The following is a 288,358-nucleotide window of genomic DNA, read 5'->3' as shown; positions in this document are numbered from 1 at the left end:
TTCTTATGATGCCTGATGAGGTTGGAGAATACATGGCAAGGGTTCTGAGACCATTCCTCCATACAGAATCTCCCCAGATCCTTAAAATTTTGAGGTCCACACTGGTGGACTCTCCTCTTCATTTCAGCCCACAGGTTTTCTATGGGTTTCAAGTCAGGGCCCTGGGATGGCCATGGCAGGGCCTTTGACCTTTGTGGTCAGTAAACCATTTTTGTGTTGATTTTGATGTATGTTTTGGATCATTGTCCTGCTGAAAGATCCAACCACAGCCTATTTTAAACTTTATGGCAGAGGCAGTCAGGTTTTCATGTAATATTTTTTGCTATTTGATGAGTCCATGATGCCATGTATCCTAATAAAGTGTCCAGGTCCTCTGGCAGAAAAACAGCCCCAAAACATTAAAGAGCCACCACCATATTTAACCGTGGGCATGAGGTACTTTTCCATATGGCTACCTCTCTGTGTACACCAAAACCACCTCTAGTGCTTATTGCCAAAAAGCTCTATTTTGGTTTCTATTTTGGACCATAGAACCCGATCTCATTTGAAGTTCCAGTAGTGTCTGGCAGACTGAAGACGCTTGAGTTTGTTTTTGGATGAGAGTAGAGGCTTTTTTCTTGAAACCCTTCCAAAAAACTTGTGGTGATATTTGTGAATTCAGATTGTAGTTTTGGAGACTTTCTGTACCCAAAATACAACTAACTTCTACAATTCTCCAGCTGTGATCCTTGTAGATTTTTTGGCCACTCGAACCATCCTCTTCAGACTGTGTTGAGACGATATAGACACACATAGAATTCCAGGTATATTCATAACATTTCCAGTTAACTGGAACGTCTTAATTATTGCCCTGATGATGGAAATGGGCATTTTCAATGCTTTTGCTACTTTCTTATAGCCACTTCCCAAATTGTGAAGCTCACCAACCTTTTGCCACACATCACAGCTACATTCCTTGATCGTACCCATTGTTATGAATGATTAAGGGAATTTGGCCTATGTGTTACCTCATATTTATACCCCTGTGAAACAGGAAGTCATAGTTGAACAATGTCCTGTTCCTAGTCACTCAGGTGTACTAAATTATTATTATTTTTTTAAATATCAATGGGAATATACATCAAATATATTTTTCTCATAAGGATTCATAGGAGTGCCACTAATTATTTCACACCTATATTTAACAAAGATATATATTTTTTGCTAAACATGTGTTTGCAATTGGTTGATATCCATGAGAGCAGATTATTTTTGTGATTTTTTTTTTAACAAAAGATCAAAAGGTTAATTAATAAAGACAATTTTTCACAGCCATCTTTGCTCAGATTTACTAAGGGTGCCAATATTAGTGGAGTACACTGTACTTCAATACAAAGTACATTCACTTCTTATGCATTACAGTCAGCATTAAATTCTTTCTCAGCATGAAATTAAATTCTTATATCTCTTTATTTTAAGAGTAATGCAATGATGGTTTCTCTTTTCAGTGTGTCACATTGTCCTCATATCACAAATGAAATGCAATACCATCTGTGTATTTCATTTCACAGTTTTATACACTGTGACTGCTTTTTTTTTCCTGGCATGGGATCTTCTGCATAATGTGTCAGCCAGTATATCCACGTGTGCACAAACGTACATATGTGAGTTGACGCAACACGAACTGTGACATGCTGTGGCTGCATTATACACTCACAATGCACCTAAGTTTAGAATTCAATTTACAAAGGCTGTATCTCATCACACTAACTGCACTTGAGACTGTTTACTAAACGCACTCTGTGTGAGGCATAAATTGCATTCTGAAATTGTGGACATGGTCACCCAAAGAGACGCCAAAAAGATGAAGACTACATGAAATGAATTTTCAGCAACAAATAGATAAATGTGTTACTAAAAATAAATTATTTTTAGAATTTAGATGAAGACTATTGTCTCAGCACAAGCAAACTGTGTGAGGTGACATTACATTCTTGGTGGGTTGTAACCTTATGAAAAGGCTGCTGTGTATAGAATGAGCTGCAAAATAAAGTGTGTAATTAAACTCTATTCCATTTTTCCTATTGTGGTTGACCATGAATATATCCAACAGTTAGAAAATTGGGAATGTCAAAAATGTACTGTGGTAGATATGAGGGGGGAAAATAATGTAACTGTGCGATGACAAAGGTTGACAGACTTGTGTGAGAAAAGTAGTCCAATGTAGAAATAGTATTAAACATGGCTTTCCTGAAAATCTGTTTTACCCAGGACCTAAAATGGGCTCAAATCAACATGTTATAAATAATAAATCATCATAAGTAATGAATATCTTTCTTGATTGGATAGATAAAAAAAAAAAACATTTTAAACTAGTGTAGATTGGACAACTGGAGACTAACAAGCCTCTCATGTTTATACTAACAGATAATTTAAAGGTGTCTAAGATTAAATTATTATTTCTATCAATGCAGGTCATGTTATCTCTGTAGCTAGATAACATAATGACTGTTACAGTATAGACCTTACCTGCAACATTATGTTCTGTATTAAGGCTTGTTGCCTTCCAACACACAGGCCACATTTAGAAAATTGTTAGACAAGAGACAAATATCTTTTTAAAATTGTACTAAAATTGTACTGTAAATGTTATTTTCTCTCAGTTTACTTTTCTCAGTTTCAAAACATCTATGCCCGGGCCGCTGCTCTGTGGGCCTACAGACACCATTAACAACATCAAGAACAACAACAAAAAAACACTATATAAAAATTTGTAGTACCACTCTTATTCAATTCTTCCTTAGTCATGAGTGATGTGTCTTGAGACCATAATGGACTTGAGTAATGTCACATTATGCACACAAGTCAAACAATATCTGACCTCTAATTAGGATCTCCTTTTCCTGTCCTGACGCTGCACTCAAAGACAGAGACTGCCTGGCCTCCAACAGCATACCTTTGAATATGTAATATGAGAAATATGAGATTTTAGAGCCTTTAGCAACAGAGTAGTTATCACATTTTTTTGCATATGTTGCAACCCGCAGGTGACTTAATGAAAATTTGCCCAGATTACGCCACCCTGGAAATTCCGCCCAGGGAAATTAGCGTCACGAAACAGACACGCAAGTTCGTTTCACTCAATAAGGGCTCAGAGACATAGGTAACAGTATAAAACAAAATTCTTTATTATCACACACACACACACACACACACACACACGCACGCACGCATGCACACACATTAAAATGTAATCATTAAAATTCTCATCAGGCCTTGGCCAAAGCACAGCCAAACATATAAGGCTGGATCAGAGAAATCATAAATTTGCAAACTGGGGCTTACCAGCAGGGGCGGGCTATCAGACGTTTCATCTCCCTGTAACAGAGAAATTACTTCACCAGTGCACTCAGACAGACACACACACACACACACACACAAACACACACAAACACACACACACACACACACACACACACACACACACACACCCCAAGTTCCAATTATGGACACAGCAGACTGTGAGTGAAACACCTCCACCGCTAGGACGGAATAAAGCCGGCCTCCCTGCCTTTGGCACCCAGACCCTGTAACACAAGAAATATATACATCAATCTTTAGAAAAACAACATCACTCCATGGGTGTGCCCCACTACCATGCAACATGGAAACAATAGAAAAGAAAATAAATACAATGTAAATACAAAAATTACTGACAAAGAGTCATCACTAGATTAAAGGAAACAAATCCAACAAGACATAACCCCAAAATTAAACAAAACCCTTGACCAGATACAAACAATGAAAAAAAAAAGAACAAACTGTCCGCACGCTTAACATAAATTGCAGTAAATAAATCAAGCGACAAAACCAAATACAAAATTTAAACGAAACAAAAGAAAAACAGCCATATAATAAGAATGAATGCTAGATCCAGTCACACACATCAAATCACTCCGGCCATAGGGCAGTGAGTTCCCAACACTCCTCCGAATGCTAGTTCACACCATCCCTCGACCGCAACAACATAAAAGAAAACAAACAAAACACAAAACAGTAGGGCAGAACATGAAACACGCCCGGACCAGTAGTTTGCACTGACACTCCTGATGTACCAGGAAGTTCACTGATGAGGACACGATGCAGACCTACTCAGAGCCATGCACACAACAGCGGTAGCCACAAAAGCAATGTGAGACCCACAAGTGAAATCCAGAGGCTTCGTAAGACCATACGACTGGGAATGGCAGTCAAGCAATCGACGCTTACTTTCTCAGTGTCCACATCTGATGCCAATATTGCATTTGCAGCATAATCATGACATTGACAATGACACACGTCAGAGAAGGCAGACCCTTCCACCATTATATGATAATGGTGGCAGCTAATTGGCTTACGACCCCAATACAATTATTAGGGAAGATACATCTTTCTACACATATTCTGTAATTCCATCTGATTTGTTTCACTTTTTAGTGCTGCTAGATTGTTGCAGCAAGTTTATTGTAATTGTATCTCATTTCTTGTTCTAGTTTTACTTCAGTTTGGTTATTATTATTAGTATTAATATCGCTATTAGTCAAGATTGCATTGGTAACATAGTTTACATATAGCTTGCCAGTCTCCATGAGAAAGAAGTTTTTGTCTCTTGCTCACATGATAACACGCCCTACTTTTTTTTAACATTATGATCAGTGTGTATACACAGGTGCATTATGGATAACCTTACAGTGATCATGATACTGATAATGATAAGTATGTAATGCTCATATTATGAAACATAAATGCCTGTAAACGGAAGGGTAAGACATCCCTTACTGCCAAGTTATTGCAGCCAAGCAGAATCATTTACATAGAAATAGTGAACATTCGGAGCCAACTCATTTGCTACCACTCTGGGTGGTTTGAATTAAAGATAATCCTCTTCAATTCAGACCACGACTTTTGAATAAGCAATTGCAAAATGTTGATTTTGTGTCCCTGCATCTATAGCGTAGTCATTATTTAGGTCTGTCTTTGGCTGATTCTTAACCTCCTGGAAGAGGCAACCAGATGTCTAGACCATTAGCGACAAAATAGTTCAAAGAACATCAATGATCTATAACTATATTTCACAGTGGACCTCGGGTGTTTTTCTTTCTTGTCCCTTTTTTTTTTTTTTCCAGATGTATTGACCATACAATGGTCAAAAAGCTTGATTCTGAGCACAGCACATTTCAATAGCAGTTCCAGTGACATTTATTGCAAAAAAAATTGAATGTGAAAAATGTGAAAAAAGGATATTACATACAGTATGTTCTACCTATTATATTTTGTCAGCGGTACCTAAAAGGTTTCTGAAGATTAAGAGCAATTAATAATAATAATAATAATAATAATAATAATAATAATAATAATAATAATAATAATAAATAATTCAAAGATGACAATTTATTTATAATTAAAGTCTCTTTATTTCAATTTTCTTCAGTGGTCAATAAAATAGTTATTTAAAAAAGCTCTTATGAAACAATAAAAATAAGCCCACAATGAACTAATATGAATTAATATCCCAATTCTTGATATTATTCTTGTTGTTTAATAGTCTTAATAGTCGTTCCATGGTGGGGGGTTTTGTTTGTTGTTTGTTTGCAGTAATGCAAAAAAAATCCCTTTAATTAGTTAATTAATAAATAACACATACAATTTTTTAAAAGAGCAACTTCTATAGCATACATTTGCCACACTAATTGAGTGCTTTCTGTGTGCTATCATGTTGTTAATAGTTAATATAAAAAGATCTGGGTGCTGCTGTTATTATAATTAAATGCATCAATCAACTTAAGGAAAAAAAAAAAGGTGGCTGGAATCTGAAGAACAATACAATCTTTCGTCTGCTCAAACATATTTTGGAAAAAAATGAATTAATTTCTTAAGGTTTGGTAGATCATTGTGTTTGTATCAAAATGAGTTTATTACTTAAGGAGAAGATTAAATTGAAATGCATTAAAATGGCACATACTGTCCTAAAGTGTTCACTGCAAATATTTCCAAAATAAACAAACCAAAAAAAAAAAAAGGCAAGGAATGTTTTATATCATTAATGTGTGTTTGTACTGATTTCATGCATTTAAACCAGGAGGTAGCAGCAAATTATTTGCATAAGGTGATGAAAAAGCTGAAAGACAAACATTCATAAGGAGACTGTTCCTTTCTTAGCTTTGTAGAGCTCAGTCAGTTGAACACTGTAGTGGTTCAGAGCCAAAGTCTTTTTCTGGCAACCTTACATTTACAGCATTTAGCAAAGTTTTTTTTTTCCAGAATTTCAGAGAGTACCATAATGCTAAATCCAGGAAGTAAATGTAAGAATTAAAACAGCAAAGAAAAATAAATAAGAAAAAAAAAGAACAACAATGAAGGGAGTACGTGCTCTTACTAGCAACTCATCAAATTAATCAAAAATACACATTCTTTGGTGAGAATTGGAAACAAAACTAAGCTAAATGGTGTGATCATATTTTTCCTTAACAGTGGTAGAATTTAAGAGTAGTAGTAGTTGTAGTATAATAAAAGAAAATATTGACAACTTTCCACTATCTATTTGACTGGTGTTTTTTTTTCATCTTAATGAGAATCATTTTCTCTACACAAAGCTGAATCCATTATCCTCTTCTTTACTTCAGTTTTAATCTCTTCTCCAACTATTTCAAGGTTGTTTGCATTTGATCATTTGGAGAATTCTGATTTTTATCATGATACCAGACCTGGACAATCATTCCTTGACTTATTACCCTTAATTGTGACATCTGCCAATCCAGTTCTTCTAAGTCTTTTTTTTTTTAAATAAGAATTTATCATCTTAAATTTCATTTCCCCCCCCCCCCCCTATACCCCAGCTCTTCCTTCTGCTAGACCAGGGTGCTTACTGATCAGTGCAGAGACTACTGCTATGAAATGTTCAACTTGGCTGCATACCAGTAGTATAGTAGTAATCTCTGCACTGATTAGTAAGCTATCTGGCAGAAGGAAGGATCTGTACATGGTCTCTGCAAGTCTTTTAAAATCAAGTGTTTCATGTCCTGTGAAGTCTGCATCAGAGTTTCATTCTTTATGTAGGTCTCTATGTCAGTCGTTAATTTATGTTTGCAGAGGATTCTCGGATTTTAAACTGAAAAGGCCAAGGGTTCTGCTTCATATCTGGAGAACTATCTTAATTCTTCTAATGGCATCATCATGGCAGCACCACAATGCATTAAATCACACAGATACCCGTCTCATGGTTGTGGTCCCGTCTCATACTTGAGCACAAATAAGCTGATTTAAGTATTTCAGAAACTGCAGATCTCTTCAGATTTTTTTACCCACAACAGTCTCTAGAGTTCATGAAGAATGGTGTGGAAAAACAATCCAGTAAACAACAGTTCTGCAGGCCTGACATGCCTTGATGAGAGAGTTCAGAGGAGAATGACTAGACTGATTTGAGCTGACAGAAAAGATACAGTAACTCAAATAACCACTCTTTGCTGTGCAGAAAAGCATTTAAGAATGCACTACATATTCAGCCTTGAGGAGAATGAGCTCCAATTGCAGAAAACTACATAAGGGTCCATGCCGGTCAGCCAAGAACAGGTATTTGAAGCTACAGTGGGCACAGGTTTACTGAAACTGGACAGTTAAAAACTGGAAAAATTTTGCCTGGTCTGATGAATCTACAAGCAGAAGGTAAGGTCAAAAATCAAAAATTGGCATTAACAGCATGAATCCATGGACCCAACCTGCCTTGTGGTGGTGTAATGGTGTGGGGAATGTTGTCTCGGAACACACTGGGCCCCTTAATACCAATCAAGCATAGTTTACATGCTGCAGAGTACCTGAATATTGTTGCCAACCATATCCAACCATTAATGGCTACACTTTATCCATCTTATAAAGGTTACTTCCAGCATGGTAATGAACCTTGTCTCAAGGTTAAGGCTGTTTTGAGTATCATGTGGGATCCTACCCAGTATTAGTAATTAGTTTATTAGTATTCATAATAAGCTGGCCAAGCCTTTCACCTGACATGCTGAGAAACAAAATTCAGTACTCTAACAGCAACCAACCCCAGGGTGCTTCAGGGAGCCTTAATCCACTGTATCAGTATTATCCTTAATTCCATCAAATTTGACATAATCCTGACAGGATTATACCACATACATACTGCACAAATGTTCACTGTGAGATGGGATAGCTTGACAATCTTTACTTTTTGTGCTCACATATAAAAAGAGTCCAAAAATATACATTCATCACCCGTTGTTCAGTGGATAATTTTAGCGGAACATTTTTTTCACTGAGTTTCATTCATTCATGTCTTTTTGAGATTTTCCTGTCAAATATAATTTTCCCACAACTTTATTAGAGATCCAAAGAAAAAAATTATCAGCTGGGGATTTGGTGAAGGTTTTGACAGAATTTGCAGTGTGGAAAGCATTCCAAGGTAACTGTCTATGCTCTGACTCCAAAAAGAACATACACAAGTGCATCTCAGAGAGATAATTAATACAAGCATGTCTTATAAAACCCTTACCACCTCTCATGCCTTATCTTTCTTAGCTACATGGTGGCCAGTCATTAACAGAAGCAATCTAATGTGACATCAATTTTTGACATTTGTCCAATGGCCACAAATATTTTTGTATTGGTTTATCTACCTTGTCAGGGGGAAGACCCTTGATAGATTGATTGAATGTCTCAGAAGATGTTCTTTCTATCAGATTTTGAATAGAGAGCCAAAAACTATCTACAATATCTGGAAGATATCTACATCATAAAAACATTTTAAGGGGTAAGTAAAGGCACATGCTTTATTATGACAATATCTGTACAAGGAGTCCTGCTTACCTTCACAGACCTGTCTTTCATAGACATATTTGATTCTCAGCATGTAATAAATAGTAATAGCTACCTCATTCTCTTCCTGGCATTTGGCCTTACAAAATCTGCATATCTACAGTAAAGCTCCGCTGAAATCCCACCAAAGCATGTGCAGCCAGGTTTTCAGCAGGAACAAATACAAAGCTGTTTCACTGTTTATTCAATACACAATATACAGTCTCCTGAATTGACACAGTGTCTGGAATGAGGGAATGCCAAACTTATCCTTGTTGCTTAACTGTGTTGCCTTTGCATAAAAGAGCTAAATGTAAGGCTTTAAGGATTAACAATACATGCAAGATAGATTAAGAAAAAAAATTATTCTTTAATGTCTTCAATGGGGTTGCAATGTAGAAATCATCAATATCTGTCTTACCATTCCTTTAAATGCTGTATTTACATGGTTGGGAGATACTACGGGAAAAAACTTTTTTTTTCTACACACTTTCATGGGGGACACAGTGGCTTAGTGTATAGCACATTTGCCATGCACCTCTGTGGTTGGGGGTTTGAATTCTACCTCTGTGAATTTGCATGTTCTCCCTGTGCTTCAGGGATTTCCTCCAGGTACTCTGGCTTAGTCCCCCAGTCCAAATACATGCACTGTAGGCTAACTGGCATTTCCAAATTGTGTGAATATGTGTGCAATTGTCCCCCCTGTCCAGGGTGTGCCCTGAGTTCCTGGGATAGGCTCCAGATCCCCCACAACTCTGTGTAGGATAAGTGGTACAGAAAATGGATGGGACATGAGATATGTTTTATTGTTTTATTAATGTCAGAAAGGGACTTTCATGAATTAGCCTTGCCCTTCAGTCATATTAACTCATATACACAATTGCTATCCATGGCATTAAATTTCAGGCTTGGCATGTGGGTGATAAAGAGGGTGTTAAATCAATTTATTTGACTTGACACCACCCTGTTTTCTGATTTTTCTGCAGCATGACAAATGCATTCTTTATGTTGCATTTAAAATTACAGTGTCCTTCACCCGGTTACCAATGCATTGATGGTCAAGAGAATACTACAATGATATCTGCCATATTTTCACAGATTTTGTGTTTTATGTCATCATTACAAAAATAGGGCCCTATACAAACTACTGTACATAATACTGTAACACAAAATACTGAATGTTTGCATGTTAAATAACATAACATGTACAAGCAATCTGTTTTGCCTTTTAGTTATCTTCATTGGGATCTGTTACTTTTCACAGATTTTTATGAACCACTGGAAAATTTTGAGAAGCTAGTGCCATTCAGTATAAAGCCTGTGAGACATACATTAGATTTCCACATTAACAGCCTAACAGCAGCAGAACCTTTGGGACCAGCTGGCCTGCAGGTAGACCTGACACTGTGAGTGTGTGTTAAGTAATTGGAATTGTCTTTATTGATAAAACACCAAAGCACTGCCCTTTGGTTACAGCCAGTGACCATGAACACATAACCAAAAATGAAACTTGTAGTAATATGGAAGATTGACTAAATTTGAGCAAATTTCATTCTGATATTAGGTGAGTTCTTAGTGATTTTATCTTGTTTATCAAGTTGATCTTATTCTGAGATTTTGTCTGCTGCTTGCCTGTAAGTAATGTATGTGTCTACAAAGATATTTACAACTGAACCTTGTGGGTTTCAAATATATTTTGGTTTTTATTTTAGTTAACTAGCTACCAAGATGGCCTAATTAACAAACAGCGACGAGCTATTCGAATCTTTTTATGCACTTCAGCCAAACACATTGAAAGTTTAGAAAGCCTTCTTTCTGAGAACTTGTTTTGTTTTATCTATACAATCGTGTAGATTGGGGTCATTAAAGCAGACTGAGATGCTATTATAAATACCTTTTTGTGAGGGAACTGTACAGATGGAACTATGGTTCCCCTTGGCTCCCGAGTCACAGTTGGTCAATGCCAGGTTGCTGCTTCTAAATTGCATAAAGTTTTATCCATCTCAACTTTTTTTTTCCATGCTGTGAGTTTCTCCCTGTTCACCATCCCACAATTCTTTGCACATTTTTAGGTAACTCTCAATTAAAACGAATCATACTCAGATGGCAAACTCACACTCACGTTCCAGAAGCCATCCATTGGAATTTTATTTCTATATGTTGTAGCGCTCATTGCTGTGGCACACACCTCTTATTTTCCTGTGGAAAAAAATACATGAGTCAGTGTTATATTATATTAGGAGTGCAATGTGACACCACAAGTTGCTGAAGCATTACAAACCAGTCCCAGTGTCCAGATTTCATTTCCTCATGTCACTTGTTGGGTCAAAGACATTTGCATTAAAAATGAGACCAGGTGAATCTGGGTTCATTGCGGGAGAAGCAATTAAAATCATTGCACTTTAAAATGCACTCACATCCCATATGTCTCACATTTGTGTATTGGAGACAAGGAGTTGGAAAGGTCAGAGAGTTCTACCACTTTAACATCAAGACTGTTTGGCTCCTTTGGACAGAGTGCACATTTTCCCCAGTACTCAATAATAATCTGTTATATGCATATATAAAGGTTTGGGCAATTTTTAACCTGTTTCTTGGTTTATTTTGTTCAGTGTTTCTCTTTGTTTCTCTTTCCAACTGACATAAAAAGGGACAATAATGAAGGCATAAATAAATGCTAAATCTAATGTGAATTGTTGAATGAAATGTTTGCTTTTCTTGAGATACTGACTTGATAATGTTAGCCTCACAATTCAAGAGTCATTACAGCTCAAAATAAATGATATTATATGAGGAGAGGTTTTCTGAGAAATTATGTTCCAATATGCTGTTTTAATTAGCCCCACTGACCTCATCATCTTTGGGTTTTTAATCATAATAGTTCATGTAAGTCTCCTTTGGTTTATGTGAACAGCAAAGAAAGAAAAACTCTGGTAAATCATAGTGCTATATAATGGTGAAATTAATGATAATATAGATGCACACTGATTTATAAAGAAATGCTTTTATAACATTACACAATGTTTTCTTTCAGCCAAGGCACTTGCTAACTGCTGTGCATATACATATAATCAGTCAAATGTGTTCATTCTGCTAGTTTAAAGGAGCCCTTGAATCATGTATTATTTCCCAAAAAGAAATCAAAGGAAGTTTTGATAGCATTTTAATGCCAAAGCTGACAAACAAAGAATACTGACAACCTCACCTGCTAAATCACAATTTAAACCCTTGACTCTCTGTGATAAAGCACCTTCTTCGACAATTTCTTTGAAAATTCTGGTAGAAAACTTGACAAAGTTCCTACTTATTTCCTCTAGCATAAAATATATAATAATAATAATAAAAAAATGAAACAATATGCCTAAAGTTAACAATTTATTGTTCCAGAAACATGACAGCCTGACAACAAGGCGGATTTAAATATTCTTTTTGTACTATGCAACTTTTAGTGTTTCAGTCTGAAAAGGGCAATTAAAAGCAAAATAACATTTCTAAAGGCTTTTTAAAATTATTATTTATTTATTTTTTACTGTGAACCAGTTGGAAAAGCTGTTAAAAATGAAAACTGTTGCAGCCCCTCCACCTCAAGTTTCGATGTATTGTGTGTTCTGAGGTGCTTTTTTCTTCTCACCAAAGTTGTAATGAGTGATTGACTTACTGTAGCCTTCCTATCTGGCCATTGTCCTCTGACCTCTCTCATCAACAATGCATTTCCACCCACAGAACTGACCATTTCTGGACCATTCTCTGTAAACTCTAGGGGATGAAATCTCAGGGAATCAGCAGTTTCTGCAATTCTCAAACCAGTTCAACTAGCACCAACAACCATGCCAAGGTCAAAGTAACAGATCACCTTTCCCCCCCCATTTTGATGTTTGATGTGAACATTAACTGCACCTCTTGGCCTGTATCTGCATGACCTGCATCGCTATGTTACCACATAATTAGCTGATTGGATAATTGCATGAATGTGCAGAGGGTACAGGTGTTATTAAAGTGGCAGGTGAATGTACATATGACAGAGTTTCTGTTGTAACTCTCACTATGTCAGACTCGCTATGGGCCTTTTATCAGTCATTTAGTACAGTTGTGTATAAATGCCAAAAAAAGTAACTTCTGGCCAACTTGTTTCTTTTTTTTTGCAAAGATATTCTGATTTTCTTAATATTCACATGTGTATGCTGACAAATGTCAATCACCCATAAATTGGCACAGCAGATTTGTATTTAGTTATGCTCACAAAACTGAATAAAAGGCAGTAAGACTTCAAGAGCAGGCTACTCAAGAAACCAGCTAAAACCCAGGTGAACCCGCTCATAAGCTTATTTATTTTTCTTTACAAAAAAAATTAAAAGAAAAAAAACTTGTAAACACAAGTGAAGTTTTGCTTCTTTTCAGCTGGCTCAGCCCTCAGTTCATGTCCACACACACCCAGCATACTGCTCAGAGCAAGAACAAGCAACAGACAGCTCATTAATAACCTAGAGCAAATAGGTGTCAGGTGTGATTTGTTAATCAACTCATCCCCAAACAACACCCTCCTGCTAAATTATGTCCACACCTGCCTCAAAGGCAAAGCTTACAATGAGCTTAAAATGACAAAATGATGACTAAATGGTGAAAGAGCGCCTCCTAAGGTCTGCTAAATCTTCCAGTAATACAGCTCAGCCACTGCAACAAGTTGGCTACCACAAACACACAAACTCTTCCTCCTTTTATATGCCAGCATTTCTTAGGTCCTAATTGAATGCAGTCTTATTTGTCTTAATTTATAGATTTGTCATGCATTGCTTTCTTTCAAGTCATTAATTTGAAACAAACGAGTTTCATAAAAGTTTCATTAAATTGAAATAGAAAGCAATTTAAACTTGATGATGTAGTCTGTATATAAAATTACACCCCAATTATATACCAACATTACTTGATGTTTACATATTGAGTCTCCTTATATGTAAATTTACAAACTCAGGATCTCTCGTAGGATGTGAAAGTTTTCCTGAACTAAGTGGATTTTTATGAAGCCCACATTTCTTGTGTAAATGCTTCTGCAAATGATTTATGAATAAATTTGTTTGTATCCAGCTTGATAAATGAGCTGTAATGTGAGAAGAACAGTAGAGTCCCTCTTTCTCTGTCACTACTTAATGAAGCTTCTTAAATGCTTCTGGAAAGCTGTGGAGACAGAAAGAGAAGGCAACATTAGCTCTAGTTTTCACATGTAGATAAAATACATTTATGGTAGGTTAGTTACCTTTAATGTGTATGGGCTACAGCTGGGAGACAAAAGAAAAAATGTGCTTTGTAATGCTTTTTCTTTTATTGTTCTTGCAGGAGTAATGCTCTGCTCCTTTCCTACTCCTGTATATTTTTCAGTTTCACTGCTCTGGCTTGTCTGACTTGCTTATGAAATGTTTGGCAGTCGCTCACAGGAACCAGGCTTGGAGAAAGATAGATCAGCCTGATCTAATGCAACATGATGCAGAGCAAAGGATTGATTTCTTCTTGCAACAGTGACAGTCTCCAGAAGAACTGTGGCTTGTTCTGCAAGAGGTTCAGTAAAACTTACCAACTAATTTCCTTATAAAACTGCATTAATTGTACCTGAGACTACTCTTTTTTGTTTGTTTGTTTGTTTGTTTGTTTTAAAGCAAAGGGTCATCACACCAAACATACTATATATATATATATATATATATATATATATATATATATATATATATATATATATATATATATAGTAACTGTAACTGTGACTGTAGTAACTGTGACTGTAAAGCATACTGTAAGTAGGTGGTGTCCTCCAAATGTCAAAAGATTTTGGTCTTTTCAGTTTAGATTACAATTAGATTAGATTATAGATAAAGATTATTCTAATAAAATAAAGTCAGTTTGTACTCTTCTCAATTCACAATATGTTTAATAAACATTTCTTGATTCACATATACCTATTCCTTGCTTAAAATGTTTAATTTCAGTATTAGTATTTAAATTATATTTACATTTGGGTAATTAAAATTTTGAGTAAATTGAGTATTTAAATTGACATCACTTAAACAAAAAGATGGACTTAAGCTGCTAAAAAGTTTTGATCCAGCAAAATAAATGCCCCCCACCCCAGACCCTCAGCATAACAGACAAACTGTTTGTTTTTTTCCCTTCTGTACTATATATTACCAATTAAAGCTGTTTGCATATGTCTGCAGCTGTGGATGTGTGCTCCAGTACATAAACTTTATTAAATTTATTTCAAGGGTATAAATGTAGCATAAGGCTAATGAGGGGTAACAAGAATCAGTTGAGTGGAATTAGCAACCCTCACAGCAGGTCAGCAAGGGCAGGTGGGCAGAATCAGGGTGGGCATATGTTTGTGCTGAATAATTGTAGATGAAAAAAAAAAGAGAAAATAAAACATTCCAGATGTGTGAAACTCCTTTATTATAATGCAGGATAAAGCAGATTGCAATATTAGACCTTTTAAAAGTTTACTTGTTTATTTATTGAAAGTGCATCAACACCTTTCTGAACAGTTGGATGTGGTGCTTCAATCAATTTTGCGAAGGCTTCTCATAATATTTATTGGGAGGGCTAAAAAATTTAATAAAATCCACCACCCATTAACCTGTTATTGATATTATGAAAATATTACGTGACTATGAAAATACATTTCAACAGTATGATGTGCAGTTTGGGTTAGAAAGAAATCAGCCTCAGCCTCTGCTTCACTAATGTATTTTTACTTAACACTGCTTGTGTTATTTATTTATTTATTTTGGTTCCACAAATGTTACACTTTGTGCCATTAGTTTACAGCAAATAAAATTATGTGGATGCCAAAAACAGAGCTTTTTTGGCAATGCATTGCTGTAAACTAATGGCAAAGCCAATGCATTGCCATTAGTTTACAGCAAATAAAATGATGTGGATGCCAAAAACAGAGCTTCATTTATATATATAATTTTTTTCCTTGATAGAGAGTCAAGGCTTGGCTGTGCCAACCCATTTATATGAGTCAACTCTGTGTGAATTATTTGCAATAAGCTAGTGAAATGGCATTTTACCTGAATTTTGCTTTTGAGTATCAATCTTCACATTGCATTACAGATTTCCAAATGGAGTTCAGGCTAAAAGGTCAAAACAACAAAGCTTTTTCCAAGAGTATGGGCTATCTGCACTTCTGATAATTATCAGATTTAAAGAGGTTTTTTTTAAAATGTGCATTTAATCTACTCTCTGCTTTAGTGTGGAATGGATTTCCAGTCTGGAGACTTGAAGAGACAGCCCACTGACATGCTGCTACATTACGTTGCTCTTACCACACTGAACATCACACAATTAAACTAAGTACATCAAGGAATATCCTTTTTATTAATATTAATTAATAAAATAAAATATTAATACAATAATCCTGTGCCTTGAAGTTTCCATAGGCATGTCATTCAAGCACGATTTCTCAAAGTTATCTGGATGTTAATGATTTTAGCAAACCTAACCATGTGTTTAACAAAGATCTAGAGAACTTAGAACTATGAAAGAAGGTGCATAGGAAACCCAAATTCTCTCCCAAACAAAATTTTGTATTCTTACCAGAATCCATTTCAAGAAATGTTCCTCATCATTTGTTTAAGGCATATCGGCCATAGTAGTCCAAAGTAACATGCCCAGAATGCACTGAAAGCATCAGTTTTAACATTGAGAAATAGCTACAAGAAAAAATTTGGTTTGGAATTGTATCTAAGGTAAAACTGCCCATGTTAACTATAACATAAAACTAGAGACACTGTTTGTTTAGCATTCATGTGTTTAGTTGAGTGTGTTCATTTTTGGAGTGTGCTATCTTTCTGACTAGGAATTTGCCCATTAACTAGCAGATTGTTACCTAGCTGTTGAATTTTGCTACAACACAAGATATACTGTGACTCATTAAAATAAATTTATAATAAATAACCTTCAGCCAAACACTAGCATTTGTAATACCCCAAGTACTACAGTATAAGGTTCTGTCTGATTTAAGAAAGAAGGGGAGATTAAACCATATAAGGCTAAGGTCACGAAATGCAAACCTTTTCCAAGATAAAGCTTAAATAATAGAGTAGGCTGTATTCGGTTTCTGTTTAATGTATAGTCATGGTAACAAGACATATAAAAACAAGGCTGAGATGAATAATGAGCAGGGATAGAGGCAGGGTCACAGGAATTGGAGACCATCAAATGAAGCTTTCTCATTTTCATTTTTATTTTTATTTTTTGGGTTAAAATAGCAGTACAACAATATATATGATCTTTGTTCACATCAAACATCAGAATGGAGAAAAATGTGATCTCATTGACTTTTGACTATGGGGTGGTTGTTGGTGCTATATGGGGTGGTTTGGGGATTCAGTAATTACTGATTTCCTGGGATTTTCATACACAACACAACGTCTCTAGAGTTACATAGAATGGTGCAAAAAACAAAAACTTTCCAGTGAAAGGCAGAACCATATTGTTGATGAGAGAGGTCAGAGGCATGCTGGTTTGAGTTAACATGTAGACGTAACTCAAATAAACACTCTTTATTTGAGTTATAGTGACTACACTGGGTCCACTCTTGTCAGGCAAGAACAGTATTCTGAGGTTACAGTTGGCACAGGCTCAGCGAAACTGGACAGCTGAAGCTTGCAAAAATGTTGTGTGGTCTGGAATTTTGATTTCTGCTGTGACATGCAGATGTTTTTTTTGTTTTTTTTTTACAGAATTTGGAATCATGAATTCATGAACCAACCTGTTTGTGTCAAGAGTGCAGGCTGGTGGAGTTAGTGTAATGGTGTGGGGAATATTTTCTTGGCACACTTTGGGCCCCTTACACATTGTCAGTTCAAAAAGCTACAGGGAAAATACAGCACATCCTATGCTTTATTCTGTGTGTGTATATTATATATATATATAGAGAGAGCAGGGAAATAGCCCGTGAGGGGCGAAGCACAGACACGCAGGAGACGTTGGATACAGTGATCAAGGGATTAACTTTATTTTTTCTTACTCGGGCGATGTCGGAAGTGAGGTGGTGCGCGGGGGTGTGTGTGTGAGGGTTTGTGTGAGGCTGGCGTGGCAGCACTCACCAACTCTGTGAGCTCCTGTTTTTGTGTGGGGGTAAGATCCTCCCCCAATTCGACCAAGGTACGCTTGCCGTGATCTGTGTCCAGAGCCACATATTCCGACACTACCGGTGCCGGTTCTACCCACTTCTTCAGCAGGTTCATATGGTAGAGTTTCTCTACTACTTGCTTACCGGGCTGCTGCAGGCGGTAGTTGATGGGGCCTCTGCGCTCGAGGACTGTGTACGGGCCTTGCCACTGGGCCAGAGACTTACAGGAGCTACTGGGCACTAGTAGGAGAACCCGATCCCCCGGGTGGAACTCCTGGGGCTGCGCAAGACGGTTGTACACCCTTCTTTGTTCTTCCTGAGCGGCCCGCATGTGCTCCTGGACTATCGGGGTTACCCGGTCAATCTTCTCTTGCATCTCCTGCACGTAGTCGATGACTGAGCGGAATGGGGATGGTTGCTCCTCCCATGCTTCGCAGGCCACGTCCAGCAGTCCCTGAGGACACCGTCCAAAGAGGAGCTCAAAGGGAGTGAAGCCTGTGGACACCTGGGGGCACTCCCGGACGGCGAACAGCACGTAGGGAAGGAGGAGGTCCCAATTCCTTCCTTCATCGTCTACCACCTGGCCTACCATCTGTTTGAGCGTCTGGTTGAATCGCTCGACCAGCCCATCAGTTTGCGGGTGGTAGACAGACATCTTAAGGTGTTTCACCTGTAACAGTCAACACAGATCAGACATTAGTTTGGATACAAAAGGCGTACCTTGGTCGGTCAGCACGTCCTTTTTTGATCCCCACACGACTGAACAGGAGTACCAGCTCCCTGGCAATGTTGCGGGAAGTGGCTTTGCGCAGAGGCACTGCCTCGGGGTACTGCCTGTGGCGTAGTCCAGAATGACCAGGATGTACTCGTGGCCCCGGGCGGACTTGGGAAGGGGCCCAACGAGATCCATGCCGACCCGCTCGAAGGGGACGCTGATAATGGGCAGAGGGATAAGGGGCGCTGGCGGGGGCCTCCGTGGGGCGGTGCGCTGGCACTGAGGGCATCGCTGGCAGAAGCCCCGGACCTCCGCGTCCATTCTGGGCCAAACAAAGCGATCCCTCAGTTTCTCCAAGGTGTTTCGCGCCCCCAAGTGGCCGCCGAGGGGATGGGTGTGGGCCAGGTGCATTAAAGTTTGGGTCTTTGACTTGGGCACCACCAGGAGATCCACCTGCTCCCCGCGGCGGCAGGCCCGTTGGTAGAGGAGGCCACCCCGGACGAGGAAGTAAGAGGCAGGGAATCTCAGGTAAGGGTCCTGGTCGGCTCCCTCTATCACTCACACCTGGGCCCAGCAGTGCTTCAGGCGGTCGTCTTCCTTCTGCTCCTCTCCAAAATTCCCCTCCCGGTTCACCTGGTGAAAGACAGAAGACACAGGTTTAGCGTGTGTAGGAGGCTTACCTTCCGTGGTGGCGTCGCCGTCGTCCCGTGCCAAGTAGGCCTGCTGGGCTCGGCTCCTCTTCGTGCGTTGCTGCGTCTTGCCGGACTCTAGAGTTGGGCCTGTTGGGAATCCTGGCCAGTCCCTTCCAAGGAGCAGGGGCACCGGGAGATCGGGGATCACGCCCACCTGAAGGGGCCAGACCCCAGCTTTACCCCGGATCTGGACCTCGGCTGCAGGAATTTCCCGGGTGTCCCCATGGATGCAGGTTACGGTAAGAACCCCGCTCTGGCGAAGTCCTTTGGACAGGATTGTCGGTCAGGCAAGGGTCACCGTGCTCCACCGTGCAACGTCCAGCAGGCAGTGATGGGGTTCCCCTCGACCCACATCGTCAGGGTGGGGGTATTCGGCGGCTGCGGTGAATGGAGGGTGCACCCTGCTAACCACGGCTTCTGGATCGGCTTGGCGGGTTCCAGCTCCAGCTCTGTGGGCATGGGTTCGTCCACGGGGGTCACACGGACGGGTGAACTCCGGCGGGTCCTCCAGGTGCCGGGACGGTGTTGGCGGTCAGACCAGGGGCCCATGCCCCTGAGGGGTGTGTTGTGGGTCCGCCGTTCACCTTGGCCGAGCTCCAGGGTGGCCACTGTACGCTCCAGGGCAGTTAGGAGCTCCTGGGGCGTCGCCGGCGCATGCACCCCTACGGCCTGACGCGCTGTGCATGGTAACGCCCTCAGGAAGCGGTCCATGGCCACCTTTTCCGCCACCTCCGCGGCAGTATGCACGTCCGGCTGTAGCCACCTTTTGGTTATACAGATGAGGGCGTTCAGCTGTCCGCGTGGTCTGGCCACAGGAGATAAGCCCAGCGATGGAATTCCGTCGCAGCCTGGTGGGGGGTTCGCCCCCACACCATGCCAGGACTCCCTTTTTCATCTCCCCGTAGTCAGCAGCTTCCTCCGGCGCGATTACATAGTAGGCGGTGCGCGCCTCTACCGTGAGCAGTGGTCCGAGGGCGTGGGGCCAGTCTTCCTGGTCACAATCTTCGCAGCGGTTTCAAAGGTCTCGAAATACGCCTCGAGATCTTCCTCGGGGGTGAGAAGGGGAAGCAGGCGGCGGATCTCGCGTCCCGGATCAGGGAGGGGCGTGGAGGCGGCGGGAGTCTCAGTCCTCAGGGCAAGTAGCTCCTGGGTTGCGGCATTGGAGGCTTATGGCGAGCTGCTGTGTAACAGTTTGCTGCTGGATGCTGACCTCCAGCAGGCGTTGGAGCATAGGATCCATGTCTCTCTCCTTTTCTCTCTTTTTTTTTTTTTAAGTGGGCGGGTCTGTGCTCATGCCCGTATCCTCCACCAGTGTACAGAAATAGCCCGTGAGGGGCGGAGCACAGACACGCAGGAGACGTTGGATACAGTGATCAAGGGATTAACTTTATTTTTTCTTACTCGGGCATTATCGGAAGTGAGGGGGTGCGCGGGGGTGTGAGTGTGTGAGGGTATGTGTGAGGCTGGCGTGGAAGCGCTCTCCAGGGCGTGTCAGGACTTCCCTGAAGCGAGGGCTTTCTCGTGCCGTCGGTAATCGCCGCGTGCAAGCTCACCAAGCTGCGTCCTCGTCTGCACCCGAGCCTTCTGGAAAGAGAGACACAGAGAGAGAGAGAGAGAGAGAGAGAGAGCGCGCGCGCTTAGAAAAAAATGCCGAAGTATGGATGTCGGAAAATTGAGGAGAAGCGACGCTCACATGTCATGCGAGCTATTACTCAAGCTCGCAAGGGCGGAAGAGCGTCCTGTTATACCCTTCCCCCGTCTGCTGAGTGGTGGAATTCTCCCGCCCAACTCCCCAATCGCCGGCCGGGGTTGTGTCGGCGGCTCCGCCCCATCGTGACGGGTCCTCCGGTTGTAGTCGGGCTTGACGCGAGGCTGTCCGCTTCGTGCCTGCGCGGCAGTCGGGGAAGGAGCGACTTTCCTACCATTCGCGCCGGCTGTCGGTCCGTCGCGACAGTATGCCTGTATGTATGTATATATATATATATATATATATATATATATATAGAGAGAGAGAGAGAGAGAGAGAGAGAGAGAGAGAGAGAGAGAGATTTAGCATAACACTTTTAATAACAAAAATAATTCCTCATATACTGAAAATTTAATATATACGTATATACATAAAATCAATGTAAATAAAAGTGAAAACTTTAAATCACACGATGGCTTTAGTTTCTAATTTCTAGACAGGTAATATGACAAATGAAATGGAAAACAGCACTGGCCTTAACAAAGTTCAATATGATAAAGAAGGAATCCGCCCCTGAAGACAAAAAATCTGCACACTTAACCTTTAGTCTGACTTTTATTCCCATTAAAGGATTTTAATGAATGTTAATAAAGACAAATCTCACAATTCTCTTTTATTGGTTTCTATGGCCAACTTTAAAGTGATGACTAAAACCATTAGCGCATAAATTAAATGACTAATTGTAACTGTTTAAAGAAAATAATGTAATAATTGAACACAGATTTCAGTGTGAATTTCCATATTTCCTCTGTTTCATCCCTTTGTAGCTATGGAAAGATAATGTGTACGCGTGTGTGTGAGGACTAAAGTTATCAAGTCTGCTCCAACTGTGAAAAATTTAAGATATAAATGTTGCTTGAAAAGTACATAAAAAGCTGCACCTGAATGGAGCCAGTTCTTTCTACCAAAATGAAAATCCATATAGCAGCGAGCACTCTAATCCTGCTACTACTGTGTATTCCCCCATACTCGTCTGATTCACACCTTGAATAGTACTTCAATAGAATTGAGAAATAAGCAGTCCAGTCAGTAGGATTGCCATTATATCCACTCACCAGATATGATTGTTTATGATAACCACTGTTTCTACACAAATAATGTTTCATTATTTTCTGTGAGGAACATGTACAACAACATCAACATTTTTTTTAACACATCCTACACCCCCTACACATTTCCATCCCTTATACTGTAAGGCTCTAGGGTCAAGTTGACCAAATGGTAATAAATGTTTGAAAAGAGTACTTGAAAACAGATGAGTCATAGTAAGTATGAAATTAAATCATGAGTTCATGTGAAAGTCACAAGGTAAGACACTTGTTACTCCTCATACTGAGAACAGAATAAGTCCCAAGGTCCTGAGCATCTGCAGTTATAGAAAGAAATATTCACTTGGAGGTTCCTGTTACCCCAAACTGTACGTCCCAGACAACGACCACTTTCAGTGCCTAAAGTAAGTGTGAATTACTTTGTGTGTGTGTGTGTGTGTGTGTGTGTGTGTGTGTGTGTCTGTGTTTGTGCATCTGTGAACATTTTAGGAGTATTAGGTATCTAACCAAGACTTCACCATTGCACCATTGTAGGTTGCAGCTGGTGGTGAACGAGGAACTGTTGCCAGAGTTTCATATCAACAAAGGACACTTAAACACCTTCGGCATGCACCAAGTGCAGAAAGTATATTTGTACCGTACACACTGTAAAATTTTATACATCATGTGATGTGTAGACAGACATTTGTATGGTTTGTCTTTCCACCACAGAAGTTCATTATTCTAGTTACTAGAATCTGGTTCATCTCCTGTAGCTGTTCTCTTTTATACAATGTTATTTCAGAAGGATGTGAATTCATTTGGTGTAAGTGTAAATAAAATTTTATATATATATATATATATATGTGTGTGTGTGTGTGTGTGTGTGTGTGTGTGTGTGTGTGTGTTTTCTGTTTATTCTTTATAGATACTACTTTGAATATAACAAGATAAACACTTAAACACAATAGTTTGCAATAGTCATGAAAACCTTGTTTGACTTAAGTTTTACAATAAAATCTTATGCTACAAATTTCAGTGTTAAAAGTGAGAGGTAAATTTAAAACATTTAACATCAGTATTGTTTATAAGGGAATTAGAGACTATATACCATATACATTGGAATTATGTGATTTTTTTCATGTCTGTTATGTTTTAAACCTCCAGTTATGTCTTGGGTCAATCTGACCTGGCGAAGACCTCCAATGAGAGCATAAAGTGAGAGCCGTATAAAGGTTAAGAACATTATAGAATTAAATGTACTCTTTGGGAAGGCTTTTATTTGAAAAATTTAACCAAGTAAGACAGAAGCAAATCCAAAGTGGTAGCTCAGCAGTTTTAAACCAGTGGCCATAAGGTTGTGAATTTAAATCCCAAGACTGCCAAAGAGCCAGGGGGCATTAAGACATACAGCATTCTAAATAAAATGTACTGACAGCTGTCCAGCTGTACAGTACAGACAACACATTATTCCTTTTCTTCACCAGGTTCAAGGTTCATCACAAAGCAGATCTGTGTTCCCAGGTTAATGAACGATCTCATGAAGCTTGCCCTAAAATGTCTTCCTGGTACCTGTCCATTGGGAACACATTGAGGATATAAAGAGGGTATAACAAAACAAACCTACACCCCTCATTTTCCCTCAAATATGATGTTTCTACCTTTAGCCATGAGAGATCACCTCATTCAAATGGACCATACAGCACCCAGCTCAGGACATCCAGGTATACAACAAACTATCACACATTTAGTAACAAATTCTAGTTGGATCTCAACTAACTCAGAGGTAATGCAATAAGTCAAATCATGTGCAGTATGTGCAAAGTCGAGAACTTTCTTTCACCTAACCCATGATATGAAAGAGTTACTCATACCTCATCATCCTTGGTCCCATACTGTCTTAGATTTCATCACCAATCTACTCATCACATACCTATTATAATGGTCATAATTAACTGGTCATCATAAAAAGATTATTTTTTAAAGTATGTCATCTGGTACCTCTTTCCAAAATTACCCACAGCCATGGAAAGTCCAGAACCTTCAGAGAAGTCTTTTGATATTCTAGGATCTCTAACTACATCATTTCCAACAGAAATTATGACATGTCTTGAAAACTTTCTGCCCACAATTAAGCATAAGTGTCAGTTGCCAGGCTGAGTGCCTAAATTCTCATATTTTCTAGCTGAAGAAGTGATGCAATGTACATTATGCTGCTGGTAGGTCAGCTGGTTTAATCATGAGATGAGATTCCATACTGAATATATCGAGAACCACAGTCTGAAAATACCTTCATTAATCTGTTAAAATACTATATGGGAAGAAAAATTCTTTACACACTGATTTTTCCTCCTAATGGCACATCTGATTAACTGCAATGCCAAATTTTCCAGAGAAAATGCTTGGCACAAACTATAGTGGGCAAATAATGCATCTTTATTATTGCATTGTGTCAAGTTCATGTCTGTAACTCCCATGATCATCAGCCCATGACCTCCAGTAATGCACTTATCCCCATTCACAGTCTCTTGATTAAGACACTATTAAAAATTAGTTTGCAATCATATTAAATAACCTTTGAATAACCTGGTCTTTGGATGCAAATTCTTTACACCAACAGCGGTTTACACATACTAACAAGCCTGACAATTTTTTAAAATCATATTTTTGTTGATACTAATAAGGTTTAATACTGGATGTAATGTTAATGAACTTTATTACTACTAATGATTTAAAAAAAATATATACTAGGCAGAAAGTTACTTGAATTTATTGCAATGCCATTTTCTCATTTGGTTTTCAACGAGGCAGAAGGCCCCTAGCCTTATCTCAATTTCCTCTATTTCCATACTTTCTGCTTTATTTGCTCACTGGGTGCATTTTGCCTATGGCAAAAACACAACAAAGAAATTGTTGCCTATAGCTGCTATGTTAGAATGTAATGAAAAAAGATGAAATTTCTGGGTGACATCTTTGCACTGCCAAATGAATTCAATATACCTGTCTGGTAGGCCTATAAAAAATGAACAGGTTCATGAGGAAACTTTTTCTCTTCTTTTTCATTATTGTAGCAATCACTTTACAGGCAATGAGCTCTCAAAGGAGAGACCGATTACTTGAATTTTTATCTTGGGGTTTTTACATCTCATGGAGAGGAGCGAGAATCTTCAGAGCCATAACAGATGGTTTTATTCCCCTGAACTTGGGATTGCTGGACAGCTGTCAGTAAATTTTTTTTTAGAATGCTGTATGTCTTGGACCCGGTCTTAAAATGTTAATTGAATGTGCTTGTGTGCACTTAACAACAAATCTGTGCTCATTTAGGTTTAGTAAGCTGATGCAGGTTTGAGCAAACACAGCCATCTGCCGTGCAAAAGCCAACGTGTGATGAAAGCAGAGGAAGTTATTTCTAGAATTTTCTTAACAACCAGATAAATTAAATATCGAGGTATTTTTTAACTAATATGCACTGATGCACCAATTGTCCTTGGAGGCAACATCCTCATAGAAGAGGTACGCAGAAAGAAGTAAGTCAGCAGTGCTGGCTGGAGGGACTGGAAACCAGGAACTCATTCTGAGGCACATGTTAAAGTAATTGTATGAGAGAGCTGAGGAGTAACACAGCCCATGTAACACATCCAGGTTGCAATGTAATATGATATTACATTGCAGTGCCAGTGCAAGGATTAAATTATGCAGTTATGTCATCAATTTGGTAGCATGGAATGAAACCCGATGCACAAGGTGGACATTGAAGGAGGTAGCACGGTGGCTTAGTGGTTAGCATGTTTGCTTTGCATCTCTGGTCTTGGGGGCTTGATTCTCCTTTCTACCCTGTGTGTGTGGAGTTTGCACGTTTTCCTCTGGGGTTTCCTCTGGGTACTCCTCTTTCTTCCCATAGTCCAAAGACATACACTGAAGGCTGATTGGCATCATTAAATTGTCTGTGGTGCATGAGTGTGTGTGCAATTGTGCCCTGCGATGGGGTTGGCACCCCGTTCAGGGTGTCCCCCAGCTAGTGCCAAGAGTCCGCTGGGATAGGCTCCAGGCTCCCCCGCGACCCTTTGTAGATGTGTAGATTAAGCGGTACAGAAAATGAATGGATGTATGGATGGATGATTCAGCCTGTGGGATCTCACTTTTCTCAGTGATATTATTTTCTTTCTCCTCCTGAATATGCTTTCCCAGGTAGCGCATACTGTATAGTTGAGGTTTTAGCACCCAGATCAAGTATATGCTTGAGTGCCTCTTCTAATGCATCCATTTTTCGTTTTTGCAATTCAAAAAGTGTTTAATGTCTGTGGTGAAGGTCACTGATATGTACGCTGCAAGTAGCAGCAGTCAAACATCTTTTTGTCCAACACATGGAAACATCTGCATAGATAATCATGGACATGTATCCAGACTAGACTAAAATTATCAGATGACTGCTGAGTTTGGAGAAAAACTGTAGGTAATTTAGGCTGCATTCTTAGACCCTGACTTATTGAACTAACATGATGATATGCTTTTAACAGAGACTACGATGCACTTTTATAAGTCACTCTCTATAAAGGCATGCGAATCAGTGTCAATGTAAAAACCAATGTAAACTTTAATAGCAGCCTATATAGATTTTCACGTGACTAATGATGCCACACAAGTATTCAGATCTCCTCTCATTCCATTAACCACAGGATTAATTAGCATGAGCCTCATGTTGTTCAGTATGGTGTTAGCTAGTAGCTTAGACTAAATATCAGTTGCTTAACCAAAATGAGCATAAAGGGCACGTTTAACCCACAAAGGTTGGGCAAAAAACAACTACAAATGATTACTTGGCTTCAGAAAGACAATTAGTCAATAAGCATATGTAAATAATGCAAGAGCATACACCAGAGAGCTGGTGGATTAGCCATCAGTATTAGCAGTATGGGCAAATGTGGACTCAGGGGTACTGTTATCATTTCAGCACCACCTTCAATGTGTTCGATATTTCAATACATGACAAAGCAACTGTCGGAACTTTTCTGGGATGGACAAGACTTATGAGTCATGATGAGGCAAACTTTCTAGAAATGAGAGAGTCACGTTATTAGCATGCAAGGAATGTAAATATGCCTACTCATCTTGCTATGGACTTGCATTGGATTATAAGTCAATGCTCATTTGACAGGTTTCGAAAGCTAATGAGTGTGTGCTTTTTGATGAAAGCCTAAACCACAAATTGCAGCAGCGGCAAATGGATGTTCATGGTGGAAGATACTAGAACTGCTTTGACATATTTTAAAGCCACAGAGACTTTGTGGTCTTCGCAAGCAGTCAGTAATTCAAGTCACAGAATGTAAGAGTTTAACGTGTATTAACTCTCTGGAACAAACCCACATTTATACACACCACTTAAATCCTACTTTCTGTACATTCTTTTTTTTTTGTTCCAATTTGTCTCCACTCTTATAAATTGGTGTTATACAACTTTGCCTCCAAATGTCAGGAAAACAGTCTGAACTGAGGACAAGGTTAAATAACTTGCAGTTCAGGTGTGCTGTGTTCAAGTATTTCAATCGTGATACTGTCAGGACCACAAGCAGTGTTGGATTTTACAGATTTCAATTTTTGGGGTAGTGGTTTTAGAGCAGGGGAGTCAAACCCAAATTATACACAGGCCATATCAGCATTTTTTGTGAGCCCATGAAGGACCATTAATTAAGTCTATTAATTTCCATGTCCTTAGCCTCCCATCTCTCTTGTCTTTGCGCTCCATCAACTTCTTTTTTCAGCATGTTTAATGGACTCTTCTCTGGCTGATACAATTTGGGATTTGGAGTCAATCAATGAATCACACTAATGGACAACACCTGATGTGTTTCTGAATAGGTTTAGATGCTGTCTTCTGTCATACAACTATGTGCTGATAAGAGTTTCATCCCTGTACCCTGTACAGTCGCTATGCTATGGTACTAGTGTGAATTCGAAATATTGCTGGTCTATATGTTCAGAAGTTGGTACTATGGGCCGTTTCAATAGTATATTTCTCAAGTTCGAGCAGGCTGAATAAAAAGAGGCAGCATGCTGTATTTGGCCCACAGGCCTTGAGTTATTGATTTTTCAAGTGTTTTTTCATTCCCTTTAATTGTATATTCAGATTGATAACATTTCTATTTATGCTGTGATTTGGAGGGACCTCTTAGTAAAGAATAAGATTTTTCCATATTTAACCATTTTTCAATGATAAAGTTATTTTCTCTCTCCCATAATTAACTTTGTACAATATAATCTTCAGTTTCAAACAGTTTGATTATATATCTTTTGACATGCTCTAAGCATTTATATGCAATGTTTCAGAGACTCACAGTATTTTTCCTCATATCTTGATCTTCTTATTGACCATCTTTTATACTTGACAATTTTCTTGAGATGCTGTTGATTTCCTGTTGATCAATGTTTTTCATGTTTTCCTCTAATCGATTGCTAATGAAATGACTCATTTTGTTAGTTATAGAGGTTGAATTATGAACCTGCATGAGTGTGTAGACCTTACTTTACTTCTGTTGGTGTATGTTTGGGTTTTTTGGTCTGAGAGAGGAGTTTACTGCCTGACAGTGAAAGCAGCTCTGATGAAGGTGGTGTGCATGTCAGTGATTGCATAGCTGACTACTCCAGCTTCAAGAGCTGAGCAGTATGTAAGCCTCTACAAAATCCTCTCTGATACTACAGTACCATTAATAATGTACAGAACTAAGACTTGACAGAGATGCACTAGTTCCTTTGCTCACTCATTTATTGTACACTTGAGGTTATTGCTGTTTTTGAGGATTAGTGTGAGGTTCAGACGACCTGGACTAAACACATAACAGTTGGCCTGTGGTTCTATACAATCAGGTTTTGTTCCAGTGCTTGGATTAAAGCCTCCACGTACTGTAGCAGCACACTTCCCTGGCAGGCTGATATCCCAAACTCACACCATTACTGAGCTCCAAAATAAAGCTATATTTTTATACAAACTGGCCTGAAATTCACAAAAGAAATATGCTTTTATTTATACAGCCACTGCTCCATGTAGCTCACCTTGCAACCTCATATAATAAGTTTTAATAGTACTTTAGATTTTTAACAATATTGGTATTATAAAAAAGAGGTTCCAAGCTGTCACCATCGGAAAAAAAAAAAACAATAAAAATTGTGTATTCACAATCTTCCTGTTGCATGTTTATACTGAATTGTTATTTAGGTATTAATGTATATAGTAATTGTCATGTATCAGAGAAGGAACTCTGGACTACAGTTCCCAGCAGCCACTGCACTGTACTACATCAATGTCACATGACCACCTGCATCACCGTTCTGTTAACGAGCACTCCTATATATAGCCACTGTTTGCACTGTTTCCTTGTCTTACGTTTGTTTGATTTTACGTTTGTCCCTTTTACTGTGTGTTGTTGCTTAGTTTATGTTTAGCCTTTGCCACAGTGTTTTGCCTTGTAGTCTTAGTGTATTTTCTAGTTTGTTGGGTTATTTATTAAATGTTTGAAATTCTGCGTTTGCATCTGTTTCCATCTTTGAATCATGACAGTAATGTTAAGTTAAATAATCAATGATAGATATGACTATCGATAAACTATGTGATGTGTTAGTAAACAAATTATTACCAAAACTTAATGCATTAATTAACACAAACTATTAGCAATGCAAACATTAATTAACTCACAATATAGGATTATTAAACAGATACTATTTACTACTTACTTATAGGGCTGTGGCTCAAGTGTTAGAGCAGGTTGTCCACTATTCATAGGGTTGGTGGTTTGATTCCTGGCCCACATGACTCCATATGCCGAAGTGTCCTTGAGCAAGACATGAACCCCAAATTGCTCCCGATGGCAAGCTAGTGTCTTGATTGGCAGCTCTGCTGCCATTGATGTGTGAGTGTGTGTGAGAATGGGTGAATGTGAAACAGTGTAAAACACTTTGTAGAACCTCTAAGGTTAATTTTTTTTAAAAGCGCTATATAAGTGCAGACCATTTACCATATTATCAAAGATTATATGATATATTTAAAATTAAAAGTGCAACAAATATGCAAAGGAATTCCTATGATTCCTAGGAATTCCTAAATTCCTAAATGTCACATTGCATTTCTTTTTTTCTTTAAAGTGAATTTAAAGTAGTGTATTTTAATTTAAAGGATGACATCAAGGGAAGGCAACTAAAATGAAACTTTAAAAGTTGTCACAGATATCACAGAATCACTGGAGGTGATCCCCCCACCCCCACTGCTTTAGCATGTGGTGGGAAAAAAAAAACACAAGATAAACGCGCTCATGCTTAAGCTCCTCTGGTGCCTCCTGGCTTTATTCTAAATAGACAGATCAATAGGATTATCCACCTGAAGACAGCTAAGCTGACCTAACCTTTCAATTTATCATCAAATCCATCTGTATAAATTGAGCTGTTATTAGGATTTTAAGGCTGCCTATCTCAGAATTATTAATCATATCTGTAAATGTCACCAAATCAGAGCATTGTCAGGGAAGGACAACAGCATGCTGCCATAGATGTAGTCTATCATTTCCTCCCTTGAGTTTTGTGTTGACTGTCAGAAATTCAATCTTTGGTATAATTCCTGTCTGTTTGACCCTGGCTTTCTGAATGCAATTGCTCAGTGCTCCTGATCTGTGGCAGCTCACTTTCTTCAATGCAGTGGATGAACTGAAGTGTAGGGTGTAAGATGGGCAGATAAGAAAAGGCATGAACAGCATTTCAGACTGAAGAGGGGTGGAATTTATAAATTAAGAGTAAGATTGGGGAAAGTGTGTAGTGTATCCATCCCCAGTCAAGGTAAAAAGATAACATAGACCCATTATACAGTATATCATTAAGCAATTGATTCAAAATGAATATATGTATGTATTAGTGTGTATCAGGACTGGGATCCATCAGCAAGAATGAAAAATATCTTATAATAATTACTATTATTATATTTTTATTCATTTTTTATTTAATTTTTCAGAAATAATAGATTTTTTTTTAGTCCCAGTTTGTTTTACTGTTAAATTTCACACCTAGATGAAGTTAACCTCTAATGGAAGAGAATTACATTTTCATATTCCCATGCCCTGAGTGGGTGTGGTTTAAATTGACTTTAATTTTTTTTCTTTAAAACACACAATGCATGATAATGTTTAATGATAAATGTTAATGTTGTTGAAGTCCCTAAAAACTGGCCTTTTAGATGCAATTTATACTCAGGTCATCAATTACTTACCCATTTCCTGAATATTTCATAATCAATCTGGAACAGATGAGCTGGATTACAACTGATGCTTTATTCTCTAAGGAAGATCTCAAGAAATAGGATAAGTGATCACGGACAGAATTCCTTATTAACTTGATTTGGTAAGCATGTGAGTAACAGATTTTAGTGTCAAGAAAAATAAAATCTCAGTTAGTTTAGCGAATTTGCAGGATGTTTTTTTAAAATGAAAATTAATTGGGTGTAATTATTTTTCATGAGAAACTGTCCACCAGCTTTTCTAAATAGGTCACATCATGTGCATTGTTGTAGATATGATCACAAATACATAAGTATGTAAAAATGATATACAGTATATATGGTCATTACTATCTAGCTGACCCAATCAAAGTCTGCTGTTGCATAACTGCTTCACAGATCAATGGCATTTGTTATCCATCCTGCTACCAGGAAATTAAGAATACAGCAAACATGGTCATATATATTATCTTATAATAGCAAACAATAGCTCATGAAAAAGCTCATGAAATCTATTTTAGAGAGAGAAAGACAGGCATTAGTCATAAAAATATGAAAATAAAATGAAAAGTCTTTGATTTGCTTTATTATGTAAGTACAGTTTCAGCCATGTAGTCAATGTGTTAATCTGTCATCACCTGTACATCTGGAAATCCATCATGTCTGCTTCTTAACTTTAAATGCCAGACTGCCACTAAATGCACATTTAAGAAAATGACTGTAATTTCCTGTGTTTCTTTTAAAGGACATTAAGAGGATATTTAGTCTATGTTATGTCTGGAATAGTTTGTTTGAGGACCAGCCAGAAACTGAAAGAACACTTTATATGAAGGCAAGCTTTTGAAGTTAAGATCAGTTAAGTTATGATAAATAAATGCTCTTTCTGTTGTTCCTTCAAATATTTGTTAAATTCAGAATTTAATTAATTCAGAATTTAATTATATTTATATAATACAATGAAGACTTGACAATCCTATTACATTTAACATAATCTTAGAATTTTCTGTAACAGAAATAAGACAGATGCGAGTAAAGTCTGACCCGGTGTCACAGCAATAAATGCAGTCATGTGTGTATGATAGGGACAGTGCTGTTCATTGCACGCTTTAATGGAGCCAGGCACAAAGAGAATGTAATCAGGGTGGAGAGATTATGAGGAAGCCAGACCCCAAATTTTTTCACTTCCATAATAACACATTTTGCTCTCCAAAGTTACATTTGTTCATAAAGTTTTCCATCCATTTGCTACACCGCTTATCCATCTCTGTTGCAGGGAACCTGGAGCTTGTCCCAGGAGGCGAGGGGCACAGGGCGGAATACATCCTGGACAGGGTTCCAATCCATCGCACATACACATTCACACACCCATTCATACTCTTTGGAAACTTTGGACATGCCAATCAGACTACCATGCATGTCTTTGGACTGGGGGAGGAAACCAAAATACCAAAGGAAACCCCTGCAGCATGGGTAGAACATGCTTACTCCGCATACACAGGGCAGAGGCAGGACTCAAACCCCTAACCCTGGCAGTGTGAGGCGAACGTGCTAACCACTAAGCCACCATGCGCCCGCTTAAAGTTTAGCCTGTTAGAAAAATTTAGCTAAAATTTAAAGACACTAAACAGACACTGATACTGTAGTGGAATTGCTTTTCAAGCCAACAATATATGTCCTCGATTTCAGAAAGACAGTTGTCATTGCTAAGTGACAGATCCAACCAAAAACTGTTAGGAATCATCTTTTAGTCATGTATAAGTTTGTACCAGTGTTTAACACACCAGATCTCAGACTGACATACTTTAGTAGCTCAAACTAAATTTGTAATGTATATGTATAAAAGAAATAAATAACCATTCCATAGTCACTTATGGCCATGTATTAATGGTTTATATGTTAATTAGTATTCATTTAAAATTATTTTATAAAGTCTTATTTAGTTGCAAATACTTAATAAAATGGATTAGTTAACAATTTGAATAAACAGTAAAAGAAACAGTAAAAATAAATGTAGAATTAAATACACACACACACACACACACGCACACACACACACACACACACACACACACACACACTATTATCTAATTATTGAATTTAGTTGTAGTTGACTAATAGAATAATGGCTCCCTACTTTCTTGTCTATCAGCCAACTAAAGACTTCTTTTGGCTGAAAATTGACCTCTGTGGACACATTCTGTGGTCTTTATGCTTTTTTTTTGTTTGTTTGTTTTTCTTCAAGAATAGCTGCATGTCTGCATGTTTCTTTATTTATGACTTATTGTTTTGAATATAGACACTAATCAGAAACTGTAAAAGACAGGCAATCAGAATGTGTCTGAGTCTGGGGTTGTTTCAAGGATTTTGGGAAACTGCAAACAGGTTTTCATGATCCGATGTCTGGTGAATTAGATTCTATGGATCTTGTGACCACTTGTTAGCTGATATGAATTTGACCATTTTGATTTTCAAGAGTAGGCACAGATGCTGAGGTGACAGCGCTCACCAGACAAGTTCCTCATAGATGTAACATACTGTACCTAGCAAGGCTGTGACAATGGCTTTACTAATGATGTATCCTAGGACAGGTCACAGGAGATTTTTTTCTTAATCATAAAACAGACCCTGTTATTCACACTGGAACATTATTTCTGCTGTTATGAATAAATAACTAGGAAATGAACAGCAGGGACCCTGTAGCCTGTCATGATCAGACTGTAATTCCTTCATGGATATTTGTTGAACAAGCCCACGCAGCCATATAATTAAATCTTCTAATGTAGTCCATTCTTTTCTGTTTACCTCAGTGTCAATTAATACAACACATAAGAGAGCTTTAAGCAGATTTCAGAACTGAGTTTCACTTGAATGGTAAGACAGTATAAATTTGCATTTTGAAACTTGCTGAAAACATTTTATTCATTTGTCTTTCCAAGTCAAAAGCAATGATGGCTTAAATGTGTTCTTTAAAGGCTGGGAATGTTTCGAAATTTCCCAAGTAAGAATATAGACTACAAACTATGATATACTCTCATAGTTATTCTACATGTAAGTTGGCCTAATATGAAATGGGATTGACAGACACATGGCCTTAAAGAGAAGAAGTGCAGCCAGTGATAATAATAATTTCCTCATATATACTGTAGCAATGGCTGTGACATTTTCAAGCACATCACCTGCGTGTTTAGCCAGCTATCACAATGCTCATGCCAGGACCTGCACTCTTCCAGGACAATTAGTATCATAATGATGTACTATGCTGCTGGCTCACATTTCAACTTCAAGTTCAAGTTCAAGTGGCTTTATTGTCATTTCAACCATATACAGTTGGTACAGTGCACAGTGAAATTAAACAACGTTCCTCCAGGACCATGGTGCTACACAAAACAAAACACTAAACACATGAGACGACACAGAACTAATTAAGATCTACACATTTTACACAAAGTACACGTGCAAACTTGTGCTAACACAGGACAGTACAATACTACTAAAACAGGACAATAGGCACAGCAAGTGTAGCGCCAACCAGTGCACAGGTTTTTTTTTCTTTCTTTCTTTTTTTCTTAGCAGAAGTCATCAGACAGGCTTCGGTAGATAGTGAGATTTCACCTTCATCTTCGATGTTGACCTTCACACTTCATATCAGTTAGATTCGGGGTCTTATGGGAGTGGAGCGTGGAGTCATCATAGGTCAGACTACGTAAGTGGTGTCGGAATCCTACCACCACGTTGCCTCATTCATAAAACTCTGTTTGGATTCCAGATGAAAAAAATATGTGTGTCCAATTTAAAGATCAAGGAAAGGAGATGGTTTGTTTTATATATGCAAATTGGAACAGAAACCTGCACATTCCCCGTCACCCTTTGATGTCAGAAGGGTCATGATAATTGGGAAACTCTCTTATGTGGAGTGGTTAGTAAGATAGAAGGAGACATTGCTGATGAGCACAGAACAAAAGAACCAGGACAACTGGTCATTCATTCATTCTTCTTCAGTAACCTCTTTATCATGGTCAGGGTTGAGATAGATCTTGGTACCCTGGAGCTGTGAGACAGCAGTGCTACACACTGTGCCAATTGATTTAGGGTTTTTAAGTGATAATAGTTAATTCAAACTCTAAAACCCATATTTCTAGGTACTGTATTGATGGAGTAGCATGATCTCCAGTTTGCCTCCAGCAGTGGCAGTGTCTCACAGATACAGTACTGTGTTATAAATACAATACAACAGCAATTGAAACAAATGACAAGTGAGTAAAAGGAGCTTTGACAGGAACATCAACTGCAATAAAATCGTTGTTAAATACTATACCAGTATATTGGCCTCTCCAGTCCCACAGCATTAGGAGTGCACTGATATAGCTGGTAAGGATGCGGATCTTTGTCAGGGCTTTTACAATTAAGGTCAAGGGTTAATGAGAGATACCATCACAAAAGGAAACGTGATATACCGACATGTCAGTTTAGTTGTACCATCTATCGTGGAGCTTAAGGCTAGATGGGATATCTCTGACCTGCAGAATCCTGTATGGCTTGTTTTTCAAAAAATGGGTCAAATTCAACACATATTTCCAAGAGAATAGCTTTTCAGAATCTTAGAATTATTAGCCAGTCATTATTATGGTCAAGATCATTACAAAATAGGTAATATGGCAGAATAAGCTCATTGACCAACACAAATAAATGAATGAACATGTCAAGAAAAATGCTATTTGAGTTTGAATAATAATAACACACTTCCTTATATAATTATTGTAAAGCTGCATAATTTGATGTGAAATTATGTGAAAATGTGTGCATTTGCATTCAGCTATAATTTATTATTTTACCATGGGTGTCATTAATTCTCACTCTCTCCAAAATGTAGTGGGTCACAAACATATAGTATACACAATTTTATGTTACGTATTTTTTTGTACAATCATATATGTGTATAATTATTTTTATGCATCTCTATTTCTAATTAATGTAGCCCTCAGGAATGCCTGATATGCCCAAAATCACAACTACAAACACTCTTACTACCACTATCAACCTTTTAAATTGGACTCCTCTTATTATTCCCAGAATATTAACTTCACCTCTTGTTATCCCTGCCTATTTAAGTAAATCCCTTGCCAAAGGCTCTTTGTAAGATGTTGAGTTTAATGGGTTCGTTTTAATATTCTAATTGTGCCTCATCAACTCCTCAATCCTATGTTCTTCAGCCTGTGACACAGAAATCAATTAAAGTTCTTCATCATTAAGGACATATCAATTCTTTAAACTTAGGAGTGAGGAGAAAGGAGGCTTTTAGGAAAGAGAATACATGGGTGCTTCCTATGTCTTTTTTAATGTAATTAAAAATAATAGCTACAAATGAAAATATTAGAGGTGAGTCAAAAGTGCTTTAGTTTCCATTAAACCTGTCAATGTGAAAGGTCAGTTGATTTATCTTCTTAAAGCTTACAGAGTCCAGATACGCAGGTGCTTCCTAAGACTTTTTTATTGTAACATGATATTGTAAGCAAAAAATTATTAATTGATAAACAAAACAACAAATATACAATTATTAATCTATTACTGCTACTACTACACCATGTGGCCTAAAGTTTGTGGACACCTGACCATCACACCCATAAGTAGTTGCCACAAAGTTGGAAGCACACAACTGTATAGAATAACTTCATATGCTGTAGCATATGTAGACTATTTATGTTGAAATGTGATGATATAAATAGTGAACATCCACAAAATCAGGCTTGTAAGAAATGGGACAAGACTTTCTTAGCGCTTTTGGGAGACGTTAGCAGGCAAGCATTTTTGAACCAAAATGAGTTAAAAAATCCCACTGCTTCTGCGTCTGTTGAATGTCACAACTCCCTTTTGCACTTTTCTCCTCATGTCAGCACAGCAAATTTGTTTAGGACTACAAAAGTAGTAGGAATGCAAACATGCATTTTCTGGTTCTTGTGTCAAACCAAAAGGCAAAATAATAATAAACAAAATAATAATCCATGTTGTTGAAGAAATTCGGTAATACTTTACAACAGTACATGAATAATCATGCAGTAATACCTGAATGAATACTTACATGAATCACATTGGCCCTCCTTATCCAACATAGAAAGATGCACTAATAATAAACACCAAAATTTAATCTCAATATGTTTTGCATCATTGTAAATCCAATTCTTTTCAAATCCCACTGTAGTACTAGTACATGCTCTGTGTAGCTAGGGCCTGGGGCATGGCTCCTTTTCTCACAATGGTGAAATTAATAAGGAGGATCAGCATGAATTATGAACGTAATCCAGCGCCATCCAATACTGTTTGTGTATGCAGCTGCATATGGCAAATTATATAAACAGTTTAACAGTATGCACATTGAATTCATTTTCTTTCTCATAGAGCATGCTTGATTTAATTTAATCCTACATTTTAATTAATACATTACCTAACAAACCTGTACTAACATGTACTTAAGATGGTCATTATTCATGTATGAATTCATAAAACTCATGTTGTAGTTAAGGTTAGCACTTCATTAGTTTGTGATTAGTAAATGCCTTAACTCATTATCAGTTCATATTTAAGCAAATATTAACTGCTGTAATTTTGTAAGTTAAAGAGGACCTATTATGCCCCTTTTTTCAATATGTAATATAAGTCTCAGGTGTCCCCAGAATGTGTCTGTGAAGTTTCAGCTCAAAATACCCCACGGGTCATTTATTGTACCATGCTTTAAATGCCCCTTTTGGGTGGAAGCAAAAACATCCTGTTTTCTTGTTTGTCTCTTTAAATGCAAATGAGCTGCTCCTCCCCGCCCCCTTTCCAGAAGAGGGCTGTGCCTTTACAGCTCCTGCTTTGGATACTGTACTATGGCAGCAACAAAAGTGGGTCAAAGTACACGGTGTTTGCGAGCAGCCATTGAAGACCAGGGGCGGGTTTTTTTCTTACAAACCCAATTAGGTTTGTGCAGGAAGTAAGTCTGGAATTACTGATGACTAGTTTTAGGCTGTTCCGAATTGGTTCTTTCTTTTGGGAGACAATAACTCCATTTGTCATGCACTTTGATTTTTTAAACTTTGCAGACTTTTTACATTCACAAACAGCTTTATAACACACTACATGAAAGATAATATCTGAAAAACCATAATAAGGGCACTTTAAGTCATCTTTGCTAATACACCTTGTTAATTTAACTAAAGTGTAACTTATCTTTCTGAAGGTAACTAATAAACTGCAGCATAAAATGTCTGTTCCTTTATTCTTTACTATTGATAGTGTATATACACTCCCAATGTAAAGAATGCAGGAGTGATTCCAGTCGAGACCAAGTACATCTGCCTTTGGTGCCATCTGTTTATGGGGTTTGGTGGTACAGTATTTACAGATTGACAATTTAAAATGCAACACAATAGTGCAGCAGCAGTGCAAGTAATGTACTAATCGATGTGAGCTTGCTAGCCAGCTAGCCAAAGTGCTATAAAGTGAGTGTGTCACCTACCTCAGTACATATTTCCACTAGTGGAGCAAAAATAATCAAAACATTTGGCCATATTGTGTCCGAAATGTCACTTACTCTATATTCATTTCTTGTTTATAGAACGTCTGGGTTACGCATGTAACCCTGTTTCCTGAGAAGGGAACGAAACGTTGCGTTTAGCATAACACTATGGGATCACCCCTAAGGCGTGACCGGCATCTGAAGCTTGTGTAAAATCATGCGTATTTATAGGCCTGCCATGATCAGGTGACATGGCAATTAAGCGCATCATGGGATATAAATATGGCACCTGTGAACCATGCCATCAGCCTCTATTATCTGAAGCGAAGACGGAATTCACAAGCCTACCCCGGTATGACAAATCTATGCAACGTCTCGTTCCCTTCTCAGGGAACAGGGTTACATGCGTAACCCAGACCTTCCCTTTCAAAGGGAACTCCACGTTGCATTTAGCATAACACTATGGGAACGAGAATACCCACTCCGTCATACCGGGGGTATGGCCTGTTCAAAAAGACCCAAGCCCGAGGGTCACTGCAAGACACTCGAGCCCGGGGCGGAATGAATATCCAGGCTGTAATCAAATGAATGTGTGTGGTGTAGACCACCCTGTAGCAGCACACACATCCTGTAAGGATACTCTGCTGGACAAAGCCTTCGAGGAGGCGACCCCCTTGTGGAATGAGCCCTTATGCCCAGAGGCGTAGCAAGACTACGTGCCTCATAAGCAATAGAGATTGCTTCCACTATCCAATTACAGATACGTTGCTTTGCTTTGACACAGCATCACCTCTACTGTTGCCGCCAAGCAGACCAGCAGCTGCTCCGACTTACGCCAGTGGCCGGAGAGGTGGACGTAAATACAGAGAGCCCTTACTGGACACAGCAGGTGCATTCTCTCTTGTTCCAGTGTGAGGAACAGGGGAGGGCAGAAAGCCTGCAACACCACAGGCTGGGCAGCAGACGTAGGCACCTTAGGAATATAATCTGGCCTACGATACAGGAAGGCCTTGGCTAGACAAAGGGGTAAAGGCAAGGCAGGAAGGGGCAACTGAGAGAGCTTGTAGATCTACTACTCACTTGAGAGATGTCAGGGCCTGCAGAACAGCTACCTTTAGAGTCAGAAACTTTCCAGAGGCTGACACTAAGGGCTCAAATGGGGCACCTGACAGACCTTCCAGGACTACAGAAGGTCCCAGGAAGGTATGCACGGCCTGCAGATGGGCCTCAGCCACCTGACACCATGCATAAACCTCGAAATTAGATGATGTTGCCCCACATATGCTCCATCAACAGGTGCGTGGCTGGCCAAAATTGCGGCCACGTAAGCCCTGATTGTAGAAGGAGCCCACCCTGCTGAGAAACATCCATGTAAGAACTCCAGGACTGTAGCTATTGTGCAGTTCACTGAGTCTAGCTGGCGTTCCTCACACCAGAAGACAAAAAGCCGCCACATGACCGCATACAATTTCCTCATGGATGGTGCTCTAGGGTTTAACATGGTCTCGACAACCTCAGTTGTGAGACTAAAATCTATGAGCTGGTGTCCCTCAGGGGCCAGACCCAAAGTTTCCATAGTTACGGCTGAGGGTGATAAATCAGCCCTTTGGCTTGAGACAGTAGATCCATTCTAAGGGCTCAAATGGGGCACCTGACAGACCTTCCAGGACCACTGAAAGGTCCCAGGAAGGTATGCGTGGTCTGCAGATGGGCCTCAGCCGCCTGACACCATGCATAAACCTTGAAGTTAGAGGATGTTGCCCCACAGAGGCTCCATCAACAGGGGCATGGCTGGCCGAAATGGTGGCCACGTAAACCCTAACTGTAGAAGGAGCCCACCCTGCTGAGAAACGTTCTTGTAGGAACTCCAGGATTGTAACTATTGTGCAGCTCACTGGGTCTACAGTGGATCCCTGCAGATGGGAATCTCCCAAGGAGTGCCATCTAGCAGGGATATTATCTCTGAGAACCATATTCGAGCTGGCCAATAAGGTGCTGCTAGCAGCAGACATATACTGTCCTGGCGAGCTCTTGCTAGAACTTGTGGGAGCAGAGCGATCGGGGGAAAAGCGTACAGATGTGACCTCGGCCACATGTGCACCATGTCGTCCAGCCCTAATTGTGCGGGAGGAGTGAGGGCGAACCACAGCACGTTGTCTCCTCGGAGGCGAACACATGCTGTCCCACTTGACCAAACCTCCGCCATATGGACTCCACCACTTGTGGATGGAGCCTCCAATCCCTGGGCCTCAGTCCCTGCCTCAACAGGATGTCTGCCCCTATATTCCAGTTGCCCAGAATGTACATTGCACTCACTGACAAAACTTTCCCTCTGCCCAGAGAAGAATTAGTTGCGCCTGCCTGACCAGGGGGCACAGACATAATCCCCCCTGGTGGTCAATATATGGGACCACCACTGTGTTGTCTTTAAACACATGGTGACCTCTCAATTGAGGAAGAAGGAATTTCAGTGCTAGAAATATGACCTACATTTCTAGGCAATTTATATGCCGCTCTGGATGAGGGCCTCTCCAGAGACCGTGAGCGGGACAGTTGTCTAAGACCATGCTCCAGCCCGTGAGGGAGGTGTCTGTCATTACCATCTTGCGCTAAGGAGACACCCCTCGAGTGTGACCCAAGGCTAGAAACTGGGGACACTCAAATTCTCAGAGCACGTAGGCATCACTGCGTGGCACTGATTACTCTCAAAGGTTTTGTCCTTGGACGAAACCCCCAACTTCTCAACCGTTCAACTTCTCATGAACGGTCTCCTGTGCAATAGGCCCAATGGTGTGACGTTGGCTGCCCATAAGCTCCAATAGTCTCCCATAGAGACTGGAGGGGATGCCAAGGTCCAGCTTTATCTTGCTCAATGTTGAGAGGATTGACCCTACGCATGTTGGGGATAGAAACACCCTCATCATAGTAGAATCCTTATAACCCCTAGAAAAGTTGTCCACTGCACTGGAGAAAGCATACTTTTCTGAGGTTCAACCTGAGCCCCAAGCTCTTCATGTGGGCGAGAACAACATCTCGATGTTGAACCGCCAGTTCCCTGGATCATGCTAGAATTAACTAGTCATCCAGGTAGTTTAGTACACAAATGCTCTAGAGTCACAATAGAGCTAGAGTGACATCCATGCACTTTGTGAAGGTGCGAGGGGATAAAGCTAGCGATATTTCTGTGTGGAAATATGCACCTTTTAGATCTATCGTCACAAACCAGTCTCCAAACTGAATCCGTAGAACGATAAGTTTGGGCATCAGCATCTTGAACCTGTATGTCCGAAGAGTATAGTTCAGATGACGCAGATCTGAAATTGGCTGCATACTTTTTTTAAATTGGCTGCATATTTTTTGCGGACCAGGAAATAATGGCTGTCAAAACCTCCCTCCCTCAGGGATCGGGGTACATGTTCTATGGCCCCTTTGTCCAAGAGGGGTCTTACTTCCTGCGCTAACGTCGGGCTCTGGTCTGTGCTGACTACTGTGGTGAGCAGACCTCTGAACGGGGGGGCCGAGCTCGAGACTGGACCCGGTAACCCTTTTCTATGGTAGACAGAACCCATGGAGACACATTTGGCAGTAGTTTCCACGCTGCCAGACAGTCTTTTAGTAACGTTAACTATTCCACATTCTATTGGAGGGCAAGCATCAGATTTTCATTGCCCTGTGACAGCTCGCTGACCAGAGAACACTGAAAACTTGGGACAGCCTTGGTTAGGGGAGGCCTTACAGTTGCAGTGGGGGTTAACTGCCCAAACAACCTCATTTCCCTGATACGTCCCTCCACGGCCCCTCAGGACCAATCTTCTTTGTCTGCTTGGCCTTTATGACCATTCTCAGATCAGGCCTAGTAGCAGGCCGTGACTGTGGCTGCCCGGTTCCCCTGGCTGTCTGCAGGGGTTGGCAGGCTGCCATACTCGCCTTCTGTGTCTCCCTCGCACTAGTGCTGGCCCGGGTTCCACTCGTGGATGCCCGGGTGAACTCGACACAACAGGGAAGGAACTGGCTGAATGCCGCCATACTCAGCAGGTCTGATTGGTAGGCCTGCAACACTGTCATTGTCTGCAGTGACCCACAAGCAAGTCTACTACTGCATAGGCCTTGCCCACCAATGCCACTCTGGCCTTACACAGTGGCTTGGATGGCAAAGCCGCCCCCCCTAAATTACCTGCCGTCAATGGAAAGAGGTAGCTCGCAAGTGCCTCCTCCACCTTCAGCATAGATAAATAGCCATGCCATTCATTCCACACAATGGACGAATAATCCAACATTGTGGAGTTATAAATATGGCTTATGCATGGTTTTCCCCCAGAATCCTGATATTTTGTCATGCACTTCTGGAAGAAAGGAAAGTTTTTCCCCGGACCTGAGACAGATAGCTGCCTTGGCAGCGGCCAGCCCAGAGCTGCGAGGCTCTGTAACCCAACTCGCTTTGGCTTCCGAGAAGAGACACCTCCCTAGACACTTCAGACGGAAAGTGTGCACTACTCCCCCGATGAAACGGGAGCAAGACGTAACACACTTCCTGAATTCTCTCACTCATATTTTTCGCTCTCGCTCATTCCTTTTTTTTCTTCTCTTTTTTTTAAAGCGATAGAAATGTCCAGGGATTTTGAGAAAAGATAGAGAGAAAATTAAGCGTCTTTTTGTTTCTTTACACAAACAGCATACAGTCTCTCTGCAGATAATAGAGGCTGACGGTGCGGTTCACAGGTGCCATATTTACAGTATCTCACAAAAGTGAGTACACCCCTCACATTTTTGTAAATATTTGATTATATCTTTTCATGTGACAACACTGAAGAAATGACACTTTGCTATAATCTAATGTAGTGAGTGTACAGCTTTTATAACAGTGTAAATTTGCTGTCCCCTCAAAATAACTCAACACACAGCTAATGTCTAAACCGCTGGCAACAAAAGTGAGTACATCCCTAAGTGAAAATGTCCAAATTGTCCAAAATGAACTCCATGCCCAAGAGGGTTAAGGCAGTGCTGGAAAATAATGGTGGCCACACAAAATATTGACACTTTGGGGCCCAATTTGGACATTTTCACTTAGGGGTGTACTCACTTTTGTTGCCAGCGGTTTAGACATTAATGGCTGTGTGTTGAGTTATTTTGAGGGGGCAGCAAATTTACACTGTTACACAAGCTGTACACTCACTACCTTAGATTGTAGCAAAGTTTCATTTCTTCAGTGTTGTCACATGAAAAGATATAATCAAATATTTACAAAAATGTGAGGGGTGTACTCACTTTTGTGAGATACTCTATATCACATGACACGCTTACTTGCCACGTCACCTGATCATGGCAGTCCTGTAAATAGGCATGATTTTACACAAGCTTCAGATGCCGGTCATGCGCGAGGGGCGCTCCCATAGTGTTATGCTAAACGCAACATGGAGTTGCCTTTGAAAGGGAACTGCCTACCTAATTCTTGTTATATTCACCACAGCTGTGCCGATATTTATTATAACCACACTCTTGCTCGTGCAATATTGCTTAAGAAAGTGGGGTTTATTCACCATAAATTCCAAAAAGGAATGTAAATCTTGTGTGGTTCACTTTCTTTTACCTTTCATATCAATTACAGGGTGCAAAGCTACAGAATATACAGTATGTAGGAGAGGAGAGAAGAGAAAAGGTGATGTTCAGCAGACATGTTTGGTAGATGTGTTCAGCAGAAATGTTTAGTTCAGCAAAAATGTTTAGTTCAGCAGAAATGTCCAGCAGAAATGTTCAGCAGAAATGTTCAGCAGAAATGTTTAGTTCAGCAGAAATGTTCAGCAGAAATGTTCAACAGAAATGTTCAGCAGTAATGTTTAGTTCAGCAGAAATGTTCTGCAGAAATGTTTAACAGAAATGTTCAGCAGAAATGTTCAACAGAAATGTTCAGCAGAAATGTTCAGTTCAGCAGAAATGTTCAGCAGAAATGTTCAGCAGAAATGTTCAACAGAAATGTTTAGTTCAGCAGAAATGTTCAGCAGAAATGTTTAGTCCAGCAGAAATGTTCAACAGAAATGTTCAGCAGAAATGTTCAGTAGAAAGGTTCAGCAGAAATTTTCAATAAAAATGAAACTGGAAAAAAAAAAAAGAACATACAGTATGTGCAAGTCCTACAAACATTAAATTTTACTCCATATTTTACTTAATCATCTCTCAAGTCAAGTTGATTTTAGTGTCATTCCTCTATGTAGCTTGTATACATTGGAATGACATGTGGTTTCTCCAGGACCATGGTGCAACACATAATAGTATGCAAGACAAAATAAAGTGCAAAAACACAACAGTTTGAGATGGGTGCAGGACAATAAATACACAGAACATGGGCTGTAAACTGTAAACTATTTGGTAGCATAGCAGTAATAGGTATATCTATACAGCAATAAGTATCGCATTCCATAAAGTGTCTGATGCAGCTTTGTAAAGTGCTGTGTGCAGTGGTAGTTCTCCAAGCCGTAACTACTGATTGGCATAATAAAATATTAATGGTGTGACATTAAAATAAAATCCATAATGAATTGCTACTTCAAACAAATCAAGCACACATGAACTGGTTAAAATGCCAAAGAAAATTCAGTACGTGAGCTCTTTTTGATGGTGCCTGTCAATGTCAGGAATTTCACCAACACGTTCACAAAGTAAAAGCCAAATTAGTGAAGTGGACTGAACTGATACCCTGGAAGAATGACCAGTTACAGTCTCTGTAAGACTGCTGAACTGTATTTCTTAATGTTGTAACTATACATCTTTCTTGATAGATCTATTTTTGTTTAACCCTTGGCAAAAATTTGCTACTGGAAAGCACATATATTTGTTCAGCAAATCTCACACACACATTTTCCCACCTCTACTTTCTCCACATTATGAAGAGGTGCCAATATTTGTTCAATAAATATTGTATTATAGTTTGAACAGTAATAAAATTTCTGTTTTATTATTGTAAAGATAGGGGAAAAAGTAGTCATCAAATGAATTAATAAAACATGTTCAAACAATAAGCTCCATCAGAATATTTGGAACATATGTATCTGTTGCTCTATTCCGTTGCCTGTCGATGATGCACACAAATAAATTTTGTACTATTGATTGCCAATTTCCTATACAGTAGTTTGATTTGGATTCAGCAATTTCTTAAAAATGAATGAAGACAAATCTTAAAATTCTCTCAACAGATCTAGACAGTCTGGCAAGTCACATTAAATCTGAGCTGCATGTCCTGAGTGTTATCCTTAGCTTTAATTCTTATATCTATAATTATATCCAAAGCAACTTTCATCTCAGAAACATTCTCTAATTTGGGCCACACTGCACACTGATGGATGTTTCACACTGGGGAAAGGTTTGTTTTCTCATACTTTTACAATTATTGCAATGCTTTTATGATGGTTTACGCAGACAGACCACAGAAAGATGCAGGAAGATTATATATAGTGTATATAAAAAGTCTACACACCCCTGTTAAAATTGCAGGATTTTTGATAGAAAAAAAATAAGCCAAGATAAATGTCAGAACCTTTTATACCTTTATTTTAACCTATTAATATAAGTGAAAAACAATAAGAATCATTTAAGGATAAAAAAGAAAACTAAAAAATGTACAATAACCTGGTTGCATAAGTGTGCACACCGATAAACTTATACTTAGTTGAAGCACCTTTAGATTTTATCACAGCATTCAATATTTTTGGGTAAAATTAAATCAGTTTGGCATGTCTTGACTTAGTAATATTTTGCCATTCTTCCTTGCAAAAGCATTGTAACTCTGTCAGATTGGCTGGGCATCTTCTGTGCACAGCCCTCTTCAGGTTACCCCACAGATTTTTGATTGGATTTAGGTCTGGACAAAACCATGATCTTGTTTTGGTGAAGCCATTCCTTTGTTGATCTGGATTATTGCTTTGGGTCATTTTAGCAGAAGTCTTAAGGTTTTGCACCAAAATTGACTGCTATTTGGAACTATTCATTATTAGACAGATTGGATGTTTTTGTTTTCATTCTTTTTTAGGTTAAAAAAAGCTTCCATCTTGCCACCCTACCCCATAGCCCAGAGATATGAAGAATTCGGGAAATTGTTGTCACAGGTAGGTAGCAACCATTACTTGCCAGAAATTGCCGCAATTCCTTTAATGTTGCCTCTTGGCACCTCCCTGACCAGTTTTCTCCTGATCTTCTCATCAATTTTAGAGGGACATCCTGTTCTTAGTAGTGTCACTGCCGTGCCATATTTTCTTCACTTGTTGATTATTGTTGATTTCTCCACTTGTTGATTATTACAGTGTTCCATGATTTATCCAAAGCCTTGGAATTTTTTTGTAACCCTCTCCTGATTGATATTTTTCAGCAATGAGATCCTGTATCTGCTTTGTAAGCTCTTTGCAGCCCATGGCTTTTTTAGTTGAATGTTAACAAGAAGTGTAACGTAATGAAATTTGAGACGGATGCAAGTGCAGATAAGAACTTTATTGAAGAGAGGCAGGCAGACAATTCCAAAACATGAAACAATAACATGGCCAAAAACAGGCTAAAGGTCAGGCAATCGCCAAACGGGCATTAACTAGGCTAAACATGAAATGAATACCAAGGGCGACAACAAGATCAAAACTATGAAACATGATACGAGGAACAAATGATATGCTTGTTTTCCCCCAAAAACATTTCTGGACATTTGTCACTTGATATTTATATGTTGCAATTTCAAACTAAAGATGAATAAGGTTCTGACATGACATCTTGGTTTCGTTTTTTTACATCACAAAAACCTGCCATTTTAACAGGGGTGTGTACACTTTTCATATCCACTGTACAGATGCGACCTTTAAGAATGCACATTTTTTCACGTGGTTTCACATGATGCATCATGTGTGATCACGCTGCACCCTGCAGGCACACTTCTTAGAATTTAAATTCATTTGTTGTGCTTCACACAATAGAACAACATACTGTAGCTAAACACATAGTACACTAAAAAAATGGAATGTGTGGTCGGTTAGATTTAAGATAAAATATTACGTATGGTTTACATAAAAATATTACGTTTCTCATCAAAACTTATGCTAAAACTAATTTAAACAACTTTCTAATTACAAGCTTGAATTATGTAAAGTTAGCTTGATCGAGTCATGTAGTACAGGTACAATAACTATAGTATTTAAATCAACGTGCCTAAAACATGCATGCTAAAATAGTGCAGCAGAATTGTCCTTTGTGTAGTATGCCAGCAACTGGGGTTTGAGCCTCAGCTCAGTAGGGAGTGTTGATTTAATGAGCATGTTTTTTCAGTGAAGAAAGCCGATTCATTTGTGCACGTGTAAATATGAATGTCCTTCCTCAAAGTAGCATTGAATTAATTCCATGTTCTCCTTTCTTGCCAATGGAAACGTTTATTCTTTTCTTAGATTTAAAGTTTCACTTTAAAAAAAAAATGGTTTACAGTAAACACAGAAGTTCACACACTAAAAAAACCTCACTGAATTTACTTAATTCAAATGCATACATCAGTTCCATGTGACGGAATTGAGTTACATTAATGTCATTTGTTTTCGTACATCAAACATTATTTGATCATATATTTTCAATGCCCTGAATAAAATTAAACTCCACCTGAGCTGAGGACTGTACCCATGTTGCTGGTGTTCTGCAACAGCCACATTACCACTGCATTATTCTACCACACACACTTTAGCTGTGTTCATATAAATACTATAGTTATAGTACCTGTACTGTGTGAATTGATCAAAATTAATCCAAATATTCAAACATTTTATGTATTAATTTAAACATGTGGCAACATTAATCAAATGTTCATTACAGAAAATATTCACAATGTGATTTACAGATCCTGACTAGAGGTGGGCAGTAATGCGTTACATTTACTTAATTATATTTACTTGAGTAACTTTTAGAAAAAAAAATTACTTTTAATAGTAGGTTTAACTGCCCATATTTAAACTCTTAACCAAGTTTTTAATCACAGAAATGTACTTTTACTTCGCTACATTTGCTGTCATTCCTCCCTTATTGTTAAATTTTAATGAATATATGCAGTTTTAATAATTAGTTTAAATCACATATAATGAGGTTGTGAGCCTCGCGATACACTACAGTGGTCTGAATGCGAATACAACAACCAGTCACTTGTTTTACTGCTGGAGAGTGGGAAGTAGTCACATAGTCTGATATTCAGCATTTTCCCTTCATTTTAATCAGATCCGAAGTAACTAGTAACTTGCTATTTGAGTAGTCTTCTCATTGGATACTTTATTACTCTTACGCAAGTAATTATTAGCATTATTACTTTTACTGTTACTTGAGTAATTATTTTTATAAGTAGTTTTACTTGTACTTGAGTAAAATCTTTGGCTACTCTACCCACCGCGTATAATTGTGTATTAATGTCATTTTGTGCAGATGCAGGTTGTAATATTGTGTTTATATTGTGTATGAATCTGATTAATCTCTTATAGGATGCATTTGGGTGAGTTAATTAACTTGCTAATAAAGTGCTTTAGTTTACTGGTTTTCATTCACTTAGCTCACACAGCTCAAGCAGGTCATTCATGCTGATATCTATATTACTACTTTCCACCCGCATGTCTTTATCCCCACCACTTTTTAAAACTTTCATAAATCTAAGAAAATAATAAAAGGTTCCATTGCCAAGAAAGGAGAAAATGGAATTCATTCAGTGCTACTTTGTGGAAAGACATTCATATTTACACATTGTGGTGGAAATTTATACAAACACCTGTAGACTCGACCTCTCAGATGAAGTAGTTTTATTACAAAGAGAGATGAATACAGCATAGAACATGAGAGTGCTCTGAAGCAGTCGTCTCTCACATGCATTATATAAGATTAAGATAAGGAGAGCTAGACATCTGCGAGTCTTGAAAAGGGAGTTCTAGGAGGTTTGAGCCAGTTTGGTGGTTTCAAGGTCTTAGCAGATGTGCAGACATTCCTGAAAACAGTAACATGTTTGTGTCAATGTAAGAGGAATGAATGTTCTGTACTAATCTCCATGACATGACCGCAAGCGGCAGTATTCACTGATGAACATGAACAGAATGAACAGAGCTATTACAAAGTAAGAAATTAATAATTTCCCTCACAACATGCACACACTTTCTACACTGAAAAAACACTTGTTAAATGAATACTCTCAACTGAACTGAGGATCAAACCATGGTTCCTGGCATACTACACCAAGGACAAAGTTTTTGTACCTGTACTACATGACTCAAACACGCTTACTTTGTATAATTGAATCTTGTAATTCGAAACTTCTTTAAATTAGGTTTAGCATAAGTTTTGATGAGAAACATAATATTTTTGTGTAAACCATACATAATTTTGTAAGTATGTGCAATACTTCAGTGGTTCAGTGGTTACCTGTGTCCTACAGAATATCTTTTAAATTAAGTTGACTTATTTTCAAACCAAGTACAAAGTATAAGATCAAGAAACTTAAAGATACTTCTTTTAATAAAATTCATAAGCATCTTAAAGCATATCTTTTTAGTGTGGCTTTAAATTAGATTCCATTTTATTCTTTATTATGATGATATGTGTGCACAGATCAATATCATCAAGTGTGGCCATTAAAAATGAAAGGATGGTGAATTACACTTTGACACTTTTGAGCAAAGTGTAGACCTTGGAAAAAAAAAAACAAAACGCACGTCTCAGTGCTCGCAGAAGTGAAGTGCTTTCATGACAGTTTCTCTGCTTGCTTCACTGCTCCATGCTACTGCATACCTTTGTGTGTATGCAGTTCACAGCATTGTGCTCTCATGACCACATGCACTGATACTCCTCTTTGCACTCACATAGGATGCTCTATATTAAAGACACTGATCCCATAAAAAATTATACTAGTGCTGTAGGAAGATACTGCAGTGCCTCCTCTTGCAGAGCACAATTTGCACTTTGCCACCATGAATGGTGAAATTTATCCAGTTGCTGTCATTTTGTGTCATCTGTTCATTAGGGCAACAACCTACAGGACACTAGCACACCAAAGATGATTGCCTTAAGACAACATAAGAAGCCTAGCCTTAAAATTTCCCTTAAAATTTCAGCAAAATGCAGCGGTGAAATGTTGCTATGTTAAATGTTCTGTGTCTACATTATTCCTCACTCTTGCTGAATTTCAGTATTTTCAATTTACAATTCTGGTTCAATGCTAACTGCATTCCATTGTCTCTGTACTTGTACTCTGACAATGACAATAAAGTTGAACCTAACCTAACCTTATGAGGGGAGACTGAGAATTAAACAGAAGGCCAGACCAACAAATGAAACAGATGAAGTAGGCCACACACAGATGTGTGCATACTTTGATAACAGACATCTGTGCCTCCCCTATTTTATACCCACCAGCTGCCACTGTAGCACACTGAGTATCACGTGGTATGGAAGCATTTTTAATGAGTATGTTGTATCAGACTGATACCCGATCCCAATATTGCTACTGACACATCCCTAGTTTTAACATAATTCCCTCTCATCTCTCATTCACCTTTTAGCTTGATCCTGTATTTATACAGTATATTAGAACTTATGCTGTAAACCAGCAGTTCACAAAGTAAGGCTTAGGAGTCCGTGAAGCGTAGTCAGGGGGTCTGTGAATTTTTTTTAAATTTTTTAAATTGAGACTAATTGCAGTGGAAAATCAACTAACAGGGGGAAAAAAACCGATTAATTATTAGCCTACTTTACTGCTCCCTTGAACTGAATGAGTTTAATCCAAACCTCAGTAACCCCAAAACAAGTAGGCCTAAATATATCAACTTGGACCTAAAGTGTTCTGCCAATGGGAAGTTCAGGAAAGCTATATAGCTCTAATAAAGAAAATATATACATATATTTTTTAAAAATATTTTTTAAATTGTATATATAAATTATATATATATATAAATTTGAAAAATCCTGCTTTAAATGAGCAACCTAGGTCACGTGACTTTAATTCGGCAGTACCGATTGGCTATGCAAATTTGTTGCGACTCCGGATCTGCCGATTGGTCCGTGACTCATGCGTACGTTCACCTGAAACAAAACGCAGGCGCGTGCAGAACTGGACAGCTCCGTGTCTTGTTCAGAGCTACACACACGCACGCACACACACACATACACACACACACACACACACACACACACTGGTGTGTCTCCTCCGTAATGCGATTACTCTCGTGTCGTGGGGATTTAAGGGTCATTTCGGAAAATCGTTGCCAACGGCCTTGGAGGTAGAATAGGACATTTGGACAACACTTTTTTGCTTTTGTTTTGCTGGCCTGAAATTAGCTGGAGAGTTTGAGGGTGTAAACCAGCCTATGGGAGTGTGTACTGATGTAGCGGAGAGTAGCGCGCGCACACACGAACGCACACACACATACACGCACGCACGCACGCACGCGCAGAGGGCGCTAGTGTGTGGCGGAGGAGCATTTCTACAGGATGTGCTCGCTTCTCAGGCACTTTCACGCCGTCTCTGAGAGGGATTACCTGCCTTTCCAAACTAGCATGGTAAGACTTTTCCTGTGCATTATACAGATCCTGTATTAATTCCTGTTATTAAAGCGCGACACTAACAGAAAGTGAGACTGAATTTGGTAGCAGGTTGATTTGGCACTGGCTCGCGCCTTGTTCCGCTGACAGACTGACATCATGTTCGTGGCTGGATCGGATCATGAACCTAAGCTCCTTCTCGTGTAATACTTGTGTCTAGACTATCCGTGCAGTATTAACATTGCTGCTTATTATATTGCATTGTATTGCATAGACCTAGTATCTTGCATGAAAGTAAAATACTAATTCATACCTTAAGATATTCACTTTTGGGATGTTTGAAATTGGGATATTTGGGGAAAAATTATATATGTCTATATATATATATATGTGTGTGTGTGTGTATATATATGTGTGTGTGTGTGTATATATGTGTATATATACATACATACACACACACACACACACACACACACACACATTGTGAATCAATCAAATCATGCATGCAGGCATGAGGAATTGAAGGATTATGGAGCAGTTCATCCAATTAGCTCGAACATCCTCCACCAATCTGTTGCCTTCCTACAGTAAAAGTACTATTGATTGAGGTGAAAGTGCGCATTGAGAGTGAAATCCAGTGTCTCTGGATTGTAGATGGATGGAGTGGCACTGCTCACTGCACACTGCTCACTGTAGCTTATAAACCTTATTTATTTCATCGTTTGGTTTTTTCCTGGAGCATGCAGGTTGGGGTTGGTGTGAAGGAGTAAAGCTTATAGGAAAGGAGATTAATCTTCAAGACAAAACACCATAATAAACCACCTGCTTGCACTTTGAAGCGTTGCTCGTCTGAGTATTGTTTATTTCCTCTCATGGTTAGTGTCACCATGTTTTTAAGCATATTTATTGATTCTAAACTTTGACCCCCGTTATACTATACTACACTATACTACACTACATTATACTATACTATGCTTTCATTGCTGTTTTTGCACTCTTACAAAGCTGATGAATACATTTAAACGCTCTTACCCTGTGATATCCAGAGACTTGCAGACTGTAACAGGATGTAGGGAAGCTATTCATTTTCTTACAAACTACCCAGGTGATTTTAATAAAATGGATAGCCGGCAGGGCAACAGAATGTAATTATCCCACCACATGCTGTGGCTGTTCCCTGAATAGGGTAAAAACCTTTTCTGCTAAAGGACCCATGGGTGTCTTACACTCCCCCCTCGTCTGCTAATCAATTATTGACTCATGCCACACACGAATAATAGCTTCTGTCATGACGAGTCATTTAATTCTTTCAAACAAGCCTGTTTAAGTGAATCGAATGACGTATGATGTATGAGTCTTTTGATTCACCTTTCAGGCATGGATCTACAAATATTGGTATACATATATACACTCAGAAAAAGACTTAAAATGCTCAAAGGTATGTTTCCTTGTCGCTTGTTGGATATTTCACCTGGAAATATTCAGTCTGCACAAGAGTTTGCAGAGTTTTTTTTCCCATTGATCGTTGCAGCCGAAAATGCTTGATTTTGCGGCAGCTTTTTTCAATATTTGCATTTTTTTTTTTTTGAATCGTAAAATTGCAATTTGGACTTAGTCTAAATATAAAAAATATATATATATATATATATATATATATATATATATATATATATATATATATATATATAAAATAGATTTTTTGTATAAAAAAGGCTAAAACAGTATGCCTAAAATTTTAATAATAATTAAAATATATGTAAAGTAGTATAATGGAACATGTAATGCTGAAGATAAATTTAGAAAATATTATTTCTGAAAATTTACGCATGACAGAAAGGGGTAAGTATAAGGCGTTCAGAGGAGACTGGCACAAAAGCACTTCTTTTCACTTAATTTTTTTTGTTATTATTATATTACTTAAATATATTTTTGTTTTATACAGAATGTTAATAAAGATTGAGAATGAAAAATAGTAGAGAGCTACAGAAGATCACATTAATTTACAGTAAAGCTCTCAAGTGATTTGGAGGTGATTTACTTCTCATATTTAAAAAAAGACCCTTAAATTGACTGTCCATAAGTGTGGACACCATGCATGAAAGGGTAAAGGTACATAACTGGACAGCAATTACCTTTTAGAGTAAAGCTTTGAAGGTACACGACATGCATTGACTAGGTAAAATATAACTCAAACTCTTAACCACCGAAACATTACAACTAGTTCAAACTAGCCTGCACTGATTCACACACACTGAAAGATTGGAATGAATGAGTGCAAGCTAGTTGAGCTATTTGTGATGGTTCAGTGGTTGAGGCGTTGAGTTACAGGTCAGAAGGTTGTGTGGTCAAATCCCAGCAATGGGAATGGTTATTAGCTGAATTATGATACAATAATCAGTTGGTAAAGGCAAATAGTTATCTTATATCTTATCAGAATAGAGTGGAGAACATATTAAACACTAACCAAAATTATTCTGAGAGCATGCCATAACATGGCCAAACATCTGCGGTAAAATGTTAAAAAACAAACAATACAGTCATCACAAAAAACCTCCCTTAGCAGCGATAACTGCGGCACAGTCTTTATTTTGGACAAACCATCTGTGTTTTCTGGCATTTGTTTCAGAGATGTACTGCACTGTGTGTCATAAGACCTCCCTGAGGTTTTTGGAGATTATTCGACACCTTACTTGAACTTTCGATCCGACTCCTCCCTGAGCGTCTTGATTGGGTTAGGACTGGGTGACTGAGCAAGCCATTCCATTACAGACAGCTCTTCTCCAAATCTCTTTTGCATCTCCTACACATTCTGAGTTGTGTTTTACGGTCACCAAGGTTGAACATTATTCAAAAGTTCAAAAATTTTTCATAGAAGTGTACTTTACAGTGACTTGAATATGATTGTGAACTCTTCGGTGAGCAGTTTTGTGTATGAGCAGTGTAGTGTTTTCAAATTCTTCGGTAATTGTTGTAATTACAGTAGTGATATGGAGGAGTTTAGAACAAGACGTCTCAGATTGTCCAGGTTTAAATCCTGTTTTGTTTCCCCTATTATATACGAGTGCATCGTTATATTATATTTAACCTGTAGTTCTGGTGTTGTTTGTTGAGCTGTACTGTGTAATTAATTCTCACTCTCAAGTCCTTCCACCAGGTTCAGACCTTGGCCTGGTTTATACAGTGGATATAAAAATTCTACACACCTCTGTTAAAATGGCAGGTTTTTGTGTGTGTGTATATATATATATATATATATATATATATAGTACATAAAATTTTGGGTGCACACTCTTTTATAGCAGGGCATGTGATTGTGCTTGGAATGAACCAATCAGATTCAAACTCCTGCTCAAAAGTAATTATCATACACCTGTCATCAATGAACTGAGTCTGATTATCCCCAAATAAAGAGTATCTGTTCCTGCAGGATTTTCATTACATTTTCTTGTTTTTTATCTGACTGCTCAGAGCTTAGAAACCGTGTATGGGATCTCATTGATAGGTATCAATCAGGAGAGGGGTACAAAAGAATTTCCAAAACATTGGATGTTCTATGCAACACCGTGTAGGTCATTATCATTTGCAAGTGTAGAAAACGTAATCAGGGAGGCTGCCAAAAGACCTACAGCAACACTACATAACAATAAAGTACTGGTTACTCCCTGCAAGTGACAGCGATCTATCGTATTCTTCACATGTCTGGGCTACGAGGTAGGGTGACTAGATGGAAGCTCTTTCTCCCCTGCCCCCGTTTTCAACCTTCTAGCAGACAAGTGCAAGATGTTGGTAGACTCTTACTCAAAAGGTCTGAGTGCTGTATTACAATCAAAGGGTGCAGAGTAAGAAAGTATTAGTTAAGGTGCATGCACCAGTTTATTGTACTTTTTTTCTTACCTTAAAACATTTCTATTTGTTTTACACTTGATTTTTTTGTTGTTGCTATATCACATTCAAGGTGGAACAAGATTGAATTATTTATCTTGGTGGAATGTTTTACATCACAAAAACCTGCAATTTTAGCAGGGGTGTATAGACTTTTTATATCCATTTTATATCTGCATCTGGGTATCTGCAAGGTCTTAAGGGCATTGTGCACTAGCGGTCGACAGATTGATCGGTTTTACTGATTAATCGCCACTGATAACCAATTGCTGGAGCTATCAGTTATCGGAAAAAGTCCACACTGATAGTTTTTTTCCCGGTTGCATCCGTTGCGGGAGCGGCTGAGAAGTGTCCACTGCCATTATACAGTATGAGAGTGGCCTCTAGAGACGAAATAAAAACTATCACTGACAAATTTAGTTGTGTTATTTGAAGTGTTTTGTTTTTTATTCATTTTGGATGTCTCTATTATTAATTATTTGGAGTGTTACTTTTTCGTTCAGTTTGGATGTATATCCTTTATTTACTTTGATATTTATTAACAGTTAATATATATTAATGTTTATAAGTATTTATTTTATTTTTAAAAAAAGTACAGTACATTTTCATGGTACAGTAAGTACTGTTTATTTTTGTAATAAAGTTCAGCAATATTTTACTTTCTTTGTTATATTTTCATTCAGTATCAGTTTTAAAAACTATTGGTTCCTCAATCGGTTATCATCAGGTACTGCTCAACTTAGTTATCAGTATCTGTAACATCCACTATTGGTCGACCTCTGTTGTGCACTTGTGAATCTACTATCATACTTGCATGTAAGGTGAATATGGCAATTAGGAGGCAGTCCTGAAAATCCTGAAAGTCCTGAAAGATTCATGTCACTGCAGAAAGAATACAGAAGAATCAAATGTGGATGACACTGATATAACATTGAGAATCACTACTTACCTCCAGTTTCTACATCACAGATCCTGTGCTATGAGGTATTTAATGTGGATTTACTCTGCAGAACGACCCAAAGATGCGTATGGATATTGCATATTAAAATTAACAAGTTGTCAACCTGAATCACAGTCAGTTTCAGTCCTTATATTACTAGTAATGCAGTTGTTGAATTAAATATTATTAAGCCTCAGCCATGCACACCAAAACTTCACCTCAGACAAATAAGTCAATATGCTGCAGGCTTGCAATCCCAGATGAATAAATTTTCGAATAAATGTTAACCATCTCTGGTTCCCTGGTGGACTAGTGGCTAACATGCGCTGCTCACAACGACGTGGCTTGGGTTTGATTCCCGGTCAGGTAACTGATCTCAGCCACTAGTGGGTTAAACGAGCCAGCGCGCTGTCAGTGCTGGTCCCATGCTTGGAAAATGGGGAAGGGAATTGTGTCAGGAAGGGTATAAAACACCATATTCACACTGTAGAACAAAAGAACACCATAACCAGTCTGAAGCATGCTGGAGGCATGCTTCTCTTCAACTAGGACTGGGGCTTTAGTCAAGATAGACTGAATTATGGATCGCTCCAAATACCAATCTATTTTGGTACAAAAACTGCAGGCATCTCTTAGTCAGATAAAGATGAAGACAAAAATCCACCCTCTAGTCACTGGGGTGGGGTGGGGTGGGGGGTGGGGGGTGGGGGTAAAATATAGTAAATATTTACTAATATTGTGCCCATGCTGATAAGTGGAGCTGCAGCTCTCTCTCTCTCTCTCTCTCTCTCTATTTTTCTCTCATGCACATTAGCACTTTCTCTCTGTTGTGCACATTAGCACTTTCCAGATGCTTGGTGATCATTATGAGGATTTGCAATGAGAATAAGTAATTTTATTACATGGAAAAGCAGTCTGTGTTGTCTGTGAGTGTGAGACCACAAGGGATGAAGGGAAATTTGTGAAAGACAGCCAGTATACAGCAGTGTTTTTCCCACCGCTTTGAAAAAAGTATATTTACATATTTACACAGTCTTTTTTTTTTGGATGACTGATGAATGGCGAACAACAAATGGCTATAAACAATAAACAATACTCATATTTTTAGCATAGTGTCTTAGACACCGTTAACTAGAGGACTGGAGCAGTACAGGAGACTTACTGGGATTGCACCTGACATTAAGCCTCTTACTGTCACCTTAGATTAGACGTCTTAAACATACTTGAAAATACGTACAGGTTATAGAGGTGAGACTACAGGTGACTACACTTTCAAAGAAAAACGCTTTCACACAATCACTTTAACGGCAATTAAACACAGAGTTTTGTGCAAGTCAGGTTTAAAAGCTTGACTGATTGAACTGAATTTTCTGAAGGTTCTTGTGTGAATGGGTTCTCAGTAAGAGGCAAGCTGTATTTTTTGTCAGATGCACACATTTATTTATTTATTTTTAAATATTCATATCATTTACAAAGGGGTATTTTGGAAAGCCAAGACTCTACAGTTTTGTTTACACATTTGCATGATAAAATTCCATGAAGCAAAAGATGATAGTTAATCTCATCATGCTGAGCTTCACCATCAAAACAGCCCAAACACAAACAGTTAAAAGAGCACAAGGAAATAATGCCTAAAGTCAGTGGAACGGACTAACAGCATAAACGTGATGAAGTCAGAATGAAGGAGCTGGTGTCCATTCATGCCAGTGACGATTTGTTTTATGAATGGTGCAGCCCTGTATGCATCAAGACTACACAAGCAAATCTGTAGCAGACACTGAGAACTAAGGATGAACATTGCCTCTGTGCATGTTTTAAAACTAAAAAATGTAAACACTGAAGAGAGCATGTCATTGAAAAATACAATGCTGTAGCATGCAATATTGATGTGCAGGATAGGAACTACTGCTCCTTCCACCATCTGCCTCTGTCCGCCAGTCTGTGTGTGTATCAGTGTGTGTGTGTGTGTGTGTGTGTGTGTGTGTGTGTGTGCGTGTGAGAGAGAGAGCGAGAGAGAGAGAGAGAGAACACACGGCATAAGCAAAGAGAAGACACAGGTGATAAACAAACTCAAAATTAAAACAGATTTGAAATGTGACATGCTAAGTTTCAACAGAAGTGATGCTTTGTGCCTCAATTAATGCTTTGAAATGTGTAATACTAATATATTATCAGACCTCCCAAGCGTTACGCATTTTGTGTATGCCAAAAGAGCAGTCTTTTTCTCTCCAATGAAATGAAGGATGAGCCAAATGACATGTGAACCTGGAATGATCTGCACAGGTGTTTTAAACTCTCCAATATTAACAGACACTTTCTGTAAACCCTGCCCCCTTCTTCCAATCTAATGTACTCTCACTTTCTGTCAAATATTCTGTTAAATTATTATGTTAAATAGAGAATATTTTGAGTTCATGAAATAAAACCTATGTATCAGTGGATGTGCTACTTCATAGGGTGCCATTTGTAAAATGTTGCAAGTTCTAAAATCCGTTCAGGTTTTGCACATTTAGCATTTCCAAATGTAAAAAAAAAAATGCTATAAAATCTTTTAACTGTGACATTTTTAAACATTTAGCGAGAAATCCATATAAATTAATGCAATAATGCAAAACTATAAAATAATATATAAATATGTGCTAAATGTAAATGTTAAACATAATTGCAAATTCTAAATGTTAAATGTAAATGTTAAATATAGATGTTAAATATAAATGTAAATGTTAAATCAAAAATTTTAATCTAATGTTAAATGTAAATGTTAAATGTGGATGTTAAATCTAATTGTTAAATATAAATGTGAGTTAACTGCCTGATGTGGGTGAGTGTGAGAGGGCCCTTCTCCATTTGAGACACCACACACTGGAGGTGTGACCAATTACTGTATTCTCTGTAAGACTCAGACATTTAGATGAAACATTTACGTATATATTTACATTTAACATTTACATTTAGATTTAACATTTAGGATTTACATTTAGATTTGACATTTACGTTTAACACTTATACATAATTTTATCGTTTTACATTACTGCATTAATTTATTAAAATTTATCTCTAAATGTTTGAAAATGTCACAGTTAAAAATTATATAGCATTTTTTTTACATTTGGTAATGCTAAATGTGCAAAAACTAACATTAGACAAGTATATTTATCATCAGTTATAGTCCCCTCTGAAAGTATTGGAACAGCAAGTCCAATTCTATTGTTTTCGCTGTACGTTGAAGACATTTGGGTTTGAGATCAGAACATGAATATGAGACGTATCCGAATTACAGCTTTCAATTCCTCAACATATCATCTTTTGTTTGAACCCACCCATTTTTCAAGTGATCAAAAATATTGTAACATTTGACTAATAGGTGTTTCCTGCTACCCAAGTGTACCCTGATAAATTGGCTGTTTAAAGAATGAATAGCTTTGAGTGTGTACTATTGGTTTGAGCCCTAGGTTTTGCCTGCAAAGACTGCATTTGTTGTTAAAAAGGATAAAGCAACATGAAGATCTGAGAGCTGTCTATGGGAGAAAAGCAAGCTATTTTGAAACTAAGAAAAGAGGGAAAATCTACCAGAGCCATTGGATAAGTATTGGGCATAGCCAATGCAACAATTTGGAATGTGCTGAAAAAGAAAGAAACCACTGGTGTACTAACAACCAGACATGGAACAGGTCAGCTAAGGAAAACAACAGCAGTAGATGATAGATACATTGTGAGAGCTGTGAAGAAGAAAAAAAACATTAGTTAGTGACCAATAACCTTCACAGGGCAGGGTTATAGGCAGGGTTATATATACACCATTCAAAGAAGACTTTGAGAGCAGAAATATAGAGGCCATACCTGAAGATGCAAACCACTTATCAGCAGTAAGAACTGGAAGACCAGATTAGAATTCTCAAAGAAATACAGAGATGAGCTAAAATATATGGAACCAAGATTAACGTCTACCAAAGTGGGGAGAATGAAAGGATCTGCTCATGATCCAAAACATAGAAGCTCATCAGTTAAGCATGGTGGAGGTCGTGTGTCGTGGTCGGCTTGGGCTTGCATGGCTGCTTCTGGAACAGGCTCACTAATCTTTATTGATGATGTAACATGATGATTGAAGAATGAATTCAAAAGTTTACAGGAACATTTTGTCTGGCAATTTACAGAGAAATACATCCAATCTTATTGGGAGGAAGTTCATCATGCAGCAAGACATTGACCCAAAAAGCACTGCCAACACAACAAAGGACTTCATCGGGGGGAAAAAGTGGAAGGTTTTAGACTGGCCAAGTCAGTCACTAGACCTTAACCCAGTTGAGCAGCATTTCACCTGCTGAAGAGGAGACTGAGTGGAGAAACCACCCAAAACAAACAATGACTGAAAGAAGCTACAGTACAAGCCTGGAAAATCAACACAAAGGAGAAATGCAACCAAATATTAAGCATTATTTACTTTAAGAATATCTGTTCCACTACTTTTGCTCACCTAAAAATTGGGTGGTCTGCCTCAAAAGGTCCCATTTGCTAAGTTGTTTAACACATACAGATGTAAATATCAGGAAATGAAAGCTGGAATTCTGATCTATCATCTTATATTCATCTTTTGATCTCAAACCCAAATGTCTTCAGGGTATAGCAAAAACAAAAGAACTGGCCTTGCCATTCCAGTACGCAGGGGACTATAATTATATCTGTTAGGGTTGACACAGAAAACTTCAGGAGAAAATGGTCAACATGGTTCTTTCAGATTTTGGCCAAAAGAGAAAAACTTGACAAAGACTTTGACCACAAATTTTTTAAATAGGCTCAACGCTAACACTTTTCAAATAATGTTAATAGTGATGATCATTAGAAACTGACTAAATATGCATTTTTTTTCAGTTCTTTTATTGACTGTCTTTCTCCTGTGCTCTCTTATCGGTCTCCTGCTCAACAGTGCACCGTATCAACAGAAAAAATGTCATCTGAACATTAGACAACGATTTATAAAAGGAGCATATCAAAATATGATAGAAAATCCACCATCCAGCTGAGTTTTCACGATTTCCACAGTTCCCAACTACACAGCTCATACTATTACACAATTTTCTACTCTCCTTAAAAGTGGTGGAAATGGTAGTCTTTTCTTAAGGCTTCTTTGGGATATATTTCCACTAGGGGAACAAAAATAAATATAACATTTGACCATATTGTGTCTGAAACGTGAACAGTTGACACTGTGAAAAACTGACGCAAGAATAAAGCTGTAAACAATGAAAGTCATTGTTGTAAATTTAACACAGAGGAGGAATGCTTACCCTCAAATATAATTAACTACATTTTCCGGTAATGATGTGATAGTGTTGACACACAAGTTGTAATTAGTTATAAAACTTTTTCATGGACAGAACAAATGTAGCTAAATGTCATCTAGTGTTCACTAAATTCTTTCCATAGCGCAGTGGCACAGATCTGATTCGCTACCTCAGTGTGAACATTCAGTTTTTTTTGACAATCCAGCTCCATATTCATCATGCTTTTAAAAAAAATAATTATCCCAGCTCTTGCATTGTTCTTAGGTTTCATATCTCATGTAATTTTTTGTATGTTAAAATATATATATATATATTTTGAAAACAGTTACTTTAAGTGATTCAGCATTAATCAATGCCGTGCACAGTGTGCAGCAAATAAACAGCTCTGTTCAGTGAACTTTGCAAAGATCACATTGCTCACAAAGAGGAAAAAAAGTGAAGCTGGATGTTTAAAAGGTCAGATTAGTCATATGAAACGAGTTGCGATCAGCATGTTTTTTTTGTAATCCAAGTTATTTCTGTTAAGCTTACTAAACCACAGTACAGTTATCTGCTCTTTGCTCAAATGTGTGCTTGCACCTCTGGAGTTAGGGGTTGGAATCCTGCCTCTGCCCTGTATACACAGGTTCTGCCACTACCCAGTGTTTCCTCAGGGTTTTCCAGTTTCCTCCCCCAGTCCAAAGACATGCATTCTAGGTTGATTGGCATTTCTAAATTGTCTAAATAGTGTGTGTGAATGTGTGTGCGATTGTGCCCTGCTATGGGTTGGCACCCCATCCAGGGTGCCCCCTGCCTTGTGCCCTGAGTTCCCTGGGCAATGTTCCAGGCTCCCCCATGACCCTGTATAGGTTAAAAGACATGGAAAATGGATGAATGGAAATATATACTATATCAAAATTCCAGTAGGTTAGAATTTTATATACACCAAGTTGGCTGTCTCTTTAAACAGTCTGATACTGGAAATTGACGTAATGACATTTAGAAGCTTCTGATTGGCCAATTGTCATAATTAGGAGTTAACTGGATATGCGCCCATGGTTGGAAAAGGGCCTTCTTCAGAGCAAGTGCCTTTTTGCCTTTGCTTCCATGGGAGGATCCAAGCAACTTCCAAACAACCTGAATGCACTATATGCATCTGTACCGATAACTGTATGCAATTATAAAAAAATCTTGGGACCACACAGACTCTGCATTGGTCAGGAACAAGGCACAAATTAACTCCCAGGGATGAATAAACTATAGTCTGAAAGCACCAATTAAACCTCAAGACAACAAGAAAGGAACTAATGAAAGAGTTTGAGCATCAGTTACAAAAGTATGTACTGTTAATCACTGTTAAGAAAGTCCTACATCGGCATGGCCAAAAAGCTGCCACATAAGGAAGAACTATTACCCCTACTCTAAGACCAGCATAAAAAAGCCAGCCTGAAGTTCAGGTGATCACTGGCATTTTGGAGGACTGTTCTCTGGTCAGATCAAACAAAAATATTTGCCAATAAATGTTTAGCCATAATGATCAGTGCCATGTTTGAAGGAAAAAGGCTGAGGCTTTTAATCCAAAGAAGACCATCCCAAGCATGGGATGGTGGCAGCATCATGTTATGGGGTGTATTGCTGGAATAAACCAATTTAACTAGGCCTATCCTTAGTTTTAGACTTCTATTAATTGTTATAGATATTACCTTAATACATTGATTTATATTAGTTTTACAATTAATACCAAAAGTAAATACTATAAATACCTTGCTTGTGAAAAGTGCTATATAAATAGTTTCATTATTATTATTATTATAAATATTCAGATTACCTTTTGCTCCTCTAGCCATAATCATTGTTTCATGCATGTGGTTCAGTTCAGGAGCATGACCTGTTCAGACTAACGGCAGATATTGTCCACTTAAATAAGAAATTGAAAGGGAAAAAACAACAACAACCGGCGCAGTAAGTTGGAATCAAGTACTGTGAATGTAGCTGTTCATATAGCTCATTTTAGTGTATCACACAGTCCTGCCGACGACTGTAATATAAAAAAAACAGTAACAGCATCTGAGTTCATTTCCTTCACACCTCTTAACGTGGTGGCGACAGGGCTGCATGTTTTCACATCATAGTCACCAAAAGTCAGACATCTGTTGTCTTTACCCGTTTATGCCCCATGGATATGCCTGTCATATTGCCTGGCTTTTCCCACCAGCCTGTTGATTCAGCACTGGCTTAGGCATTATTGTCATGGCTTCCCTGGCTGTCTCATTAAACGCAGAGACTTAAACAGGGTTTATCCTGCTCTCTCAGCAATTGCAGGAAACTCTCATATAGCTGCAGCATCTTCATCAAACAAGACAACTTTAACGAGGCATGGTGTCCCTCTCCATTCAGCAAAGGCTAAACCATGGCAACCAGATGGCCTGTTGTTCAAAATAAATGTCGCATGTCACATTCAGGCCACCTCGGGGTCCCGAGCTCGATCTGAAAAAGACACTCGGTGAAGTGAGGCACCTCCTGATGGAGGTCAAACGTCAGTCTTTCAGACAGCGCCCTGCGAGGCTTCATCATGTCAGGTCTTAGGTTTAGATCCAGGGCTTACAAGGCCACAGACTTTTTTTCTAACATAAATGCCTGAGGCAAAGACATTTTCCATGCCTTTCAGTTCACAAATGCCTTATAGTCTGGTTCATGGATTAGAACCAGTGATGAAGTCTATTTATGTACGTCCTGTGTGTATATGTAAGAATGTGTGTACATACTGTATTTATTTATAGAACTCATGCAGTACCCAAGTTCTCTATCATTCATTTATGTTTAATTCATTCAGGGATGTTCTTTCATATTAATGAGGCTAAAGTATTGTACGTACACTGACCATCCACTTTAATATGAACACCTGTACACTTGTTCATGTAAGTAGCTATCCAATCAGCTAAATATGTGGCAGCAGCGCAATGCAGAAAGTTATGCAGATATAGATCAAGAGCTTCAGGTAATGTTCACATCAAACATCAGAGTGTGGAAAAAAAGTGATCTCTGTGACTTTGATCGTAGCATAGCTGTTGGTACCAGAGCAAATGGGCTGGTTTGAGTATTTCATAAACTGCTGATCTCCTGGGATTTTCAGTGGGTGGAAACACCTTGTTGATGAGAGGTCAGAGGAAAATGGCCAGATTAGTTTGAGCTTCCAGGAAGGATATAGTAACTCAAATAATCACTCTTTACAACTGTGGTGAGCACAAAAGCATCTCAGAACACACAAAACATTGAACCTTGGGTTGGATGAGCTACAACAGCAGAAGACCATATTGGTTTTCACTCCTGTCAGCCAAGAACAGGAATTTGAAGTTATCATGGGCACAGACTCACCCAAACTGGACAGTTGAAGATTAGAAAAATAAAAATCACCTGGTCTTTTTCGGTGAGTCTGTGCCCATCATAGCCTCAGATTCTTGCTCTTGGCTGACAGGAGTGGAACCTGATGTGGTCTTCTGCTGTTTTTTTTTTTTTTTTTTTTTTTCTTTTCACTATTCTGTGTAAACTCTAGAGACTGTTTTGTGTGAAAATCCCAGGAGATCAGCAGTTTCTGAAATGCTCACACTTTTTCTTCATTCTGATGTTTGATGTGAACATTAACTGAAACTCTTGTCCTGTATCTTCATGCTTTTATGTATTGTGCTGCTGCCACATGACTGGCCGATTGGATAACTGCTTAAGTGTGCAGGTGTACAGGTGTTCCTGGGTGGTGAGAGTATGCCATATGTGTGCCTTTTTTAGAATGCAGAATAGTTGGTCGTTTCTATATTCTTATATAATACAGTGATAGTCTTATATAGTACAGTAAAAGATTTTCTATATCTATCAGGCCCATAGTGGAAGGGGGTGTTCTTTTTTCAAAAAGTGGACCTTTTTGCAGTTTTCCCCCTCATTTTGTATTTAATTATGAGTTTAAAATACTTAATTTTGGTGACTTTTTATGCACTAATTTGTGCTGGATTAGCTTGTCTGCTGGTATCTTAACGTGCTTTTTGATGCACCGAAAATATTTACTACAATGTTGTCAAATTGCTTACCAAAATGTTCCATGGACCACCTTTTTCAGTCCACACACACACACAAACACAGTTCACAAGTTTAAAGACCACACTAGCAACGGAATACATTTAACAAACTTTACTGGAATATTATTAAACTACAAGTTCCTGAGTAAATGGTATTTTTGGACATCAGACATCTTACGCACACTTTCTAAAGGTATGTTCACACACAGAGTGACTCACTATGATTCACTAATGCGACCAGAGACCATTCATTTTCACTGAGATCTGGCGACTTCCGGCAACATGCGTGATGGCGACCATTGGCGACCAGATGTGGGAGTGTCCAGCAACACGACAAAGTTGAGTAAAGTTTAACTTTATGCAAATTTGGAGCGACTTGGTGCTCCAATAGGAGTGAAGAAGAATGAGCACATGTCATCCGTGGCCACCCGTGCTCACTAGCAGAAGCAGCGCAATTGTGGCAGTAGCCAATTAGCTTAGCTTAGCTTAGGATCTTAAATTAATTAATTAATTAATTAATATATAATAATGAAACATTCACTTTTTGTTGCAATCGAGCAAAATCCCAGTATAGCTCCTATCTTTGGTGAACTGTCCGGCTTGTCTGTGCTTCAGCGCCTGGGAACAAGCAGCACCAAGCCGGACATTTCACCCAGAAAACACGGAGGCCACGGCCAAAGAGCTGCAGTCCGGATCCTGGTCACCATCGAGCATATAGTGAATGACACCCCGATGGTGATGCTCAGTTACTGAGATAGGAGCTGCACTGGGATTTTGCTTGATTGCAACAAACAGTGAGTGTGTTTCATTATTATTATTATTATTATTATTATTATTATTTTGCTTTATTAAACACACAAAGGCCATAATCTAAGCTAATTGGCACTTGTGCTTTTGCCGCAGGCAGATGGCCGAGCACACACCGCTTCTCCTTCATCTCGTAGGATATGATGCGTATTTAATAATTTTATGTGAGATCCTCTCCCTCCAGAATGTTTTATTTCAGCAGCAAGAAAACTGGTTTGTTGTCAAAAGTGGAATATTAGCTGCCACCCATGTTACTATGGCAACCATTAGTAGGAACGCCTACCTTCATAATACAGAGACTGGCAACTTGCAGCGATAAAATCGCTATGTGTGTGAATGTAGCAAAAGACTTCAACTGATTTTGTGGCCTGAATGAAAAATCCTAGATCATTCACCATCTCCTTCTCCTGACCTTCCGTGACGGGGTGTGGGTCCTCCTGTCCTTCCCTGAGCTGTTGTGAATCATCTGTAAATACACAGTATAGGCATTGGTCAGTGATGTAGTGTGAAGTGCATTCAACTGTTTCATTATCTGAAATAAGCTTGTAAATTATTTGACAAATCACAAATTCACATGTCAGACCCTATTCAGCTAACATATTTTTTTTTTAAGTGTTTTTGTTTCATGTTGTGAAACTTGAAGTTTTGAAGAAATCACTCAGTTTAAATGAACATTTGTAGGATCACTTATAATTTGTCAGCAAACTAAGATTGTTTTAAAGGGTAAAGGTGCTTTATTTATTTGGCCTATACTGCGTGCGTGTGCGTGCACACACACGTGAATGGAGCGCCTACACAGAGGAACACACATCACACATATGCAGGGTAAAAACCTTCTGAATTTGTCACTGTAGCTGGCTAATTTCACTGGATGGTTAATGGTCAGAATATATTGTGTTCTTCCTTGACACATGCTACACCCTTCCACTGAGTTTTCTGAAAATCGGTCTTGTAGTTTTTGCGTACGTAATCCTGACAGACACAGACACGCACGAGTGAAAACATTAGCTACCTTCTGCTCCTGTGGGGTTGATGACTGTTAGCTAGCATGTAGCTAGTGTTAGCTATCTCAACTGTTACTTTAGGTAGTAAATATAACAACTTTGCCCTGTTTGGCTGTCTTTTTGAATATATGTTCAATATTCTGCGGCAGTGACGCTGCTGCCTGCTTTCTCTTCCGTCTCCCCTGCTCTTTTTGCCCCATACTCAATATCCAGCTGGATGTCGTTGGTCTCACAAATTTTGCTATGAGTGCATAATGTCAGTTGCTGCGCATGTAATACTCCTGTAAAGGATGATGATAATGATTTTATGTTTTATGATTGTTCACTTTGTGCTTGTGATTTGAAATTTTGTAAAGGATCTCTCTCTCTCTCTCTCTGTCTGTGTGTGTGTATGTGTTCATGGTCAGTCCTGGTTTTGTGAACAATGATAGGAATGCAGAGAGATAGCTATAACTTCATGAGACCTATGGTGAGATTAGTCATGCTTCATCTATGAAAGACACATTGCAAATGTGTTTCACAATTCATAGAAATGAATAATTCTATATTATATTCTATAACAATTCTATAGCTGCATCTCAAATGTATACAAATTTACTGAATATTTTACTGAAAACTTAGCAAAAATTTAAAACTGTTTGTAAAGTGTTTGAGATCAAGCTTTATTAGCATTACGTTTTTTTAAAAAAATTTTTATTTAAAATGTGTGCTAGGTGTTTTTGCAAAAGCTTTTGAGAATTACTTTTGAAAGGTCCGTGTTGCTGCCCGTGTGCCAACCTGACTAGTAATTCCTTTAATGCTAATCTATATATTAGAAACAAAACATGACTTGTACGTATGTAGCCATTTTCATCAAAATCTGGGACACAGCAGTAAAACAAACCAAGGGGTGAACAATCACTAGCCTTGGTGCTTGTGTGTAATTTTGTGTCCAGGCTTTTTATTTATAGGTGCCCAGCGGACAGCAATGACAGCCGGTGATTTTTAAAATAGGGGAAGCACTGATGTGTGTTACTGAAGTATACCATATATGTTTGTGTGTTCTGTCTCAATTTTTTTTTCCCTCCAAAATCAGTAATGTCAGTCCCTTTTAAAGATCCCCCATCATCAGTGCGAGAAGCCGTGTACCTTGCCAGGACAAGATATATATTATTGAGATATTCGTGTCTATACAAAACCCATCTGCCTACACTCCAATTCAGTGCCAGAGAAGCCGTGTGTCTAGACTCAAAATAACATATTAAAAGTACAGTAAGCTTAATCTTTTCTCCCATTAAAATGCAGTGTACTGAATCTGCCAAAGGAGCGCATAGAAGCTCTGCATCTCTGAGTTTCTATTATCTAAGGAGATTTTCATGCAGGCTTTGGTGTCCACCGAAAACAGTTTGCATTACATGAATGAACAGCAAAATATTGCACTGAGATAGTTGATAATTTGATTCACTAAAATATAACATTTCACCAAGAGTGATGAATAAGATATTTCAGATTTCTACATTTAATATTGAAAGTTTTCAATGCTGCATTTGAATGAAATTTTAGGGGAGGTGGGTAGGCTTGGGACAATTGGAGATAGTATAGGGAATCGCACCACCTGCTGCACTACGCACATCAACCAAGCGCAATCTGCTGTCAGTAGAAAAGTTTTACTAAGCAGATTATTTATCATGCATGGATGGCATACAATCTTTTCAGAATAGGAAACGTGCAGTTATGTGGCACACTGACAAAATATAATATGAAAAAATAAAAGTCTGGTGCAAAACAGTCATATAAATATTTTGTTTACTTTTCGCAGTCAGCTTGTAGTTAAACATGGTGAGAGAAATTAAAGACACTAGCCAGACTAAAACAATAGACATAATGTTAAAACCACTGACAGGTGATGTGAATAACATTGATTATCTCACACCTGTGTACCTGTCAAGGAGCGGGACATATTAAACAGCAAATGAACAGTCAGTTCTCAAAGTTGATGTGTTGTGGGGTGTTCCTGATATGCAGTGGTTAGTACCTACGGAAAGTGGTCCAAGAAAGGACAAACAGAGAACTGGCAACACGGTCATGGGTACAAAGGCTAGCCCTTCTGGTCCGATCCCACAGAAGAATTATTATAGCACAAATTTCTGAAAAAATTCATGCTGGCTATGATAGAAAGGTGTCAGAACACACAATACATTGCAGCTTGCTGCGTATGGGGCTGTGTAGCTGCAGACCCATGCTGACCCCATCCACTGCCAAAAACACCTACAATGGGCACATGAGCATCAGAACTGGACCATGATGGCAGTTGAAGAAGGTGGCCTGGTCTGATGAATAATGTTTTCTTTTACATCGTATTGGTGGATGGGTATGTGTGTGTGCGTTGCTTACCTAGGGAAGAGATGGCGCCAAGATGCACTATGGTAAGAAGGCAAGGAGGCAGAGGAAGCGTGATGCTCTGGACAATGTTCTGCTGGGAAACTTTGAGTCTTGATATTAATATGGATGTTAATTGGACACATAACACCTACCTAAACATTGTTGCAGACCAAGTGCATACTTTCATGGCAACAGTATTTCCTAGTGGCAGTGGCCTCTTTCAGCAGGATAAGGCGCCCTGCCACATTGCAAAAATTGTTCAGGAATGGTTTGAGGAACATGACAAAGAGTTCAGGACATTGACTTGGCCATCAAATTCCCCAGATCTCCATCCAATTTTGCATCTGTGGGATGTGCTGGACAAACAAGAGCAATACATGGAGGCTCCACCTCAAACTTACAAGACTTAAAGGATCTGCTGCTAACATCTTGGTGCCAGATACCACAACAGAGATCTTGTGGAGTCCATGCCTCAATGGGTCAGAGCTGTTTTGACCAAGAAAACCACAGCTAATAGCCACAACATTGACCAGTTATTTGCTGAGCTTGTGTGAGGTCACATACACAATATGTACATACGTTTCCCTTTATCTGTATTAATGCATTTAACTATCTAACTAAGCTGGTGCATGCATAATTACATTATACTAGCTGCAACTTTTTTAGCTTAGTTAGTTATATTTATGAACAAACAACACATGGGACTGGGCAGTACACTGGTGCTTCTACTTGTCAGTGGGAGTGGGCTGGCTACTGAATTTAGAGAGAAAGGGAGACAAAAAAAATCCCTCCAATAGTACCACGGTGATATTAATTTGTTCTTTTACCCTTTTCTGTGGGATGAAAGCAGTGCTTCTGATCCAACTGTGCTGGTTTCTTAATTCCCTGTACTACTCTCTACAGCTGTCATTCCAAATCGGGCCCTGAATGAGATTAATCCCATTGAGTTATTGTGACATTTTTTAACATTTTTGTCTGTCCATCAAACCCGTGATGAATGAAATCCTGCTTCACCAAAACTTCACACTTCCTGAATCTCTGATCCTGTCATAAAAGCTAATAAAAGATAAATTCAAGCAGCTGGTGTATGTGTGTGTGTGTGTGTGTGTGTGTGTGTGTGTGTGCGTGCTTGATTCACATTCTAAAAGCTCTCATGGTAGAGCTGAAACCATCAGTACGTCAGAGATCGGTGTGTGTGTGTGCGTGTGTGTGTAGAATGCAATGCCCGTTGATTCTGCAATAGGTTAATAGTCTTACAGAGTAATCAGTCATTGCTACCTGCAGTTCCATTGCGCTACGTTCCTTGTCAGCCTCATTATTCCCCAACTGTTGTGTTCTATCCACTTCATGGCAGGAGGTAATGATGCACTGCTCCAGAGGCATCTAGACACGAGAGAGTAATGGATTAGGTGTGTTGACGGCTTCGCTGTCAGAAGCACTGTTTGCTCACTTCAGAGACGAAGCTGATTGATTTCAGCGTTGCTGCTCGACAACCTCCACAATAATAGAGGTCCCACTCTCCTGAGTGACTCGAAATAGGCGGAAACAAGTCAGCCCAGATGATATGGCGTGATATGGTATTTTCTTATCACATTTTGTTTGCAGGTGCAATTTTGACAATTTGGTACCTTATCAGTCCCCTGCATTTGGTTGGTCTGTTTACTGAAATCTTTTGGAACTTCTCCTTTCACTCATAATCCAATATTTGATGGCATTTACTGTGTACTGAAAGTACAATTTCTTGTACTGGAATGTGTGAACCACTTTGAGAAATTGTTGACCTTGGATGCACGTGCAAGTGAGCGAGTGCTCTTATGTTTCTGTTGGATTACAGTCAACGGGGAGCACAGAGTGCTAGGCTATTAACTTATTAGTGGACAGGAACATTACAGAGTCTGGACTATGAACTTGTGCATGCAGGATTCATGTTTTTACTGGTGGAAAGATAAGGAAGTGTGATATACTTTGTGGTCAAAAGTTTGTGGACACCTGACCATCACATACATATGTGTTTGTTGAACATTCCATTGAAGATTTGTTTCCCCTTTGCTGTTATAATAACGTCCACTCTTCTGGGAAGGTTTTCGACTAGATTTTGGTGTGGTTGTGGGGATTTGTGTTCATTCAGCCTCAAGAGTGTTAGTGAGGTCGGGCGAGGAGGCCTGGGGCGCAGTCAGTGTTCCAGTTCATCCCAAAGAAGTTCAGTGGGGTTGAGGTCAGGTTTTGGTGCAGGCCACTCGAGTTCTTCCAGTCCAATCTTGGCACATCGTGGAGCTTGCTTTATGCACAGGGTCAGTGTCATGCTGGAGCAGGTTTCCAGTGAAGGGAATTTGTAATGCTATAGCATACAAGACATTTTACACAATTGTGTGCTTCGAACTTTGTGGCAACAGTTTTGAGAAGCTCCACACAATGGGTGTGATGGTTAGGTGTCCACAGACGTTTGGCCATATAAGTGTAGCTTTTTTGTCCATCTTACGGATGTTATTGGCTCTCATGACATGACGATGAAAAAAACCTTGTAATACCTTGTGGGAGGAAAATCTGTGAAAATGGGAAAAGAGTGAAATTAGATTTGTCTGTCCAAAAGCATCATGCTCATAGCAAGGCCTATCTATAATGATCAGTTGGAGTAAGCAGGAGGGAACATTGAATGAAGCCGGGTTTACACGGCATGATTTCTGGCCTGTTTTTGCTGTCGCAGACAAAAACTGCACATCAAAATAAACTTCTGTGTCAGATGAGAATGGCTTCGAATGCAATGTGCTCACCTGTGACTGATTTAGTGCCGTTGCAACCAAAGACAAATAAAGTTCAGACATTGTTGTTAAATTTTCGTAAACAAAATGTCGGATTTAAAAGAAGAACGGTATATTGAATTGTGGCATAAGGAAGAATGTCGCTTTGATATCGCATCATAGTTCTATCATTACAGGGCAAAAAAGATATGTAATGAAACAGAGGATAAATTACAGCTTCCAGATACACTATATGGCATGGACACCTGACCTTATCACCCATATGACGGTCTTTCCAACACTGTTGCCACAAAGTCGGAAATATACAATTGTCTTGAATGTCTAAGATTTCCTTTCACTTGAACTAAGATGCCCAAACCTGTTCTAGCATGACAGTGCCCTTGTGCACAAAACGAGCTCCATGAAGACATGGTTTGCCAAGGTTAGAGTAGAAGAATTTGAGTGGCTTGCACAGAGCCCTGACCTCAACCCCACTGAACACCTTTGGGATGAATTGGAACACCAACTTCATGCCAGGCCTTCTTCAGACATCAACACACAACCTCTTGTTCTCATGAGGGTGAATGAGCACAAATCCCCACAGCTATGCTACAAAATATAATGGAATGCCTTCTAAGAAGAGTGGAGGCTGTTATAGGAGCAAAGGGAGAACAACTGGTTTTGGAATGGGATGACGTAAGCAGAACATGGTAAATGTTGGTCTATTGTTAGAGTATTTTACTCTGACATATAGAACAATGTCTGCTATCAAATTCAGACACTAGGATCATCTCGTACAATGTAACAAGCAATAATCATAAAAGACTGCTGTAATCACACAGTCAAAAATCGTCTTGACTGATGCATTACAATATCGTTATTGAATAAGGAAATCATGATGGTATTCTGTCTTTTGTTACTGTTGTGGTTGCTACCAGCATTGTGGAACAACGTGAGTAGAATACCACTGAATTGTTATACAATATTGTGTCCAATAATGTGAACCTAGGCATTCAATGAGGAATTACATGAAATGTAAGATTATTATCTCAGGGCAGGTTCATTTTATATCCATCCTTTTATTCCTTGTAGCCTGCATTGTGGCAATATTATTCTGACTACGTTTAACATGAGATCGACAACATAATGCATTCATTCACAACCTCAAGAATCTTGTAGGACTTTAGAATTAAGCAGGTTTATGAGGCTATAGATGTGTTTGATCACAAGTGGTTGATAAAGCCTTTTGGAGCCAGCAGCCATGAAATGCTGTCATGGGCACACACTATAACACTCATATCTATGAATTTTGGTCTTATGGGAAATTGTGGTCATGACATAATAAGACAATCACTCACAGTCATACGTTTTGAAATGCATGTCCATAACACAGTAAATCATAACCATAGGGTCCTAAACCTGGTTGTTACAGCACTGTTTTGCTCTGGTGGCTTTGACGCCTTTGAAAACCAAAGGTCAGTGTGTATTGTTGTCTCATTGTAGCTTATCTCAACATCCCAATCTTGTCAAAGCACGTTGCTCACAGGGTCTTATTCAGGAAGCACAGCACTGACCTGAGACAAGCAGCAAAACTTCAAAGCTATTTGCTTTGGGATGTTCTATCTTAGACATGGCGAACACTATCTGCCCTCCTGCTGGCTTCAAAGGGAAAAGGTTATATGCGCAACAAATGCCATTTCTTCTTCTTCTTCTTCTTCATTTTTTTCTCTGTTGCACCTGTGCTATAAAATTAGAGCCATCATTACAGCATAGGAAGTGACAGAAGGGTGTTTGATCTGTGTATGTTTCATCCAAAGTGTTTTTGATTCATTAAAAATGTTGGGAAATGAAAGAATTTTCCTAATGCAGCATCTTGTTGTTGTTGTTTATTATTATTATTATTATTATTATTATTATTATTATTATTATTATTATTATTTATAAAACAGGAAATAAGCAGTACTGTCTCAATATGAAATAAAATCTTTTTACAATGTAAAGTAAACATAGAAGCCTTGCTATAGCATACAGTCATTGAGAATTTGCTCCTACATTGGCTTTAAAGGGAACAGTAGAGTAAACCTCAGAGGAAATGAGGACTGACAAATATTTGCACTATTTCAGGTAAATTAAAGGAGCTGTTGATTAACAAAACTAAGTGTTTGTTTATTTTTTGGACAGTCTGTAAATATGGCTATCTAGCTTTGTTAATGTTAAAATTTGACTCTGTACTACTTTCCTTCAAATCTTTCAAAAAAATTAACATGCCATTTTCTGCCATATTGGAAATAACCTTGTTGTAAGAATCTAATGTTGGAGAACCCATATTTGAGCTTTGATGGAAACAACAGGCTACATACATTATAAGGCCAAAGGTTTGTGAACACCTGACCACTCCTTTCCCAGTCTAGAATGCCTTTATATGCTGTAGCATTGCAATGACTCTTCAGTCCCAAAAAACATTCCAGCATGACAATGCCCCGTGCACAAAACGAGCTCCATGAAGACATGGTTTGTCAAAGTTGGTGTCGAAGAACTTGAAAGGCATGACTTCAACCCCACTGAACACCTTTGGTATTAACTGGAACACTAATTTTGTGCCAGGCCTTCTTGACATTAGTGCTCAACCTCCTGTGCTCTTGTGGCTGAATGAGCACAAATCCCCACATCCATGGTCCAAAATCTAGTGAATATTCATACTCCATATGAATACACTTGGTTTTGGAATGGGATGTTTCGTGGTCAGGTGTTTACATACTTCACCATATACAGTGCCTTCCGAACCTATTGGAATGGTAAGGCCAATTCATTTATTTGTTCTATACACCAAAGACATTTGCGTTTAGATCAAAAGATGGATATGAGATGTGATATGAGATGTTTTATGTTGCATGAAGCAACATAAAACATAGACCCTGTTGTATCAGACCACCCAATTTGTAGGTGAGCAAAACTATAGAAACAGATAAATCTTGAAGTAAATTAAAGTAAATAACCCTTAATATTATAAAGCTGTGACTCACTGACAACACCGAATTGTTGGTTTCTTCTTTTGTGTTGTTTTTCCAGTCTTTTACCACAGCCTCTTTCAGTTGTTGTTTGTTTTGGGGGGTTTCTCCCTTCAGTCTCCTCTTCAGGAGGTGAAATGCTGCTCAGCTGGGTTAAGGTCTGGTGATTGACCTTCCACTTTTTCCCCAGTGATAAAGTCCTGTGTTGTGTTGGCAGTGTGTTGTGGATCATTGTCTTGCTGCATGATAAAGTTCCTCCTGATTAAATGGGATGCATTTCTCTGTAAATTGGAAGACAAAATGTTCCTATAAACTTCTGAATTCATTCTGCTGCTACCCTCATGAGTTACATCATCAATAAAAATTAGGGAGCCTGTTCCAGAAGCAGCCATGCAAGCCCAAGCCATCACACTACCTCCACCATGTTTCACAGATGAGCTTGTATTTTTTTGGATCATAAGCAGATCCTTTCTTTTTCACACTTTGGCCTTTCCATCACTTTGGTTATTTATATTCAATCATTTGAATAGAAATTTAAATACCTTATGAACTGTAATACCCTATGAAAAAAACAAAACTAAGTCTTCAGTTGGTTTTTGTTTCTCTTAAAACACTTAATTTCAAATCAAAACTGCTTTTGAATGTACAGTACACACACCCTGCTTGAAGTTGATGAAATTAATTGTCATTGTCATTCTTAATAATTTCTATGAATTTTTTTTACGTTGCCATGTAATTGGAGTTTGAATGCTGTATGTGAGATGCAAAGAATTCATTCCTTTCTTTTTTGTAGGTGGGCCTGCAGTAACGCTTAGGGAAGATGTGCCAGCGGTCGTGGCTCTTTCAATGGCTGAGAATCGGAATTGGTGTCCTCTTAGTCACAGCTTCCAGCTGGTCTCAGGACTCAGATGGTAAGTGCTGCTCTGTATTATATGCACCTAACATTACAATCAGTGTGACCATTGAATAATTTTATCATTGTCTCATTATGGCTAAAATATTTATAGTATTTGCATTCCTCATGGGTGGACAAATCACTAGATCAAGCCAGAATTCATGCTGTTATTTTTTTCAGTCGTAGTTGGTTCAGATTGGTTCAACAAACAGAGAAAAACTATTTACTGACTTTTGCCAAAAATGTTTAAACGTAATACACTTCACAGTGGTGAGACACATCTCAATGCTCTAACTATAACAAGTGCTCCTGAATCCTGTTGTCTTTATCCATGCATTTATCTAGCTAATTGTTTGATCAACCTTTATTACATAATGTTAGTCACCACATTTTAGCTGGAAATTAGGTTTTCAAAACAATTGGGTTTTACTTGCCCATTGGACTAGCTAATGAATTTGTTTACCTGTTATTCATAGATTACTTAGATTTAGACTTCAGCACAAATATTTGCACCAAATTTGATTGACTATGAATTCTGGATTTCCAGTCATCAGTGATGCTGATATAATCGTCCAATAAAGTACAGTATGTTAAGGTGTTTCTTTTCAGCATTAATAGCTCCTATAAATTTCAGTTCTTCATTCTGCAATGTAAATAGCTTTAAATTAAACAGACACCCATTTTGCTTAGTGGAATCTGTTCTGTAATGACTCTGAGTCTGTCAGGATAATGCTAATTTCATGCACCTTCATGCTTGCATCAGGGCCACATAGCATGTTCCAGCTCATTCAATATTCAAATCAGGTCCCCAACCTTGCCCTGTTTTTGTGTGTCTCATAGCAGACCAGGGGACGCACCTTTGCACCTCCCTCTTGTTGCATGACTGCTCACATATTTTATTCATCCAAGTACACAGAACTGTGCTTGAGGTTTCTCTGTTCTTGGCAGACATTGTAATGGGCTTTTTAGTTCTGTGTTTCAGTCTGGTGATGTCCCCTGCCCCCCCCCCCCCACCCCAGTATTCATTTTAAGTGTGCTATTGATTTATTGATGACTTTCTTTTCAAAATGCCAAAACACTCTAAATGAGGGAAATGTTGGCTTTTCTTCATTATTTATTAGTTTTAACCACTCGCGTCTATTGAGTGTGTGTCTGCACAACTAATTGTATTTAAATAGTGGTCATGACATGCGATATTGATAAGCTTAGCAAAGGTTAGCTTATTGGCTAACATTAGATACCAGTTTTAGTGATTGAACTCTACTGCATGGTGTTGCCATATAGCAACAATTAATTTCTACCCAATTTTTGATAGGCAATAAATAAAAACTTTTATTTATGTAACTGGAAAAACAGGGTTTTAACTCTGGCATAAACAAGCCATTTAACATGACCAGGAAGGGCTTCCTGGTCATGAAGTTTGCACTTCCTTTTCTGCAATTACATGGCACGGTAAAGGTCATCATAGAAGGGCTCTCAAAATTTGATTAATGTTTAAATATTTAGGCAAAACTACTCAAAGAAAAAATAGAAACACTATCTGAGATAAGTTAACATGGATGTTTTGTCATTAAAACAAGTTAAAGAATATATTTTGTGGGTACTCTTAAACGGTAAAATGTAATTGTTGCCATATGGCAACAACATTTGATAATGGAACTGTGGTATGTGCATTCATGAATTGAAACTGGCCTACATAGCAAAACAATACACTAATTCACATTCAAAGTAAGGAAAACTGTTGTTCAGTTCATTTCTGACATTTCGCAATTGCACCTTATTTAAAAAAATTTATGTTATGAATTAAAAAGATTCTTCACCCAAAACATGCTTACTAGGTGGCACATAAACACTGCAAGTTATAGTCTGGAAAATGCAGTAATTGGAATTGTAATCTCATACATTTGTGTTATTTGTGACTATATGATACATTCACCATCGGACACTGGACACAGGACTATATCAGTTATTAAAAATCCATAATTTTTTTTTTATGTGATTGTAATAATTCATGCAATAGAGGGTTAAATCTACCTTCAACATACTGCCTAATTAATTGAGTCAAAATTTGTTTATATGATATGATATATTATTATGTTATATTATTCAAAAGATGCACTCAATTAACAACCATTTGTCTCTTTTGTGTGGGAAGCATTTTGGTTATCTCCCTGGTAATGGATGACAGAGGCATCTTAGATTTGTGTATCTATACCCCAAGGACACAGGACATGGTCCAGCGCACTAGCACTAAGTTCTTGGAGGCTGAGAACAATTGAAAAAAAATTAAATGATGTACATTTATTATAAGTATTCCTTAGGGCTGACAAATGTTCTGGCACTGCCCCTGTTTATAATAGAAAATGTTCTTATTTAAAAGATAAGTTCTTATCAGAATTATTTTTTTAAAAATGTTGTTTCTGAAAATGTGTATGTTTATTTTATACAATATTTCTTCCTCATTATATTGAAGGTTCCCAATTATTCTTGAGTTGACTGTTCATTTAAACAGTAATGTATGCTTAAATGTACACTATGAAAGAAAAGCCCATTTCCTGCTGGTTTAAAATAGTAAAATTGTAAGAAAAAAAAAACTGGATAAATAACTGCTCTTAATATTTGTTTTCTGTAAGATAATCATGAACATATCTCAGTCACTATTTTAAGCCATTTCATACCACATTTAATACCACTTTTGGTTTTCAGAATTTGAAATAAAAAAAAAATCACGTTCAGTATCAGATACAATGATCTAATCCAAAAATCAAATATATCGCTATTCAGCTTGGTTAATACACACTATTAAGTAAAACTGAACTCTAAAGAAAAGTGCCCAGTTTCAGTGGCAGCCATGCAACTGTTGCAGTTTCGGTCATGAGTAAGATATAGTCCAAAAGTTACATTAGGGAGCGAGTACGTTTATACCACCAAGAATTTTTTTTGAGTAGAAGCATTTTTATTAGTGTCTAAACCACTGCCTTTAAACACAAGTGTCTTTAAGCTAAAAGACAAACAAACTTTTTTAATAGAAAAAGTATAGAGTAAATATAGAATATGTCGGCTGAAGATGGAAGTAACATGAATTTCTTTTATGTTAAAAGCAGTGCAATGTAAAATATAGGAGTCTACCATTACAATAGACTATTACTATAGAGTCTACTAGTTTACTATTGATATTTATATATCTATAGCTGTATAGCTATAGATATATAAATATCAATAGTAAACTAGTAGACTGTACTATTACTGTATAGTAGACTGTAGACTGTACTATTACTGTACTATTATTAATGGTATATTAATATACTATTGATTTACTATAGATTATTTAAAAAATAGGAGTGTACTACATTACCAATATATTGTCGCAGTCCTAGTAGTAATTATCACATTAATCACTGCAAAAATCTGTATTTGGAAAAAAAATATTATTATAAAATAGCACTTGATCCAGCACATAGTGTCATTTCACATTAATTTTTTATACTGCATGCTGACAGTTTATTGTGTGCACATTTCATTTCCACACATGATGCTAAATTGAGAAAATCGTAATTTGAATAGGATTTAGGCTATTTTACCATGCTGTTAATAATCTTTTATTTTTTTACAGTGTTTTTATGTAATGATCTCTTTTTTTTATAGAAAATGTGCCCAGACTATGAAGGATAAGCTGACCAAGCACTGACCCTCTATGCTTACAGCTCTCTTTAAGTTAATTCATAATTTTATCTGTAAATATTTTGGAAACTTCACGTATCTATATTTTAGAGAAAAACTACACCCTGTTTGCGTACCTCTCATGTAAGCCTGGGTTCACGCCATGTCGGAATTACCGTAATTACTAGATGACAACACGGGCATTCAACTCAGAACTGTTCGCGTCCAAGGAATTATACAACATTAGACATTAGATTAGATGGTTATCCAACTCTGTGCTAGCTACATTGAACTATATTGTAGGTCTTTTGTTTATTTTCAGATTAATCTTGCACTATTAAGACATTTAATAATAGTCAACTATAGGAATTATTACACAGAAATATTACGAGATAATTACTTAACTACATTTTACTGCTGAAGCTGATGCCATTTTGAGTGTTTCCATGTGATGTTGCAGCAGTCAGGTGATACAAGTCGGAGCTCTCCGAAAGATTCCTAGTTTACAAGTTGTAATAGCTAGTTCTACAAGGGCGTGAATGCTTTTTACAAGTTGGAATCTCGTAATTCCGGTAATTACGACATGGCATGAACACAGCTTAAGTCTGTAGTTACATCTGAGGTCTGAATATCGTTAATAAACCCTCACTACGCACACTGAACTCCCATGAATACTACTCAAGTGTTTTCTATAGTCAGTTGTCATGCTCCTAATGTACTCACTCATCCACTTGTTTCCCTGTTGCTTCTCTCTATTTCCTCCGGTGGCAACTGCTAAGGTTCAAATTAACCACGATTTAAGGAAATTGGCTCAAATTCAGTTACATTTAAATAATTCCATGATAAGGGGAAAAGCAGAGGGACTTTGAAATGCAGCCTTTAAACTCTATGCCTTATTAAGAGGAGTGAAGGTTTCACCCGAGTAATAAGGTGGATTGCAGCTCGGGTAGAAGCCGCGCAGTACTGTTAAACCCAACCACTGGTGCACTTTCATATCTGGAAATTGTACTATGCCTGCTTTAGTGAGGAACATGAATCAGCCAAGGGTCAGTCTGGACAAGTTTTCATCGTATGCTAAGAACAAGGGTGAGATTCGCACCGTGAAATGCAATCACATTCATTTTTTTGAAAGGCAGAGCTGTTCAAGTGTTCTGTCTTAGAGACTGCCTTATGTTGGGTGATTGTATAAGAGCCACTACACCTTATTAGGGTAATAATGAAAGAGGCTTAATCGTAATCTTGTATTTGATTTTCTCGTATAAATAAAAGCCCTTGAAAGCAGACTGTTATTTTATAAAATCGTATTTCATATACATTTTTAGCTTTTTATTTTATTTAATTTTTTTCTTTTGTTCGGTTATACTGCATTAGAGGCATAAAACATCAGCAGATTATTCAAGATGAGCCCTAAAGGACACATCCATTATATACTTCCAGGTAAAGAGTCAAAGGATTTCTGTTTATCCTGCAATGTGATGTTCCATCTTCTCCTGCCAATACTGTGTTCCCACATCACAGGAAGAAGAAAGGTGCTGTGATTATGGTCTGAGATGCTGCTTGAGAGCTGTATACCACCCCTAAAGGGCATAGCTGAGTCTGATTGCACAATTTTGAAACCATTTTACATCATAGGGCTGCTTTTTGCATTTCTTTCCAACTCTGGTTCTCTGTTATTCAAAAACAGACCAGCTTTATGGCTGTAAAATGACGAATCCTGGAGTATCGATATCTGCTAGATAAATCATTTAAAGGTAGTTTTGTAAGTAATTTCTAATTTGTACAAATAGACTGGAAAATATGTAGAACATGGTAAAAAAATGTTTAAGCCATGGACTCAGGACAAGTGTATTATGTGGTTGAGGAAAAACTTTGTTATGGTCTGGGCTGCTTGAATGTGTTTAAATTGTAAAATCATTTTATAAACGCTCCAACAATATCCTGTCACTTTGTCTCCATCTCAGTCTTTTTGTAGAGAAAAAAGTATGGTTGAAATCGGCATGTGCCCGGCACAGCCAGGCAGTTATCCGGTGAACAAAAACCAAAAACATGCTATGCTTTTGGAAAAAAAATAGAAAACTTCAAAACAAGTAAAAAGGTAAAGCCAGAATAGCCATCGGCAGTACTTTTCCATGATGGAGTAATTTATTTCTGATGAAGAGGATAAAGCTGGATGCACATTTAGTGATGTTGCTCCTGAACAGGTATGTAAATGCAAATTGTATAAATCTTTCAATTGTTTGAATGGCTGGCTTTACATAAAGAAACAAGTGCATACATTTTATCACTTAGAGTGCCAGGTAAGGCAATGCATTGGATGACCCTCCATACTAATGGATTAGCTAATGAAGCTAATACCAGAGCTTAAAGCTCATGAGTGCTCATTACAAAGAAAAACAGAACACTCCTGATCATGTTCAGAAAGTAGTATGAGCAGAATTTTAAGTGTCTATAGTGTTATAGTGTAGCTTAGTTTATAAGCAGTTGAATGGCATTTGAAAGTCATGTCCTTGCTGATGCTAACTCTAGTCACTATACTAACTCTAGTTGAGCCACTACAAGGTTAAAATTTTGACAGATCTTCAATAATGCATGTTTAAATCTGAATTGGTTATAGGCATTTGTGCTGTAGCATATTAGTTAACTATATTCAGGCTTGGGGAGTAACGTGATACATGTAACGGTGTTATGTAATCAGGATACAAAAAACTGGTAACTGTAATCCGTTACGGTTACGTCAAAAAACAAAGTATTTGTTTTTGTTTCATTTAAAACCAAAGAAATTAATCTTATGGCATAACACTGCCATGTAAATCAGAGAAGGAACTCTGAACTACAGTTCCCAGCAGACACTGCACCTCACTGCATAAGTCACATGACCACCTGCACCTGAATCACGTTCCTGTTAATGAGCACTCGTGTATATAGCCGCAGTTTGCACTGAGTTTGTCTTTCTTTGCCATGTTATGCTCTCTCTTGTTGTTTGTTTCTTTATTCGTGTATCTTGCCACAAGTTCCATAGTTCTTGTTTTGTTTTGAGCTTTATTCAAAGTAAACCTGCACTTGCATCTGTCTCCATCTTGAAAGAGTGACAAACACAATATAGACAGCTGCATGATTGTAGTTCTGGTTCTCTCTTGCCAGTTGTGACTCACATGAGCAACAAATTTACTTATTTTATTACAACAAATCCAAACACTGAACATGTTTGTGAGCTCTTTAAAAAAAACTAGATCATATTGCTTTTCTCTCTTTTTTTTTTTTTTTACATATATGAACTAGAAGTAATCAAAAAAATAATCAGATTACATTACTTTCATATTGTGATACTTGGATTAACCCTCCCAACCATGACTTTATTAGCTATATTAGTTAGCTAAAAACTCCTTTAGAATGACAGAGGAATAGTGTTTGAAAAACATGCAGACATTTTTGTGGTTGCGTTACAATGGTTTTTGAATTAGGCTGTGCTCTCGAGGGTATCATATAGTCTGACGTGGGGCTGTGCAGTTCAGAGCCAGGTACCCTTACAGGCTGTCAGTCTGTATTCCCAGTATCTTTCTCTTTTCTATAATGTGGTTATATGTTATTGGCAACCACACCTCAATAGTATGAGAAGGTAGTCCTTTGACTTTATAGCAGAGCACTGTTGAATTCACAAATCTTTAAAAGGTAGCAATAAATCACAACAAACAATCAAATCATGGTGTAAGAGGAATAAAACACTTTGGGACATAGTGTCATTGGAAAATTATTTTTAAAAACTTATCACACCAGCCTATTATTGATTATTTTCCCTATAACAGCATTCCCCATGTGTTTTATTCATTACTTATATTACTGGATGAAGAAAGATATTGGTTCCATGCTCTGTGATGATGTAAGAGCATGTGCATGCCCCAATTATGCCTTACGCTGTTTAATATCCATCCACTTCATCAAATGTTACCATTTCCATTAAAGAAAGCTTAATTATAGCCGAAATTATTACATCACATGGAGTTTGGTCTTTGATATTTGACCTCTTTTCAAGGATTTTCAAGTGCTGAAGTCTACAGTATATGAGGCTTGATAGAGATGAATCTACACAGCTGGAGCAATTTATCCTGAGGCGAAAAAAAAAATGTATCAGTTTGAAAGAGGTCTTTGAATCTGCTCTGATTGATACCTCCTTAAGATCAAGACCCATAATGGGACACCATTAAACATTCTGAAACTTGTGCATGAAATCTATTTCTGGTTAATGAATGCCTGTATGCAGCGTTCTTTTTCTTCTCAGAAATCCTTGAGAGGAACCAAAATCGAACCAAAAAGAAAGCCATCCGCTTCTGAGTGGCAAACAGTTCAGCATGTGGTGAAAGGATACAGCAAAAAGTGTTTGGCATGAGCATAGGAGTAAGATTTCTGACATGATCACAGCAACAGTTCTTTGCATATACAAGTCTCTATGGTATCTAGATGAAAATATCCACTGAAGCAGGAAGGTGAGGCATTAACAGTTTTAGGGAAATCTCAGTCATAAGAAGGAAATCGAGACAAAATATCACTATAATCATACTCACTTTTTTTAGGAACTGTTGCTGATTCATGCAATTATGTGGCAATGGTGCAATGCATAAAATCAAGCAGATACAGATCAAGAGCTTCAGTTCATTTTTACATGAAACATGAGAATGAGGAAAAAATATGATCTCAGTGACATTGACCTTGTTGGTGACAGATGGGCTTGGTCTTTTTCCAATTTTCAACTGTCAAGTTTCGGTGTTGCCTCAAATTCCTGTTCTTGGCTGACAAGAGTGGAACCCGATGTGGTCTTTTGCTGTTGCAACTCATCCACCTTAAGGTTCAATATCTTGTGCATACTGAGATGCCTTTATGTGCACCACCATTGTGAAGAGTTTTGAGCTACTGTAGCCTTTGAGCTACTGTAGCCTTCATGTCAGCTCTAACCAGTCTGGCCATTCTCCTCTGATCTTCCACCCATGGAACTGCTATTCACTGGATATTTTTTTCTTTTTGCACCATTCTGCATAAACTCTAGAGACTGTTGTATGTGAAAATCCCTGGAGTTTAGCAGTTTCAGAAGTACTCAAACCAAACTTTTTGTTAACTGCCACTCTTGATGTTTATCTGCATAATTTTATACATTGCGCAGCTGCCACATGATTGACTGATTGGACAATTGCATACCTGAGCAGGTGTAAAGATGTTCCTATTAAATTGACCAGTAAGTGTATGGCAATAACAAAAATCAACCAGGCCATGAATCTGCATGAAGGTCTCATTTATGCTTTCAGTTACAACATAATTAGAATTTTTATTTATTAAAGCGTGCCACCTTGTATTTTAGTACTTTAGTACTTTAGTTTAAGTTGTAAAACATCCAAAACAAACTATTTCCTGTTATCATAAATTACAGCAGGTATAAACAGTCATTCCCATTCATCATTTTCTCTTGAAGCTGATAAGACAAAAAAAAGTGCAGCTTGTTATGGAAAAAAAAGCACAAACTCTTCGTACGTTAAACCTAAAGGAGGAGCTTTATGGATTGAATGTGTTAATGGGAATGGTAGTTAGCAAATGGTTAAACTTAGTCTTGATACTAAAACAAAAAAGAAACTATTATATTTCAGGTCAAGGATGGTATTCAGAGTGCCCTTGAACATTATTAAACTGACATTTCTGACTGATAACTAACACACAGCTTTAAATAAACAGCTCCACATTTGTGTAACTTACTTCTCCTCTGAAATTCTGCACATGTCTTCATAAATACAGTCCAATTCAGTTTGTCTGAGTAAATATGGTCCAATTTGGGTTGTAAAACACTGCATCTAAACGATGGCCCAGTTATTAAGAACCCGATCTGCTCGGGTTTACCATGTTTGGCGCATTCAAGTCATGTAACATGAGATTCTCACTATTAATGTCTAATTCATGAGCAGCAGACTGAAGGCAGAGATATAAGCTTTGTATGCGAATAGCTTGAGGATTCTCTTGGCAGACACAACAAACGGCTACATTATTCTTTCTTACTCATCCTGAACCCAAGACTGAATGGTTTATTCCAGTTGTGCGGAGATTGCCTCATACCTGTTGACCCTGATGAAAAGTGGCAGAAATCTAGCAGAGAGAAGCAGAGGAGAAAGAGAGTGACCTGAAACCAAATTTCTCCATGCTTACAAATGTAGCCACATGCAGAAATACATCTCTGTCTGTGCTCACTGTAAAGCAGCATGTTTATCAAATCATTCAGTGGAGGATGATGCACTGGTGCACTGTTATGCTGCCTCACTGATATCTATCTGTCTATCTGTCTGTTCATCCATCCATCCATCCAGCGTTCCGATAATTCTGAAGCTGACTGAGGCACTGTATATAATTCTCTGATAATACATATTCTGTGACTATGGGGTCCAAAATGTTGATACCACTATTGAAAATGCTTCCATTTCACTAGTATCTTCGTGGCATGTTCGCCTCGCATCTCTGGGGTTGGGGGTTCGAATCCTGTCTCTGCCCTGTGTGTGTAGTTTGCATGTTCTCCCCATGCTTCTGAGGTTTCCTCCAGGAACCCCGGTTTCCTCCAGGAACCCCGGTTTCCTCCCCCAGGTCCAAAGACATGCGTTGTAGGCTGACTGGCATTTCCAGATTGTCTATAGTGTGTGAATGTGTGTGTGATTGTGCCCTGTGATGGGTTGGTACCCCGTCCAAGGTATCCCCTGCCTTGTGCCCCTATTTCCCTGGGATAGGCTCCAGGCTTCCATGTGACCCTGTGTAGGATAAGTGGTATGGATAATGGATGGATGGATGGATGGATGGATGGATATTCAGCAATAACTTGAATGAATGAATTCTTAGAAATTCTAGATTTTTTTAGTATGCAGCACGTCCCACTTGTGCTTTAAGGACAGTGTGCACTCAAGCTGGCACAGACTTCACAAGTTTGTGTAAAACTTGATGACCCATGTTAGATCAAAGCCATCAGAGACTTATCTGAACATGTGCTTCAGTGGAAGGAATTATACACTAGGAAAATCTGACCTTTTGTACAAAGGTATTAACGTGATCAATATCTTTTTTTTTTTTCTTACATTTAGAAACAGTGGAGAATATTCTGTTTTAAATGAAAAAATAAAACAAAACAAACAGATGCCCTGTTTTCCTGTGAGGCTACATACAAGGAATAATCCCTTTGACATCCATTACCATGGGAAAACCAAAACCAGTTTTATGCATTAAAAAGACACAGATGGTTGTTGACCTGCACAAGTGAGAGAATGATATAAAATATACAAGTAGTAAAAATACTGTGTGTGACACTGCACTAAAAAAGAATTCCTTGTACACCTTGTACTTTCCGAATAAAAAAAACCCGAATCTGATTCTGATAATGTTAGGTACAATCAGGGCGTTATAAAATGTATTCAAGGTCTGGAACAAGAATTAACTGCATGAACATTCTGACCCCATGTACAGTATGGAGGATAGTGATGGAGGCCAAGAAGATCATAGTTTCAGGATTGCACAGTAAAATATGGTGGATTTTCAATGCTGTACTTAATATAGTTTTATTTTTTATATGATTTTTTAATATTTCAGTTTTTAGGAAAACTGTTTGTTAACAAGATTCTTACCCGACTTACTTTTACTTGACTTTATGACAGTAATACAAGTTCCATTTTAGTTCACATGAGACCCTAGGTAAAACCATAATTTAACATTAATCACTAATGAATTCAATATAAATAACTAGCTAATATGATCATATTAAATAAGGAATAAAACATTTTGTCTGCTTTCTGCATAGATTTTGTGTTTTTGTCTCTGTATCAGTCTCTTTTAAGTGCTCCAAATATCCATACCTGCATTTAGACTCAGAGTGGGTGTAGCCTAAACCAGAAGGAAGGGGTTTTTTTTTTCCCCGAAATTAAATGCAAACCCTACCATTATACATCAGAAATGCTGGAAAAGCACCCAGAGGTAGAAACCAGTACTATCAGCATGCTGTATGAGTTCTACAGTAGCTGTAACAGTTCCTCAGGCTCAGCTATATCACTGAATTTCAGAATTGGTCTCAACTAGAGATGTGCATGGGACTTTTTTTTTTAAAACCCCACTTATGCAGCAATTATTCTTTTATATTTTCTAAACTAATCAATGCATGGACATCCTGAAGTGTGCTTAATACCAGGGCATTTTATACACTTCTTTTGATTTGAACCCTGTTGAAATCTTGTCTGAATTGAAAAGGCCAATCAGTGTACAAATGTACACAAAGAATAAAACTTCCTAATGTGATGTGGACTCACTGTGCTTAGTACACTCCTATGTGTTATGAGTGAAGAATGATGTAAGTGTTTGAGAAATTTAATTATGAAATTAAATCAGTTGTTGGTCAAGAACACTTTGGATTTTTGTTTGATGTTTGTTTGATTTAATCCATCTAATACTATTGTCATCTAATTTCTCAGTTAGTATTGTATTTAAATGTTTACATTGATTTAATAGAAAAAGGTCACACTCTTCTCTTTCCTTCCACCCCCCGTCTCTCTGATGGCACTGTTTCCAGTCACAGACTGGCAGTATGAGGGTAAGTCTGTTAACCTTCCTTCTTTTCATCTTGTGTATCTCTTGTCTTTATCTGTTTTATGAGCAGAACACGTGTGCAGCCATAACCTGCCCCCATAGCTAATCCCGTGCTGATAGATCCCATTTTCATATGGTGGCCAATGAATTGAAATGTTAGCTGAAAGTTGAATGCCTCTTTAGCACCAGTTGTTTCTTTGCTTTTGTTTAAAGTTTCTGAAATTTATATTCCCCCCTCCATTTCAGAGTGCAAGCTCTCCAGAACCGGTCCACCAGCCACCATAGTAGCCATAGATGAAGAGAGTCCTAATGGTAGGTATCGATCCACTTTTCTTATGACTTGCACAAATAAAGCACTTCAGCTTGCCAGTGTAACTCCATCACTGCACTACTTTTGCAAGCGCTTAATTGTTTTGACAGCAAAACTAGGCAGAAAAATGCGTCAGGATGTGCTTAACATTTCTCTCAGACAAGCATACTGGTTGATGATGAGTATAGCCATGTAAAAATAAGGATTATAATTTTTGAAGTGGATACCTTGGAATTGCGCCAGTTCTACCAGTCTTGAAAGGTTTCATCTGATTTGTGTTTATTCAGGGTCAAAACATAATAGCTCGATATGCCATCCATATTGTACCATGGCACGGTGGCATGTTTGCCTCACACCTCCAAGGTTGGGGGTTTGATTCCTACCTTTGCCCAGTGTGTGTGGAATTTGCATGTTCTCCCCATGCCTCAGGGGTTTCCTCTGGGTACTTCGGTTTCCTGCCCAGTCCAAAGGCATGCACTATAGGCTGATTTAGGATAAGTAGTACAGAAAATGGATGGATGGATAAACCCTACCATTATACTCCAGAAAAACTGGAGAAAATCCCATAGGTAGAAAATCTAGCACCGTCACCATATGTGAATTCTAGCTCTAACAGTTCCTTAGCCTCAGTTACATCACTCAAGTTCAGAATTGGTCTCAACTAGAGACCATTATTAATTATTATTTGCTATTTTCTAACAGTTAGTTCTGTTTCCAAAAATATAAACAACCTAGTAGCCCAAGTTAAACCACCATGACCCTAAATTGTGATAGAACCTTAGAATTAATTTGAAACTTTCCATTTAATCGATTACCTATTCATTTAAGAAATGCAGAATAAAACATTCCCTTGAATTTCTTTTAGGTTTGTTAAAAGGAACTCTCTGTCTAAACTTTTCCCAGACTTGTCTAATTTATATTTACGAATTGATCAATGTAAAAGATATATAGTATTCTACATGAATGACATGAGCTCCAGATCAAAAATCCAGAGCTTTTATGAAACAACTCTTTTTTTTCCTTTTGCACTTCTCCCTCCTTCTCTCTTTCTACTGCTAGCACTTTAATTGGCTGTGAACATTACTTAAATGCTCTATGGGTATGATAAGAGATCTGGTTTTTAGCATTAGTCAAGGTGTCAATGAATCCCAAAGATGTTTTATTATTGTTATTATTATTATTATTTCAAATAAAAAAATGTTTTGTACTGTTTCTAGCTAGAAACAATAGAAACTACAATATGCTGATATTCATGAGGTATATTTCAGCCTGTAGCCCTATTGCAGCACTGAAACTCTCTGGTTTAACCAATTTTGTGTGACCAGTAAGGAGTGTTGCCCATACTTTTTTCTATTGGATAGACCCTTCAGTGAATTGAGCAGAAATATACCATGAACCGCATATCTGTGCGGCTGCTCCATCCCTGTCTTATTAACATCAGCCAGCTAGCCTAGGATGACAGATTTAACAGGTGATTACCAGAGGTGTTGAACAATTACCATGGCTTGTTAAGTTCACAGATATATGAATGTAGCTAGCTAGTGTTTTTAGTGATTGGGAATGAATATGGGCGGAAATGAGACTGTTTGACGTATATTCGTGTTTGGGCTTTCAAAAAACAAGTCCTATGGCTGGTCTGAACTGCACTGCAGTCATCTTTCAGTTACTCAAATCTGCTTTCTGCTTATATTTTTTTTTAAAAATTTTAGCACTGTAGAATCGTCAGATAACATGGGTGAAGTGCAAAGCAACTGGATCCGACTCTGTTAAGTGGTCCAAATATCTGTATCTGTATTCAGATTTAAACTCAAATTGGTTGGCATCCTGTCCAGGGTGACCTTGTGTCCCATGTCCTGGGATAGGCTTCATGCTCCCTGTGACCCTGTGTAGGATAAGCAGTACAGAAAATGGATAGATGGATGAACAATAAACACTGGAAAACACCCTTTTCTGTAAGATGTGAACGAGACGTTGCACGACTGGTATCTGAAGTCTGTGTAAACTCATGCCTATTTATAGGCCATCTGTAGTCAGGTGACATAGCATTTCACACATCATGTGACTATAAAACGGCACCTGTAAACCATGTCATCAACTTCTGTTTGTCTGAAGCGCAGATGCAGTTTATAGGCATACTCCAGTGGGACAAAGCTACACAATATCTCGTTCCCTTCTCAGAGAACAGGGTTAGATGCATAACCTAGACATTCCCTTTCAAAGGGAACTCAATGTTTTGTGAGCTTCATGCTGTGGGAACAAGTATATCCATCATACTGAGGGTATGGCCTGTTTAAAAAGGTCCGAGCCCAAGGGTCACTGGAAGACCCTCAAGCCGAGGGTGGAATCCATGTCCAAACTGTAATATCGAATGAATGTGTGCGGCATAGACCACCCTGCTGCAACACGCACAACCTGTAAGAGTACCCCTTTGGATAAATCCTTTGAGGAGGTAACCCCCCTAGTGGAATGAGCCCTTATGCCCAGAAGCGGAGTGAGACCATGTGCCTCATAAGCAATAGAGATTGCTTCCACTATCCAATTATGGATGTGCTGCTTTGACGCAACATTACTTCTACTGTCACTGCCAAAGCAGACCAGCAACAGCTCCAACTTATGCCACTGGTCAGAGCGGACACAGTAGGTGCAATTTCTCTTGTTCCAGTGTGAGGAATGGAGGAAGGCAGAAAGTGTGGAACACTACCAGCTTGGCAGCAGACATAGGCACTTTAGGAATAGAATCTGGCCTAGGATATAGGAGGGCCTTGGCTAATCCATAGGCAAAGTCAAGGCAGGAAGGGGCAACAGAGAGAACTTGTGGATCTCCTACTCGCTTGAGAGATGTCAGGGCCAACAGAAGAGCTACCTTTAGAGTCAGAAGCTTCTCTGAGGCTGACTCTAAGGGCTCAAATTGGGTGCCTGACAGACCTTCCAGGACCACAGAAAGGTCCCAGGAAGGTATGTGTTGTCTGCAGATGGGCCTAAGTCCTCTCACACCATGCATAAACCTCAATGTTAGAGGATGTTGCCCCACAGATGGTCCATCAATAGGGGCGAGGCTGGCCGAAATGGTGACCATGTAGACCCTAATTGTAGAAGTAGCCAACCCTGCTGAGAAACGTCCTTGTAAGAACTTCAGGACTGTACTGTAGCTATTGCACAGTTGGCAGGGTCTACCTGACGTTCCTCACACCACGAGACAAAAAGTTGCCACTTGAACTCATATAGTTTTCTCATGGATGGTGCTCTAGCATTTAACATTGTCTCTAAAACCTCGGTTGAGAGACTCCAATCTATGAGCTGGTGCCCCTCAGGGGCCAGACCCACAGTTTCCATAGTTCCGGCTGAGGGTGATTAAATAAACCCTCTTGAGACAGTAGATCCCTGTGAACAGGAATTTCCCAGGGAGCACCGTCTAGCAGGGATATTATCTCCAAGAACCATATTCGAGCTGGCCAATAAGGCACTACTAGCAACAGATGTAGACGGTCTTGGCGAACTCTCGCTAGAACTTGTGGGAGCAGAGCGATCGGGGGAAAGGCCATCCACTTCTGCTTGGCTGAACCTCCACAATATGGACTCCACTACTTGTGGATGGAACCTCCAATCCCCGGGCCTCAGCACCTGCATTGACAGGATGTCTGCCCCCACATTCCGGTTGCCCGGAATATACATTGCACTCCCTGACAAAAACTTTCCCTCCACCCAGAGAAGAAATAGTTGTGCCTGCCTGAACAGGGGGCATGAACGTAACCCTCCCTGGTGGTTGGTATATGAGACCACCGCTGTATTGTCTGTCACAACTAACACATGGTGACTTCTCAATTGAGGAAGAAAGAATTTCAGTGCTAGGAATACGGCCTGCATATTTAGGCGATTTATATGCCACTCTAGATGAGGTCCGCTCCAGACACTGTGAGTTGGCTGGCCGTCTAAGACCAGATCTCAGATCTCAAATTGTCCTAATACGTCCATCTTTTTAGCAAACCAAGAAATAACAGCTGGAAAAACCTCCCTCCCTCAGAGAAAGGGGTACATGTTCTATGGCCCTTTTGTCCAAGAGAGATCTTAGTTCCTTTGCTAACATCAGGCTCTGCTCTGTGCTGACCACTGTGGTGAGCACACCTCTGAAACAGGAGGTCGAGCTCTGAACTGGACCCAGTAGCCCTTTTCTATGGTGGACAGAACCCATGGAGATACATTTGGCAGGAGATTCCACACTGCCAGATGGTCTTTTACTGACATTAACATTTCCAGATTTTGTTCGAGGGAAAGCATCAGATTTTCGATTCCATTTGACAGCTCGCTGACTAGAGAAAACTGAAAACTTGGGACGACATTTGCTAGGGTGGGCCCTACAGTAATACTGGTGTCTAACTGCCCTAACAACCTCTCAACCCCTGATACCTGCCTCTGCGGCCTATCAGTACCGCTCCTTCTTTGCCTGCTTGGCACGGATAACAGTTCTTAAATCAGGCCTGCTAGCAGGCTGTGACTGTGGTTGCCTGGTATCCCTGGCTTTCCATGTGTTCGTGTTCTGTGCCTCCCTCACACTAGTACTGACCGAAGCGCAATATTTCATGGTGCACTTCTGGAAAAAAAAGGGGTTTTCTGCAGTGTGAGGGACATTTATTTTCACTGGTGAGCAAGCTGTTGTCTAGCCTGCCACAAGCCACTTCTTCTTCCCCGGGCCGGTCTAATTTTAGTTTCTCGACCGCCCTAGTGATGGCTGTTTATAGGATTGAGAGCTGCTCTCCATTTTTAGTGCACTTTTAGAGCATGGAGTAACACACTTTGTGAACTCTTTATGGCTCATTCTGTTTAACAGGATAGGGAATGTACACACAGGAAAGTGACATGCAGCTTCGCTGAAGACAAATAAAGCTGAACGTGGTTTACAGGCGCCGTTTTATAGTCACGCGATGCACGAAATGCCATTTCACCTGACAACGCCAGGCCTATAAATAGGCATGATTTTGCACAGAAGAGGGCGCTTCTCACAGCGTGAAGCTGTTGAGGGAACCTAGTACTGTTAGCATCGTGTTAATTCTAGCTCTAACTAATTCTTCCTCAGCCCCAGCTACATCAATCAAGTTCAGAATTGGTCTCAACAATAAACAACCTATTAGCCCAATTTAAACCACCATGTTCCTAACCATGCAGGTCTTTCTTTGTCCCATGAGCTTGAAAATAAACACCTGCTGCTTATACCCCATGGGATCCCAGTCCTGTTTCATATCTCAATTCGCAACCAGATGCCCTTTGAGACTTTCTGGCAAACACATTCTCATTTCATTGAGAATAATCTATTTATTGTTGGTTACATCCCTGGTGCCAGTGGATGTTCATAATAATCCGACAGTCAGTACAGATATTTGCTTTATACTTACTAAACCAGTGCAGAACGTGCAGAAATGAATGCTCCACTCCTGGCGTTCTCAACAGTATAGAATAAAAAGTGTCAGGGAGTGGTTACTTCTGGTGTTAAATGGGGTTACGGCTTGAGTGCAGCTTCAAAAATATTCTATGAACGTGTCATAGTTGTGTGTTTGCCATTTTTACGGCCAATCGATGAATTTCAATGGCCCTCAGCCAGCTGGTAACATTGCCCTTATTTAGTATGATGTTATCATTCCAGACAGGTCAGAAATGTACATGTACAAATACAAAACCTCCACTCCAATACATGCTTATTGGATCTTAAATCTGGAAGCACTACACTTCAGTATATGGAATCAGTTTGGATTGAATGTTATAAACATCTTATTTACATGTCATTGAGTATATATCACATGTTTTACAGCAAAATATTGCTTAGAAGTATAAATTATTCTATCCATTCATCGTACCGGTTATCCTACACAGGGTCGTGAAGAGCCTGGAGCCTATCCCATGGTACTTGGGGCACAAGGCAGGGGACACCCTGGATGGGTGCCAACCCATCGCAGGAAAAATCACACACACCCACCCAATTTGGAAATGCCAATCAGCTTACAATGCATGTCTTTGGAATAGGGGAGGAAACCCCCAAGCACGGGGAGAACATGCAAACTCTGGGCACACAATTGAGTGGGAATCGAGCCCCCACCCCTGGAGATGCAAGGCAAATGTGCTAACCACTAAGCCACCATGTTCCCCTATAAAAGATTCCAAAGTTTAAAAAAGTTGTATCAAGTTTCATCTAAGAGTCACAACTATATAGCTACACAGTTCTCAGATAGAGCCTTGTCATTTCAAGGTCCTGTATAAATCAACCTTTAGTCAATCTCCATATAAGAAAGGAGATAACTTATGGACCAAAATACATTTTTTGTGATAAAACAGCCTAATTTCCATAAATGCAGCTTAATAAGCATATACTGTTTTTTTGTTTGTTTGTTTGTTTGTTTTTTTTTGTCTTTTTTTTTGACTTGCAGGAAATAACAGGGTAGAACTTCATTGGTGATGGAAATTAATTTTGGCAGACCAACACTAGATGCCCAATCAGCTAATATAATACACAATTTCTGTTGTTTTGACTTGCAGGAGATATTTAAAGAGCACTTTATTCAGATAATTTGCTGCTGGGCAGACCATAAATTTGCTATAATTTAGTCAGTCTGATGATGACATTAGATGCCTAAAGAGTTCCGACACAACGTAAAGGGCACCTTGTCACATTTGATAACTTCATGTGAGCTAGCTGTATCAATTTTTTTTGTAAAGTATTTACAAAGAATATAATTATTAGAAGGAGTGGCGAATAAATAATTGCTTCACTGTCTTCTGTGATTGAAGCATCATGATTAGAAGAAAGTACAGTTGTGCTTGAAAGTTTCTGACCTTTAGAATTTTCTCTATTTCTGCATAAATATGACCTAAAACTATCAGATTTTCACACAAGTTCTAAAAGTACACAAAGAGAATTGATGGAACAATGATTTCTGAAGTATACCAGTGAATTCTAAAGGATAATGTCAGGACATCTGTTCACGAACTTTATCTCAAGAGAAAGTGATTCATGCAGCAAGGAAATGACCCTAAGCATAAGTCATTCTACCAAAGAATAGTTAAAGAAGAATAAAGTTCGTAAATACATCATATTTATGCAGAAATGTAGAAATTTCACAAACTTTCAAGCATCACTATACATTGGTTTTTTCTTCTTCTTTTTTTTTTTTGACTTATTTAGCCGTTTTTAGCTTAATTAATCACATTGTACAACACAGGAGGAATGCTTCCTATAAAGCTGTAAATGTGAGACCTGAAACATGTGTGGTCACAGAGAGGACTATGTTACGTGAGGTAGAGTAATAGTTGGTGCGCAAACCTCTCTAATGCCAGCATGCTGAATTGATTTTGATATTCCCGTTTGAATTACACCTAAATTATGTTCCAGACTTATATGCTGTCATATTATACTGTCCAATAAATACATAATGAGTTGACTATACATATAGACTTTAACATTTTTTTTTTTTTAATATTCATGTACATAGAGCTGTCAGGAACAACTATAATTTAAAGCTCACACTCCAAAATTTAATAAAATCAGAAAAAGAACTATTTGGAATTAATTGGGTTTTATGTAATCTCATAAACATTTTAAACCTTCTGGATCTAAGATTTGGGAGCTTTGTTCTTTCTTGTTGTAAAAGGCTGTAGCATGGTAGATACTTGCAAAAGGACTTTTCACAACATTGGTTGTGCTGCACTCTTCTCCACTGCATAGATTAATTTCAAGTCTGAGAGTGAACATTCAGAGATAATAAGAGCTCAGAGCAACCTCAAGGCCGGCTGAGCAAGCTAGCTAAAATATAGTGCAGAGAATAAAACTGTCATGTCCAGTCACTTCCAATAAATGTATCTTCAGTACCCGATCTGCGTTATCCATGTATATTATTGTCCAATCTATGTATTTTGTTCTCTAGCCTGTTGAAAAATGTTGGCATGAGCCAGATAGTTTTTGCATGCTAGCTAAAACACAGAGCAATAAATATACCTACAAGGGCAAGCAATCAACCAGGATGACTCTCTCTTTCTCTCTCTCTCTCGCTTTTTCTCTCGATAAAACTGAGTTTGACATATAGACAAATGCAAAAACAGCCACCCATCTAGCTTAACTGGATAATGATAAAAATCTCATAACAAGGATAAATCAACTGACCATCATCATTATTATCACTGCCTTCCCACCAAGTCAGGGAACAACTACCCTCTTTAATTTTACTTTTATAGTATTATGTCTGATTCACATTAGCATGATAGCTTAGTGGTTAGCACATTTGCCTCACACCTCCAAGGCTGGGGGTTCAATTCCCACCTCTGCCCTGTGTGCACTGAGCTTGCATGTTCTCCCTTGTGTTTTGGGGGTTTCCTCACTCAGTTCAAAGACATGGGTTATAGTGTGCGATTGTTCACTTAAAGGGTTGGTACCCCGGCCAGGGTGTCCCTCACCACTTGCCATAGGATAGGCTCCAGGCTCACATGACCCTGTGAGATTAAGTGGTACAGAAAATGGATGGATGGATATCTGACTCACATTCTCACTTCTGTTTGGTTTGTTTACTCTTTCTATGCCTGTCACTGTGTAGTTGCACCTCTTTTATGCCTGAAATTGGGGTGTGACATTTTTGAGTATAGCCTAACCACTTTGTCTCCAACATTTTTGGGGGAGGATTTTTCCCAGATTTTTCTCACTAATTTTGTTTTGGCCAATTCCCACCCATCAGTTAGGTCTCCCTTTTTCAAATTCTTTTCAAATTGCTGCTCATGCTGTGTCATGTGGTGGCGTAACACACTCTGAGAAAAGCGCTATCCATTGGCTGGTGATTGACTGGAGAGAGTATGCCACTCTCACAGTCACGGGAGCTACCATGTTGGTTTTAATAAGGTTGGCCTATTTTTCTTGTTTAGAGCTCTTGGGAGTTTTTGACAGTTGTGTCTAGACCACCACCTTTAAAGACACTTTCCTTTAAGCCCACCCAAAAAAAAAACAGGGGATAGAAAATGTAGCAAATTGACACTGCAGATAAATTTATTTATTTATTTATTTATTTATTTATTGCAGATTTTCTTTCAAACTGATATAGAATAAAAGTAAAAGACAAAAAAAAAAAAATTCAGAATAATAGGGTGCATGATAATATTGTCACGATTCCCCCTTTAAGCAGCGTGCTCTAAGCGCGAATGCGCGAGCACCTGCTTTTCCGTTGTTGACCGTAATGACATCTGGACACGTGTGTTTTGTTTATGTTTCTGTCATGTCTCCTCCCTGTTCTGTCATTGGCTGGGATTTCACGTGGGTCTGTATTGCTCTCAGCTGCTAGCGGTTTAGACGCTGATCATGTCCGCATATATACCGCGCGCCTCCCAGCACACAACGCGGAAGATTATCATAGAGTTAGTTTAAGTTCGTATCGTATCGTATCGTATCGTAGTCATAGTCACGGTCCATGTTTAGAGATAGTTTGCGCTGGATTATCCGCTTCCAGTCCCTCGTCATAGTTCGTTTCTTGTTTTGTTTATCAACCCTGTTTTCCGTGACCACGACCGAGATTCCTGCCTTGCCCCGTGTATACCTGTTTGCCAATCGCCTGACCTCTTGCATGTTTGTGGATTACGTTTTGGATCACGTTTTGGATTTGTCTGCCTGTCTCCCTTTCAAATAAACAACTGTTCATCCTGCACTTGCATCCGTCCTATCTGCACCGTCACGATTCGTGACAAATATATGAAAAAAGTAGTCAAATATTCAAAAAATAAGAATATGTTCAGAGGATCTCAGAGGAAGGGCATGTTTTTCCCACACTCCCCAGTTAGCAGCTGTTGTGTAATAGGGGAGGGTTAGCTAGTGAGCTACGTATGTGGGAACTGACGAGAACAAATTGGGGAGAAAATGGTGGGAAAAGTAGCTTGGTGGTTAGCAAATTTGCCTTGCACCTATGGTTTGGGAGTTCAAATCCCACCTCTGCCCTGTGGGTGCGGAGTATGCATGTTCTCCTCGTGCTTGTGATTGTGCCCTGCAATGGGTTGGCACCCCATCCAGGTTATCCCCCACCTCGTGCCCTGAGTTCCCTGGGATAGGCTCCAGGCTTCCCCATGACCCTTTGCAGGACAAACTGTACAAATATCATGATATCTAAATATTTAATGACGTGAAACAAAGGCACATAAGGTAATTGTGCAATCATACACAGTAACTAACCGTGAAAGCGTGACAATATAAAAACCCTAGAATATAGAAAGGCTATATGAAATGTTAAATATATGCCTTTATTATACAGTTTCAATTAGCTGTATACTTTGTAGCCAAGTGTCAGCTACTATATTTTGGGTCTTATGAAGGAGCCAAAGAAGTGCCAAACTTTTGCCAGGAAAAATTGAAGAGAATGATCTCTATCTTTTTCAAAGACAGATCAGCAGTATGTTGAAGGAAATTGAGAAAATGTTCATGGAAGGGTGTTTTTAAGCATTGAGACTTTATTTTGCAAACGTACAGCAGACATCCCAACTCTCCCGGCAGTTCCATGAGTCTCCCGCATTTTAATAGTGGCTCCCTGATGCCTGCAAATTATATACAATATCTCGGAAATCAATTTTATTTTAGAACGAATGAGAGTTCTTTCAATGGACATTTCTAATGGTAGACGGGTTCTGGAGAAACCGAGAGAGTGAGTGACAGACATGGTAAGAGAGTGACACAGCGCGTGTCCTGATTGGTCTCTCTTTGTGCTAACTAACCTGTCAGTTTTCTCAGTAAGCGGGCTTTACTGTTGACCTCTCTCTCTCCAGTTCATCCATCAGTTTAGTGTCCAAATAAAAAAAAAAGTACAAAAAGCACTTCACCCCAGACTACACTAAAGTGTACTCATGCATAATAGGGGTAAAAAATAACTGTTTGCAGCAGTGATTTCTCAGTTTCCCATGGTGGGTTAAATGACTGTAAAAGACATGTTGAGGTGTTTAATAGGTGTCATTCGTCCATTTAGTATAGCTAACTTTATTTTAACTAGCTGCTATAAGGAGCTACTGTATTGATGTCTAGGTGATGAGGCCAAACTCTCTGTGGACATGTGTAAAGTAGTTATTGAATAAAAAATAACTCCATGAGTTGAATAATACAGTGATATAGTATAATATAACATGAAACAGTGTAAGTACACATTTTAATGTCACATTTTATGCATATATCAGACTTACATTAGGTGAAATCACAAAAACAAAATATGTATGTAACCTATTACATGAAAGAGTATAATAAGGATACATGGTGGTGGTGGGTTTGGGGGTGGCAGTAGCTGGTAGGGGCCATCTCCCTGAGTTTTTGCATGTTAGTATGTCTGCGTACAGCTACAAACTAAGATCCCCTCATCCCATAATGCATGCTCTGCAGAGTCATCATGAATTATAAATAATGCTATTTTTCCTCCCATCTCCAATTTTTAGGTCAGCAATGACAGACATTAACTCAATTGAAAGCCAATTTGAAGACCTAATAACAGCTTGGACCTGAAATTCTGCCTTTCACCATGGCTGTCTGATTAACACTATGCTGCAAATATGTTTAAAGGGCAAAAACATGGTTAAAGCTAGCTGCTGAGAGGACTGGAAAATTGGTTTGTTCAGTCAGTGAAGCTAATATGCAGAGCAGGTTCTCTTCCTGTCAGAGAGATAAAGACACAAATGACCTGCTCGTCTGCCTGTTGCATAAGTAATTTCCGTGGAGGGATATTATATCTCATGGAAGGTTGCTTTCTGTTCTCCAGAGAGGAAAGTACAGATTCTGGAGTGTTGATTATTATACATAGGACTGGACTCCATCTATACACTCCATCTCCATCTACAAAAAAGTTCTTCAGTGGTTCTTTGGAGGTTTAACAGCCACCTCTTTATATAGATGTTCTGGCTATTATTAGGAAAATCTCTGCCAAGAGGGTGTAGAACCTTTAAGGATTTTCCCATAGGGACCATATGCCATATAGCATTGCTCATCGCTACTCCTGTTGCTTATGTAGGTTTACACAGGAAATCCTAGTTAGACTTTTATGTCAGAGGTGTTCTATAGATAAACACTTCTTTTACAAGTCATAGCATTTCAGTACTTCATTCATGACTGCTTAGCACTTATCTTGCCTGAGCAATTTTAGCATTCTGTCTCATCCCTTGTGCTTTTCAGTCATGCAGTTCTGCCTCAGCTTCCTCTGGAAATGACCAGAGTTATGGCGCTGAAAGGATTTTATTAAAAAGGAACAATTTCATATCAATTGGCGAGGCACATTAAAGTATCACTGGATGAGGGGACCCAATAAAACCCTGTGGAATCAAATCCCATTTCTCTCTTTCATCCGCTCTTCTAAGCACTTCACTCAACACCTGGGACTGTGACAAAATTATTACACCGGCCCCATAGTACATTTCTCATCAGTGGGGTTCTCATTTGTGTCATTTGTGTGCTGTGTGAGGCTATGAATGTCAGCTGTGGAGGATGGAATAGCAGGATTGACGTAAAGATGGAGGTCAGTTCTGCTTGCGGAATAGATTTACTGTCAGAATGCACTAAAGTATTCCCTTAACTGACTTGGAGAATGGCCTGTGGTCAGCAGACCAGGTCCGGTCAGCATAGGGATCTCCTTGTGTGTTCAAAATGAACAAAATAAAGGTGATGAAGAGCGATGCTTAATGAATATTTAGGCTGATTCGCCTAAGAGACAGCTCTGACTTAGGATTGAAGGCTCTGCTTAGGATAGAAGCAGCCAGCTATTGATCTGCAGGGGCTGGAAAAAGAGTATGAGCGTAGGCCTTGAGTTGATTGGAGAGTGCCTGAAGGATGTTGAAAATTCTTAAAGATTAACGAAGTCATGTTCCAAGTGTCAGGGGGGGTGGGCGTAGAGCAAATCAGCTGTATTGCCTTCTTCCTCACTGTTCTTTTGTCTTATTTAGTCTTCATCAATCTGTGCTCTTTCCCAGATCTCATTAAATGCTGTCTACTAATCCTAGCTTTCTGATCCTCTTCAGTTCACTCGCTTTGAGCCAGAGCACTGACTAAAATGTCTATAAAGCAAAAGACAATTTGTGAAATGTGACAACACTCTAAAGACAACTATGTGACTGCATCAAAAAAAAAAAACATTGCCATTTGGGGCATTGTTCTTTAGAGGTGTTAGGGCTTAAAATTTGCCTGTAAATGAAAGGAAAAGTGTACAAACGTCTTTGTACATATGTCTCTTTTTTATGTTTTTGTATATACACTAAAAAAAAAAAGAAAGAAATTAAGAGCAGAATTTCCACTTCAGTTCAACAAAAAGTAAATAGGTAAATTTAAATAGGTTTCATTTTAACTCATTAAATAGAAATACATACATACACCTATCAGCCATAACATTAAAACCACTTTCCTAATATTGTGTAAGTTCCCCTTGTGCTGATGAACTTAATTTATTGTAGTAACATTGACATTATATCCACATGTAAAAGCCACATATTTTATTTAGGTGGAAATTCAGCTCTCAGTTCAAATGATGATCCATGATTTTTCAGTGTGTAACAAAAAAAATGTAAAGAAAGGAAAATATAAAATCTCCTAATTGTTCTTCTTTATAAAATGTTATTTTTGAGAATGACTTTTCCATAAAATCTATTATTTACCAGTGATAAAAGTAGCTTGAATTGGTCCTGTGGTTGGTGAATTCTGAACATTCAGCGGGGATCTGAGTTCTGAGTTTTTCGTTTTTTAATGTATCAATCAGGTGCATTTTCAGTTAATCAAAATCATGTAGACCAATTTTTGAAAGCTCCTTTTCCTCCTCCACTACCTCATCAGTTCTCCTCATTATATCTACCACAGTAATCTCCCCCATCTCTCTCTCTGTCCTTCCTTTTGAATAATTGAGTGATGTTTTTTTTGCATTTTTCTTTGATATTCTGTAATAATCATTAATATATCTACAACTCACTTATCTGTACTAGCAATCCAGAAGTGACAGAAGTTGAGCCCTTAATAATTAAAAATTTAGTTCAGAATCAGAATCTTTGGAATTTTAGCCAATCAAAGGCAATTAACCAGTCAATCTTTTTATAGATATTTGATCACATGTCTGTGCATTCAATGAATTGTTGCAAACAAGTTGATCACAACATTGATAAAGACTCAACCAAAGCGACCTTGAAGCTATTTGTTTATCTCATTCATATGAAAACCGAAGAAGTAGCTAGTTCAAAATGAATCGCATGAGTTTGGACAAGAGTAGGATCCTTGACATGTGCACCACGTTTAGAAAATAAAGTTTCATCATCTAGAGATAAGATCGGATGTAATATTTGAATGCTATTTAAGTGTCCATGGCCTGGTAAGCTGATTAACTAGGTTAGCTTTTCTTGACAAGCATTTTTCTTTATCAGCATGATCATGACGGTATGCAGAGCTCTTGGAGACATATTGGATGTAGCTAGCTACTCTTTTGGCTGGGGCTGAGTGACAGGACGGAGCAAGCAGGTTGGGATGATATGCAAGTGACATTAAATGCTGTTTTTTTAACAATGCAGAGGGTTTTAAAAATCATGACAAATTAAACTTTTTTTGTTGTTGTTGGTACTGCGTACAAGCAGGAAATCTCTTGCTAGTACGGCGTACCATACCGGCTTCCATTCAATTTTGGTATTTATTACATTGTCATTATAAGCTGAACGAGAGAATGGCTGTGAGGAAAGGTAATGTGCTGAGCACCAAACCCCCCACAAAAATTCTAAATCGGCATGGTAATGTGAAGTGCTGCTGATCAAAAAACAGATAGTTGTTTGGTTTATGGTCAGGAGTGTAGTGTTTTTCTGTGTGCCACTGTGTATGACAAGGTTATGAACATGCTAGGAGTGGCAGCAGAGGTAGCAATGTAATGTGTGGATTAAACAGACAAAGGGTTTTCAATGCACTTGTGTCCCCTGTGTGAAGAAAACCTTAGCACACACAATTTTATTTATTTATTTATTTATTTATTTATTTTTTTACCAAAACAAGGTTAAATTAGCAGTATGAGAGAGTCCTCCAGTTTCTGTGGTTTTAGTTGATTAGAATTGGATTTTGGTTACTTGTTCTTAGGTAGAGTGATTCCGTACACAGCAGACTGAGCACTACCATTAAGATGATGTACAATAAGCATTCAGATGAAAGCAGCATCAATCATCTGGTACTCCCTTCGTTTAAAACGCAGCACAACTGTTAATAGGATATCCTTCAAAACAGAGCCATGTACTAGGAATGCACGGTAAGAGCTCTGGAATCACGAAAATTAAATAACTGTATGCTGACCACTGGCTTTGAAGTGCTTACAAATGACCTGAGTTTTTCATGTGGATGTTAAAGTATGCTTTATCAAAACCTCTAGTAGTTTTGAAACTGGTCAGGACATAATAAAACAAATTATTTATTAAAGGGATTATTTGAATATTGCAGTCTACCAAAGTGCCTCTACATAATTTTGTATTACCTTAATTATGAAAAAGGATATGTGGATACACTTTCATTTTGATTTATCTTCCTGCTTATAATAGATTGACCCAAATCACAACTAGATCCTGACAAATTGTGTTGCATTTTTTGTGTGTGTCTTCCATGTTGCTCTGAATCATTTCTGTAGGCAGAAATCCTTAATAACTCATAACAGTTGACAGCATATTTCTGGTCAGAATCTCACAGGAGAATTACACAGAGTTGCCATTTTATCAAGCACACATAAGTAACACAAGTGTGTTTGACCTCTTTTGGCCTTGTTACAGAAACCTACAAACTGTGAAATCCTATTTGTTTTAGTAAGAATGCTTAAAAACAAACAAACACTCAAGTACACTAAATATTCAAGTGCACTTAAAGTGCCATCCTAATAATTAGTACACTTAAAGTGTGGTAAAATGGAACATCTATTTTTGTATTTAGTGTGCTGTCATTGTACAAAAATAGTAGTCTGGTCTTCATTGTGTTACGAGTACTTACAGTTGAGATGCAAACATTCACCGATGCTCAAGAAGGCAACACAATACATTAAGAGCCGAGGGGTGTAAACTTTTGGACAAGATGATGTTATTATTAAAAAATAAGATTTTTAAACAAAATAATGTATTGTGTTGCCTTCTTGAGCATCAGTGAATGTTTGGACCTTTTGTAATTGTGTTTAAGTCCCTCAGTTGTGTGAAAAGATCATGATCACAAAATCATAGCCACTGCTAGAAATGGGTCAAATATGCAAAAGGTGCTGTGAAACCAAAGAATATGCAGGTCCTGGAGGATTTTTCTGAAGAACAGTGGGCAGTTTAACTGTTCAGGACAAACAAGGGACTCATGAACAACTATCACAAAACATAAAAACAGTCATTGATCATCCAGGTAACGACACACAGGATTAAGAATCAAGTGTATACAGTATCTCACAAAAGTAAGTACACCCCTCACATTTTTGTAAATATTTGATTATATCTTTTAAGGTGACAACACTGAAGAAATGACATTTTACTACAATATAAAGTAGTGAGCGTACAGCTTGTAATACAGTGTGAATTTTCTGTCCCCTCAAAATAACTCAACACACAGCCATTAATGTCTAAACCACTGGCAACAAAAGTGAGTACACCCCTAAGTGAAAATGTCCAAATTGGGCCCAAAGTGTCAATATTTTGTGTGGACACCATTATTTTCCAGCACTGCCTTAACGCTCCTGGGCATGGAGTTCACCAGAGCTTCACAGGTTGCCACTGGAGTCCTCTTCCACTCCTCCATGACAACATCACAAAGCTGGTGGATGTTAGAGACCTTGTGCTCCACCTTCCATTTGAGGATGCCCCACAGATGCTCAGTAGGGTTTAGTCCATCACCTACACCCTCAGCTTCTTTAGCAAGGTAGTAGTAATCTTGGAGGTGTGTTTGGGGTCGTTATCATGCTGGAATACTGCCCTGTGGCCCAGTCTCTGAAGGGAGGGGATCATGCTCTGCTTCAGTATGTCACAGTACAAGTTGGCATTCATGGTTCCCTCAATGAACTGTAGCTCCCCAGTGCCGGCAGCACTCATGCAGCCCCAGACCATGACACTCCCACCACCATGCTTGACTGTAGGCAATACACACTTGTCTTTGTATTCCTCACCTGGTTGCCGCCGCACACGCTTGACACCTTCTGAACCAAATAAGTTTATCTTGGTCTCATCAGACCACAGGACATGGTTCCAGTAATCCATGTCCTTAGTCTGCTTGTCTTCAGCAAACTGTTTGCAGGCTTTCTTGTGCATCATCTTTAGAAGAGGCTTCCTTCTGGGTCGACAGCCATGCAGACCAATTTGATGCAGTGTGCGGCGTGTGGTCTGAGCACTGACAGGCTGACCCCCCACCCCTTTAACCTCTGCAGCAATGCTGGCAGCACTCATATATCTATTTCCCAAAGACAACCTCTGGATATGATGCTGAGCATGTGCACTCAGCTTCTTTGGTCGGCCATGGCAAGGCCTGTTCTAAGTGGAACCTGTCCTGTTACACTGTTATATGGTCTTGACCATCGTGCTGCAGCTCAGTGTCAGGGTCTTGGCAATTTTCTTATAGCCTAGGCCATCTTTATGTAGAGCAACAATTCTTTTTTTCAGATCCTCAGAGAGTTCTTTGCCATGAGGTGCCATGTTGAACTTCCAGTGACCAGTATGAGGGAGTGTGAGAGCGAGGACACCAAATTTAACACACCTGCTCCCCATTCACACCTGAGACCTTGTAACACTAACAAGTCACATGACACCGGAAAGGGAAAATGGCTACTTGGGCCCAATTTGGGCATTTTCACTTAAGGGTGTACTCACTTTTGTTGCCAGCGGTTTAGACATTAATGGCTGTGTGTTGAGTTATTTTGAGGGGACAGAAAATTTACACTGTTACACAAGCTGTACACTCACTACTTTACATTGTAGCAAAGTGTCATTTCTTCAGTGTTGTCACATGAAAAGATATAATCAAATATTTACAAAAATGTGAGGGGTGTACTCACTTTTGTGAGATACTGTATATACTTTACTTTTTAATTGGTTCATATGTGTAAATTCACTTATTATTGTGTCTTGTGGATTATATGTAAACATCTGTTATGAGAAATAGTTTGTTCAGGGCAGTACTAAATAGAAAATTCCCCATATCAACCATGACACATGTTTATGTAGAGTGTCTGCAATACAAGTTCCTGCGAATTAGCTGTTAATTCAGAACTATAAAATGAGGTTGCTTGTCACAGTTTTCAATCAGAATGTCACAGCTCTTGAATAATACAAGTAATAATAAACAAGCCATATTCATCTAAATCTACAAAGCACTCCAGTCCCAGAATTCCAGAACATTTCTTTGCTTTGAACCCAAACACTTCAATAAAACTCCTATTTACAGACAAACACAAAATAATTTCATCAATGCACATGTGTAAATGGTAAATGGTGCACTTATATAGCACGTTTATCCAGAGCGCTTTATACTGTGTCTCATTCACCCATTCACACACACACTCACACACCAATGGTAGCAGAGCTGCCATGCAAGGTGCTACCCCTAGGAGCAACTTGGGGTTCAGTGTCTTGCCCAAGGATACTTCGGCATGTGGAGTCATGTGGGCCAGGAACCAAACCGCCAACCCTACGATTAGTGGACAACCCGCTGTACCACCTGAGCCACAGCTGCCCCAATGTGTAAAGGATAGTGTCTGTTAACGTACAGTTCCATTCATTAATATTGGCACCCTTGGTAAATATGAGCAAAGAAGGCTGTGGAAAATTGTCTTTATTGTTTAACCTTTTGGTCATTTGTTAAAAAATTCACAAAAATATTCTGCTCTCATGGATATCAAACAATTGCAAACACAAGTAAGGATTATCCAAAAAAATATATTTGTTAAATATAGGTGTGCAACAATTATTGGCACCCTTTTAGTCAATACTTTGTGCTACCTCTCTTTGCCAAGATAACAGCTCTGAGTCTTCTCCTATAATGCCTGATGAGGTTGGAGGTGACATGGCAAGGGATCTGAGACCGTTCCTCCATACAGAATCTCTCTAGATCCATAAAATTTCAAGGTCCATGCTGGTGGACTCTCCTCTTCAGTTCACCCATAGGTTTTCTATGAGTTTCAAGTCAGGGGATGGCCATGGCAGGACCTTGATGATCAGGTGTCCACATACTTAGTGTATGTTTTTTCTTGTTTTTCGTGGTGATTATGATGATGATATAAATGCAAATCATGGTTGTTGAAGATGAACCTGACAAATACTCCAGCTTTCATTGAAATTTGCACACTTGTCATATGGATTATTTGCATGTTATTTTCTCCTGCAGAAATACACACTGTTACAAGTGTGTGTTTCAGCAGCTCATTTGAAATGCTGTGGCATAAAAATTAAGTGTGCTGCTGTTGCTGCTGCTGCTCAGAATGTAAATCCCATCTGAGCAAAACTTTCTGATCAAAGCCCTTTTAAAGTAAATTTCATTTTGTCTCTCTGTTATCTTCCTTTTCCTGAGCAACACTTATTTTTTTGTCACTGGCACCTAACAGTCCTTTTGATCCAGGTGACGTCATGAGTGGTCTAAACCAGTGGTTTTCAAAGTGGGGGCCAGCAGGGGGCGCCCGGGGGGCCTCAACAATTTGGTGTGAAAAATAAATAACTACATGATTCTCGCTCCCAGACAACCACACACACACACACACACACACACACACACACACCCCAAATTGTGTTTTAAAGACATCTTGCAAATTGGGGCCTCAGTCAAATGTTAATGCCATTTGGGTGGCCTTGCCCTGGAAAAGTTTGGGAACCCCTGGTCTAAACGCTCTCATTGACAAGATGGCAAGCTACAGTGCCTTCCATTAATATTGGCACTCTTGGTAAATATGAGCAAAGAAGGATGTGAAAATTTTATTTTTGTTTAACCTTTTGATCTTTTGTTTAAAAAAGCACAAAAATACTCTGCTCTCATGGATTTGTTAAATATAGGTGTGCAACAATTATTGGCACCCCTATACATTAACATGAGAAAAATATATTTGAAGTATATTCCAATTGATATTTTACATTTTATTTAGTACACCTGGGTGACTAGGACTAGGAAATTATTCAATCATGACCCTGTTTCACAGGGGTATAAATATGAGACAACACATAGGCCAAATTCCCTTAGTCATTAATAACAATGTGTAAGACCAAGGAATATAACTGTGGTATGCAGCAAAAAGTTCTTGAGCTTCACAAAATGGGAAGTGGCTATAATAAAATAGCACAAGCATTGAACATGGCCATTTCCACCATCAGGGCAATAATTAAGAAGTTACAGTCAACTGGAAGTGTTATGAATCAACCTTTAATTGGACATGTGTCTATATTGTCTCCACACACTGTGAAGAGGAAGTGTCACGTAATGTAGGCACAGGACAGAAGCAAGTGCAGATATGGCAGTTTAATCAAACAAAGTGCAAAGGATTAGGCAGAAAACAAAGTACATGGCAGGCTAGGGTCAAGCAAACAGGCAAAATTAGGCAAGGCAGACGATCGACGTCAACAGAGTAAACAATATCAAAGATCAGAAAAGCAAACACGATATAAGGCTTGGAAATACGACAGAGACTAGGTAACTGAATGTAATACTTTGCTAAGTCATAGTGTTCAAAAGGTCTCTTATATAGCATGGTTGTGAGTGCTGTGAATAGGATGCAGGTGTGTGTGATTAGAACTCCGGAGAAGGTGAACTTGTGTGTGTGTGTGTGGGAAGTGTAATCCTCTTCGGCCATGTTTGTAGTTCATTGTGCTTCCTGGGAAATGGAGTTGCTGGTTTGCTGTGATATGACAGATTGTGATATGATGATTTTGAATGGTCCGATGTATCTTGGGGTGATTTCTGCAAGCATGTGGTTGTTTGGGGCCCTTGGTGGAAAGCCAGACTCTGTCACCTGGCTGGTACTGCGGGTGATCACTGCAACGATGATCAGCCTTTTGCTTGTAGGTGCGTGAGATTTGCACAAGACGATGCTGTGTACTTGCCCAAACTTGTTCACTCCTCTGGAACCATTGGTCTATGGCCGGGGATTCAGTGGGGTTGGCATTCCATGGAAACAGAGGTGGCTGGTAGCCTAAAACACACTGGAACGGAGTGAGGCTTGTGGCTGAGTGACGTAGGGAATTCTATGCGTATTTGGCCCAGGGCAGGAATCTGGACCAGTCCTTGAGGTTAGACGACAGAATGTACTGAGACACCGTCCAATCTCCTGGTTAGCTCATTCTACTTGACCATTCGCTTGTGGGTGATAGCCTGAGATTGACGGTGATCCCCATCTTCTTCGTGAAACTGGACCAGACCTGTGACATGAATTGTGGTCCCCAATCACTGACGATCTCCTCTGGGATCCCGAAGTACATGAATACATGCTGGAACAGCAATTCAGACATCGTAAAGGCTGATGGTATGGTAGGTAGTGGAATTAGGTGCAGCCTGTGTTTTGTTTTCAATTGTTTGATATCCATGAGAGCAGAGTATTTTTGTGAATTCTTTGAACAAGAGATCAGAAGGTTAAACAATAAAGACAATTTTTCACAGCATGCTTTGCTCATATTTACCAAGGGTATGTCACGTCCCGAGACGTAAGGGAGTAGAATACGGAAGCAGGTGCAGGTAAAGACGTTTTTATTTTTATATATTTATTTATATAAGGAGACAGGCAGATAAATCCAAATCGTGAAACAGATGTGTAGTCAAAAACAATCAGTGGGTCGGGCGATCGGCAAACAGGCATAAACGGGGCAAAGCAGGAATCGAAGTCGCAGTCACAGAAAACAGGATCAAAACACAAAACAGGAAACCTAAAGCTATGACAGGGAACTGGGAGCGGAAACACCAGCTTGGTCTAAATGAACTAATCTATCCTGGTAAACTAACTAAATCTATCAAGGTACGAAACATGAACTATCTACTATTATACTATATCTAATACTCCGCGAGGTGTAATGGGAAGCGAGTGGTATATATCCCGAACATAATCAGCGTTAAGTGCTGGCAGCTGAAAACAATGAAGCCACAGCCTCGAACAACAACCAGTGACAAAACAGGGAGGAGACAGAACAGAAACAAAACAAATGCACGTGTCCACAGTAAACAATGTCACGGTTATCAACATCCGAAGAGCATGCACTCGCTGAGCACTCGTGCATGTAGCTCGTGCATGCGTGCGCCCTCCGCCTCTCCGAGCGTGCTGCCAGAAGGGGAGATCATGACAGGGTGCCAATATTAGTGTAGGGCACTGTAAGTCCTGCTCTGAATTATCACACAATCTCATTTGAACTTCTGGAGTGTTAGTCTGAATGTAGAAGTTTTGGTATTTCTTTCTTTCTGCTTTTATATGATCCATGAGTATTATACAGAGCCATATTCAGTAAGTAAGGAATAAAACTAAATAGGTAGGGCTTTTATCAGCATTGTAATCAATGATGTGGAGGTGTGATGATTTTATCATGCTTTTCAAAATTTAGTACAGAATGACATGTTTATAGTTTGAGGCGCGGTGGCTTAGTGGTTAGCATGTTTGCCTCTCACCTCCGGGGTTGGAGGTTCGAGTTCCACCAATGCCCTGCATGCATGAAGTTTCCATGTTCTTCCATGCTGCGGGGATTTCCTCCAGGTACTCCGGTTTTCTCCCCCAGTCCAAAGACATGCGTTGTAGGCTGAATGGCATTTTCAAATTGTCCGTAGTACGCGATTGTGCTCTACAGTGGTTTAGCACCCCATTCATGGTGTCCCCTGTCTAGTGCCCCGAGTTCTCTGGTATAGACTTCAGGCTCCCCCGCAACACTGTCTAGTATAAGTGGTACAGAAAATGAATGGATGGATGTTTATAGTTATGTTTAATGTTGTGGAGCGTCCACAAAACCAGTTAGTTCCTTTTATAGCTGCTATAAACAGTCTTTCCCTCATGAGTCTCTTTTTTCCTCTATCTTGAAATTATTAAGACAAAAAAAAAAAATGCAGGTTGTCATGTTATTGAGAAAGCGCAAAGGCCTCTTTCCTGAAGACTATCCCTCCTACTGTTCTTAAATGTAGAATAAATAAATCTCCTAACAGAACCCTGACAGTTGGGTTTTTGGACTGAAGCCCTTCTTCCTGTAAGCAGGCTCAGTGTAAAGAGGTTACTGGGGAAACTGTAATACGCTGGACTTTAGAAACCATTACCGGGAAGAGTTACATCCCAGAGCAGGGATTCTAGAAGAGTAAAGAATAAGGAGGTGGTAAGCTAAATAGAGACTTGTGGGTAGAAATGACTCTGCAGGCTTGGCTAAGCTTTGTCCTTCTGGCACATGTGTAGCGCCAGCTTGCAGAGGCATGATCTTCCACGAGGCAGCTGCCAGGGGACCTCCCAGAGGGCTGGGCAGTGGTTCAACAACAAAGTCCAGCTGTTTGAAATGCTGAGGGATGAGGGCTTGGAACTTCTGAGGTCATGTTGCATGTGTAGGGCTGTTTGAATAAATTATATAACACACTGTTAGTTCTGCTGAAAAGCATCAACCTTAATCAAGTTAAGAGCTAAAATTGTAATGTAGAATTATTATTATTATTATTATTATTATTATTATTATTATTATTTAAATTGTATGGACTTACAACTATAACATTATACCGCCCTTAACCTTTCAATTTTAATTAGTAATTCCCAGCATTTTAATGCCTCTGCTAATAAGAGCTGGAGAAATTATGTTTTCGTGTTGTCCATCTGTCTGTCTGTTTTGAGAGTCTCCTTATGGAGTTATCACTGTAACCAACAGATGATCTGATTAGATTTTGGAGTTGATCCAAACTGGGTCAAGGTCACATGAAGGTCAAATGTCTACAATAGTTTTTCTTTAAAAGCCTAATTCCTGTTTGAGGTATATTTTAAGGGTATCTTTGGCATACAAATTAATCACAAGAAGGAATAGACTTGTTGGTAGTGGAGGTGTGCCCATCAGTACCGTTGGCTCTGAGTTCTACTTGTTTCCATTGGAAGGCATGCTTTGTAGACTGTAAAACATAATGTGGTACAAATAGGACATACAGTAGAGTGAACTAGAGAATGAAATAAAGTTTTTCTCTTACTACGTTTTTTGAAATTCACTGGTTCAGTACTTTTTTTTATAAGAAGTTACTACTCAGATATTCAGAGGCCCTGATTAATTAAAGGTTGCACATCAATAACAAGTAAAATATGTTTTGCATGTTGTTAATTGACACAGGGTTTGTGTTGTAGGGTGACTCATTTTTGGACCTCGTAATAATGCGTGGTAACAGATCAGGCACCGTGACTGTCAGGCATAGTGCTGCTCCTTGCAGCAGTGTTAAAACTTCTGAATATTTCTGTCTAAAAAGAGAGACTGGAGAGCCATGGCCCATGGGTATCGCCAGAATACCTATTATGATAATAACTGCAGGTCTAATGGCCCAGTCACCTGTAATAATGTGGCAGAGATTTCACTGGTATGCATGAGCAGCAAATAATTGCAGTTGTAAAATAGTGATCTTGCTGTCATAGATAAAGACAACCATTCATACTGTAGCTGTGCTAGTATGTGCATCAGGAAAAAGTAATATGAAAAATGAACAGCCAACATCCAAGAACAGGAATCTGAGGGTACATGGGCACATAGTTTTAGACAGGAAAAAACATCACCTGCTCTTTTTCAAATATTCAGTTTTCCAGTTTTGATGAGTCCATGTCCACCCCAGCCTCATATTAGTGTTCTTGACTGATGTTGTCTTCTACCACTGAAGTCCATCTGCCTTAAGGTTTGGCATGTTGTATTTCTGAGATACTTTTCTGCTTACCACGGTGTTAAAGAGTGGTTATTTGAGTTACCATAGCCTCTCTGTCAGCTCACAGCAGCCTGGACATTCTCCTCAGACTCTCCTCTGACTTCTCTCATTAACAAGGCATGAAAAAAAAAATCTGTTATCCAGCAAAATTTCAGACTTATGGGTTTCCTCCAGGCACTCCAGTTTCCTCTCCCAGTCCAAAGACATGTGTTGTAGGCTGATTGGCATTTCCAAATTGTCTATAGAGTGAGAATGTGTGTGTGATTATGAATGGGTGTCCCCTGCCTTGTGCCCCAAGTTCCCTGGGATAGACTCCCCTTGCGACCCTGTGGAAGAATGGATGGATGGATGACCTACAACTGAAATTGACTAAATTGGGATCATACAGTATGTCATGACACAATATACTCACAATAAAAAATGATGTACTTATTCATTATATCATTATTCATATTCTTTCCATGGTTAGTAAAGTATTTATAACCTGACTCAAACTTTTCTCTGACTTGTTTTGATAGCTCCTTATTATCTGTGATGCTGTTTGTTTAGCTACGGTTTCAAACTCCAGGGCCTTCCAGGAACAGGTTTATTTATACTCAGGTCAGGTGACAATTTAATTGAGCACACACTTGTTGATGCCTTTCAACTAATTACCGTATGTCACTTCTGCTGGCGACTGACTGTAACAGAACAAATTTAAAGGTTTCACACCAATGGGGGTGAATACTTATGCAATAGTTGATTTTATGTTTTTTTTATTATTATTATTATTTGTAAATAATTTTGTACACTATATTGATTTTTCCCTTAACTTTATGAACAACATTATGAACTGTTTTGTGCAAATTCATGACATAATACCAATGAAGTCCATTAGTGTTCAGGTTCTCTGCAAAAGAAAAAAAAAAAGATTGTGTCTTAACAAGTGAAAATATATTTAATATGGAACATAGAACAAATATGGAACAAATGTATCTCATTTCTTATTTTGATATTATTATATAATTATGACCTGTTTCAGATGCTTTTTAAATGCGTTAAATTCTTTTTTTTTAAAATACCTGCCAACAGAACATGATTACCACAAGCTTGAAATGAGTATACATGTCTAGAAATAGGTTTAATAATCGTATATTTGGTTTATTGTAATTTTATAATAGGAAATAATAGAAACAGATGTAAATTTTGCCAGTACAAAATGTGGAAATGTTCATAGGGGTGTAAAAGGCACTGTATAAGTTGGAAGTGATTGTGTGTACTTGGTGTGTAAATGTGGGGGTAAAAAACATGATGCTCCAACACTTTCTTTTCTAAGCTCAGCATAACAAATGACTGTATACTGTAATTAAGCACAGAAGATATAGAAGATGAAAATGAAAGCTAGAGGAAGACTCAGTGCACTCATTCTCAGTTTTTGATTGGTCCAGGGACTGTCCTGGTGGAGAACATGCAAATCAACGGCCGGGCAGAAGACCCTCACCGAACCATCTCTTTATCCTTGAGAGACAACTATGACCACTGGGTAATCCTGGACCCCGTCCAACAACGGCTTTACCTTAACAGCACTGGAAGAGTTCTGGATCGTGATGTAAGTAGGCACAATATTTTATCGTTCCTGAAATATCAACTGTGTTGAAACATCAAACTGTATTGTCTACAGTCCCATTTATCTCTAACAAGTGTGTCTTATTTGCCATCACACACACACACACACACACACACACACACACACACGCACACCCAATAATACTCTCTCTCACCTCTTTCATAACTCATACACTATCAACCTGACATTTTGGTTTAATAGTGTGTGTGTGAGAGAGTTTGATATTGTAAGAGGCTTCATAGTGTGTGAGAGGGTATGATAGTGTTGTGTGTGTGTGTGTGTGTGTGTGTGTGTGTGTGTGTGTGTGATGTTTGATGGTGTGCAATAGGTTTGATAGCGTGTATAAGTGAGGGTAATATAGTGTGTGAGTGTGTGTGTGTGTGAGAGAGAGAGATAAAGTGTATAATAGTGTGTTTGTTTCTGTGGTTTGATAGTGTGTGTGTGTGTGTGTGTGTGTGTGTGTGTGTGTGTGTGTCAGAGTTACAGGGTTTAAGTGCTTAATTAACGCTCTCCAACCATTACACCAGTTATAAAGGTCATACTGTACACACATACACGCAGTATAATCACGCTTTTTTTTTATCTGCATTTTATTTTTTTTAAAAGAATACCTTTGCATTTTGCTCAAGGACATGCTACTTTGCAGTCTTGTTAGTGAAAATATAGAAAATTTATCTGAATCCTTACTTCAAAATTGTAAATCATATCAAGTTAATTGTCACATTAATATTAGGCACTGAAATTAATATTAACATTTTTAAAATAAAGCACTCATGTCTTTGAAAAATTATTTCTTGGCATACATCAAGATTAAAGATGAACTCATAAAGGCTGCTTTCACACTTATAGGAATGTCATAGTAATGTAATTTAATTTATTATCTTCTCATGCAGTTGATGGGTTAGGTGTAAACTAAATGCACCCTTCATTTTCTTTCAGCCTCCTTCCTACATTCATTCCATTGTGGTGCAGGTCCAGTGCACCAATGAGCTGGTCGGTACAGTGATTCTTCATGAGGTGCGAATCGTTGTGAGGGATCGTAATGACAACACTCCTCGTTTCCAGCAGCCACGGTACTATGTGGCTATTAATGAGGTACGTTCCTCCAACTAGTCCGCATCCTGAAACAGTATAGTATTCACACATCTGCAGGTCATTCTCAGGTTTCTGAAAAACCTCCTCCTTGTCACTTAGGAATCAGTGTTTAGTGTACAACATACACTTTTTTGACAGAAAAAAGTGCACTTTTGAAAGCTTTGTAGCCAAAGCATGTAGCCGTTAACCCTCTACTGCAGAAATTATTACATTTACATTTACATTATATTTATTCATTTAGCAGACGCTTTTATCCAAAGCGACTTACAGATGAGAAAATATAAGCAAAGCGATATATCATGCTACATTTACATTTATTCATTAGGGTTATTACATTTACATTAAAACATTTTTTTAATGTGGTCAATGCCTCCAGTCGTGACAGAGAGCTGCATGGTCATCACCAGGAGGTATTTGAGGCATCTAGTGGGAGATTAAATGACATTATCAACTGTGATAGAGAAGCTCCAGTCATGTATAAAGTTAGAATCAAATTCCACCCTCTTCCAAATGAACAACCATTCTCCACCAAGGTGAGGAAGACCCATCCCCAGGAGTAGGACCTAATGTTGTAGAAAGCATTTAATTGGATGAACAAAAGACTTGTCTTCAGAAAATATACTTTTTTTTTCCAGAAGTGATGAACTATAAAATTATCCATTCATCCATCCATTCATTTTCCATACTGCTTATCCTAGACAGGGTTGCGGGAAGCGTGGAGCCTATGCCAGGGAACTTGGGGGACAAGGCAGGAGACACCCTGGATGGGTACCAACCCATTGCAGGGCACAGTTGCGCACTACGGACAATTCTGAAATGTCAGTCAACCTACAACTCATGGCTTTGGACTGGGGGAGGAAACCCCTAAGCACGGGGAGAACAAGCAAACTCCGTGCACACAGGACAGAGGCGGGATTCAAATCCCCAACCCCAGAAGTGCGATGCAAATGTGCTAACTACTAAGCCACTATGCCCCACACTATCAAATTAAAATCTTCAAAATAATTTTTTTCTTCAAATATTTTGGTATTGGCATCCATAACACTTAGTGACAAATACAAAAAGTTCTGAAACACCAATTTTGATTTCAGGGGCACTTCATGTAATCATCCCAATAGCGAAGAAAGTCATTACAGATATTTTTGCTGCATTTGATCCGTAGTACATGCTGACTGATACCGTGTCTCTGTTTGAGCACTCTTGAAGATGTTGCCATTTTAAGAGTAAGACCAAGGTAGGTTACAGGATTGAGGTCGCGGTCGGCTGAGCCCAGCTCGTGCTGGGTGGATGGCTGGAGACGGTTACATGGGTTCTCTGAGCCTTTTGCCTAATTGAAAGTGGCTCCTAAGGGAACTGTCAGCACAGATTTCCCTCATTAGAAGACATCTGCAGAGAGTGGCAGACTGCCTAACCACAAGCTGTTGTAGCCCAGAAAACCACCGGCTGCCATTCCTCACTATCGATTTTGGCCCGGAGTCAGGGGGATCAGACTGACAGGGAGACGAGGTGTTCAGCAAACCACAGTCCATCAGTCAACAACGATGCTGGACAGTAGGGTTTAACTCCATAGAGGAAGGTGGATATTGGCAACACGGAGGAAAAAATGGAGTGTTTAATGAACTTGTCACTGTAGATAGCAAGTTCATCAGTATGACTGGTATGGATGGAGAAAAAAAAAGAAAAGAAAATTACAAATTTTCAACTTGGCGTATTAACTTGAAATTTCGTTTATGGCTAAATTAGCCTAGTATGGTTGTAGAACAATGTTTAACAGTGTACACAGAACACCTGGTAGTCTAGACTGTAGCTAGATTGTAGTCTAGCAGCTCGGATGGCAGGAATCAGGTATAACAGCAAGCTAAGACAAAATAATTTATCATTTAGAGACTGGCCCAGTGCAGGTCCCCAAGATAATGCAAGTGTCTTTGTTTGTGCCTTTTTTTGATACTGATAGATGACTTCCAGGCACTGCACCAGAAAATCAATCTTGGCTCCCATCAGACGTGTCTGTTTACTATATGTGGGGTTTTTTTTCCACAGAATTAACCCTTTTTCTATTGAACCTTCATCATGTCATTTGACATGAAAATACCTGTAGAAATTACACAAATTATCCATACTGGTGATACCTGGGATTTAAATGGAAGGTTCAATCCAGGCAGATTTTTTTTGCTTCTTTTGTACACTTTCGGAGTGTTAAAGCCTTTTTCAACAAAAGATCGAACTAGTACCCAATGCCTCAGGTACTGCCTTTTACTTTCTTGCACAGCTTATAGCTATTACCTCCCATTTTACTTCCTCTGTTCACTTCTGAGAAGGTCTCAGCAGCCAGGCAGCAAACCAAGTATGAGCAAATGCTTTCTTTCTTCTTAGCCATGTCCATCAGGTTCCTGTCTCATAAGGAGAATAGAGTATAAAACAGCAGGCGAGACTCTGTCACCACAGGGGAGCCCTGCTTCCTGATAGCAACAGGAAGCAAGCAGGATATGATGAAATGCTAGGACTAGGAATAGTCAAACCTTGACAAGATCACAGCGCAAACTGACTGCTTGTTGGTTGTGAGTGCTTTCAAAAACAGAAGATGTTTTCTTTTGACTTTTATTCTTTCAGCTCACTCCTGTTGGGACCACCGTCTTCTCAGGCTTCACGGGGAACAATGGTGCTGTTGACATTGATGACGGACCAAACGGACAAATTGAGTACACCATTCAGTACAATCCTAATGACCCGGTAAGGGCAAAATACCAAAGTCAGGCTATTTGAATGAGTATTTTCCCTCTGCTTCTGCAGTCTAACTTGATACTTTATTTTCAGCACACTCAATTTCTCAAAACGACCTCTTTGTGAGCATGTTATTAGATGGATTGTGAGCATGTTATATGTGTACATGGATGCCAGTTTGACTCAAAGGTTTCATCTCTACAGACTGCTAACAGAACCTTTGACATCCCTCTCACCCTGTCGGGCTCTGTGGTGCTGAGAGAGAGACTGAACTATGAAGAGATCACACGCTACCTGGTCATCATCCAGGCCAATGTGAGTCTGAGAGAAAGCAACATGAAATAAAACAGTTTGGACATCAGATTATGATGTGTCAAGAGAGTAATAAATAATATTTAATTCCTGGGTAGATTGTGTAATTCCTGACATTGTGAGGTTTCACGTCATATTTACATCTACATAGTTTTCACTATGTGCTTTAGACACATTTAGAATCTAAATCTTTGGAGGGTTTTTCAGCAATTCTTTAATTAATCTGTGGAATTAGTCCTTGTCTTGTGAACATATGTAATTGACTCAAAGTATTAATTTTTCAAAATCTATTTAAAATCCCCTGCTTCACTTTTACGTTTGGTTCCCTCTCTTGAATCCCAGTTGCATTCTTAATGATGTTTCAGTACTTTATTTTCTCAGGTGAAATCCTTAACAGAAATCAAGTCAATGCAAATATAGATTTTCAGAGAAGATATCAGACATTACAATCTGACACAGTGTCTTTTCAAAACATATTGAAAAAAATGTTAGAAAACTCTATTTGTAAGTGATGTGATAAATATCACAAACAATTTGCTACTTTTGAGTTGGAGTTCATGTAGCCAGTATGGGTTGTGTAGACTGTAGGGAGCTGGAGACTAGTCGGGGTGGCAGAAAAAAAAAAGTGAGGCAGATGGCAACTGCACAGCAACTGTATATGACTGTGTTGGAAAAAGTATTTTTTTGTCTTTTGCTTTAATGGACCATGAACACTTTGGTTTCACTTTACATGAAGTAAGGAAATTTAGAGTTTTTTAATCCCACTCCTGCCCACTCCTGAATGAATTCCACCTGTTATTTATGTTGTCTTTTAAGGATAAATAAAATGTTAATAAATCCTTGCATTGTGGAATATTATACAGTTAGTTCTGGTTCAATAATTCGATTGGTCAAGCGGTGTTCCAAAAGTGCCCTACACAAGAAAATTCCACTGTGTGTATTACTCTGCTCGTCTGTGTTCACCATATAAAATTCCACTTCCTAGATTGAAACCGTTACTACAGTAGTGTTAGTGACATCATCAGCGGACATGGCAAACGATACATTTTTCATGAATATGACGTTTGAAAATGAGAATAAAGAAAGGACACCAATTTTACCAGAAGCACCTTTAACGGGAAAGTAACAATCAGTGTGAGCTAGCTAGCCAGCTAGCCTGCATGCTGTAAAGTGGATGTGGCTTATTTTGGATCTATTTCTGGTCGCAGAGCAAGAATAAACAGAACATTTGGCCATACTGTGTCTGAAATTCATTCATTTCTTGTTTATTGAACTAAAAAAGCAATATCGCACACACAATCGTGCGGTTATAGTGAATATCAGCATGGCTGGGATTAGCTATGGCACTAATGTGATATTGCTTAAGGTAATTCCATTATGACCAGCGCTGTGTATAAGAGGTAGTTCAGAGCCACGTGTTGCACATCACTATCCAGTCCCAATCAGCTTTCCAATCAGTTTAGAGTCAGATCAGCAACTCAAAGAGGCAGACCCAGACTTGTTTTCAAATGCTGCTGAGGCCTGAGTTAAACATCTTGCAAAAACTACTGTAGACATCACATCCTCTATCCATCATTTCTCTATAAGGAGCTTGGGTGCTGCTCTCTCAGATTCAAAATAAACAATGTTAACTGATGTGCCAGCTTGTACACATGAGTGAGTTCTAAGGATTGGTATTGGTATTGAATAGTCTAATATGATGCACGAATTTATTGCTTTGCACATTCATTGCACTGGTCTTTTTTCATACTTTTGCCATTAATTATGTAGCCTAAAAAGCATTGAAGTGGGAATTTTAATTTGTAACCTGCGTAAGGCTCTTAAATGTAGTGTGGATTGAGGTATTCTTTACTGCACAAAAATAACAGCTTAAAATTAACAATGTCCTGAAAAAGCTTTTGCTTTAACTAAGGAAAAGGACTATTTTTTTTAAATTCTTGGACAACTAATAAAAATTAGTAGTTGTGCAACCCCTAGTAGCCAACTACATCATGTATACATGACAGGTGACGATACCTAGGTAGTAAAGTTAATAAGTTAATATGACTCTATACTCCCTTACACCCTCCTTCCCTCATCCTGCAAGTGGCCACTTGTTGACTTGTTGTTCATGATGGAATTATAAACAGACTTATCACAAGTAACATTGAAAAAAGCCTTCCTTGTTCTTTAGGACCGAGCTCCTGACCCTAAAGAGCGACTGACTGCCACCACAACACTGACAGTGGATGTGCTGGATGGAGATGACCTGGGCCCAATGTTCCTGCCCTGTAGCCTGGTTGAAAACACCCGTGACTGCAAGCCGCTCACCTACAGAGCCACCGTCCTGGAGCTTGCAGACCCAGTGAGCCTCTTCCAATCCTCTTGACAATTCATGTTCAAGCTTTGAAGCCCTTCATATACACAGAACATAGTTTTACTTATAATTATGATAGATTTTTTTTTTGGTAGACCTCAGTTATTTTACACATTCTCGTCTCTTTTTCAAGAATTTCGGAACTGTAGCCAAGTTGCCTTTTTAGTTGCATTCATTTGTAACAGCATTTTCCTTCCATAAATATAATGAACACCACAAGTCATATATTTGCAATTATCCTGCACACATTACTATACAAATAATAATGAAAAATAATAGCCATTATTTTAATACACAAGGAAATACATTTGTTTTAGCCATCAGGGGCTGGTTTCACATTGAATCTTATCTTAACACTCAGAGCTTGCCACTAAAGGTCCACATTCAAGAGAGTCTTGTTAAAGCCTATTCAGAAACTTGCTTTGTTATTAAGTTAAATATTAAGTTATATATTAAGTTAAGAGAAAGGATGAGGTTGACCATGTTGGTGCAGATGACGGATGTTTCCTGAATGAATATCAGCAGTGGCAGTCTGTGTAACAATCAAATACTGAATACTGAAATCTTAATTCTAATAAATAAATAAAATGAGAGTGCCAGAGATTTCATAAATGAAAACATAAATTGAAGTGCTCGTAGAACAAATGCTAACATTATATGTAAAATAGAGGATTTATGCTGATTTACATTGAACTACAGCCCTCTTACGTACACTATATAGCCAAAAGTATGTGAAAACCTGATCATACTCATCATACCAGTCTATCATACCCATATGTGGATCTATCCCAAAATGTTGCCACAAAATTAGAAGCACACAATTGTAGTAGGATATATTTGTATGCTGTAGCATTACAATTTCCCTTCACTGGAACCAAACCTGTTCCAGCATGATGATGCCCCTTCATGGAGCTCACAAAGTGAGCTCCACAAGTGAGACATGGTTTGCTAACGTTGGAGTGGAAGAGCTTGTGTCTTGCACAGAGCCCTGACCTCAACCCCACTGAATTCCTTTGGGATGAACTGGAATTCCGATTGCACCCCAGGCTTCCAGACCTTACTAAAGCAGTTGTGGTTGAATGGACAAATACCCACATCCACGCTTCAAAATCTAGTGGGGATCAACTCCATGTTAATGCCCCTGGTTTTGGAAAGGGATGTTCAAAAAGAAGGACGGAAAGTAAGTTATAAAATTAAAGAAGGAAGGAGGGAGGAAAGGAAGAGAAAGGAAGGACTAATAAAGAAAGAAAAGAAGGAAAAAGTTAAGTAAGGATAGAAGGAAGGAAAGGAAGAAAGGAAGGAACTATCAAAGAAAGGAAGAAAGGAAAGTAAGTTGAGAAATTAAATACGGAAGGAAGGAGTGGAAAGGGGGAAAGAAAAAGAAAGAAGGATGGAAAGAAGGACCAAATGTAAAAAAGGAACGAAGGAAAGAAAGTTAAGAAATTAACTAATAATGGAATGGAGGAGAGAAGAAAGTAAGGAAAGAAGGAAGGAAGGAGATGAGGAAGGAAGAAAAAGTAAAGAAGGGAAGAAAGTACATTGAAGATAAGAAGAAAATATGATGTACAGAAAGACAGTAAGAAGAGAGGAAAAAACTAAGGGCATTGCTCTGGGGGTACTGAGAACTTCCCAATTAAACAGAGGGAAAGTGACAGAGGTATAGAAAGGAAGAAAACAGATGGTCCAGGGTTTATAGGGCAGATGACCTGAGACACAGCTGTGAGGACAGTGAGCTGCTTTCTCCTTTAACAGTCACACTTCAGAATACCTAAACACATACACGATCCTCTATAAACACTTATAAAATACATCCTTAACCGTGTCTAGTTGTTGACGTAAACATGATTTACAACATTTATTTTCTTCCCCTGATGTTTAGCTAAGAGCATCAATTATCCAATCAAGTTTCCAATCAAGTGCTCTGGACTATGACTAGGCTGTCACTGGTTTAGAAGGTATTTCTGTGTTACTTTTAAACTGAAAAAACAACAACACAGAAGCTTAAAAGCAGGATAAAAAGTGTTTGTTTTTTAGGTTTTCTCCTAAATCTGCCAATCAGGAGCTACATATAGCCTTAAGATTTTTCATGATTATGGCTCAAGAGGTATTTCTTTTCTTTTGTATAGCCTTTATGTTTCAGCCTTGCTACTGACTTTATCCCAAGCAGTGACCCACCAGATTAGATGTGACCCGCCGACAATAGCTTAGTGGAACGTGGGCTGATAAGAGATGTCATTCATACATAACGCAGAAGAAGGAATTGGTTCAAGCTGCCAGATGAGCTGTCTAATGTGTTTCAGTGTGTAATTTAATTAGGGTTGGAGACAGATGCAAGTGCAGTTAAAGCTTTTTGTTTATTAAAGACATGCAAATAAATCCAAATGATAGGCAAAACATGGTCAAAAAAGTCTAGTGACCTACAAACAGGCATAACCGAGGCAGGGCAAAGCACAAAAAAAATAAATTAGGGACAAGATTAAGAACCTGAAATGAGAACAAAGGCTTGGTAGCACACTGGCGGCAAAACACAGAAACGTGATACTGTGCCCCGAACAAAGACACATGAGGGGTTTAAATATACAATGTAATTAAAAAGGGAAACGAGAACAACTGATGACAATATGAACAACTAATAACATAACAGGGGCTGAGACAGGCCAGAAACCAAAACAAAACACACGTGTCAAAAGTAAACACAGTCAGTGCAAATCTGGAAGCGCACGCTGTTGCACTTCGGGCCGTTCATGCACGCTGAATGCTCCAGTGGAGGGGAAATCCGTGATACAGTGTAGCCTTTAGAAAATGTAGTACAGTGATATTGATTGGTAGGTGCAGATAATTATATTGCTTCTTTGTTTTTAGCTTGTAAAAAAGCCAAACTTTGCATAGCAACCATGTTCCACAAGCTGATTTAGGCAACTACATGATGTTGTGTGTCATGTTGTTCCCAGTTCTGAGTAATGACACCAAATCAGATATAAAATTAAGTCATTTTAAATGTGGATTCTTCAGCCTTTAACTCTATGCCACTACATAACAGCTTCCTGTGCAGGCTTGTTTATTGTTACTTATATTTATATTATATATAGCTCTTTTAATTTTTTAAAAAGCTTTTGAGAAAAAGGAAAAAAGCTCTCTGTTTCATCTTTACTGCAAGTGCCATGGTGACTGGAGGACAGTTAGATTTCTCTCTGGCAGTTTTCTAACTTTAGTGTAGCACTTAAAGCATTTTATATTTTATAGCAGAGGAGTAAGAGCATTAGGTGTTTCTTTTTTATTTAAAGATTTATTCAAATTGTTCTTTGCCAGACATCAGGGGAAGAAAATAAATGTTATAAATCGTGTTTACGTGAACAACTAGACACGGTTAAGGACATATTTTACAAGTGGTTATAGAGGATTGTGTGTGTTGGTATTCTGAAGTGTGGCTGTTAAAGGAGAAAGCAGCTCACTGTCCTTACAGCTGTGTCTCGGGTCACCTGCCCTATAAACCCTGGACCATTATAGAACTCATCTATTTCCTTTTTATACCTCTGATGCACAGTCACTTCTTCACTTTTATTTACTTTCTTTTCTTCCTGTATAGAAGCTCTCTGTTTAATTGGGAAGTTGTGAGCATCCCCAATTTCCACAGTTTTTACTTTTTCCTTCATTCCTTACTTCTTTAATTTCTTAACTTACTTTTCTTCCTTACTTTCTTTCCTTTCTTTGTTAGTTCCTTCCTTTCGTTTCCTTTCCTCCTCCTTTCTTCCTTCCTTCTTTGTTTCCTTCTTTCCTCTGTTTTAGTTCATTCCTTTATTTACTTTCCTTTCTAGTTTAAATTCTTAACTTACTTTCTTTCCTTACTTTCTTTATTAATTTCTTCCTTTCTTTTCCTTTCCTCCTCTGTCTTTCCTGCGTCCATTCCTTTTTTTATTTCCTTTCTTACTTAATTTAATTTCTTAACTTACCTTCCTTACTTTCTTTCCTTCTGTCCTTTCTTTGTTAGTTCCTTCCTTTCTTTTCCTTTCCTCCTTTCTTCTTTCCTCCCTCCCCCCTCCCTCTGTAGGTCAGGTCCAGCCTAATTTAGATGGAGCACACAAGCCATTTCCTTTTTCCAGGCAATAAAATTGCACTTATAAGAATGCTGCTGATGACTGAGATTAGAAAAGTGTCAGAATATCCATAACACTTTTTTAAGTTTCCCCTCCTAAGTCCACCTCTGTCATTGAGGCTTTTTTTCTGCCCTCGTTATCTTTCCTCCACAAGAAGGTTTTTTTTTTTTTAACAGTGTGTTCACTTTGAAAATGATATTTAATCCCGGCAAATGGAAAAACAGCAACACATCAGCAATGCCCAGCCTTCCTCTACTTCTGAAGACTGGAGGGAAAGTGAGAATGCTTTCATTCTGACTAAGTGATCCTGTCTGACAGGTGTTTTATTCTCCCCATGGTACACAGCCTGCGTGCTGCTGCTACAATAACAAGAAAGGTTAGCTTGAGCAAAGCTGGAATTTACCCTCAATAGATAATGTGGATAGGCCACACCGCAAGTCAAGTCTATCCGGGAAATCTGGCCATACTTTTAGAGCAGATCTGTTGGAGTAATTGGAAGTGAAGAAGTCACTGGCAGTCTCAGTGACTTCTGCTCATTCCCACTGAGCTATAGAGGCTATTTGAAGTTCTGTCCATCCAGAACCACGTTAAAGATGAAATTACAGAAGCTCCAATCAGCGCAATATATTCAACTTGTGTCTTCACACAGATCAGTGCAGTACAGAGAGTTTGAGGAACGCATTTTTGGCTTACTTATTATCTAAAGGCTTCAGTTCAAGCCATTTCCTTTCAAAGGCAGCTCAACGTTGTGTGGGATTCACGCTGTGGGAAGTGCCTTCGCACGTGACCAGTATCTGAAATCTGTGTAAAATTACGCCTGCCATGGTCAGGTGACGTGGCATTTTGCACATTGCATGACTATAAAATAGCACCTGTAAACCACATGATTAGCTCTTTTATCTTCAGCGAAGCCGCATGTTGGTTCTCTGTGTGAACGTTCCTAAACTGTTCACTGTTCTCTATTTTCAAAAGAATATATATATATATATATCTCCATTTTATATACCGCTTATCCTACTGGGTCGCGGGGAACCTGGAGCCTATCCCAGGAAGCATCGGGCAAAAGGCAGGGTATACCCTTGATAGGATGCCAATCCATCACAGGCACACTCACATACACTTTGGACATGCCATTCAGCCTACCATGCATGTCTTTGGCCTGTGGGAGGAAACCAGAGTACCTGGAGAAAACCAGAGGAAACCTGGAACATGCAAACTCGTAGAGGTGTGAGGTGACCTTGCTTATGACTAAGCCACCATGTGCCCCAGAAGAATGTGTGTGTGTGTGTGTGTGTGATTATATATATATATATATATATATATATATATATATATATATATATATATATATATATATATTCTCTTTTCTGTTGCTATCTTGTGCAAACACAATGAGTCTTAGAGAGTTCAGAAACTGTGTTACTCCCTGCTCTTGTTTTATTATGGAGCAGGATGGACACATTTTTTGTGTGAAGTGTACGGGAGTGGAGCGCACTGTGGTATGGCTCCGCTTCTGGTTTCAGAACCTCAGGACTCTGGGCCGGCCATTGTTGAGGCAACCAGCTGGCTCAGATCCTGGGGGTCCCATATGGATCTGGAGGGGTAATCGGAGACAAGCGCTGCTCTATCTCTTGCTCTTTCCTCCGGATCCGACTTTTAGAGCTCGCAAAGTGACTTCTCCCTCCCTCTCTCATGCTGAGGAGCCAGAGGGGGAGCCAGTGAGAAGGAGAGCACTCCCTCACACTGCAAAAAACTCTCCTTTTTCCCGGAAGTGCACCATGAAGTGTTACACTTCTGGGAAAAGCCGTGTTTATAACCCCGATATTTCGGATTCTTCGGCCATCATGGGTGATAAACGGTATTGCTATTTTATGCTGAAGACAGAGGAGGCGCTTGCGAGCCACCTCTCTCCATCGACGGCAGCAAAATCAGGGGGGCCGACTTTTCCATACAGGCCATGTAAGACCACCTCTGCATTGGTTGGCGAAGCCATGTGGCCGTGGATCTTGCTTGTGGGCATACAATGGCAGTGTTGCAGGCCTACCAGGCAGACCTGTTGAATTGTGAAGGAGGCACAGAAGGTGAGTGTGATGGCCTGCCTCCACTCACAAAAATACATGGGGACTGGGCAGCCACAGTCGCGGCTTGCTAGAAGGCCTGATTTAAAGACAAAAAGAAGTGGTCCTGAGGGGCCATGAGGGAGGTATCAGGGTATATGAAGTTGTCAGGGCAGTTAACTCCCAGTATTACTGTAGGGCTCCCCTAGTCAATGTCATCTCAAGAAACTAAAATTAGACTGGCCCTGGGAAGAGGAAGTGGCTTGTGGCAGGCTGGACAAGCGCTTTCTCACCAGTGAAAATAATTGTCCCTCACACTGCAGAAAACTCCCCTTTTTTTCCAGAAGTGCACCACAAAAGATTATTCAGCCATCGTGGGGAATGAACAGTATGGGTATTTTGCTATGCCGAGGGTGGAGGAGATGCTTGTGAGCTGCCTCTCTCCATCGATGGCAGCAATAATAATAATATAATAATACACTTTATTTTATAAAGCACCTTTAAAAGCAGCTTCTCAAAGTGCTGAAACATTACAGGGACCAGCTTGGCACTGGTTGGCAAAGCCTGTGCGGCAGCGGGTCTCACTTGTGGGTCACTACAGACAATGGCAGTATTGCAGGACTATCAGGCCGACCTGCTGAATGAGCTCAACAGTGGGCAGGGAATTGGACCTGAGGCAGTGGCGGAGCTTTGTCGGGCCATGGGTTTGTCTCTTCAGGTGACCAATGGGTAGCTTGGTCATGGCAGGGGTGCGTCTATGGCTCAACCTCTTGGGTATGAGGATAAGGATAAGGTCTCCCTTCTGGATGCCCCTGTTGAAACTTCCAGCTTGTTCTCAGTGTCGGGATTAACGCCATTGCCGACAGATTTTGGGAGGCGAAACAGCAAATGTTCAGCCAGTTCCTTCCCCATTGTGTCTCGTTCACCTGGGCATCCATGAGTGGAGCCCAGGCCAGTACTAGTGTGAGGGAGGCACAGAAGGCGAGTGTGGTAGCCCGCCTTAGTTTTCTCTGGTCAGCGAGCTGTCACATGGCAATGAAAATCTGATGCTTTCCCTCCAACAAAATGTGGAAAGTTAATGTCACTAAAGTCCATCTGGCATTGTGGAAACTACCGGGTCCAGTTCATAGCTCTATCCTGCTGTTTCAGAGATGTGCTCACTACAGTAGTCAGCATAATGGAGAGACTGACATTAGCCCAGGAAGTAGATCTCTCTTAAACAAAGGGGCCATAGAACATGTACCTCTTTCTCTGAAGGAGGGAGGTTTTACAGCCATAATTTCCTGGTTCACAGAAAAGATGGGGGTATGCGGCTGATTTCACATCTGCGTCATCTGAACTGTACTCTTCGGACATACAGGTTCAGGATGTTGTCAAATTTATCATTCCACAGACTCAGTTTGAGGATTGGTTTGTGATGTTAGAGCTAAAAAAGACGCATATTCCATTGCCCAGTCACAGAAAGTTCCTGATGTTCTTGTTTGGAGGCAACACGTATCAATATCAGTTCTTCCTTTCACTAACTTTATCCCCTCATACCTTCACGAAGTGCATTAGTGCCACGCTGGCTCCTTTGTAACTCCAGGGCATCCGTGTGGTAAACTGCCTATACGATTGGTTAATTCTAGTGTGGTCCATGAAGTTGGCAATTCAACATCGTGATGTAGTTCTTGCCCATGTGAGGAGCTTGGGGCTCACGTTGAACCTCAGGGAAAGTTGTTTCTCCAGTCCGGCCTGTACACCAGTATTCCAACCAGAATGTTCTGTATGAATCTGTATGAAGCTAGACCCAAACTCATCAAACTTTTTGGAATATGGATTAAACCGTACTTGGAGAATTTGAACATCAAACTGGACAACATAAGACAGTATCATTGTTGGCCTCTTCATTGTTGACCGTAAAAAAAAAAAAAAACAACTATGGCATTGGCACAACTAAGAAAGGCACTAAGAAACACTTCCCAATATGTATCAACAGGAATTCTTGGAACTGAAATATAATTTCCCACTCCATAGTACAGTATTCACGGATGGATCCAACATAGATGTGTATCAGCAGCAGCAGTATGATTGGAGATCAACAATATGGCATACGTATTCCAGAACAGAGCTCTATCTTCACAGCCAAGGTCCAAGTGCTGCTACTGGCACTGGAAAATTTTGAGCAGGGTCGAGGATGAAACTTTTTAATCGCTTCAGACTCGAAGTCTTGCCTTCAAGCACTTGAATCCATGGAGACCGATCATTCCATAATCATAAACATTTTGACTAAAATACATTGATTACAGAAGAAGGATTTCAACATTATCCTCTGTTGGGTGATGGGACATATTGGTCTGGTGGGAAATAAAAAAGCAGGTATGGCTGAAATAGAGGCATTAAACTTTGAGATCTCAGAATGTCTGATACCACCCTCAGACCTCAGGCCATTATTAAACTTATATATTACTAATAAGTGGCAATCAGAATTGAATGAGTGCAACAGTAATAAAAATTATACAAAATAAACCTCAGGATCCAAAGAAAACGCTTTTATTCAGAGACCTGTTTAATAGCTATTTTAAAAAAGTACCATCTGAACAGATTTTTACAGTTTTTATCTTGTATAAATCTTAAGAGTCTTATTTAATATTGTAAATATTTATTGATGTACCTTTGTTTGCCATGTGAATAACCTTGTTGCTGACACAGCATTATAAATAAATAAATAAATAAATAAATAAGTGTGGACTCAAGCAATCCCTCATACAGACAAACCAATCTTGAGTTGTTATTTGCACTCTCTTCTTACACAGATATTTAAATAAGGCAGGAGTAGAACTGTGAAATGATCAGCTCTCAAAGTTACATTTATAGCTTCAGAATTATTGCCAAGCTTCACAGTCAGGAGTGGTTACCATCAAGGGAACAAGTGTGCAAAGATTAATTGAAGTAATTTTTAAATAAGGGTTTATGGGTTGTTGGAAAATGTATTATGGTTTCAACCCTCATCGTTTCTCCCCCAGTCACTGGTGACGGTTTGTCTAATGCCTTTTTTGTCTTCATCTCTCCACCAAAGCCATATCAATAAACTTTACTGGCAAACCAAGTTACTAGACTTCATATAGACATAACATTCTACCCAAAGGCCAACACAAACAACTCATAAACTAGTGTTCAAACAATAACAAATTGAACAGGAAGGTTGTCAAACTGTTTTAATCAGTATATCATGGTCCTTTCTCTCGGGTGTGTAGCAGGTTAGCATCTTTTGTAGATCAAGAGTGATTGAAAGTGTATCATGGCCTGGACGACTCAGCTGGACTCAAGATTTATGGCAGGCTTTGTAATTGCAGGGGTTGGGGATTACACAGCAACTCGCAAAGATAAATTTTAATCAAGCAGAATAGAGACCAGCTGCCTACTGCCGCTTATTATGGTTCGAAAAGTAGCAACGAGGGCCCAAGACTTTCGATACTGTGAGTAGTTACATTTGTGTCTGGATAAGAGTTCTCTGTTTCAAGTGGATGAAGACAAATGGAAGAGCTAGTCATGCATATTTCTTGCTTGTGATTAAAGGGAATACACTGCCTTATTGAAATAACAGTTTGTCCTTATCAAAGTGATTGTATTACTGGTTTACATCGTCTGCCATTTGAGAAAGTTAACATGTTTACTTACACTCACAATCCCAATTCCTTTTGTGCTATACTGTAGTTAAATGCATTTTCCTAATTGAATTTGATTATGCCTATTTGATTAAACTTTAGAAGAGCCGTGCATTTTAACGTAATGACAATCCTCCAGTGCTGTACAACTCGCAGCATTGTTGTCAGCATCTATTGCTAATGCAGAACCTATATGTGGCCATATGTTGTGGCTGCACAAGTCTTGAGCTGTAGTTAGCACCCTGGATTAACATCAGCCTGCTCTCCCCTGACTTACAGAGCACCTTTATTTTTCACTCACATTATCCCTTGGTTTTCACCCCTACTCTCCCTTTTTAATGTTGTCATTATAGGTTTTGCAAGGGAAAGCTGAATTAAAAATGAACTGTTTATTTACTGGCTGCCAAGATTATGCTCAGACCTTGGTGATTCTGCACATATACGCGGAAGTGGAAAGTGAAACAAGGAGAGAGAGAGAGAGAGAGAGAGAGAGAGAGAGAGAGAGAGAGCGAGACAGATTTACTTCTCCCCCGGGCTTTCAAAATCTCAGGAAGAGTAGGAAGAACAGCTATTAAAGCTCATAATTGATAGGGAGGCAATATGCAGTGTTTACAGTCAAATTTCTGCATTGCAAATGACAGCAATGTGAAAGTCACCTCTCATGAATTTGCCCTTTGTATTCTGAGAAATGTTGTTGAGCCACATTTAGATGGCTGCTGCTGTTTATTTATTTATTTATTTTTTGCCTTAAAAGTGTAGCAGTCTTACGTGTGTCGTGGAGAAGTGACAGCATGGCACCATAATGACCTGGTCTCAGCTGTTACAATCAACCTGAAGAGCAACCAGAGAAGAAAGTCATTAGTCATTGGTCACTTCTTGTTCTATCTGTCTTTATCTTGTCAAGATGAAAAGGAAGCAGAGTGTGGAAAAGCATGCCAAGCAGCTCTCTTAAAGGCTCAGCACACTAAACAGATTTATTTATTTGTCTGTTTCTGACAGAGCAAGGCAAACCCAGTGAATGTGACTCCTCCGATCCAGGCCGTGGATCAGGACAGGAACATCCAGCCGCCATCCGATCGCCCCGGGATCCTCTACTCCATCCTCATCGGTAGGTGTCTGTATTAAGATCTGTGACGCCAACCACAACTTCCTTTTTTAGCATAAACAGGAGGCAGAAGCAAGCCTGGTAATCCTATAGTGAGAGATTGCGATACCAAAACGAATGCGATGCTGAATGCATTTTGAATCAGCGGGGCCCAAAATGAGTCATTATTTTCAGTAGCAAACCCATTGATGAAAGCCTGGCATCTTATCGATCCCTCACTCTCCTTCTTTCTCCCTAGGCAAGCCTGCATTCTATGCTGAGTACTTCTCACTAAACAGCAGCACAGCTGAGCTCAGACTCCTGCAGCCTATCAGCCGTGAGCAGCACCAGCGTTTCGACTTGATAGTCAAGGTAATAAGAATAACCTTGGAAAAAAAATCTGAATGCTGTCATAATTTGATACTGGATATGTTCAGTAGATCATGGGTTATACAAGTGAGAGAAGAGAAAGAAAGCACACTGGAGTTTGCATGAGAGCAGAGTGTAGGACGGAGTAGTGTGGTGTATTTTTCCATAAAAAAAGATAATACGTGCCACCGGGTTTTTCACACGGAGAGCTGGTGTGGTGTATCTAATGTGCCAATGAATCAGGAAACAGTACACTCTAACTGGGAGCTCTGCCTGGAGCTCCTCAAAGGATCAAAGTGAAGTAGTGAAGAGTGTGGAAAAGCATGCCAAGCACCTCTTTAAAAAAAAAAAAAAAACAGATTTCTTTATTTCTCTGTTTCTGAGAGAGAAATTAAGAGAAGTCTTGCCCCATGTTCTTGATCTGCTAAAATGTTAGATGGATGGATGAATAGATGGGTGAATGCCTGCCTATATAGTCTTTGGGCCATAGAGGCATGCAATACAATAATTAGTTCAGGCAAAGCATCCCCTATTTGCTTGATCAGCACAATACAATGTGTCAAAATAAACAGCTGTCTTCATGTGGCGATTACTTGAGATAAGATTTACTGTTTTTCTTTTTTGAATTGCTGAGAGTACAAGCCAAGTCCCATGCCATTTTTTAAATCAGATTTCTGTTATCAACAATTGCTGGCCATATAAAGGCAGAGAGAAGAACCAGAACTGGCCCTTTCTACCCCATATGCAGCCCTACTCAATACATTTACCTTGTGAACTAAAAGGACTCTCCCTCCTCTATATTGTTTTTTTTTTCACACCAGGTAAATAAGCTTGATAAGCTTATTAGTGATTAGTGAAAACACATTAGCCAAGCCTGAGTAACCTGAGCCTGCTTTTAAACCCCTTGTTGCTCATTGTCAATGCTCTATCCTGATATAAACTAATAATGTTTTGAATTTAAATATCATTAGATGTTGTGGCCATCCACTTTTGTTTCATTCCAATAGCTCTTTGGGAATGTTGTGTTATGTTTATCTTGGATTATACATACTGGACAATTGACACCTAGTTGGCTGATCAATTTTGGTATTTATATCACGTTAGAGCACTCACACTATCCATATAGTCTAAACTATATAGCAAAACGTTTGTGGACTCTTGACCATAACACTCATATGTGCTTGTTGAATATCCCATTCCAGATTTAGTCCCCCTTTACTGTTATAATAACCTCCAGTCTTCTGGGAAAGCTTTACACCAGATTTTGGAGCATGGCTGTCGAGTTTTGTGCTCATTCAGCCACAAGAGCATTAGTGAGGTCAGGGATTGATGACCGGCGAGGATGCCTGGGGTTTAGTCGGTGTTCCAGTTAATCCCAAAGGTGTTGGGGTTTGAGATCAGGGCTCTGTGCAGGACACTTGAGTTCCTTTACTTCAACCTTGGCAAGGCATTTTTTCACTAATTTTAATAATACTGATGTTATTCCATTGTATTTCCTGATTCTCTTTCCTGTAGAAATGCACTGATCCAATGTTTTCCATTTTTGATATGATACGAATAGCAGAGCTCTGTGTATCAGCCAATACTCAATACATATTTGATACCACTGTTTTTTATGATTCTGTTTTCTCAGTGAATTGGACTGTAAAATATAAGAAATCTGATCTGATAGGAGTCAAATATCCAGTCCAGTATGAACCCTAATACCAATCTAGTGGGTGTGATCTACTTAATATTCTGCATCTCCTGGAACCACATGAAGTGTTTTATCAGAATACGAGTTACACCATATGTGTCTGTCAAAGACTGGTGACTCTGATGGGGAAAAGCCTCACTGCTGAGTCATCAAGACACCCTGGTACTGAAGCTGCATTTTTCCGTCAACCCATATTGAACCTGACTGCTAGAGATGTGTTCCCAAATACAGCCCATAGTACCATTTTTTCTCCTTGACTTATTTCTTGGCTTATTCAAATCCCTACATGGGCTTCACAGCTGTTGATTATCTCAGTATGGTGCACGTTACAACCCCAATTCCAAAAAAGTTTGGCAAAGTATGGAAAAAACAACAACAAAAAGAGTCATTTGAAAATTCAATTCGCCATATTGAAAACACACTAATATCACGTTATTTGATGTTTTGTGAATTTAATTTATTTCTGAAAATATACACTCATTTAAAATCTTATGACTGCAACACACTCCAAAAAAGTTGGGATAGTCGACTGTTTACCACTGTGTAACCACCTTTTCGTTTAATAAGTCTTATTAAGTGTTTGGGCACTGAAGACACCAGTTGGTTAACCCTATTGTGTTGGGGGGGAAAAAAGGTACATCCATTATGTTATGGGTCCAAAATGATTTCCACAGTTTAAATACACACAAAAAACAGCAAAGAACAGCTTAAAACAGTAAACCTTTATAATGGCTTGTCCGAGACAAGCCACAAGAAGAAACATTTGCATATAAGTTCATGATCCTAAATGAGGAAAAGTAAAAAAAATTCAAAGAGAAAAAGAGAGATTAACCAGTATTAACTTCTCAAATGTGAAAATTGGTCAAATTGACCCATAACATAATAGGAGTTTAGCAAGTGAAATTTTCCCCAATTCATCCATTATGCATTTATTTGTCTTCACAACTGTATGGGGCCTTCGTTGCCTTAATTTGCACTTCATAATGTGCCACACATTCTCAATAAGTGACATTTCAGTACTGCAGGCAGGCCATACTAGCAGCCACACTCTCTGCTTACACAACCATGCACTTGTAATCCCTCAGAATGTGGTTTGGCGTTGTCCTGCTCTGTATGGCAGCAAATGTTGATCCAAAATGTGTACATATCTTTCTGTATTAACGGTGCCCTCACAGATGTGCAAGTTACCCATGCCATGGGCACTGACACACCCCCATACCATGACAGACGCTGGCTTTTGGACCTGATGCTTGGATGGTCCTTTTCCTCTTTGTCCTGTAGAACACAACAGCTGTTTCGTCCAAAGACTAAATGTTGACTCCTCAGACCACAAAACATGATTCTACTGTGCTATTGTCCATCTCAGATGAGACCGAGCACAGAGAAGTCGGCGGCGCTTCTGGACAGTGATAATGTATGGCTTCTGCTTTGCTAAAAAAAAACCTTAACTTACATCTGTGGATGCAGCGGCGAATGGTGTTTGCTGACAAAGTTTTACCAAAGTATTCCTAAGCCCATGTCAGAATATCCATGAAACACTCGTGACAGTTTTAAAGACAGTGACGTCTGAGAGATCGGAGATCACGTGCATTTAGAAGTGGATTTTGGCCTTGCTCTTTACGCACTGAAAGTTGACCAGATTCCTTGAATCTTTTAATTATATTGTGCATTGTAGAAGGTGAAATGCCCCAAATCCTACCGATTTGTCTTTGGGGAATGTTCTCAAAGTGTTGGATTATTCGCTGACACATCTGCTGGCAGATTGATGAGCCTCCTTGCTCTTGAAGGACTAGGCCTTTTTTTGGAGGCTCTTGTCTTTATAGGTTTTTTTGTTTAAATACAAGTCAAAGTACATTTACAAATCACTCCCTTTTGTTTTTGTTAGCATTTTCCATACTGTTCCAACTTATATGGAATTGTACATCAAGAATATTGATTTGTACATCTTTATACTGATGATTGAGCAAAAGGAAAACTAGAACTGGACATTGCTCATTACTTTAGGATTTGGCATTAAGATTTGGCATTAAGATGTCTATGTACTGTACATAGAACCAACGTATGCATGTATGTGAATTAAGTTAATATTTACATGGGGAAAGTTACTTGCATTCATAGTTGAGTTATGCACATGAAGTAATTGAGCAAATTTTGGTTTTCCCATTGTAATGAATGACAGGGAATTTGCATGTGCGCAACATCATAATGTACCCCAGGGGCAGCTGAGACTGAGAGCAAGTGACAAATAAATAAGCTTTACAAGAATGACAATTTGTTTGCATTTATGTAAAATATTGCTTGGGAGTGTTATTTTATGAAATTATTATCTTGAAGAGTGCCAGTAATTCTTCAAGAAACTGTACATAAAAATAAGCATGTGGTAACAAACAGTTGGCAGAATTACGTGTTGTCAACAGTTAGAATTCATATAAAGCACTTTATTAACAACACATCCTCTAATTAGTGAAGTTTATATTGCTTTCTAACACAGTGTTTTTTTTTTTACAACCCTCATCTTAACTATCTTAATTACTGTATATATTTAACCAGAATTACATACAGCAACATATGTGTCTCATTATAATACTGTATAATAGTCTGTTCACTGTAATTACCACAGTTTCTGTATTTCTTCCGATACAGAAACTTATTTAACCTTGTACAGTTGTCCACCCTAGTTCATAGAGAGAAAAATTCTCTAACTAGCATAAGGACCTTCACTAATAAGGATCCCTTTTCTGGACTGAGCTGATGAAGTGTAAGGATAAACCACTCTGATTTAAACACAGCATATGATTGTAAAAGATGGAAGCTTAATTATTGCACATCCCCACCTCTGGCACTTCTAATTACTCAATGAATCTTTGTGCAAATAGTTTCTGGAGCTCATTATGTTTTTTTTTCTTTGTTTGTTTGTTTTTTTTACCGGTTAAGACTGGATTCTGTGTTAATTTGAGAGATAAAGATTCGACCTTATGACTGATCTTTCTGGATTTTGCTTTTAGGCAGAGCAAGACAATGGACATCCACTCCCAGCATTCGCCAATCTCCATATCGAGGTACTGGATGAGAATGACCAGGCACCCTATTTCCAGGCAAACACCTACCAAGGCTTCATCCTTGAATCAGCTCCAGTTGGCACCACAATCTCCAGCAACACCAATCTCTCCTCTCCACTTCTCATCATTGCTCTGGATAATGACACTGAGGAGGTGAGAGTCACTCCAGCGTAAGGCTGGTGATTTCTTCAGAAGACTAGTTGATTAAAGGATTTTAAAGGAGTTGAAGTCAGTTAAAAAAAGACTAACATTTTATTTTAAAAAAACTTGAAAACATTCTGTATTGCGTAAAAAGGACCCAGTGTCATTCACCTTGCCAAAGTGACATGCTTAAACATCTAACACACTCTTTTCACATAATCCTAGGCTTTTTACATAATTGAAAACCACCTCAGATTGTGTCATCTTTTATGCCTCCATCTTGAAGCTCATACCTAGCCAACTGCCTCTAGCTATTAACGTACTGTATGTGCTACTAGTGTATGACTAGAGCTGTGAAATTTTTAGCTGTCTTCTCTTAATTGCTCTTTTTTTGGCTGTGCTCTCCATTTTTCAGGCATTTCATTTGCCTAATGCTCAACACTACTGCAGCTTTGTGACGAGTTTTATTGTTTTTTGATAACAGTTTTTGAGCCTGCCAGCTAGGCCTTTGAAATATCTCATTGAGAATGTGGTGAATCTCGAGGACTGCTTGCAGCTGAAAGGACTAGGACATAATGGGGAACTGTAAGCAAAGAGTACTGGCTGAAATGGTGAACAAATCATTTCCTCCCACTCCCTTGTGTTTTTTTGTTTTGCCTTCCTTGCCATTTTCCCAGCATAAAGACGTCACCCTCGTTATTGCTAAGGGACCGTATACTTGTGTTTTATTTTTGAGTGAGGGCTCAGAAAAACGCACTCAATCCGACCACTAGCACTTCAGGGGATCTTATCTGTGTAGGGCAGTGCACCCAAGAAAGAGAACTCATGTAAGGTTAATGACCAGTGATGTGTGAATAAACCACAGCCACCATGGTCATTTTCCCTCAAGTTTTTATGGATGTGTTTGCCGCTAGATCAAACCCATTTACAACTAAGGCCACGGCATCATTATCTGCACTGCTGAGAGAAGCGAAACAGCTCACATAATGGAAGTTGCCATAAGCATAAAACCGTGCAGATTTTTTCAGTCAATCCAAGCTACAATGCCTGTATAATTATAGATTTCTATTATTCCATTTGTAGACTTAATAGTCACATCTAATGGTGCACAGGGTTTTGACATTATATTATAAGTGTACGCACCTCTAGAAATAAGTGTCTGTGCTAGTAAAGTCTGTTGATGGCGAGTAGAATATGAGGTCTTGCAATGGCTTAATCCTTGTATTCGCTTGCTTGTTCAATTCAGTGCATTCTGAAAGTATTTATGTCCCTTCACTTTTAATGTACATATGTTTTTTATTCAGAGAAAGGTTCAAAAGTTAATATTTGCAAAGGGAAATCTACACAGTTCAGAGACGAGCAACCGCTTGTCTGTTTTGTTTTTCCCATGGTGATGAATGACAGAGATTTTAAATGTCAATGAACAATATGTTTGCATTCATTTAAAATATTCCTTAGATACAGTCATTCTTATGAAGGGGTGCCAATAATTCTGTAGGGCACTGTACATAAAAATAAGCATGCAGTAATAAACTGTTGGCAGAATTGCATGTTGTCAAGAGTTAGCATTCATTTAAAGCACTTCATTAGCAACCTGTCTTCTAATTAGTGAGGTTCATATTGTTGTCTAAGACATTTTTGCTTTCTTATTCAATTTAGTACATTATGAAAGTATTTACATCTCTTCATTTTTTGGTATATTACAGCCTAACTATAAAATGGCTTATTTATTTCTCATGAAATGCAAAAATTAATCAATAATGGAAAACTGTTTAAAAAAAAACTGTTTAGAAAACTCATTAATGTACTTTTTCATTCATTCTGATGCAGTGGTGTATTCCCAGTAGACCCCATGTTCCTGGGATAGGCTCCTGAAGTTGAATGAATGAATGAATGAATGAATGAAATGTTTTAACATTTTTGTAAATTTACTGAAAAATTAAGAAAAAAAATATCACTTTTACATAATTTAAACCTGACACTCTGTTGAAGTGCCTTTGGCAGTAATTACAGCTCCTCTTGAGTATGATGCCACAAGCTTGGCACAGCTGGATTTGTGGATGTTCTCCAACTCCCCACTGTAGACCCTCTCTCAATCTGTCAGGTTGGATGGGGAGCATCACCATAGCATGCACCACTATTTTAAGCTCTCCCCAAAGATTCAATCAGGTTCAAGTCAGGGCTCCAGCTGCCACTGCCACTTCAAAGCTGCAAAAATGTTTGGTACAGTCTTGTCTCTGAGTTCTACAGACTATTCTGTTTACCTCATGGCTTGAGTTTTGCTCTTGATTTAGGTTGAAGAAACATCCAATGGCACAGGCACAGCTGAACTTTCATAGATTTTTCTTTATGGATTGTTTCTCAGAGAGTAATAAGAAAAACAGGTCTTTTTTAGCCTCAACAAAATGAAGAAAAATGAAGGGACCTGGATATTTTTTGAATGTGCTGTATGTTTCGCTTTAGCCTCAACAGGATTGCCTTGTTTGTTTTGCGGGTGAGTTGGTCACTTAAATCCAAAGGTTATATCAGTATTTATGTGGGAAAGTTACTCATATTCAGAGACAGGTTAAGCAAGAGCTTGATTTTGAACTTGATTGATATTCTGGATGCCCAATTTAGGTAGTTTATGCCTCTGCTGTTGCTCGATTTTTGTAGAGGCAACGGAGATGTTGTTTATCAGTAAAAATAATTTAGACCACCACTTTTAAAAACAAGTACTTGCCATTAAACCTGAAAAATTTAGGGGATAGAACCAAAGACTAAAGAAGCAGAGTGTTTTTTTTTTTTTTTTTTGTTCTACTTTCATTTGATTCGTTTTCCATTGCTGTCAAATATAATATGATGCAACACAATAGCATGAGTTCTTTTTCAATTTACAAATGAAAAAGAACTGTGAAGATATGATATATGAATGAAAAAACTGCAATCATTAAAACAAACATTTAATAGGAGTTTAACAATATGGCTTCCACCCTCATTATTCAGCAGATTGTATAAAAGCACTTGATCTACCACATTCTACTATTTTTTAATTGTATTGTTTTTATTATATCATTATGAAAAATATATAATATTATAGATTATGCTGACCTAGCATTTACCTGCTACAGTTACTGTATAGGTCACTCTAAGTGTTTATAAATCTATCCATGAAAAATTCATTCCTCGAGAAAAGCAACGTCTCAGATTAAAATGTTTCGTCCTCCAGTGACTTGTGTGCGAGAAAGAACAACATGTTCTTTTCAAGTTCTTTAAAGGGAAGATATGATTAATTAATTAAGTGTTATACAGGGTGTCCTAAAATTCTCCATACACAGGGGACTATGAACACCAGCACCACGTCGGTTTTGCCTTCGTCAGTGGGTGTTCGTGGACGTTCACGTTTCTGTTGGTCCGCAACTCTTCCAGTCTTTTTGAATTTGTTAATACTTTTGGCAACAGTGTTGCGTGTGATGTGCTCGCCATGTTTCCTGTTAAACTCCATCACAACCTTGCGACAGCTTCCTGATCCGAAGGCATTTTTATAGACTGAAAAAAATAATAATAAATATATATGTGTGTGTGTGTGTGTATATATATATATATATATATATATATATATATATATATATATATATATATATATATATATATATATATATAGCTAAAAAATATATATATATTTAAAAGTATGGAGACTTTTTGGGATACCCTGTATTTATGTACTTAATATTAGCCTTAAATGACATTTCAGTTTTTTAATTGTATTAACAACCCAAAATGTACATTTCAGTGAGATATATTGTGGTTGCATCAAACTGTTAGACAGTGGTACTGGACTTAACACTGCTTTTCACTCAAGTCAATATTGCACAATAAAAATAGGCTTAAGTTCATGGTCAGTATCGTAATTCTGAATGCTGATGTGCATGATTTTGAAGTGCGCTTAACTCAGCTGTGAATACAGTCCTTATTTCCTTATTACAGTCCTTATTACAGTTCACTTATTTTGTTCTTTTTGTGGTTTGTCCCTTGCTGTCCTATAAACATAATTCCATATACTACAGTGAATCAAGCAATTTTCTGCCTTTTCTGTGGATGCTCCGTTACTTTTTCTTCCCTCTCTTGTGCTGAACTATGGCAGTGCTGGCATTGAGATTGCACTTTGATTGATGTTCCATGCAGACCAAAGATCCCATGGTGCGAATCTCCCTGGACAACTACGAACGCATCTTTATGGTGACACCCAGTGGGATTGTGCGCTACCTGACACTCCTGAAGCCTGTGGACCATGAAGAGCAGAAGAGCTACAGCTTCACAGTAAGAACCGCATGAGTCCAGTTATTGCCATCCTGTCTTTTTCTAGGCAAGACTTCATTACAAATGATAGATGTTATTACCAACAACTAAGCTCAGTTTTATAAAATATAAGAGATACAAACTACATTGTAACATTAGTGTGATACACATTGATTTTGTCACTATCCTGTGTAACAATGACAGTATGCAGTCCTACATTTTATGGCCAGTGTTTTATCCAAGAATAATTCTCCAAAAGTCTATTGTGACTCATACAAAGGATGTACAATTTCCTTTCCCATCGTCCCATCATTTATTCTTTGGCAAACAACATGTATTCACAATCAGAATGTTCTTTGCCAAGTTTCTTTGGTTTTTATGCCCTTAAAGCAATATGTAAGTTAAAAAGAAGTAAAGAACTACAGTTTGAGGATCGATTGTAGGCAAGAGAGAAAGCAATCAGTGTAAGAGCTTTCAGGGAAAAAAAAAAATTAAATTGTGGAAAGAGACAAATAGCGCATCCGTAATGTAATGCAATGCAGTTGCCACCCTCATTAAGTGTTTCTGCAAGTCTGCCATTCAAGCACCTTTCTACAAGAAGTTTTAATCATGAAAAAAGTAGCTTTTAAGTTCTGAGCTCTTGTCTTCTCGTGTCACTGTGTACGCGGAAGGAATCGATGGTTGCATTAATAATACAGCGGACACTGAATGAAGGCATATGTACTGCTTTTTAAAAATTCATCTTGTTCTTCGTCTTGTTGTTGTTCTTCTTCTTCTTCTTCTTCTTCTTCTTCTTCTTCTTCTTCTTCTTCTTCTTCTTCTTCTTATTATTATTATTATTATTATTGTTTTAATGGGGGCACAGTGGCTTAGTGGTTAGCACATTTGCCTTGCACCTTCGGGGTTGGGGGTTCGATTCATACCTCTGCCCTGTGTGCGCGGAGTTTAGATGCTCCCCCTGTGCTTCAGAGGTTTCCTCCGGGTGTCCCCCACCTTCTTCCCCATGTCCCCTGGGATAGGCTCCAGGCTCACTAATGACCCTGTGTAGAATAAGTGGTACAGAAAATGGATGGATGGATGAATTATTATTTTATTGGATATACATATTAGAGAGGCTCTTGTTCCAGTGGCATCCTGGGGCTATCATGGCTTTGTGCTTACAGTAGCAGAGATCTTTTGTTAAGCATACTAAATCTTCTGTACCATGGATTGGCAGTGCTCTGCTTCTGTCCTTCAAAGATGATGTTATGACTTGGGATTGATTGCCGCTTGCTGTGGAGTACTGCAGCTTCAGCTCTCCCAGCAGTTTTCCACTTCCAACTTGATTTATGAGCGGTGTGTGTTTTACAGGTCTCGCGGCTGCTAGCTTGATTTGAAAACCTTAAAAGTTTTGTACAAAATCAAGACTCAGCTCTAGACCTGCCAATGCTGCTTCAATATAATCAATATATGTTCTGTAGCCTAACCTCAGTGATTTAGTATACAGTAATTGACTACCTAAGCTAACAGCACATTGATTCATTTTTACGCTGTTATGTCTGATACCTGAAAGCTATAAAAATGCTATCATAAATCGACCTAGCTCTCGTGACAAACGGCATGAATACTGTATAAAGTTGTTGTGCATCAGAGAGATCACTGCTAACACCTAATCAGGCTGAAGTGTGGCAGGATCTCATTTCACGGCAAAGCTGTTAACTGGCACGCCGCTTCATTTGAGACCTTGCTGCTTGGCAGCCCTCAAACTGACAAGCCTATGTTTTTGCAAACAGGCTAGCTGGAAATCCTCCAAGATCGTCATTTCTTTACTCCATATGCACTCCAAACCTCAAAAACTCCTGGATGCCAGTGCTAGATGAAAATAAAATCAGTTTGGCTGTTTTTCTTCCCTGCAAAGCTTAATTACACCAGCTTATTACCTTGAATGTCTGGTTAGAGACTTATCACTTACATTGCAACCTTCTGCTATACAAGACATTATGTTTTGTTTTTGCTGTTAATTGCTAAAGAACCATTCCCTAAATCCTGTGCAGTGTAAAAAAGAAAAAAAAAAAAGATAAGAAAAGTTGACTTAACTTTAAATTTCAAGGCAACTTGTTGCACAGCTTTTTTGAGTTTACTCAACTTAACATCACTTACCTAAATTTTTAACCTTGAGTTGAGTAAACTCAAAAAACCTGTGTAACAAGTTGCCTTGAAAGTTTAAGTTAAGTCAACATTTATTTTTTACAGTGTGGATGAGCCTAATGACAGCAAACAGTGAAGGGAAAAGAGTACAAATCCTAAAGAGTGAGAAGGAATGATAACTCTGAGGATCAGTATTAGCATTCACAGCACTCTTGCTGATTCACATGGCATGCCTAAAGAGCATAGGAACTTGAGGTCCACCTTTGTTACTGTGCCATGAGGCCAGAAACGTACACACAAATGGCTGTTACCCAGTAGTGCAATGAGGCTAATACACTTTTAACAAAGTTAGCATTATGGGACATATAATGCTGTTTTCATTAGGAGCTCATACTCTATTATTTCAGATTTAGAACAGGATCTTTAATCCTGTGTTCTGATACTGCTACTACTTAGCAATGGATGTCCCACCATCTATTTAGATTTATTTATTTAAAAAGTCAAAATTATTAGCATTGTAAACAATGTGAAGCTATGTAAACAATGTTCTTATGATACATTTCACATGAATGGAGCAGGTGTATGGGGTAGGAGCATCAATTAGAAATGTAGAGAATGTTACAGTGACTAAAATCACATTTCATTTTAATTACATTTTATTGTTTTATGTTACTCTTTTTACACTTACACTATGATGCCTGTTGCACAAAGCGAGTTGAACGAACTCTGAGTTGCAGAGTAAATTTAGAGTTTACAAAACCAAAGTTTAATTGGTTTCATCATGCTAGTTATCAACTTTCTCAATCAAGCCAGGTTTTAATGTTTAAATTAATGGGTTTAAACCCCGAATCAAAGTCTACTCAGTGTGCACATGCACAAAAAAACAGACGTTTGCAGCAAACTGCCAGTAGCGTGCATCATGAAAAAATGCCGGTGTACATACTTTTCGGTTGAAGGGCAAGATATATGAGGAATTTAAACTTACACTTAAAAAAAATATAGCTACACTGTTGCGACAATACATAAAGTTTGCGATACAGTTGGAGCGTGGCTTCGGTGTGTCAGATTTTTAATGTGCAGCTCAAGAAGCCAGCAGAGATACAGTAAACTATACCATCTGCCGAAAATCGATATCTTTGTACAGATGGTCATCGGGAAAAGCCACGGGATTGTGTCTGTCCCTAAAGGTTCTTTCCCTTAAAAATGTCCTTCTTATTATTAGGAGCTCTGAGAATCACAGGTTTGCAAAGGAAAATAAATGACCTTTTCCTCTACAATCAAATGTATTTTAACACTTTTTAACACAATTAACACTTAATTAATAACTTGTATAATAAACTCAAGTTTTTACGTTGATTACTCATAACAATTAAGTTGTTCCAGCTATTTTTTTTCACAATATTTAAAAGGAATTTAAGTGTTATGTACTTAATTACCATAATTATGAACACAAGTTTTTAAGTTGACAATCATTTTCAAAATTAAGTTGTTCCAATTAGATTTTCTCCAGTAGAATACAGCCTTTTAAACCTGGAAAAATTACTAACTTTAAACTGTATAACAATAGTAACTATAATCCAGTGTCATTTACAATACAAATATCATACTTAATATCTCTGCAGGATTTATAGACATAAAAGCACTGAATGAAATGACAATATAGACTAAAAAGAAACACTCTGCATCTACTACTTTTTATCCCTCTCATAGAACTATCCACAGTCCAAAGGCTGCTAATTCTGGTCAAAGAGCAAATTGACTACAATGGAGCTAAAAGGCTATCTATGTGAATGACAAAAGATTTTAAAAAATGTGTCAATACATGAAATTAGATTACACAATTTAGTTAACGGGTACATGAATAAGCAGAAATTTAATCATGCTTTTCTTTCCTATAGCACAAATGAAAAGCCCTTTCTAGATGAGCAGATTTGTCAAATGAAACTTTATCATTCTTATCCACTGCTATGGTAAACTAAAGGGTAGATATTCAAATTACACTGCTAAATATGACTAGCATTAGCTATGTGTAGTAGTACAACATAGTCCATCAACTGTATTAGCAGGTGTAGCCTGACCTATACACGAGTCCACTATTGGTCATATCACAATTGAGAATATGCCCAAATTCATTGCTTTAGTAGATTTTATTTGTAACTCAAATGATACTCACATTGAAATGTCCTTTGTATAGTATTTGTTCAGCCGACAGGTCTGAATTTTGTCCAGTCTTGTTAAATGAGTAGGGGAGGGGACATGAAATTAGTGACTTGAAGTTATCAAGACAATTTCATTAAGTTACTACAACTTAAATTTTGTTTTAAATCAATTAATGCAGAAATTTCAGTTTAAATTACACAGAATTTTAAGTTGATGTAATTATCAACATTATTATGTCAACACAACTCATCAAAATAATGTTTACAACTTAAAATATTTAATTAAATCAATAAATTTTAATTTCATTAACATTTAATTAAGTTGTGGTAATAGGTCCCCTGAATTACTTTTTAGAGTGTGGTGTAAGTTACCATGGTGATGAAAACCGCTAAAAACCAATCCACCTTAATGACACCGAAAAACCAGAGTTTGCTCAAACTAAATGCAAATTTGTCTGGGTAACCACTGAAACCGGTTTTATGCAACAGGCCACTGGAATGAAAATATAATTTTTAAATACATTTTTCATTGTAGAATTTTAAGTCTTTAAAGTTTGTTTGTTTTTTTTGTTTTTAAAGTGTTTTTTTATATATATATATTCAAGATAAGAAAAATGTAATTTTAACCCAAAACAGAGCAAAAGAGCATCAGGGGAGTGCATCAGCACAACAGTGAGGCTTTATTTATTTGTTTGTGTGTTTGTTTGTTTGTTTGTTTATTTAGGAGACATAAAATCCAAAAGAGGTATACTGTCAAGAGTGCTAATAAAGAACACCCATGGGGTATCTAATTTACACTTTGCCAGCTGCTGCTGTGCTGACCTGTGGGATTTTATCTGGCTTTATACTGTGGCATCATTCCATGTTCACAGAGATGGCTTTGAATCAAGAGTATCTTTTATGTCCTGCCTGCTGTTGTGTCCTTTTGTGGCATGTGAAAGTTGACAAAAAGATTTTTAAAAAATAACCCCAATTCAGTTCTTATCCTTCTATGATTTTCCGATTAGTCTGTCTAAGAGAACAGTGAACTGACTGCACTGTGTACAGTCTTTTCATTACTAATTAACCAAGCTGTATTCATCCTTATGGAGAAAATGTACTGGGGTAATTATGGTTGGATCATGACCTTATCAAATGACTTTCAACCAAGCCCCATCACCTTACTAATGACACTCACCTATCATGCTAGTCACTTTAAAATACCTGGACTCTTGTGGACTGGACTTTCACTTGTGGTTTGTCTCTTGTGGGTGTGTAGCGATAACTACTGTTGTAGCTTGTGTGTCTTGGTTGCTTGATTTTCTTGCTAGTTACAAGTTTGCACTGACTTTGTTGGCAGATTATCAAAACAAGCTAAGTGTACTAGCCACATACACTCAACAGCACCAACGATCTCGTCTTTAGAAATGTTTAATAAGAAGTTGTACATGACAGGATAAGATGAAAGCATGGTTATAAGTTGTTGTTTTATTTCAATACTTGCAGCAATATTTATAATCAAGATGTTAACTGTATACAGTCTATACATGACCTGAGAAAACGTCCCATCTTGAGTAATCCCAGTCCTGAGCAGTGTTCATTGTTGCAGTTCTGTTGTCCTGTTTTTAGTATCGCTTATAACTCTATTATTGTTTTTGAGTATGTCAGGTATAAATATTGTATGTGCTAACATATAAAATTCATTGGTCGTCCATCTTGATGGGGAAATGCTGGATAATAGGTTGAGATTGTTGCTGGTGCAAGGTCACAGAGTTGCGCAGGTTAGATGATTCTTGGCAAATCAACTAGATGCTGCATCAATGGTAACTTTGGAGTGTCACATGAAAGAAGCCCTTCCTAAGAACAACGCACAACTTGCACAACTCCGATTTTCATTGGAGTTCAGGAGGAACTAATGATTTGAGTGTGAAGAAATGTCGGACCACATGGAGAAATTTGCAACAATTGTTTGGATTTGTTGTGTTATAGCATCGTATCTAATTTGCATAAAATTGAGAAAATCTCAGTTCAGTTGTCCTTGCCATGCTGACCATTTGTCTCTTGCCTCCGTCACTGAAATTGTTGTTCGTTGACACACACGTACATAGAAAATTAATGGTTGATTTGTCGCTGGCTAGTGTGAACATAGGGTTACTTTGCGAAGTCCGAATATCCCCACTATACAATAGGCGAAAAGCAGTGTGCCAAAGGAGTAGAAAGTCAGAGTTCTCAAACAAAAAAAAAAGTACATGAGAAATACCAAGATGATCCACTGTGTCTGCTGAGATTCTGCAGTATGGAAGCAATGGACACTGCGCTATACCGTAAGGCAACGGTACTGGAACAGAAGAGCAGTCAGAATCAAAAATGGAGGAAGCGCAGTGCGTCAGCTCTTTTGAAGTTGTAGGTCACATGACAATGTCAACATGGTGGATGTCCAGATTGTATTCATTCTACACACATATGCTGATCAGTGTATCAACATCCGAGCTGTAGGTACTGAATTGAATGGAGTACGTACTGTCACAGTACTCGATTTCAGATCACTCCTGCATTGTGTCTGAGACGATCCCAAGCCGATTCGTTATCTGCCTGTCTTGAATAATGTTTGAGCATAACCCACTCTTCTGTTTTCATTTATGCCTGGTTGCTGATCACTTGACCTTTAGTCTGTCTCATGTTTCTGAATCTGTACGATCTTTAGATTTAGAGGAATCATACTTAATAATTTAACAGCAATCAATAATAACAACATCTTTAATGATGTGAAGATCATAAGGACGCTCATTTCAGCTCATGCCAGGAACAAGAGATGAAGATGATGTGGGTCATTTCAAGGTGAACAAAAGACAGCCAGACACGAATATATATAGCTTATATCTTCATCAAATCCCAGTGTCAGGACCACAGAGTATATCATTTTTACTCGTTATAGCAATATTGGCTTCAGCAGAATGATATTGCAAAGGGCTGCAATATCCAAGTAAGCACTCAGTCATTTTTCACCGTGTGCTGTGCGAGCTCAGTTGTTCCTTTTGAGAGGTTTATGAGTGATCCAACAAAATCACCTGCATTTAATTTAGTGAATGCATAGAAAAAAAAAATCATATCCACATGCCATATAGACACATTGAGTTTTCATGCCATGTGGCAACTACAATTAGCTATGCTTAAAAATATTATGTCTGTATTTTGTTTGTATTTGTCTGTGTGGTCTGCTTTTCTTTTGTCTGTTTTAAGAACCACAAACACTATTTGTGTTTGTATTGAGGAAAACACACCATACATCAGAGAATCATTCTCCGCATCATGGCTTTATTCCCACGTTGAAGTCTTTCATCATGATGACTGTGCTTTCACAGATGATGGCCTCCGATGGGGTTCACCAGAGCTCACCAGTTGCAGTTAATATCATGGTGATCGATGCCAATGACAACACGCCAACCTTCCCGAACGTCTCCTACAGCGCCAGTGTTTACACAGACATGCAGGCCGGGGAAGTGGTATTATGGGTAATCGATAACTCACTCACCATTTTAACAAACAGTCTACTTGTTCAGAGTAATAAGATTAGTGGCCTTGTTTATGAAGGGCCTATAGCAGGAATAATTGTGCGAGCGCTGCATTTAAGCTAAGGCTCAGCTGTGTTTTCTCCTCAGTGTGTGCAGCATGTAAGTTGCTGTTTTAATAGGCTGCTTAGTAGTCTGAGCAGGAGCAAAGCAACTTGCCCAGTCATACTCAAGGGAAAGACTGATACAGAGGGACTAATTGGTGCTACAATTGACACATCAAAGATGCCAGTTTAATGAAAAAGTTCATTGAAATGTTGGAATGTGTTTTCTGGCAGTAAGAGACAGGGAGGAAGATCATCTTAGTGTATTATGTAAGGAATTATTGATGACAGGCCATTGAATTATTAGAAAATAATGCACATTTTCTAGTAATTCAATGGACTGGAGTCAAGTATTCCGTTTATACCACAGTTACCACACCTCAAGGCATTTTTCAGATGTTTTATTTCAAGAGATTTGTCAAGTTTTTGTCCTTAAAACGCTCTTGTGTGTGGAACTAATTTATTACGCATCCCATCTCAAGACTCCATTGCTAATTCCAAAACATCATTTTATAACTAGGAACAGAGGCTTGAACCATTGATATGCAGTTATTGGAGAGAGAGAGAGAGAGAGAGAGAGAGAGAGTCAGTGTGAGTGAGAGTGAGTGAGTGAGGGTTATAAATGCATATCAATGGCTCAAGCCTCCGCGTTGCCTCGTGGCCACATTACCACCTTGGATATGCATTATTTTTCTAATAATTCAACGGCCCATCTTCAATTATTCCTTACTTATTTCTGGAAAATCAAAATTTTCTGTCGTTTTTTTGTTTCCTGTTAGCTCTGTGTGCCGTGTTGCACAGTAGGCTCTTCCGTTATTTCAGTTCACTTTGCTAAGTGATATGGAACTGTAATGCGGACAGGAACTGACTGGAACTACTTTAGCTGTGCATTTACTGAAAAATAATTGCACACATCAGAACGTCTGTCAGCCAGTCAGAATCGAAAATTCAACAGCGCTGTGGGATAAGATAAAATATACTGTAGTTTACCTATCAACACAGTTTACCAGTTTACATGCAAATAGCCTAGTAGTGCATAAAATGACAGGAGTTTTGCACCACTATTCAGCTACATACAGTGTTGCTTGAAAGTTTGTGAACCCTTTAGAATTTTATATATTTCTTCAGAAATATGACTTAAAACATTGTTACATTTTCACACAAGTCCTAAAAGGAGATAAAGAGAACCCAGTTAAACAAATGAGACAAAAATGTCACACTTGGTCATTTATTCATTGAGGAAAATGATCCAATATTACACCACTGTAGAAGGAGTTAATAATCTGATTCTATAAGTACTATAATAAGTTATATCTGTATAAAATAAAAACTTTTATTAAATTTGTTGGATTTATCAAAGTGTGACTGTCTGCAATTTTACTACTACCCATACTTAAATATTTAATCGAATACAAGAAATTACACCCAAATTGTATTTTCCTCCTCCTTAAAGGTTAATATTCTCCTAAACTAATTACCTCTTGTCTCTGCAAAAAGTCATGTGGCATATGGCAGCACTGCGAAATGTCATTTGAATTGTTGTGTAATGCCGATGGCTTTCTTTCAGCTCACAGCTTCCGATACTGATGAGGGTCCCAATGGCCTGATAAGCTACAGCATTGTGGCAGGATCCCGGGACCACTTCATCATCAATAACCGAACAGGACTGATCAGCGTGGCACCCGGAGTCAACCTAACAGTGGGCAGCTCTTACGCCCTCACTGTCAAGGCAACAGATAATGCAGCCATTGACCAGAGAAGGTAAATAGGCCCAAAGGGGGAATAGCAAAGAGAGCTTGCTCTCAAACACCTTCCACACTTTATTTTGGTAGAGTACAGTGGGGTGACAGACTTTGGATATGTCCTCAGGACTGCCATGCTTCTTGCACTTGTCCATCTGTCCATCTGGCTCTCAGAAGCTTGAAAATTAGATGCATATAATTATGGAAGCTCGTTTGTAAATTACAAAAAGAAACTCTTCTAAAATTAGGCTTCACAGTGCTTAGGGAAGTAGTTTAACAATTAATATTATCCATGCATACGTTAGCCAGAGACAGCAGACCAGTATGTAATGGTTAAGGCCATTTCAAAATCCATAATCATAAACCATAACAGCCAGATCTGGTGAACTAGTGAAACCTCTGAGACGAATTACTATCGATATATAAACAGATGTATGACTTTACAAACAGTGGAGGATTGATTTTCAGATTAATGATACACAAGACAATATGAACAGATATTAACAGTAATCACTATAATCAGGGCAGGGCAGTGATCAGGGTAGAGTTGATGTAGGAGAAAACCATCAAACAAACAGGTTCTGTGCTTTGCAAAATTCTTTTTAGGGTCTTTTTTTTTTTAATCACTTTACTTAAGGTCACTGCTTATAGAGATACATGACATCTGAATAAGCCCTTCATGAAAACTTAAATACACCTACATAAATATTTATAATGACCTATTTCAATAGGTATCAGCTATCCTAAAGAATGTTTTTGTCAGGTTTTTGATATCAGGTTGACAAAACACCCAAGCCAAGTGGCTAACATTTGAAAATTATGATTACTCAGGATACTTCTGCTATGTCAGAAGCTACATCCACATTAATCCAGATACATTTGAAAACACATCTTTTTCTCTATGTTTTGGTCTTCTGTCCACACTGAAACTGCATATTTGTCCAGCAAAAACTGAGCATTTTGAAAACACTCTCCCAAGTGGATAAATTTGAAAATGCCGTTTTTGCGTTGTAGTGTGGACTGAGAAAATGGAGATATTAAAAAACTATGATGTATTTTTAGTCATGTGATACAGTCATGTGACCCATTCGACTCAAAACAAACAAGATGGTGGATGATGTTGTACTGCAGTTGTAGTGACTGCTATCCAATTTGATAGTTTTGCTAAAGGTTAATGTCACTTTGTACAACCTTCAGATTGCATTTTTAAATAAACGCCTGAGGGAAATGACGCAGGCCAAAACTTCTTATGTTTTTATAAATGTGCAATATAGGGATGTACACATTTCCAGATGTTTGTGTGTATGAGCTATTTTTGGAAAATTTTTGAAAACACCAGTGTAGACGGAGAGAGTTTTAGAATGAAAATGCAGTTTTCAGATCTATCCAGATTAATGTGGACATAGCCTGAGTCACTTAATGAAAACAAAACTCAAGCTAACTTAGGGCCAGATTAAACATACATAACTGTGGTTGTGGTGTTATGATATCATGAAAAGTTTATATATATATATATACATATATATATATATATATACATATATATATATATATATATATATATATATATATATATGAAAAAGAGTATAAGTACCCTCCACTAATATTGGCACCCTTGATAAATATGAGCAAAGAAGGCTGTGAAAAATTGTCTGTTCCTTTTCAAGGGGAGCTCAACATTTTGTGAGCTTCATGCTGTGGGAAGCACACTCAGTATCTGAAGTCTGTGTAAAATCATGCCTATTTATAGGCCTGCCATGGTCAGGTGACGTGACACATTGCTCGTCGCGTGACTATAAAAATGTGTCTGTGTGAACATGAATACAACTCTTCACTGCTCTCTACTTTCGAAAGAATATATAGTCATGTGAAAAAATAAGTTCACCGTATGGAAATTGTTGGCTTTTTTGACATATTTGGACAAGCAATCATTTGATCCTCTTTGAAACAGTGCCTATTAATAAACCTGATACACTCTATCGTATGACACATAAACCCAACATTTTTAGTAATTTTCACAATTTAAATTAAAAAACTGATCAGTCACATGGAAAAAGTAAGTATACCCCTACATTTATCACACCTTCAAATCCATCAAATTAGAATCAGGTGTTCAAGATTGCATGCAAGTGATTAGAACCTGCTTAGGGAGTGCAGGTGGAACCTGTCTTATTTATACCCCTCTCATATCTAGTGTCTGGTATTCTCTTTGTTATTGAGGTGTGTGGTGTCATCGTGCCAAGATCTAAAGAGTTCTGTAAGGCCTTCAGAAAAAAGGTGTGGATGTCTATGAATCTGGCAAGGGATTTAAAAAGATCTCTGTAAGGATCCACTGTAAGGAAAATAATCTACAAATGGCGCAGATTTCAAACAACTGCCAATTTGTCCAGGAATGGTCATCACAGCAAATGCAACCCAAGAGAAGATGGTCTGAAAAAAAAAGTCTCCAAAAACCCCAAAATTTCATTACAGCATCTGCTAGTAAGTCTTGCAACTGTTGATGTCAAAGTGCATGCTTCTATAATCAGAAAGCGATTGCATAAATATGACCTGCATGGGAGGTCATAGATATAGTATAGAGTTGTTTGGCCATAGTAACAGCAGACATGTGTCACACTTTTCAGAAGAAGCACCTCATGCCAACTGTGAAGCATGATGGTGGAAATGTTATGGTTCAGGGTTGCTTCGCTGCCTCAGGGACTGGACAGCTTGCATTCATTAATTCAATTATGAATTCTGCATCATATCAAAGAGTGCTTGAAAATAATGTGAGGCCATCTGTCTGAAAGTTGAAGCTGAACTGAAAGTGGACCTTTCAACAGGATAATGATCCTCTTTACACACTAGCAAATCCACCAGTGCATCATTTTTTATGGGAGTGGAGCATGCCTGTTGTGTGTGTGTGTATGTGTGTGTGTATATATATATATATATATATATATATATATATGTTGCAGGGTTATACACACGGCTTTCCCCAGAAACGTGACACTTCATGGTGCACTTCCAGGAAAAAAGGGTAGTTTTCTGTGGTGTGAGGGAGCGCTCTCCTTCTCACTGGCTCCTCAGAGTGGGTGGGTTGACACTCCATAATAGAGCCCATCGTCCTTTGGCTGAGTAGAGAGCCAAGAGCCTAGCTGCTTCATTGTCTCTCTTTTTTTTCTTTTTTTATAAATATAAAATATATATTGTCTCTTTTATATAAAGAGACAATGAAGCAGCTCCATGCTTGGCTCTCTCACTTCACCCTTTGTCTATGGTCTCATATATCAACACTCCCTCTTCAGGCAGGTTCAAATAATTCTTCTCTGGTGGAGGGGAAGTTTTGTCAGTGAGTGCAATGTAAACAGACATCCTGTCAAGGCAGGGGTTGAGGCCCAGGGACTGGAAGCTCTGTCCACAAGTGGGTGAGTCCATATGGTGGAGGTTCGGTCAAGCAGAAGCGGACGTGTTCGCTTCTGAGGAGACAACACACTGCCCGCTGTGGTTCGCCGCTCATTCCTCCCGCACCAAAAAGAGTCAGGGCTGGACACCATGGTACACATGTGGCCGAGATGATGTCTGTACGCCTTTGCCCTGATCGGTCTGCTCCCACAGGCTCTAGTGAAATCTTGCCAAGATTGTGCAACGTCTGCTATTAGTAGCACATAATTTGCCTGCTCAAGTTTGGTTATCGGAGATAATATCTTTGCTGGATGGCATTCCCTGGGTGATTTCGGTTCGCAGGGATCTGTTGTCTCAAGCCAGAGGGTTGATTTATCACCCTCGGACGGAACTATGGAAACTGTGAGTCTGGCCCCTGAGGGGCGTCAGCGCATAGATTCCAGCCTCTCAACAGAGGCTTTAGAGACAATGTTAAACGCTAGAGCACCATCCACGAGAAAATTGTATGCATTCAAGTGGCAACTTTTTTATCATGGTGTGAGAAACACCAGTGAGACCCAGTAACTGCGCAATAGCTACAGTCTTGGAGTTCTTACAGGAAGGCAGTCAGGGCAGTCAGAGACAGTAAGGTTTTCATTTAATATCTATTGATATTTTATAGAGTCCATGATGCCATTTATCCTAACAAAATGTCCAGGTCCTCTGGCAAAAAACAAGCCCAAAACATTAATGAGCCTCCAACATATTTAACCTTGGCAATGAGGTACTTTTCAATATGGCTACCTCTCTATGTGCACCTAAACCACCTCTGGTGTTTATTGCCAAAAAGTTATATTTTCGTTTCATCTGACCATAGAACCCGATCCCATTTGAAGTTCCAGTAGTGCCTGGCAAATTGAAGATGTTTGAGTTTATTTTTGGATGAGAGTAGAGGCTTTTTTCTTGAAACCCTTCCAAACAACTTGTGGTGATGTAGGTGACTTTGGATTGTAGTTTTGGAAATTTTCTGACCCCAAGACGCAAGTAACTTCTGCAGTTCTCCAGCTGTGATTGTTGGAGATTTTTTGGCCACTTGAACCATTCGCTTCACAGTGCGTTGAGACAATATAGACACACGTGCAATTCCAGGTTGATTCACAACATTTCCAGTTGACTTGAACTTCTTAATTATTGCCCTGACGGTGGAAATGGGCATTTTCAATGCTTTTGCTATTTTCATATAGCCACATCCCATTTTGTGAAGCCCAACAACCTTTTGCCGCACATCACAGCTATAATCCATGGTCTTACCCATTATTATGAAAGACTAAGGGAATTTGGCCAATGTGTTACCTCATATTTATAACCCTTGAAACAGGAAGTCATAGTTGAACAATTACCTGTTCCTAGTCACCCAGGTGTACTAAATTTTTTTTAAATATGAATGGGAATATACTTCAATTGTATTTTTCTCCTATGAATTCATAGGGGTGCCAATAATTGTTGCACATGCATATTTAACAAACATTTTTTTTTTTCGATAAACCTGTGTTGTGTTTGCAATTGTTTGATATCCATGAGAGCAGAGTATTTTTGTGATTTATTTATTTTATTACTTTTTTTTTTTTTTCAAAAGATCAAAAGGTTAAACAATAAATACAATTTTCACAGCCTTCTTTGCTCATATTTACCAAGAGTACCAATATTACCGGAGGGCACCATATATGCAGTGGCTTGCAAAACTATTGACCCCGCTTAAAAGTAATCGGATTCCTCTAGTTTACAGTTGCACAGCTTGTTCCAACCAGAAATTTTTTTTATTGCAAACTAATATGCTCTTAAAGTCAAAATGCATTATTTGTCAGCAGAGCTTTAAAAAAAATTATGCAGTTATATAAAAATATTTATATTGTATATGCAGTTAAATATAAAATTTTTAACTGAAAAAATGCATAAATATTCAACCCCAGACTACTATTTGGTAAAACCATCTTTTGCTGCAATAACGGCTTTACATCTGTTGTGGTAAGCTCCTACCAGATTTCCAGATTTTTTTTTTTTTTTTTTTTTACCTATTCTTCCTGGCAGATTTGCCCCAGATTCTTCAGGTTGGTTGGATGTTTGTTGACTGTAATTTTTAATGAGTGTCACAAATTCTCAATGGGATTCAGATCTGGACTTTGACTTGGCCACTGTAGAACATGATTTTTTTTCAACCACTTCACTTACTTTGGCCTTGATTTTGTTGTTGTTGTTTTTAGCAGACTAAAGCGAGTTCTCTTGTAATATCCACTGTCTTTTTTCTCCATCCATTCTCCCTTCAATTTTGACAAGTTGACCTGGCTCTGAGGATGAAAAGCATCCCCAGGGCATGAATCTTCCACCACCATATTTCACTGTAAGGATGGTCTTAATAGAGGTATGGCCTGTGTTAGGATTGCACCATGCACAGCACTTTGAAACCTGCCCAAATGCCCAATCTTGGTCTCATCACTCCAAAAACACATCTTCACTGGGTCACTCTCATGTTTTCATATGGCTCTTCTTGAACAGTGGTTTCTTTCTGTCTACCCTTCCATACAGTCATCAATTATGCAGAGCTCTTCAAATGGTTGTCTTGTGCACCTTGACTCGACTTCATTGTAGCCACTGTACTCTTTTACTCCTGCAGAGGCCTCACTGCATGTTCCCTCACCAGTCTCTGTCTTGATTCTGCACTTTTTTTTTTTGATGGAGGTTTTTGTGTAGGTAGTGCTTGGGTTGTGATGCAGCTTCCACTTCCTCACTATTGATGCAGTAGTGAGTGCTTACTGGGATGTCCAAGTTATGAAATTTTATTAATTTTATTATTATTAACGTATTTTTACCTTCCATAGAACGCTCCTTAGTCTTCACTTAATTCATTTCCTTTGTACTGACAGTCTCTTCAGTAGCAGGTGTTTTTTTTTTTTCTGTTCATAAAATGGGAGCTGTTTGAATATCACAGGTCAGTTGTATCCACATTAAGACAATATCTTTCATCTGGAGCTTCTGGAACCTCAGGGGGAGGGTTGAATACTTATGCAAACACCATTTTTCAGTTGTTGATTTTTTTTTTAAATACTTGCTGAGCAATAATTCACTAATTCAGTATAAGAGAAAATGAGTTTGCTATAAACCTACTGGCAGGAAGAATATGTGTATTTATCATTTGTTATTTAGAAAAATCTGATCAATCCCAGGGGGTTTGAGTACTTTTTCAAGCCACTGTGTATACACTGATTAGCCATAACATTAAAACCACCAGCCTAATATTTTGTAAGTCCCTTTTGTGCAACAAAAACAGCTCTGACCCAGCAAGGCATGGACTCCACAAGACCTCGGAAGGTGTGCTGTGGTATATGGCACCAAGATGTTAGTATCCATATTTTAATTCCTGTAAGTTGCGAGGTAGGGCCTCCATGGTTCAGACTTGTTTGTCCAGCACATCCCCCAGATTGGATTGGATTGAGATCTGGGGAATTTGGAGGCCAAGTCAGCACCTTGGACTCTTTGTCATGTTCCTCAAACCATTCCTGAACAATTTTTGTAGTGTGGCAGGGCACATTATCCTGCTGCAAGAAGCCACTGCCATTAGGGAATACTGTTGCCATGAAGGGGTGTACTTGGTCTGCAACAGTGTTGGTACATGTAAAAGTAACATCCACATAAAAGACAGGACCTAAGGTTTCCCAGCAGAACATTGTCCAGAGTATCACACTGTTAGTTTTCCTTCTTCCCATAGTGCAGCCTGGTGCCATCTCTTAGGTACTAACCACTGCATACCGGGAACACCCCACAAGACCTGCAGTTTTGGAGATGCTCTGACCCAGTTGTCTAGCGATCACAATTTGGCCCTTGTCAAAGTCGCTCAGATCCTTATGCTTGACCATTTTACCTGCTTCCAGCACATCAACTTTGACAACTGACTGTTCACTTGCTGCCTAATATATCCCATATCTCACCCCTTAACAGTTGCCATTGTACCAAGATAATCAATGTAGCTGTCAGTCATTTTAATGTTATGGCTAATCAGTGTATATACATTACTCTTGGGTAGTGTTACCAACTCTACATATAAGAACTCTACATTCCAAAGAATGTCAGAGAGTTAAATGGGATAGTTTAGCTCAATGGGTAAGTTTTAGATGAGAGAGGACAGCAGCATGTGCAATTATTCGACTTGAACAGAAATCGATAAATTAGACAGAGCATGATCGAACGGTGTGTGCCACCATTTTAATAGATTTGTCTCAGTTTTGTCTGTATAGCACTGTACCATAGCATCTAATAAAGTCACACTAACTGTGCCGCAGACTGCATTACATACACTGATGCGCGTTGGCTGGGCTGAACTTTACTTTAATTGCTTACTATGTTTACTTCAGGTTTACAAAGTTCTTCTGCTTCACATTTGCAAGTGTCATGTTAATTACCAAGATTAGATTCTCAAGGTCTTTTGGATCAGATGCTAATATAATTATAAGCCTTCAATAATGAACAGCATTAGTATATGTCGTGCCTCATTATTATAGCAGATGGTAGTGAATAAACAATCTCCAGCATGAATATTTTACTGTATCATGCTCCATTACAAAAAAAAGTGAATGACATCCTGAGCTGAGTATGTAAAGCTGTCCTGTTTCATGTGTTGTTCAGGAGCTCCATCACCACTGTGTACATTGAGGTGTTGCCCCCAAACAACCAGAGCCCCCCACGATTCCCCCAGCTTCTTTACAGCCTGGAGATCAGTGAGGCCATGAGGAGCGGAGCGACACTCCTCAACCTGCAGGTCAGATACACTATGAAGATCCAGTTCCTCCTGAATAATACATCTTCTGAATGTTTTCTTAACTTGTACTTTTTCACTGTTTAGGGTTCAGTTTTTAGCAGTGATTGTGCCATTGAGCCAGGTTTTAGATTTTAAAGCATTACATTTTAGACTTCCTCATCACAATGTACCATCATACTGTTACCAGGAAAAGTAGATATATTGCCCAAGTAAACTGGTTCTGCAATGAATCAGACAAATCTAAAGGGTTTTCTGTTGTTGATGGTTTTCTTGCTACAGGGTGTGCTGTTATGGGAAAATTATCAGTGATTAGGTGCTGTGCCATGAAGTTGATTATTTCTATTTGGGGTTGAATGTCCGACTCTGATTGGTCAGAAGGTTGATAAAAAGGTTGATAAAAAGTATGATTCTAGCTGCACCATAAAAGATTAATATTAATTTGCTCATTTTAGTACATTATTGTTTCTAGTAACAGCTTCTACAAAGGAACTTTTCAGTGGATGCTCCAAATAATCTCGGGATAAACGGCTTAGAAAAACATGTTGTTTAATTAAGTACTTCTTATAATAGTTGATGTGGTGGAGTTCCCTTTCAGAGGGAACTCAACATTGCATGAGCTTCAAGCTGTGGGAAGCGCCCTTGCGCATGACCAGTATCTGAAGTCTGTGTGAAATCACGCTTATTTATAGTCCTGCCATTGTCAGGTGACGTGGCATTTTGTGTGTTGCATGATTATAAATTGGTGCCTGTTAACCACGTCATCAGCCTTATTTTCTTCAGCAAAGACCGCATGTCAGCTGTTTGTGTGAATGCATATTCACACAACTCTTCACTTCCTCTCTATTTAAAAAAATTTTTTTTTACTGTTTTGTTCCTTTGCAAAAAAAAGAAAAGTATGAGTCAGAGAGCATTCAGGTAGTCTGTTACTTCTCACTCCCATTTTATTTTGGAGGGGGGCAGACACACTTTCTGTGTGAAGTGTCTGGAGATGGAGCATGCTGCAGCGGCCCTTGAGGGTGCTGACTGTGTGCATTGTGAACGCTTCACAATCAGGCAGCACAATCTCGGCTCGCTCTCTTCTCGGCCGAAGGGTGTTGGATTTTGGAGCCTCATGCTGAGGCAGCAAGCCGGCTCAGGTCCTGGGGATCCCATATGGATCTGGAGGAAGATCTCTTGCTCTGTCCTCCGGGTCTGACTATCTGCTTCCTGGTTTTGGAGCTCACATCGCAACTCCTCCTTCCAGTATGGAGAGTCTACCCACCTTCTCTAACTCCAAGGAGCCAGAGGGGGGAACCAGTGCACTAAAGATGGAGAGCAGCTCTCAAGCATATAAATAGTTGCTTGAAGTGATTACTAGGGCTGTAGAGAAACTGAATTTAGACTGGCCTGGGAAAGAGGAAGTGGCTTGTAGCAGGCTGGACGAGCCCTTCTCCCCAGTGAAAATAAAGCTCCCTCACACCACAGAAAACTCCCCCTTTTTTCCCCAGAAGTGCACGATGAAATATCGTGCTTCTGCGGAAAACCATACACAAGCTGTGTTTATAATCCCACAATGCTGAAGGTGGAAGAGGCACTTGCGAGCTAGGCAGGGAATTTAGGGGGGCTGGATTTTGCAACCAAGCCATGTAAGGCCACCTCGGCAGTGGTGGAGCTTCGCCGTGCCACAGACTTGTCTCTTCAGGTGACCAAGCAAATGGCCCGTCATATCGGCTGTTCAATGGGTAGCTTGGTTGCAGTGGAGAGGCAACTATGTCTTAACCTCTCAGGGAGGGGGGATAAGGATAAGGTCTCCCTGCTGGATGCTCCTGTTGAACCTTCTGGCCTGTTCAGCGGCATGGTTAATTGGGTTTGGGATGATAGATCTAAAAGACACATTTTCCACATAGAAAATATTGCCCAGTCACAGGAAGTTCTTGACGTTCACGTTTGGAGTCAGTACATACCAATATAGGTTCTTCCCTTCAGTCTAGCTTTATCCCCAACTTCCTGCTTTGGTTTGCCTTCACTCCTCCTGCACCATTGGGGCTGGACGACATTGTACACGCGTGGCCGAGGTCACGTCTGTACGCCCTCCCCTGATCATTCTGCTACCACAAGTTATAGTGAGAGTTCACCACGATGGCCTACTTCTGCTGCTAGTAGCAGAGATTGTGGAGATATGGTTGGCTCCTTCTACAATCAGGGTCTATGTGGCCACCATTTCAGTCAGCCACACCTCTTTTGATTCAGCCTCTGTGGGGCAACATTCTCTAACATCGAGGTTTATGAGTGGTGTCATGCGGCTGAGGCCTATCTGCAGACCACGATTTCCTTCCTGTACCTTTGTGGGACCTTTCAGTGCCAGTAGAGGTGATGCTGTGTCAAAGCAGTGCATCTCTAATTGGATAGCGGAAGCAATCCCTATCGCTTATGAGGCATGCAGGCTTGCTACGCCTCTGGGCATAAGGGCTCATTCAACTAGGGGGGTCGCCTCTCCCCCTTATCCAAAGGGCTACCATTACAGGATGTGTGTGCTGTGGTAGGGTGGTCTACGCTGCACACATTCATTTGATATTACAATTTAGATTGGATTCCACCCCAGGCTCGAGAGTCTTGCAGTGGCTCTCAGGCTCGGACATTTTTGAAGAGGCCACACCCTCAGTGTGATGGAGTGTTTATAATCTTTCCAACAGCGTGAAGCTCACGCAACTTTGAGTTCCCTTTTAAAGGGAACGGCTGGGTTACGCATGTAACCCTGCTCCCTGAGAAGGGAATGAGATGTTGCATGGCTTTGTCATACTTTGCTTCAGATAATAGAGGCTGATGACCTGGTTTACAGGCACCGTTTTATAATCATGTGACGCACAAAATCACCTGACCGTGGCAGGCATATCAATAGGTGTGATCTCACACAGACTTCAGATACCAGTCACATGCGAGGGTGCTTCACACAGCATGAAGCTCATGCAACTACAGTGGCAAGAAAAAGTATGTGAACCTTTTGGAATTTCATGGTTTTCTGCTTAAATTTGTCATAAAATGTGATCTGATCTTCATCTAAGTCAAGGGTATTTACAAATATAATGTGCCTAAAATAATAACATAAAATAAATTCTGATCCCTCATGTCTTTATTGAACACACTCATTCATCATACAAAATGGCAGTGGAAAAAGTAAGTGAACCCTTAGAATTAATAACGGGTTGACACCCCCTAGGCAGCAATAACCTCAACCAGGCGCTTCCTGTAGCTGTGGATCAGACCTGCACATCGTTCAGGAGGAATTTTAGCCCATTCTTAATGGCAGAACTGCTTTAGCTCTGTCATATTCTTTCATGTGTCTCATGTGTATGGCTCTCTTCAAGTCATTCCATACCATCTCTATCGGCTTGAGGTCTGGGCTCTGACTTGGCCACTCCAAAAGGCAGATTTTGTTTTTCTGCAGCCATTCTGTTGTGGACTTGCTCCGGTGTTTTGGGTCGTTGTCCTGTTGCATCACCCAACTTCTACATAGTTTCAGCTGACGTACAGACATCCTTACATTATTCTGAAGAATTGTCTGATATACTTAGGAATTCATCTTCCCCTCAATGGGAATTCATCTTCCCCTCAATGATTGCAAGCTGGCCAGGCCCTGATGCAGCAAAGCAGTAGCTGTAGTCCACACCTCCAAACTCATTTTCTTAGCGAGACTCCAGGTCAGCTAAAACCTGATTCCAATTAGCTTTTTTGAGGTCATTAAGTCAAGGGTTCACATACTTTTCCCACAAGCACTATGAGTTTTTTTGGTTGTTCTCAATAAAGACATGAGAGATCTGAATTTTTAAAAAATAATTTTAGACACATTATATTTGTCAATACCCTTGACTTAGATGAAGATCAGATCACAATTTATGACAGATTTATGCAGAAAACCATGAAATTCCAAAAGGTTCACATACTTTTTCTTTCCACTGTACTTGTTCCCTTCTCAGAGAACAGGTAACACAGATGTTTTTTGTTTTTATTGTTATTTAACATTTATGAAAGGAATCTCGGTTGTAAGCACTCAGTCTCGGTTACCCTTTCTGTTTACTCGGTAAAATGACAGGCTGCTCTATTGTGTGCGCGCGTGTGTGTGTGTGTGTGTGTGTGTGAGTGAGTGAGAGAGAGAGAGAGAGAGAGAGAGAGACTAATGAAGAATAACTGTTTATCGCAGCTATAACGCTGGTGAGAACAGGAACTAACTTGTCTCTCAGAAATTCCATAGCACTAATGTGTCTTGATTGAGGTGTAGGGGCGTAGATTATTTTCAGATGACATCACAGCCTGTCATGTGTTATTCCTTACATACTGTAACAGCACATCCCAAAGTATTTTATTCCTCTTATGCCACAGCAATTTGCCAACTTGTTAACTTTTTTAATAGAATGAAACATCTTACATTTCATTCATTTATAGTTACATTTAATATTGAGGATCATCCATAAAACAATATAGTTTCTGTTATAATTTAAATTATAGCAACTATAAACAGTCATTCCCTCCTCAGCCTCTCTTTTTTTCCTCTCTCTTGAAGTAAATAAGAAAAAATGCAGTTTGTTAGGGGTTACCAAGAAACCACAAACCTCTGCCCTGAAGACTTTTCTGTGTCAGTTTTATTTCTGACTGTTACTAAATGCCGACACTGGGGACTCCTTACAAAAAACCGTGTCTCCTCACAGAAAACCAACCATATCAACAGTTACACACATTTTTAGACCTTTTATGTGGAGCACAAACCATACAAGTCCCTGGGTACGTTGTTACTACAAAATTGATAATGTATTAGAATGAGTGACTTAATATAAATTGTGATTTGCCCAGCAGCTGGAAATGTTATGAAGAATTAATCAACACCTGACTAATCAGATTCATCAGCACTGTTTTTAATACGTAGACCTACTGTCCGAGGTTACTCACTTCTTAGAGGTTCACACGTGTCTCGGGAGTACCCGATTGTAAGCAGCCTTTGGTCAAATGCTGCAGCTGTGATGTGTGACGGCAGGAGCATCCATCTTACAGAAAGCCTCCTACAGTTCTTTTTGAAAGATGACTCTCGCCTGTAGCTCTCTGCCTCAAACTCCAAAATCCTTCTGCAATTACAGTAACAAGGGAATCCATGATGCATTCAGAGTTTTCTTTTGATCTACTGCCACTAGGCTTGCTAACGTAAGGATTTTGCTTTTACATCAGACTTTGGAAGCACATAAGAAAATCATGAGCGCATAGGCAAAAGCAATATTAATAATATATAAAAAATAAAATATGCCTGAAGTAAAAAGCATTTCCAATTTGAATGGGTTGTATGAAAATCAATGATTTGTCCAGAATTTTTTTTTTTTTTAAAAGAATTAGATCATTCACTTGGGCCTAAGTGATCCTAAAATAATAAGATGTGATTTGCAGGAATATGCACCAAGGGATATTCAGGAGGTTTAGAACAAGAAGAACCGGACTTAAGACAGTTTAAGACTTTGTTTGCAAGTGTTGATGCTTAGTATTGTAGTATTAAGTTTGAGCTACATTTGGAACCAATTATGGTGTTTTCTTAAGTGATGCTGTAGAGATTTCTCAGGCTGTTCAAGTTTGCCCACAGGCACACAGCCATGTTGAATCTTGCCTCTCAGCGTAATTGATTTATTGTAACATGAAAGTGCTGTGTGTCTTTTGCAGGCAACAGACCGAGAAAAAGATCTCATTATGTACAGCATCCTCAGCGGAGATCCTGATAATGTCTTCGAACTCAATCAAACGTAAGCTCTCACTGAAGGGTTTCACCAAAGTTTTGCTCTGACAGTTGATTTTATTTTACTTGACAGGAAATGCTGACATTCTAATTTTACACTGTTTTCAACTTTAAGACCTTGTGGAAATAGGCAAGGGGATCTGTGCATTTTATTTTATTGGCTTGCCACTTACTGTTTGTGTTTGTCATTAATCAAATACAGAAGATACTTGTGACCACAGATTTTTTCGTATAGTATGACATTAATAACATGAGCTATACTATGCTATACTGTGTAGTCATTCAAATTAGCTGTTCTCTCAAATATCAGCCCCTGCTTAATTCACATATGTTTTCCATTCACACTAATCATACTAATTGAATCGAGATTACTCATTCTTACCTCCAAACTCTCCATTCTCAAAAATGGCAGGGTTATGACCCTGTTCCCTGAGAAGGGAACGAGACATTGCGTGAGCTTATGGGAAGCACCCTCACGTGTGACCGGTATCTGAAGCTTGTGATTTCACAAGCTTATTTTTAGGCCTGCTGTGGTCAGGTGATGTGGCAATTAAGCATGTCTCGTGATTATAAAATGGCACCTGTGAACCATGCCGACATCCTCTTATCTGAAGCAAAGATGCAATTCACAGGCATGCCCCAGTATGACAAAGCGACACAAAGCCTTTCAAAGGGAACTCAAAGTTGTATGAGCTTCATGCTGTGGGAACAAGAATACCCACTCTATCATACTGAGGGTATGGCCTGTTCAAAAGATCCAAGCCCAATGGTCAATGTAAGACACTCAAGCCTGGGGTGTAATGCATGCCCAGACTGTAATATCGAATGAATGTGTGCACACATCCTGTAAGTGTACCCCTTTGGATAAAGCCTTCAAGGAGGTGACCCCCGTAGTGGAATGAGTCCTTATGCCCAGAGGCGTAGCGAGACCACGCACCTCATAAGTGATAGAGATTGCTTCCACTATTCAATTAGAGATGTGCTGCTTCGACACAGCATCACCTTTACTGGTGCTGCCAAAGCAGACCAGCAACTGCTCCCACTTATGCCACTGGCCGGAGCGGTGGACGTAAGTACAGAGAGCCCTTACTGGACACAGTAGGTGCAATTTCTCTTGTTCTAGTGTGAGTCAAGGCAGGAAGGGGCAACAGAGAGAGCTTGTAGATCTCCTACTCACTTGAGAGATGTCAGGGCCAGCAAAAGAGCTACCTTTAAGGTCAGAAGCTTCTCTGAGGCTGACTCTAAGGACTCAAATTGGGCACCTGACAGGCCTTCCAGGACCACTGAAAGGTCCCAGGAAGGTATCCGTGGTCTGCAGATGGGCTGCAGCCACCTAACACCCTACATAAACCTCAATGTTAGAGTATTTTGCCCCACAGATAGTGCCTCCATCGATAGGGGCTTGGCTGGCCAAAACTGACTGTAGAAGGAGCCAACCCTGCTGAGAAACGCCCTTGTAAGAACTCCAGGACTGTAGCTATTGTGCAGTTTACTGGTCTAACTGATGTTCCTCACACCACGAGACAAAAAGTCACCACTTTCTCCTGGATGGTACTCTAACATTCAACATGGTCTCTACAACCTCAGTTGAGAGACCAGACTCTATAAGCTGGTACCACTCAGGGGCCAGACCCACAGTTTCCACAGTTCCCGCCGAGGGTGATAAATCAACCGTCCGGCTTGAGACAGTAGATCCCTGCGAAAGGGAATCTCCCAAGGAGTGCCATCTAGCAGGGATATTATCTCTGAGAACCACACTCAAGCTGGCCAAAAAGGTGCTACTAGCACAGATGTAGAGCAGAGCAATCGGGGAAAAGCATACAGATGTGGCCTTAGCAACGTGTGCACCATGGTGTCCAGCCCCGATGGTGCAGGAGGAGTGAGGGCGAACCAGTCACTGACAAAAACTTTCCCTCTGCCCAGAGAAGAATTAGTTGTGCCTGCCTGAACAGGCGGTGTAAACGTAACCCTCCCTGGTGGTTGATATAACAGCTCCGTGTTGTTTGTCACAACTAACATATAGTGACCTCTCAATTGAGGAAGAAAGAATTTCAGTGCTATAAATACAACCCACACGATTTCTAAGCGATTAATATGCCACTCTAGATGAGGGCCGCTCCAGAGACCGTGAGCTGGCCAGCCGTCTAAGACTGCACCCCAGCCCATGAGGGAGGCATCTGTCTTGCAATAAGGAGGTGTCCCGAGAGTGTGACCCAAGGCTATAAACCGGGGACACCTCAAATTTTCAGACCATATAGGCATCACTGGGGGATTTCATCTTCGGATGAAACTTCCAACTTTTTAGACACCACTGAAACAGTCTCATCAGTATGACAGTGGCTGCTGCTGCCATAAGCCCCAACAGTCTCCCATAGAGACTGCAGAGCATGCCCAGACCCAGCTTTATCTTGCTCAATGTTGATATGATTGACTATGTGTGTTGGGGATAGAAATGCCCTCATCATAGTAGAATCCCATATCACCCCTAGAAAAGTTGTCCTCTGCACTTGAGAATGCATACTTTTCTTGAGGTTGAACCTGAGCCTCAAGCTCTTCATGTGGGCGAGAACAACATCTCGATGTTTAATTGCCAGTTCCCTGGATCTTGCTAGAATTAACCAGTCATCTACGTAGTTTAGTACACGGATGCCCTGGAGTCGCAAAGGAGCCAGAGGGGCATCCATGTAGGTGCGAGGGGATAAAGCTAGACCAAAGGGAAGAACCTGATATTGGTACGCGTTGCCTCCAAACACGAACCTCAGGAAGTTCCTGTGACTGGGCAATATTTCTATGTGGAAATATGCATCTTTTAGGTCTATCATCACAAACCAGTCCTTGAACTGAATTTGTGGAATGATAAGTTTGAGCATCAGCATCTTGAACCTATATATCCAAAGTGTACGGTTCAGATGGTGCAGATCTAAAATTGGCCGAATACTCCCATCTTTTTTGTGTACCAGGAAATAATGGCTGTAAAAACCTCCCTCCCTCAGGGAACGGGGTACATGTTCTATGGCCCCCTTGTCCAAGAGGGATCTTACTTTCTGACCTAATGTCAGGCTCTGCTCTGTGCTCACTACTATGGTGAGCACACCTCTGTACCAGGGGGATCGAGCTCCGAACTGGACCTGGTAACCCTTTTCTATGGTGGATAGAACCCATGGAGATACATTTAGCAGTAGTATCCACACTGCTAGATTTTCTTTTAGTGACGTTAACTCTTGTGCTTTTGAGGGAAAGCATACATTTTTTATTGCCCTGTGACAGCTTGCTGACCAGAGAAGGCTGAAAACTTGGGATGACATTGACAAGGGGAGGCCCTATAGTAATACTGGGGGCTAACTGTCTGAACAGCCTCAAGTCCACTGATACTTCCCTCTGCGGCCCATCAAGACCGCTCCTTCTTTGTCTGCTTGGCCTTTATGATCATTCTCAGATCAGGCCTACTAGCAGGCTGCGACTGTGGCTGCCTGGTCCACTGGCTCACTGCGGGGGGAGATGGGCCACCACACTCGCCTTCTGTGCCTCGCTCGCACTAGTGCTGGCTCGGGCTACACTCGTGGATGGACTAATATGCAGTCTCGCTGAAGATAAAAAGGCTGACAGCATGGTTCACAGGTGCCGTTTTATAATCATGGGTCATGCTTAATTGCCACATCACCTGACCACGGCAGGCGTATAAATAAGATTCTGGTCACGCACGAGGGCGCTTCCACAGTGTGAAGCTCACACAATGTTGAGTTCCCATTGAAATGGAACATCTGATTCACTTGACATAAGAACTATGAAGCATAGAATTTCATCAAGTCTCAGTGAAAAGGTCATATTTTGTGAAGAGATCTATTTTATTTATTTACTAAGTAAAGAAGGCTAAGCCAGGGGAGTACTGTAATATAAAAAGGTTATGTGGCTTTCCATTTTTTCTTCAGAAATATTTCTGATATTCTGGCACTGTATCAGAGGATGCCTCATCTCCCCGCTTTTTATTGTGCTTATTGCAGACTATTAAAGGCAGGAAATTGCAAAAATAAAATTAATAAGCCTATGCTGTTAGAGTTCTTGATAAGCAACAGATAAACAATTTGAAGATCACTAGCTGCTGTTCTTACCTGTACAATCTCACCACCCACTTCCAAGTCACTATATAAAATCTGTATGCACCTAAAAAGGTGCCTAGAGTGCCAGAAGACAGCTAGCATCCACTCGATGAAGAGTAATGCTTGTATTCCTGAACATATAAACCAGAATCTCACATTTTAAGTCTGCAGAGTTTACAAAGCCAGCATTATACTGAGCTGTGTGTTGACCGGAGTGGGCATTGGGTGGCTTACAGGCACTCCTGGCTGTCCACCTACTCACAGACTCACACAGACTCAGACTCTGAAATCAAATTAGTTGAATCTTGAATAACCTCAACCTCATGTCATCATTGGGGTGATTTTAAGAGGAGATAAAGGAAATAACTGCTCCTTTCAGCTTAGTAATATTAGTCCTTTAGAACTTCAGAAACATATCTGGTTCTTTAGTGTATATCTTTGGGGGGGGGGGGGGGTTGAATCCTATGTAGAACCTTATAACAGAGGGTTTTCATTTCAGAAAAGACACCATGTAGAACCACTTTAGAAACCTAGAACCATTCAAGGAAGCCTTGAAGAATATGGTATGAATAATTAATACACAAACATGAAAGTTTTCAGAAAACTGTAGTTTTTTTTCAAAACTGTCATTTTCCATTTCATCTTTGCTGTATGTGCTCTAATTGCACCCAATTTGCTCTGAAAAATATTGAAAATGTACCTGCAAAATCAAAAATATATAGTTGAACAGTTATAATGTCAGTTTCTTATGAGGAACCCATAGCTGTAATTTGATTTAGCTGTTCATAATGACATACAGGGCTGGTTAACAGTGTTACAAATGGCTGACACATTCCCATGGTGTTTTATTTAAGAACAAATGAGCCTGTTACTGCAACTTTCAACAAAGTAATGACTCACTATGTCTCTAGTTGGGCTGTGCTTTATTTCTACATTTTTAAACTTACACCACATTCCTTCACACACGGTGCAAACAAGCATAATGCTTATAGTTCAACATGAAAGGACTCTTTTAAACTTGTATAAAACCCATTTGTGTACTACTGTGGTTCTCATGCTGGTGTACTGATGTCTTGTAGGTCGGGTCTCTTGCTGCTGGGAAAGATGCTGGACAGAGAGCGCACGGATCGCTACACACTGATCGTTTCTGCCTCTGATGGCAGGCCAGACGGGGTAAGAACAGGGCTAGACATTAAATCAAACAGTGCTGCAGATGAGAGTCACACCTCCTTGAATCCAGTCCTCTTTCAACCGAGAAGTCACTCACCCAAATCCCTGTGTAGCACAAACAGACTGAACCTTAATGCTGGTTCCCAAGAAGATTTGGACCTCTAGATTCATGTTAGATGTTAGACAAATGGATAAGGCAGCTAGCAGTAGTTGTTGGTCACTGAAAATCTTTCCTGGGACAAGAATTTAAGAAGTCCTTTTCCTGTCTCAGACATTTGAACTGAGAACTCCTCTTTCTGAGCTCATGGTCCCTGCTGTGCTTTTTTAAGTGCATTTCTCAGCAGGCCTGCTGTGATTGATCTGAATAGAGTATCTCACCATGGAGTGATGCTGTGATGATTGAGGTAAAGGAGCAGGACAGCTTTTTTGTTTTTCTAATCACGGAACTCACTCTCTTCATTTCAATATACTGTGAGCTGACATCATTTGTAAGCTATTCCCTGATGAACAGATTAGTTGATGCCTGCCATGCCTGGCAGTGTAGAATCTAGGAGTCATTGCACAGCTGAGTTTAGAGTTAGCTTAGTCTCAAGCCAGACGTCTAGCATTCACTTGAGGGTCTGGTACAATTTGTTGATAAATGTGCCCAAAAACCACCTACTTTCTCAGAAAGAGGCTCTTTAATTCAACCTTTTCCCATGCAAGACATCTTCCTTTATTCACTGCTTCAAAAAAAGAAGCTTTTACTGGCATGATGGTGAAAATTTATTTAAATCCAGTGACTATATATTGCACAGAAAAGCTTACTGTGTTGTGGCATTAAAAAGTTAGTATTCTCAGAATTGTAGGTCAGAAAAAGTGTACAAAATATAGTGGTCTGAGTCTAATTCTGAGACTAAGCGTTAGCTACCTTCTACCCCAAAGATACTTTTCTTGAGGCTTTGGTGGTGGTTTATTGGTTAGAAGAATGAGTTCAAATCCTGGCATGGCCAATGTGCCATTGTCAGGCCCTTGAGCAAGGACGTTAACCTTCATCTGCTCATCTCAACTGTAAGTCACTTTGTATAAAAGTGTCTGTCAAATGCGTAAATATAAATGGTAGCCTCGATAAGCAGCTTCCAAATAATTCTCCTCTTACCTAAAGCTTGTTTAGCAGATTCCTGACAGCACATTTATCAAATCAGAGGCTTGGAAGGCATGCACAAACCTTTTGGTGTTGCTTTAGCATTGCAACACTGTGACCTTTATGGAAAATGGATGCATATTTCTCTCTTGTGCCCAATATGCAACCAGTATGATTTAACTGATACATTGACATCTTTTGAATGACAAAAATGAAAGTGTGGGAACTCTTTCTCTCATTTATACTCTTACCTTTTTCTTCTTGAAAGCTTATGCAACTTTCCCTGAATATCCTGTTCTTTTTGTCTCCAGTTACAGCAGAGAATCTTTAGACAGGCGGGATGAGCAATCCCGAAATCCAAATACCAATATCAAAGATATGCGGTGACCTTTCTTGAAGCACCTGATCATTAGCCAATTTTTTAAACATACCTAGTTTGAGTGCTCTGTAGGGCAGAGATGTGTCGTGAACAGATCCCTGAGTGAAGCCGACTTTACTTGACCTTCACTCCAGGAGAGTTGTTTTTGCTTGTTGTGCTCAGTAAGGGGCAGAGTTATCGCAGCAGCACTAAAAGCCAGACCTGTCAGATTTCTGTCTATATTCTTGCTCAAGCTGCTTCCTTTTATGCTGGGTGTATACAACAGTGCTGTTAGTTCCATTTGTTTTGTCTTTGAATCAGCAAAATTCCAGATTGGTTAGCTTGATCAGTACCTGGCAAATGAGTCAATCTTAAGCGTTCTAATTTTTGCTAGTGAAAGCATTCATGTAGTGTAGTGTGAGATTGTCAGTGATTGAATCAAACTGATGCAGGCAAAAGATGTTGACAAGGTTAGAAGAAAATGAGACAATATCGACAACATGTATAAGCACACGGCATGGTGGACAAGCATGTGGAAGTAAAAATACCTTCTACCAGACTTCACTCTGATAGACAAAGAGGATTACGATTCTTGTAAAGGCACAAATGAGTCCAGTGAGATGCATGACAAGAGACAAGACGTTCTGTAACAAAACTGGCATATAGAGTGAGATGCTCTTTGTTTTTGCAGTCAGTTAACGTGTTGTGTAGTGTATGCTGAGCTTAATGTCATTTTATGGAAATGTGTAAAAAAATTCCCCTCATTATGAGAGACATTGAGTGATTCCATGCTGCTTTGTAAACATCATTGACAAACTGAAAAGCAAGCGCGTTTGTCTTTGAGCTTAAAGCGCCGTCACGCCTGGCTCACAGTAAGTGTTACACTGGCTTAATTCAAACTCAGCAGGCTTTATAACCACAGCATGAAATATTTACAACCACAATCTGTCAAACACAGCACCATTAAAAACCTTTAACCAAGAACTCCATGGAGCAATGAAAGAGCTCATCTAATTTACTGTACTTTCTTTAACCCCTGGGACTTATTAGAGATATTAGAGACCTGTGTATCTTTGTGGGTGTAATAGTAGTCTTTCATGAATTGGGCGTGGAGAGATATGAATAGGCTGAGCTGATGGAAGAGAAGTTTGTGATGGAAATAGCTTTTGTATCTCCCAGAACTCCCTGCAGTTCCTCAAAGACTGTTCAAGTTTCATTTGAGTCAGTGCATTAAATATGAGTTCTATAGCTCTAGGTTATATCAAAATCCTGGACGGCTGAGGGGAAACATTCAACTCTGCAATTTACCTCTAAAACACTAAGTCCATATTTACTGTAGTACACCTACTAGAATATTTTATGGGGAACTTGGGAGTCTTTATGCAGTTTCTACAGAATATGCAGTAGAGGAGGATTGATATTAATGAATGCAATGAAGCATTTCACTATCACAGCCAGCTTAGTGATAGCCTCACTGGTATGGAAGAGAATCCAGGTACAATGACAACTGTAATTTAAATAGATTACGGCATTATTCACACATTAGAGCAAATACTTTTTCCCCCACTGCAAACTAAAAATGACCAAATTTGAGGGCTTTTTGGAACAAAGTAGAACAAATGTTTTTAAATAATATATATATATATATATATATATATATATATATATATATATATATATATATATATATATATATATATATATATATATAGTGCCCTCCACTAATATTGACACCCTTGGTAAATATGAGCAAAGAAGTCTGAAAAATTGTCTTTATTGTTTTACCTTTTGATCTTTTGTTTGAAAAGAAAAATCATAAAAATACTCTGCTCTCATGGATATCAAACAATTGCAAACAAAACACAGGTTTATCAAAAAAAAAAAAAAAAAAAAACTTTAAGTATAGGTGTGCAACAATTATTGGCACCCTTTTAGTCAATACTTTGCCAAGATAACAGCTCTGAATCTTCTCCTATAATGCCTGATGAGGTTGGAGAATACATGGCAAGGGATCTGAGAACATTCCTCCATACAGAATCTCTCCAGATCCTTCAAATTACAAGGTCCATGCTGGTGGACTCTCCTCTTCAGTTCACCACACAGGTTTTCTATGGGGTTCGAATCAGGGGACTTGGTTGGCCATGGCAGGACCTTGATTTTGTGGTCAGTAAACCATTTTGTGTTGGTTTTGATGTATGTTTTGGATCACTGTCCTGCTGGAAGATTCAACCACGGCACATTTTATGCTTTCTGGCAGAGGCAGTCAGGTTTTCATTTAATATCTGTTGATATTTGAGTCTATAATGCTATGTATCCTAACAAAATGTTCAGGCCCTCTGACAGAAAAACATTCCCAAATCATTAAAAAGCCACCACCATATTTAACCATGGGCATGAGGTACTTTTCCATATGGCTACCTCTCTGTGTGCTCTAAAACCATCTATGGTGTTTATTGCCAAAAAGCTCTATATTGGTTTCATCTGACCATAGAAGCCGATCCCATTTGACGCTCCATTAATGTCTGGCAAACCGAGGACAATTGAGTTTGTTTCTGGATAAGAGTAGAGGCTTTTTTGTTTGTAATTGTTTGATATCTATGAGAGGAGAGTATTTTGTGATATTGTAAACAAAAGATCAAAAGTGTAAACAATAAATAATTTTCACAGCCGCCTTTGCTCATGTTTACCAAGGGTTCCTATATTAGTGGAGGGTACTGTAGAAGAATACTGTGATTTTTTCTTAGAAATGTCTTTCTTCTTTTGAGAAAAGTTCATCATTGCCTTCCCCTGAGCTATAGCTGATTTGGTTGCTGCCATTTTCAGCCTTTGAAAATGCTAATATGACCAGCAGCTGTGGAAGTCATTCATTAGGCTCCATTCACAGCTTGATGATGATTGCAAATATGTTATCAATTTTGTTGGATCTCTGTAAATTAATCAGTGGAAGGGGATATTTGTTTATGAAAGCAAACAGTGGCCCCCCGCCAAGCATAGGCTAAATTAATCTCATTCAGCTGTTTAAGGGCGAGATTTATTCACATGCTGTCTCCTCAGAGTAGGAATATATACAATGCCTGAATTATTCAGAAAAACAATTAGCAAAAATAATTATGTAAACTATACAATATGCACAATAATTTCCGAAGTTTGTTGACAGCACTGAGGATTGTTTTTTAAAATAAATTTACCATTAAACATATTGCCGTTCTTTAGAAATATTATATAGCACGAAGTCCACATGCACAGACCCAAGAATTTGAAAGAGCTTAATAATGTTTTGCATGGAGGGGCAGACCAAAATCCATAATTTCTCCAACCTTGTTAGACATTCCACAAAGATTCTCAGTGCTATTATTCTCTCCAGGGGAGCTTAAACGAAATATTCATTATAGGGTTACCGATAATGGTGAGGTGTTCTGGGAAAACATGTTGGATTTCACTGTGGCTGAATTGTAGTAAGCATGATTGTTTATCCACAGCCATGCTCCAAAATCTAGGGAAAGCCTTTCCAGAACAGAGGAGGTTGTTGTAACAGCAAAGGGGGCGGACTAAAGCTGGAATAGGATGTACAACAAGAACATATGGGAGTGATTGGTCAGCAGTCCACAAACTTTTGGCCATATAGTGTATCACTGCATTGCATGCATTTCATTAAAGCTGGTACTAATTCTAAAATTGACTATACAGTGAGAACTGATTTTGTCAAGCAGATAGTTCTAACCTCATGTTTTCTTATTTCCAGACCTCAATTGCCAAGGTTAACATACTGGTGACTGATGTGAATGATAACGACCCCATGTTTGATCCATTGCTGCCTCAAAATTTCGCCGTTCCGGAAGAGCAGGCGAACGCTTTTGTCGGTCAAGTAAAGGTAAGCACACATGCATATGCTGCATATTTATTTTCCAAAGTTCCTGAATCTGTTTGCTTCTCCAATTCCAGTGCCTTCCTTTTTCACAGCAGTATTTACCTGTATGGTGATTTATTGAAATGGCTCCACAGCGCAAATGTAAAGGTGCATGAAGGCGTGTATATTTAAGCTTCCACACCTTGTTCCTCACCACATCATCCCTGTCAGTGCTCATATAATTGAGCAGAGCTGCTCCTCTGGAGGTGGCTTTGAGAAGTCTAACCCTAATCAGCGCCTGCTGGGCAGATGGACAGAGTGCCAGTGACTTCACCTCACCCTTCTGTCATAGCACAGAAGCATGGCTCTCCCAAGTGTCTGCGCTCTTTATAATTTCACAATTAAATAAATGTAATTTAAATAATGTGTCACCTTCAGGGACATGCCACAGTGAGCAGCTTTGTTAAGCTACAAGATCTAATTAGTGGTCGAGATGAATAGGTCTGCTCTGTCAGTGGCGTAATCAGAACATAACACATAACACAGACATCTGTTTATTGACTTAGCTCCTTAGGTACACATCTGAGCCCTGGGGAAATTACACTGGACTCAAATAGTAACCTTGTAAGAGAATGTGTTTTGTTGTTGTTGTTGTTGTTGTTGCCTTTTCTTTTATCCATTGTGTGTTTTTGTGTATGTGCATTAGGGGTGGAAAGGTGTCATAACTGTTCAACCCACTATGGCAGTTTTTGTTAGATGGAATATATAGAAATACATTTAAAAATATGAACTCCAATCACAGTGCTACACCTAGAAGTATTATCCATCCATCCATTTTCTGTACTGCTTAACCTGCACAGGGAAGTGGGGAGCCTGAAGCCTATCCCAGGGAACTCAGGGCACAAGGTGCGGGATGCCCTGGATGGGGTGCTAACCCATTGCAGGGCACAATCACACACTACGGACAATTTATAGATACCAATCAGCCTATAAAACATGCCTTTGGACTGTGCTAGGAAACCACTGTACAGTACCTGGAGGAAACCCACCAACGCAGGGCAGAACATGCGAACTCTATGCACACAGAGTGGAGTAGGGAACCCCAACCCTGGAGGTGCAAGGCAAACGTGCTAACCACTAAACTTTCGTGCCCCCAGAAGTATTATCTTTATTACCAGTAGTATTTGTGTGGGACCTGAGCTAGGTTTGACAAACCAGATTTGCTTCACATATGTGTGAAAAGCCACGCTGACTATGTGCAACGGCTGTTGAAATTAAATTCTGCAATCAAAAAATAAAAATGCAAAAGTGCTATTAAAAACTCAAATTAAATGTTTTTTTGAATAGTTATTTTTAGCCCTTGCAGATCAAGCACTAGTGTTACTCAGAGTGTTCTTTGCCAGGCAACAACTTGGAGTGCACTATTGATTCAGCTGCAGAGATGCAGTGACAAGCAGGGATGAAGGTGTGCATATTTTAAAGGGGTCATGACTTTTTAAAAAAATATATTATTATTATATTATCTTCCCTGAGGTGTAATTATAATATTAGTAAAGTTTTTTGCAAAAAAACCTACAAAATCTATTAATTTATGTTCCCTTTCAAAGGGAACTTCGACGTTGCATTTAGCATAACAGTATGGGGAGCGCGTTGTGCGCGTGACCGGTATCTGAAGCTTGTGTAAAATCATGCCCCTACTTATAGGCCTGCCATGATCAGGTGACGTGGTAATTAAGCGCGTCGCATGATTTATTATCTTCAGCGTGACTGCATGTCTGTTGTTTCTGTGACAAAAAACGCTTCATTTCTACCCATATTTTCTCAAAATCTCTGAACTTTTCTATCCCTTTTTTAGAGAAAAAGAAAAGAAAAGAGAGGGAAGTAATGAGCGAGAAAGAATTCAGGAAGTGTGTTACACCTGCTCCCGTTTCAACACGGGAATAGTGCACACTTTCTGGGTGAAGTCTTTAGGAGTGTAGCATGTGATGGCAGCCTCGAGAGGCTGCGCATGGTAACGCCTACATTAAGCAGCTCGGCTCGCGACTCGCACTCTTCTCGGAAGCCGAAGCGAGTTGGGTTTCAGAGCCTCGCGGATCTGGGCCGGCTGCTGCCGAGGCAGCTAGCCCTCTCTGGTTCGGGGGATCTCTTGTGGATCCGGAAGAGGAGCCGGAGAAGAGCGCTGCTCTATCTCTTGCTCTGTCTTCCGGGTTTGGCTCTCCGCTGGATTTTGGAGCTCGCGTCGCGACTCCTCCTTCCGTTATGGAAAGCCAAAAGGGGAAGGAAAACACACACACAAAAAAAATAATAGTAATAATTTCTCTCTGACTCCGAGGAGCCAGAAGGATGTGCTAAAAACTGAGAGCAGCATATAAAGAGCTGCTTGAAGTGATTACTAAGGCTGGATGAGCCTTTTTCTCCCCAGTGAAAGTAAATCCCTCACACTGCAGAAACTTCCCTGTATTCCAGAAGTGCATGACAAAATATCAGGCTTCTGGGGAAAAACCATGCAGAAGCCATATTTATAACCCCACGATGTTGGATTATTCAGCCATTGTGGGGAATGAATGGCATGGCTATTTAGCTGTGCATAAGGTGGAGGAGGCGCTTGCGAGCTACCTCTCTCTATCGACGGCAGGTAATTAGGGGGGCCGGCTTTGCATCCCAACCACCGCATAAGGCCACCGTGGCATTGGTGGGCAAGCCTATGCAGTAGTAGTCTTGCTTGTGGGTCACTGCAGACAATGACAGTGTTGCAGGCCTACCAAGCAGACCTGATGAGTGAGCTCGACATATGGCGGCATTCAAAAAAGCCAGTTCCTTCCCTGTTGTCTCGAGCTCACCCGGGCATCCACGAGTGGAGCCCGGGCCAGGACTAGTGTGAGGGAGACCCAGAAGGTGAGTATGGCAGCCCGCCAACCCCCACAGACAGCCAGGGGAACCGGGAGGCCACAGTCGCAGTCTGCTACTAGGCCAGATCTGAGAATGGTCATAAAGGCCAAGCAGGCAAAGAAGAGTGGTCCTGAGGGGCTGTGGAGAGACGTATCAGGGGACATGAGGTTGTTAGGGCAGGTAGCCCCCAGTGCTACTGTAGGGCCTCCCCTAGCCAAGGCGGTCCCCAAGTTTTCAGTGTTCTCTGGTCAGCGAGCTGTCACAGGGCAATGAAAATTTGATGCTTTCCCTCTAATAGAATGTGAAATAGTTAACGTCACTAAAAGACCATCAGGCAGCATGAAAACTACTGCCAAATGTGTCTCCATGGGTTCTGTCTACCGTAGAAAAGGGTTACCGGGTCCAGTTTATAGCTCGACCCCCCCGGTTCAGAGGTGTGCTCACCACAGTAGTCAGCAGAGACCAGAGCCCGACGTTAGCGCAGGAAGTAAGTTCCCTTTTGGACAATGGGGCCATAGAAAATGTACCCCGTTCCCTAAGGGAAGGAGGTTTTTACAGCCATTATTTCCTGGTCCACAAAAAAGATGGGAGTATGCAGCCAATTTTAGATCCGCGTCATCTGAACCATACTCTTCGGACATACAGGTTCAAGATGCTGACGCTCAAACTTATCGTGCCACAGATTCAGCTCGAGGACTGGTTTGTGGCGATAGATCTAAAAGGTGCATATTTCCACATAGAAATATCGCTAGCTTTATCCCCTCGCACCTTCACAAAGTGCATGGATGTCACTCTGGCTCCATTGTGACTCCAGGGCATCTGTGTACCAAACTACTTGGATGACTGGTTAATTCTAGCACGATCCAGGGAACTGGCGGTTCAACATCAAGATGTTGCTCTCGCCCACATGAAGAGCTTGGGCTCAGGTTGAATCTCAGAAAAGTATGCTTTCCCCAGTGCAGTGGACAACTTTTCTAGGGGTTATAAGGATTCTACTATGATGAGGGCGTGTCTATTGCCAACATGCGTAGGGTCAATCCTATCAACACTGAGCAAGATAAAGCTGGATCTTGGGAGACTATTGGCGTTTATGGGCCTATTGCACAGGAGACCGTTCAGTGGTGGCTGAGAAGTTGGGGGTTTCTTGGACGAAACTTGGACGGTAATGAGAGACACCTCCCTCATGGGCTGGAGCGCAGTCTTAGACAGCTCTCCAGCTCACGGTCTCAGGTGCGGCCCTTATGTGGAGCAGGGTGGCTCCATCCACAAGTGTTGGAGTCCATGCGGTGAGGTTTAGCCAAGCGGGATGGCATGTGTTCGCCTCCGAGGAGACAACACATGTTCGCCCTCACTCTTCCCGCACAATTAGGGCTGGACGCCATGGTGCACATGTGGCCGAGGTCACATCTGTACGCTGTTCCCCCCATCGCTCTGCTCCCACAAGTTCTAGCGAGAGTTCGCCAAGACAGTCTATGTCTGCTGCTAGTAGCACCTTATTGGCCAGCTCGAATATGGTTCTGAGAGATAATATCCCTGCGAGATGGCACTCCTTGGGAGATTCCCATCCTCAGGGATCCACTGTAGACCCAGTGAAATGCGCAACAGCTACAGTTTGGAGTTCTTACAAGAACGTTTCTCAGCAGGGTGGGCTCCTTCTACAATCAGGGTTTACTTGGCCGCCGTTTCGGCCAGCCATGCCCCTGTTGATGGAGCCTCTGTGGGGCAACATCCTCTAACTTTGAGGTTCATGCATGGTGTCAGGCGGCTGAGGCCCCTCTGCAGGCCGCGCATACCTTCCTGGGACCTTCTGTGGTCCTGGAAGGTTTGTCAGGTGCCCCATTTGAGCCCTTAGAGTGGATCTACGGTCTCAAGCCGGAGGGCTGATTTATCACCCTCGGCCAGAACTATGGAAACTGTGGGCCTGGCCCCTGAGGGGCACCAACTCATAGATTCTGGTCCCACAACTGAGGTTGTAGAGACCATGTTAAACGCTAGAGCACCATCCACAAGGATATTGTATGCGCTCAAGTGGCGGCTTTTTGTCTTGTGGTGTGAGGAACGTCAGCTGGACACAGTGAACTGCGTAATAGCTACAGTCCTTGAGTTCTTACAAGAATGTTTCTCAGCAGGTTTGGCTCCTTCTACAATCAGGGTTTACATGGCCGCCGTTTCGGCCAGCCACGCCCCTGTTGATGGAGCCTCTGTGGGGCAATATCCTCTAACTTCGAGGTTCATGCATGGTGTCAGACAGCTGAGGCCCATCTGCAGGCCGCGCATACCTTCTTGGGACCTTTCTGTGGTCTTGGAAGGTCTGTCAGGGGCCCCATTTGAGCCCTTAGAGTCAGCCTCTGAGAAGCTTCTGACTCTAAAGGTAGCTCTCCTACTGGCCCTGACATCTCTCAAGCGGGTGGGAGATCTACAAGCTCTCTCTGTTGCCGCTTCCTGCCTTGACTTTGCCCCTGGATTAGCCAAGGCCTTCCTGTATCCTAGGCCGGATTATATTCCTAAGGTGCCTACATCGGCTGCCCACCCTGTGGTGTTGCAGGCTTTCTGCCCTCCTCCGTTCCTCACACCGGAACAAGAGAGAATGCACCTGCTGTGACCAGTAAGGGCTCTCTGTACTTACATCCACCGCTCCGGCCAGTGGTGTAAGTGGGAGCAGCTGCTGGTCTGCTTTGGTGGCGACAGTAAAGATGATGCTGTGTCAAAGCAACGCATCTCGAATTGGATATTGGAAACAATCTCTATGGCTTACGAGGCGCGCGATCTCACCATACCTCTGGGCATAAGAGCTCATTCCACTAGGGCGGTCGCCTCCTCGAAGGCTTTCTCCAAAGGGGTATCCTTGCATTGCAAGCCTGTGAATTGCGTCTTCGCTTCAGATAATAGAGGCTGACGGCGTGGTTCACAGGTGCCATATATATATCACGCAACGCACTTAATTGCCACATCACCTGATCATGGCAGGCCTATAAGTAGAGGCATGATTTTACACAAGCTTCAGATACTGGTCACGCACGCAAGGCGCTCTCCTTACTGTTATGCTAAATGCAATATCTCGTTCCCTTCTCAGGGAACAGGGTTACATGCGTAACCGCAACAATCTTTTTCCATCCTGTCTCTGACCCTCTGACTGAAATGATTGTGTGTTTTTTTTTGTGTGTGTGTCCTTTACCTTTAAGACTTCAATGTAAACAGCCACTGCTATGATTGGCTAACATCTTTGCTCATGAATTAATTATAAACACCCCCTGCCATATCACGTGCAGAACTGTTTTCAGCAACTGAGTGCCAGTGGGCAGGGCCAACGGTGTGATGATGTAAAAGTAGGTCTCGGAGTCTTGCTGTAGGGACAGTCATATGCAAATATATATGCCTGTGTGACGTCACAAATCACACCAAATCCAAATGAGCCGTTTTTGGAGCTTGGTTAAATAAATGGTCTTTTTGCAGTGAAGAGGACATATTAATCTGTGAAACTTGCACGATGGCACAATGATCTCTTATATGTAAAACGATCGAGTAAAATTTGATTTCTCATGTCATGACTCTTTAAATGGAGGGGGAACTTTTTTGGCAGGTCATACGGTGTCCATTTTCAGGTTGATTCACAAAGCAGCTTTACAGAAACCCAGATGTAAATTTAATTCAAAAAGATACCGGGACTTTGTGGTAGCAGCCATGTGATAGACAAGAACTACATTACATTTACGGTATTTGGCAGACGCCCTTATCCAAAGCGACTGAAATTTATCTCATTCATCCATCTTAGCAATTGAGGGTTAAGGGCCTTGTTCAAGGGCCCAAAAATGGCAGCTTGGCAGTGCTGGGGTTTGAGCTCATGACCTTTTGAGCAGTAAACCAACACATTAACCACTGAGCTACCACTACCCATGTGGTTATGAGTGGGAATTGGAAAATGACCAAATATGGAGAAAATGGGGTGAAAATCCAAATGGAAAGAAAACAATTTCTCAGCTCAGGCAATGCAGCAGAACTTGAGATGGCCCTGCTGATATTAGAACAGGATTATCAATCTAACCAGAAAGTAGTCTTAATTTGTCTGCATATCAGTCTGAATACAAAGAAATCCTGTACAGTTGTGTGCTTCCAACTTTGTGGCAACAGTTTCAGGAAGGCCCACATATGGGTGTGATGATCAGGTGTCCACAAACTGTTGGCCATGTAATGTACCATGGGGTAAATAAGTACTGAACGCATCCAAAAAAAATTCAGTAAATATATTTCCAATGTGCCTATTCACATGAAATTTCCACCAGACATCAGTATTAACTCAAGAGATCTGGAAATATAAAGAATTAACAACATTAAATTCCACAAATAAAAATAAAAATAAACTGACTATACTCTCAACTGTACAATGCAATATGGGTATTGATAGCTCAGCCATTCAGTAGTTTATCCGTGTTATTTTGGACACTGCATGACCCCCACTTTCTAGGTATTTCAGAGGACTCATTTGCAGCCACTTGCTGCTGGTGTTGGGATGCATGGCAAGGAAAAATCTATTGCATGCTTATTTTTGGGTTTAATTAACTTTTAATTGGTTACTGTGAAGATGTCTACTTTCATTACTGGTTTCTGCTTGGCTTTGGAGAATAACAATGGACGTTCACATCAAGGACCTCCTAGAAACATTAATTCAAGAAAAGTGAAAGTGATGTGAAAAAAAGAAAAAATGTATTGACAGAGGAAAGTGGTGAACAGTGTGCATCAGGACAATTCATTTTTTACTTTCATGCAGGCAGGGGCAGGCAATAAAAGCTTGTGGGACAAAATAAAGGCCATTTTGATTGACATGGGAGGTTACTAGATACTCAGGTAACACTGTGAGGTGCATTTTCCATGTTCGACTGTTTACCATTCATTCATCTCTTCAATTATTATCCATCCTGGATAATGCATCACATCCTCTCTATGCCCTATTGGTCAAACAGCAGAGCACCATCCTAGCAAGGAACAGTACAGGACCTCATTTTTACCAACAGCAATCTTCCTGTACAACAATTCTTCAATGTGCTGGGATATTATTATGCATTAGAGTCTATTCTTAGAATAAGTTCATTGGACATATGCTTAATACACCAGTATTGCAGTAACACTGACTACGTTTACATGGACAGCAGTAATCTAATTATTGAACTTATTCTGAATAAGATAATATTGTGATTAAGGTGTTTACATGAGACGATGACCGCATACTTACCTACTGTATAGTACGCGAGATACATGTATTTCGCCTACTATAGGCCAATAGTAGGTAAGTACGCTGTTTGGGACGCAGTCATGCTCTCTTGTTTGCCGTAAAACGGTTGAGCACTGCTGTGTGTGATCGTGTCCGTCACAAAATACGGTGAAAACTCTCACATGACGTTAATAATGTGATTAAGGTGATTACATGTCTGTAATATACGTCGACAATGCAACTAAAACAGGAGCACTCCACATGTCTTAATTCGATTTGTGTTTACTTCGAGTATGACCTTAATTGGATTAAGGTAATTAAAAATTGCTGTTCACAGAGTAGTTTCTTAATCAGAGTATTGTCTTAATCGGGTTAATATTGGATTATTGTTGTCCATGTAAACGTACTGACTTTCACATTCACTCAGATGACTAGTGTATATAAAGTGTATATAAATGTATTCACTTTATATCCTACATGATTTTTTTTATAATTTCTCACCAAATATGTTTTTTTTATTTTTATTATTGTGAATATTCGTGCTTGAACGCTAGTGTTTAGATCGATACTGTAATCTGTCTTCAGTAAATGCTTTATCCTGGTCATGGTCACAGTGGTTTTGGGAAACAAACAACTATGTTCATTAGAAAATATGGCAGAGAGGTGCAACTACTGTGAGGGTGGGTGTAACTGTTAATAAAAAATAAAAATAAAAAACAGTCCCAGGCATCGCTCTAGTGAACAGCTCAACAAGGTTGAAGATGTGTTTTCACTTCTGCTTTACCCGAATAGCGTTAAAAGGAAGCACCTTATGAACCTGGCTTATAACTCACTAACTCAATCAGATTTATTGGACTAAGGTTAAGATCCTCATATTTGGATTGGCCTAGTTTGACATGGGGAGGTTGGATAATGTAATTATTACCAGTCAGTAATTATTTACAGCCTGCATGTGCATGTGTCTGGAGAAATTATAGCTTATTTTACCTTTTATAAAATGACCAGTGGAAATAACCCAATCCAAATTGGCATTTTGGTCAATATTACATGTTGGAAAAGAGGATTTGTGCTTTTTTATCAGTAGAAGGACAACTATCAACTTGCACCAAAAGCTAAACAAAACCAAGTATTGGCTGAGTTTAAAATGCAGAAAAATTAAATATAGATGGAATTAGAATGAAGCAGTGGTGGCTCAGTGGTTAAAGGCTCTGGGATACTGATCAAAAGGTTAGGAGTTCAAGCTCCAGCCAAGCTACCACTGTTGGGCCCTTGAGCAAGGCCCTTAACTCTCAATTGCTCAGTTGTATAAATGAGATAAATGTAAGTCATTCTGGATAAGGGTGTCTGCCAAATGCTGTAGATGTAATTAAAAAAAAGAACTTGTCAGAGAAGCAACACTTAAGGGGGTTATGTTAAATTAAATTCCTAGCACAGGTATAGCCTACAGACATGTTATGGTTATGTGACCTACTAACAAGAAGAAGTTATAATAAAGATCAGAGCAATCAGTATGTTGTATGCATGGAATATTTGACATCCATATGCACATCATGGATGACACTTATTTATACAGAGATTGCTTATCTCATGCAAATTATGAGGTTATAATTACTACAGACATCCTCCACATTGTCTGGAAATCATACCCCATCTGAATTTTTGTGTTGATTTTTGTTCAAAGTAGGGAAGCCATGACAAAAGGTTTTGAAGAGTCTACACTTTTGCACTTACTATTTGTTTGTATGTGACAAAAAATGGCTGAAATTTCCTGTACAATTGCAGACCATCCGAGTTTTTTTTTTTTTTTTTTTTTTTTTGTAGACTAATTGCCTTACTATGTCATCTGGGTGACATGAATGATTTACTGCACTCATTAACCAAATGCATACAGCCAAGACAGTTTCTCACATTATGCATGCAGAGCTGTCAATCATCTATTTACAGAAAATACTTAACTACTTTCTTTATTCTGATTTTACTTTCGTTATAATATGGTTGTTATAAACAAACCAAATTCGACATTTGAACAAGGACACGCTTCAATTTTCTTGTCTATAAATATTCAGCCCAGACCGGGGATGAGCACAAGGAAAACTATGCTTTGAGCTGGGCTTTCATAGCAAGTTGTAAAAGGGACAATGTCATCAACAGTCCTACAGTTATTCAGATATTTCATTATTTCTTCTGACAAACATCCTAAAGAGATTTTATACCTTAATTAACAGAGGAATCCCAACGGTTTATAGGTACTTTTATTGAACATTGTGTCTTGTTTTCTGATGCTATAAAATACAATTCAATCTTTTATCATTTAATAATGATTTTTAGGGCCTTGAATATAGGAGTCTCCTTTTACAAAGGCCATGTCATGGACCAAATGCAAACTCTTACAAATACTTAGACTTAAATTTGGAGAAAGTGTGTGTGGGCATGTTTTATGTATTGGTAGAGACCAAATGTCTCCACCAAAGTTTTGACTTTTGTCAGGACGTTTGGCTGGTCCTCATGAGGAAAATGACTTCTTTACAGAAACTGCAGCCTTTATTTATAAACCTTAAAAAGAGTCAAGTTTTCATTATGGTTTCTGAGGTCAAGGTTAGGGTTTGATTTAGGTCTAAACCTATGTTGAATATTAAAAAAAGTCTACACACCCCTGTGAAAATTGCAGGTTGTTTTATATAAAAAATTAAACCAAGATAAATCATGCCAGATCTTTTTTCACCTTTAATGAGATAACAACCAAAAACTTTGTGAAACACAAATAGAAACATTTTAGGAAAATGAAAAAAGAAGAAGAAGAAAAAAAAACATACAGTAAACTGTTTGCACAAGTATGCACACCCTTTTATAACAGGGCATGGGACTGTGCTCAGAATTAAGTCAAGTCCAGTGGGTTTTTGTCATTCCTCTATATAGCTTGTGTACATTGGAACAAAATTATGTTTCTTCAGGACCATGGTGCAACACGGAACAGTACATAAAACTACATAAAGTGCGAATATACAGCAGTGAGAGACAAGTGCAAACAAAGACACAGAACAAAATGATAAATACACAGGGCAGTAAATACACAGAACTATAGATAAACAGAATAGGACTGTAAACTGTAAACATGGACTGTAACTGTAAGGTATCGTGTAGTGTAGCAGCACAAGTAAAACGATATCTATTTTGCCACAAAAACTGCAGGCCTCTGTTAGACAGCTGAAGATGATTTCACCTTTCACCTTCTAGCACGATAATGACACACATCAAATCTAAGTCAACTGAGAAATGACTTCAGAACATCAATGTTTTAGAATGGTCTAATCAGAGCCCAGATCTAAATCCCATCAAAACTTGTGGAGTAACTTGAAGAGGGCTGTGCACAGGAGATTCCATCCCAATTTGATAGGAGCCTTTTTGCAAGGAAGAGTGGAATAAAATTGGCAAATCAAGACAATCAAGATGCACTTGTTAACTAGACTCCCACCCAAAAAACACACAAGCTGTATTACAATACAAGCAAAAGGTGCTTTAACAAAATATTAGTTAAGGGGTGTGCACACTTTTGCAACCAGGTTATTGTACTGCACGTAATTTCTTTCCCCTAAAATATTTGCTTTTCACTTGAATTTTGTTGCTATATCATATTTTAGTTGGAAAAATATCAGACATGATTTATTTTGGTTTTATTTTTTACATCACAAATACCTGCCAATTTAGTATTCCCTTTTATATCATTATATCTACTGTAGCATTATTTAACTGCATAATTAATTGTCAGTGGATGGTCCTCACAAAGATATTAAGAGAAATGTGCATTTTATGGGATCATGACAAATGTCCTCGCATGGTAAATAACATGCATTTGGTTACTGAGGTTATGGTAAGGGTTATGTTTAGGGGAAGACACGTAGCAGGAATTAGTAAGCATGATGCCAGCGGAAGTCCTTACAAAGCTAAATAAAGGAGTAAGTGAATGAATGAATGAGTGAGTGAGGGGGTGTGTGTGCTCTCTGCCTTACTGTATAATTCATGGCAGTAGGCAATCTCACGGTCCGGTGCAGAGCTTATCAGGGAAACGCAGTGGCTCCTTTGCCTGCTTGCCAACGAGCTGTTTTTAAGTACATGCACTAAAAACAATACCAAATGAATAGTCCTGCCAGTCTTTTGTCTTAAAATCCTTAAAGAAAATGCCGTTAAATCCTAGCCATGCTGGAAGCTGTCCTGTTTTTGTATGAGGGAAAGAAGAGGCTTTATGTACACTATATGTACATAGATTTAAAGTTAATACTGGTCTCATAAACCTTTGCCTGGTTGAGAGAGAGAGAGAGAGAGAGAGAGAGAGAGAGAGAGAGAGAGAGAGAACAGGTGCCATACACATGTCAGTGTTTAACCCAGTGCACCTGTGTGGTTACTGCAGGCAGTCAGGGATGCTGCTGCTGTTATTGATCATTCCACTGAGGATTCTATGTGAACCAGTCATTACTTCTATGGACCAAACAGATTCACTGGGTTGCTGATTGAGCACTTGTTCTTTGGACCTCCTACCCATGTCTAGAAGTAGGAATTTAATGAATGGACTCATCCAAGGTGCTTCATCAGTTCTGCTTTAGTTCATCTCCATCATCTCGTATCTGAGTGGCGAAACATGTTCAAGATTCTACTACAATTACTAATTTACTACCACTACACGTTTCAAAGTAAAGCTAGATAACCTTCCTTTGTAATACCATGTGTTAAATAAGGAATAAAACACTTCAGGATTTGCTGTTATAAGAAAATAATAAGTGACAGAATGGCATTATGTGTTACTACTCCAATTATTGATTATTTACCAAACAGCATGTGCCAAAGTGTTTTAATCCTCTTCTAAACCACAACAATTTAGTTAGTCACTAACAAGTTAGTTACTGTTATCGCTTATAACTACAAACACTTGTTCCCTCAATTTGTTTTAAAGTAAATAAGAGAAAAATAATGCAGCTTGTTACCAGGAAAGTATAAAACCAAAGACCTTCCCAGGTTGCAAAGCTTTAAAGCTTTACTGTTGATTGTTAGAATGCTCTGACACTTGAGCCTCCTTCCAAAAAAGTTAAATAAACATCTCCTTACAGAAACCATACTAAGAATTATAAATTTTTCTTTGTTAAATAACAAAATATTTCTGTGCTTATTATTAGAATCCGATTATGTAGCATATCCACCATACAAGTCCCTGTGAATGATCTGTTACAATAGAAATTAGAATAAGTGCATTAATATGAATATGTGAATTGCTGTGCCACTGGCACTACTGTCAGAGCTGCTGTTCTAGAAAATTAATCAACAACCTTAGGGAATTTAACAAGTTCTGTGAAATAAAGAGAATTATTGTGATCTGTGATATTAGTCATGGAAACATCTGCATGGGTGATCCTTTGCATTTGCATCCTTGTCTCTGTGTGTGTGTGTGTGTGTGTGTGTGTGTGTGTGTGTGTGTGTGTGTGTGTGTGTGTACAGGCTATGGATTCTGACCTGGGAGTGAATGGGCAGGTACGTTACAAGCTGCTCAGCCATGCTGACCTCTTCCAAATCAGCACCGATGGAAGCATCTGGACAGTGATGGCTCTAGACAGGGAGCAGAGAGAGCATTATGAGCTGGTCGTGGAGGCGTCAGATGCAGCACTGGACCCCCGCAGAGCCTCCATCAAACTCTCCATCACAGTGCTGGATATAAACGATAACAGCCCAGTGTTCTCCCAGACATCCTACAACATAATTCTGCCTGAGAACAGCCCACCGGACATGGCTATCCTAAACCTTACTGTGAGCTTCAAACACACACATACACACACACACACTTCATCACAGAAACACCTGTACACCTGCTCCTTCAATAATCCTATCAGACAAGCAGGTTTCTGCAGCACAGTCTAAACTTCAATTGTTCAGTTTGGGTGAGTCTGTGTAGCCTCCCACTGTAGCCTCAAATTCCTGTTCTTGGCTGACAGAAGCAGATGCCTATGTGGTCTTCTGCTGTTGTAGATCATCCACCTCAGTGTTGTGCATTCTGATATGCTTTTCCACTCACCACAGTTGTAAAAAATGGTGATCAGCAGTTACTGAAATACTTAAACCAGCCCATCTGGCACCAACAAAAAAAAATCAAAGATGCCACAGTTATATTCACTAAGATTACACTTTCCCCCATTCAGCTCTTGACCTGTAGCTGCATGTTTTTATACATTGCTCTGCTGCCACATGGTTGAATTGATTGAATAATTGCATAAATGAGTAGAGGTGTTTAACAAAGTGGTCAGTGGGTGTATATTTAGGACCTGAACTATTTCCCCTGTAGCATGTACACGGAGTTAGATCATTTAAGAGCTGCTAATGATCACAGACAGTACTGTTTGAAAGCGACCGATGAAATTATGTCTGTTCTTGGACTGCTGATAGGAGTGTCAGATCTGTGAACATTGTAAAGCTTTAAGATCAAAGCCCTCATTGGGCAGACAGGTTAGATAAGGTAATAAAGTATTTTTTTTTTTTTTTAAAAAAAAGGAAGACGAAAAAGAAAAATGCATTCCAGGATCAAATGTCAACAAGTCGATATTGGAGAGAAGCAGTGTAGGCAGCTGTCGATTTTACCTTAAAGCTTCAAATCAATTTTATTGTTCTTCTGTCTATTAAAGCTTTTTGCTGTCCTCCATGCTCCATTTAGTGACTTTAGAGTTTTAACATCTTTTTCAAAAGGGACCACTTGGAGTTTGTATTCTTTCATGATATTACACATTTTGTATTCATTTTATACTGTACATGAACACTAGAATGCTATTAATCAGCTAATATCTGATACTGATAATATCTGATACCAATACTGTCAGACAATCAGACTCTTTTCAAGATTCTGTTAGGGTATGAGAAATGTCACAGCCATGATAGTAATATGCTTCAGATCTACCTAACTGTGCGCTAGGATCTAAAACAAGGTGAAAAAAAAATATTTCAAATCCTATCTGATACCAATCCAGCGTTTCAGGTAAGTATCAGATCAAGGTACGTCCCTAGAAATGAGAATTCGAAATGACTTTGTAACAAGAGATCCTACTTCATGTAAGACAGGCAGTATTTCAGCTATTCTCTTCAACAGTGTGTGGAATATCTCCGCTTGTTATCTCATTACCTCATCATCACATACCCGTTCTCAAATGTTTTCTCATCTGAGAGCATGAATCTGGTTTTATCAGCCGAAGGCTATCACAGGTGTGTAATTACTAGAATCCCCAGGTGTATATGGACTGTGTGTGTGAGGGCTGCTTCTTACACTGCCGTGACAAAATTATCATTCCATCAGTGACAGACCTCCAATGACACGAGCTGGGAGGCCTTGCAGACAGCCTTATCTCTCTCAGAGATTAGTGCCCATTCTGTCTATGTCCTGCTCTCCTACACATACACACACACCATTGTCAGAGCTGCACTTTCCATCTGAATCTATGAGCACAATGGGATTTGTTTCTGCTTGTTCTCCTATTATTTCAAAGTCAGGGTCACATTTTAAAAAATATATATTTTCAGTGACATGCACATTTTTATGCAACTCATATGGTTAGATTTTTTCTATTTTGATTGTGTTTGCTATATGTAGTACCTCAGTACTAGGATGTCTCATAAAAAAAGCTGAATGCCATAATAAGAGATAAAACATTAAAATTAAGGACCAAAAAAAAATAAGAATCTAGATTGTTGTGATTAGAATTTAACAGATGGGCTATGATACTATAAATACGAAGCTCACTATGATTATTTAGTGCAAAACACTATGTTCAACAATAAAAGTACTGAAAAATTAATAGCATTTGTTATATAGTGTTGATATACAAGTTACTTCATAAAAGTAATGAATTACTAATTACATCATCAATTACATCATGTACTTGCATTACAAATAATATAAACTGGCTTAACAATAAGAGATACTACTTATTGATAGTGTTTTTATTGTTAGTTTGGCAATAGTGTTTTTCCCCAGGACATAACTTACATTTGTTCTTCTCTACATGTGTGAAAAAAATTAAGTAATGGGAATTTTCCATTTAGCAAAACTTAAGCATGAATACTCATTAAACAAAGACAGAAACACTCTTAACTATGACATGGCATAACCACTCTTAACTCTGGCATGGCATAAACACTCTTAACAAGGCATACGCTAAGGAACAGGAAAACAGACAGAGCATGGCAATATCACAACCTGGCACCATTATTAATTCCGTCGTCGTCGTCGTCGTCTTCTTCTTCTTCTTCTTCTTCTTCTTCTTCTTCTTCTTCTTCTTCTTCTTCTCCTCCTCCTCCTCCTCCTCCTCCTCCTCCTCTTCTTCTTCTGTTCATCCTTTCTCCATTAGTCCTTTCTCTACTTTACTTTAATGCGCAGCCACACGAGGGGTTTAAATAACCAGTCAGCATTCTCTTAATTGCCGACAGCTGGCAACACTTGACACAGTTTTAGCGTCCATGCCCACTTCAAGCACGTGTGCGCTCTGAAGCCGCTCGTGCACGTTGTCGCCACAGCGCCATCTGCCAGGGAGATCGTGACAGTGCCTGTTTTTGACCACGCTATTGTCTCATGATTTGGGTTTGTCTGCCTGCCTCTCTTTATTAAAAGCTCTTATTTGCACTTGCATCCGTCCTAACCTCCATTACGTTAATTACGTGACAGCAATGAACCAGCTGAAATCCATAAGTAATTATAGCACCTATCTGTGCAAATTGTGCAAATTAATATCAGCTGGATTAGTAAATTGATGGTCTATAAAAAGGTTTTCATTACCAAAGTGTCACACAAGAAACATCTCATGATAGGTAAAATCAAAGAGCTCTCCCAAGACCTTTGCAGCCTTATTGTTGCAAAACATATTGATAGAATCGGATTCAGATGTATTTCAAAACTTCTGAATCCTACAGTAAGCACCATTGGGGCCATTATATTATATTAAGTGGAAGCAACATCACTCCGTCATCAACCGGCCACACCCAGGAGCTCCCAGAATATTCCACTCAAAAAGAGCTCCAGTAACACTTGGAGGCAGCAGGTGCAATCATCACAGAGAAAACATTAGGCAATGCACTCCACTGCTCATGCTCACCCCAGAGGACTCCATTACTAAAGAAAATACATGTCAAAGCTCATTTAAAGTTTGCTACAACTCATTTGGACAAGCCTATGGAATACTGGTAGAGTGTAGTCTGGTCAGAAGAGAGCAAAATTTAACTTTTTGGCTGTCATACTACACACCATGTTTGGAGAAGAAATGGTACTACACATCTCCCTAAAAACACTATACCAACAGTGAAGTTTGGAGGTGGAAGCATCATGTTGTGGGGCTGTTTTTCATCGCACGGTACTGGCAGACTTCATATAATTGAAGGAATGATGAATGGAGCCCTTTACTGGGAGATTCTTGAGAAGAATCTGCTGCCATCCACCAGGAGACGTGGTTGGACCTTCCAGCAGAACAACGATCCAAAGCATACAGTAAAGGAAACTCTCAATTGGTTTCATAGAAAAAAAATCAAGGTGATAGAATGGCCCAGTCAATCATTCATTTATCAGTATTTAATAGTACTGTGTCTAATTTTATTGTTCTTTAATATGAAGTCGGCTCACTGTGAAAGGTCTGAAAATTATGTGAGGACAAAATACCCTTCCTATGGTGAAATTATGAGACATGTTCTACTGTAGACTGTGTAGTTATGAAAACTGCAGGTTTGCCTGAGATGAAATTGGTGTCTTATAGTATTTTATAGCACATTGAAGCATTTGAAAATTAATTCAAGATACACCAACACACTGATTGTGTAAGAACAACTACTATGTATTTGCATTTCATTTAACGTGTAATAAATAAAATAGAAGAAATATAACCATGAAAATTACGTCGATCTTTATATCCATCTTTATTTATGGCCCACAGACAGTTTTTCTGCTATGTCTATTAAACTGGTTCCTTATCTACATAATATGATCTCTGCAGAAAACCTAGGAAAGTTTAGAAAGTTAATAAGATCATTTCTCATTCATATTTATCATCGATTTTAGGAAATATATTTCAGTTTTCTTAAAGTAGAAGTGTCAAAGCATGTTATAAGGAGAAAAGCCCAATTTTGGTGGAAGCCCACTTTTTTTCATCATTTTGGGATGAAAACATCTTGACATTTCGCAGATTTCCCACATTACCACACATATACCCAACAGTTCATGTTTAAATTCCCTGCTTTTCAGATTCTCTTGTGTTGTACGTGCTTATTGAACAGTTCACTCTCTTACTTAATTTAGGCTCTAGATGCAGACCCCAACTCGCACATCACCTACCGTATCAGGACACCAGAGGCCAGGAAACTCTTTGAGCTAAACCCTGTTACAGGAGAACTGAAGGTGCTGCACACACTGGACTTTGAGAAGCTCTCTCCTGAGGAGACCACGCAAACCTTTGTATTGGAGGCAGTGGACAGCGATGGCAGTATGCCCCCCGGTTTAGCTACTGTTACAGTCACGATAACGGTAAGCCAATGCTTTAACTCCAGACTCAGCACTGTCCATTCAGAAGACAAGTTGTCTGCATAATTGATTCACAATTCCCCAAAACAGTTAATGCCCAAGTCTTAGTAGTCTCTTGTTTCACTGGATAATTTCACCTGGATGCTGTCGATTTGTATCTAAGAACTGATGCTCTAATCATAAAGACTGTTCTTTGCTTATCCCAGAACTATTTGTTCATACTGAACATTCTTTAAGTACTTAAACTTAGTACTATTTGTCTTTATAGCATACAGTTGTAACAGAGTAATGATTTACACCGATCAGCCATGACATTAAAACCAATGACAGGTAACGTGAATAACAGTAATTATCTTGTTACAACAGCACCTGTGAAGGGGTGGGATATATTATGCAGCAAGTGAACAGTCAGTCAGTTCTCAAAGTTGATACTTTGGATGCAGGAAAAATTGGCAAGTTTAAGGACCTGAGCAACTTTAACAAGGACCAAATTGTGGTTTTAATGTTATGACTGATCTGTATATAATCCTGCATAAGAAGTTTTTGCCATTGTTACGACTTTTGCCTTGTTACGACTTTTACTTTCTATAAACAGTCAAGTTTGATCGACTTCTCGGCACTCCGCCAAGGCCTGCGAGGAGCCCTGGCGGGGCTGATCCGAGGACCTCACTAAACCATCCGATCGGTAGTAGCGACGGGTGGTGTGTACAAAGGGCAGGGACTTAATCAGTGCGGGCTTATGAACCGCGCTTACTGGGAATTATTGCAATCCCCAGTCCCAATCACGAATGGGGTTCAGCGGATTACCCGACACTCTACCCGCGTAGGGTAGGCACATGCTGGTCTGACCATTTTGGCGCGCGTGCAGCCACGGATATCTAAGGGCATCACAGAACTGTTATTGCTCCATCTTGCGTGGCTGAACACCACTTGTCCCTCTAAGAAGTTGGACGTCATCTGTGAGGGGCCGTGTAACTATTTAGCATATCAGAATCTCATTCGTTATCGGAATTAACCAGACAAATCGCCCCACCAACTAAGAACTCCTTGCACCACCACCCAAAGAATCGAGAAAGAGCTATCAATCTGTCAATCCTTCTCATCTTGTTCATTATGGATTTAAATGTATATGCTGTATATATCTATTGTTAAACAAGCTATTAAATCATGAATCGATATTTTTTTAAGAGAGTAGATTATTTCCCCTATTGTGTACATTATCCAGCCCTAATGCACATTGTTTACAAGTGTTTACAAGTGGCCATTCATTTTTACAAAATTCTCTCAGCACTGTGGCTTCCCGATGCTGAAGGATTCTGGAGATGAGACATCAGACCCATGATGAATGCCAATTAGCCTTCAGTGAAGGGCAGCTGCCAGGTTTAGTACCAGTGACTGAAAGAGAACACTGTTGTGATATTTTTCAAGTGGATTGATATTCCTAAGGTCTCGCAATTTCTTTAATCTCGGCGACCAATAAGGCTCACTCCCTCAGCCATAAATAAGATTAGGCATATTTTTTTATTTAAAAATGCCCATGATTTATCACATTTTCCTCACATGAAGTGATTTCTTTTTTGTTTTGGCTGCCATCTGTTTGGCTTGTGTTCATGTCACAGGAGCTCCTTTTCATCACATTCACAAAGCCGTGCTGCATGGCAAGGCAGCGAGCATATTATGTTCTCTTTAGTCTCAAAAGAACAGCTAATTGTCTTTGCAGATGAGTTCTGGGACTGTTTATTAATTTTCTCCTCTTTTCATGCCGCAGCTAATTGATAATTAGTTGCTGCGGAAAATGAGAAAGCACAAGTCCAGGCAGTCAATGAATATGTTACCTGATGCATGGAGGCTGAGTAATATCAGCGTGATTAAGATGTGATAGTGCCCCTGGGGTGTGGGTCCTGATGAGGAAAGCTATAACTGGAAGACTAACACTTACAGAGCAGCTCGCTACACTTTTATTATTATTATTATTTTTGTCTAACAGAATAAAAGGCCTGCATTTTTTTTTTTCATTTCTGACAGGAAACCACACCTGCAGATATGAGGATATGGAAAATGGAAAAAAAAAAAAAAAAAACCTACAGCAGTTTCATTCCAAAGTGCATTCTGCAATACCCGATTGTTTTTGACACACGAGTAAACAGCTCAGTTTTATTAGTCAGGAGCTCAGATCAACCCAAGGACATCTTTGAAAGGCCAACTCCTGCAGGAGGGGCCATGGTGGGGGGAAAGGGGTGTGTAATTTAGGTAGCTGAACTGCACTGGCCTCTCCTTGGACTCAGAGAGGCGTGTTGTATTGACGACGAGAGGGCAGAGCCGTCTGCCTCATCAGCATTCATTTCACAAAGTCGTACTACTCAGATCCTTCACCAAGTCCTCCACAAATAAACTTCATAGCGAAAAGTCACGTCCTCCACTATTCCCCTTCAGCTCAGCTTCTTCTCTGTCTTATTCTGCTTTATCTTCTTTTTTCTAGTGTCACTGACTTTTATGCTCTCTGCATTCTCAAAGGCTATAATTATCTCTCATCCAAGGTTTTTTTTAAGGGGGCTTGAGTCCCTGGGCACATAAAACCAAGTCACATCCTTAATACTGTTCATGATCTGCTATTGAATAGATGCCATTTTTGTTTAGTGCAGTGGAGGAACCAGGTAATGGGGTTCTGCTCACACAACGGTTTAGAGCCACAATTGCAAGCTTGGCTGAGAGAGAGAGAGAGAGCGAGAGAGAGAGAGAGAGAGAGAGAGAAAGAAAGAAGGAAAGGACGGTTGTGTAAAGGTGCCATTAATCAGGCTTTCATTCTCTTCTCTGTGTTTGCGAAGGACATGAACGATTTTTCGCCCATCTTCAGCCAGACCCTGTATCGAGGCATGGTGGCGCCCAATGCTGTCAAAGGGACCATCGTGACCACTGTGCATGCTGAGGACCAGGACACCACAGTAAGTGTGTGTGTGTGTGTGTGTGTTTGTGTGTGTGTATGTGTGTGTGTGCGTTTGAATGTGCTGTTTTCCCTCCCCACACTGACAGTTAGATTTTTTTCCCTTTCCAGTCATGCATAGTAATCCATATTTATTCATCACTTGGCAGACATTATTGGAAAAAAAAAAACATATTTTACTTTTTTTTTCTGAATACATTTTTATATCACCCTATGACACTCTTTAATACTATTTTGACATGATATATAAAAACAGCATTATTTGGATTTGAATGCAGAACATTTGTTGTAGATATTTAGATTTAGATAAGAGTTGCTGTAAAAAGAAATAAATAAATAACTTTCCCTACTTTTAAATGTCACTCAAAATGACTGACTCTCTACATCGCATGAAAGATTTATTTGAACTGCTCACTGTTATTGGCCCAGAGCAACCAATCACCACACAGCAGAACAGACAGAACAGGATACTGGCTGAAACCAAACCGCATACTAACTGACTACTACACAGTAAAATCCCTAGTGTTGCATTAACATGCAGAGTGTTCATTTGTGTCCATTGGACTGGGTGTTAAATCAACACCAGGGATTTTACACTACATCAAGTAACATGTTGTGCGATACTATTATCACATATTATTATGCAGCTTGATACATGATGATATGCACAGCTCTTCAGTTAGTGTGCAAAAAGAATGAAAATGCTGAGCAAAAAGAGCCTTGAAACCTTTACCATCCATTACTACAAGTGGCAAATAAATCTCCATAACCAACTCTCCCCTCTCCTCATTCTCACAGAACTGCACATTTCCCTCAGGTTAGTATGACTATAAGCAACTGATTTAGCTTGTGGTTTACTGACATTAAAGATTTCAGTAAAGTCTCAGCACATTTCTGCTTAGCTTTGAAACAGCGACGTCTTTTCCCAACACTATTAGCAAGATGTTGTCAAGATAATGAATATTAATGAGAATGCGTGGCCTCGTTTTATGAATAATAATCACTTGTAGGCAGTGTCAGGCAAGTCTGAGAGGCAAGGAAAGGCACTACAACATTCCACCATAATATACACTCATCCACCACTTTAATAGGAACACCTGCACCCCTGCTCATTAAGCAACACAATGCATAAAATCATGCCGGTATAGGACAAGACATTCAGTAATGTTCGTACCAAACTTCAGAATAGGGGAAAATGTGATATCAAGTGATTTTGACAGTGGCATTGTTGTTGATTGTTGCCAGACTGGTTTGAAAATCTTCTGGGATACTCACACAGTCTCTAGGGTCAAAAGACATTCAAGGAGCAGCAGTTCTGCTGGTGGAAACACCTTGTTAATGAGAGATATCAGAGGAGAATAGCCAGACTGGTTCAAGCTGACAAGAAAGCTACAGAAATGTAGCAACTCTTTACAACCATGGTGATCAGAAAAGCATGTCAGCTGTATAGGTGTTCCTATTACAGTGGCTGGTGAGTGTATACAGTACCCTCCACTAATCTTGGCACCCTTGGTAAATATGAGCAAAGAAGGCTGTGAAAATTTTCTTTATTGTTTAACCTTTTGTCTTTTGTTCAAAACATTCACAAAAATACTCTGCTCTCACTGATCTCAAACAATTGCAAACAAAACACAGGTTTATCCCCCCAAAATATTTTTGTTAAATATAGGTGTGCACCCTTTTAGTCGATACTTTGTGCTACCTCCCTTTAGCACCCATAACAGCTCTGAGTTTTCTCCTATAATGCCTGATGAGGTTGGAGAATACATGGCAAGGGATCTGAGACCATTCCTCCATACAGAATCTCTGCAGATCCTTCAGATTTCAAGCTCCACACTGGTGGGCTCTCCTCTTCAGTTCATCTCACAATTTTTCTATGGGTTTCAAACAGAGCTCAATTTGATCCTTCCGGAACAGGATCTGGCACCTCTAAAATATAGCACACCTGCGTTCTGGAATCTTTTTATGCAGATCCGGCACCTCTGCAGCTGGATGTAAAGTCTCCTGCAGTAATATTATCAAAACAAATACTTTTAGATTTTAATTCACCAAAAGTAAAATAGAACAACAACAAAAAAAAGGCAATAGAAATGCTCAAATATTGCTAATAGCCAATCAATAGCCTCTTTCACATAATGTAATCATTTCAAGTTCAAAGTTCATCTGAATTTGCTGTCACGAAGCGAAGCCTACAGTCATGTAGCATGCGTTGTAGAGTGTGTCATGGTGAAAAGAAAGCAGTTATCATTACCAGCATTTTTTAAGAACACAAACAAAATCCTAATGTAGCTTTGTTTTTGGAATTGTTTTGGGCAAATGTGTTTTGTAGGTAACTGAGGTGTCAGCACATAAGCTGATAGAATGTGCAATCCATAAATGTTTCCCTTAGTACTGAGAATACTCACTGCTATTAGCATAAGTTCGTAATGCTAACTCTTCCAAACAGCTTATGGTGATGTAGGTGACTTTGGATAATAGTTTTGGAGACTTTCTGACCCCAAGACTTAACTAACTTCTGCAATTCTTCTGCTGTGATCGTTGGAGAGTTTTTCACAGTTTTCTTCACAGTGCATTGAGATAATACAGACACACATCCAATTCCAGGTTGATTCACAACATTTCCAGTCGACTGGAACGTCCTAATTATTGCCCTGATGGTGGAAATGGGCGTTTTCAATGCTTGTGCTAGCCACTTCCCATTTTGTGAAGCTCAATAACCTTTTGCCACACATCACAGCTATATTCCAACCCATTGTGATGAATGACTAAGGGAATTTGGTCTATGTGTTACCTCATATACCCCTGTGAAACAGGAAGTCATGGTTGAACAATTTCCTGTTCCCAGTCAGTTAGGTGTACTAAAAAATGTAAAATATCAATGGGAATATTTTTGCACACCCATATTTAAGAATTATTTATTTATTTATTTATTTATTTATTCATTTATTTATTTATTAACTGGTGTTGCGTTTGCAATTGTATGTTATCCATAAGAGTATTTTTTATGAATTTTCTTAACAGAAGATCAAAACGTTAAACAAAGACAATGTTTCACTGCCTTCTTTACTCATATTTACCAAGGGTGCCAATATTAGTGGAGGGCACTGTAGCCATGATTTTTGGAGTTAAGATCACCTATGATGTGTTTCACAGAAATTTAGGAATGATACAAAAATATCTGAAAAAAAAAGATACAGGACCGGGAGCTTACTGTGTGTGTGTTTTGTAAGTGCAGCATGGCCTTTCTATTCTCCAAAAGTTTTCCTTCTCTCCAGATGGCCAGTCTGTGTCAGAATGAAACTAAAAATAAATTTGTATGTATTTAGCAGCTTTACTGGAATGCCAAGCCATTTAGCCACATCATGACATGTTTTATGCCTGACTTTGTGTCAAGCATGAGCAATGATTGTGGTGAAATGGCGCATTCAAAAAGTTTTTTTTTCTCAAGTTTGAGTCAGGGGGCCACAGTGGCTTACTGGTTAGTATGTTTGCCTCCGAGGTTGATGGTTCAAATGACACCTCCATCACATGTGTTCTCCTTGTGCTTCAGGGGTTTTCTCCAGGTACTTCAGTTTCCTCCCCCAGTACAAAGACCTGCATTGTAGGCTGATTGGCATTTCCAAATTGTCCATAGTGTGCGATTGTGCCCTGTGATGGCTTGGCACCCTGTAGAGGGTGTCCTCTGCCTTGTGCCCTGAGTTCTTGGGATAGGCTCCAGGCTCCCAAATGACCCTATGTAGGATAAGTGCTATGGAAAATGGATGGAGAGATATGAGATGGAAGTTTGAGTCATATGAGTCAGAAAATCTCAACATTTTTGTATCCATTAACTTTAAAATATCATCCACAGGCCCCACCAGTAAATATTTATTTTATGAACATTATTTAAATGTTATATAGCTTTGTATTCCTGAAGTCCAAGTTAACATTATTTATATCCCTGCTCATTTTTGAGTTGTTGAGATTTGGACTAAACTCATTCCATTCAAGGGACCAGTCAGCCCAGCTAATAATTATAACACCTCAGTAATATATGGAATAGCTTTTATAATGCTGGGTTGTGATTTAATAAATTAGACCCTAGGGCCTAGGCCAGGGGTGGGGAACTCATTTGGAGTAGGGGGGCACATTGGCTATTGATCTTGACACTTATTTATCGCCCAAAAGGGAATTCTGATATAATTTTTCATATAACAGCCATAACAGGCAGGATTAGGGTAACACACAACATGAAGGATAAAACTGATACAAGACCAGATTATTTCACCACAACACACTGAAATTGTAATTCAAATGTACTTCATCCTCAATTTTAATGAAATTGCATTTCAAGCAAAAGAGGAAGACAACAGACTGTTGTTTAAGTACTGCAACCAACTCATTTACCTTGTCTGTCCATGCCTGGCCAGTATACTGGCTGTACCTCGCATGATTTGTATCGTAATGCCACCGAATATAGTAGGCATGTATAGCCTAAGGACGCCGACAAGAGGACCTCTAGTGAATCTATAAGTAACTACATCTGCATGTGGATAATTCTTTACATTTCCATTAAACTACTACATTACATTTCCGTTACTTGGCCTACAGGCTGCATGGAATCATCAGGCGGGCCAGCCACGGCCTGCGGGCCATATGTTTTGCATCCCTGGCCTAGGCTGTGCTTCACAGACCCTTGGGTTCCCTAGACCTCACTTTAAGAACTACTGATTTAAGTGGCAGGGCTCTACTTTTTGTCATACTCATGTCAGTTGCACCTCTTATAACCATCCTGTGGCTGTTATGACATCTCTCACTTTCACTAGAATCAATCAAATGAGCACAAGCATCTACTAACCACTTTCTTTGCACAATCATCATTGTCTAACCTTAGAAAATACATTTTGTTGCACATGTGAATGTCGTCCACTGTGAAAAAAAATCATTGCTATGTGCTCTCCCTGCACTCTCCAATGACATTTGCCCAGACTCAGTAGCTGATTGAGTAATGGTGCTTAGCACCACGGGGTGTGTGGGTAAATGTCTCTTTTGTTTATAAATCATAGGCCTGGGCAGTCAAAAGCACTGCCTAAAAGTACAGTGGTTCCTTCAGCCTAAGATTTGACTTGCCAAATTTGATCAGCCTACTGTTGCCAAATTTCGCTGATACTGATGCTTTCTGTGGTAGATGTGCCTGCTTTGTAATATTGTAATATTGGATTGCCAGTGCTGTATTAGATCATCCACACATCCGGAATGGGAGTCCTTCACAGGCCGTCATGCACACACACATTCACACAGCTAGAGGCCATTTAATATAGCCAATCCAACTACTAACATGGGAGGAAACTGGAGGACAGAATGAAACCCCCACAGACATGGGAAAACATGCACAGAAACTATGTACAGACAGTAATTTAAGGTTCGAACCTGGAACCCTGGAGCTATGAGGCAGCAATTGTTCTATCAGATCAGTTATTTTCTTTTGTCCTAGATGCTGATTGCATAGTTTCTACTTTGTTTAGAAATGTTGAGCTCTTAAATATTGTGGGAGTGTCCTTGGTTTTTGCTGCTTTGGCACCAAATGGCAGGGGTGCAGTATGCAAAAATCATAAAGCCAGCCAAACGAGAAAAAAAATAGTTTCTATGAAAGAACTGAAGAAATGACATATTTGAATTCCATAAAATTATTAATATAAAAAGATATTCTAAAATAAGTGTATTTAATTTGATAGTATAATACTAAATATGTAACTAGGATTCGATCATGAGCTGGATAGATGCAAACACTAGAGGATTTCTTGACAATAATAAGAATAAGAGAACAAAAGCACAAAGCAATGGAATAAGAATCAAGGCATCAAAAACTGAAACTAAGAATAACCAACAATGGAAATGTAAACAAACTAAACTAGAAATGCAGCAAACTAAACTTAGCAGAAACAAGGAGATATAATAGAAGAAAAACTACAGGAAGCATACACCGATCAGCCACAGGTGAAGTGAATAACACTGATTACAATGGCATCTGTCAAGGTGTGGGATATATCAGGCAGCATGTGAACAGTCAGTTATCAAAGCAAGCAAAGTATCTGAGCAACTTTGACAAGGGCCAAATTGTGGGTCGGAGCATCTCCAAAATGGCATGTCTTGTGGGGTGTTCCTGGTATGCAGTGGTTAGTACCTACCAAAAGTGATCCAAGGAAAGTCAACTGGTGAACCAGTGACAGGGTCATGGGCACCCAAGGCTCATTGCGAGTGGGGAATGAAAGCTAGCCTGTCTGGTCCAATCCGACAGAAGAGCTTCTGTAGCACAAATTGTTGAAAACAGTTACTGCTGGCTATGATAGAAAGGTGTCAGAACACACAGTGTATTGCAGCTTGCTGCGTATGGGGCTGCGTAGCCACAGACCAGTCAGAATGTCCATGCTGACTCCTGTCCACTTCTGAAAGCGCCTACAGTGGGCATGTGAGCATCAGAACTGGTCTATTGAGCAATGGAAGAAGGTGGCCTGGTCTAATGAATCATGTTTTCTTTTACATCATGTAAAAGGTGCATGTGCGTCACTTACCTGTGTACCAGGATGCACTTTGGGAAGAAGGCAAGCCAGTGGAGTCAGTGTGATGCTCTGGGCAATGTTCTGCTGGGAAACCTTGGGTCCTGGCATTCATGTGGATGTTACTTTCACACATACCACATACCTAAACATTGTTGCAGACCAAGTACACCTCTTCGTGGCAACAGCATTCTCTAATTACAGTGGTCTCTTTCAGCAGGATAATGCTCCCTGCCACATTGTTCAGGAATGGTTTGAGGAACACGACAAAGAGTTCAAGGTGTTGACTTGGCCTCTAAATTCTGCAGATCTCAATATGATCGAGCATCTGTGGGATGTGCTGGACAAAAAAGTCAGATCCATGCAGGTCCCATCTTGCAACTGTTTGTTGTCGGTACACAAGCTGTTTTGTTGACACAAGGGAGACCTACAAATATTAGGCCGGTGGTTATAATGTCTGACTGATTGGTGTACAAGAGCTAACCAGGATGATCTAGGATGATGTCGAACATGATATTCAAACCTGTAGCAAGACCTCAATACAAGGTTATCGCTAATACACAGATGTCTAGCAGCATAGATATATAAGATCAGGTTATAACTGTGAAAACATGAAAGAGAGCTGTCAAATAGTAGCAAACACATAGAAGATGCAAGGCTTCATTACAAGAGTGTTTTTACAAGCAGTTTAAAGAGTCCTTGATGGTGCATGATCGTGACACACAGGAGTCATTTAACAGGGAAGGCAGGACATTGGTTGCACACTGTAAATTGCTGTAATATCTCAGGGTTATAGGGGGCAGTCACAAGCCACACCCCCTTCAAAGGGCTATGCACAATAAAGCACAGAACCAGGCAGTTTGTATACAGCCACTGTTGTCCTAAAAGCTTATTTCTCTATAGTTTATTGCAGAGACTTTTTTTTTACGTTCTTTGGCCTATTGGGAAGCCTAATGGCCTCTGATTATTCAGATTTGTTCTGACGCCACTGTGCATGATTATGTTTGTGTGATTATTTGTTTGGGCCTTTGTTTAAATATTAATGAGGTGAATTCGCTAGCATTTTCAAATCCGATGTTTTGTATGTAGCATCCGGGGACAGTCCTTGGTAAAGCAGCAACACAGTTTTAAATCTATAATTCATAACTCATTGGTCTCACTAAGAAAGCAATTTTTGTAGAAGATATAAATAAATACTAGACTTGCATTACTACATGTCTGACAGGACACATGCTAAAGTATTGTATGTAATGCATTTTTGCAGCATTCATGTGGTATGTTTTAAATTTGTACAAATCTATTTTTATGGTTATGGTCCAAATATGTTCCAGGAGAAATTGGTTCTGGCAGCATGTGTTATATGTGTCACCGGGTTGTCTTAGTATGTCTAGTCCGCTTTTATTAATAAGCTGGGTGTGTGTGTGGGTGTGTGTGTGCGTGTGTGGTTTACATGTAAAACAGCAGAGGCATCTCCACAGAGCTCAGTCTGGTGCCTGCAGCAGACAACCTGCATCCCTGTAGATCTCTCTCTCTCTCTCTCTCTCTCTCTCTCTCTCTCTTCCTCTCTCTCTCTCTCTCTCTCTCCCTCTTTCTCTCACTAAAATATACTCAAAGACACTGAGACAGACTCTCACTTTTCCTCTCTTTTTCACATACTCTATATTTGCCTCTTTTTCCTATCCATGTCCACAATGACACACACACACACACACACACACACACACACACACATTCTAATTATAGTATATGTATATTTAATATTTATCTATAGTATACTCAAACATATCTCCACCATACTCTTATACTCGTAACTGTATGAATATCTGAGTATACTCGACTGACACACCACTGCTTCATTCCCTCTCTGAAATTCCCACACTGTTTTCCGAGGTTAGTGTTAACAGAAATGCCAGTGCAGATGCAATGTGACCATGGTCTCACCTTCCCTGCTGAAAGGCTGCAGGGGGCTGATTTCTGCTCAGTCGTTTAGAACCCATAACTCACCTCATGCCAAAGCTGACCGGAGCAGCCAAACCCCAGCTGAGACTGGCGGTTGAATTGAGTTTGTCACTTGCCTTAGTGTGTCAGCACTTTACAGCATACACAAACTGATCGGAATTCAGTTCTTGTTTATGCTGCTCAATAAGGCTAAGTGGATGTCACATATCCCATAGACGCAGCGGAGGCTTGGCTCTGTGATGAGATTTATTTTTCTTAACCCATCCTAAATGAACCCTGCTCCGGGTATCAGATGGGGCATCGTTATCTTCTGAACTGAAGCGCTTAGTTGCAGATACTGGTAAATTACTGCCATTTATGCCTTTATATGAGGCAGACTGCCATATAGCCATTTGATGAACCCCCATCTTACTGACATGAGTGACATTTCAATGAGTCAGTCTTGGCAAGAAAGTACAGCTTGGGAATACTGTGGCTTCTGATTGAAATGGCAGCACCTTCACAATGTGATGTTTTTTTCTTTTTCTCCTCCATTTGCAGATGTTTTGGTAATTCATTGCATGAAACTGATCAGTAGGAAAATAGCAATGAAGTGTTTACTGTGGCTGTCTGGATGATATGAGATTTGGCAGTGGTAAGAGATAACAGCTAGCAGCAGTCATCAGGGTCCAGGGAAAATAAGGCAGTTGGGAAACAAAAGATAACGAGCAGTTACAGTTTTAGAAAGGACATCTTGATAATAGGCCTCCAAAGGAGATGTGTAGGGAAAAAATGCGCTGACAGTAACTTTTTGACCTTGGAATATTAGACAGCTAATATTTAAATGACATGAATAGCAGTGCTAAAGGCAGTTGCAGGTATTTAACTTTAGTGACTTGCCAATTCACATCCAATAGCTAACTCTCCCTCATTCATAAGACAGCTACCAACCCAGGGAGGGTGAACCCACTGAGAGGAAAGCATTATCTGCCCTCTTACACAAACGTCTATGATTGGCTTGTGTTGCCTTGATTGACAGGGTAGAAAGTAATGCCACCCAGAGAGAACAGACAATTTTCTCTTGGACTCCCCACCATGAATGGCTTTGGCATTGTTTTAATTTGAACTCCCAACCTCCCAGTGATAGGACACATGCTTTTCTGTTGCGCCACTTGGGAACCCTGCATCTTTACTTTTAACCAAATCACTTGTTCAATATAAACCACACTAGCCAAAGCATGATGATTGCTCAAACCAAAACCTTGCCAACCAAACTGGAACCAAGAGATGAGGTACAGTTGCAAGAGGACCCACACAAGAGACCAGCAAGGATCTCTGCCACATGAATGCATGAATACATCCTGGATGGGTCATATCATCATCATATCATATCACATTATATAATATTGTAATCAATATACCATAATAATAAAGCAGATATCATTACATTCCTTGATGGCAAACACTGCATTGACACGAATTCACTCTAATGAAAACCATACTGTTTATACACTTGTAGCAGCAAATCTGTTGGCCTATTTATACTCACATTTATGCAGATTGAGTGACCAGCTTAGAACTGCATTTGCAGATGTTTTGGTAATTCATTGCATGAAATTGATCAGTAGGAAAATAACAATCAAGTGGTTACTGTGGCTGTCTGGATGATATGAGATTTGGGAGTGGTTAGAGATAACAGCCAGCAGCAATCATCAGGGTGCAGGGAAAATAAGACAGTAGGGAAACAAAAGATGATGAGCAGTTACAGTTTTAGAAAGGACATCTTGATAATGGGCCTCCAAAGAAGATGTGTGGGGAAAAATGCATTAAGAGTAACAATTTGACCTTGGAATATCAGACAGCTAAATTTTAAATGACATGAATGGCAGTACTAAAGGCAATTTCAGGTATTTAACTTTAGCGATTTGCCAATTTACACCCATTAGCTAGCTCTACCTCTTTCATAAGACAGCTACCAACCCAGGGAGGGTGAACCCACTGAAAGGATAGAATTATCTGCCCTCTTACACAAATATGTGCTCACAGACACCCATGATTGTCTAATGTCACTCTGCTTGACAGGGGAGAAAGTAATGCCACCTAGAGAGAATGGCCAGTTTTCTCTTGGAATCCCAGCCACAAATGGTTTTGGCATTGTCTGAATTTGAACTCGCAATCTCCCAGTGTTTTTTTGTAGGAATCTTCAAGGTGTTCTTTAGGGAACACAGAATATACTACCCACTAACCACACTACCCAAAGCATGCTGACTGCTCAAACCAAAATCTTGCCAACTAAACTAGAACCAAGAGATACAACTGCAAGAGGACCCACACAAGATCTCTGATACAGAGTAGAAGCAGAAGGGATGAGGAATTATTGAAGTATTGAAGACAACTCATTAATTAATGTTCAGTAACTACTTTTCCTGGTTCCAGACCCTATCCCAGGATCACTAGGCAAAAGATGGGAATACACCCTGGATGAATCATATCATCATATCATATTGTAATCAATATTTTAAAAACAACAACAACAAAAAAAACTTACTTACGGTGTTCTCCTCCCTTCCTATAGCCCTTTCACAACACACAGATAATCCAATAGTATGTACCTCTCTAAAAATTTTCTATCAGTTTCGTCATCATTTTAAATCTATCTCGGCCTCAACCATGGCACCAATATGTAATAACCACCTCTTTCCCCCCTCCTTTACAGATTCCACATTCTCTTTGTGGGAAAAGAAGGGTCTGAAATGCTTTGAGGATCTTTTCATTAATAATGTGTTTGCAAACTTTTCTGAGTTGTCCTCATCATTCAGTCTGCCTCCGTCTCACCTATTCCGTTTCTTTCAAATTAGGCATTGTGTCTCCTCCCTATTCGCTGGTTTTCCCTCCTTACCTACAAAGTCTGCATGGGAAGAGGTGTTCAAGCTGAATCCTCATAAGGGTGGCATTATCTCACGGATATATGCAACGATCTGGTCACAAGACGATTTTTACAATATCAAAACCTTTAGTGCTTGGGAAGAGGAATTGGGCCTGGAGCTTGAGGGTGATTACTGGGGCAGAGCGTTAGATAATATACGTACCACCACGTCCTGTGCTAGACTTAGTTTCATACAATTTAAAGTGGTCCACAGAGCTCACCTCTCTAGGAGTACACTGTCTAAAATATATTCCAATGTGACTGACGTGTGAAAAATGCAAACTTTCACCCTGTAACCTCAGTCATATGTTTGCACTCTGTCCCAAACTGCAGAACTTTTGGAACTCTTTCTTTGAAACTATGTCCGACGTTCTTAAAATTAAATTGGATGTCTGTCCTTTAATTGCCATCTTTGGTGTTTTATCTCAACGTCAGCCTCTGAACCATAAACAAGCTAGTGTTGTGGCCTTTGCATCGTTACTTGCTCGGCGCAGAATATTGTTGTCTTGGACCTCTCCACCACCCCCCTCTATATCAGTCTGGCTTAAAGACTTAATGTTCTTTTTAAAACTTGAAAAAATCAAGTACAACATCAGAGGCAGGGGTGACTCATTTTTGGAAAAATGGCAACAATTTATTACCTACTTCAATGATGTACGCACCCTGGAGGTGGATTGAGGAGAGATAGACGGTAAACACTAATCATCTTACCTTTTTTTTTTTTTTTTTGTGTTTTTCTTTGAATGTTTGTTTGTTATTGTCTTTTGTTTTCCACTTTCTTTTGGTTTTGGCTGTGGTTGTTTTGTTGGGGTGTGGTGTTATAATGTGTAAAATGCAAATTTCCAATAAAAATTCTGTGATCAAAAAAAAAAACGTACTTACTACACCTCTACTCTGCGCACTTTGCTTTTCTAGAAGTCAATTAAAAGATCTTGGTAGCACTACTTGTATTGTTCTCCGCTTGATATATCGCTTTGCTTGTATTTCCTCATTTGTAAGTCACTTTGGATAAAAGCGTCTGCTAAATGAATAAATGTAAATATACCATAATAATAAAGCAGATATCATCACATTCCTTGATGACAAACACTGCGCTGACATGAATTCATTGTAATGAAAACCATACTGTTTATACACTTGTAGCACCAACTCTGTTGGCCTATTTAAATTCACATTAAAAGTAGGTTTAACATATTATGCATATTATACAGAAGTGCATGATCTTCAGTGCATTTTTATTCAGCCGAACGGAAAAATTGTGTTGACTAGGTGACTCACAACTGAAGAAATATAGGCCAAAACATCAAACTCTATGTTCTATGTTTTATAAAAAGTGTTCTGGTTAATCTCTTTTGGCTGAAAAGCCAATTTGTTGATTCTTATATTTGCAGACAAGCGAGAATCTAATCTGAGATAACTCACCAGGTCTGTTTTTGAAACTTTAATCAACGCATTAAATGTGCCCCATGATATCTGTGACCATACATCACCTATAAATTTTTAATCTCTGTTTTACTGAGAGTGCAAAGAGAAAAAGTGCACTAAGCACATATTGTCTTTTACAAGTGAGGCCTCTAAGGAAGAAAAGGAGAGTAGTGACAGCCAGAAGCTCTATGTCTCGGCAGCTGAGGAGCTATTTGGGACTAATTAGTTTGCTCAAGGGCGCAATGTTTGTGTGCAAAAGTATTAGCCTTCCAATACAATTCCAGTTGTCTATACCCTCAGGAACTCAAGTCTCGGCTCTTGTCTATAACCTCAAGTAGTTTCCGTTCCTGAATGAAACAGAAAGGATTTTACAATTGGACAGCACCCAGTGTTATTTCTCTTCAAATTACACTCGTCCCCATTGCTTCCTGAGTGTGAGGTTATTGTTTTTTTTATGGGTACTTCTGGGTATTTTGAAGCCTAAAATCTCTGTTCCATAAGTCTTTTTTTCAGTTGTAAATTACAATTGTTAATGAAGGCAAAAGTAATGACAGTCTGCTGGGCTTTCAGTAGTGGGAGTCCCATTACATCTCTAATTTTCTGACTTAACTAAGATGTTTTTTCCAATGTGATATGCAGTTAACAAAATCCTATATACAGCTTGAGCGATAATCATTCAATGAAGTGGTATGAAATAATCCTTCTTAGAATGAAACACTTTGCCCCTTTTAACAGGGCTCATTTGTTGTGTAAATCACTGACTTGGCCATGGAGAATTTTAATTGTGCTATTCCCAGTACCCTTGATACCAACCAAATGCTCTAAGTGCCAAAGAAGAATGTTATGCTCTACAGTATCAAAGGCAGCTGTAAGGTCTAGTAGCATCAACACAGTATTTTTACCAGCATCCACTGCCAGTAAAATGTCATTTGACACTTTTAACAAAGCAGATTCTGTGCTACGATAAGCATTGAAACCAGATTGTAAAGGTTCCAATAACGTAGCTGAATTTAAAAACAGGATCAATTTTCTCTAACAGCTTTGACAGAAAAGATAGCTTAGAGACAGGCCGATAATTATTAAAGCAGCCTTCATCCAAACCCTGTTTCTTATGCAAAGGTTGAACAATAGCATGCTTAAAACAATTCGGGACCACCCCAGCATCCAAAGATCATCAACACCTGGATACTGGGGCCAATTACGGAAAAAGTTGCTTTTATAATCTCAGAGGGAACAACATCAAGTGAAGTGGAAGTTATTTTCATCTGGTTAACCAGATCACACAGTTCCTTTAGAGAAACATGTTGAAAATGATAAAAGGAAACCAGTAAAGCCAGCGAATTCAGGGACAGGTCTGCAGACTGTGAAGGAAGAATGAATGGCTATTACTTTATCACCAAAAAACATTAAAAATCTCTCAGAAAGTTCAACTGACGATTCCCCATGGAATTGACAACTCTGATTAATTATTGAATTAATCGTGGTGAATAAAATCTTAGGTCTATGACAGTGTGTAGTTATTAAGTCAGAAAAATACCTAGACCTAGCTGACTTTGTTGCATTCTGAAACTTAAACAGACAATCTTTAAAAGACACAGTTAAACGATCATGCCTCCATCTCTGCTCTGCTTTATGACAAGCCTGTCTGAGAGAACCAGTATTATCATCCAGCCAGTAATAAGACTTTTACTTTGGTTGTTTAAGCTTGAAAGGAGCTAAAATGTTAGAGAAAAATGTGTAAAATAAGGTAATCAAATCATCAGGCCCAGAAAAACACTCTGCAGCACCTAAGATTTTTCACCAGCATTAGCTAGATAACTTTCACTAAACTAAAAGGCAGTGAGTGAATTAATAAAACGGAGTAATAGCCTGAAGGCCTAGTCACAACGGCAGAGCTCACAACAGGGACATTAAAAACAATGGGCTTGTGATCAGAGAAGGAAGCATTTTCAATATTAACATTATCAACAGCGATTCCATATGACAATATAAGGTCTAGAGTATGAACAAGGACATGTGTTGCCTGATTTATATGTTGAATAAGACCAAAGGAATCCAAGACATTACAAAATTCAGTAACCATAGGTCGACTAGGGCAACAGACATGTACATTAAAATCACTCAATAATAACATACAATCATACAGTGGAACAATAGAAGTTGAAAAATCACTTAAAAAAGTACTGTCCAGGTTAGGTGGTCCATAGATCAAAGCACAGAATAGCGAAGAAGAGGTTGACTCTAACGCAACACACTGTACCTCAAATGGCGAATAAATCCCAACAGAAACTGTCCGAACATTAAGTGATTGTTTAAAAACCATAGCAACCCCACCGCCCTTGCCAGCAGACCTTGGAGTACTAATAAAACAACAGTTCGGTGGACAGGGTTCCTCGAAGACTGTTGACTCACCAGCACTAACCCAGGTCTCCGTAAGGAAAAAAAATATCCAAGTTAGGTCTGGCAGAAAAAAGTCATTTAAAATAAAAGTTTTGTTGCACACGGACATAGCATTAACTAGGGCCATTTTCAGAGGAGACTGAGGTAACGAGGCCAGATCCAGTCAAAAGAAATCCAGTTGGCAGAGATTTAAACAGATCACTCTTCTCTGACGAATCCGTAATTGTGGAGGAGCAGAGCAATTAGACGAGTATAGGAAGTCCGGGAATATAGGCAGATGAAAAACATTTCTGTAATCCCATGACCGTCGCTTCAAGTGGAGTCCCTCCAAGCTTATAGTAAGCTCCATCAATTGTATGGAGGAAGCAATTGCCCGTCTGATTCGTACCCAAACACGGCCACAATTCCCTTTCATCCTGCAGCGCTTCCTTAAAGGAGGAAAGCAGCAAGGTAGCCGGTGAGCACACTCCACCGCGGGTTGGCTGGACGAGGATTGAAAATGAGAATTCAGAGCGAGACAAAATCTCAGATGAGCTCCCATACAGCTTTTGATGTTAAGCAAAGCTTGATGATTGTAGGTCAACACTGAGTCTACACAATACCAGTGTGGTATGATACAAAGTAAAAACAGCATAGATGCCAGACAAACAGACATAACAGATACAACAAACTGTAATAGACAGGAAAGACAAGAGAGACTGCATGCCGACAGATACACTGGTGCCATCTTGGAGCAAAGGTCAAAAGCTACTCCTACAAGTGACTCTCACAGCTTCAAGCTCATCCAGCCATGAATCCATCACACATACTACACCGTTGTTAAGAACTCCATTTACAACAACGTGGAGCCAGAATAGTCTATAATAAAAGGAACAGAAAATACAATATTGCACTCAGCCTCCCAAAATAAATAGCGCTCATCTCCTAACTATTCTACATAATTTATTACAAACTCAGAATATAATTAACAGATTATTATTAATGGGGGGCACAGTAGCTTAGTGGTTAGCACGTTTGCCTCACACCTCCAGAGTTGGGGGTTCGATTCCCACTTCTACCCTCTGTGTGCAGAGTTTGCATGTTCTCCCAGTGCTTCAGGGTTTCCTCTCTAGTCCAAAGACAGGAAAGATATAACATACTGCTTCTTAGCACAGAGCAGTATCCTGCTGTTTGACCAGAATTGCACACAGAGGGTTTGTTAGGGTATAGCCCCCAGGGACTCTATTTGGACTCCTAAAACAGACTTCTGATCAGATTATTGAGCTTGTATGCAGCATCTGTAATAATGCTATTGTGCCAGCACAATAATACAGAGACTTTGCTCTACCAGTCTGACAAAGCTAGAAGAAATCATTCGAGAGAACGTCATACACTATATGACCAAAAGTATGTGGATACCTGTCCATCACACCCATATGTGGGCCTTCACCAAACTGTTGCTAAAAGGTTGGAAGCACACAATTGTATAGGATGTCTTTGTATGCTGTAGCATTATAAATTACCTTCACTGGAACTATGGGCCCCAACTATGTTTCGACATGACAATGCCAATGTGTACAAAGTGAGGTCCATGATGACATTGTTTGCTAAATTTGGTGTGCAAGAACCTGAGTGGTCTGCACAGAGCCCTGACCTCAACCCCACCAAATACCTTTGGGATGAACTGGAACACAGACTGCGCCCCAGGCTTCCTTACCCAACATCAGAGCCTGACCTCAGTAATGCTCTTGTAGCTGAGTGATCACAAATCCCAACAGCCACGCTCCATAATCTAGTGGAAAGTCTTCCCAGAAGAGTGGAGGTTATTATAACAGCAAAGGGGAACTAAATCTGGAATAGGGTATATTCACAGAATTTGGCAGATACCCTTGTCCAGTGTGACATATCCTCATTTTAGTACAATTGTTGACGCACTAGACATCACTGAATTACTTTATCTTGTCAGTGATGAATTAGGGATTTCATAGTAATCAATAAATTGTCCATTTACAGTATTGAATTGTTGGGTTCCTTTTGAACTGTCCAAGTTGCTTTAGTCATGCCATCTTGCATAATTGTAGCAAACTGTTCATAGCAGAACTGTTTTTTATGACTTCTTGTTGTGAACATATATGGCAACGGCTATGATCCACAAATTAGTTTCATTTTGGCTGAGGTGGGAATCGTTGGATAGTCGGTTTTTTTGTTCAAACTGCACTCAGATATACTTGGATATTTGCATTACCGTCCTTAACCTCGTGTTTTATTCATAAGCTGTCTTCACTCAATACTAAAGTAAAACCAATTAATTTTTTTTTTAACTTTGCCTGCCTACACACTTTCTTTAAATTTGCTTAATTCTTATAATAGGTGAGCTGTAATTATATCTTCAATTATGTTCAATTATAAATTAAAAAGACAGGCTGACAGAAAGGGATTGATATTAATAAGAATCTACCACATGCAGAGATGGTGACGACGGAAAGTGAATGAAAGAGAATGTGAACTTTGACAAGACACGGCATGCCAGAGTTACAGTCATGTTTTTAGTCCCTGCAGCTTGCTCTATTCACCCCGAGTACTCAATTAGTAAGAGTCATTTAAGGATTAAGAGTCTAAGAAAACCGGCACTATTGGAGGATGTATCTCTTCTATGTGAAGGTGGATGAATGAATTTGGGATCGTGGCAGTGCTGAGAGGGTGAAGCCCACCCATTGTCTTTATTTATCACTTTCCTTCATTATCCATATTGTCTGTGGCACAGTGGGGTTGAAGCCCTGCATTGCTCCATGACAGCCCAACAAAGCATGTCAGCTTCAAAAAAAAAAAAGTCTTGAAAAACAGCAACAGGAAGGGAACATGCAAATAAGGTACTGGATGTCTAGTTCAATATGAATAATCAGGCTAAAAATGCACATCAGTTCTGATGTTTACTTGCCATAGATGTGTAAAATGTAGCTGTTTGCAACACAGTTTACAATGCAGAGAAACAGTTTTCAGTATACAGATTATTTTCATATAAGGAAGAGTATATATATTTCATATATAGTATATATATTTCGTATTGTTATGACAGCTTCTGCTTCAGACATGATGTATGAGCACGTTTCAGCATACAGTTCGATTTGTTTTCGTCAATTAGTTTTCAAGCTTGAAATGAAAACTGAAGGAAAGTGAGTTTTTAATGTCAAGGCTATTAATTTTACGAATGAACAACTGTGACATAATATAGTGCACTCATGTTACTGCTGATTCAGAATTTAACCAGCTTTTAAATATTTTTTTACTTTTTAAAAAAGTTTTAAAAGGTATAGTAACAATAATCAACAAGGGAAATATTAATAAAGCTTCATCACATATTATAACACGGTATATTGCCCAAAGTATGTGGACAACTGACCATTACACCCATATGTGCCCATACAAAATGACGAGCATTAACATGGATTTGGTCCTCCTTTGCTGTTGTAAAAGCCTCCACTAGATTTCAGAGCATAGCTGGGGAGATTTGTGGCCAATCAGCCACAAGAGCATTAGTGATGTCAGATTCTGATGTCAGTTGAGGAGGCCTAGGATGAAGTCTGTGTTCATCCCAGTTCATGCCAGAGGTGTTGGGTTGAGGTCAGGCCTCTGTGCAGGCTACTCAAGTTCTTCCATACTGAACTTGGAAATGTCTTCATGGAGCTCGCTTAATGCACAGAGACCCAAACATGCTGGAACATGTTTGGGTTTCTTACAGTGGTGTTTGAAAGTTTGTCAACACTTTAAATTTTTTTATATTTCTGCATAAATATGATCTACAACATCAGTTCCTGGAACTTCGACGTTGCATTTAGCATAACAGTATGGGAACGCGTGACCGGTATCTGAAGCTTGACCGGTATCTGAAGCTTGTGTAAAATCATGCCTCTACTTATAGGCCTGCCATGATCAGGTGACGTGGCAATTAAGCGCGTCGCATGATATATATATATTGCACCTGTGAACCACGCCGCCAGCCTTATTATCTTCAGCGAGACTGCATGTCTGTTGTTTGTGTGACAAAAACGCTTCATTTCTACTCGATATTTTCTCAAAATCTCTAAACGTTGGGTTTCAGAGCCTCGCAGATCTGGGCCGGCTGCTGCCAAGGCAGCTAGCCATCTCAGGTTCGGTGGATCTCTTATGGATCTGGAAGAGACGAGTGCTGCTCTATTTCTTGCTCTGTCTTCCAGGTTCGGCTCTCCGCTGGATTTGAGCTCGCGTTGCGTTGCGTCTCCTCCTTCCGCTATGGAAAGCCAAAAGGGGGGAAAAACACACAAAAATAATAGTAATAATTTCTCTCTGACTCGGAGGAGCCAGAAGGATGTGCTAAAAACTGAGAGCAGCAAATAAAGAGCTGCTTGAAGTGATTACTAAGGCTGGATGAGCCTTTTTCTCCCCAGTGAAAGTAAATCCCTCACACTGCAGAAACTCCCCTGTCTTCCAGAAGTGCATGACAAAATATCAGGCTTCTGGGGGAAAACCACGCATAAGCCATATTTATAACCCCATGATGCTGGATTATTCAGCTATTGTGGTGAATGAACGGCATGGCTATTTAGCTATGCTGAAGGTGGAGCAGGCGCTTGCGAGCTACCTCTCTCCATTGACGGCAGGTAATTGGGGGGCCGGCTTTGCATCCAAACCACCGTTTAAGGCAGCCGAGGCATGGGTGGGCAAGCCTATGCAGTAGTAGTCTTGCTTATGGGTCACTGCAGACAATGACAGTGTTGCAGGCCTACCAAGCAGACCTGCTGAGTGAGCTTGACATATGGCGGCATTTAAAAAAGCCAGTTCCTTCCCTGTTGTCTCGAGCTCACCCAGGCATCCACGAGTGGAGCCCCGGCCAGCACTAGTGCGAGGGAGACCCAGAAGGTGAGTATGGCAGCCCGCCAACCCCCGCAGATAGCCAGGGGAACCGGGCGGCCACAGTCGCAGTCTGCTACTCGGCCTGATCTGAGAATGGTCATGAAGGCCAAGCAGGCAAAGAAGAGCGGTCCTGAGGGGCCGTGGAGGGACGTATCAGGGGACATGAGGTTGTTAGGGCAGGTGGCCCCAATGCTACTGTAGGGCCTCCCCTAGCCAAGGCGGTCCCCAAGTTTTCAGTGTTCTCTGGTCAGCGAGCTGTCACAGGGCAACGAAAATTTGATGCTTTCCCTCCAATAGAATGTGGAATAGTTAACGTCACTAAAAGACCATCGGGCAGCGTGGAAACTACTGCCAAATGTGTCTCCATGGGTTCTGTCTACCGTAGAAAAGGGTTACCGGGTCCAGTTTATAGCTCGACCCCCCGCCCCGGTTCGGAGGTGTGCTCACAACAGTAATCAGCACAAACCAGACCCCAACGTTAGCACAGGAAGTAAGTTCCATTTTGGACAATGGGGCCATAGAACATGTACCCCGTTCCCTAAGGGAAGGAGGTTTTTACAGCCATTATTTCCTGGTCCACAAAAAAGATGGGAGTATGCAGGCAATTTTAGATCTGCATCATCTGAACCGTACTCTTCGGACATACAGGTTCAAGATGCTGATGCTCAAACTTATCGTGCCACAGATTCAGTTCAAGGACTGGTTTGTGGCGATAGATCTAAAAGGTGCATATTTCCACATAGAAATATCGCTAGCTTTGTCCCCTCGCACCTTCACAAAGATCATGGATGTCACTCTGGCTCCATTGTGACTCCAGGGCATCTGTGTACCAAACTACCTGGATGACTGGTTAATTCTAGCACGATCCAGGGAACTGGCGGTTCAACATTGAGATGTTGTTCTCGCCCACATGAAGAGCTTGGGGCTCAGGTTGAATCTCAGAAAAGTATGCTTTCCCCAGTGCAGTGGACAACTTTTCTAGGGGTTATAAGGATTCTACTACGATGAGGGCATGTCTATCCCCAACATGCGTAGGGTCAATCCTATCAACACTGAGCAGGATAAAGCTGGATCTTGGGAGACTATTGGCGTTTATGGGCCTATTGCACAGGAGACCGTTCAGTGGTGGCTGAGAAGTTGGGGGTTTCGTCCAAGGACGAAACCTCTGAGAATAATCAGTGTCACGCGGCGATGCCTACGTGCTCTGACGTGCCTACGTGCTCTTGGGTCACACTCTAGGGGTGTCTCCTTAGCGCAAGACGGTAATGAGAGACACCACCCTCACGGGCTGGACTGCAGTCTTAGACAGCTGTCCAGCTCACGGTCTCTGGTGCAGCCCTCATCTGGAGCAGGGTGGCTCCATCCACAAGTGGTGGAGTCCATACGGTGAGGTTTGGCCAAGTGGGATGGCATGTGTTCGCCTCCAAGGAGACAACACATGGCCCGCTGTGGTTCGCCCTCACTCCTCCCGCACAATTAGGGCTGGACGCCATGGTGCACATGTGGCCGAGGTCACATCTGTACGCTGTTCCCCCATCGCTCTGCTCCCACAAGTTCTAGCGAGAGTTCGCCAAGACAGTCTATGTCTGCTGCTAGTAGCACCTTATTGGCTAGCTCGAATATGGTTCTGAGAGATAATATCCCTGCGAGATGGCACTCCTTGGGAGATTCCCAACCGCAGGGATCCACTGTAGACCCAGTGAACTGCGCAATAGCTACAGTCATGGAGTTCTTACAAGAACATTTCTCAGCAGGGTGGGCTCCTTCTACAATCAGGGTTTACATGGCCGCCATTTCGGCCAGCCACGCCCCTGTTGATGGAGCCTCTGTGGGGCAACAATCTCTAACTTCGAGGTTTATGCGTGGTCTCAGGCGGCTGAGGCCCATCTGCAGGCCGCGCATACCTTCCTGGGAACTTCTGTGGTCCTGGAAGGTCTGTCAGGGGCCCCATTTGAGCCCTTAGAGTCAGCCTCTGAGAAGCTTCTGACTCTAAAGGTAGCTCTTCTGCTGGCTCTGACATCTCTCAATCGAGTGGGAGATCTACAAGCTCTCTCTGTTGCCCCTTCCTGCCTGACTTTGCCCCTGGATTAGCCAAGGCCTTCCTGTATCCTAGGCCGGATTATATTCCTAAAGTGCCTACATTGGCTGCCCACCCTGTGGTGTTGCAGGCTTTCTGCCCTCCTCCGTTCCTCAAACCGGAACAGGAGAGAATGCACCTGCCGTATCCAGTAAGGGCTCTCTGTACTTACGTCCACCGCTCTGGCCAGTGGTGTAAGTCGGTGCAGCTGCTGGTCTGCTTTGGCGGCAACAGTAAAGGTGATGCTGTGTTAAAGCAGCGCATCTCGAATTGGATAGTGGAAGCAATCTCTATGGCTTACGAGGCACACGGTCTCGCCACGCCTCTGGGCATAAGAGCTCATTCCACTAGTGCGGTCGCCTCCTCAAAGGCTTTGTCCAAAGGGGTATCCTTGCAGGATGTGTGTGCGGCTGCAGGGTGGTCTACGCCACACACATTCATTCGTTATTACAGCCTGGATATTCATTCCACCCCGGGCTACAGTGTCTTGCAGTGACCCTCGGGCTTGGGTATTTTTGAACAGGCCATACCCTCGGTATAACAGAGTGGGTATTCCCGTTCCCATACTGTTATGCTAAATGCAACGTCGAAGTTCCCTTTGAAAGGGAACGTCAGGGTTACACATGTCACCCTGTTCCCTGAGAAGGGAACGAGACGTTGCATAGCACTGTCATACCAGGGCAGGCCTGTGAATTGCGTCTTCGCTTCAGTTAATAGAGGCTGGCGGCGTGGTTCACAGGTGCCATATATATATCATGCGACGTGCTTAATTGCCACGTCACCTGATCATGGCAGGCCTATAAGTAGAGGCATGATTTTACACAAGCTTCAGATACCGGTCACGCGTGCAAGGCATTCCCATACTGTTATGCTAAATGCAACATCTCGTTCCCTTCTCAGGGAACAGGGTTACATGCATAACCCCAACGATTTTCCTAAAAGTCCTAAAAGTAGATAAAGAGAGAAACAAACAAATGAGACAAACATATTATGCTCAGTCATTTATTTATTGAGGAAGATTATCCAATATTACATATGTGTGAGTGGCAGAAGTATAAGAACCTTTGATTTTAGTACTTGGTGTGTCCCCCTTGTGTAGCCATAAGTGAAATTAAATGTTTCCAGTAATTGCTGATCAGTCCTGCACATCGATTTCTCAGTACAGAACAACATCAACTCTAGGATGTTGGTGGGTTTCCTCACATGAACTGCTTGCTTCAGGTCCCTCTATAACATTTCTATTGGATTAAGATCAGGACTTTGATTAGCCATTCCAAAACATTAACTATATTCTTCTTTAACCATTCATTGGTAGAATCACTTGTGTGCTTAAGGTCGTTGTCTTCCTGCATGACCCACTTTCTCTTGAGATTCAGTTCAGATGTCCTTACATTTTCCTTTAGAATTCGCTGCTATAATTCAGAATTCATTGTTCTATCAATGATGGCAAGCCATCCTGGCCCAGATGTGACAAAACAGGTCCAAACTACAATACGGTTCTTATGCTGGAATGCAGTGTTTTCCTTTCTCCAAACATAATTATCCAGAGCAACTTACATTTATTTATATATATGAGCAGTTGAGGGTTAACAGCCTTGCTCAAGGGCCCAACAGTGGTGATTTGAGAGTGCTGGGGTTTGAACTTACAACCTTCTAATCAGTAGCCCAGCATCTTAACCACTGAGCTACCACTACCAACACTTCTCATTTAAACCAAAAAGTTCTATTTTGGTCTAATCCATCAACAAATCAATTTTGTAATAGCCTTCTGGCTTGTCCACATGATCGAAGGAAATTGCAGATGGGCATGTTCATTGTGGCGAGCAGTGGCTTTTTCCTTGCAAAATGCACACCTGTTGTTCAGTGTTCTCCTGATGGTGGTCTCATGAACATTAACATTGGCCAATGTGAGAGAGGCCTTTAGTTGCTTAGAAGTTACCTTGGGTTCCTTGCTCTTAGAGTGATCTTTGTTGGTCAACCACTGCTGGGGAGGGTAACTATGGCCTTAAATTTCCTCCATTTGTACCCAATCTGTCTGACTGTGGATTGGTAGAGTGCAAACTAGGTTTTATAACCTATTCCAGCCTGATGAGCATCAACAACTCCTTTTCTGAAGTCTTCAGAAATCTCCTTTGTTCATGCCATGATACACTTCCACAAACTTGTGTTGTGAAGATCAGGCTTTGATAGATCCCTGTTCTTTAAATAAAACAGGGTGCTCACTCACACCTGACTGTCATCCCATTGACTGAAAACACCTGACTAATTTCACCTTCAAATTAACTGCTAATCCTAGAGGTTCACATGCTTTTGCCACTCACAGATGTATAATAATCAGCAGTTGGAGGGGTACTTTAAAAATGTATTCTATTACAGTTGCAAATTACTTCATAAAAAGTGTAATCAGCAACGTAATCCAAGTATCACAATATGAAAGTAATGTAATCTGATTGGATTTTTAAAATATTTTTGGATTACTCAAAGGTCACATAAGTAAATAAAGTCAAGAGAAAAGAAATGTGATCTAAAATACTTTTATTTAGAGTTTATTTTAGAGCTTAAAATCATGTTCACTGTTTGGATTTGTTTTAATAAAATAAATAAATAAAAGAGCACTGTCCCTGATGCGGGTAATATTACATCACAAAAGTGAGGGTGACCATATTCTGGTTTTCCAAAAAGAGGATGCCTTTTTTTTTTTCCAGGTATCTTAATAGCATTCAAAACAGTGTTACTATGAATGCAGACTTTAGTACACTGAAAAAGACACACTATTATATAAATCAAATTGGTTTCACTCTGCCCACGTTTTACATTTTTTCCTACATTATTTTGAATGTCAATGGAATATGTCCATGGAATAAAATAAAATATTAGATGCCGTGAATGTACCTTATGCCATTATTTACACATTTGAATAGCCATGTAATACGAAGCAATGGGATAACATGAACTTAAAAATGACCTTATATGGCCATGGGCATTGTTTCGACTATAGTCAAACAACTGTTTGATGCCGTTCACAACAGCGCTTCACCTTCCCAAATTTGCTGAGAGTAGGCTTTTATAATCGACCAGCTGGTGTGCGAGAAGGTGGGAAGCACAGAAAGAGATTAAAGCAATGCAAATATGTGCGCGCATAATGCAGTATTAGACCATAAGCACATCATAATGAATCTAAAGCCAAATCACAGACATTTTCTCAAATTTAGAAATCCCGGCTGGACACTTTATCTATTAACTTTGCGCAAAATTTATTTGTGCATGCACCAGGAGGTTGCTCATGTGAGCCAATCAAACAGCTGTCTATATTATGTCAAAATATTAATTCCTTTTAAATGAAAAAAAAATTGTAATCCTAATAGAATTCCCTTTTTTTTTTTTTTTTTTTTTTACAAAATGTACCTGTAATCTGATTACTTTGTTTTTTTGACATAACAGTAACAGATTATAGTTACCAGTTTTTTGTATCCTGATTACGTAATGCCCTTACATGTATTCAGTTACTCCCCAAGCCCGGTAATAATGGATCATTACCTCAGTAAATAAATGACCAAGTATAATATTTTTGTCTTGTTTAATAGGGTTCTCTTTTATCACTTGTATGAAAATCTGATGATGTTTTAGGTCACATTTATGGAGATATATAGAAAGTTCACATACTTTGAAGCACCACTGTAGTTCCAGTGAAGGGGAAATTGTAATGCTACAGCATAAAAACATCCTATCCTTCCAAGAAAAGCTTGGAACAGCATTTATTTATGTGTAGAATTGCTCATATGTCTGGAATGAATAAGATTTATAGTTTTTTTTCTATTGTAGCTTCTCAGTGTTTATGTTTTAAAAATGCCAGAAGTACTTTATCTTGTTCTTATATCTTGTAAAGAATTTTAAAAACATCAAAGATTTTATTTGCTCTGGGTATGCATGTTTGTCTTTTCAAGCTAACAGGAGTAAGGCTTGTCACTGCACAGAGCATAAAGGCAACGTAGGACACTGACTGAACTGAGAACAAAAGTCATTTTCAAAACATCTAAGGAGACATCTAAGGAGAAAAGAACATTAGATCATGAGACATTCTGAGTCATCTCATATTTATTCCATTAACCCCTTCTCATGGTACACTGGTGTTCCATTCTGCCAGCGGAATGGAAATCTACTTAAACATTTTCAATCAGTATTAGCAAATAGATTATTGTATCACTGCAGGTCTGTTATAAGATAAGTCAGGACACTGTTGTGTTTCTGTGTGTAGAGTAATGTGACTCTATGTGTAGCTGCTGGTGAACAGGGCGATGAGAAAGGGGAGGGGTATGAGCCCCCTGCTGGACAAATCATTTCAACAATAACATTGGTACAGAGATAAAACAGACAACACAACTAAAGCTTTTTTTAATATAGTAAAATACTGTATACCACTGCCACAATAATATTATAATATTTAAACATAGTAGACTAAATAAAACAAAAAAATAAATACTAATGAAAAAGTCTTAAAGCCTTAAGTGTCTACTATATGAGCCATTAACCACTACTGTAGAGTGTAACGTCAATGGAGTGTGACATCTAACTCTGGTAAAAAGAGTTAAATTGCTTACAGTAATTTCTGTTTTGTAAAGGACAGCAATTAAAATTGTAGACAAAAAAAGCTAGTACCAGGGCTGAAATTCTAGCATGATATCTCAAATGTATTTATGTTTTTGCCTCAAAGGGCACAGCAGCCAGTCGAGTGCACTACAAAGTGGACTTGGAGCACTTCCCCTACAGTTCCAGCATCTTTGAAGTAGAGGAGGACACAGGAAATATTCTCACCAGGGTCAATCTCAATGAGGAGCCCAACACCAAATTTACTGTGAGTACATATCTCACCTCGAATATCACAGAACTCTAAGCTTTTTACAAAAACTCTTTTTCTAACATCTGTTGTTTGTGCAGCTGCATCCCATCTCCTGCCTTGGAAGAATTATATTGTTCTTTGTATTACTTTTTTAATGCCTCTAGTTTTGTTCTAAAATTGATTTTTCTCTTGTCCCCCTGAAGCTGGCGATTATTGCTTATGATGACGGGGAGCCTGTGAAGTCCAATAAGACCCTGGTGGAAATTACCGTCCTGCAGCCCTCTGCCATTCCCATCTTCACTCAGGAAGAGTACAGGTTAATGCTCTCTTCAGAGAACTTTCAGAACTGCACTATCACACATAGACAAACAAATTTGTCATGATAACATCACAATATCTCAGAAAACACTCTTCTCTTTGGCAAAACAAATTAGAGTTGGAAGTGTATGAACGTGATTTGTTAGCACTGGATCCATTAAGCCAGGATTTACCAGTGCCTGGTTCATGTTTTATCAGAAATGCTTCTGAGAATTCTGAAAGCCCCGAGTGTGTGTGGTTGTTTGAAACAATTGGAAAGCTATGAGTAATAGATGATATGTTTTTCCTTTTTTTTTTTGCAATGGCCTTATCTGAGGAAGACAATGCACCATCACATTGTTTGATGGGAGATTTGAAAGCACATTCTTATGAGTGGTTGGCACATATTATAGTTTACATTATCGGTAACCTACTGTCTGATCCAAGGCTTTTGGATTTTTTCCAACGCTTGTCCAACTTGTCTGCAACTTCTCCTATAGGTGTTAATTCAAGTGCTTGGTGAAGCGGTAGTTTTCAGTGAAGTAAGGTAGTAACTTAGCAATTCAGACAGCCAAAAGTTGTTCATTCCAACACCAATTGGCTTGAGATAGTTGGGGGCTGGTCCATTTTTAGCTTTGTAGGCCAACATCAGTGGTTTAAATCTGATCTGGGCAACTAAAGATGAAGGGAATAGGGTAATGTTGGAGAACTTGGAGAAATTAAAAACAAGTTTGCAGCTACATTCTTGATCAATTGGATGGCATGCAGAGGTCGATCTGCCAGAAGCAAGTTGCAGTAGTCCAGTCTTGAGATGACAAGGGACTAAACAAGCACTTGAGTGGCCTCTCTGAATAAAAGTGGCCGGACCCTCTTGATGTTGTAAAGGAAAACCCTGCATAAACAAGTCAGGTTAGCAATATGAGGAAAGAAGGACAGTCAGTTGTCCGTTGTCCAGAGCTACCCCAAGGTTGTCTGCAAGTGTCAGTTTCTGTGATCTGAGAGTTGTACAGGGAGATAACATTATGACTTAACCTTGAAAGGGTAACCTATTTTTAAAGTTCTGCTGAGCAATTAAGTTACAAGTTAATCTATAAAAAAAAGTGTTCAATATTGATTTCTTACCTCACATTTATTCACACATTGCTGCAGAGATGGGCAGACAGTTTGGACACTTTGGTTTAATTAGCAAACTCAGGAATGCAAGGTTTGTTCAACTGGGGTTGGAATTTTTCACCAGACTGACATCAAAGCAAATAAAATACACTATATATCCGAAAGGATGTGGACGCCTAACCATCACACCCATATGTGAACCTTTACCAAACTGTTGCCACAAAGTTGGAAGCACACAATTGTATAGGATGTCTCTGTATACAGTAACATTAAGAAATCCCTTCACTGGAATTAAGAGGTAGCTTAGTGGTTCACACCTCCAAGGTTGGGGGTTTGGATCCCGCCTCTGCCCTGTGTGCACAGGGTTTGCATGTTCTCTCCATGCTTTGGGGGTTTCCTCTGGGTACTCCGGTTTCCTCCCCCAGTCCAAAGACATGTGTTGTAGGCTAATTGGCATTTCCAGATAGTTCATAATGTGTGATTGTGCCCTGCAATAGGTTGGCACCCTGTCCAGAGTGTCCTCTGCATTGTGCCCTGAGTTCCTTGGGATAGGCTCCAGGCTCACCCATGAGTCTGTGTAGGAACAGCAGTACGGAAAATTGATGAATGGATGGAACTAAGATTTTCAAACTTGACAATGACAATACCCTGTTTACAAAGCAAGTTCAATTAAGACATGGTTTGCTATGGTTGGACTAGAAGAACTTGAGTGGTCTGAAAAGAGCCCTGACCTCAACCCTTTGGGATGAACTGTGCCCCAGGACTCCTCTAGTGCCTGACCTCACTAATGCTCTTGTGGCTAATGAGCATAAATCTGCACAGCCATGCTCCAAAGTCTAGTGGCAGCAACAAGAGACTAAATCTGGAATGGGATGTTCAACAAGGACGTACTGTAGGTGTGATTTATCAAATGAGGTCATACTTTTGGCCGTATAGTGTATCAAAGTACTGACTGTATTGATATTATCAGTAGCATAGTCTAATTGAATATTGGTATAAAAAAAAAAGTGGCACTACAGCATGAAGTAATATCCAGTTTCTCGTGTATATTTTTTAGGTACCAAGACAGTTATCAGTGACACTTTCATTTTTATTAACATTGTTGTGTTAAGGGCCTCCTTATTTGCATTTGTCAACAATTAAAATAATCAGAAGCATTAAGTGATAAGTAATTACCATGTGCAGGCATCACAGGTATGACACTAGAATAAAAGTAAATTTGCTTTGCTAATATGTTGTCTTGATAGAAATGTTCCTATTCCAGATTTGATACTATCAGGTTTAAGGAGCTGTTCTGCTTGTTGCACAGACTAGATGTAGAGCCACGTTTGGAAAAGTACTTGAAATGATGTGAACCTGCCAGTTCCGCTTTTATAATAAAATTTTATGAATATGTATGATAGCTCTAAGGTAAAGTGTACGAATGTACTATATCCACAATATTGTTTTCTCAAAGGGCAGAGTGCACTTTCCTTGAATGCATTATGGGTACTTTATTAGATTAAATGTTTAATATATTTGACACCAGGGGTAATCAATTCAGTTTTTTTGGCAAATAAAGCAAATAACAAATGCTCGAGAAGTAGCCCGCTAAATGGCTTTTATTGATTTAAATAAAGGAACAGGGAGCCTTCGTTCATGGCATTTTATATTCTGGCTCCTTGTGTACTTTTACTTGAAAAAATGATAAATATGTTACATATTTCCATTTTAAAACAGTCTTCAGAAAAGCAACCTGTTTCAGTAGTTGTGTACCATGTGACTGATGGAGTTGAGTTTATTGAAACTATTCAGTTTGAGGTAACTAAATTGAATGATTGATCAGATAAAAAAAGAAACAGGAGGTAAAAAGGCATGTAAGATGTCATGCACAGACACAGAGTCACTCCTTATAATCCCCTGTAAGGCTGAAAGCTCACATAACAATCCATACTGGGATTACAATATATGGCAAGCAAAATAAATAGTTAGACGGTTAAATGTTATGATAGACTGGTACAGATGATGATGACAACGACGAAATCACAAGCCTCCATTTAATGCTCCAAATATACATTTCTGTATCTGTATTCATACTTTAAACCTGAAATGGATTTGGCCTAAATCTGAATGGTTTTGGTTTGTTTGCTTTTAATTAAATACAGTCCCCTCCAAAACTATTGGGACAGCAAGGCCAATTAATTGTTTATGATGTAGACTGAAGATATTTGGGTTTGAGATCAAAAGATGAATTAAGAATTTCAGCTTTTATTTCCTGGTGTATGTGGATGTGTTACATGACACAGAACATAGCATATTTTGTATCAGACCACCCAATTTGTAGGCGAACAAAAATATTGAAATATGTGTCTGACAGGTGTTTCTTGTTACCCAGGTGTGTCCTTGTCACAACTTAGAGGCCTAGATGGATGCAAGTGCAGATAGCTTTAATACAAACAACAAGCACAAAACAGGAACTTAGAGCTAATGGCAAGAACACTAAGGCTAGGAATAAACATTAAACAAAGATCATAAACAGCACCCAGGCATGAGAAGCTGGGTCATCAGCTTCAGCAGTGCAAGAAGGCAGAGCAACGTCCTCAGCGGAACAGGAAGGCAGAACTTGGTCGGCTGCGTCAGCAAACTCTGGCGTGAGCAGAACTTGGTTGGCCATGATGTCAACCTCAGACAGGAACTGGGTGTGCACTCTGAGGTTCAGGTGTGGGGTGAAACACAGAGAGATGACATGATATTCCTGGCCTGGCTTGAATGCGGAGAAATGGCTACTGCACAGCCAGCAGGAGGAACGAAGCTCAAGGTGGAGCCTGAGGGAGAAGCGACTTTCCCCATGAAGGTAGAGTGGGAAGCAAAGTCCACCACAAAGCCAGAGGGAGGAGCGATGCTCTCCATGAAGCATGAGGGTGGAGTTACATACGTCGCGAAGCAAAGTAAAAGTCCTCACCCAAGCAGGAAGGCGGAGCGACATCCTCAGCCGAGCAGGAAGGTAGAGCAAGGTCTGGAGCGGAGCCTGGCGTAGTGATGTCCAAGGCGGAGCAGGGAAGAAAAGCGGAGCTCTTGGCCACGCCAGGAAGCAGAGCAACATCTTCAGTTGAACAAGAATGCTGAGCGGCTTCCTCAGACGAGCAGGGAGGCTGAACAACATTCTCCGTCGACTCGGCATGCTGTACGAGATCCCCAGTGGGGAAGGTAGGGTTCCAGCCTGGTTGGAAGGCTCCCCTTTGGCATACCCCATGACAGAGTGCATCACTTCGAGCCGTTCCCGATTGGCTTTAATTAGGGAGAATTTCCCTTTGTTCTCCCACCATGGTTTCTCCCTTTCATACAGGGCCTCTTGGATCCTGAAAAATTCTGCTGCATCCATTGCAGGTCTTGCGTTCTGCCACAACTTAAAGGCAGAGACAGATGCAAGTGCAGATAGCGTTAATACAAATACCACCAAACACAAAACATGAACTTAGAACTAGTGGCAAAAGCACTAAGGCTAGGAATAAACATTAAACAAAGACATTAAACAAAGACCATAAACACAGCTGCAGAGACAACGATAAACAAAGACAAACACAAGACAGGGAGTGCAGTGCAAACTGTGGCTAATATACACATAAGTGCTTGTTAACATGAACGTGATTCAGATGCAGGTGGTCATGTGACCATGATGCAGTGCGGTGCAGTGGCTGCTGGGAACTGTAGTCCAGAGTTCCTTCTCTGATATTACATGACAGTCCTGTTAGACTGATTGTTTAAACAACAAAAACCTCTGAACATCTATCTCAGTTTCACCTGTGAAGACTACGTGTGTTATTAAAAAGGATAAGCCAACATAAAGATTAGAGAGCTGTTTATGGGAGTAAAGCAAGCCATTTTAAAGCTGAGAAAAGAGGGAAAGTCAATCCGAGGCATTGCACAAACATTATAAACAGTATAAAAGGTTGTATGTTTTATGTTGTTTAACACAGCTAGATGTAAATACCAGGAAATAAAAGCTGAAATCCTAAACTCTCGGCACATATCCATGATCTTAAACCCACGTCTTTAATTTTATCTGTGACCATTCATACTAAGCTACATCACTCAAGTCTCAGTTAGAGATGTGAGTGGGAATGTTTTCTCAATCCCAGTTATTATTTTTGTTTAAACTCACCCATGATATTTTCGAACAGTTCTGTACAGTTCTATTTAAATAAATTTAAACAAAGCAGTCACCAAATTTAAACCACCACAATCCTGACCAGGCAGTTACTAAGGATGAATGAATGAATGCTGTAAATCCATTGAGCACATTCATGCTAAGGAGCTTCATACTGACCACTTGTGTGCAAATGAAAGTAACCGCCCACATCTAGTCTCAACCACATACTCTGTGAATATTGCGCCTTATTTATCAACTTGTATATGAATTAATTTATTTATAAATCATTCATAGGCGCATTTACACAAGAAATTTGCTATTCATAAGAACCTAGTTAGTTTGGAAAAGTGTTTCCTATATGCTTCAATTGTATAATTAGCAATGAGTTGCCGCAATTTTCTATACAAATTATACTCCAGTATAAATAGCTTATTTATTTCAAGCATACATGTGGAATTAATGTAAAAATTGTAAAATCCATTTGTTTTGTATTAAATGGTCCTAACAAAAGAAATATTCAATATGAAAAAATATAAATAATTACACAAATCCAGAAATTTAGACAAATGAATTGTTTAGTTAAGACTAAAGACATATAGTCATGTGAAAAAAGTACACTGTATAGAAATCGTTGGGTTCTTTGACATATTTGGACAAGCAAACATTTGATCCTGTTTGAAGCAGCGCCTGTTAATAAAGTTGATAAACTCTATCAAATCACAATTCATCTCATACCAACTTTGAAGCATGGTGCGTGGTGGAAATGGTTTGGGGTTGCTTTGCTGCCTCAGGGACTGGACAGCTTGCATTCATTGATTCAACTATGAATTCTGCATCATATCAAAGAGTGCTTGAAGATAATGTGAGGTCATCTGTCCGAAAGTGGACCTTTTAACAAGATAATGATCCAAAGCACACTTGCAAATCCACCAAGGAATGGTTCATAAAGAAGAAATGGAGGGTTATGGAAGGCCTAGTCAATGCCCAGATTTGAATCCCATTGAAATGTTGTGTGGGGTTTTGAAATGCGCAGTACATGCAAGAAAACCCTCAAACATCTTGAAACTGAAAGAATATTGCACGGAAGGGTGGTGAAAAGTTCCAACAAGCCTGGTGTGCAATTATGTAAAATGCCTACAAGAAGTTATTTCTGCTAAAGGGGGCAATACTAGCTTCTGAGGCCAAGGGTATACTTTCTTTTTTCCACAGAAGAATATTACATCTATTGATGTTTCTGTAAATGATTGAAAATGCTATTTTTTTCTTGTGGTTTTGTTCAAGTATATCAACTTCATTAATAGGCACTGTTTCAAAGATGGTCAAATGTTTGCTTGTCCAAATATGTCACAAAAGCCAACAATTTCCATGGGGTATACTTATTTTCTCACATGACTGTATATAAAAGGAGGACGGGCTGGTCTGCACTGTGGCTCAGCTGGCATTAGGTCACTGGAAGATTTAACGCATGCTGCTTAGGTGGAAATGGATATTTATAAAAAATTTTCAGAGGAAGAAAGCTGGCTTATAAATCGGTTCCATTTGCCCCGGCGTCTTCTTTTAATGCTGTTCAACACTCTAATTTGTCGAACAAAATGATCTTGTGCCATTTCTGTGCACATTCCAAGTTTTGTCAGTGCTTGATTTTTTCCTACTGGCATGTTTCAAAGAGCAATAAGTTACCAATCTGGTATGATTCAACCTACAACAAGCTGTATACTCCTCAGTGTTCTGCGTGCCATCATTGGGCTCTTTCCCAACTACATCAAGTTTCCTTATGACACGTTCTCTCCTCCTTTTCTACAACTGCATCGGGGAAGGGGCTTTTGAGATGCTGAAAAGTGTGTCTGCTTGTTGAAGACTTCTGCCAATAGTGGCCTAGACACAAAACAATTAAACATTGGTGTCTATTGTCACCTGGGTATGGGTACAGTAAAGATATATGTTTTCCCCCTGGTGTTTTCATATCAAACCATTTTCATTTTAGCTCACATAATTCACCCTGTCTACAGATTTTATTGGTGCTGTTACACTGCTAAGCAATATTTTTAAAATTTGCGTAGAAGTGAGTCAAAATAACTTCCACTTCCACCTGAGAAATTCCTTTTCTCTCTCTCTCATTTTGTGCGTTCAGCTCTCTGTGAACTTTTTCTTTAATGGAGTTTTGTGGTTCTCACTAAATACAAATGTGTTGTACGCTCTTTGTAGGTGATTGGTATTAAGCAACATAAACACGTGAGTACAAAGAAAATCAGAGTTAACAAAACATTTGTAAATCTAGTGGGAATTTGTATTTCAGGATGGCTGGCGAAAAAACATCAGCATTTACATCAACATATTCTAACAGATTGATAAATAAAGTTTCAGTTTGAATAATGCTTTGTATTCATTTACGTCCCTACTGCTCAGACAGCAGTCTTTTTGGTTGCTTTGTACTTCGTCTAATTATATACTATGATGGACAACAAGAGAAATCGCATCTTACTGAGAAACAAAACAATGTTTCATTAAATAGTCAAATATGCAGTTGTTTTTTCCTCTAGCAAATGTGAACTGTGCAAATACACAAATACAGTCTGATGAAAGGATTTTGCTTGTGGCAGTTTCCAAGATTTCCTCTATTAAAACTGTCAGCCTGTGCATTTTGCAATGCAGCTTATCCCATAAAACCCACCTAATGAAGTTACAGCAACTTTCACTAAATCACCAACCGGGCACCTTGAAACTTCAGAGTTCGTCATTTTGACGATCACAGCAATCGCTGTCTTATTTTTCTGCTTACCACCATGGATGCTTACATACATCTTTTTCTCCCCAATCCTCCTACTCCTGGTGCATCAATATACAGGAGATTAATCTGCCATGGTTCTGAGGCAAGATTTGTGAATTTGAGTGCTTAACACATGCTTGCAAGTAGTTTTTTTTTTTTTTTTTTTTTTTTTTTTTTTAACTGAAGGACGGTTTTGAACTCTTATCAGAGCAAAGATTGTGTCTGATGTGTGTTTTTAGTTTCTGTAATGAGGTAATGATTAGGCCGTGCTTTGAAAAAGTATTTTTCCCATTTCTTCTGTTTTTGTGTACATCTCATACTAGATTGTTTCAGAAATTAAAACAAAATCTAAGATAAATCAAAGGCAACCAGAGTAAACACAAGACACAGTTTTTAATTGATAATGTTATCTATTGAAGCAAAAAAATTATCCAATACCAACTGGGCCTGTGTGAAAATGTATTTGCTCTCATATTTACTAATTCCTCAAATCTATGAACTGCATTTATAATGGGTTTCAGCTGGACTAGATGCAACCAGGCCTGATTACAGCAAACCCTTTTCAATCAACTCAACACTTAAATAGAACTTTGTCAACAGCATGAAGTTGGTTAAAAGGTCTTACCCAGTAATACACTATGCCAAAATTGAAAGAAATTCCAGAAATGATGAGGAGATTGAAACAAATCAGTCTGGGAAGGGTTACAAAGCTATTTCAAAGGCTCTGGGACTCCAAAGGACCACAGTGAGGGCTATTATCTACAAATGGAAAAACTCTACACAATAGTGAACCTTCCCAGAAGTGGCCGACCTTCCAAAATTCCTCCAAGAGCACAGCAGCTACTCATCCAGCAAGACACAAAAGAACCAAGGACAACTTCAAAGGAACTACAGGCCTCTCTTGCATCAATAAAGGTCACTGTTCATGACTCCACTTTCAGGAAGACACAGGGCAAAAATGCCATCCATGGAAGGGTGGCAAGGCAAAAACCACTGCTATCCCAGAAGAATATCAAGGCTCGTCTGAATTTTGCCGAAGCACACCTTGATGATCCTCAAATCTTTTGGGAGAATGTTCTGTGTATTTATGAGTCAAAAGTGGAACTGTTTGGAAGCCAGAGGTCCTGTTACATCTGGTGTAAACCAAGCACAGAATTCAAAAAACATAACTTCTGCTCTCTACCAGAAAATTCTGAAGGAGAATGTCTGGGCTTCAGTCCATAAGTTGAAACTCAAGCACAACTGGATTATGCAGCAAGACAATGATCCAAATCAAAGGAGTAAATCTTACTCCTAGAAGTAAGTGAAAGACTGATCTTCAGTTATTGGAAGTGTTTGGTTACAGTTATTGCTGCTAAAGGTGGCACAGCCAGATTTTAAGAGTTAAGATTTTAAGGGGGCAATTAGTTTTTCACATGGGTGATAGGTGTTGGATTACTTTGTTTTAATTCAATAATTAAAAAAAAAAAAACCTGTATTGTGTGTTTATGCAGGTTGCCTTTGATTTATGTTGTATTTCGTTTGAAGATCTAAAACTATTTAGTATGAGATATACACAAAAACAGAATAAATCAGGATGGGGCAAATACTTTTTCACAGTATTGACAAACATGATAATTATGTAAAGAGATGAAATGGAACCAAGAAATCTAATGATCTTAAACTATGTGATGCTGCACGGAGAACAAGCATGAGATGCATCCCAAATTGTACACTTATGCAGTATTCTGCACCATTTTGTAGTGTAAATAGTGTGTTCACACTGAAAATTCCAACAAGAAGAAGTGCACTTCAAGTACCCGGATGATGCACTTGTTCAACTGGAAAAAAAAAACGAAGTGTGGAATGTTGGACACTTCATACACTCAACATTCGCAGCTTTGCTTGCATAGCAGAAGAGGGGTGGGGCTACCAGGCATTGACACTGGCTCGATTTTACTCTGATTTTTTTTAAAAAGGGGTGTGAAAACTTCAATAAGTATAGGTCTTCATTTTTATGTTTACATTACCTTGATACAGTGAAATTCATTTATGTTGACTCTGCTAAAGCTAGCCTCATTGCATTATGTGCATTTGGCATCATTTGTCATCGACTGGGAAACGGCTTATACTTCTGGTTTGTAAAAAAACGTTAGAGACCATAGTACCCTTCTAAAATTCCCTCTGGCCACTCTACCATACAGGCCTGATTGGTGAAGTGCTGCAGGGATGGTTGTTCTTCTGGGCAGTTCTCCTCTCTCCACAGAGACATGCTGGAGCTCTGTCAGAGTGACCATTGGGTTTTTGGTCACCTCCCTGACTATGGCCCCTCTCCCCGATCGCTCAGTTTGGCCGGGCGGCCAGCTCTAGGAAGAGTTCTGGTGGTTCCAAACTTCTTCCATTTATGGATGATGGAGGCCACTGTGCTCATTAGGACCATTAATGCTGCAGAAATGTTTCTGTACCCTTCCTCAGATCTGTGCCTAGATACAATCCTGTCTCGGAAGTCTTCAGACAATTCCTTGGACTTCATGGCTTGGTTTGTGCTCTGACATGCATTGTTTACTGTGGGACCTTATATAGACAGATGTGTGCCTATCCAAATCATGTCCAATCAACTGAATTTACCACAGGTGGACTCCAATCAAGTTGTAGAAACATCTCAAGGATGATCAGTGGAAACAGGATGCATCTGAGCTCAATTATGAGTGTCATGGCAAAGGCTGTGAATACTTATGTACATGTGCTTTTTTTTTTGTTTTTTATTTTTAATAAATTTGCAAAGATTTCAAACAAACTTCTTTCATGTTGTCATTATGGGGTACTGTTTGTAGAATTTTGAGGAAAATAGTGAATTTGATCCCATTTTTAATAAGGCTATAACATAATAAAATGTGGAAAAAGTGATGCGCTGTGAATACTTTCTGGATGCACTGTAAATTAAGAGTCTTAATCTCTAGGTTATCTCTCAGTTAAGTATAACCAGATATTTAAAGGAATTGAAGTTTCAAATACGTGTACATGAATAAAGTGTCCTTACTGGTTATGAACATCCCAGTTTTCAAGTGTTAGCACAAGTATTTTTGTTAGTGTAACTCACCGGATAGCTAATACTGTAACACATGGCGCACTGAGCACTGTGTGTGTGAGATTTTTCTTCTAAACATGGACTCTGATAGCTCTATTTATACATTTTCCCAATCAAACCGCCTTACAGAAATTTACAGAAATATTACACTCACTGTAAAAGTGCTAAATTCCTGGTGTAAGGTGATTATAGCGACCCGATTAGCGACCTTCATTTGGAAACTGTTTAATGCTGCCAGGCTGTTCTGCCATGTTGCACTTTCAGGTGAAGTGAATCAACACGATGTTCAAATGTCATCTGTTATGGGTCAGTGCATTCAGAGCAGTAAGACTCCAATTAGCCACGCATGCTGCTCTCGCTGCTAGTTCAGCTCATCTTCCTCGTACACTCCACAGCCAAGGCTGACTGCAGTAATGAGGACTTTTAGGCCAAGGTAGTCTCTCACGCTACAGCGCAGAACGTGTACTATTAGTATGCAGCCTCTTCCAGAAGGTCAGACAAACAAGCATGCCATTAGCATAGCACCACTGATTAGCATGTGCCAACTTCAACTATGTCGCTAACTTGTTAATGCATGTTTTTAAAGCATCATAGATTTGTTCTGCCATTTCCTTTGTGGGAACCTTTATCAGCATATTAAGGGTTATTCGGGTACCTGAATATACAGCTCAAATGAAGTTACCAGATCCATTGAAGCTATCAAGTCAACATAATTGTAGTTTGCGATGTTTTCTGAAGAACTTCTGCATACAGTTTCCTATTCAAACCAGCAACAAAATGGTTGACAAAGCTGAAAGTGTAAATATAAACAATTCAATCTATAATATTAAAAATATATATGATTTTGGTTCTGTTTAGCCAACTCTACCATCTCTATGTGTCAGTTGATGCAACTTAAAGTCCAGTGAAGTGCCTTGAAACGCAAAGCGTTATGTGATGTGTTGACGTAATTTCCACTGAAACAGGAAGTCATAGGATGGGACATTTTTAGTGGCCCCGTCCCTTTTTAAATAGCCAATAGCATTTAGCCTACCTCACAGCCTGGGCTAAACCATACTTGATGGTTAGTACCATGGATTTTTAGAATGTTGGGGGTGGGACACTAGATTCTAGAAAGAATTTGATTGGACAGAAAATCTGATGAGAAGGAGAATTAGTGTAGTTGATGTCATCAAAATAGTTAATATATGTAAATTTGAATGCATATATCTTCTAAATGCAAATTATGTCATTTTTTTGGAGCACATTAGCTTATGGATAACCTTAAGGCTAACATATTCATACTTAAAGCCACAAAACTTAATTTTTATTTCATGGGGACTTTATTTTTCTATGCTAACCAGTTAGCATGATAAGTAATTAACAAGCCATATAACCAGCAAGATAATATGATTGTGTGTGCAATTAAAAAAGGCAGGCAAATATTTTTAACTACGTACTTGCTATACCCACCTCCACTTGACCTGCAAGTGGACATTATTGTAATACAGTTTATTAGTATTGAGATTTGAATGCCAATTCTGCATTTAAATTTAGGTCATTCAAATTATTTATCTGATTTTTTTTGGAAACAGAATAGCTGGTTGTAATTAGTACTGTGATGGAAACCAGTATTTTGGGTTGAGTCAGCTTCTTTGTGAAGTCAGAAGAAGGATGAGGAAGGTGTTTGAGTGGAATACTAACATGCACAGGGCTGATGCAATATTTTACTGAAGTTTACTGAAGTGGAAAGACCTTTATGTGGCTTACATGAGTGTAACACAGATAGGGTGTAGAGGTCATAGATACAGTGCATCCGGAAAGTATTCACAGCGCTTCACTTTTCCCACATTTTTTTATGTTACAGCTTTATTCAAAAATGGATTAAATTAATTATTTTCCTCAAAATTCTACACACAATACCCCATAATAACAACATGAAAGAAGTTTGTTTGAAATCTTTGCATATTTATTAAAAAGAAAAAACTAAAAAGCACATGTACATAAGTATTCACAGCCTTTGCTCAATACTTTGTTGAAGCACCTTTGGCACCAATTACAGCCTCAAGTCTTTTTGAGAATGATGCTACAAGCTTGGCACACCTATTTTTGGGCAGTTTCTCCCATTCTTCTTTGCAGGACCTCTCAAGCTCCATCAGGTTGGATGGGGAGCATCAGTGCACAGACATTTTCAGATCTCTCCAGAGATGTTCAATCGGGCTCAAGTCTGGGCTGTGGCTGGGCCACTCAAGGACATTCACAGAGTTGTCCCGAATCCACTCCTTTGTCATCTTGGCTGTGTGCTTAGGGTCGTTGTCGTGTTGGAAGATGAACCTTCACCCCAGTCTGAGGTCCAGAGCACTCTGGAGCAGGTTTTCATCAAGGATGTCTCTGTACATTGCTGCATTCATCTTTCCCTCGATCCTGACTAGTCTCCCAGTTCCTGCCGCTGAAAAACATCCCCACAGCATGATGCTGCCACCACCATGCTTCGCTGTGGGCATGGTATTGGCCAGGTGATGAGTGGTGCCTGGTTTCCTCCAGATATGACGCTTGCCATTCAGGCCAAAGAGTTCAATCTTTGTTCAGTCTTTGGTCTGAGAGTCCTTCAGGTGCCTTTAGGCAAACTCCAGGTGGGCTGTCATGTGCCTTTTACTGAGGAGTGGCTTCCATCTGGCCACTCTACCATTCAGGCCTGATTGATGGAGTGCTGCAGAGATGGTTGTTCTTCTGGAAGGTTCTCCTCTCTCCACAGAGACATGCTGGAGCTCTGTCAGAGTGACCATTGGGTTTTTGGTCACCTCCCCGATTAAGGCCCTTCTCCCCCGATCGCTCAGTTTGGCCGGGCGGCCAGCTCTAGGAAGAGTCCTGGTGGTTCCAGACTTCTTCCATTTACAGATGATGGAGGCCACTGTGCTCATTGGGACCTTCAATGCTGCAGAAATGTTTCTGTACCCTTCCCCAGATCTGTGCCTCGATACAATCCTGTCTCGGAGGTCTACAGACAATTCCTTGGACTTCATGGCTTGGTTTGTGCTCTGACATGCATTGTTATCTGTGGGACCTTATATAGACAGGTGTGTGCCTTTCCAAATCATGTCCAATCAACTGAATTTACCACAGGTGGACTCCAATCAAGTTGTAGAAACATCTCAAGGATGATCAGTGGAAACAGGATGCACCTGAGCTCAATTTTGAGTGTCGTGGCAAACGCTGTGAATACTTATGTACATGTGCTTTTTTTGTTTTTTATTTTTAATAAATTTGCAAAGATTTCAAACAAACTTCTTTCATGTTGTCATTATGGGGTATTGTTTGTAGAATTTTGAGGAAAATAATTAATTTAATCCCATTTTGGAATAAGGCTATAACATAAAATGTGGGAAAAGTGAAGCGCTGTGAATACATTCCAGATGCACTGTACACACTAATGCAAGCAAAGATTGTTTAAAAGTTGCCATGATCTAATTTCAATGGCACTTACAGTCCAGCTGGAGACCTGCGTTGGTACAGCCCACACAGTCTTCCCAGCTACAGCACCAGTGGACTCTGCTCCTCCGAATGCAACGCCATGAACAAAAAGCAAGCATGCACATCACCGAGCAGAGAGCTGAGCAGCCCTGAGGCCTCTCAGCATAATGGCACCAAACTCTGCCATCAATGCGAATAACAGGCACAGCGAATGTGATCAGACACTGCACTCTATCCACAGCGAGCAGCCAGACACACACCACACATAGAAGATTAAGGTCATGGGAAAGCCACCGCTCAAGCTTGGGTATGGAGCGCCTCCACAACTAGCAACCAGCAGACAAATATGACAAACAACCAAAAATATTAAACCAATAAAACAGAAGATAAGATGCAAAATAAACATCAAACATACAAAAATTAAATAGAAAGAAAAACGCGGCAGCAGAAAAAAACGCAAAATGTTGTGTATGTATGAATCAAATGTCTTATTTCTCCTCAACCCAATGGTGTATAATATCTAGAGACTGTCCAGGGATTGTAATAACTCGAGGACTGTGGAACCATGATGAGATGCTGCATACTTTTGCAGAAGGTATTCTCCATTTGAATAAGGCTACACTTCAGTCAGTGCAATGACCATGTATATTCCCTATAATTATTCCCTATAACTAATAATACCCAAAACACCATAGGAATTCAAGCTATAATGATTTCACTAGGTTTCATAGAAATGTGGACATATAGTAAGTGAGAAATATGACCAGACAGCATTCTCCATTTCAGCTGTTTATTAAAGCATACAATGTGCATGTAACAGTCAGTGTCCAAGCTGGATGGTATTCTCATCCACCTGCTTGTCCAATCTCATTACTGCAGCTGTAAAGTTGTAATTACGTAAAAATCAATGACGTAGAAGCACTTTTTCACAACACATAGCACTGCAGCCCTATCACTACAATACTAAGTCTTGTACAGATGATTTTCAATAACTAAAAAGACAATACTTAAAACTATTATCGATGAAAAGCACAGTTTAAGAAATGAATAATTTTATCTTTGTGAATCTGTCCATTATCAACACATATAGTTTTAGACTGAATCCCCAGACTGCACAAAATCTCAGGCTAGCTTTAGGCAGTTGTGGGTGGCTTAATAATTAAAAAAGACTTACATAATACCTTTCATACTAAATATTTAAATTATTAAACACCACAACTAACATGAAAAAATAATAATCAAAAAAATAATTAAAATACAGCTAAAAAACTCATTCTTAACTTGCCTGCTGTCTCCCAAATGTAGCTGAAGCAACTGAAGGTTGTTCTTGGCACCTGAATACATGATTCGATTTAAAAAAAAAAGTAAGCTCTGTGCATGACACCTCAGACTAATCAATAAAAAACTGAACAGCGCTTGAAGCCAAGGCTTGAGTAAAAAAATAAAATAAATAAAAAACAATTCAAATCAGCATAGGCTACTTTATAAAATTAGAGGGTGTCCCAAATTCTTTATACACCGGAGGAATTAACACTTTTCAGCAAAATGGCTTCCAAAATTATTTTATATATTACATACATATTTTTCAGATAGCTTTTAAGAAGGCCTTGACTAAAGAAGAATGCATTGAAATCAAACTAATGGCTGGATCGGGAAGCTGTCGCAAGGTTGCGATGTACTTTAACAGGAAACATGGCAAGCACATCACAGACAAAACTGTTGCCAAACTTATTAACAAATTAAAAAAGACTGGAAGTGTTGTAGACCAACCAAGAAGTGGGCGTACACGAACATCCACTGACAAAGGCACAACCAACGTGGTGCTGACAAACATAGTCCCCTATGTATGGAGACTTTTGGGACACTCTGGAATCAAAATACAGAACACTTTATAAAGATATAGTTTTGCCAATAAGCAGAATTGATTGTTTTGTCAGCTGTGTAAGTAGTTTTTAACAAATATTGCCCTACTTTTCAGGAGTAGCCTTTGTGTGTAGCCTGCCTTATACTCGCCCAGGTTCAGATGTCTGTCCTCCGTAAAATGCACTGTGCACAAGCAAACTTTTGATTGTACTGCTCAGGAACAGTGCTATAAATAAATAGCAAGCACCTATTCCTAATTACGTCTGTTTTCAGAAAGCCAAACAAAAGGGTTTTGCTTTTGCACCAAAACACACAGTGTCTCCATGACATGGCACCAAACAATTCACTGGAGCCTCGCCTTCTTTCTTCGTGGCTGTCTTTGGGGGAGATTATGCTAATATTTTGAATGGTGATATAGACGTTTGTGGAAGTAATATCTGGACTTCGAACGAGGTGTTTTGGGCAGGTCTGGAGCATTGGTCTCTGTTAGATAGAATAAATCCCTTTCGGAGAGACAATAAGCTTTGCAACTTTGCATATCTTATACATGCAAAAACAGATACATTACACATTAAAAAAAGAAAACATTGAAAAGCATCATATGACTCCTTTAAGGGGGAAAAAATAAATTTTTTGAGCTTAGATGTAAATTTTCACATTGGTTAAAGGAAATTCTAGTACAAATATATTTGCAATCATCAGAGCCTGCTAATTATAACACCAGCAACATGAGGCAGGATAAATCCATGGATTTATGCTGTTACCACCAAACTCTGATCTTGCTATCTCACAGCCTGTCAAGATGTCACAGCAAAAATCAATATTCCAATTACCATATTATTCCAACACATGACCTTATCTTCCTGTCCTTATCTACCATTGTGTTGTACTGCTGTAACCTATTCACTCGAAAGTTCAACGTATGTTTGGAAATGCTCCTCTAAAGACTATTGCTGTGGAGTGCTTGTGAGCATGTGACCTTTCTGTTAGCTTAAATAGATTGGGTCATTCTCTAACCTTTCTCATTCACATGGTGCATCTGCAAAACTGTCATCTGATGGATTTTTTTTTTTTCTCTGGAAATTCTAGGGTGTGACAATCCTGCAGTCAAGGTGGATTATATTGCTGATTAAAAAGGCTTGCATGGCAAAAGCTAAACCTGTTGACCCCATGACTGCTTTCTTTATATCAGCTCAATGCCAGTCAGAGCTCGGGCCCAAGTCCAGAAATGATTTTTCTGTTCTAATACACATATTAAACCTTCTGGGATACCAGGGAAATCACCCAACTCTGCTGTAACTCCATCCATCTGTGACTGGATTTGGGCACCTTTTGCTTTACATATTAGCTGTGTCTGAAATAGAAGGAAGCTGTCTCGAGGTCATACTCTCTCACGAGTCAGTGTCTTAAAAGGCAGTGTGTCAGAGATTTCCCCTCGCACTGAGCTCCAGAGCAAGCAGACCGCTCAACAGCCTAAAGCACAACAGCATGCTCTTCTGGGTTGTCAAACTTTGCTCAGTTTTCGACACATGTGTTTTGTTATGGTTTATGTCTTGTCTCCACCCCTGTCTTGTTATTTGTTGTCTCCCTCATGTGTCATCATTATTCACAGCTGTTTATATTTTGCCCTTTGATTTCATTGTATATTTAAACCCCCGTGTGTCTTTGTTCTGTGCGAAGTATTGTTTCTGCTTTTTGCCAGCAGTACTCTACTGAGGCATTCTGTCATGTGTTTCTTGTTTTATGGTTTTTGATCTGGTTTTCTTTCTAGGTTGAGATTCTCATGTATGCCCTGTTTATGCCCGTTTGCCGATCGCCTGACCCTTGCCTGATAACAGTTTACGATATTGCCTTATGTTTTGGATTTGTCTACCTGCTTCTCATTAAAAGCTTTAACTGCACTTGCATCTGTCTCCAATCCCTGACAATGTTTGGATAACTAGAAATACACCTGCAAATTAACAGTTTGAGACGAGCTTCACAGGAAGCAACACATCACAACGTTGCCAAAATCCCCTGTTTGTGTTACCAAGCAGGTGGACCAAAATAAGTGAACTACTGATGTACTGATTAGAGCTATAGAAAGGTCATATGAACAAAAGAAATTGCGACCCTGACCTGAATAATGTGGTTACTGTAGTTGAACAAATCAATGAATCACTGAATCAGTCACTGAATGTGTGTGTGTGTGTGTGTGTGTGTGTGTGCATGTGTGTCATTTTGTAATTTATTAGAATTTCTAATACCAGATTAACTGTTTTAATGAGTCTTAACTTTTTGTTGGACAAAGTCTTGATATATTATTAACAGCGTAAACCCAGAATAAAGCTGTTTCTGTTTATTATTTGCATTTTATTTTACAAGACTTTTTTCTGGTGTTTCCATGACATCACAAGAACTCTGAACTAAGCACACTCCTGCCCCCAACCTGTATTTTTATGATGCAAGCATACACCATATATGCCATATGTTTAGCTGTGTGGTCTAGATAATGGCTTTTTGACTGCTGTATGATCCTTTTATTTATGTCCATAATGTTTTATGGCTTGTACTATCATATCCTTTGCCATGCACTGTTGTTTATTTCCTTGTGTTGTTCAAACTAAGGATTATTTGTCTTCGATGACTTTGATGAGCTGACACCCGCACAAGAGCCTAAAGAGAACAAAAGCGAATCATGGGTGTAGTACCAATTAATCATCTTAATGGCTTCTCTTACTTTAATCCATGTATGGCTAAATCACAGATGACTTCTTGTGCACTCTTTTTCATTGGCAGGACAAGGGCTGCTTATAAAATATTCATAAGACTTTATAGGCTGCTCTACAGCTTGATTAGTAAACATCAAAAGACTGCTATGTATGCAAATGAGCTGAACTCTTGAGTGCAAGAATTTGACTGCTCAAGCTTTAAAATGGAGGTATTTATCTGCTCTGAGTGCTTTTGGTACTTTTTTTTTATTCACAGACCATTTCATCTTCCACTTTCACAAATCTAATCTTCTCTTATATCTCTCCTGGACGATTTTCTAATTGATTGCACCGCCCCCTCAGACCTGATAATATAACACCTTCCTTTAGTCGCAAGGTGTCAAAATTGCTTTGTTGAAGTGATAAATTGCTGTGAATAGTGATTTGTAAAGCAGCAGCTGGAGTTAGTGTTCTCACTGGCTCAACAGCCGATCTATAATACACAACCCCCTTGGAATTAATACATTCTAGTGGAGTGGAAATTGTTTTTGAATGGCAGAGGACATTTCACTCAATGACCACCTCTACCCCACCAAGTTAACCAGAATGCTGCTTGCCATTTTGCTCTTGTTTGGAAAGGACAAGCACAGTGTGGCACCTGGTTGCCAGCGCACTGATTGCAAATGGTTTAAAAAGGTCAGTGCGTAATCTGCTGCCAGAACCTTTAGCACAGCTGAAAAAGCTCTTTTTTGTTTAAAAGGGGTCAGCACGGATTACCACGGAGTGACCCTGGTTTGCTTTTGAGGCATGCTAAGTTCTCACGGCAGGTGGCTCTTGAGCTGATGTGCCCTACAGAGGAGAGAGTGAGGCTGTTGACTTCACTTGCTCATGGATCTGGAACACTGTTGTGTAGTGAATGTGAAAGAATGAGATGGTGGGACATTGGCTAGAGAGCACAAAAGAGCAAAGCTTACACTTTAATCAAGTCAGTTGTTATAGATGTTCCATGGATACATAGGAACAAAAATATCATGTCTGGACAGAACTGGAACAGTACCAAGTTTACCAAATCATAAATCTAAAGCTAGCCCATGGGGGTGAACAAGTGAAAGCTTGTTCAAATATTTTAGTTGCACAGAATAAAAAAAAAACTGAACGCTACCATAATGTAATAAAGATGATAAGCTAGTTAACTAGTTACAATGGATATAAAAAGTCTACACACCTCTGTTAAAATGTCAGGTTGTTTTATGTTAAAAAAATTAATTCAATATAAATCATGTCAGAACTTTTTTGATCTTAAGAGGGGTATAAAAGAATTTCCAAAACGTTAGATGCACCATGGAACATAGTAAAAGCCGTCAACAACAAATAGAGAAAATGAAGCGCCACAGTGACATCCCTCCAAAATGTATTAAAGGACAAGACAAAAACTTATCAGGAAGGCTGCCAAGACACCTACAGCAGCATTAAAGAAGCTGCAGGAATATCTGACATGTACTGATTATTCTCTGCATGTGACAGCAATCTCTCATATTCTTCATATGTCTGGACTATGGAGCAGGGTGTCTACATGGAGGCCCTTTCTCACAAAAAACTCAAATAAATCACCTCATGTGATAAAGTGTGTTATGGTCTGATGAGACCAATGCAAAAGTATAATAATTCCAAAAGACATGTTTGGTGAAAAAAAGCACATCACCAAAATAACACCATAACCATGGTGAAGCATGGTGGTGACATCATCATGCTTTAGGGCTGCTTTTCTTCTGCCAGAACTGGGGCTTTTATCAAGGTGGAAGGAATCATGAATAGCTCCAAATACCAGTCAATTTTAGTGCAAACCTTCAGGTTTCTGCTAGTAAGCTGAGAATGAAAATGTATTTTATGTTTAAGAACAACAGTAACCTAAAGCATACATCCAAATACACAAATGAATGGCTTAACCAAAAGAAGATCAATGTTTTTGACCTAGCCAGAGTCGGACTTGAATCTAACTAAATATCTGTGGGGTGACCTGAAGTTGGCTGTGCACAGGAGATGCCCTTACAATTTGATGGATCTAGAATGCTTTTGCAACGAAGAGTGGGAAAATATTGCCAAGTTAAGATGTGCCATGCTGATAGACTGTTACCCCAAAAGACTTGTTCCTCTGAGGATTAAAGAAACAGGATAATCCGAATTGTAACCGTGAGGCAGAATTGACAGGTTTCAGTTGCATGATTGTAGCCTGACACTGCTAGCTTTCAGTCATGATTATCATAGATGGCATATTTAGAGTGAACTATTCCTTTCATATCCTTGAGCTGTTGGATCAAAGGCCACATCCACGCACTAAAGATTTGGAAAAAGGCACTTCAGTTTCTATTTAAATCATGTAAAGTGCATTTTCCAGTGTGCATGCAGCGTGTGTCTGGCACAGTCAGACAGATCCATTCGTTTTAAAAAAAAATTAAGTTATCACATATTCATGCCAAATTGCTATCAGCCAGCTACTCTGGTTTGCATTAGATAACTTATGTTCCTATTTTGTGCTTGAATGCCGGCGAGTTGTTTCTTTTATTACATGCCAAGAAAACAAAGCCTGGGGTTTCTGAAGAGTTTCTATTGAACGTGTTTCAATAGAATGGTATGAATATGGACAAAGACTGAATCCCCTTCTGGTATACGGAATATCTTTGTCTTAGGACTGTGATCTGCAAAAAAAAAAAAAAAAAAAAGACAAAAGTCAGGATAGTTTTGTGGCAGTCCTCCCTAAATATAACACCAGGATTTATAACACTGTTGACTATCGTTTATAAGGATTATGTATTTGATTAGTTTGTCTTAAAAGGAAAATAATTAAAACTACTTGGAGTTATCTGCTCAATTTGATCCTGCATTGCTATCATCTCTTAGTTACAGATCAGATAAATAAAATGGGTTAAGCTTTCCTTTGTTCTTTACATATTACACAAAGCTCAAATATGAGATTAAAAGCTTTTGTCTACATCAGTGTTTTTCCTAATACTGAAGTTTTGTGTGGCAGCCTGAGAAAACATTTAACACGGTCAAGTTTTGACATTTTCTAATATGCACTTTATTAGGAACACTATACTAATACTGGGCAGGGCCTCCCTTTGCCCTCAAAACAGCCTCAATTATTCATGGCATGGGTTGCACAAGATGTTGAAAACATTTCTTTGAGATTGTGGTCCACGTTGACATGATTGCATCACACAATTCCTGCAGCTTTTTCAGGTGCACTTTTCTCCCCTTCTACCACATCCCAAAGGTGTTTTATTAGACGGCTTTTGCTTTATGACAAGGTGCATTATCATGCTGGAAGTAGCCATTAGAAGATGGGAAAATTGTGGCCATGAAGGGATGCACATGGTCAGCAACAATACTCAAATAGGCTATGACATTCAAGCGATGATTGATTGGTAATAACGGGCCCAAAGTATGACATTCCCCACACCATTACACAGTCTCCACCAGCATGAACTATTGACACAAGGCAAGGTGGGTCCGTGGATTAATGCTGCTGGTGCCAAATTATGACCCTACCATCTGTGTGCCTCCACAGAAATTGAGATTCATCAGAGCAGGCAACATTTTTCCAGTCTTCAACTGTCCAGTTTAGGTGAGCCTGTGCCCAGTGGTTGACAGAAATGTAACCCGACATAGTCTTCTGCTGTTGTAACCCATCCGCCTCAAGGTTCAATATGTTATGCATTCGAAGTGCTTTTGATGTGAACATTACCCGAAGCTGCTGGCCAATATCTGCATGAGTTTATGCATTGCACTGCTGCCACATGATTGGCTGATAAGATAATTGCATGAATGTGTAGGTGTTCCTAACAAAGTGCTCTTCGAGTACATGTAGTTCTGAAAACTACAGGCTTGAAGTTGCCTTGAAATCCTGAATGGAATTTGGTGTCTTACTGTATTTGCACATATTGCCTACTGTCTACCACTACATTTACATAACCTGGTTTATTTATGGGTGGGGGGCATTACTGCCAAATTCCAGATTTTCAAATCTCAGGAAATGAGTTATCAGCAACATCACCACATCAGTCTCAGTCTCATCACCTGAGGTAAAAGTCAGTCATTTAAAAGTAATTTAAAAAACCTCACTGTCATCTTTTCACTCCACTGATGTCTGTTCATGCTAACATTGGTGGGTAAATAATCACTGAGTCAATAATTTAAAAAAAAAGACATAAATGTCTTTCATTAGGTCATTTAATCATTTTAAAACTTTGTCATCTGTACAGAGTGGGTAAGATATTTGTGTTTTGATTATGTATTGATTATGCTGTGTCGGTTCTGGAGAACTGTGGACTTTTTACAAACAGAGCCACTTAGGCTTATGTCTATTTTGCTATCAAAAACAATCAAATTGTGAGAAAAGCACACTTAGCTAGCAAGGTTTTACTGTAGATATCATTACAAAAAGGTTTGGTCAATTTTCAGCAGAATTTAGCTATAGTGACAGGTTTTCCCAGACTACCACACATTTACCATTGCACACAGGTAGGTCCAGTACTAGTCTGGAAAATGGCATCCTGTTCTGTATTGTTTTGTATTGTTCTGTATTGAGTCAGAATGGTCTGTTTGAAATGTTTACTAAATGTAAAATTTGTATTTTGTACTTTAATTCCTCTACTGATCCTGAAAAAGCACTTACATTAGACATTAGGTTTAAGCCATTTTGTCCTGAGAGTATTTCCTCTACCAATTATTTACACTCCCACCTGTGCACTCAAAACTGCCATCGGGTGGATATGGAAAAATTTCACATAATATCCAAAGAGACGGTCTGGGTGAAAGGAACATCAATTTCTGTATAGTGAACAGGACATGAGGGTTAAGCATGGCACAGTGGAGTGCAGAGAATCAGCGACTGAACTCATGGGGATGCTGGCCTCAGGGGACTTCATTAGACACTTAAGTGTGTGTGTGTGTGTGTGTGTGTCTGTGTGTGCGTGTGTGGAGTGGAGTTGAGCGATCATTAGAGCTCTGTCAGCACACCAAGAGCAAGTGAGGAATGGACTCTCTTATCTGGGCCAAAACAGCACACCACGGGCAGGGTGGGCAGACCAGGAGGAGCTTGGTGAAGAGACAGATGGAGAGTGTGCATGTGCGTGTGGTCGGGGAGTGCTTAAAAAGGGATTACAAGAGGTGAAGAAGCCTCTGTCATCTGCTGGCCTGGAATAACAACAGCTCAAGACCTTAACCAGTACCTGGAACAGAACAAATGGCCATGTACTGTAGGTTTGTTTGGGACCAATATTAACAAGCAAGATGGTCTTCTGGAGAGGGGGAAAAAAATCTTCAGGCAGTATTCTCACCTGGAGGATTTAGTTTGTTTTGAACACAACGTAGCTTGGCTTTAAAATGTGCCCATCATCTGTAAAGATTTACAAAAGAGGAAGAAGTAGATTTTCAGTTTCAGAGCATTGGGGGAAAATGAAATCCATGTCTATGGGTGCAAATTGGTAGATTGTGTAACAGATGTAGTAAGAACATGCAATGCATATGAAATGTTAGAAATGTGTGGTGGTCTGGGGAAACATATTGGACATTGATGTGACTGTAACTAAAAAGACACCAAAAAGCGCAGATTTTGATCAAACTTGGGTTTTTTCTGCATGTAATCTAACTTGAAAAATCAACTTAAAGAAAATGTCTTTATTTTATTCTTAAAGGCTTATATTCCAGTGAAGACCACATTAGGTAGATAAGCAGCCAGTGTAACAAATGCAGCTGTACAAATGCCTGTAGGCTGTGAATAAAGGGAGGTATAAAAATGTACAGTCTTCAAGGTTGTATTTATTATTTTTAGATTATATTTTAGGGGTGCATCATGTGGTGGTTAGCACGTACGCCTCACACCTCCAGGGTTGGGAGTTCGATTCCCTCCACTGCCCTGTGTGTGAGGAGTTTGCATGTTCTCTCTGTGCTGCGGGGGTTTCCTTCCCCAGTCCAAAGACATGCATGGTAGGCTGATTGGCATGTCCAAAGTGTCTGTAGTGTGTGAATGTGTATGTGATTATGCCCTGCAATGGATTGGCACCCTGTTCAGGGTGTAACCCGCCTTGTGCCCGATGCTCCCTGGAATAGGCTCCAGGTTCCCCGTGACCCTGTAGGATAAGCAGTATAGAAGATGGATGGATGGATGGTTGGATTATATTTTATCTATCTATGAATGCAAATTAAGTCATTTTATACCACAGCATTATTCAATTTTCAAATCAGGAGGCGTGGAATAATTTTCTATAACAACAGCTCTTCTGGCCGTGAAATAAATAATAGGTTTATATTACTGTGGGTTTTTTTTTTTAAGAGTATGTTATTGCTTCTATTGCAACAGCCCATTCACAGGGACTTGTATGGTGAACACGCCACACAATCTAAGGCTAAAAATCACAGATTTAAAAAAAAAAAAAAAAAAAAAAGTGTTGTTATTTAACAATGAAAGGAAAGGAGTCTCAGGTGTCAGTGATTTGTAAAGGTCAGTAAGTTTTCCACCACGGTAAAGTCTTCAGAACAGAGACCTTCCATTTTTTTCAGCATCATGCCAACCTATTTTTTTTTTGTCTTATTAACTTCAAGAAAGAGAAAAGGCTGCTAAGGGAATGACTGTTTATAGCTGCTATTAACATAAGTAATAACAGGAACTGGTCTCACATATGTTCCACAACAATAAATGTAAATATAAATGGTTAAAGTGTACAGTATCACACTACCTAAGCATGGATAATTTTCCAATAAAAGCACAGCCCGAAATGTGTTATTCCCAACATATTGCAGTTACTTTTAGATTGTCTTTGTGCCTTTTAGTGGTTGCCATCATATTCCAGTTGGTTGCTAGGGTGGTGCTAGTTTGTTCCTATGCTATGGTTGCTAAGGAATTACTAGGTGGCTGTTATGGGGTCCCAGGTGGTTGCTATGACCTGCTGGAAAAAAAACAACAACAACAGAAACCATCACAGAAATTCTAATGGTTTTCAACTACAAATACCATTACAAACCATCAGTTAAAAATTAAACCTATTACTATTATTACCAAATTACCAGTAGAGACCCACAGGGACCATTACAGTTTCCATTACACCAATACAATTCCCATTATAACCATTAAAACCATTACAGATACTATGAGGGTTTTTATTGTTTTGTTTTTCCCAGCTGGGTGGTCTTTCTGTAAGGTTTAAATATGTTCCCAGGTGGTTGCTAGGTGGTAGCTAGTCAGTTGCTACAGAAACGCAGCATGTCATTTGGTTGCTTTCACAGTCCAGGTGGTTGCTAGGGTCAGTATGTGGAACAATGCAGTTTTAATTTTCTTTAGTATATTTGAATGAAAAAAAGGTCTAATCATGTGAAAGCAGGACCAATGAAATGCAGTCTATTCCTATGGGGAGAAAATGCAGTTTGGACCGTTGCTACACAGTAACTGTAATTTTACCCTAATGCAAAAGTGCCCCATTCCCATATGGGATTTACATCTCTGCCAAATTTTGTGGCTTTATGTCAAAAATTGCAACCCATGAAAACAGGCTTGTCTAATATAATCATAGGAATGAGAAGAAAAAGATATACAGTATAGTTTATTACCTTTTGTCACATTTTTCAAATAAGCCATTATACAATACTATTGAGACTTGTGCAGCCCACTTAATGACATAATGATACAAACAAAGGCAGTAAATTCTAGACATGACATTTTTCACTTCCACACTGCTGACTTTTTATGCTAGCTGTTTGACTCTGAAACAGCTGTATCCCCTCAATAATAAGACATTCCTGCAGCACATGCACAACTGACTAGCATTTTAATACCTTTGCTACAGCGAGCACTCCCGAAATTCTATTAACCATAGTAGCTGATTAATCACTCGTGTGTTTTTCTTCCCTCTCCCTCTAAATGTGAATCAAGGGGGCTTTTACAGCTGAAATGAATTGAGCTCGTTTTATGAAACAAAAACCCAGCCATCAAGTTGTATCCATGACTCTGTATATTCATGCGCTTGAGTGAAAGGATGTGTGAATTGGATATAGCACACACTTTCTGCATCTGCACCTGTGATCACTAATTTCTGTTACGTGATAGTGGTTTAGATTGGCATTCCCAGCATCAGTCATGAATAGGTTTGTGCTCTATAGCAGCTTTCTGTGCTGTTGTTGTCGATGAGAGATCATGGTTTTGCAATAGGAACATTACTCTTATGTGTAGATGGACACTCACGCTCGTGGCAGGATGCCCTCAGATGAGCTGGAGTGGCTTGGTGTGCAGATTTTTTTTTTCTGTTCATATATTTGTTGAAAGTTAGTTTTTGTAGGAAGAAGCTGATCCAATATTGTAATAAATTTCTGTGTGTGTGTGCGTGTGTGTGTACATGTGTGTGTGTGTGTGTGTGTGTGTGTGTGTGTGTGTGTGTGTGTGTGCAGGTTCCCACCAGTCAGTGAAAAAGCTCCTGTAGGGAAGGTGGTCGGGGTCATCCTGGCTTCTGCCATAAATCAGAGCATCGTCTACTCCATCACTGAAGGGAATGAAGGGGGTGAGTGCTCACTTTTACCTGCACACTACACAGCAGATGTGACTCTCCAGACAGAGAGCAAGTATAATTGACCTCTAACAACTCTTCAAATAGGGTTAATGCTGCTAATAAGGACTGTACACTGGGAGTGGCATAGAGGGCTAGGGTGGACGGAATATCAGCATTTTTTGAATGAAATATTCCTTTATTAGGGCCTTCAATAAGAGGATAAGTGCAAAATTGGATACTGGCTGTAATATATAGACACCAGCCCATTATGAGCAGCCTGCAGGATGAGTGAAAGCTAACAGTAATGTATCACATTAAAATGTGTAACACATCAAGCCCAGAATAGGAAGAGTTCAGATTCAGGCGAAAGGTAGCACACAGCTGCTGAGAGAGCTCCAGAGTACAGACAGGACGCTTTGAGATGGAGTTTCTTATTGCTCATGTTGTCTTTAGGGAGAGAAACCAAGGTAGAGAGAGAGAGAGAGAGAAGCATATTATCAGCAATATTAAGCCTTATGCTCGCAGTGTGTTCAGGTGAAATTGCCTGCTATATTGGGAATCACATTAAAATACATTGGGTTGCTGGTCAGAAATGAGAGAAGGTTGGTTTTGGTTTCGCTCTCATTAGAATCAGAGCATGCAGCTAATCAAAGTGCCAGTTGTTGCTGTAAAAAGAACAAGATAAAGCGATCCTACCCTTCAGAGTTACTGAATCTAAGCGGTTTAGCACAGTGACATCATCTAAGAGAGGAAGTAATCTTTAATAAATGATGATGAGCCTTCAGACACAGCTGGTGTTTGCATCTGAAATCCTAATTTTACCCAGAGCATTACCAATTGATGGCCTTTAGACGAAGACTAATGGAATACAGCAAAATTTATTCGCAAACCTTATAATGAATGAAAGCCTCCAGAGGTTAGATTATGGTAGCCTTTTCATAGTAATGTTCATTTCGTTTTTCTTTTTTTTAATTATTATCTTTTCATTTTAGCATGTTTAGTTGAAATGTTTTCTTGTAATGAATATTTCATTACAATGGTATGCTGCTAGAGTGCTAGATTTATCAGGAAACAACATCATTAAAATGGGGTAATCAATTAATCTGGTCTATTAGTTAGATTACGTTATAAAATATACTAAATCCCAACAAATATTTATTTAAAAGCATTTCAGTCAACTAATAGTATTACAGAACACTTAACTAGGGTTAATTCAATAACAAGTCACTAACTGCATAACAGCATAATTGACATTTATCACATTTTCATAGCGTAAGAATATGATCAAGTGCTTGTCAGCCAAAGTAATCTGTACTTCCTCACACTTTTTTCAACTATTGTATATGTCAACATGACCAAGAAAGGAAAGGGAGACAGACTTCTTTTCAAGTTCTAATTAATTAAATTGTGAAATATTTGGATGCTAATTTGGATGTACTATTTGAATTCTAAATTCAACAAGGCGAATAATTTTTTTTAGCAACTCCAATGCTCTATTGGTGATGCTCTTCAGTGCCTGGAGTCAGGGAATTAATTTTTTTTTTTAAACATGGCTTGAGTTATGTTTCAAATGAGAAAGCGGTCATCTTGTAAACTAATCATTCATTTGAGTGTGAATGATCAGTCATTTCCATCTCATCGTGTTGCCATACAACTACTGACTTTTTGATAAAAGTAGCACATATAAATAAGGCCATAAATATGAAATAAATTTGGACAACAAGAAAGCTAAGACAACTCAAGAAAATACTTGACAGTTAATAACCATCCCATCGGTTCCACTGTTTCTGTGTCCAACGGTATGACAAAACTAAGCAACGTCTCGTTGCTCAGGGAACAGGGTTACATGTGTTACCTAGACGTTCCCTTTCAAAGGGAACTCCACGTTGCATTTAGCATAACACTATGGGAACGAGAATACCCACTCTGTCATACCGAGGGTACGGCCTGTTCAAAAAGATCCAAGCCCGAGGGTCACTGCAAGACACTCGAGCCCAGGGCGGAATGAATATCCAGGCTCTAATTTTGAATGAATGTGTGTGGCGTAGACCACCCTGCAGCAGCACACACATTCTATAAGGATACCTCTTTGGACAAAGCCTTCGAGGAGGCGACCCCCCTAGTGGAATGAGCCCTTATGCCCAGAGGCGTAGCGAGACCGCGTACCCCATAAGCGATAGAGATTGCTTCCACTATCCAATTAGAGATAGGCTGCTTTGACACAGCATCACCTCTGCTGTCGCCACCAAAGCAGACCAGTAGCTGCTCCAACTTAAGCCACTGGCTGGAGCGGTGGACATAAGTACAGAGAGCCCTTACTGGACACAGCAGGTGCATTGTCTCTTGTTCAGGTGTGAGGAACAGAGGAGGGCAGAAAACCTGCAACACCACAGGCTGGGCAGCAGATGTAGGCACTTTAGGAATATAATCCAGCCTAGCATATAGGAAGGCCTTGGCTAATCCAGGGGTAAAGTCAAGGCAGGAAGGGGCAACATAGAGAGCTTGTAGATCTACTTGCTTGAGAGATGTCAGGGCCAGCAGAAGAGCTACCTTTAGAGTCAGAAGCTTCTCAGAGGCTGACACTAAGGACTCAAATGGGGCACCTGACAGACCTTCCAGGACTACAGAAGGTCCTAGGAAGGTATGCGCTGCCTGCAGATGGGCCTCAGCCACCAGACACCATGCATAAACCTTGAAGATAGAGGATGTTGCCCCCCAGAGGCTCCATCAACAGGGGCGTGGCTGGCACGAAATGGCAGCCACGTAAACCCTGATTGTAGAAGGAGCCCACGCCACTGAGAAACGTCCTTGTAAGAACTCCAGGATTGTAGCTATTGCGCAGTTCTCTGGGTCTAGCTGGTGTTCCTCACACCACAATACATAAAGCCACCACTTGACTGCATACAATTTCCACATGGATGGTGCTCTAGGGTTCAACATGTTCTCTACAACCTCAATTGTGAGACCAGAATCTATGAGCTGGTGCCCCTCAGGGGCCAGACCCACAGGTTCCATAGATCTGGCCGAGGGTGATAAATCAGCCCTCCAGCTTAAGACATAGATCCACTCTAAGGGCTCAACTGGGGCACCTGACATACCTTCCAGGACCACAGAAAAGTCCCAGGAAGGTATGCACGGCCTGCAGATGGGCCTCAGCTACCTGACACCACGCATAAACCTCGAAGTTAGAGGATGTTGCCTCATAGAGGCTCCATCAACAAGGGCGTGGCTGGCCGAAATGGCAGCCACATAAACCCTAATTGTAGAAGGAACTCACACTGCTGAGAAACGTCCTTGCAAGAACTCCAGGACTGTAGATATTGCGCAGTTCACTGGGTCTACAGTGGATCCCTGTGGATGGGAATCTCCCAAGGAGTGCCATCTAGCAGGGATATTATCTCTAAGAGCCATACTCGAACTGGCCAATAAGGTGCTACTAGCAGCAGATGTAGACTGTATTGGCTCTCGCTAGAACTTGTGGGAGCAGAGCGATCGGGGGAAAAGAGTACAGATGTGACCTCAGCTACATGTGCACCATGGCGTCCAGCCCTAATTGTGTCAGAGGAATGAGGGCGAACCATAGTGGGCAGTGTGTTGTCTCCTCGGAGGCGAACACATGCAGTCCCGCTTGGCCAAACCTCCGCCATATGGGCTCCACCACTTGTGGATGGAGCCACCAATCCCTGGGCCTCTGCTCCTGCCTCAACAGGATGTCTGCCCCCACATTCCAGTTGCCCAGAATGTACGTTGCACTCACTGTGAAAACTTTCCCACTGCCCAGAGAAGAATTAGTTGCACCTGCCTGAACAGGGGGCACGGACATAATCCTCCCTGGCGGTCTGTAAACACATGGTGACCTCTCAATTGAGGAAGAAGGAGTTTCAGTGCTAGAAATATGGCCCACATTTCTAGGCAATTTATATGCCACTCCAGATGAGGGCCGCTCCAGAGACCGTGAGCTGGACAGCTGTCTAAGACCGCGCTCCAGTCCATGAGTGAGGTGTCTGTCATTACCGTCTTGCGCTAAGGAGACACCCCTATAGTGTGACCCAAGGTTAGAAACCGGGGACACTCAAATTGTCAGAGCACGTAGGCATCGCTGCGTGATACTGATTACTCTCAGAGGTTTCGTCTATGGACGAAACCCTCAACTTCTCATCCACCACTGAAACGGTCTCCTGTGCAATAGGCCCAATGCTATGATGTTGGCTGCTGCTGCCATAAGCTCCAATAGTCTCCCATAGAGACTGGAAGGGATGCCAAAATCCAGCTTTATCTTGCTCAGTGTCGATAGGACTGACCCTACGCATGTTGGGGATAGAAATGCCCTCATCGTACTAGAATCCTTATAACCCCTAGAAAAGTTGTCCACTGCACTGGAGAAAGCATACTTTTTTGAGGTTCAACCTGAGCCCCAACCTTTTCGTGTGGGCGAGAACAACATCACGATGTTAACCGCCAGTTCCCTGGATCGTGCTAGAATCAACCAGTCGTGCATGTAGTTTAGCACATGGATGCCCTGGAGTCACAGTGGAGCCGAAGGTGCGAGGGGATAAAGCTAGTGATATTTCTATGTGGAAATATGCACCTTTTAGATCTAGATCTACCTTTTAGAACTGAATCTGTGGAACGATAAGTTTGGGTGTCAGCATCTTGAACCTGTATGTCCGAAGAGTACAGTTCAGATGACACAGATCTAAAATTGGTCTCTATTTTTTGCAGACCAGGAAATAACGGCTGTAAAAACCTCCCTCTCTCAGGGAATGGGGTACATGTTCTGTGGCCCCTTTGTCCAAGAGGGATCTTACTTCCTGCACTATCATTGGGCTCTGGTCTGTGCTGGCTACTGTGGTGAGCACACCTCTGAACCAGGGGTGGGGGGCGGGGGTTTGGGGTGTCGAGCTCTAAACTGGACCGCTCTAAACCGCTGCCAGACGGTCTTTTAGTGACATTAACTATTCCACATTCTATTGGAGGGAAAGCCTCAGATTTTCGTTGCCCTGTGACAGCTCGCTGACCAGAGAACACTGAAAACTTGGGACAGCCTTGGCTAGGGGAGGCCCTACAGTAGCACTCAGGGCTAATTGCCCTAACAACCTCATGTCCCCTGATACGTCCCTCCAGGGCCCCTCAGGACCACTCCTCTTTGTCTGCTTGGCCTTTATGACCATTCTCAGATCTGGCCTAGTAGCAGACCGCGACTGTGGCCACCCGGTTCCCCTGGCTGTCTGTGGGGTTTGGCAGGCTGCCATACTCGCCTTCTGTGTCTCCCTCGCACTAGTGCTGGCGGGTGAACTGGGAACAACAGGGAAGGAACTGGCTGAATGCCGCCATATGTCAGGCTTACTCAGCAGGTCTGCTTGGTAGGCCTGCAACACTGTCACTGTCTGCAGTGACCTACAAGCAAGACTACTACTGCATAGGCGTTGCCCACCAATGCAACAGTGGCCTTACACGGTGGCTTGGATGGCAAATCCGGCCCCCCTAAATTACCTGCCATCGATGGAGAGAGGTACCTCCTCCACCTTCAGCATAGCTAAATAGCCATGCCGTTCATTCCCCACAATGGCCGAATAATCCAACATCGTGGGGTTATAAATACGGGTTTTGCATGGTTTTCCCCAGAAGCCTGATATTTTGTCATGCACTTCTGGAAGAAAGGGGAGTTTTCTGCAGTGTGAGGGATTTACTTTCATTGGGGAGAAAAAAGCTCATCCAGCCTTAGTAATCACTTGAAGCAGCTCTTTATATGCTGCTTGTCACGAATCGAGGTTGAGCCAGAAGCAAGTGCAGATAATGACATTTATTGAAACAAACGTACTATGAACCAAAGACACGAACTCAACTTGGTATAACACTGTGGCATGAAACAAAAACACCGAGACATAAACAACAAGAGTCTAAGACAACGAAAGACAAGCAAACAGTGCAGACAAGGACTATATATACACACACAAGTGCTCATTAACAAAACGTGAGTCAGGTGCAGGTGGTCATGTGACAGCTAGTGCAGTGCAGTGGCTGATGGGAAGTGGAGTCCAGAGTTTCTTGATACGTGACAGAACCCTCCCCCAAGGGCGCTACTCCCGGAGCGCCCAAAATTATACGTCCTCCATCGGGTGGTCCTGGCCCCCTGGAAAAAATGTCCCCAGCAAAACCAGGAGGCCGGGCGGCTTCCGCAACGGCACAGGGAGGCTGAGATACTTCCTCAGCTGAACATGAAAGCGGGGCGACATCCTCGGCAGAGCATGAAAACGGGGCGACGTCCTCGGCAGAGCATGAAAGCGGGGCGACGTCCTCAACAGGACAAGAGAGGGGAGCGATGTTCTCCATGAGACTCAAGGGGGGAGCGAGGTTCTCCGTGAGGCCAGGAAGAGGAGCGAGGTTCTCCGCGAGGCCAGGAAGAGGAGCGAGGTTCTCCGCGAGGCCAGGAAGAGGAGCGAGGTTCTCCGCGAGGCCCAAGGGAGGAACGATGCTCTCCGCGGAGCAGGAAGGGGGAACGACATACTGAGAGAAGCAAAGAAAAGGAGTGATGTCTTTAGCGGAACATGGAGGCAGAGTGACATCCTCAGTGAAGCAGGATGGCAGAGAGACGACCTCAGCCGAGCAGGAAGTCAGAGCGACGACCTCAGCCGAGCAGGAAGGCAGAGCGACGACCTCAGCCGAGCAGGAAGGCAGAGCGACGACCTCAGCAGAACCGGAAGGCGGAGCGACGTCCTCAGCCGAACAGGGAGGCGGAGCGACGTCCTCAGCCGAACAGGGAGGCGGAGCGACGTCCTCAGCCGAACAGGGAGGCGGAGCGACGTCCACAGCCGAACAGGGAGGCGGAGCGACGTCCACAGCCGAACAGGGAGGCGGAGCGACGTCCACAGCCGAACAGGGAGGCTGAGCGACGTCCACAGCCGAACAGGGAGGCGTAGCGACGTCCTCGGTGGGGCATGAAAGCGGAGCGACGTCCTCGGCGGGGCATGATGGCTGAGCGAGATCCATAATAGGGGAGAGAGGGTGGGAGTGGGTCTCCGCCCTGACCACCAACTCTCCCTCAGGTCGGCGTGACTTGACGTAGTCCTTTATGAACACCGGGTGTGGCCTGGTGCATGGTCTGTCCAGCTGCGGCAGGCCTAGCATGCGGTTATTCTGAGCGAGCAGTTCATCTGTCCTTCTTCCCTGCTCCAGTAGTCCTATATACCACTCCGCATATGCTGCAAACCAGGCGTCCATCGTGGTGATCTGCTGCTTCTGATAGTGGGTCTTTCGTTCTGTCACGAATCGAGGTTGAGCCAGAAGCAAGTGCAGATAATGACATTTGTTGAAACAAACGTACTATGAAACAAAGACACGAACCCAACTTGGTATAACACTGTGGCATGAAACAAAAACACCGAGACATAAACAACAAGAGTCTAAGACAACGAAAGACAAGCAAACAGTGCAGACAAGGACTATATATACACACGAGTGCTCATTAACAAAACATGAGTCAGGTGCAGGTGGTCATGTGACAGCTAGTGCAGTGCAGTGGCTGATGGGAAGTGGAGTCCAGAGTTTCTTGATACGTGACACTGCTCTCAGTTTTTAGCGCATCTTTCTGGCTCCTCGGAGTCAGAGAGGAATTATTACTATTATTTTTGTGTGTGGGTTTTTAAAAATTTTTTTTATGGCTTTCCATAATGGAAGGAGGAGTCATGACGCAAGCTCCAAAATGCCTCGGCACCGGCTGGCCCAGATCCGCGAGGCTCTGAAACCCAACTCGGTTCGGCTTCCGAGAAGAGAGCGAGTCACGAGTGGAGCTGCCTAATGTAGGCGTTACAATGCGCAGTCAGACCTCTTGAGGGCTGCTGTCGCTTGCTCTATCCCTAGACATTTCACACATAAAGCGTGCACTGCTCCCCTTAATGAAACGGGAGCAAGGCATAACACACTTCCTGAATTCTCTCACTCATGTTTTTCTCTCTTGCGCATTGCCTTTTTTTTCCTTCTCTTTTTTTAAAGGGATAGAAAAGTCCACTGATTTTGAGAAAAGATAGAGAGGAAATTAAGCGTCTTTTTGTTTCTTTACACAAACAACCGACATGCAGTCTCGCTGAAGATAATAAGGCTAACTCCGCGGTTCACTGATGCCATATATATATATCACGCGACACGCTTAATTGCCGCGTCACCTGATCATGGCAAGCCTATAAATAGGCATGATTTTACACAAGATTCAGATGCTGGTCGCTCCCCATAGTGTTATGCTAAACGCAACGTGGAGTTGCCTTTGAAAGGGAACACAAGTTGTGCGTCATGTCATGAGGTACGTAATAATAATATAATGCATTTTATTTTTATAGCACCTTTCACAGGCCCAAGGTTACATTATAGAGCAATCAAAGCAATAAAGCCATAAAATTAAATACAATACAAGGTAAAATTATATGAATGAGACTGATGGGTCAGAAAGAGCATAGTTTTCTATAACACTGATGAGGATTTTGGTCATACTGTTTTTTCTTAGCTATAACATTCTCTGCCATTTCCATCAAATGCATTTAGTCTGACTAAAGTGACATTCCATAGCATGCTCAAAGCACTTCCAATTCAAGAATCCCATAGCGTACTTCATAACGTAGGCCAACTATATTATATGGCCAACGGTATTTGGACACTTGACCAATCACAACTACTGTATATATGCTTGTTTAACAACCTGTAACTGTGGGGAGTGCAGAGCATTAATGAGGTCAAGGAGGTCTGGAGCACAGTTGGCATTCCAATTCATCCCAAAGGTGTTTAGTGGGGTTGAGGTCAGGGTTCTGTGCAAGTTCTTTCACTTCAACCTTGGCTAACCGTGTCTTCATAGAGCTCGCTTTGTGCACAGGGGCATTGTCATGCTGGAGCAGGTTTGGGGTATTTTAGTTCCAATGAAGAGAAATTTAAATGCAAAAGACATCCTATACAATTGTATGCTTCCAACTGTGTGGCAACAGATTGGGGAAAACCACATATGGTTGTGATGGTCAGATATCCACACACGTTTGCCCATATACTCCACACAGGTGGCCCATTTGTTGCCACCTATTTTTATTAGCGTATTGCATCAGTTTTGCCGATTAGATTGCAGAGTATTATAACAATATTGCTGATTAGATTTGTAGATTCGCAGCTCTACACTCTAATTATCATACACTTTTGCCACAGGCGAATTCAGCCTGAACAACCAGACTGGAGTTATCAGCACAGCTAAACCCCTGGACTTTGAGAGCAACAACAGCTATGTGCTGCGTGTGGAGGCCAACTCCATGACAGTGATCTCATCCAACCTGCGGGCTCCTGCAAAAAGTGAGTCAACCACTAGTTCTGTCTCTCCAGCATGCATTATGTTGTTGAAATCTCTGCACGATGTCTCTCCATGCCACAAACCCTAAGCCTTGTTGCTCAAAAAGTCACTCATCTGGTTTTGAATTCCCATTTCACATGACATCAGTGTTCAGATAGGGGCTTTTTTCATCTATTTAGATCTAATAAAAACACCTTGTTGCTTGAGTGCGTATCGGAGATTAATTATGCATTTCTGTCATCAATTACAGAACTGTAACTGGGAGCTGTTTGCCTTTGCCTGTCATGTAGCCTAGTGCTTGAGGCATTCATTTATTTATATGATTCCTCCCAGTATGTTGGCATGCTAGGACCAGTCCAATTTGTGGTTTCTTAGATCAGTGTTTGCATAGATTACATTTCACTAGTTTTAAAAAGCCAATTACGATGAACAACTTTGCATGTCACAGGCATTCATGTCAACACCACATAGTGTCTCTGTTAGTGAACATTTTCTGGCAGGCATCTTGACAAGTCCATAGTTCACTAAAAGAAAAAAAGAAAAAAGGCTTCAGCAAATGATGAAATGCAAATGTAGATGAGGTAGTGTATGAATGGACTGATTAATTTGGCTGGGAAAGGATGCATGTATCACCTCTTGAACTATGTGGATGAAAGCTCTTTTGCTCAATTAGTGGAAATAATTAAGTGAAACACAGATCAGCCTGCAGTGATGCATTAGAAGTGACCATGTGACAAGCTGTGGTCAAGTAGCCCATTGTGAGTGCCAATGGCAAAGAGAATGTTCTGGAAGCCCCCTGGCATGGTGCTGTGTTCTGTTAGGTGATGGATGAAGCGATCACTCTCCCTCACTGAGAATGTTCTGGCTTTCTGCTGTGAGAAGCGACAGAACAGAAAGACGGCATAATCTGCCAAGCAATATTTTGCTACGTATAGGAACTCACTTTATAGATTCAGATGAGTAGGAGTGAAGCGGCTGCCATTTGCAGCATAATTTAATCAGAGATTTATTCCTTTCCTGCAATTGAGATTAAGTGATATAATAATGCTACAGTGCTTTGTGTAAGTATTTATCCCCTTAACATTTTCTACATTTTGTAGAGTTTTAACTAGGAACTGGAATGGGCATAATTGGGATTATATGTCAATCAATCAAAATTAAATTAATGTAGCTTGCAAAATTATTTGCAAATTAAAGCATACAATTTGTGATTGCATAAGTATTCACCGTCCACTGCTCTGAAATCCCTAAATTATTTCTGGTACAAGCAGTTGCCATTAGAAGTCACATAATATGTTGAATGGAGGTCTCCTCTGAGCAATTAAAGTGTTACATGGTCTTAATAGAAATATACCTGTTCTTAGAAGAACCCAGAGTTTGGTAGAGAACATTCCTAAACAATCAGCATCTTGAAGTCCAAGGAGCTCAAGTCAAAACAAGACCAAAGACCATTACCAATGAAAATTTTAAATCTAAAATATGGCAAAAGCACTACTCTACCTAGAGGAGGCTGTCTTAAAGAGGTGATTAGTCCATAAAGCAACTAAGAGGCCAAGGCACCGAATTGTATATTATGTAAGATTTGGTTCATATAGTCTTTTTTGCACACAGGTAACACAGCCAAGGTGTTCATTGAGGTGCAAGATGAAAACGACCATCCACCCATTTTCACTAAACAGCTCTACCTGGCTGGGGTCACAGAGGACACTAAGACATTCACATCAGTCCTGCAGGTTGAGGTTTGTACTGGAATGTTATATAAAGCACCATTTCTTCTGCAATTCATTGAGCTCAGTGCTAACGGATGTGCTAAGAATTTTTTTATGTTGCAGTTCTAGAAACCTTTTGGGTGTTTGTTTGTTTTTGTATAACAGGTAACATTGTGTAAGCAACATTGGTAAAGCAAACTGTTACTACAACATATGTGTATTGCAGGAGTGTTATTTCGGGACCATGGTTAGGTAGTTGCGATCACAGCGAATTCAGGTGTGGATCGATTGCAGTGAGAAAATGATTTGACCCTGAATCGACCCAAATGCAGGAGGTGAATCAAACCTGCCATTCGTTTTGAGTGCATTCAGATTTTTGTAGATGTGAGTTGCTAGACTGACCTGTGAGGTGCAAACTGCACCAAGGTACAGTAATAGCACTGCAGAAATGTGGTGTGTTCTTTGTGCCTGGGTGATTTTTGTGATTCTACATGCATCTGGCATTTGTTTTTTATGTTGCCATATTTCTGACCAATGAGTACAAGTATAATTTCACCCTTAACCATTAATTTTCTTTTTATTTATTTATTTTTTTGCAAAAGTGGAAAATCTGTTTAATGGTATGGTGTGAACCCAAGCCAAATACCAAGTACACCAAAAAGTGTCAAGTTCACTCTGATTCACACATAAAACAGATTAATAGTTGTGAAAGTGCACTGTGGACCTAATGAATGCTTACTGTGCATTCTACTATGCTGTCTGTTAACTATGATGCAGCACTAATAATCAGTTATATGATAAACCACAATAATTAAAATACACTTTAGGCATTGTGGACACTACCATTGTGGACACTACAAACTCTACTCGACTGTCTGTTCAGAAGGTTTTGAGGCAGCATCATTTACACGAAAGTCCACATTGTGTCTGCTCAGGCTTCTATTCAATTTAAATGATACCCAGCAATTCAGGTACAGATAAACATGTAGTCGCTTTTAAATATCATAATAAAATCGTACATCATGATAAAGTCTTAGGTAATTACCATTCATATTTAATGTCTGCTCCGCAGCAGCGAATGACAATCCCATCACCGCAGATGTAGCTGTCTAGACAGAAAATTGCCTCAGACACTGAGTGGGTATAACTCTTGTTTGTTTGTCGACAGTGCAGGTGTTTGTCAGAATTTCTGGATGGTAATGGATGCACTGTTTGTTGCGGCAATGCTAGTCCAGGGTGTAAAGCAGGTGTGGACAGTAGTCGGCTGGATTCTGTGAGATTGTTTGGCTGTGAAATTCCAAGGCAACATGATACAGAGCTCACCATAATTGTCAACAGGGCAGGCGACAAAAAGCCTGCCATGAAGATCCTCGTAAATCAGCCAGGCATTCTCCTCCAGTCTTCATTAACAGCCTCTCTCACTTTCTCACAGTTTCTTGCTCTGCTTTTCTGCTCTCTATGCCCCACTCTCAGCAGGCAGTGTCTTTTGCCATGTGTGAGCTGTAATTAAGGTCGCTCTGGCGTTTTCGGAAAGAGGAAGACCAACACACACTCAAGGTCATCATATATAATGAGCATAATGAGTGAGAGCTGCCACTTATCTAGTAGCCAGTGGTTTCCCTCATTCACAATGTATGCATCCTGTCCAAGTCTATGGGGAGTTGAAGTGTATACAATATAAATAATGGAATAGCACAGTACTGTGAGAAGCCCTTCGATATAGTTAACCCAAAATGACTGTGAAATAGATAGATACACTATACACCTTTCCTGGAACCCCACTGGACAAGCCCACATGACAGATAACAAACTGGAATAATGTGAATTAGTACATAATCAAATTAAATGGTGACAGAAGATGACAAGAAGTGGGATCAGATTTGTATGAGTATATGTGGGTGTGTGGGTGTGTGGGTGTGTGTGTGTGTGTTACTCCTACGTTTGTTCTGGGTAATTTATTTTTAAAAGCATTTAAAGCCAGTCTTTCTGACAGCTCAACCGAAGCTGAAAATAACTTCAGAGTCATTTCTGTGAGGTGTAGCACTTCTTGTGTAGTAAATCTCAGTACAGTATCAGATGATTTTTTTTTTTTTTTTGCTTCTTTATTTGCTTAATGCAGAGATTCTCAAACTTTTTGACCCCAAATTGACAATATGGATTTTCTGTGATGCCAAGCCTTGACCACTATATATTTTTATTCCAGAGTTATAATAAAGGACTACTGTAACATTTGAACAATTTATTATGTTAGTAGCACACATATGTGTAACATAAATGAGTATTCCCTGCACTCCATCCATTTTCTATACCACTTATCCTACACAGGGTCACGGGGAGTTTGGAGCCTATCTCAGGGGACTTGAGGCACAAGACAGGGGACACCCCGGATGGGGTGCCAATACATCGCAGGGCACAGTCACACACACATACTGTGGACAATTTAGTGATGCCAATCAACCTACAGCACATGTCTTTGGACTGGGGGAGGAAGCTGGAGTACCCCCTGAAGTACAGGGAGAACATGTAAACTGCACACACAGGGTGGAATCGAACCCATAACTCTGGAGGTGTGAGGCATTCCAACCTCTAAGGCACGTAGACCAGACCCTCCAGAATTTTGCTATTGCAGAATTTAAACAAACTCCACAATATTCAGAAGAGCTTGTAATTTTTTTAAATTACTGCATATTTTCTGCAGATTTGGGCCAAGACACATCATGTGATGTCATCACAACACACATTCAGACAAAGCCCTCTTCGATTCATGTGTGTCGAACATGAGTACGGCTAAAAAGCCTCATTTACCAACAAACATCACTGTGCAAGATGTGCCCTGCAATGGATTGGCATCCTGTCCAGGGTGTACCCCGCCTTGTGCCCGATGTTTCCTGGGATAGGCTCCAGGTTCCCCGTGTCCCTGAAAAGGATAAGCGGTATAGAAGATGGATGGATGGATGGATCACTGTGCAAGACCATGCAAAATAATTTCATGCAATTGCAATTTCACCAATTCAAGTAGTTTTCCACAAAAAAATCACAAAATTATTCGCAAGTTGCATTGCAAGGTTTGAAAGAAGCCGCAGGAAAATCAAGCAATTTTGGCCGCAAGAATCACAAAAAAACTGCAAACTCCTGTATGGACTGATAGACACTGTTGTATGGATTGTATGCATGATGGCAATGAAATTTGGCTCTTGAGTTTCTGACCATGAAGATGTAAGTACCATCTCCGTATGAGAAACAGGAAGGAAGAAAAGCTATTTCAGACATGTGACCTTGATGCTATTTGGATCAATGTCAGAATCAGTTCATCTGCTGGTTACAATGATAATTTTATATAAATCCTACAAACATTCAACCATTGTTCTTGAGATATGGAACTAATGAGGATCTCAGATAGACAACCTAAAAGCATGGTGGAGGTATAATAAATGAATGAAACAAAAGAAAATATTGCAAGTTTCTCTCATGATCTTATTTGTGATCCCACTTGATCCCATCAAGTGACCCCATATGGGGTCACAACTCCTAGGGAATCCGTGACTTAATGTATTATGTAAAAAATATTAAAGGCTTATTTTATAGACTTTTAGCTCCAAGAGCCCCCCCCCCCAGCTATGCCACATCTTAAAACCAACAGTACACTAATATCTCTATGCACACTGTGCATGGGAATTGAAGCGAATGTGGCCATGCATGTGTATGTGTACATTTGTAACTGTGTGCACAGATGGAATGTTAAAAGTTGTCTGAACAAGAGGACAGCATCTTCTTTTCGCTCACACTCTCAGACACACAGCGGCAGGAAACCCATCGTGACTCATGCAATAGATTGCAATAGATTTGTAAAGCAGCTCAGCAGCGTGCAGCTTAGACTAATCTACTTTCTCATCCTTCTTTAAATAGTTTGAAGGTGGAGAAAAGACAGCTGCTTGGTCTGTCACCTGGGTAAGAAAACACGAAGTTGAAAGGGAAGCTTGTATTATCATTGTGCAAACAGTTGCATGGTGGCGCAGACTGACAGTGGATGCATTGTTCAGCTCAGCCACTCTGCTAATTAGTGTCAATTCGATACATTGCTATTAAGTGAATCAAGGACTGATGGCTTTCATTTTCCTGTTCTATACCTAATTAGAAATAGGACAAACACGAGGGAAACCAGATAGCACACAAATGTATGCATGTCAACAATGTACCATGTAACTAATTGCGAAGACATCACCAGAACAATGCTGGATCATCAGCTCCTTGTAGCATTTGGGTGATTTATTAATGTTACTTGTACTACAGCTTTGTTGGACTCTCTAATCTCATTAATCAGAAGGTGTTGATTTATTTTTTTATAACTCTGATGGTACTAACAGCAATTCACATCACAGTTTTATAATAATGCACTCTTTCTAATATGTTATTATTTCCATAGTAACAAATGCACAGCGACATAAATATATTGTAATTGTTTGTTTTTTTTTTTTTAGTAAAGTTTGGTGTGAGAAGACATTTATCTATTTTTGAAGGAGTCTCTAATCTCAGCACTTTGTTACCACCAGCATCATGGGGTGTTTGTAGCGCAGTGTTTAAGACATTGGGTGTTTGACCAGAAGGTTGTGAGTTCAAATCTCTACACCACCAAGCTACCACTGATAGAGCATATCCTTTAATGCTCAGTTGTATAAATGTAAGTTGCTCTGGATAAGGGTGTGTGCCAAATGCTGTTAATGTTACTGTGAGAGCTAAAGATCTTTTTTCTGACATGTGAAAGTGTTCGGGACAGAGGACTCTGCACTTTGCGGTTTATTGGTAACATGACATGCTGCACTCCTTTGTCATATTTACATCAAGAGAGAGAAAAAGGGAATGACACTTCATAGCTATTATAATAGGCACTAATTTGTTTCACAGATGTTCTACAACTTTAAATGTAAATATAAAAGGATAATGATAACTTCTTTAATAAATAAGAATTGTAATTGTTGGGCTCCGAAGTAGCACAACAGAAAATATCACTCACTTAGTTATCAGAAGATTGCAAGTTCAAAGCACGACAAGGCCACAAATAATTTATGGTTAGGAGTCCAAGAAAGCAAAATTGGCTTTGCACCAATAGGGAATGGATGGCACAAAGATCACATCAATCAGAATGACACTAGCCAATCACGGGTGCCTGTGAGATTCATGTATGTGGAAGAGGGTAGATAACACTTTTTTCTGGGTGTGTTCAGTTGCCCATTAACGTAGCATGAGCAGCAGCTTGAAAAGCTGCCCTTGTCTCACAGGAAGTATGTGCTAGTCTTCATCCACCCCGGTTGCGTGATAGAGGAGAATTGACCACATTGGGAGAAAATGGAGGTAGAAAAAAAACAACAACATTGGTCTGATATAAAATGAATAAAACATCAAACTGTTTGTATATTATAAACAGATTAATTTCAGGTTACTTTCATGAGATACAACTTTTTGTCCTGTGCTTAATTGACATAATCTGCTGTATTGGGGCCATTATTTAGCCAATAGGAAATGGCTGACTAGAGTGGTGGTGGTGTTCTCAGATAGGAAATGAGTTACATGTTTATGTGCTAGATGTATGCATTCGATCTGCGAGAGACTGGCAGAATTTGCTTCGTGGAAGTGTTCATTTAATTAGACATTTTTCCTCATAGTGTTAATGAAAACATGCCAGACATAGAGCCCATGTAATACATCAGCATGTGAACTTCACACACTGTTGACCTTAAATATAATTATACCCTGCTCAGACTTTTTCTTCACAGAAAGAGTACATACTTTTAGTGCATAGTATAAAGTATGGCAATTGGGACTCAGGGGTAGGTTGACTATATTTAGTGAAGCTGATCTCTTGAACATAGTGAGAATTTGGATTAACATCAGACAGAGTCATCTATCCTGTTGGTGCTGCTAGACAAACCCACACTCACAGGTGCACACATAAAAATGGCTCTAAATCAGTGCCACTGCAGAGAAAACCCTGAGAATGTTCAGTGCAGCAGAGGGCAGAGTAATCGTGACAGATCTGTCATCCTGAAGCTTACATCCTACAAATCTTTGAATGGGAACTGTAGTAGTGCTGTAGTGCTAGTCCTACTCTTTACCTTACATGCCATTACCCAGCCTGTGTGTTTTGCAGGCTCTGGATAAAGACACAGGGAATTATAGTGCCATGAAGTACCAGCTTATCATCCCTCCAACAGCAGAGGGGAAGGACAGCTTTGTGATCGAGCCATACACGGGCATCATTAAGACTGCCATAATGTACCACAACATGCGCCGCTCCTACTTCAGATTCGAAGTCATCGCCACTGACAACTATGGAGAGGGCCTGAGCAGCAGTGCACAAGTGGTGGTGAGTATGCCAGTGAGCCTGTTAAAGAGAGAGATAGAGAGGGGAAAAGAGAGATACAAAGACAGGCAGTGTGATGGATAGGACAGAGAAATGCAGAGAGAAAGAGACTTGGATGAAAAAGAGTGTGCAGTTAAGGCTTGAGTCTACTATACAGATTTTCCAGCAGTTTATAATTATTTTCAATTCCCTGTGGTTTCTTCATTATCTGTAAATCATTAAATGAGGTCGAATAAATATTGAGCCAGGTTTTCTGCCAAGATTAAGCCTAGTAGTTTTTGTCCACCAGAATTTTTTTAGTCTAGGTTTTATGCCAATTTCTGAAGTGTTATTTCTGTTTAATTAGTGTTTCAATCCACATTGGCTGCATCAGAGAACTTTAAAATCACAATCTACAAAGACGTTTGGATTGTGCAACCCGTGCTTGCATAGCAAAGTGTTTGTACAGAATGATACTCATTTTACACCAGCATGAAGGAAACAAAATAAACACAATATGCTAATGGTTTACTACCCCATGTCATGTTTTTAGGGGCAGTATTACAGATGACCCAGTCCTTCTTTACTGCTATGAGCACTGTTTAAAATGATTCTCATTTATAGAACATCCCATTTATAGAACAAAATCACCAGACGAGAGATTAGTTACTACTAATTCCATTAATTGTTTTAAAAAAAAATTGTAAACAACAACAACAAAAAAAATTGTTAATCCACCTTCTTATAACTAATATTTGAATGCTGTAGCTGGCAAAACATTCAAATCAAGGTCACGGTTGCTCTTTCTCATGTCAGTAGCATGTGAAAACGCAGCCAAGATGTGGCTGGTGGGAACTGTCTTCACGCAATGCTTGGCAGGAAGCTTACATGAAACATTTCAGGGTTGGATGGCCAACTGCTTCCACTGAGATTTACTACCCCATAAGGCAACGGGACTGGTGTGGAAGAACTGTCAGAATCAAAAATGGCGGAAGGCTGCGTGTCGGCTCTTTCAAAGTTGTAGGTCACGTGACAATGCCAACATGGCAGATGTTGTATGTACAGATTGTATTCATAGTACACACGTATACTAATCAGTACATATTGTATCAGCGGCCGAGCTGTATGTACTGATTCGAATGTAGTAGGTACTGTCACAATATGCGATTTCAGAGACAGCCTCACTCTCAGTCACTCTCTTACACATTCTCATCAGGCTAAGGATTCTCCACAATTACTATTACTATAGCTATTACAAGTAGCGATAGTGTGTCTCTTTGTTGAACTAGAAGAAACTGGAAAAATCCCACACTAGCACAAGTGACGAATACATATATATTTGCACACAGGAACACCTATTTTTAGGAACACCTGTACACCTGCTCATTCTTGCAGTTATCTAATAAGTCAATCATGTGGCAGCAGCGCAGTGCAAAAAATTATACAGATACAGGTCAAGCACTACAGGTAACGTTCACATTAAATATTAAAATGAAGAAAAAGTGTGATCCCTGTGCCTTTGATTGTGGCATGGATTTTGGTACCAGATGGGCTGGTTTGAGTATTTCAGAAACTGCTGAGCTGGGAATTTCACACAAAACAGTCTCTAGACTTTACATAGAATGGTGCGAAAAACAAAAAACATTGAACAAGTGACAGTTCTGTGAGTTGTAAAGCCTTGTTGATAAAAGAGATCAGATGAAAATGTCCATATTGCACAAAAAATTACCAGTGTTGATTTAACACCCACAGTGTTGAATTCAAAACCTACAGTGTTTATATAAGTCCATTGGGCTCAAATAAACACTCTGGGTGTTAATTCAACGCTAGGGATTCAACACTGTGTGGTTTGAGCTGCCAGGAAGGATATAGTAACACATATAATCACTCTTTACAACTGTGGTAAGCAGAAAAGCATCTCAGAACACACAAAACATCGAAGATTAGTTAAAAAAAAAAAAAAAAAAAAAAAACACCTGGTCTTTTTCCAGTCTTCAAAGTTTGGGTGAGTCTATGCCTCAGATTCTTGTTCTTGGCTGACAATAGTGTAACCTGGTGTGGTCTTCCACCTCCAGGCATGATGTGTTGTGTGTTCTGTGATGCTTTTCTGCTCACCTTGCTTGTAAAGAATGCTTATTTGAATTACTATAGACTTCCTCTCAGCTCTCATCATTCTCCTCTAATCTCTCTCATCAACAAGGTGTTTCAGCCTGCAGACTCTCTGCTCACAGGATGTTTTTGTTTTTGTTTTTTGCACCATTCTGTGTAAACTCTAGAGACTGTTGTGTGTGAAAATCCCAGGAGATCAGTAGTTTCTGATCAAACTTTTTTCCCATTCTGATGTTTGATGTGAATGTTAACTGCCGCTCTTGACTTGCATCTGCATGATTTTATGCATTGTGCTGCTGCCACATGATTGGCTGATTGGATAACTGCATAAAAATGAGCAGGTGTACAGGTTAAAGTGACTGGTGAGTGAATGTTGTAAAAGCTCAAAACAGACCCTAAGCCTAGACTATATTTCAGTCACATATAGTATGAAAGTTGTTTTTACTGACATTGGCATTGTTAACATCAGGTCAGGATCATTTCTCTCATCACTGATTGCTGCAGCAGTGTTGTTGAGATGAGCAAGCATGCAGTAGTGGTGCTTTGGTGTTTTCACTGACACTTGTCTTTTTGTTTTCTGGAAAGCTGGACATTTGTCGCATTTTCTTTACAAAGCCATCATCTTATATTAGATGAGGCAGGGAGTTACTTTATTCCTGAACCCAAGCAATACACCCAAGACTGACCAGTGCTGACAGATGAACACCATTGTTTGTGAGCTTGTCCGATACCATTTAAACTCTATGGAGTCCGATACCATTTAAACTCCATTAATCTATCTTTTTCCTAGCTTAGCTCTGGTGCCAGTTCCTTGCCTGGTAGCTTTAAATGAATTTGTGCTTCTTAACAAAGCACCAGAAGGAATCCAGTGGATGCCAGTTGGACGGTCTTGTGGATGAGCAATTAAACAGTAATGCATCCGCAATCTGGGTCCATTAACTGCTGCTTCTTGGAGCAAAAGGGAGTCAGGACAGACACCCCTTTGTGGCCATTAAACAACACACATGCTAAAGGAAGAGGAGAGTTTACATTGGGCTGTGAACCAGACAAAACTAGGAAATAAGACATGTATTCATATTTTATAATCTTTCACATATACAGCCTAATTTTATTAAAACATGCAAGAAATATTTATTTGGTATTACGTGTTAAGTATTTCAATAAATATTCCACACACTGTTCACGTTTGTGTTATTTTTCACTGACATTGTTGGCTTGTGAAATTTTACTGACATTATAACTCTTCAATTGCTACATTCCCCAGGTGTCCGTGGTCAATCAGCTGGATATGCAGGTGGTAGTGTCCAATGTGCCCCCAACTGTGGTGGAGCAGAACAAGGAGCAACTGATCGGGTAAACACATCCCCTCCTTCCCCATCACCCAGACAAAGATAAATGGCTAAAGTTATCATTCTCTCTCGAATGAAGTTGTACCAGGCATCATCCAAAGTCAGATTATACTTGTAATATGGTAATGAAGAATGAAAGGGTCAGCATGTTTCTGAGCTGAGCCTCTCAGGCACAGCTGGTATGGGTGTGGCATAGTTGTTTTTATATGTAGAATGGACCAGTGAGCCGTTTGATTCTTCCAGCCACACATATCTCTGAACCAGGCCTCCTGCTGTGGCCCAGATCCCTGTAAAGGAGAGAATGCCAATGCAGACTCTCTCTGTTCTCCTAATGGATACAGGCAAAGCATTTACCATTCTCTCTTCCTTGATTCATGTTTTCGTTTGCTCACACATGAACGCTACGTTTTTGGCCGTCCAGACGTGATTTGTGTGTTTTGATGGCTCAAAGCACACTAAAGCACACAGGATGCAGCCTTACAACTTTAGTTGCCAGACATTGTGTTTGGAGGACAGCAAGACATTCTGGAAAGATATCTCAAAGGAAGCTGGCAGTGAGAAACTACAATGTACTACACACACACACATTCGCAAATGTGATATACTCACTCCGTTGTCTTGGATTGCCTTGACCTCTCAGTCCCAGGTGCCGTTCCTCAGTATTGGGCTCCCAATGGGAAATCTTCCAATCCAGCCGCCATTTCATGCCACACACTCACATACACCTCTATACACACATATCCCACTTCTGCCATAGTGGGGAAACATCCACATATAGTATACATTGTGACAAAAGAATATGAGACAAGTTTATAAATCATATGACTGAAATGCTGGCCATTGCTAGAATTATAACATTGAATTTAAAGTGATAGAGTCTGATACAATCAATCTCAAGTGTATTTTTCTCTCCCTCTTGTCAAACCCATGAGGTCCTAACCAACATGATGTATATTTAGGTGGGGTAATTGTTGCGCTATATTCCTCACTGTTCCCAATTGCCAAGCCCAATGATTAAGTTAATCATCATTATTTACCTGTTTGTTTCTAATGTAGACACTAATCATTACCGCATGTTCACTGGTATGTGTGTGTTGAACTCAGAACAGATTCTTGAAACCTCCTGCTAAAGATCTATAGGTTGGTGTTGGAAACTTCTGGGAGAGGAAGCTGTAGACATCTTCATATTTGTTTTCAATTCAGCACTAAAACATACATTTGTTTGGTTTAATATCTGGAAATGAAAGGGAGCTGAATTTGTATGGAATGAAAAATCTGCTACAATCTGAATTTTAAATGTAGAAATCTGTTTATATTCATTTGTGGTGTTTTATAGTTGAATGACATCAAACTGATGTCTGTATTCCATGCATATTTTATGTATTCCAATGTATTCCATAGCTTGAATTTCTGTGCAAGGTTTCAAATTTCATTTTATAATACTCAGGTGTAGAAAATTCAAATTGAGTTTTTGCTTCCCATTTCCCAGTTCTTCAGAGTCAGATTTAATTGACTCGTCATTGGCTCATTTGCTGAAACGGTGGTGGTCAAATCTATGTTTTGCTTTTCCAAAGTCTACGTAGGTAGTGTTTTTACAATTTGAATATGGATTGTGCCACCAAAAAACTGAATAAGAATGTTTCTACAGCTGATTATTAATGAAATCAAATTTGAAACCTTGCACACATTCAAGCCATGAAATACAATTTGATGTAATTCAACTACGAAACTTTGTATACAAATTCAAATAAAAATAAAGGCATAAAACTTCAGATTTTTACATTTTAAATTGTAGTAGCATATTTTTCATTCCATAACGCTGCCTGGCTTTTTATCCTATGCTGAATTTAAAAGAATTATTTGAACTATTAACATACCTTCATGTATCTCGCTGTCTGTATCACCTCTTTCTCTACATCTTTCTTTGCAGTATCCTGGAGCATTTTGTGCAGGACCAGGTCCCAGGTGCCAAAGTAGTGGTGGAATCCATTGGGCCACGGCGGTACGGAGAAACCTATGATCAGGAAGAATACTCTAGCTCTGACCTCATGGTGTACGCAATCGATCCGCTGACCAACAGGGCTCTCTCCAGACAGGAGTTGTTCAAGTGAGCCCTTTGGTGTCTGTCTCCGTCCTTCACTCTCACTTTCACTTGACTTTGTTCCTCATTTCTTCAATCCATGCATGTTTTCTTTCACATAATTGACCCAGCCTTCTTCTTGACCCATGCTTTGAGTATCTGTAAGGTGTCATTACTTTCCGGAAGAGACATCATTGTCCCGCTCACTGTTGTACCCTCTCATGAAGCCAGCCCCAGTTATGTCATTCAACATTATGACAAGCAGGGACAGCTCTTCCCTGAAGACCCTTTTTGCCTCCCACCTTGCTTCACATCCTCACCTAGCTGAAACCACACACATCCATACAGCTACAGGTCTTTTGATTGGGTTCATTTCAAACCTAAGCAGTTAAATAGGTTAGAAATCTTAACCAAATGTCTTATGCTGGCACAAGCACATTATGGGGTTTTATGATTGCCTTCATTCTGTTGCTACTTGCTTATACTCACAATTTGCATGTACACTGTGGCACCAACAGTTTGCTCTTTGCTGAATGGAGTGCAGTATAACAGCTGTTATGTCAAGGAGCATGTATTCAGGCCTAGGATGTTTGCTTATAAAATGGCTCCATGCAAAGAGACGTGCATGTCTCTTTACTTATTTTGAGAATAGGTCTTGGTGTGGCATATTCTGGATTCCTAGAGGTCTCCAAGTAAGTTATGGACTCAAAATCTGACAAGGCTTATGTTTCTTAAGCTGTATGACAGACATTATTCTTCCTATGATACCGCGCATGAATCTGAACAAAAGTATCACTGTTCATTTAATTTGTTGATGGGCAAGAATAAATGTCCAACTTATTCCAGATGCTGTACAGCTGTTAGGAGTTCATTCTCCTTATTCTTTCAGGTTTCTGGATGGAAAATTACTGGACATTAATAAGGAGTTCCAGCCATACCTGGGCCGGGGCGGCCGCATCCTGGAGATTCGCACACCCGACGTCGTGCAGAGTGTGAAGAAAGCGGTGCAGTCATTGGGCTACACAGAAGGAGCACTGCTGGCCCTTGCTATCATTATCGTTGTTTTCTGCATCCCCGCCATCCTCACTGTCATCATCACATACCGACAGTGAGTACGCTTAAAGAGACCTGTGTTACAACAGCGTTAAGATTAACTGATGTTCATGTTCTGTTCACTACTTTGCAGTTGCTATCCTACTGACCGAGGCCATATATTTTTATTTTGTAATAATACAATTGTGAAATGTTTTTTTTGTTTGTTTATTTTGTTTATCTCCGGTATATTAATATAAACAGGTAATACACAAATGGGTATTGGAAAATCACACCTTTGTTTTAGCTTTACATAGACCAGTCATCTTAATCACTCAGGTCAAAATCACTTCCTGTTACACTGGGGTATAGATGAGGTGACACAGAGGCCAGGTTTCCTTAGTCATTCATCAACATGGGGAAGATTAATGTACCGTGTACACCAATGGTCACCAACCCTCTTTCTTGAAATCTACCTTCCTGCAGGTTTCATCTCCAACCAAAATCTAACACACCTGTTTTAGTCAATCAAGAACATCTTAAAGCAATCATTTAGATGGTCATGTGGGCACAATTATGAGTTTTATAAGTTTAAAACAACCGGAGCTGTCATGAACTTGCCTCGAAGAGGACACAAGTGTATACTACCCTTATACAAAGTAAGGAGGATGGTTGGCAGTGTTTTGGGGTCAACAAATATCCATGTAAAACAATTTGGATTGCATGGCAGAATAAACATTTTCTTTCATCTAACCCCAAATGTAAGCACCTGGAGTTTTCTGGACACTGCTGGAGTTTTGCCTGTTGTTTTTTTTGGGGGGAACTCAAAGTGAGTTTTGGCATAAAAGCAGGATAGAGATTAGAAAAGCATCTAATCTCCACTGTTAAGTACTGCTTTGTGGAGGATCTGTGTGTTTTTCCCCCAAAGGCCCTGGGAACCTTATTACAAAGCATCATGGGCTCCATGTAGTACCAAGAGATTTGAAATTAAAATCTGGCTGCCTCTACCAAGAAGCTGCAACTGGGTCATGGTTGTATCATCCAACAGGGCAGTGATCCAAAACGTACATCCAAATCCACAGAAAATGGTTCAATGAGAACAGACTCAAACGTTGGACATGGCTATCCCAGTCTGGGTGAACCGAAGAGGAGTCTACAAAAGAGGACCTAATACCCTGAGAGATTATGTATTGAGGAGTGGTCTGTCTTCTCCTCGAGTCTTATCAAGCATTGTAGGAGAAGATTCAGTGCTGTTATGTTGGCAAGATGAGGTTTTTTCCAATTACTAAATGCAATAGTGACAATAATTGACACATGCTGACTTTAATTAAAGGTTAGTTTCAGTGTGAAATTAAGCTAATTTACCAGAAAGATTTTTTTTTTCAAATTCTTTAGTCAGTAATTCTGGAGCAGACTGTATAATAATACCTTCCCAGAGGTATTTTATTTTATTCCGGAGCATTTTTATTCCTGAGAAACTTCAAGTAGCTGGTTGCCAAGATTCAACACAAAGCTCATAGGGACCTCTTTCTCTAATTCACCATGGAAACATCTTGGAGAGCAAGTTAGATATTCCGTGTATTTATTGTGAAAGCAGATTCATTACTGCTACTAGAGACAAACCAGAGAACCTGTTTGTTGCTGTAAGACAGATATTTTGCTCTGGACAGAGCAAATGAATGATGGAGGCAGTGATCAGAGAGAGGAGGGGAGAGTGGTTGGAACACAAGAGATAAGCGTTCTACTCTAAGAGCCATCTCTTTTACGGGGGAGCCGTATAAAACATCATAACTACAGAGAGGAAATCACTGGACAACTCCTGCAGCTGTGTCACTAAAATTTACTACAATAATGGGTTGTTGCATGATAATCCTCTGCCAAGTGCCTTACTTTGTTTTAATGCCTGTTCTGTTTTTTTCTCTTTTTTTTCCTTCCCACAATGCATTATCTGCAGATTTAAAGAGTAAGTACCCAAATGTGCATGAACACATGAATGCATGATGGCTTCAAATTGACTGTTTTCTCATAAACCAGCTGCTAAATATTGCTCACTGAGATGATAAATAAGAAATGCGCTCATGAAAGCAGCATGCATTATTTATTTCTGGAGTGCATGTATACCACATTTCCCCATTTTCAAGATTAAGCTAATGCTATAAATTTGTGTAACTTGTTGAATTCATCAACTAAAGACGACAGGCTGAATGTGCCAAAACCGCCAGGATCCAAATGGCTCTCCCAGCTGGCAAACCTGGGGGTATTGCTGCTAGCAATCTGTATGAGGAACTAGGCGACAACACCATGTAAGTTTTTATTATATGAAATTTTATCTTGAGAATTGGCTATACTTTATTTTTAGAGCCATTTAACACCTGGTCCATAATTATACACAGAACGTTGTTAATCAGCAGGGGAAGGGCTTTTTTTTATCATGTTGGTAAAAGCACTTTATTAATTCTTAATTCTTGTACTTTTTCATAAAACTTTCTATTTAGCAATTGAAATGTTCTGAATACTTAATGGGACTCTACTGTCAAACACACTCTTGAGTAATCTAAAATATTGCTCTATGAATTCTATCAGAATTCCACCGAGACAAGTGACTACAGAATGGGTCTCAATTAACATAATGGACTTTCATATTCAAAGAAAACAATCTTTAAAAAATAAAATAATTCCCGTTAAAATGAAACAGCAGTGTTTAATGGCACACTCATTGAGTTTCCAAAGAAATATCAATTGAAAGACATTGAAATGCAAATGGTTAAATAAATTTGCTGATAAATTTGCCATGGTGGTATGTGCTATAAATAGGGCAATTAATGGTTAGGCATTAAAGGTTTGAGGGATTTTCTTTGTGTGTGTCACCTGTGCCAAGTAGTTTTTACATTACCCTTGTAGTTGGCAGTTAGAATTTTAATTCTGTGCCCACCTGTATCTGAAGTGTGCTTGTTTGATTCAATTGGTAGCATATTGCTCAAAAAACAATAAATGTCTATTCTGTTCAGGCCCATTAGATGCCAGGAAAGGGCAATGGTAAAAAGAAAATCCAACAAGTTTCTGACAAATAAGCTGCCACTACTGCAGTTAATCCTGCAGGATTTGTTTTCTTCCAACATCATTGTTTTCTTGGAAGACATCGTGCCTGTTCTAGTAGTTGTTTTTGCTATTATTCTAGAAAATATAGCCTGCACTACCACAAATGAAATATCATTGCCATCACCATTGTCCTTTTGTTGTTACATACTTTTGAGCTCATCATTCAGTGGTCTTTCTCTTCTTTCTGTCACTTTTTTCCTTATCTTGAAAATCAGGCCTAAGTAAGTAAACTTCATTGCTTTTAATAGCAGATGTCCAGATTCTGAAGGTGCTACTCAGTGCTGCCTATGATTGGTAGATATGTGTCCTTGTGGCTTATTCTGTAGACTAGTTAATAATTTCCTCACAGTATACGACCTGCTTTTGACACATTGGTAATTCATTGCCCAGTCTATATTAATATAATTCTGCTCTGTTATGACTTATTGTTGCATTCCTAGTACATGTTCTCTGGATTTAGATGTCTCCTAGATAATTATAGAGTGCATCCAGAAATACTTTATGCACATGCAGTAACTGGGGTAAATGTGACCGTGCCTTAGCTGCCTAGTTGGCTCCTTCTGTATCATCATTCTTCATTCTCCTGTTCCTCTCATCAAGCATATGTCTCTGTCCCCCTGTGCCATCATGGTGAGAATAGGGCTAAAAGGTGTGTTTTGGAGGAGGCAGACCGCCAACAGCTCATCAGTTCATTTGCATCACGTGCCATTGCAGCACATAAGCAATCCTCAGCCAATGGTATCCTGCTCAACAATCTCCCCCGTTCTGAGAGCAACATCACCTTCCTGTCAGATGAGAACCCCCTGACCACTACCAATCCACTCTATCATGACAACGGTAACATCAGCAACCCAGAGCATATGGGAAAAAACCAGCACCTGAGGTGTCTACTGGGGCTGCAATCACCTGGCTTCAAGTGTCTGAAGAGCTCCGAGTTCCCCTTCCCCTCTGGGATATCAGGCCATTCGAGGACACTGCCCTCCAGGCTGCTCAAGGGTGAGGCCAGTGAGCGCTCTTGTAGACGGCAAGTGGTGATGGACCCCAGGCAATGGAAGCTACATCTGCTCAAGTCGGAGCTTAAGGATAGCGAAGATCAAGGGATCAAGGAGTCAGACAAGGGTCCTGAGCCTAAACTGACAGTTAAGGAGAAGGCCTGGCAGTTTGAAGAGCAGGCCCAGCAAGAAATTAGGCAAAGGCAGAGGGGAGATTCTCAGGGCTCACTGTCCTCTGAATACCTGCTGTCCTCTTCCGAGCCACCGAGGTCCGTAGTGGTAGACATAGAGAAGAACAGTTCCCCTCCAGCCATCATAATCACCCAGACTGATGGCACACCACCCCCAAGCCGCAAGCCGACTCCACCAGGCCTCAAGAAATATGTCAGCTTGTCTGCCTATGTTGGCGAAGAGACCTATGAGGTTAATTTAGAGATAATTCCAGACCCTCCAGATATACCTGCACCTCCACCACCAATAGCACGACCACATCGCTCCTCTCCGACTCCTTCTCCCACTTCGAGCCCCCCTCCTCTTCATTCTCCTCCTCTGCCTTCATCACTTCCTCCACCACCTCACACTTGCCCTCCACCTCTACCACCTCCACCTCCTCCTCCTCTACCACCTCCCTCTTCCCCTGCTGGCTCTTGTACTAAGCCTGCCTCCGCCTTCGTTCTTCCACCCCTACCCTCTGTGTCATCTCTTCGGCCTGTATCCTCCCGTCCTGCTCCACCTCCCCTCCCAGTAGAACCTGAGTCTTCCAAAAAAGAACTCAAAGGGATCCTTAAGAACATTAGGAACATAGCTGAGTTAGAGAAATCTGTTGCCAACATGTACAGTCAAATAGACAAAAAGCAGCAGCCTCTAAAGAAGCCACAGAAGCCGCATGTTTCTGAGGAGTCTGAGGTAGGCGAGCCAGAGGTGGATTGCATGCAGGAGACAGAGAAGCACAACAACCCAACCATGAATTCTGAGGTGGAAGAGATGGAAAAATGTTTCCCATCTCAATCCACTATACTGTGACTCTTTACATATAGTTCTCTATTCCTGATTTCTCTATTTTCTGCATCTCTCTCTGAGTTTTGTTTGAGATCACTGTTTTTTTTTTTTTGTTTTTTTTATCTTTGTGTGGTCACATTTCTCTCATATCACAAACTATTGCTTGAGTGTTTTCTTGTAAAACAAAATGTAAACAGTATTTGTATTTCTTGATTTAGATTTAATCATCTACAGACTTGGATTATTTAAATGCCAATGAGAGAGTTGTTTTACAAGACAAAAGTATTTTATTATCTATTGCAATTTTCCTCGTCTCATACTCCTCAAAAAAATTATATACTTTAGTCTTGCTGCACTAAATAAATATTCTGTATAAAACGTTGCACTGAGTACAATGCAGTTGCCTCAAATCCTTTTCATTTATTTATATTTACATGTATTAGTTTGGCAGACATAAGGAAATTGTGGCAGAAAACAATGCAAGCATCTGGCTGCCAAAGAGCATTTACATTTTCCTTTCTATCTCACGTCTCTCTATGTCTCTTTCTGCATTAGCACAGCTTGAATTCCTTTACAACCTCAAGTATTATTCAAAGGGCTTTAAAACAAAGTCATATGGCTCACACACAGGCAAAAGGTCTTTAATATCCCACTATTTTATTTAGAATTATGTATACGATCAGCAAAGGTATATTTCAGAAATTTCACTCACGGTTCCGTACAGATTGAAAAATATAGAACGACTGACGCTGAAATCTCATTCAAACTCGTCTCTGTGCCAAAAATCTGCTACAAGTTGCAGTCAGTTTGTCAATTCTGAACACGGGTGGCTTTAATTACAGACACGATCCATCGTGTGTGCAAGTCTAGCCCAGTGGTCTCTGTCTCATCTTTCAAAGAGCAACACAGCACATTCGATTCAGCCAGCGTCTTTTTAATCCCTGCTTTAATTAGCACTCTGTTAATGGATCGATCCCTCATCACAGCTGATTATTGTCAGCTTTTGTGAATATGTGACCCTCATCCATCACTATTGCGTGTCTTTTTTGAGGTTATGCTGGAGCGCTATCATGACTGAAAAGTTAACTGGAAAAGTAACATGGCATTCTGATGATGATGATGTTGTTGTTGTTTTAATTGTGATATAATATTGTGCTTTTATTCAGAGTGTAAATTCTAGCCACCCACAACCTATCATTTGCCATCCATGTATTATATCGTGCTACACTATTGAGAATTTATATTCTCTCGAGCCGAGATCTCATTTTTATTTCATTTCAAAGTATGGAGGAACTGCACAGACCAGTATGAAGACAATCAAACCAAACTAGCAATGACTACTGTGTGCAAAACATGGTGATGTGCTTAGTCATCTGTTTCAGTGTGAATTGCACCACATAATGGAAATCTGAAGGCTTTTCTTTGTGAAGTGCTGCTACAGTATTTTGTGTGAAACTATAGACCAATATTGTTGGAGCATTACATGGTCCGTGTAATCAAATTTTGGCCAATTTAAGGTGGAACTTTGTCCAATGTGATATAATGGAGATAGTTTACTCAACTGAGTATACAGAGATATGTGGCCCAGACAACAAAAAAAAAAACGCCCTCCAGATATGAACATTTTAGATGTGATTTCCTCTGAAAGTCATGGATTCTTGTTTAGTCATAAATCTTAATTTGAATTCATCATTACTCCTCAGAGAACAACAGTGCTAATTTGTTCCTGCTGATCAGCTTCACAAACAAAATTTTAATTTGCCTTGCATTTGCGAAGAGGTTTTGCAGACTAAAAGAAATGTTGGTTTCCGTCTCTTTTTCCCCATGCGTGTCCATGTACTTTCCCTCGGAACGCTTGCAGATTGTTTCTTGGAGAGATCATGGAATCGACTTAAAATCTGCCATTGTGTTAATCTCCCACACGCACATGCATAGATGCAGTCTCTCCTTGCTGTGGCACAGTGTTTTATATTGCTATTTCTTAGATGCAGGTATGTAATCCTTTAATTTTCAAAAGGGTATGAATGTGTAGCAATTCCAGCTATACACATCCATGTCCTTGAACAATGGACAGCCAACAATGTGTCTGAAAACCAACAACTGGCACTGAACTGGACTAGAAAATACTTGAAGTATGATTAGCTTCCACCCACCTGTTAAAAATATTCATATGTTTGTTTAGAAACCATTTAACAAAGCTGGGTAAAGTATTTATAGACTTCACACTATAATTTTCTCTGTATTTAATATCCTCTTTTAAATTGTTTCTCCATCTCTACAACATCCTGCATTTCACATTTTTTTTCATTTTCTTCTCTTTGGATGTGTATAAGCAAGATAAACATAGAGAAAGTCATGGCAATAAATCAAATATTCATATATTCCATATAAGGAAAGATTATTTCCTAACTATTGCAAGTTGACTCATGCATTTAAATCTGTACAAAATGAAGACTACTTCTGATAATCTGGCTGATATTCTGTTATCTCTCCATAGGAGAGGTTACGGACATCAAGAGGTATGTACTTTTATTTTCAACTTAAATTATATTGAAAATATGTCCAATTTTCAGTTTTATTGACCATGGTTTTTATCAGTGGATGTGGCATGATGAAAAGATTTTAGAGGCAGATATTTACCATGTAAGCATCAGGCTTTCTTGATGTTTTTTTTATGTTTAATATTGCTGACAGTTGGATATGTCCGTATGTGGCTTGACAACCAAAAAAAGGAAAAAGAATTATAGCTTTCTTTCAGAAACTACTATTCTACAGATGATGCACATTCTGTATCCGTATGCCTTCGTATATACAGACATCTCATTTAATGCAACCTTTGACTGTTCTTTGCTTTCCGGAGCTGTTCTTGACCTTTTCTTAGTCATTTCCTCTATGCTTCTAAAATGTAATATTTCTCCTTTCCTCTTTCACTTATTTCTGCTGTGATTTCCTTGTGGCTTCTGTGTAGCAACAACAGTTGCTTCGGCCCTCTCTCTTGAGACCAGAGGTACATTCTTCTTATCTTATGCATAGAAATATGAACAATGCTACAATACTTTCAGTTACTTGTACACGCATGTCCACTGTCCATATGCACATTCATGCAGTTATCTAATCAGCCAATCATGTGGCAGCAGTGCAATACATACAGTCATGCAGATGTAGATCAAGAGAACCTAAACAGTTGAAGATTGGAAAAAGACCAGGCAACATTTTTCCAATTTTCAGGTTCAGTGTTCAGATTCCTGTTCTTGGCAGACAGGAGTGGAATCTGATTGGGTTTATGCCCATCCACCTCAAGATTTGATGTGTTGTCCTTTCTGTAATGCTTTTCTGCTTATCACGGTTGTAAAGAGTGGTTATTTGAGTTACCGTAGCCTTCCAGCCCGGCCACTCTCCTCTGACCTTTCGCATCAACAAGGTGTTTCAACCCACAGAAGTGCCTCTTGCCGGATGTTTTTTTTCTGGACCATTCTGGGTAAGCTCTAGAGACTTTTGTGTGTGAAATTCCTGGGAGATCAGGTGTTTCTGAAATATTCAACTCGCTCATCTGGCAACAACCATGCACCGGTCAGAGTCACTGAGATCACGGTTTTTCCCCATTTTGATGTTTGAACAGAAGCTCTTGACCTGTATTTGCATGATTTCATACATTGTGCTGCTGCCACATGATTGGCTGTTTGGATAATTGCATGAATGAGCAGGTGTACAGGTGTTCCTATTGGGTGGTCGGTGTATTTGACACATGTAGGAATCCTAACTAGAATGCTAGTCCATCCCTCCTTGAAGGGAAAGGTTTTAGACTTATGCATGTACGTTCAAGTGGAAGCTGTCATTTAATTTTCCTGACTGTGCACATTTTGAGTAATGACTTTTCCTCTGGCCACAGGAACTATCTATGGAATCAGGCATTGACCCAGGGCAGGACTATTATACGCAGGATTACTATAATTATGACCATGGGTAAGTATGTGTTCATCATGCTCTTACACCCAAGTGTGTCTATACACATGCACATTTTCATCCCTTTCAATGTCCCATCTTCCACACACCCATCATTTCAAAAGTGGAGCTCAAACTGAAGTGCTCCTGGACAACTACTTGGAATACATGAGCTGTAATATTGATAAGCGTGCTTCAGTTTACCCAAGAATTAAAAATCCTGTTGCCTTATCTCAGACACACCGGACTGCCGCTGGCATCTTCTTCTAATACAATAGCCAAGCTAATTATTCACTGAGCCATGCACAATGAAACTCGCCCATATGGTGTCTCTCTGAAGAAGAAAAAGAGGAGACAAAGATCAAATCAAATGCTATGAATTAAAAAAATATTAGCATTTTCCAGAAATCCCCTAAAGGAAATGAAATTTCACATCTCTTCAGTTTTTAATTTTTTATTTTATTATTTTTTTTTATGAATGCCCTTTATAATTTGATTGTACGTTATTCTTTTGCACAATTATGCCAGTTTTTTGGAATTCATGCAGAGCTGACAATGAATGAATATATTCATAGTGTCCTTCAAATTACCCCTGAGTAGACTGTTCTCTAAAAAAGTGAATACACACTGCCCCTACAGGCTAGCAGTCATCAATACACACAGTAGAGCCTGTGTGTCTCTCCAGTAATGTGAAAGTCTCCATTATTCTTAGCTGAATTTGATTTTAGTCACCCAGGAGGACTCAGATTGCTTAATCAGAGCCTTTTGTGCTCTTGCTCAGTAAGTAAGTGTTGGAGTGCCAATTTTGAGTGTGTGTTTGCCCTAAACTTGACCATAAGGGAAGAGAAAATGTATACAAAGGTTTTATTCTAAAAGGAATATCATAACTAACCGTCAAAAGCAATTACTGTTTGTTGACATGGTTCTCACTCAGCCTTTAGCTGTTTACTTGTTATTGTGCCATGTCGACACATTAGCAATGCAAATGATGCAGAGGTGCTGCAGTGTATTGTAATTATTTTTTGGGTGCAGCCCTACAGGTATGTTTGCCACTTTGTGTTTGTGATTGTGTGTGAGTATCTTGGTCTGTCCCCTCAAGGGAACGAATATGTGACAGATTTGACCATGCAGCTTTTGGCTGGTCAAAGAAGGCAAAGTTTTTCCTTTTGGTTACTGAGGGTTAAGTTTAGAGTTCGGTGTAGGCATACTATTAATTAGCCGCATTAATAATTAGCAGATGGTGAGACAAATGTGTGTGTTTATTTGTGTACTGTATGTCTTTCAGATATGACTTGCCTCAGTATGGCAGTCGCAGGAAGCTGATCTCTCCGGCGGGAACATATGATGAGTATGGCGAGGTGATTGTTGAGGATGATGGCAACTATTATTACAGTCCTCATGAATCTGAAGGAGAGGTAGAAGAAATTTCTTTTTATTCTACACATGCCAATATTGTAAGTCACAATATATATTCTCCTGAAACCCCGCCCGTTGACTTGTGTCCTCTGTAGTGGATATTTTGTTGTCATGAATGTCCT

General features: G+C 39.7%; 1 protein-coding gene across 1 annotated transcript; it reads left to right on the top strand.

The window, feature by feature from the left end:
- Positions 1-51,984: 51,984 nt before the first annotated feature.
- Positions 51,985-283,827, top strand: pcdh15b (protocadherin-related 15b). The gene is made up of 35 exons (XM_053640491.1): positions 51,985-52,413; positions 77,257-77,374; positions 89,588-89,608; positions 89,851-89,916; positions 116,150-116,310; positions 117,268-117,423; positions 120,034-120,153; positions 120,349-120,459; positions 122,630-122,800; positions 133,610-133,718; positions 133,954-134,066; positions 138,765-138,971; positions 143,124-143,258; positions 150,865-151,014; positions 152,683-152,876; positions 160,898-161,030; positions 166,704-166,783; positions 171,953-172,046; positions 177,267-177,395; positions 190,951-191,256; positions 195,770-195,994; positions 198,817-198,933; positions 225,815-225,955; positions 226,144-226,256; positions 253,756-253,865; positions 263,034-263,174; positions 264,784-264,911; positions 271,027-271,242; positions 274,592-274,680; positions 276,607-276,783; positions 277,646-277,864; positions 279,743-279,751; positions 279,981-280,091; positions 281,103-281,108; positions 281,528-283,827. Exons 2-35 carry the CDS (start codon positions 77,284-77,286, stop codon positions 282,900-282,902), a joined length of 5,724 nt encoding a protein of 1,907 aa, XP_053496466.1. The 5' UTR covers positions 51,985-52,413; positions 77,257-77,283; the 3' UTR covers positions 282,903-283,827.
- Positions 283,828-288,358: the final 4,531 nt, after the last annotated feature.

The sequence above is a fragment of the Ictalurus furcatus genome, chromosome 13 (genome assembly GCF_023375685.1).
Source record: "Ictalurus furcatus strain D&B chromosome 13, Billie_1.0, whole genome shotgun sequence".
Classification (NCBI taxonomy): Eukaryota; Metazoa; Chordata; class Actinopteri; order Siluriformes; family Ictaluridae; genus Ictalurus; species Ictalurus furcatus.
Note: the sequence above shows the minus strand (reverse complement) of the source record. Positions and strands in the feature narration are given on the sequence as shown.

Coding starts and splice junctions, on each gene's coding strand:
- pcdh15b (XM_053640491.1), top strand. CDS start 77,284: ATGTGCCAGCGGTCGTGGCTCTTTCAATGGCTGAGAATCGGAATTGGT. Junction 198,934..225,814: donor CTGAGGACCAGGACACCACA/GTAAGTGTGTGT, acceptor TTTGCCTCAAAG/GGCACAGCAGCCAGTCGAGT. Junction 264,912..271,026: donor CATCAGTCCTGCAGGTTGAG/GTTTGTACTGGA, acceptor TGTGTTTTGCAG/GCTCTGGATAAAGACACAGG.